Here is a 257,769-nt window from a genome sequence, read left to right as displayed (position 1 = left end):
GCCGCCGCTCTGTCCCGTCCCCGCAACAATCGGCCGGCCTCCGCCGAGGCCAAGGAAGGCCACCTGGGGTGCCACCGCTTCTGCTCTGTCCCGCCCCCGCGACGATCGGCCTGCCTCTCCTGAGGCCGAGGCCACACAGGGTGTTGCTGCTGCCTCTGCCACGGGGTAGTCTTATATGGCGAGTATATGCCGAAATCTATATTTTAACTGGAAAAGTGGGGGGGGGGGCCTCTTATACCCCCAGTCGTCTTATACGCCGGTATATAGGGTAAGTAGGCCTCTTGCTCCCTGCCTTCTTTCTGTTACTAACCAGATCAGCAAAACCTTGATGAACTACCCCTTGTCCCTGCTTTTCCATAAGAATATAAAAGATTAGGAACCAAGTTGTTTTTGAGGTCTTCTCGTCCCTAACCGGCACCATGAGTCTGCCCTTTTCTGATACAAAGCAAGAACATGGCTGAATGTTTAGGCTCTTTGTCTAGAAAAGTAGGACAGTAGAAAACAATAACTGATAAAGGGAAGTTGGGCCTAAGTTCATAAGACGTCAAAGGCAGAGTACGGACACCTTCCAATAAGGGCACTAGTTTGCCCTAAATGTTTTGAGTAAGGGGATGATCTCCACCCTATCAAATGATTGATTGATGATGGTGAACTTTGGGGTGTATTCTTTTTAATGCTATTCTGATGTAACCTGTAAAAATAAGAGGCAGCAGCCATTTGAGGGTGGCTCCTCTGATTCTAGCTTGCCCGTCTGTTGGCCTGAATAAAATATTTCTTTGATTGTATTGTTTGTCAGCTTGAGCTTTTTGGCTTAAATATTTTGAACCTGTTACCCTGCGGTCACAGTTACAGTCAGTCTGAAGCGGCTTGACAACACTTAGCATACACACAATGCACCTGCTGGTGTCCATCCCAACTAGAATGTTCCATAGAGAGTCCTCACCTAAATGAATCCATCTTTTTTTTCTCCCTGGTGGCCAGCACGGAGGCATTTTTGATATTTTTATCTGTTGGTGATGCTGCTCATGGGTCCTGGGCACTGGCAACTTTTATCAGGGCACTCCTGAGTCCTGACTTGGGTCCCCATACACAGCCAGAGACTCAGAAAGTAGTCTGTTAGGAAAAGCCTAGTGAGGGATCTACAGAGGCAGGTGAGAATTGATGGAAATCTGCACATTCTTACACATGACACATTCCCACCCCATCCAGATCTGTATTCTCCAGGAAAGCAACTGGTTTTGGTGTGCACATTCCTTTTTTTTAATATGCTCATAACTTCAGCAGTGTGATGCGGCAGCCAAGAAAACCAATGTGATTCTGGGCTGTATCGATAGGAGTATAGTGTCTAGATTGAGGGATGTAATTGTACCTCTCTGTCCTGCATTGGTTAGACCTCAAGTGGAATATTGTGTGTAGTTCTGGGCACCATAATTCTGGAAGGATATTGAGAAGCTGGAACGGGTCCAGAGGAGGGCAACCAAAATGGTTGAAGGTCTGGAATCCATGCCCTATGAAGAGAGACATAGGGAGCTGGGGATGTTTAGTTTGGGGAAGAAAATGTTAAGAGGTGACATGATAGCCACATTTAGATATTGAAGGGATGTCATGTTGGTGAGGGAGCAAGCTTGTTTTCTGCTGCTCCAGAGACTCGGACCAGGAGTAATGGATTCAAGGTGAAGGAAAAGAGATTCCACCTAAATGTCAGGAAAACTTCCTGACTGTCAGGGCTATTCAACAGTGGAATGCATTGCCTCGGAGACTGGTGGAGTCTCCTTCTTGGGAGGCATTTAAAGAGAGACTGGGTGGCTGGGTGGTCAGGAGTGCTTTGATTGTGTGTTCCTGCATTGCAGGGGGTTGGACTTGATGGCCCTTGGTGTCTCTTCCAACTCTAGGATTCTATGATTCAGGAAAGGCTTGAGGAAGAAAAGCTCTTTGACTAGTAATCAATGTGGGTGTGGGGGGGACATGGGGACCCTCAGAGAAGTGTCCAGGGGTCGGGGGGAGGGGGGGTTAAAACTGGTGCAGGCCAGAGTTGCCAGTTCTGGAGATCTCCCAGAATTACAGCTCATCTCCAGACAACAAGAGATCGGTTTCCCTGGCGAAAAGGGCAGCTTTGGAGGTTGGACTCTATGGCCTTATGTCCTGCCGAGGCCCCCGTCCTCCCCAACCTCCTATGTGTCCTCCCCATTCCAATCTCCAGGAAGTTTTTTAAATGCACTTGGCAAGTTTCTTGCATGCTGATACAAAAAGGCAGGATGAGTCAAAGCTCAAGCAACCTCCACTCCTTAAAGGACGTGTTGGTAAAACAGTTAGCGGACAGGCAGAAAGACAGGGATGGTGGGTGTTACCGCCCAGGAAAATAAACAAAATATTTTCCTGAGTCAGGTTACCTGGCTACACTGGCTCCATGCCTGGTCGCGGAGACTTGTGTGGTCCAAAAGCCTCCAAAAGGTTCACAGAGAACATATACCGTGTTTCCCTGAATATAAGACAGTGTCTTATACTAATTTTTGCTCCCCAAGATGCGCTATGTCTTATTTTCAGGGGATGTCTTATTTTTCCGCTCCACAGCTGCATGCTCTGGTGTTCTGTTCGACGGCCGTGCTTCCAAACAAAAACTTTGATACGTTATACTTTCGGGGGATGCTTTATATTTAGCACTTCAGCAAAACCTCTACTACGTCTTATTTTCAGAGGATGTCTTATTTTCGGGGAAACAGGGTATGTATGATTGTGCCAATGCTATATGGTTCCCCTCTTGCTTATGCCCTTTTAAGATGTATTAAGCCCCTCTTTAGTTGAATTTATGATGTGCCCGCTGTTTAGGATTTTAGTTTGACTAGGTTCTCCAGTTAGTTTAAGGTTTTGTTATTGTTAATTTAGGAGAGTCTTGCCTATAAGTATATGTGTTTATCCCTTAAGGTTTCCCTAATGTTTAAGTTTAGAAATGTTATTTTTGAAATTTGTGTCTGTTAGCAAAAGCAGTAGCCTGTAGAGGCTGATATTAAGGGACAAGGAAGTTGACTCTGGAATGCTGCTTAGACCAACACCCAGCTGACTCCTTAGCAAAGACAAAGACCCCTTTGGACTTGCAAATCAAATCTGTTGGCAGCACCCAGAGGTCCCCAGCCGTTAGAAGTCATGCAGGGACCACCATTGGACAGCTTGAACTTTTCTTTATTGCAAAGATGAAGAGCAGGAGCCTCAGGGCATTACTGAAGGAAACAGCCATCTGATAAAAAAGATAGCTGGGTGCGGTAACGAGCCCACCTGGATTTCCTGAATGGACCTTATCAGCTTTCCTTTCAGCCCCATTGTGAGATCTCGCGGGACTACGTTTGACAGCGGGATTTCATGATCCCATTCAAAGTTGTAATTGTATCTTGCTTTTGTATTATTTTTTTTCTTATTGGTGTTTGGTGAGGGACTTGCCCCCTCACCTCCCCTTTCTGCCTCCCCCTTTGCCCCTTTGAAGTTTGGGAATAAAAGTTCTTGCACTTAGTTGCAAGGGCGCGATTCTCCTGTCCGAGCTGGGACCACCACCTCCGAATAAAATCCTTTTGCTTTGAAGACCGTCGGCTTCCTGCACCTCATTAAGTTGCTGAGCTGAAATCACTTATTGTTACCCGAGCAGCAGCGGTAACAAGGGTGGTGCTGGTGGGTGTCCCAAAGCCACTCAATGTGTTTTGTTGACCCAGCTGTGCCACTGGAGTTTACTCTGGATCCAGACAAACGGTGGGGGTGCAGGAGGGGATGACAGGAACAGGCTACACCTGTTGGCTCCTTCTACATCTTTGCTCACTGGCCTGGAACGTAGAAGAAGAAGAGTTTGATTTTATGCTGCCCTTCCTTTCTCCCCTGTTAAGGAGACTCAAAGAGGCTTAGAAACTCCTTCCCCTTCCTCTCCACACAGCAGACACACCGTGTGAGGCAGGTGAAGCTGAGAGATTTCCAAAAAACTGTGACTAAATAGGGTTGCCAACTCTGGGTTGGGAATTACCTGGAAATTTTGGGGGTGGACCCTGAGGAAGACGGGGTTTGGGGAGTGGAGGGACTGTAATGAGGCACAATGCGATAGGCTCCGCCTTCCTGGGTTAGATGGACCTATGGCCCTGGGTTAGATGGACCTATGGCCCACCTAATAAAACACAGTGCATGCAAGGGAGGGGAGGGGAGGGATAGGGTGGCATGCAAGGGAGGGAAGGGGGAGAGGGCCCGGAATCTGGACATGGCCCACCCACTCGAGTGGAGGGAGGGGAGAGAGGGGGAGGGGTGGCATGCAAGGGAAGGGGAGTGAGGGAGGGGAGGGTGGCATGCAAGGGAGGGGAGGGGGAGAGGGCCCAGAATCTGGACATTGCCCACCCACTCTAGTGGAGGGAGGGGAGAGAGGGGGAGGGGTGGCAAGGGAAGGGAGGGGGAGAGGGCCCGGAATCTGGACATGGCCCACCCACTCGAGTGGAGGGAGGGGAGAGAGGGGGAGGGGTGGCATGCAAGGGAAGGGGAGGGAGGGAGGGGAGGGGAGGGGAGGGTGGCATGCAAGGGAGTGGGGGGGGGGCTCCAGAGTGCTGGATTAGAATATGGGATACCCAGGTTTGAATCCCCACTCATTTCATGGAAACTTGCAGGGTGACTGTGAGTTGGTCACACTCTCTACACCACAGAGTTGTTGTGATTGTAAGCCCTTGAGTTCCCAAAGATCAGGTTCGAAGTCTAGGGTGATTCTAGTAAACTCGACAGATAGATCCAATTTGTTATAATACAACAGGGAAGCTGAAGAAAGCTCAGCCTTTCCAGCTGTGAAAGTTCGCTCCTTTCACCTAGTGCTGTCCAGTTTCCAAAGCTTAGGCATCTACCCCAGAACTGGCTCCTTTAATCCAGTCTAGTCCTGTTTTGGACTACACCCCTCTCATATTATGAAGCGAGCTGCTTCTGAAACACATACCCAATCCGCCACGAACCACCTGTAAAATGAAGAGAGAACTGACCCAGGCTGCCTGAAGATGAGTGGTCATTGGGGGGGGGGTCTCTAGGCCCCACCTGGAGGTTGGCAACTTCAGTCTTTCCTCAGCATGTGCTACAACACCACCCCATGCCCACATCAAAGCTCTCTGCCAGCCTCAGTCTCTGTCCTGATGGTCTATCCAAAGTAATCTGTCGTCTCACTCAAGTTAGACTGAGGCCTAAAACTCTTTTATTTTTTGTAAATACAGACTAGCAACATCAGTAAATGGATAGAGAATTATGTATGCTGCCATGTGGGTCTGCACTGGGGGAGAAAGTAGGGCTATAAATGAATTAAATACATTGATTAAATAAATAAAACAGCTTCAAAGCGTGGTAGCAGTGGTTAACAGCAGGTGCACCTCTAATCTGGAGAGCCGAAGCTTGATTCCCTTCTCTGCCACTTGAGTTGTGGGGTTTTAGAGTCTGGTGAACCAGATTAGTTTGTGCACTCCAGCACATTCCTGCTGGGCGACCTTGGGCTACACAGCAGTTCCCCTTCAGAGCTCTCTCAGTCCCAACTCCAATCTTCACAGGGTGGCTCAGGCTGTGGGAGGGGGAGGAGGAGATTGTGGGCCCCTTTGAGTTATGTGAGAGAAAGGGGGATAGCAACCCAAACTCTTCTCCTCCCCCTTTCCCTCCCTCCCCCTCAAAACAAAAGTGCGTGTTTGCTAAGGCTTTTGGAACAAGCAATATCCAGAGGACAGAGGTTTTATTTTATTGACCAGCAGATGTGGTTTCTGAGGCCTGAAACGCCACAAGTTGATACTTAGACCTGTCATTCCCAAATGATGTGCCTGCCACAAAAAACCTCGACTAGAGATGGAGGAAAGAAATTAATGCTAGTACATTAAAAGCTCCTGCAAAGCTCCAGGCAGTCCTTTCCCTAATCAGAAGGCAAACCCTCTTTCTGTGGGTCCTGTGGGGCATTACTTGGAAATGAGGCAAAATGAGGGGAATCCAAACTGTGGATTTTGTTTGGCAAAATGAGGGATCCAGCTATGGTGGGATTCTCCTGATTTCATATGATTTTTGAATTGAAATGAAATGGAAGGTCTAGCAACCTGTATAGCATACCGTACTGGAGGTTCTGGCTTGTATTAAACCTTCAGTACCCTGGGCGCCCCCCATTTGGTCACGTGGGGGGGCGCCAACATTCTGTGGGTCACAGGTTTGTGTGTTTTTAAAGTTTTTAAGTGTTTTTCTACGTTGCCCTGGCCTGCAGGGCGTGGCTTTGCATAAGGACAAATGGCACCAAACTGTCAGGGTACCATCTGATACTGTCCTGATGATACCACCCAAAGCATGGTTGTGTCGGTCTAGGTGCCAAAGTTATGGATCTCCCAAAGGGGTGCCCCCTATCTCGAAGAATTAGCTACCATGGAAAACAATGGGGATGGGGGCACCATTTTGAGGGGACCATAACTCTCATCCCCCCTGAACCTAACTCTGCAAAGCTTGGGTGACACTATAAGAATAGCACTCAGATGATACCCTGAAAATCTGGTGCCACTAACTCTTTGGGTAATACACTTTCCAGGCACCCCAAGAAATTTGCCTGAGATTCTTGAGTTTTAGTAGTGACTTTGTTCCCATTGTGCAGCCAAATGGGGAATTCTCTCGAGTGTGTAGGCAGGTTGCACATTTTTGAAGATAGAGGCACTAGACTTCTGTGGTGCAGCTCCAGGGAGGCCTCTCAGGCACAGCATCCAGGTTTGGAGACCTTTGCTTCTGGGGGTTCAATTTTGTTTCAAAGGCTGATTTTGTTTCCCCGCTCCTGCACATGAAAGCCCGCTGTGGGCTGAGTTTTCCCTTTCAGAACTCTTCCTCAACTCTCTCCCCCAAGACTCCAGAAGCAAAGCTCACCAAGCTTGGATGTTGATTACTCAAGGCCTCTTTGAGCCACCTCCAAAGTCTGAGTGACTCTTAACTTCAAAAATGTGAAGCCATAGCTTACAGACTTCAGACATTCTTCAGAATGCTGTCAGGCTCCTAAGCAAGTTCTGCAGTGGGAAATATTACTTTTCCCACCCCAGCACTTCCATGGGACTGCTGTTACAGCCTAGATGGCTCTGTGGTAGAGGTTTCAACAGGGAGGCAATTGCCGTGTAGGGATCTTGCTCTGCATGGGGGCATTTCCTGTACCTGCTGGAAAAGTAGAGTCTCCTGGAAAGAACCAGCCAAATTTGCTAAAATGTGTGTGGAAGAGGGAAATGCCAGGGGTAAATTGAGCTGAAGGTGAACCTGATGCCCACAGCATAGCCATCACAGGCAAACTTTAGCAAAGTTGGCATTGCCTTTCAGGAGACTCGGCAGCATAGAGAAGTGCTGCAGGAAATAAGTGCGTTGGGGCACTTATTTCCTTGCAGGGCTGCTTCAGTGAGTCCAGAGAAACATTCACTACCACAGTGCCTCCTGTTGAAACTCCTACCACAGAGCCACATAACAGAAAGCTCCCATTGAAGTCTACAGTGTTATTTTTCCCATCACAGAACTTATGAAGAGCCTCAGTAGATTCTGGGGGAATCCCTGAGTGTGTGTAAAGCAGTGACCACACATTTTTGAAGACAGAGGCGCCAGACTCTCAAGGTGGCTCCTGGCACTGAGTAATAGCATCCTGTGCTTTGGTGAGCTTTGCTTTTGGGGGTAGTTGAGGGCACTGAGAGAACCCAGCCAGCAGGCTTCATGTGGCAGTGGGAGCAGGGAAACACAATAAGCCTTTTGGGGGCCCATAAAATTCAACCCTCTAGAAGCAGTAAATCTCTAAGTTGGATGCTATTACCAGGAGGGTTTCCTGGAGCCACCCTGAAAGTCTGGACCCTCTATCTTCAAAAGTCGTGCAGCCTGCCCTAGAAATTCCCTCATTAGCTACAATGGAGCAAAGCCACTGCAAAACAAAGAATCTTGGGTAATCTTCTTTAGGTGCCTGGATGGGATATTTTTTTTTTTTTTTTTTTAGTTAGTGACACCTAAAATTCTCTAGGCATCATCTGGTCACCTATCATTCTGTTGACACCCAAGTTTTGCCTAGTATAGGGGTCTAGGTATTCAAAGTTATAGTCCCCGGGATGGGTAGCCACCACCTCGAAAGGCTAGCTCCTATTTAAAACAATGGGGATGGCTGTATCTGATTTGGGCGTCCAAATAACCTTTGGTTCCCTGAACCAAACATCGCCAAACTCGGGTGATATCATCAGGGCAGTCTCTTGATGCACCCCTGAAATCATGTTGCCATTAGTTTTAAAAATGCTTCCCTTCAGGCTGCCAAAAACACAAAAATAATTTCAAGCAAAAGCCCGGGGCCACCTTGCATTCGGTGATTTGTTCCTCATATTTAAGGGCAGGAGCTAATAATCAGACAATTTCAACCGAATGTTCCCAACTTGGCCCAGATTCTGAATCTGCTATTTATTTCATCTGAATCCTCTCCAACCCTCAAAAAAAGATGTTTCAGGGTGGGGGAGATCTCATCTCCCAAACAGAATCAATTTCAATTTTATTTTAACCTGGGGACCCCGGATTCTCCCTTTGAAAGGTAGATTTAAAAGAAGAATCTTGAGCTCCTGTAGTTTCAACACCATACTAAAGCGAGATGCTAATTAGTGGTGGATCTCCCACTGGAGTGTGTTCTTTGTGAGAGATGATGCTGACATTTGTCAGGTAAATGTCTTGCTGGGTGATTAAAGAGATTCAGATTCCAGCATGCTGTCACACACCCTTGCAAAAATCCTGGCTTGGAGTCTGTTTCTCAGGCTAACAACAACCTCCAACCCCATAGGGTTGCTGTGATTAGGAAATTAGGTAAAGAGCTGGTGGGGGAGAGAGCCTGGGCTGCTCTGGCTGGGGAGTGGGAGGTGTTTTGTGAGCTGGTACAAAAAATCATTGTTTGGTCATGGTGGGGGAGGGTGGCTGCCCACATCACTGGTTAGGGGGGGGCAAAATTCAAACCAAAGTTTGGTCCCCAAGCACCAGCTTCAGTCTAGGTACGCACTCTGTAGATAGCCATGTATGTTTGGCTGGGAGGGGGGTGATTTGTGAGAGATTATGCTGACATTTGTTTGGTAAATCTTCTGAGGGGGGTCATTTGTGAGATATTTACAAGCTTAAAAGTTAATTTCCACTTACACTGGCTTGGACCTGTTTCTCAGGCCTACCTCAGCTGTTACTCAGGCCAGACTACCTCACAGGGTTGGTGTAAAGTCAAAATTAGGAAAGAGAGTTGGTGGGGAGATAGCCATGTATGTTTGGCTGGGAGGGGGGGTGATTTGTGAGAGATTATGCTGACATTTGTTTGCTAAATCTTCTGGTGGAGGGTCATTTGTGACAGATTTACAGGCTTAAATGTTAATTTCCACTTGCACTGGCTTGGACATGTTTCTCAGGCCAGCCTACCTCACAGGGTTGGTGTAAGGACAAAATTGGGAAAGAGAGTGGGTGGGGAGAGAGCCATGTATGTTTGGCTGGGAGGGGGATTTGTGAGAGATGATACTGCCATTTGTTTGGTAAATCTTCTGAGGGGGGTCATTTGTGAGATATTTACAGGTTTAATAGTTAATTTCCACTTACACTGGCTTGGACCTGTTTCTCAGGCCTACCTCAGCTGTTTCTCAGGCCAGCCTACCTCTCAGGGTTGGTGTGAGGTCAAAATTAGGAAAGAGAGGAAATTAGGAAATAGAGTGGGGAGTGAGCCATGTATGTTTTGGCTGGCCCTGGTGGACGGGGAGGGGCTGGTTAGTGGAAGAGCGCTTGGCTGGGAGGTCCTGCGGGGGGGTCTGTCGCTTGCAGGGGTGCAGGAGGAGGGGGCAGCTGCTGGGTGGGTGGCTGGGGGCAGTACTGGTCCGGGAAAGGGAGGCATGCATGGGCCTGATCTTGTCTGCCCATTTGTTCACTCCACAGGAGGAGGAGGGGGCCCTTTTGTGGGGACTACTGCTGCTGCTGCTGGAGGTTCATTGTCATCACTGGGGGGACTCTGGCCGCCCTCCCTCCCTGTCTGGCCCTGATGGACGGGAAGGGGCTAGCGGTGGAGGAGCACTTGGCTGGGACGTCCTGCGGGGGGCAGGAGGAGGGGGCAGCTGCTGGGTGGGTGCAGGCAGTTCTGGTCCCGGGAAAGGTAGGCATACGTGAGGCTGATCTTGCCCTCCCCTTGGTTCGCTTCACAGGAGGAGGAGGAGGAGGCGGCCCTTTTGCAGGGACTGCTGCTGCTGCTGCTGCTGCTGCTGCTGCTGCTGCTGCTGCTGCTGCTGCTGCTGCTGCTGGAGGTTCGTCGTTGCTGGGAGGACTCTGGCCACCCTCCCTCCCTGGCTGGCCCTGGTGGACGGGGAGGGGCTGGCGGTGGAGGAGCGCTCAGTTGGGAGGTCTTGGGGGCGGTGGGTCCATCGCTTGCAGGGGGCGGTGGCGGAGGGGGGGCAGCTGGGTGGGTGCAGTGCCCCATTCCCGGGAAAGGTAGGCATACGTAGTTGATCTTGCCCTCCCCTTGGTTCGCCGCCACAGCCAGGAGGAGGGAGGGAGGCAGAGGCGTGCCTCCTCTTTGCAGGGACTGCTGCTGCTGCTGCTGCTGCTGCTGCTGCTGCTGCTGCTGCTGCTGCTGCTGCTGCTGCTGCTGCTGCTGCTGCTGGAATGGCCGCTGCTCGGAGGACTCTGGCCACCCTCCCTCCCTGGCTGGCCCTGGTGGACGGGGAGGGGCTGGCAGTGGAGGAGCACTCAGTTGGGAGGTCTTGGGGGCGGTGGGTCCATTGCTTGCAGGGGGCCGGAGGAGGGGGCAGCTGCTGGGGTGCAGGTGGAGGGCGGGGAGTTCTGGTCCCGGGAAAGGGAGGCATGCATGGGGCTGATCTTGTCTGCCCCTTGGTTCACTCCACAGGAGGAGGAGGACCAGAGGAAGGCTCACTGCTGCTGCTGCTGCTGCTGGAGGTTCGTCATCGTTGCTGGGGGGACTCTGGCCGCCCTCCCTCCCTGTCTGGCCCTGGTGGACGTGGAGGGGCTAGCAGTGGAGGAGCGCTCAGTTGGGACATTCTGCAAGGGGGCGGGGGTCTGTCGCTTGCAGGGAGCAGGAGGAGGGGGCAGCTATTTGGGATTAGGCCCTCCTCACGTCCCTAATTTTTACAGACCAACAACACTGGGAACTCCATCCACAGAACTGCTAGTGTCTCGTGTAGTTTAATCATTCTTGGCCCAGGCAGCCTTCCTGAAATCCATTCTGCTTTTCATTGTACCTTTTGTGTGCTTGCACATATTTCAGTGGGGCCTATATAAGTCTACTGGCATCGTTGGCTCTAGTATTCGGTGGGCCTTCGGTCCTCTGCCTTTGTTCCCAATGCGCGCTCCTGTTGTTAGTTTTAGGTCATTCTTATAATAACAGAAAGGGATGGGAGTCTGCAAAGGAAGCCCCTTTCGCTTTGTAAAAGGAAACACAGAGTCCGCAACAAGAAAGAATGGCAAATGCAGAATTTGCAGTAGAAAGGTAAGAATTTTATGTTAGGCACTGTAGGAGTAGGAAAATGTAGAAGGTTTTTTTTAATGCTATGGCCAACTGGAGCTCTCCCACTAAGTTGCTTGACCTCCATTATAGGAATCAGTAAAGAGAAGTGCGGGTGCCTAGAGGAGAATCTGTAAAATTAAAGCCGTGTGTTCAATCTGCTTGAAAAGTAAGGGGTCTTTAGATTACTGTATTCTGTCCACGTTTCGTGCCGTTATCTTCAGCAGCGGCTACCCCGGAACCTTGTAATTATGAAAATAATGAAAATAATGGTCCTAAACTCTGGAACCGCGTGGATTTGAATCCCGAACTGATAATGTCTTACCCAAAAATAAACTGTTGTGATTTTTAAAAATCCTGGATCCAAATCCCGGATCCAAAATTATAACAAACTTTTTTCTGCACGCCTCGCTAATTCGTAGGTCTTAATTTGCAGTGTGTACTGTGAAGTCTCATCCTACCTGGAAATTTTGTTGTCCCCAAACCTATTTGTGTTGTGATTGCCTGTGGGAATGCAGTGGGAAAGGAAATAATGGAGATGCTCAAAAACATTGCCTAATTCAGAGATATGCTGTCCCATTGAAATCAAACACTTGATTGGCTAACTGAGCACACTTTCCTTTTACCATCCCCAGTTTGATATGTACTCTATTTCTGAAGGCTTGGTGGTAATGCTAAGAATGTGCTCTGGATCTTCCACAGCCCTCTATCAGAAATTCCCCATTGACAACAATGCAGCTAAGTCACTGCAGAACAAAGAATCTTGGGCAAATTTCTGGGGGGCGTGTTTTTAGATGTATTGGTACCAAAATTTCAGAGTATCATCAGGAGACTGTCCTGATGATACCCCCCAGGTTTGGTGCAGTTTGGTTCAGGGGGGCCAAAGTTATGGACTCTCAAAAGAGCAGCCCCATCTTAGCTCCCATTGGAAAGAATGGGGGATAGGGACACCCCTTTTGGCATTTGAGAGGGTGCCCCCTTTTGTTTTGAAGCAGCAGATCCTTGGGAGGCAGAGGTCAGGGGAGGGGGCAGCAGGGGTGTCCTGATGGGCGCACCCCCGTTCACATCCCCTCTCACATTTTCTGGTTAAGACGAGGTGTGTTGTGTCTTACTGCCAGCTGAGGCCTGCGTAATTCATAGGTCTTTGTGGGTACAGATAGAGGTACCCCCTGAACCAAACTTCACCAAACCTGGGTGGTATCATCAGAAGTGTCTCCTGAGGATACTCTGAAATTTTGGTGCTGCTATCTTAATAATTGCACCCCTGACAGCAGGCACCCCCCAAATTTCCCCAGATTCTCCTTTTAAATCCACCCCCTTTGACATGGATTTAAAGGGAAAATCTGAGGTCGGTTTAAACATTGAAAGTGATGCTGGCAAACAAGGGCAGGCAGGCCGGGCTATTTTCAGCCACCCCAAATCCAAAATTTAGGCTAGGAAGGAAGATGGGGAAGTTTCAAGGAGGACACGTGGCCACGTGTCCCATGAGAAAAATGGCTGTTTTGGCAAGCGTAGGTTGGTAGCAGTAGCCTTCCTTTTTCAATCGCTTGGGCTAAGAAGCCATCTACGCTCTTCTAAGTGGCCCGTGCAGAAAATCCAGCTGCTGCTTCGACAGCGGCTCTTTCAGCCCTTCTTCCCTGCCTGTTTTAGAGAACATGCTTGTGTTGCATTTTCAGGAAGAAATGTACCCATTGGCACTGGCCCCGACCCTTTCCTTCAACGGGGAGCGATGAGAGCCTGAAGCTCTGGCCAAACAGAGTCCGCCGGCCAAGCCTGACATCCCCTCAGCTCCTATTCATGGAATCTAGAAGTCTCCTTTGCAACCAAGCAGAAGCAATGCACACAGGTGAAAGGACACAAAATGGAGGGAGGGAGCAGCATTTACTTAGGAATGACCCCTTTCCCCCATCCACACCCACGCTTAGCCTGGATGCCACCCAGTCAGGATTCAGAAGCCAAACCTGAAACAAGGGAAGGACAGGGCAGAGGGCTCCATGATCTAGAAGGGTTTAGCCCAGAGGAGTTTCTCTTTTCCTTGTCATTACCTGCTGTTCCTTGTTCCACCCACCCCGCCCACTGGACAAAACTTCCCCTGGAAATCTGACAAATGGCTCACTCCAGTCTAGTTTGTATTCAGCCTCTTGCAGAGGTAAGACTCCCTCTGAACGTGGCATTTCCATTTTGCGTATAGGTGCTTACAGGGGTGCTGAGCTGCTGAGTGATTCAACGGGATAAGATTAGCACGGACCCCACACCATCCCAAAAAACTGCCCCGTAATAAACCACCTCACTCTTTTGCAGTTCTCCCTTTTCATACCCAGTGGGACACAAGTGGGCTTTTGGGGAAATCTCCGGCTGCCACACAGACGCTGCGACCGCTGCTCCAGTTGATCAGACAAACTCTTCGGTCTCACCCTTGATCCCACAAGGCTCTTTCTCAGGGGCCCGACCTCTTGTGACCCCCGAGATTCTTCAACAGAGACATTTCTCCAACGACTGGACTCCCTCATTCCCTGCTGTTTAATGATCGAGAGCTGATTGAGAGGACATCCTTCGGACCATGCCACGCTCTGCCCACAAACATTTGGTGGTGCGTATTCCAGCTTAGTCCAGGGATAACGCCTTCCCCACCTAAGGTCAGCCAGTTGGCAGCTGGGAACATTCAATAGGCAGCTATAGGTGCAAGGAGCTGTGGACTGGGGCAGTAATCCCACACTGACATGAAAATACAAGCCCTTCCTCAAACTGGACCCAGGATATAAGAACAAAACCACAAACATTTCCAAACTGCCCAGACCACGCAGCCCACACGCACAAATCCTAGGTCCACTCGCAAGGGCACCTCCCGCAACCTCGACCTGCAGTCTCGTGCGAAGGCAGCAGTGGTGTGATTGTTACTGCCCAGGAAAATAGCCAAAATATTTTCCTGAGTCAAGTTACCTGACTACACTGGCTCCATGTCAGGACACAGAGACCTGTGTGGCTCAGAAGCCTCCATAAGGCTTGCAAAGCATGTATGTATATGAGTGTGCCAAAACTCTACATGGTTTCCCTCTTGCCTCTGCCCTTTTAAGATGTAATAAAAGCCCCTTTAGTGTTGAATTTATGATTTGCCCGCTGTTTAGGATTATATTTTAGCTAGGTTCTCAAGTCGATTTAAGGTTTTGTTATTGTTAACTTAGGATATTCTTGCCTATAAGTATATGTGTTTGTATTCCTTAAGGCAGACCTGGGCATTATACGGGCTCATGGATACATTCAAATTACCGGATGACCCCTGACTGGCCCGTATGAGTCACAAATAGTAAAAAATGTTAACATTTTGTCTACCATTGTTTTGAGAAATTTGTGTGAATAAATTACATTTTTTGGAAGGCAACCTCACTTTTTCATTGCATAACTTTAACATATGCTAGTCTTGCCCGCTTGTCAAAACAATGCTATTTACTGCTTTTTTATATAAAGAAATACAATAAATATTATGCAGAATTGAGTTCAGCCTTTTTGGCCCGGCCCTCCACAATATTTTCTGTTTCTTATGCAGCCCCGTGGAAAAAATAATTGCCCACCCCTGCCTTAAGGTTTTCCCTAATGTTTAAGTTTAGATATGTTATTTTTGATATTTGTGTTTGTTAGTAAAAGCAGTAGCCTGTAGAAGCTGATATTAAGGGACAAGGAAGTTAGCCCTGGAATTCAGCTTAGACCAACACCCAGCCGACTCCTTAGCAAAGACAAAGACCCCTTTGGTTTTGCAGATTAAATCTGATGGCAGCACCCTGAGGTCCCAGCCGTAGGAGAACGTGTCAGGATCATCATTGGACAGTCTGAACTCTCTTTTGTTACTGGACTGAGGTGCGGGAGCCTCAGGTCATAACTCAAGGAAAACAGCCATCTGATAACGTAGATAACTGGGTGTGGTAGTGAGCCCATCCAGATTCTCTGAATGGACCTTCTCTGCTCTCCTTTCAGCACCATTGCGAAGTCTTGCGGGAAGACGCTTGACAGCGGGATTTCGTGATCCCATTCACAAAAGTTGTAATTGTATCTTTCTTTTGTATTAATGTTTCTTTATTGGTGTACAGTAAGGGACCTGCCCCCTTACCTGCCCGGGGCAGGCTGCCCCTTTGCCCTCTTTGATGTTTGTGCATAAAAGTTCTTGTGCTTGGCTACGAGAGTGCGATTATCCTGCCCGAGCTGTCACCACCGCTTCCAAATAAAATACTTTGCTTTGAAGAAACACTGGCTTCCTGCGCCTCACTACGTTGTTGAGCTGAAATCATTTATTGTTACCCGAGCAGCAACGGTAACATGATGCATATGTGTGGTAGGCATTGCTGAGACACTTCAGAGAGAACTTTGACTAACCCAAGGTAACCCGGGAGGCTTCATGTGGAGGAGTGGATACTCAAACCTGGTTCCTCGGATCAGAGTCCAACTGCTCTTAACCATTGCGCCACACTGGCTCTGAGATATTAAATACAGATTATCTATAGTTTCTCTGGCCTGCCCTGATATCAGCTGAAAACCCTGATGCACCCTGGAAGAATTACCACGTCCTGACTCAAGAACTTCACGGACATCTGGCTTGCAATGGCAGCACTGCCCAGAGACAACAGCGGCACTGCTCTAAGCCACGGTTGGACAAGCACAGTATCAATGCCAAGAAGGCTCTTGCCATCTCATCTAAGGCTGATGTATCTGGAAATTTTATGTTGTTGTTTTCCTGACTTTCATTTTTGTAACTGTCAGAATGAAAGAGGATTTTGCACCTTAGTAGCATATGCTTTCTGAGCCCTGGATACTCCTGTTTGGAAATAGTATTCTGCTACACAAAGAAGAAGGAGATAGTGCTGGCAAAGCGCCTTCAGCTGCTGATTTTCCTACAACCAAAGACTTATAATGTCTTCACTGATGAAAGGAACCCTGTACTAGATTGTTTGCTATTATGGTAAACTTTAAGCAGTCGCTGACATGATTTATGTATACTGGTTCATGTACTTGCTTTGTGATTTTCTGAATAATTTTTGTTCATGTAGATTAATGAAGGTGTTGATTTATATTGATAGCATACCTGATGGAAAAAATTGGAAATGTTTGTTGAAATTGGTACAATATGGCTTATTAATAAGTGATGATATACGGAGTTCTTCATGCACACAATTAATAGTCAGCTCGGTATCAAGTTTCCTCAACATGGTTGTGTTCCCTCGTTTCTTCTTCCTTTTTACATCTAGCCTGGTGAAGACCCTCAGAGCACCCGGCAGGCATGGACACTCTTGGTTGGTGCTGCTAAAGAGGCCTGCTGTGACTTGTGCTTATGGCGTCTCAAGCACCAGGTGGCGCTGAAGCGACAGGCAGCTTCCAGATTCCATCCAGCCACTTCTGGTCTTCTGCCAGAGGTTGGGTTTCCTTTCAAGGCAGCCGTTGAGGTGGCCTGTGACTAGGTTTTTTAAAAAAAAACACCTCCTGACGTGGAGAGACGTGCAAAGAAACAGGGCTCCTTTGGCCAGCCTACCTTCTGAAGAGGAGTAGTCCGGAGAGCCCTGCTTGAAGAGGGCCCACCACAGAGCTCCCATTCTTCCCCCTCGACAGCTGGAGAGAGAGAGAGAGAGAGAGATTGAGAGATCCCTGCCATGAAGCCCTTTGTGCCCACTTGTGCTCTTCTGCTCTGCTTTCCTGCTGGTAGGTTCCAAATACAATTAGAGCAGCATTTTCTCTTTACTCTGGGACAGGAGATACCAGGGGAGATGTGAAACGACCTCTTGTACGTACTGCTTCAGCTGAGGGGAGGGGTGAAATTAGGCCTAGAAGAGTCCATTCTTTTGGATTCCCTCTATGCTACAGAGGAACTCTGAACAGCCTGAGGTGCTGGGCTTGCTGCTCATGCTCAGCCTCAGAGTTCCTGGCCCAAGTGAGGGATGAGGTGGGTCTTGATTGCTCTTAGAGGACACACTGGAAAAGGATCAGTGGTTTGGAAGCATTGGCCGGGAGAGTGTGTTCTGGGGCAACACGGGTACCGAGTAGACCCAAGTGGCTCCTTCTCACCCAGCACAGGCCAGGCAGAGACCTCCCCAGGAGCCTGACAGCTGGACATGCCAGCTGTGCCCAGCCACGACCTGCTCCCCAGGCCTTGCCGTCTGTTTCTCCAGCTGGTGCCTCCTTGACTTGATGCTGCTCCTTCTCTCCCCCCCCCCCCCAGGTCTGGCACTGAGCCTGCTGCGGTGGTGCACCATCTCTCACCAGGAGCTGGCCAAGTGCAGTGAAATGAGCAAGGCCTTTGCCGGGGCCAACATCCGACCCCTGCTGGCCTGTGTCCGCGGGGGCTCAGCCAGCACTTGCACGTCCATGATTAATGTAAGTCCCAGAGTTGCTGGCGGCAGAGGTGGAGCTAATAGGAGTCCGGGGGTGCGCATTGCACCGAGTGCACACCAGGGGGTGGAAAATCACCCTCCACGACCACCACCCTGCGGTGCCCTCCCCCCAACACTTACCTTAGCTCAGCCTGAAAATGCAGGCTGGGAAGTGTCATTCCCACCGGGCTGTTTCCAGCCTCAAGTGAACAGGCTGCTTTTTCCAGCCTGCACTTTCAAGCTGAACTAAGGTAAGAATGTGGGGGAGGGGAGGGCAGAAAACGCAGAGTGTGCACCGGGCACAGTACGGCCCAGCTGCGCCTCTGACTGGGGGGGTGGGGGAGAAGAGCGAATGTTAAACAACGTGTGCTTCAATTAGGGTACTTGACACCTCGCCTTTGGGATGGCTTAATTATTCTGTTTGTTGTAGAAGCAAGATCGAGGTGTTATGTGTGGAGCGGAGAAGGCAGAGCCCTGGGTTTGATTCCAGGCAAGGCCACAAAGCCGCTTCTGTGAGCAGAGGGGGCTTGCTCTGGCTACTGTGCAGACGGATGTTGCCACTCATGCTTCTCTTGGGCTGATTTCTGCTGCTGAAGCAAAGCTGGGGGGAGGGGAGAAAGATAAAAAAGCACTAGAAGTCTCGGAAGCAGAGGTGAGATCTCTTGGTGAGATATTGCGTCCTTTGCGGTATTTTGATAATCCCCAACAAGCAGAAACAAAGGCTGAAACCTGATTTGTTTTAAACAATTATCATCAGTTGACATATGAACAAGTAATGCTAAGAATGCTGACATTGTCAGCATGTGAGTCCACAGTGTCCTAACATTCTTGGGATCTAGGCTCATTTTGAACTACAAACCTTCCCTTCCATTTCCAGGTGTCCTACAGGTAGTGAGGGTATAGGCTTTGGGTTCACGGCTCTGAGGTAAACTTTGTGGTACCCAACAAGATTATTGAGCTCACTGAGGCTGGGTTAACATATTATCAACTAAGAAGATTTATTTATTGAAAGGTTGCTTTTAAAAGAACAAACCAACAGCACAGGTCTCCAAGCAGATAAAAGAGATGGACCTTCACACTTTCCTTTAATGTTTCCAGGCACAAAGAGGCTTTTTATGGCTCTTCTCTCTCTCACACCAGCCTGAGTCAGGCTAAATGGCATGAGGTCTGCTCATCCCCCGCAACAGGCCTAATGCTCGAGCACTCTCTGAGACACAGCTCGACCTCTCTGCCACACTACTAGGCAAAGCTACCTTTCTCTCTGTCTGCTGTTTCTCTGAGCCACACCTGAGCTGTCCCTGTTCTCTCCCTGAGGCAAAACGTGACTCCTCTTCTCCTCTGTTCCCTTTAAGATCTTCTCCCCCTTCTCAGTGGTGACTGGATGTGCTCGTCTGAATTTGCCTTTGGGGCAGAGCAGCAAGGGGGGAGTGGGGGCAAGGGGGAGACAGAAACAGCTTGAGGGTGGAGGGTAAGAATGCCCCCCAAACCTCAGACAAAGGGCCCCCCTCCACTCACCCCCCTGCCACGTTAAGCTTCAGTGATACCTCTTCTCTAAATTTCAGCAGCAGAGCAGAGGCGAGGAGGAGAGCAGGAGCAAATGTGCAGAGTCCAAGGCCGTGCTTCGGCTGCTGGAGAGAAGTCTGGTTTTTAGCAACAGAACACCATATGGAGAGAAGAAGGGCTTGGCCCACATCAGAGCATCTCCTTTGGGCGTGGTCAGCTAGGATGGCTACACCCAAAAATGTTGCAGCTGGGATGACTGGAGAAATACCTCCGCCTGATACTAGGGAGGTCCACTGAGAGTGGACAGGACAGGGCTGAAAAGAGCAGCTCCCGTAATTCTGCCGAAAAAGGAGACGCTGTCTCTAACGCTGCCAGTTCTTCAAAAGAACGTCAAAAGAGTCCTGATGGGTCAAGCCAACCCTACTCCACACCCTGTTCCCCACTGTCACCTAACAGATGCGTCTATAAAGCCCCCCCCCCCCTGCCCCCCCCCCCCCCAGAGGAGCCTTGCCTCTGAACATGGCGTTCACCTGAGCCATCCTGGCCCAGCCATGCGCCTGATCTCCTTCTAACAGATTCTACACAGGAGACTGTGAGTTGCCGAAGGATAGCAGCCCTGAACTTCATGTCCTGCAGCTTAGTTCTTTGTGCCTGAATTCTAGTTCCCAAACATGGTTCATATTGGTTCCCAGTGCCTTAGTCACATTTCCTAGTTCCTTATTTGCAAATCAAACTACAAATATTGATGATTCTTAAAAAAACACCCTCTGAATTCAAAATTCAGCTTGTGATCATCCCAAATCATACATCCTCAGATTCAGGGGAACCTCCCTTGCGAGATAACGTCCTGAGCCCAGCCTTGACTGGAAAAGGCCAGATGTAAATTTAATAAATAAATAAACTAAATAAACATAACTCTGGTGCTCTGCCCAAACAGTGGCTTTAGCTTTAACTGCTCGACAGCAGGGTGCTCCCCCATGAGATAGGAGGATGAAGAAACAGAACAGCTGCCCCACAAAGCAAGCATTTGACTGTTCATGGACTCTGAGTACTGTGCTCTGCGAGAGGACGCCCATCCTGGTACTCTGGTTTTGGCACCAGACTGAGGAGCACGATTCCTAAAATGTTCTGAAGAAGTAACACGGCAGCTGCCTCCGTGCTTTGGAAATCCAAACTTAGTGGTTTGATCCACACTTAGTGGTGTGATCTTTGTCCTGGGCCCAGTCTGGGACCCCTCTTCAACCTCCACCAGTCAGGAGGCACGTGACTTGAGTTGGTGGTCCAAAGCTCTTGGAACGGGCACAACCTTGGTTCCTTCTTCTGTGCATCTTAGAAATCTAATCCAGCCTTACTGAAGGGCTTAGTGCCCAAACCAGGCACCACCTTGGACCAGGTCTTATTTGGGGTTCTGCAGCTGCTTGGGTCCTTCATGAGGGGCAAGGAGAAGACTCTGGGCCTCCTCAACCTTCACCCAGTGGTCCTCCTTCAGTTGCTCAACTGGCTTAGCTCAGCTGTCAGCAGTTCTATAAAATCTCAGGTGGAGGAAGGTTTTTCCTGCCAGCTGAGATCCATTTTACTGGGGTCTTCAGAGGCTGGGATCCAGGGCTCTCTTTGCAAGGCAGCGTTCCAAAGTTGTACTCTAGAATAGTTTCCTTTAGAGCTTTTATTGGAGGACATGATTCTCCAGTGCAATGGGGGGGGGTGTCAAATTCTACTTGGCTTAATCAAAACCAATTGCCTCCAGTGGCCCTTCTCATGGTGATCCTCTCTGCAAGTGCCGTGTGATGTATTTAAAAGGTTTTGTGAAGGCCCTGACTCTTCTTGTTCGAATGTGGACATGAGGCTCCCTGAGGCATGCCTCAGATCCACAACAAAGCCACTGCTGTCTCCACAGACCAAATGATGAGTTCTGGTTGGAGAGGAAAATGTAAGTCAATTCAACATGGCCACAACTGAGCCACAGTTTCTAAGTTTGCTTTAAAAAACCATGCAAAATGTGAGCTGTTTCTATTCTTTTAATCTCCACTGACGAGGGTCTTTCTCTCCATCCCACCCCCTGCCCTGTCCTGCTATACCGGAGCAATTTCATGTCTTTCTTCTGGAATCCGAGCTATGCCCCCGCCCCACACACACACATTCTTGGATTCTGGACTCTGTCCTTGGACCTGTTGTGGAAGGTGGGAGAGCTCCATGACGGTAGAAGGCTGAATGCAGCGAACACTTTGCAGCACTACTGCGCTGCCATTTCATGTGTCAGGTGATTTACCTATCTCTCCCAGATAAAGGGGAGCAAAGTACAGCCTCTCCCCAAGACACCACAGGCCAAGGAATGGTGCCCCGTTGCAAGAACCCACCATTCTCCAAGCCTCCTGGACATTCATGTCCCCTCCTGGTGATGAACAGTCATAGCTAAAAAATGATTAAGTAAACAAAGTTCACTGGCTGCACTTAGTGGTGTCTGTGAGCCTGGCTGGTTTTGAAAGAGCCATCATATAATAAGAAGGAAATAAATATGTTGGCTGATTGCCCACTGCCGGCAGCTGTTTCCCACCCTCGCCCAGCTTTTGGTGCAAAAAGTCGCGCCAGGACTGCTCTTGCTTTCCCCGTGGAAAGTGAAAAGCACACATGGAGCAAGAGGAGCACATCAGGACAAGAACTCTTTCCCCGACGTGCCTCCTCCTCTCTCAGTGCGCCACAAACATTTCTTGCCCTGAGGCGCTTCTGGTCCCACCGCCCGGCCCGGAGCCAGTGGGCAATCGGACCTCCTTCTGCTCATCCTCAGCTAGCTTAATTGATGTACTCTGAGTTCTAGGAAGAAGACGCTTCACCTGTCTGCTCTTTTGTCTGCAATTGAGGTAGCCTCTTTACATGACCTACTGCCAAGTGAGGCATCTGCCATCCCACACTTGCATATGTTTGATCAATTTTATATACCTGCAGAACTTTTTATGTTTGTTGAATTTCACCTGTCTTTCTCACTGAGACTCACGACTGATTAAAAATGAAGTCAGCATGAGAGGTTCCATAAACAGTACAACAAGTCAAGGTTTGCAAAATTAGAAATCAAAACTGTCAGCCCATCTTTCCAATCTGTCAGAGCTTTTGGGATGCCTTTCTGCCCTCTGAGGTGTTAGCTGCATGTCCCAGTTCTGTGTCATCGGCCGATCCGGTGGAGATTCCCTTCACCCCTTCCTTCAGGCATTGATAAAAATACGACACAGTGCTGGACCCAGACCCAATCTTTTCAGCACCTCTCAAGGATTCCTTCCTGGTGTACTGCCACCAACAGGCTGTGTGTTCAAGTTGTAGCAGTACAGTCTACATGCGACCTATTTACTAAATAGAAAACTTGTCGAAATCAAGATGCATCCACAGCATTCCCATGGCAGGGCCAAAACACAAGGCCCAAGTCCAAGCAAGAGCCTCTTCGGCACATACTGTGGGCTGCCAGTGCCGAGTCCTTGTCCTGAAGCCCTCCTCTGTTGCACACAGGCAAGCTTGGCAGATGTGGTAACCCTGGATGGCGGCGCCATTTACCAGGCTGGGAAAGAATACAATCTGAAACCAGTGGTGGGTGAAGCCTATGGCCAAGGTAAGTGGCGAATCCCCACACCTTTCTCCCTGTTGAAACAGGACCCCCAGGGACTCAAGGATGCTGGTGGTCATACCAGCCTGGCCTGGATAAGCATAAGCATAAGCATAAGCATTTTATTGTCATTGTGCACGCACAACGAAATTTACAGCAGCATTCCTCGATGCACACAATTTCAGACTCATACATCATCCTCACTTTCCCCTTCCTCCACCCATCCCTACACAGCCCCAAATACATCAATATGAAGCAGCGGAGTTTAGCATAGCCACAGCTCTAGAGTAGAAGCTGTCTCTAAGCCTCTTTGTCCTAGTTCTGAGGGCCCTGTATCGTCTACCAGATGGTAACAGTTCAAAAAGAGAGTGTGCTGGATGAGACGGGTCCCTAAGAATATTTCATTTCTGATTTAGGGTTTCTGGGAATTATAGATTTCTTCCAAGGAGGGAAGAGGGCAGCCGAGCAACTCTTTGTGCAGTAGTGATCAACACCCTTTGGAGCGCCTTCCTATTCTGCTATACTGTGCAACTGGAGAAACATACACAGGCTATTGTATAGCAGGTTAGGACACTCTCTCGCATAGCATAGCTGTAAAAGGACACTAGAAGTTTTCACACCCAGTTGTTGCTTCCTTAAAAGTCTCAGAAAGTGCCAGTCTTTGTTGGGCTTTCTTAACTTCAATCATGCAGCCCTGGTAATTTGGTGGTCAAGTCCCTTCTTTAATCATAACTCCCAGAAATTTAAAACTAGCCACCCGCTCCACTTGATCTCCATTTATAGTCAAGGGCTGAATTTCTGAGCTATTCCTTCTATAGTACACTATGAGCTCCTTTGTCTCTGTTAGTGTTAAGAACCAGGTTATTTTCCCTGCACCATGAGAGCAGTCGGTCCACTTCCTTCCGCTAGGCAGACTCATCCCCTCCAGAGATGAGCCCCACTTCACCGCTAAAGTGTCATCTGCAAATTTTGATAATGGTGTTACTTTTAAGGATAGACAGGGAGTACAGCTACATGTATAAAGGGTGAACAGTAAAGGACTCAACACAGGCCCTGTATGCCTTCCTGTATATTTAGAGGTAAGAACTGAGGAAACCCGGATTCCCAGTCTAACCCTCTGGGAACGCCCAGACAAGAAGTCCCTAATCCACAAACAGATTGAATGTGAGAGTCCAAGATCCACGAGTTTCATTTCACCAGTCTTTGTGGCGTAGATTGAAGAAATGCGGAACTAAAGTCCGCGAAGAGCATTCGCATTACAATTCCCCTGATGTTCCAGGATGCTGCCAAAGCAGTGTGGAGGCTTAATGGCAATGGCGCCCTCCGTAGATCTATTAGTCCCATATGCTTAACTGATGTTTATCAAATGTATCTGGAAGGCAAGAACTGGCTATGCCTATGGACTCAGTTCTTCAAAACACTTCATGATGATGGGGTGAGCGAATTGGTCTATAATCCCGAAGATTGTCAGTGGGAAAATCTCTTTGGTAGTGGAACAATGGTGGAAGCTTTCAAACAAGATGGGATGGTGGGACTGGGATAGAGATCGAATTAAAGATCCCAGTAAAAACACCCAGCCAGTTGGTTAGCGCATTCCTTTAACACTTGACCGGGAATACCATCCGGTCCAGCAGCCTTCCTTGGATTCCACAGCTCCTCAAAACTTGCACCTCACCTCAGCTGTAGCCTCCACGGGCAGTGGGGTCAGCCAGCTTCCTAATCACCTAGTGGCTGTGTGTCATCTCATTTCTGATAAACCTGTTTCAAAGCGGGCAAAAGTGATTTGCTTGCTCTGCCAGAAGAAGAAGAATCCCCATCTGGGAGGGTAATGTCATTATTGGTTTATGATTGGTAATTTGTTGAATCCCCTGCCACACCTGCCTCTATGTTGTTATTATTAAAATAATCCTCAATTCTTTTTCTCTTATAACTCATCTTGGCTTGTCGAATACCTCTCTTGGAGACTGACTCTAGCCGCAGACTGTATTTTGCCTCATCGCCAGATCTGAAAGCAATATTCCTGTCATGCAAAAAAGTCGCTGAACCTCCTGTTGTCATCCAGGGTTTATGGTTGGAGTAAATCTGGATGCGCTTATCCACAGTAAGAGTGTCACAATGCAGTAGGTGATATAACTCAGAACCAGCAGTGGTATACTCTTCCAGATCTGGGTGGTAGAAAACATGCTGCAATTTGTTGTCTCAAAACAATCTTGAAGTAGTTTAGAGGCATCATCGAAGGCCAGGATTTCACAGTCTTTTATTACAGGCAACACCCGCCTCCCAAGTGGAATATATGTTGGGTGCTAGAAACCAGTGACAAATGGTCTGACTGACCCAAGTGTGGTAATTGTACTTCACCTTGTAGGCATCCTTAATGTTGGTATACACTTTATCCAATGTATTGGATCCCTCTCGTAGGGCAACCTGACATGCTGGTAGAGTTTAGGGGAGCACTGTTTTTTAAATTAGTATGATTAAAGTCTCCTCCTCTATAATGAGCACAGCATCAGGATGCTTTTTCTGCTGGTTGTCAATGCCAATGTTGTACAGAGAAACTAAAACTATGGTAGCATTAGCATCAGGTGGAATGTATACTGTGGAATGATGATAACTACACTGGAACTCCCGCGGCAGATATGCTGGTCTACATCTAACAGTCATACTTTCCAAATCCTTTGAGCAGTGACCCCCCGTGATGCTTGAATTAGTGTCCATCCCTTGTTCACAAGCAGAGACCCCAACCCCCCTCCATTGCTGCTTGCTAGAATCTTTACTGTTTCTGTCCCGGCTGGAAAGAAGTGAAACCAACAGGCTCAACTGCTGCATCGGGAATGTGTGAGTGCAGCTCGCTTTCTGTAATTAATAAAACACAGCTGTTCTTGCTAAACCTGCTCTTCACAGTCTGTAGCCTTAGTTCATCCATTTTGTTGTTAAGAGATCGTGCATTAGTGAGAAAAAATGCTTGGAAGTGCAGACTTGAATTGACAATTCTCTCCCCAGCTGGTAAAAACACCAGCCCGGCACCCTCTCTTTCTCCTTCTGTCCCACCTTCGTCTCTGCCCCAAGCCTCCCACCAGGAATTGGAATCGCGGGTTCCCCCAGGGTCCTAGCTGCCTCTGGCGGTATATTGTGAAGACGTATGAAAGCGTCTGTAATAGCCATTTCACATTTCAGCCCAATTTGCATTAAGACTACGACCATAAAAAACTCCCTTGCTCCACGTAGTACAAGCGAAAGAAGCAGGAAAACACAACACAAAAACATAAAACACAAAACATCCACACTTACATCGAGGGAAAGCAGCCAGTCAGAGGAAGTTTTATTTTGCGCAGCCTTCCTTGCTTGGGGATGGGGAACCGGGAAGCTAAGCCCTAATCACTCTGAGTTGAAGAGTGCCAGTGGCGGTTGGTAAGGGTCGTAGTTACGAGGCCGGGAGGCTTGAGACGCGTCGAAGCTTGCCTCGCCTTTCAAGTTTCAAACTCCCGCGCCTCCTGGCTGGCTGCGATGACTCACGGCTTTGTGCAGCGCGCCCTCCCAAGCTTGGAGAATGGAGAATGGAGAAGGCTCTCTCTCACCGTCTCTCTCTCTCACCGGGGATAAGGGGACTTTCAGTGCTGTGACCAGCCAGCAGTGGCGTGTTTGCCTAGGGACAGGGGATACCCTCTGTACCCAGGCGCCAATGATCTGGTGACAAGGGGGCGCAAAATCGGGGGGCCCCACGTGACCCGGAAGACGGCAAGGCACAGGAAGTCCTGCTGCAGGCAAGGCAGCAGAAAGTCCTTGTCATCTTCTGGCACCCTCAGCTCTGATCATGTCATCATCGAGCCACGCCCCCTCCCGGCTGCTCGTCCGAAGCCCTGCCCCCCTCCCACTTGCTGGCTCCAAGCCAGCAGCCAGCAATCCCTTCTGCCTTCCCCTCTGGGGAGGACAGAAGCAACTAGAACGCTCTGTTCTGGGGGGCTTTGCTTTTATAAGCTCGGAAGGGCGTGGCCTGCCCCTGCCCCTCAGGGGTGTGAACCCGTCTCCAAGCTTAGAAAAGCAAAAGTCCCAGCACACAGCCTTCCAGTTGCTTATGTCCTCCACAGAGGAGAGGGTAGAAGGGACTGCTGGCTGCAGGCTTCGAGCTGGCAGCTGGGAGGGGGCGGGGCAGGACAGGGCTGGAGAGGGGGCCCCGCCGAGGGCCCTGCCCCAGGCATAGCAGGGGGGTGCCCGGAGAACAGATGTCTCCAGGTGCCATTTTCCCCAGTACACCTCGGCCAACTAGGCAGGAGTCACTTATCATGTGGACATTCTCTGCACTTTATTGGGATCAGCCTTGCAATCCCCCTGCTAAAATAGTTCCCGATATCCGAGAGACTGAAGGTACCGGGAAGTGGCATTCCCAAGTTCATGGCTGAGGTGGGATCACTTGGATCGTCACCTGTCATGGGCTGCCCCAGTTCAAGGGTCCCCAGCCCTTTTCAGGCTACAGGGACATTTGGAATTCTGACATGGCAACAAAATGGCTGCCTCGAAATGACTGCCGCAGAAGGCAGAGCCAACCACAAAACAATGGCCTGCGCTGAACTTCAGTAACACAGTGCATATGCTTGTGCTGTAGGGGCAGGTGCTGCCAAACATTTCTTTAAAGTCTGTATAGCCAATAAGAAGCCTTTCCAGGCAAAAGCCCTGCCTGGCCCCACCCACTTCCTAAAAACACTTGGTGGGTGCCATAAAAGGTATTGGTGGGTGCTGCACTAGGCTTTTCCAGCTTAAATAAACCCAGTGGTGGTGGCAATGAGGAACTGTGCTAGCAGCTGGGTGGCACCAAAAGGAACCTTCGTCCCTTGGATCACCAGACTCTGAAAGGAAGTGGACGGGAGACCTGCGCTCTCTGTCATTGTGGCCAAAGGACTAGCCTTGACTGATCTCCTCATGCAGTTTATGAGTTTGTTTGTTCTCATATGAACTCACTCCTCTTAACATTTGAAAAGGTCAGTGAAATAGGTCATGCAAAACAGAGCTTCCCATCGACCCAAAGCTCTGAGCAGGCCTTCTAGGCCATGTAGCCCAGTTGAACATACAACCCAGGCAACTCACATATTCCTGGCAGATGGCTGGCCAACTCTGCTTGACAACCTCCAGCAAAAGAGCTCCTTCCATTCAGCTAGGACAGTGGTGGCGAACCTTTGGCACTCCAGATGTTATGGACTACAATTCCCATCAGCCCCTGCCAGCATGGCTAAGGCCATGCTGGCAGGGGCTGATGGGAATTGTAGTCCATAACATCTGGAGTGCCAAAGGTTCGCCACCACGGAGCTAGGAAGATTCACCAGATGCCTGACCAGTCTCTACTGACCTGCAGCTGAAAGTCTTTGGCTTCTCTCCCCTTCCTTTCCCTGCCTCTCCTACTCCTGCACTCTTCGGTTCCCCACAACAGTACCAAGACTGAGGGGTACAGTGTTGCTTCTGCCCTGGATCCTTGGGGAGAATAGCAGGAGATACCGTGCAGTATATACTCGTGCATACATGGACCCGCGTATAAGTCGAGGCACCTAATTTTACCACAAAAACCTGGGAAACTAATTGACTTGAGTAAAAGTCTAGGGTGGGAAATGCAGCAGCTACTGGTAAATTTCAAAAATAAAAATAGATACCAATAAAATTACAATAATTAAGGCATAAGTAGGTTAAATGTTTTTGAATATTTATTTCAAAGAAAAACAGTAGGGTATCAACAATAACTTTAAAAGTTCTGAAGTGGAATATATCACTCTCACAGACAGTATCTCTTCAGAGTTTCATAGGGAAGGTGCTCAACAAGATCCCCCTTTTAAAAAGTCCCTGCAGGTTCTCCTTCAACATGGACAGCTTATAATTACACTATGAAGATGCTTGCGTGGTGATGGCAGCCGCTGCCCCAAAGCAAGTCTTTTTTGCAGGTCTGCAAGTTCAGCTGGACAGAAGTCCCACCTGCTTTCCAGGTGCCGAGAAAGGTGCTGGCAGTGGCTGCACCCCAGGGCACCCTGTGTGTGTGGGGGGGGGGGGGGGATTCCTGCCACCATGGGCTCCAATGGTGCGGATTTCCCAATGAGCATGGCTCCCTATCATTCATGGAGCTTCCTGGCCTGAACAACAATTCTGTAACATATAAATTTAATATTTAATATACACATCTATTCACTGACTATTCGCTGTGAATGAAGCCACAGGCCCCCTGTAGTGCAGCGAAGCAACAGCCCAAGGCTTACCTGGGAGCTGCCTTTGTGTCCACATAGCAGGGAGCAGGTGCAGAAAAACACCCTCAGCTCCCAGCCTTTTTTCGCTGGCCACCCGTCCCCCCCACCCGCTCGCCACCCGTTCACTTGCGTATAAGTCGAGGGGGGCTTTTTTCAGCACAAAAAATGTCCTGAAAAAGTAGACTTATACGCGAGTATGTAAGATAAATAAATTGCTCCTCAACCTTGCTTCCAGGGATTCTTGGGAGATTTGAAGCGCAGATGTCTTTGTGGCCTGGGACACTTTCTGTATTTCATGGCGTTTCTAAAAGAGCCATTTTGCTGTGTCATGAATGAGCCCAGAGACCTCTGGGAGGGTAGCTGATGCTGTCATTATGCGCCCCCCACCCCCCGCCACTGTGCTGTGGTCTCAATAGGGCTTCCCTCCTGCGCGCCTGCTGGTTAGCTCTGGAAAGCCGTTGTGGAGGGACCAACAATGACCTCAATTTGGCTCCTTTTGTTTGGGAACTCTGAGCCTGTCAAGGGTTGTGGGAAGGAAGTAAAAAAACAAAGATGGAGCTTTTGCGTTGCCATCATCCCAAGGGAAACGCCAACTTATATTACATATGAGTATATGCGGGACTGGCTTGGGAACAGACGGCTAGTTTGTTTGCATGTTCTTTTGCCAACCCTCCCTCCTCACACACTTGTCTCCGCTCCTCCCTTTTATCCTTACAACAACCCTGTGAAGTAAGTTAGGCTGAGAGACAACATCTGGGGATTTGAGCCTGGCTCTCCCAGCTCCTAGTCCAACTTTTTCATCCAGGGATCAGCAGCTTTTTGTAATTAATTATGCTAAAATTCAGAGCAAGAGACCAACAGAGAACCAGTATAAAAAAGCCTATCTGCATAACTGAAAATACACAACAACAATAACAACAACAACTGCAGCAACAACATGGTTGGTAATTGTCACATTCACTAACAATCCATTGTGTTTCTTGGGCCCAAAGGAAAGGGCACCCATGAAGAGGGCTTGAAGGAAGCCAGAAGGATGCAGAGGTGTCCTCTGTGGGAGGGTTTCATTGATCTACACATGAGTCACACTCAGCCACCTGGTGGCTCTTCACCCCTGTCCTTTCTCTTTCTGCTGAACACATCGAAGAAGCCCTTCGGTCACATACAAATCGCTGCTGGGCATTCTGCTCGCATGCTCGTTGCACCAGCTTCCCACCTACCCTTTCAATGCACCTTGACTTTTCTTTTTTTAAGAGCAATGTTTGGCTCTACGCAGACCCACCCTTGGCGATAGCACCGTGGGATGCAAGCACCTGCTGAAAACACTGCACTCAGCTGTTAATATGGAGTAAACGGTGTTATTGGCACTAGGCGAGTTCCTGGCATGCAGACTATAGGGCAGTAGTGGCGAACCTATGGCACTCAGAGCCCTCTCTGTGGGCACGTGTGCATAGAGTTCGTCATGTGACAATAGGGTAATTATTTCAGGGAGATTATTAGCATTAAACCTGAGACCTAGTTTTGGGGAAGCAGTGTAGGTAACCCTGTTAAGCGCTGTTAAACCCTACTGATTTTCATGGGAAGAACTAAAGCATGATCCTTTACCTGGGAGTAAGCTCGGTTGCTGGCAATGGGGCTTGCTTCTGAGTAAACCCTCCTAGGGTTGTGATTCACCCGTTCGAAGCGTTGCACGGTTGCTTCAAAGCAAAGCCACCGACTACCACCAAGCTTACTCCCGAGTAACGCACGCCTCGGAGCCAACTGTTTTTTCTAAACTAAAAGTATTCCGGTTAAATTGCCGTGTTGGCACTTTGCGATAAATAAGTGGGTTTTGGGTTACAGTTTGGGCACTCGGCCTCGAAAAGGTTCGCCATCACTGCTATAGGGAGTGACACTCACTGGGTTCTCCCCGCACCTTTCTCTGTCCAGATCTCGGCACCTCCTACTATGCTGTGGCCGTTGTGAAAACCAATTCCTCCTTGACCATCAACAGCTTAAGGGGCGCCAAGACATGTCACACAGGCATCAACAGGACTGTCGGATGGAATGTCCCCGTGGGCTTTCTCATTGATAGCGGCCGGATAGCAGTGATGGGCTGTCAGGTACCCAAAGGTGAGCATCGGCTGGGCCACACCCTATCTTGTGTTGCACCCTGAACTGTTCAGTAACGAGACTCTGGTTTCAGTTGATTTCTTTATTGTGAAGCACCATCAGGAAATGAGCATTTAGACTTCTTTTGCCAGAACTAAGCCTAGTCAATATTGCAATCACTGTCACCCCAATGTCCTGCCCCGCCGACCAGTTCCCAAGGGGGGATGGCACGTCTCCAGTCCCATGGTTACTATAAGGCAAAACTGCCTTCCCCCCACTAGGGTCTAAGCAACCTACAATCCACACTGCTGTGAGAACTGCAATAGCAGGTGACTAACGAGCTGATAACAGGTCCAAGAAAAGTAAAGCAGTTTAACTGAAGCAGTCGAGGGAGTGGGGTCTGAACAGAACCAGGTCCCCAGGTCCCAGGCAGGAGGTGAAACGTGGCAGAATCAAACAGGGACTGATCATGACACCTTGGCTGTTTCCGCACAGCAGACTTATACCGGTTCTTTATCATCCTGGTCAGTTTAATACTGGTTTGTCCGTTCAAATGGCAGCCCTTTTGTGAAAGAACCCAGTGAAGAGTGGGAGGAAATGCTCCAGCTTGTTCTGCGTGAGGCTGGGACTTTTGTATTTCCCTTTCAAGCTTATTTCAGCATGCCCGGTGTCCTGCATTCTGATTGGCTGTTGTTTTTGAATGGCAGCTTGAATGAATGTCAGGCGGGGAGATCAGGTGTCTGGGCAGGAAAAATGAACTGGTTCTGCTCCCAACGGGCGTCCACACAGTTGCAGTCTGTAGCAAGGTCACCCCGGGATTTTTGAAAAGAATTGCCAATTTGGTGGTTTTTCAAAATCCCAGGATAAAAGAAATATCATGGAGCAACACCGGGGCAGGCCCGCTTTAGCACCAGGAGCCGTGGGGAAATCTTGCACACACCAGAATATTTCACTTGCCCATCCTGGAATACCTGGACTGTGTGAAAACAGCCCTTGTGGAAACCAGCTTTGATTTGAGCCTCACAACCTCAGCTCCAAGTCGCTGTCATCCTTTCATTTCATACACGTAGATGATACTTAGCAGTCAAGGGGGAGGGTATTCTGCCCACATATAAAAGCCTCACTCATTCAAAGGAAAATTATCCTTCACTTTGCGTACTTTCATCTCACAGCATTGCTGAAGGTTGCAGAAGACCTAAGGGCGGGATCTCCGGAAGGCACTGGGGTTTGTGGGTGAGAAAGAGAACCGGCCATGTCCTGACCTTGACAGATCTTGATACTGGCTCCCAGCTCCTCCCTCAGGCATCCAGCGAGAATTCCCCTCAGGACCACTTGCTTGTGCATTGCCACAGGTCTAGAGACATGCATCCCGAGGGCTCTCACTCCCAAGTTTCTAACATGCCACCTCGCTCCTGGCAGTCAGTTCCCATGGGTTTTAGTGTGAGAGAGATGGAGTGATTGCCAGCAGCCCAGGGCCCCTGGTAACAGTGCACTGCTCTGGATGGCCCCTGGAGGCAATGTGGCTTTTGGGCAGGTATGGCTCCCTTCATGACTGTCGGGATCTCCAGGTCAGAGGAACGGAGGAATTCAACACTGCTGCTGCTTAAGCCGTCTTGTCCTGGTGTCATCGGTCACTGCAGCTCTTCTTTCCCTTCCAGCTGTTGGTGAATATTTTGGTGCCAGCTGTGTTCCTGGAGCCCGTGGGGACACATACCCTCCTTCCCTCTGTGAGCTATGCAAAGGGGATGAAGCAAGACAATGGAAATGTGACCCCAGTCCCAGAGAGTCCTACTATGACTATCTCGGAGCCTTCAGGTACTGAGGAGGCTGCTCTTGCTTAGATGTCTATTGCTCTGGACCATCTGAGGAGGTCCTCTATGTGTCCGGCTGCAGGATGTCCTCTGTTACTGGTCACACGGGATTTCTGGGATGCACTGAAAGGAAAGTGGGAAAAGGAGGACTCCTGCAAACCCTTTCTGGAACAAGAATCCAGGGGGGCACACCCAGGGACGTAGGTATAGGTTTTTATGGGGGGGTTGGGGGGCCACACCCCCACCTGCCCCTAGGGCATGGCCATGCCTCCCCAAGCCCCGCCCCTGGCCTAGCGCTTATAAAAGCAGCTCTCCAAGGCCAGGGATGGCAGACTCCCCCGCCCTTCCCTCCCCTGCCCCCCACCAAAGTTATGGACCCTCGAAGATGTAGCCCCTATCTTCTATTAGCTCTCATTGGAAACAATGGAGGATGGGGGCATCCCCTTTGGGAGTCCATAACTTTGGACCCCCTGAACCAAACCTCACCAAACCTGGGTAGTATCATCAGGAGAGTCCCCCTAACAATCCCTGAAAGTTTGGTTCTGCTAGTCTAAACAATGCGCCCCCTGCAGGCCAAAAACCGAAAAACACTAAAATGTTTTAAAAACCCACAAACGGGTGGGCGGAGCTTCGAACATGAATGGGGGGGTTGAACCCGAGACCCCTTACCTACGTCCTAGGCCGCACCCCACTGCTCCCCTCGGCTTTCCTCTCTGGGGTGCGTGCTGCTGCAACTGCAGCATCTGTACCTCAGCCATCAGCGTCTTCCTGTTCCTTCCACCTCTTCCCCTTCTCCGGAACCTGCTCAGCTTTCACTCCTATCAGCAGTCTCATCTGAGAGTCACCAAGGCGTGAATTGCAGCGTCACTGTACGTTTGAATCAGTAAAAGCTGCTGCCCTTCCTATCATAGAGCCTCCTGTTGGGAGTCCCTCAGAGCAGGACCTGCATTTATTTATTCTGCCACCAGCACATCATGCACAGGAATGGCACTGCATCAATACTGTTTATTGGCTTTTTTAAAAACTCACCTGTACCTGTCAGTCGGCCATGGCTTCTCAGGGAATGTGAGCCATAAGACAAAGGAATAGCATTTTTTAAGTGCTAAAAGTAATGCAGCTGCCAGGCCCCTGGACAGAGACTTCATGTTCAAACAATTTGCTGTATTGAAAACTGCTTCGGGATTAAGCATTTACACTCCCGTTGCCAGAACTAAGGATTATGCGCCAAAACTACTTCTGTTATCCTCCCCCTTTCACATCACACGCAGTTCCCAGGGGCACAGCCCCCCCCCCCCAGTCGCACAGGAAGGAGATCCCACAGCCTTTGCCAGCCCAAAACCACCCACCCTCCCCAACGCTTTGAAGTACAAAAGCCAGCAGGTGCCTCATGAGCAGATTAGCTCATGCCAGAGAGAAAACCTAGAAGGAAGCAGGACTAACCAATCCCAGAGAGAAGATCCCACTTCCTGACCAGGAGACGTGACAGAATCAGGCCAGAACAGGCCGCGTCCCGGCAGCTGGAGTCTTTCAGATTAAAATTCTTAGCATTAAAAAGGAATACTATCACCCATTTCTTTTAATAAAATTATGATCTCTAGATTAATGGTTTAGTTGGGGGTGGCCAACCTATGGCGCTCCAGATGTTCATGGACTGCAATTCCCATCAGCCCCTGCCAGCACAGCCAATCTCCATGGACTGCAATTCCCTGCCAGCATGAGCTGAGATGTAGGAGATTCTGTGAGCTACCTCAAAACTTTGTTAAGTGCATTGACAGTGGATTGAAAGTGCATTATTCTGCATGTGCGGAAGGGGCCATAGAGTTGGAAGAGACCACGAGGGCCGTCCAGTGCAACCCTCCTGCCATGTAGGAATACACATTCAAAGCACTCCTGACTGATGGCCGTCCAACCTCTCTTTAAACACCTCCAGTTGCCAGCCTGTGTCCAAAAAGGATTGCTGTGCCTTTGAAAAGAAACTGCTGCCATAGGAGGCGGGGGGGGGGGGGGCAGCACATGACAGAAGTCGCTGACCTGGCTCCCTGGCTCCGAAGCCTCCTGGCAGCAGGATGAGAAGGGGTTTCTGCGTGGTCACTGTCCCATCACTGTCTGCATCATCATCGCAGCTCTGTGTAGCTCCAGGCCTTGCTGATGGCGTGGGCTCGGTTTCCTGCAGGTGTCTCGTGGAAGAGGCGGGAGAAGTGGCCTTTGTGAAGCACAGCACTGTTGTGGATGCCCTAAATGGTGAGTCCGTCTCTGGCTGAGAGTTGCTTTTACTGCAACCATGTAATGAAAATTAGAATGAAGGAAAACGGGGGTAGAAAAGGCTTTTTGCTGGAAACATGGGCATAGCTGCAAGGCTGGGATCGGGAGCAGAGGTAGGGCTGGCAGCGTTCCCTTTGGGGAGTTGGGTTCAGGGCAGCGATGGGCATCCCCGCATGATGATGTGACTCCCAGCTTAATGCAGAAATGCTTGCATCACACTTCGGGGGCGGGGGGAATGCTCTAACACTTGCCCCCGAACTCTATAGTTTCCAAATAGTTTTGAGGGAGAGTGCTAGAGAATCCCCCAGCACAGTGGCGGCACTTTCGCATCAAGCCGGAAGTGATGTGATCGAACAAAAGATGCAAATCCTTCTTCCCCTTCCCTTGGCAGCCACATGAATCAGCGGGCGATTGCCAGGCAGATGGGGACTCTGAGCAGGGAGCATCATGGGAATACTGGTCTGGACTGTGCCCAGCCTTTGTGCTGCAGGTGGGATCAGCTCCTTCTCCGCACGCTCTTCACACATTTAGCTTGTCGGAAACAGAACTTCTTGTTGTGAGAGGAGCTGTCATGAGAGCGGATTCCTTTCTCCTGGTGTTCTCCCATAGCTGAAAATTAAAATTGTAATATTAATATTTTGCAACAAAACCTCTTACAGTTGGTATGCGCTCATCAGTGTGCCTTGTAGAAATCCGCTAGATTCACTGTGCAGTGGGGTTGTAGTGGGGTTTCTGTTAGATTTGGTTTAGAATTATGGATCTGCCCAGTAGTGTGTGTGAGTGCAGTTTATAGAAACTTCTCAAGAGATAAATTGTAAAAGGTAAAACTTACATCTCCAGTTCACAGCTTTGTTCCAGGAAAAAGGTAGATAGAAAGAAACCCTAGTCTAAGAGAATACTTTCCCAGTGAACAAGTGGGCACTCTACCGCGCCATCACGTGTGTGCAGGTGAGAGGATGCTACAGTGGGAAAGCCCCACAGAGCAGGCTGCCATTGACCATGCGCTCAGGTCAAAGGGTAGGACAGAAGTGAAACCAGCATGGGGAAGAAAGGAAGTTAGTGGGCGGTCTGCTGGCCCAGACAAGGAGGGCAAACAAGAGAGGCAACATCGCAGTTAGAGCGAGATACACAGCACCCCCCGGTGTCCAGGCATGCCAACGTCGCTTATTCCAACAGTTTCCTTGTGGTTCTCTGTTGACAGACAAGGAGGCACCCCACAGCCTGCTGAACTCTCCCGGCTCTCTCAGTTCTGCTTTTCCTGGTTCTATTAACTCTGCCCATCAGCTCACCCTTAAAGGCGCAAATCGCATCACACCGCGTAGCTGGCTTCGCTAAAGCCCTTTAAATTGCTGTTATATCGATATTGCTGTTAGGTTGATATTGTAGCCCCTTTCCAAAAATGACACTCCCAAATGAAAGTGGCAAAGCATTTCCCTGGACCATGCTCCCCTGAAAATGGGGACCGTGTCCTCGATGGGAACCATGTCTCCCCTGTTACACGCGCACACACATTTTCTGCCATTGCTGCTGCTGGAGAAAAGAGAGGATTGTTATTTCAATATTCCTGTACTAGATCTATCATTATTTTGGTAGTTCTAATATGGTACAAATGAGTGGGGGAGGTGGGTGGAGCCAAAAAGCCCCAAGCAAAGAATGACACGGGGTCATTCCTTTCATCTCCCCTGCAAAGAAGGGGGAAAGGCTGCTCTTTTCCCCACTCTCACAAGCGGCGGAGATTATTGGGTCTACCACACAGTGAGTGTGAGAGGGGGGAAACGGCATCTGTACAGAAGCTCTGCCCCAAAGTAATCTGCCTTCGCCACGAGGCAAGAGCACCAGTATATAATCAGCCTCAGAGATCTCTGTTCCTACTTGTGTCTGCCCAAGAGAGCTTTGACCCACAAAAGCTTATACCGGGGAAAATCCTAAAGTGCTACCAGACTTGAATCTAGCAGTTCTCGATTGCCTGGTCCTCCCTGGCACTGGTGGGGGGGGGGGGTGGGATACAGTTGCCATATCCAGGTTGAGAAACTCCCCTAGATCAGCTCCCCTGGAAAAATGGCCACTCTGGTGGGTGGAAGCTCTGGCAGGATTCCCCACTGAGATCCCTCCCTTCTTCACTCTCGACCCCCAAATCTCCGGGAGTTTCTCACGCTGGAGCTGGCCGCCCCATGTTGGGACTTGCAGGGCGACGGCTTCTTGGCTTTTGCTGCTGAGCAGCCTGAGTGCCACTCTGATCCTGGTTCTAGGCCCAGATCCTCCTCTGTGGGGTCAGAAGCTTCAGCCGAAGGACTTCCACCTCCTCTGCCGGGACGGCACCAGGGCAGAAGTGACAGAGTGGCACCGGTGTCACTTGGCACGAGTTCCTGCTCACGCTGTGGTGGCCAGGCAAGACACTCCGGGGAGCCTCGTCTTTCAGCTGCTCAACCAGGGACAGGTGGCCTTTGACTTTTACCGCGTCCTTTCAGGCTGGGCTTCTGGGCTCCAGATGCACTCTGCAGCTCCACAGGGACTAAATGAAATGGGAGGAGGACGTCTCAAAGAGGCTCTGCATTCTGCCAGCATTCTTCAGTTTCATTTGGTCCCCTCCATTCACAGCAGGCCGTGGCGTGTGGGGTGGGCAGGTGGGAGTGTCCTGATGGCAGCATTTGCAGAACGTTGGGCAGAGAGTGAAGTGTTTCCTCTGCAGTCATAGCGATCACCTGACGAGCCAGATGAGCCGTGGCAGCACATATCAGAGCCCCAGTGCCTTCTGATGCACCCATTTCCTTCCCCAGATCCGAGAGCCAGTCCTCCATCACAGAAACGGAAGGATCACGGGAGGCACCACTTGGGGTCTGCAGAGAGCAGAAAGGCACTGGGGTGTCTACCTTTCACTAGAGGAAGAGGCTTGGCATAGGACTGCCAGCTTTCTCTAATTGCCCTCATGCCAGCCCTTTTGGGATGTGGCGTCCCACTCTTTCTCAACATCTGAGAAGTGCCCAGAGGTCCATCAAGCTCGGGGATCCCTCGTGTTGACTCAGCACATTTTTGTGTGAAAGAGCTGTGTTCTCTTTAGCTGCTGCAAGTCAGATACATCCAAGCAGTACAGCTTTTCCATGGAGAAAGCTTTACCAATTGAATATCTGCCTGTTAGTCACTTTTTCCCTGGTAGGGCTCTCAGAGAACTAGCGTGATGCAGTGTTTAGAGTGTTGTTGTTGGACTCTTGGATGTTTGCTGGGCACCCTTGGGGCAGTCACACAGTCTCAGCTGGACCTACCTTACCCAATTGTTGTGAAGATGAACGAGAAAGGCACTTTGGGGGATCTGGGGAATTCAGATTAGCCTGTGCACTCCCACACACGCCAGCCGGGTGACCTTGGGCTAGTCACAGCTTCTCGGAGCTCTCTCAGCCCCACCTACCTCACAGGGTGTTTGTTGTGAGGGGGGAAGGGCAAGGAGATTGTCAGCCCCTTTGAGTCTCCTGCAGGAGAGAAAGGGGGAGATATAAATCCAAAACTCTTCTTCTTCTTCTTTGGGTCTCTAAAACTAGAGTAAAAAGGAAGTAAATACATTGGGGGGAAAACCACCTTCAACAACTCCCAAGAGGCAGAAAGCCAGTAGATAATTCTCAGGATTGAGGTCCTCGAAGCCAGATGTTATAAGACATTAAGAGCATAGTTTTATATTAAAATGTCTCCAGCTACTTATTTATACCCCACTTTCCTCCCCTCAGTGGCTTGCCTTTCTGCATTTTATCCTCACAACAACCGCTTTGTAGGCTAAGAGAACGTGACTGGCCCCAGGTAACCAGGAATGAGCCCCTGGTTGGCCAGTGAGTTTCCATGACAGAGCAGGGATCCTAGTCCAGCACTAACCACTACACCATACTTTTGCAATTGCCAGTCTGGCTCTAGGAGTGGTGGGCAGTGCTCAGCTGAGGAAAGGCTCATCCGGAGTGGTGAGGAAGGCCCTGGGCTTGTGGGTCTCCTCTGAAACAGCCCCTGTTCCTGGAGTCACCTGCCAGGGCACAGGGGGGCCTCAGGAGTGCAGGGCTCTAACCGATGCTTCTCTGCCGGTTACAGCAAAAGTTCAACAGTGAAGCCTCCCCTTTCCGAATGTTCGACTCCACGGCTTATGGTGGGAAGAACCTTCTCTTCAAAGACTCCACCACACACCTGGTTCCCAGTCAGGAGCAGACCTACCAGGCCTGGCTGGGGCAGGAGTACCTACATGCTGTCCGGGGCTTGGATTGTGACCCCACAAGTAAGTGCTTCTGGTGAGGGGAAGGGCTGACCCAGGAAATGGATTATCTCCTGTTCTGGATGGGACAGAGCTCTCCTGAGAGGAGTAGGTTTGTCCCTTGCGTCTCCTGTTGCATAGAGAGGAGGCAGCCGTGGCCAGGGGTGCGTTTCCCCAGCCCTGCCTGGACAGAAAAGCTCCTGCCTGCCTCGGTGGTGCACCCCTAGTAATATCTAGATTAGATTACTGCAGCATGCTCTATGTGGGGCTGCCCTTGAGGACTGGAAGGTGCAGTTAATACAAAAAAACAGAGTTGGCCCTAAGGACCTTATGACTCCAGTCTTGTTCTGTCTACGCTTGTTCTCCCAGTTTGTTTCTGGGCCAAATTCAAGGTGCTGGTATTGACCATTAAGGTCCTGAACAGATACAGGGCAGCATGCCTTGTGGACTGCCTTCATCCACACTGATCTGCTCCAGTCGTATTGGAAGGCCCTGCTGTGGGTGTCCTGCCATCCAAGTCTAGGCAGGGGGGTGTGTGTGTGTGTGTGAAGTGGTTTGCCATTCCCTGCTTCTGTGTGGGCTGATGGAGTTCTGAGAGAACACCCAGCAGGCTTCATGTGCAAGAGTGGGGAATTGAACCTGGTCCTCCAGATTACAGTCCCGCTGCTCTTAACCACTGCACCCTGCTGTCATGTCCCTGGATTGTTCAATAACGAGACTCTGTGTTCAGATGATTTCTTCATTATAAAACAGCATTGGGAGTAAGCATTTAGACTTCTATTGCCAGAACTAAAGCATAAGCAACAACATGCCCTCCATTAACCTCCACATCATGCCTTCATGTCACCCAGCACCACCCCTGACTACCAGTCCCCAAGGGTAGGTGGCACCCCACCAGTCCCACAGTCCTGAGCCAATGCAGCCTCATGCCACAATACTGTAAGAACTACAACAGCAGGGGTCTAGTGAGCTGGCAAGGCATTGCCTGGCAAGCAAAAGTACAGAGAGCAGGAAAGAACAACCACAGTAACCAAGAGGGAGGGGAAGAGCAGAGACAGAGAATCCCACATCCCGACTGGGAGACATGACAGGATCAAACCAGAAATGGGCGGATCGTGGCGCATGCTGGCTCTTGCAGAGACTGGGCAGCCTAAGAAAGGGCCTTCTTGGTCATTGCTCCAAAGCTTTGGAACTCCCTCCCCAGGGAGATTCGTCTGTCTTGGTCTATTGCTGTCTTCTTCCAGAGGACAAAGACTTCCTTTTCTGTTTGGCCTGCTTCCAGTAACTGGCGCTGGCCTCCTCCCTGGCTGAAGAAGAAGAAGAAGAAGAAGAAGAAGAAGAAGAAGAAGAAGAAGAAGAAGAAGAAGAAGAAGAAGAAGAAGAAGAAGAAGAAGAAGAAGAAGAAGAAGAAGAAGAAGAAGAAGAAGAAGAAGAAGAAGAAGAAGAAGAAGAAGAAGAAGAAGAAGAAGAAGAAGAAGAAGAAGAAGAAGAAGAAGAAGAAGAAGAAGAGTTGGATTTATATCCTCCCTTTCTCTCCTGTAAGGAGACTCGAAGGGGCTTACAAACTGCTTTCCATTTTTCCGCCCACAACAAACACTCTGTGAGGTTGATGGGGCTGAGAAAGCTCCAAAGAACTGTGACTAGCCCAAGGTCATTCAGCTGGCATGTTTTGAGTGCACAAGCTAATCTAGCTCACCAGATAAGCCTCCACAGCTCAAGCAGCAGAGTGGGGAATCAAACCCAATTCTCCAGATTAGAGTGCACCTGCTCTTAACCACCACACCACGATGGCTCTCTTTTGGTATTAGGTGCACCACCTTGAGGACTCTGTGTGAGTTGAAAGGCAGTATAGAAATGTTTTAAACAAATGCATATAAAGAAGTTTGGCAGACCCTGGAAGTTGCCTCCATAACCAGGAAAGGAGAGACCTTGACCAGTTATTTGGACTGAAAAGTAACAGGGGAGGGAGCTGCCAGATTCTCATCAGACAGTTTTGTGGGAGGTGGAAAAAGTGACTTCAGGCAGGCAGACAAGAAAATAGATGCCAAAGTGACCGGACAAATAAGTTTCAAAACTGTTGACAGCAGCTCCCAGAAGTGGAACTGAAGGGAATGAAAATGTGAGGAGAGAGGGAGGCAGTGGGGAAGCCCCCAAGTGAGAGGGTAGCAGGGGGCAAGCCACGGTCCCACTGTTTAAAAGATGGTTGGAGTGCCAGCGGTGTCCCCCGTTCCTTCCCCTACATCTCCCCTAAAAGATCTCGGGTTGTCGAGATAGGAAAAAAATTTCTAGCCATGAGGTTCCAGAGAGCACCTCCCTCTCAGACTAGGAAGTTCTGATCCAGACAGAGCAGGGCTGTGACTTGGAATGTTGTGTCTTCGTGCACGTTCAAAATGTAGGCTCTGTTTTCAATTGAGGATGTTAATGTCAAAGTGAACCGTGTGGATTCTGCCTCAGCCCTTCCAATGTTGATGCTTCCTCGTAGGGTTGCCCAGATTTCTGCGCTGGTGCGTTTTGTCAACAGAGGAGATCTGGAAATGCAGCGAAATGGCCACGGCCTTTCAGGACAACAACTTGAAGCCAGAAATCCACTGTGTTTCTGCAGCAAGTTCAGAGCAGTGCATGGAATGGATCCAGGTGGGGCCCCAGGTGTGGAAGTCTCCAAAGGCTTCAGCAGAATTTCTGCCAGTCTGTGCCCACGGCAGGCCATGCCTCCTGGGCCACCCAAGCTTGCAGCATATAACTCTAGGGCCTGTTCCATACGGAGCAATAAACATGGGTGTAGGACGGTTAAAAAAAACTGTTTTGGGTGGAACTTTGCCCAGATCCCGCTTTTAAAACGAGTCTGTCCCATGTGATTTCCCCCAAACCGGGTTTTTTTAGAATTGCGCTATTAGCAAGACTTTTAAAAATCCCCTGGTTGCAGCCACTCGCAAGCAAACGGCTGGGCGGGAGGCACTTTATTCACCTCTGTTTTGCTTTTTAAAATGTTTTTGTGGCTTACATCTGCGTAGCTACACAGGTGCAGATGGTCATATAGTGAGACATCAGAATGGTTGTGGGAGTTCATTTGTTCATGCCTGTGTAGCTACGCATCAGTGGGAAGTAATTTTTTGTTAAAAGACGCATCTCTGTGCAAAGGCACGACAGCAACCTGGATTGTTTCCGTGGGCTCCAATCGCTGTCTGCGTGGATGCATGAGAACGCGGAAACAGGAAGATGTGTTACCTCAGCCGGACTGAAACCCGTCATGCATTTGCTGTGCAGAAGGGGTCTGGGGGGATCTGGAAGCAGCAGCAGCAGCTTTGAAAGAGACCTCTGCACTGTCGTGCCTTCTCAACCCCCACTGCCTGACCCTTTGAACTGGGAACTCTGGGAACTGGACCTAGGACCAAGCAGGTCGTTTCAGGTTCTCAGACAAGCAAGATTCAAGTCCAGCAATACTCTGAAAGTCCCGTCCTGGAAATCTCGTTGGTCTTGAAGGTGCTTCTGGGCTTGAACCTGGCTGCTTTGCTGCAAAGCCACGCTTCCCTCCTGGCCTCGTGTATCCAAAACAGTTACAAATATTGTTGGAAAAAATGTTTTTCCCCTCAGACCAAGGAGCTGATCAGCAGCTTGCGAGTGGTGTCTTTATGGCCCACCAACCACTAATTGTCTGCCAAGAGGTCAATGTTGTTGTTAGCAGGGTTTTTAAAAAATCTTTCATTAACCTCCCGGGGTTTCATGGAAAACAGAAAAAGGATGTCCCCGTCCGCTGCCATTGCAGAGATGTTGGGCAGGGCGGGGCGGGGCGGGGAATATCTCCACTACCAAAGAGGCTGGAGCCTTTTTCTTTTTTCCTAATGAAAGCTGGGCCTTCAGAGCCCCTGTGACACACACGGTCGTGACATGAGGTGGATATCGGGACAGTTGTCGCTGGTTTTTTTAAAAGAGTTGCCAAGAGCCTACCTGGCCTGGGGAAAGGGGGACGGCCACTGCTGTGCGGGCAGTCTGGGCAGCCTGCCAAGGGGCAACTTCTTGCCACACTAGCAATGAGGGGGCAACACAAGCCTATCACTGCATGCAAAAGGCTGGCCTTGGAGAAGAAACCAGTCTGATCGAGGCCTCCCTGGAAAAGGACAAACTGTTCTCCTTCTTGGAGGGCAAACAGGATGGGCAAGTCGGCCACTGTGGCGTCCCCCCCCCCTTGCCTGGGCCCTTTGGGCCCTTCCCTCCTCCCTAACCTGGGGGTTGGTCTCCCCAGACGATGACCTCCCCAAATGGCCCAAGGGCCAAGAAACCACCGTGCCCACAAAGCACTGGGTGTACGGGGCAGCCCTTGCCCACGCCACCCTCCTCCTAGCAGGCCTCCTTGCCTCCCTTCCCCGGTCTGGCTTGAGCCTTCACACCCTTCCTCTCTCTCTCCCTTGTTGCTTCATAGGGAGAGGTGTTTACAGCTTGTGTGAACGACTCCCACCCTGTTACTGCACAGGGTGGGGACCAGCTTGAACCGGGGTCTAGGTTCCCAAAGGGGGTCTGGGCTTCAGGGTCCTCTTCCCTCCTTCCTGCTCCCCACCATGGAGCTGTCCCTTTCCCTTGTCTCTTCGCACCCCCACCCACATTCCCTGCTGCTGTGGCGGCAGCCCCAGACTCGCCCTTTCCCACTTCCTTATATCCCTTCTGCCCTCTCGTTCCTCTCCCTCGTCCCAGCTGCCTCTCCAGCCCATCTTCTGCAGCCGCCTCAGCTGTGGGCTTGCTGGGCCTCAGCCTCCTCTCTTCCCCACCTTCCCCTTTGAACAAGGCCTCTGGGGCCTCTACGGCCTTCACCCTCCCTGCAAGAGGCTCCTCTGCCGCCTTCCCATCTCCTGCAGTGCCAGCTGGTGCGGGACTCAGTGGGGTAAGGAGGCACTTCTAACAGTAAGCACAGTTTGACCATGAAAAGCCCATTGCCAGGGACTGGGATGGGGCAGACTGAGGCTGGGGGTCTTCAAGCAGAGACAACTTTCAGAAATAGGCACACCATTTTCCAGGGGTGGGGGGATGTGGGCAAGCGCTCATCCCAGACTCCAAGCTATACCAGCTTGGGAGTTCTAGCCCGGGAGCAAAATATATTCTTGCCTGGGAGTAAAGGGTAGGGAACAGGGAGTGACGTTGTCCTACGACGTGCAACACTGTGACATCACTGCTGGTTTGTACCAGAATTGAGGTCATGGCATTCCAGGAATGTGTGTCTATGCTAGAAATCCATACACAGTGGTTTACTAGAGCAGCATGACATCACTTCAAGGTACAAATCAGAAGTGACATCACAGCATTGTGTGCCATTGCGCCTCACCCTACCCCTCTGTTTTCAATGCTCTGACGGCAACCCAGACACAACTGCTTCAACGTTGTATCTCCTGGGTGCTCCAGGGTCTGGACTAGTCAGCGGAAAAGGCTCTGTCCACCCTGGAACTCCGTGGCTCTCAGGGGGTCCTGTTGGTGGGTTGGTGGGCTTCCTGGTCATTCCCTTTAGGGCTTGGGTTGGTTCTTGTGCCATCCATTACTGCATTCTGCTTCTGTGGTCTCTTGGCATAAGAGGTGAGGTGTGAGATGTGCCATTCTGGGGCAGCTGAGCTGAGCATCCCCCATCCCCACCCCAGTGACTCAGCCAAGGCTTCCAGGGCTCTCCTCCAGCCACACCCTTGTTTTCCTTTTAATTGCAGAAAAGAGACATTGATGCTGTAGTTTTGGCAGGGGAGGATATTTACATGGCTGGGAAGAAATATGGCCTGGTGCCTGCTGCCGGGGAACGTTACGCAGGTAAGGGAGCCAGAGGACACTGGCTGGTGTGTCTGAGCCACCCTGCAGCCGCCTGGAGGCAGGAGGCTCACCAGGAAGTGGGGAAGCTGAGGACAGAGACTCCCCATGAACAAACAGAAGAGCCCCAGTTGCATCAGCAGCTTCTCCGCAGCTCCACTCGGGCTCTCCTCTGATGCCAGCGCCTCATGACTTTCCTGCTCTGGCAGTCTCATTCCAGGCCCAGCCCTGGATTCGCCCTTCAGCACATGCTTGGGGGACCAAGGACAAGGGGGGCACTGCCACCTCCACAAATGTTTTTACTGTGACTAAGAAAAGGGGGTGTGAAAAATTTCCGCTCAACTTCAGGTGAACTAGGATCTCACAATAAAGCCCTCTGCTTGTGTATCTTACAGATGGAAATGCAACCAATGCCCTTAACTCCAATGCATAAAGATCAACATGTGTTTTTCCACTGAAAGAACTACGTGCGGTCAGGCATGCCGTGGCGAAGGTTGCAGCAGCATGATCCACATTTTGAAATAGTGCAGATTCTCTTTCAGCGCCTAACAACCTTATTTAAGCGCCGCCTTTGTCTAGATCATTATTCCTTCACTACTAAACATAATTCTTTGAAAAAGATCATTTATATTTCCTGGGACAAACTATTAGCAAGACTTATCTTTTTCTATAATTGCACCCACCATTTTCTTCCCCATTCAGTTGGGGCTCCCTGCTGCCACGGGAAAGAAAGTGGGGGACACAACTGTGGAAAATGCTAAAAGCTGTCCCGGGCAATATAAATGCTCTTTTTTCCAAAGAACTATGTTTAATAGTTTCAAATTATTATTATTAGTTTCAAATTATTAGTTTCATATTATTATTATTATTATTATTATTATTATTATTATTATTATTATTATTATTATTATTATTATTAATTGGGTTTATAGACCGCCCTCCCCCTACATCAAATAGTTTCGATAGTTTAATAGTTTCAAAGAACTATATTTAAAACTGCAGGGGATGATGATTCTGATGAAGGCAGCACTTAAATTAGATGCCGGAAGGCAGGCACTGGGGCCCCGGCCAAGCATTCCACCACATGGAGGACCCAGGAAGACTTGGCGGGTTAATTCACACATCTCCTGAGTTCTTGGGTGGGAAAGGTGCGTGTCAAGGGAGAGGGGAAGAAGGCGTCTGGGCTTCTCTCTGTTCTTCCAGATGGGGACACGAAGGACACCTACTACGCTACAGCCGTTGTGCGGCGAAACGCCTCCAATGCCTTCACCACCCACGAGCTCAAAGGGAAGAAGTCCTGCCATGCTGGCTACGGGTCGATGACTGGATGGAGCATGCCTCTCGGCATCCTGCTAAGGAGGGGCTTCATTCAGCCTCGGGGCTGCAGCCTCCCACAAGGCAAGTGGGGGGTTGGGGGCCCTCTGGGGGCGGAGCCTGGTCTCTGCCAAGCAGCGGGAAAATGCAGAGGTAGAAAGGAGTGCCTGATTTGCTTGGGAGAAGCGGGGGGGGGGGGAGCACAGCTTCATGCGGAGGGAATCATCCCTGGTTCTCCATTTCCGAGTCCACCCCTCTTAACCGCTACTACACCAGGCTGGATTGGACTCACAGGAATGGGTTTCAGTGATGGGTAGAAACATTCTGCCTGGACATTAAGAACCAATTTCATCGTATCAGAATCAAAAACCTTTAATGGCATTTCTTGACATAAAGAGGGATCGCCTCTGATCACTTTACACTTAAAAGACATGTTCAACATGGAGTTGTAATTTTATAACAGTGTTATAATATTTCATAGTAAGTGCAGTTCTGCAGTGGAATCAGCTGCCGCGGGAGGTCGTGAGCGGCCCCTCAATGGCGGTCTTCCAGCAGCACAGCTGAGGGGTCTCTCGGGCAGCAAACGCTGGGAAAGATTTTTCTCTGTCTGAGACAGTGGAGAGTCCCTGCCAGTTTGAGGAGGCCCTACTAGACACAGCTGGTGGACAGAAAGGTCTGATTCGGTGTCGAGGAGCTTCATGCGGCGCTAGTGGTGGAGTAACAGCCGCAGGACACCTGCTTTGTGTCCACTCCAAGGTGCTCAGGGAGCTGGTGAGGGCAAAGGTTTTTCTCATGCCATAGGAAGCTGCTACCAGACACGACTGAGCTCTGTTGATGTGCTAATATAGTGCAGGGCAATTTCACACCAACTTAGCACGACTGGAAGGATCAGTCAGCCTGTGACCTCAGCCTGTCATCCTGCTGGCTCAAGCCCTTCTGGGCGCTGAGATGTACTTGAGAATGTCACTTGAGAACTGCAGGAATTCTGACCAGGCTCAGTGTCCAGTCCCACAAGTCCCTTCCTTTCCCTTTTCAAGAAGCTCCAGTGAGTGTCATTCTTGTGTCCCCAGCAAAGTAAGTCTCTTCTCATTCCATTCCAGCGGTGAGTGCCTTCTTCTCGGCCAGCTGCATTCCTGGTGCCAGGAGGGATGATTTCCCAGCCAGCCTTTGTGAACTCTGCATTGGTGATGGCAACGGGAGTTATAAATGCAATGCCAATGACAAGGAGCACTATTACAACGATACCGGAGCCTTCAGGTAAGGGGGAAACACGGGCACAAATCCATGACCGCCAGGTGTTGATTCTGGGAAGCCAGAAGGTCAGTTGAAAAGTTCTGGATAAAAATAAAAGGAGTAATAAATAGTAGTGGCGTTGTGGTGGGGGTCTGCCATCGACCACCAAACTAGGCAGAGTTCAGCCCTCTATCTTGGTTTATGTATTTATTTCCAGTTCAAGTGAAACCCTGAATGTCCTACCCAAACAATAGTTAATGTATTACTTAAAACTTTTATTTAGAATAAATCTAATTCTTGATCTGTCCAAATAAAACACTGTTGAATAGATAAACAGCCTACCCTAAAGAATTCAGTCCTGTACAGGCATCCGTGCCATTCCTATTCTGTGTGTGTTGAATGCTGTCAAGTCGTTTCTGACTCTTGGCGACCTTATGAATCAATGTCCTCCCAACCGTCCTATTGTTAACAGCCTTACTCGGGTCTTGCAAACGGAGGGTCCTGGCTTCCTTCATAGAGCCAATCCATCTCGTGTTTGAGCTTCCTCTTTTCATGCTGCCTTCAACCTTCCCTAACATGACTGTCTTTTCCAGCAGCTCTTGTCTTCTCATCATTTGACCAGTGCAGGACAACCTCAGTTGAGTCATTTTAGCTTCTAGGGAGAGTTCCCATTCTACCCAAATTGATTTCAGGGGAAAGGTTAGATTTCAAAGCTTCTTGCTCAGAGTTTTGCCAATTAAAGAAAAGGCAGATTTAATGGAATTCCAAATCTGAGAGATTTAGAGAGTATAAATTGTGGCCAGTTTATGTAGCTGCTGTTAACATAGCCCAACATCTGATTTTACAAAATGGGGTTGCCACATACAGGGAGTTATGGGAGATGGGAGGGACTGAGGCTGCTGTCACGGGTAAAGCATCAACATCACTTCTTCTGTCGAAAGGAGAAATAATTTATGAGAAATTAGAAAAACTCTGTAAGCAATATACTGTTAAACCTTGCATGTCAAATATGCATGCACATCTAACCATGCCTGAATTGCATATTACACGTGATTAACATTACATTCCATCACAGCAAAACTTTCATTGTTTTTTAGTGAAGATGTAGGAAAGAACTCATGCAGGAGAGACATTTCTTCACAACCTCACACTGAAACTCACATAGGCAATTAAGGCGACATTAGAAATGTGTGGATTCACGGGCATGATCAGGATTGCGTATCAAAATACCGCAAGATTATTGAAGCACTTTCCCTGTGGGATTCAGAACTTCACTATTTCAAGATTCCTCTTGAAGGCTAATTTGCTTTCGCTTGCATTTCATGTGTAAGATGTATTTTGCCTATTGGTTGTTTTCTTGATTATACCCTGTTTCCCCTAATATAAGACATCCCCGAAAAATAAGACATAGTAGAGGTTTTGCTGAAATGCGAAATATAAGGCATCCCCCGAAAGTAAGACATAACAAAGTTTTTGTTTGGAAGCATGCCCGACGAACAGAACACAGGAAAAATAAGACATCCCCTAAAAATAAGACATAGCACATCTTTGGGAGCAAAAATTAATATAAGACACTGTCTTATATTCGGGGAAACACGGTACATTAGTTGCCACATGCTTAACTTGTGGTGTTGGCTTCAGTGCCTTCTGTTCTGTTATATTGCTATGACGAGGAATATCCAAAATGAGAAATAACAAAGCAATTAGTGTCAGTAATGGACCTTTGTGTGAACTTTGTCCCGTCTGACTTTGAAACACAGGTCTGATAGTCCCTCTTCTTCGTCTTTGCGTTGTCATCGCCCTCTGCTGGCTGTTGCTCAGATTACTTCCGTCCCTCCTCTTGGGCCTCCACTGCCATTGATATTCGTCCTCAGAACAATTATATTCTAGATGTATTTGTGCAAGGCTGAGATGTTTTATGGATGTTAGCTACAGAAATTGAAATACAACACTGATCACAGCCCTGGGAGGTTCCATTTTTTCCCCTGGAATGGCAAATGCTGCATCCTTGAAGGAGCATTTCCTCTCCAAATCAACAGGGGAGACCAGGGAAGGCGGATAGAGCTGCCAGATCTTGCCTTCCACAGACCAGGCAGATTTCAGAACGCTGTTTTGCAGGGCCAGAGCTTGTGGTGGTGCAAGGGTTGGATTCTTTGTCTGTAATAAACTGCACTGAACAATCCATGATGCCATCTTTTTTGCAGGTGTTTAGCTGAGCACCGTGGTGATGTGGCCTTTGTCAAACACTCTACAGTCTTTGAGAACACAGATGGTAGGGTGCTGTTTTCTGAGTGTTTTGGCCCCTAAATCTCTCCTTTTCCTTTTCAGATCTATTCACTGATCTAGTTTTCCCTACCAGGTAACAACAACAACTCCTGGGCCGCCCTGCTGCACTCGAGGGATTTCCAGCTCTTGTGCCCCAATGGGGCCCGTGCTGAAGTCAGCCAGTTTGCCCGGTGTCACTGGGGCAAGGTGCCCGCTCGTGCCGTCATGGTTCACCCAGAGACCAATGCTTTGGCTGTGTATGGACTTCTCAGCAAAGCTCAGGTACCCGTCGGCGTGTCTGGGTGCACTTAGAAGGCTTCCTTCGAAACAAGCAGTGGTCATGATTAGGAGCCCCTGTTCCCCCCTCACTGCTAGGGTGGCCAACTATTGGTTGTTAACTTCCTGGAGGTTTAGGGTCGGATCCTGGGAAGGGCAGCAGGGTTGCAGAGCGAGGTGACCTCAGCAAGGACACAATGCCAGAGAAGAGTAAACCCTCCAGAGCAGCCATTTCCCCCAAAGGAACTGGCCTTTGGGGTTTGAAGATCTCCAGGTTCCACCTAGAGGATGGCAACCCGCCTCTCTGCCCAAGTGTGTTTAGGTCCCCTTGGTGATGCTTCCATAGCCGTCAGAGGCTGGGCTTGTGGGCACAAAGACATGGCTATGGCACGCATCACCCCTTGGAAGACTCCACTCTGTCTTTCCAACACATTGGTACTCAGAGCTGCTTAGACAGCTAAAAACACAAAAGGCCCACTTTGAAAGCCTGAAAGAAGAAGCGATAACATCAGCTGCACAAGAAATATAACAAACCTGAACAATGGCAGAACAGCGTGCCTGAGAAGGCATTTTAGAAGCCTGTGCCAATAAGAGGAACAACAGCTGTTGAGTCAGAGCATCCAGTCAGTAGCAAACCAGAATCAAGCCACCAGCAAAGAATGACTGATGGGCAAGCCCGCGTGGATACCTGGGTGCTGCCCCTGTGAAAGACCTCCCCGTTGGCCCCCTTCATTCAAGGCAAGCAGGACAAGTGGGGCAGACACAGCTGCTCTTCGACTGAAGGAGTGGGTGGGACTTCCGTGGGTGGGAAGGATCCTTCAGCTATGCCAGCCCAGGACCATTCAGGGCTTTGAAGGGCAGCAGCAGCACTCTGAACTGGGCTGGGAAACAAATCTGGCAGCCTGTTGCAATCTGTTACAACACCAGAAATCAGACCATTGTCGAAGGCACCCTGTGGCTTGCATGTTTACATATTAACTAGAAATACACCCACTTTTCTCCACAGTGGAGACCTGAGGGGCCTGACAACATTTTCCCCTTTATCCTCACAACAACCCCGTCAAGAGACGTCAGGCTGAGAGGGGGTGACGGGACGAAGGTCGCCCAGCAAGCTTCTGTGGCAAACCGGGGTTTTTGAAACCAACTCTCCCAGATGCTAGCCCAGCACTGCATTGCAGTAACTTACAGTTGCTGTTTCTATGGCATGTGTGACTGACCAGATCTGTTCAGCCCTCGCTGGCTAACCATCCTGAGCTGGAAATAGGATATCTGGGTGCTTGGGGGGATCAAAACCCTGCCAGTTCATCTCACTTCCTGTTTGTCAGCGGTGATTAGACAGCCAGGTTAATGAGGGGCGTCTCAGCTGATGGCAGTCTATCTGTGTGTATTCATAGGGGTAGAGTTCCCTACATTTCCCAGGGTCCCTGCAAGTAGGCAGAGAGCCCTGCCTTTTCCAGGACAGCCCCGAGCTGCGGCTCTTCTTATCCACACTGGAGCCCCCAACTTATTCTTACAGTAATAGCACAATAACCATTAATAACATGATTGCAATAAAATTGCTATATGCTGCTTCAGGATAACAAAGGTTTGAAGAGGGTTGAGTCTATACAGTGTTTGTCCTTATAATCTACTTTGGAGCTCTGTGGCTGGAAAAGTATGGGAGGAAACGAACACCTGTTCCGTGCATTGACTTTCACAGTAAAATCTGTCTTCAGTCTCAGTGAGAAAGCTGACTATAAAGTAAATAAATAAGTAAATAAATATTTGTCCCATGTTCTGGCATCTGGAGTACAGAGGAAGGTGAGGTGAGTGGGACAGTGGCTCCCCCCCCAGAAAAGGGGGTGGAATAGAGGCGTCGCTGGGCTAATGGCGGCCGTGGTGGCCAGCGTCAGGGGCCCAAAGACCCAGCTGCCCACCCTGCTAGCCCTGGGACAGGAGCCAGGTGAGGGGCGTCTAGCAGAAGGACCTGCAAAGCATGGAAGAGGTTCCAGAGGAAGTTGCGGACTGCCTGCAGGAGGGCCTCCAAATGGCTGGGGGGGGAAGCACCTCTGCAGGGACTCTCCAGCAGTACCTGTGGGGTAGGAAACACATAGAAGTCATGAGTCCTGCCAGCAGTCTGCCTCTCACTGCACCCCATGCTCAGGATTGTGCTCGTGAATGGGGGGGCAGCATTGGGGGTAGGTCCCAGCATCCCTGGGGCACCCCGATGGCAACCTGAGGCTTTGTGGCTGGTGGCCAGGGGTGGGCATGCTGACCCCTTTGGGACCCACACCTCAGGTCCTGGCCAAGGTGAACAGTGTCTTGTGGGCTGGCTCATGCAAGGGGGGAATCCACGGCCACTCCTTCCTCCGTGGCTCTGCAGAACATGGTTGCCGTCAGTCGGGATGCTGTGATGGCCAACCTGTCTGACGCTGCTCTCAAGGGTGGTCTGCCCACCCCTTCCCGTTCCTCACCCAGGCTTCTCTGACTGGACTGCTGGACCGCACTCTCACACTCCAACTGGCAGCACTCCCTGCCACAACCTCCTGCCTATTGGGGAATGTATCCCCGGCCATTATGAAGTGGGTGCTGCCTTCCCGTTGGCCCCCAAGGGGGCTTGCCTTTGGCCTGAGCCTGCCCATTGGCCAGAGGGGTACTTCCTAAGCCCTTTCTCCCTTGTAAGCATCCCGGCATGTGTGTGCATGGACCAGGTTTCCCCAGCACCATTGGCCCCTATGGGCTGTCCCACAGTTTCCCCAGGTGTAAATTCACACTTGGGAAAGGGAGTGTTCCCATGCTGCGAATCCCTCAAGCCCCAGGCCCACCCCCTTTCCACCCCACTTCACTCTGGTGTGGCTCTCCACACCGATGTTACGTTGGCACCCATTCTGTGCCAGCCCATCTGTGCCCCACTTAGTCGCTGCTCCTTGGAGCTGGTGTATTTGCCCTCCCACCAGCAGATTCACCCCTTGTTCTGGCGTTGGGGGCACTTGTGCCAGGGCACCCTCGTGCTGTTTCCACCACTCCCCCCCCCTCGTGAATTGCACTATTAGTCTTTTCTAGTCCTATTTCTATGTGTGTTTATTGCTAGCATCTGTAATCCACCCAATTTTAATTCTAAGACAAATTGGTAAATTGGTAAAACAGCTGCAGAGAACTTTTTATTGAAGAATGATTTCAAATTGCACAGTAGTTCATATTTAGTTTATTGTGACAGCACCAGATACTTGGTAATGCCAACCCTCTTGTTTGAAACAACCCACATAGCACCCCAAGGGGCAGTATGCAGCAGCACTGGGCATGTTTAGGGAGGTCATACACTTTAGTTCCTGGCTCTGGAGAGAGTAGCTTGTGTGCATGTATTTGCCTATGAGGGCGTCTAAGTGGGTTCTCAGGTGTTCACTGCCTACCCGCCTGAACATCCCAGGGCTCCGTCGCACCCTTTGTGTTCAAAGGCATCCACGTTTGGCAGGTGGGAGCGCTCTCTCAACCGTGCTTTGACTCCCTTAGGAGCTCTTTCTCACCAGAACCCGCCAGGGAACCTCTTCTGCCCCTGGGCCTGTAGCGCCCCCCTCCTGGACAACTGTGAACCCAAGCAGCCTTTGCTGCAAGAAATCTGTCCCAGCACCTCCTAGGCCTGCTAGGAAATGTTTTTAAATGTATTTACTTTGAGACATTTCCTGGTGCAATGGGAAGTCTCTGCCTGGATTTCAGGATTTCTTTGGAGACGACAACAATGGAAATGGATTTAAAATGTTCGATTCCACAAACTTCCAAGGACAAGATTTAATCTTCATGGATTCCACCATTGAAATTGTGCCTGTTGGGAAGAACACCACTTTCACGTCTTGGCTGGAGCAGCAATTCCTGGAGTCTATGGAAGGCTTGGAAACCCTCCAGTGTTCGGGGGCAGGTGAGTGTGACTTACTCTGCATCTTTTCTTTGTTCTAACAGCAAGACTGGCCTTTTGGGGAATGAACAAGAAGAAGGGGAGCTTTCAGAGCTGGTTGTTAACCCAGAGGGGATCTCACCCCTCACCCACCCCTTTTGTATCCTATCCTGCCACCGTGCCTAGTTTCCACCACACTTACCGTCTGGTTCCCCTCTCTGTGCAGGGCTATCAGGGGCAGTGGTGCAATCGGCGGATAGGCCCAGGGCAGGCATGTGTGTGGGGCTGCTGGGGAAATCCTTGTGATGAAAAGGCTTTGTCTCAAGCAGAATTTTCCATGCATGTATTCATAGAGGATCTTATACTCAAGAAATGATTCCTGAAATATTTTGGTTACATTTAAAATATTTATATCTCACTTTTTCATAGCTTAAAGCAGCTACCTGAACATAATTTAACTTAGATTATAAATTCTTGTTCCACCCATACTTGCTCCCAGTTGACTTCCACTTCAAGGGGCTGCGATTGACCTTGGAAGCCCCGTATGGCTTAAAGGCAGCATAAGGATCATTTGGTCCCCTATGACCCCACCTGATCATGATGTTCATCTTCAGAGGCCCTGCTTTGGACATCCTGCCCACCTGAGGCTCAGCCGGCGGGGGCGGTGGGGGGCAGTCTGAGAAAGGCCTGCTTGTTCAGGCCACCCCAGCCATGCTGGTGGGTAAGGAAGGCAAGTTGTACGTCCCCTCCCATCCCACAGAGGAAGATCTGCAGACGATGGACATTTCATCAGATCCGGCAGGGCTTTGCTTACATTCTTAAAGATCTCTGCTTGAAACCCTGGAATGCCACTGCCAATCAGAGGAAATAATTCCAGAGCAGACAAATGGTTTGTTTGGGATATGGCTGTTTCATATGTCAGAAGGAGTAGATAATGCTGCTTATGTGTTCTTGTGGCTTGTATTTCATTGCAGCTGTGGAATCCGTGAACAACTTTTTTCTACTGATGGCAAGTCTTGGTCTCATAACATTCTGCTCCTTGTGATCAATACTTCAATGACAGAGAATACAATTGGTGGTCTTACCCTCAGTAGGCATTTCGGTTGGGGGAATTTGCTGGAGACAGAGAGTGGGAGTGGGCGACTGGGATCAGTCGTCTGTGTATACCAGGATAACCCAATGCAATGCAAGACATTATAGTGCAAAACAAAACGTTTACTGTTATAAGCGACTCTATCTTATACAATGAAACACTCACATAAAAACATCATGAGCGCATCACTAGCTATGAAAGACTGACTCCCTGGATGGCGCACGGAAAACCCACTGCCTGGTGACGTTCTCGAGTGGGTCTTTATTTTTCTACTCAATCTGAAACAGAGAAGATATTAAAGAAGAAGAAGAGTTTGGATTTATATCCCCCTTTCTCTCCTGCAGGAGACTCAAAGGGGCTGACAATCTCCTTGCCCTTCCCCACCCACAACAAACACCCTGTGAGGTAGGTGGGGCTGAGAGAGCTCCAAGAAGCTGTGACTAGCCCAAGGTCACCCAGCTGGCGTGTGTGGGAGTGCACAGGCTAAACTGAATTCCCCAGATAAGCCTCCACAGCTCAGGCGGCAGAGCTGGGAAACAATCCCGGTTCCTCCAGATTAGATACATGAGTTCTTAACCTCCTACGCCACTGCTGCTCCATGAGGAATGGAAGTGCTATATATTGATATACGTTATTCGATACTTTAGCTTTAAAAGTGCAAATAAGAATATTGTATATGATTTAGGTGAGAGTATTTCTTTCTGTAAAATAGCATTGCTTAAAGCAGTAAACTTTTTGTTTTACACTATTTGGTTCATTTTTGTATTTTATTGGGTTAATTGTGTACCACCAATCCCACCACATTTGTATCAGGTATACCAGGATAATTCCTGGTGAGAACTCAAGCAGTTAGTTGTATAGTTGAAAGGTTTTTATTAAAGAATGAAAATAATACAAACATGAAATATATTTCAAGCTATGAACTGCACACACAAGAGAAAACGGAGGTGGTTGGATGGGTGACAGTTACCAGTTTTGAAGAGATGTACAGGGAAAGCAGGGCTGAAGAGGAGAAGGACCAGCGTTTCCAGAAGCAAAGAGCACTGAAACAAGTGGGGCTCCACGCAAGGATCCAGAGCCCACACAACCTATGAAGGGCAAAAGACAAATTTTTCTACCCCAAAATGAATTCTGAGATGGTGTGAAGTAAACTGGCAGGAAAGCCAGAGATAACTTTTCTGGAGTTCCAACAAAAAGGCAAGAGAGACTGATTGAGTCAGGACCCAGGAGAACTCCTGCCCTGTTCTTCTGACTACTGGCTACTGATAACTGGGATGGGTGCAAGTAGTAGGGTAAGTAACGGTCTGCTTGGGGCCTAATCCGTGAGGCTCAGCTAGCCACACGGTCCAGCCAAGCACCTTTAGGGGGAAAGTTCAGCAGCTGACCACCCTCTTGCCCGTCTTGACACACAAGATGACGACTAAACTCTCTCAGAGCCCTCCATTTTGAGACCATCGTTTGGGTTTCTGAGAACAGACATTTTAGCTCTTCTTATGCTCCCTGGCCTTTGAGAAACAGATGTTTGTTTAGTCTCTGAAATAGCCTACCAAAGATTTGGGGGAAGGTTTTGGGAACAAATTAACTATGGCACAAATTAATTGCATGAATGTGACATTGCGCCCCCTTTAAGGGGTGAATTGAAGTTCTTTTCATTTAGAACAACAAATATTCCTGAACAGGACTTGTATTATTGGCTGCAAAAGTATTGCAAGGTGTTGATGCCCCTCCCCTCCACATCAATGGGGAATATGGAAAGGGAAGTACATGGTCGTTACAGCTTTGCATTGGGATCATAGAAGCAATCTACAACATCTCCCAAAATATGTTTTGGGGAAAGCAACAGGAGGCGACTAGATTTAGTGGCCATCCTCCAGCTTGCTTCCAGTGTGGTGGGTTTGATCTCATTAGACAACATTGTACTCTGCTGCTGTGCTTGGCCTGTAATAAATTGGGTCCTACCTCCATCTGCTGAAAGGCTGGAATACTGTGTAACTTGTAAGACAAACTAGGGTATACTTACTAACTATGTCTCCAAGTCTACTACACAAGCCTTATCCCGTTGCTTATCTAGTCAAAATGTACCTACTGGGTCTCACATTCACTTTGAGACAACTTCTGCTTCATTTGGAAAGAGAAGTCGAGAAAGGGACTTTAGCCAAATTAACACTGAAGGAGTGCACATTTTTCATCTGGCTTTTCACACAGGGGAAGTCAAAGGGAAGAAACAATGGCTACTTCAATAAGACCAAAATAAGGCCTTTGACTGGGTAAGATGATTACCTTCGAAAAACTTTGGAGTGTTGGAGTACCCCCAGTCCTTCCTCCACATCCTCTAGCTCAGTGGTTCTCAACCTTCCTAATGCCGCGACCCTTTGATACAGTTCCTCATGTTGTGGTGACCCCCAACCCTAACATTTATCCGTTGTACAGATGGAGAACACTGATGCAGAGAGTCTTAGGCGACCCCTGTGAAAGGGTCGTTTGACCCCCAAAGGAGTCACGACCCAATGGTTGAGAACCGCTGGTGGAGAAGGATGCTTCCATTCCCCCGCGTGCATCAGAGGCCCAGGGATCCCAGTTGCAAGAGATGTCTGTCAGGGCTGCTGCTCAGTTCTTTACTGCATGCAATGGTGTTAGAACCCTTTCTGCTGTCTGTGAGAGATGTGAAAAAATCTCCAGCCCAGCCCTGGATGTTGGAAACCTGGAAAGCGATTCTGCAGTTCTCCCTGAAGGTGGAAAACCAGTCAAAATTTCCTCCTCCTCGTCACTTGGCTGCTTGGGTGGGAAGATTGCTCCTAACCCTCTCACCTTCCAATGCTGGGTTTGGGAAGAAGTTCAGAGGAATGAGCTCCAGCGGTAGCTGGAACTTAGATACTATTTTTGGCAGGAACGACAAGCCTGGCCTCAGCCCCCCTCTTCCGCAGTTAATCTTTAGAGCTCGTGGACCTTCTCCCAGGGCTGATATTTCGCTAATCCTGTGGGCAGATGACACTGCCACCAGGAAACAAACTTTCCATGACAGCGGGCTTAAGGTGGTCACAGATAATGGTTCAAAAGGTTTTATCGATCTAGCTAGCATCAGGCACCACTGAGGGACAATTGTGGTGCTTGGTGGGTTTACATTCAGTAAACCTTTTAAGAAACATTTGTGGGGAAAAACTGCAATTCTTTTGTAACCCTTCAGAAAGGCCAAAATGGCTGCAAGGTGTACCTTGATAGGCAACCACCTCAGACCCGAGCCCTCCAGTTCACGTAGGTTTGAAAGTACATCTTGCAGTGCCGCTGTCCCTGGCAGGGAACACCCCTCTCTTAACTCCAACAAGCCAAGCGGTCCCACTTTAGTCTACATGACGGCCTAGTCAAGGGATCCTTGGCTTGTTGGAGGACCTCTCTAACCTCCCGAGGAAAGTGGGATCCTCCACACTGTGAAACGGAGGTGGTGAATGTCTGGGTTCATCCCACCCTCCCGCTCTAGTACATCTGAATGGACTGGCAGCATGACGAAGCTGTTCTGGGCCAGTCTTTTCAGAGCAGGAAACCAGGCCTGTCTAGGCCAGAAGGTAGTCAGCATTACACAGGGGCCTCCCCTTTCCCAGTCTTCCTCCAAACCCTGGGCATGAGCGGGATTGGAGGGAATGCACAACAGAACATCCTTTTCCAAACATTGTGGAATGCATTGCCCAACACATTCTGTCCCCTCCTTGCTCTTGAGCAGGGCCATTTGGTTTTGGCATTGGTCGGAGTGGCAAATAACTCCATATCCAGGAAGCCTCCTCTCTCAAGCACCGGGCCTATGAGGGTTTTCTTGTGATTTATTTGTGGAATGCAGGGAAGGATCTGCAGAAGGAACCTGTCCTCATATTTGCTTCCCCCACGATGTGTACGGCAGGGGTCAACTAACGGTTGACTGCCCAATGCAAGAGAACGATTGCATCTTGACGCAGTAGTCTTGAGCCTCGTGACCAAACACTCTAGAACTCCTGTCCTAAGAATGCGCTCCCCGTCCCAAGCGGGATGCATCAGTGGTGACCATGATCTTATATTCTGGAACCCCAAAGGGAAGACCCCTCCCCAGGTTCCCCTCGGGGGACCACCATTCTAGAGTTCTCAATACTGGTCTGGGGCAGAGGGCCTTCTGAAGGGGGGATGGGTCATGCGTCTCAGCTGGGACAGAAGCCACCGTTCCAGTGCCCTCATGAACAGTCTGGCATGCTGTCCTATGGCTATAATGGAGGCCATAAGCTCTGTATCGTTATTCTTCTCTGTGGCCAGTTTGTACAACCACAGTCCCAGCACTGAGAGGCCACAAAGATGAAGAAGCCACGGTTGCCAATCTTCAGGCCTGAAAATATCACATGGTTGTCAGTTTCCAGGGTTGGCCTGCGGAGTTTTCCTGGCTTCCTTCCTGAAATGCTGGCCTGAAGAATTTTGTTTGTCATGGTTGTTGTGCCCCAACTGCATTTTTAAAAGCAGCGTCACAACAATCTTTGCAACAACTCTGTTGCAATGGCTTTTGGTAGAGCTTGGCTTGGCCAAGAGCCGGGTGGCATGCAACCCTCGTGAGTGTCAGGGGGTCTGGGGGACAGGATGCCAAGCCTGGGGCACCCACAACACAGACATCTCTGCATGCAGAACACAGCTGTGCGGAGTGGAGGACGGAAACCAGCACAGCTGAAGGATCCCAACATTTTGCCCCTGTGGAGGACTGCTGGAGGCCCTCACGCCCAGTTGTGCAACATGGAAGGCAGCAACCGGCTCAAAAAAGGGCCAGGCAGGCCGGACTCGCCAGCGCAGAGGGAAGGAGGGAGGGAGGAACACTCAGCGGCCACAAAAGCCACAGAGGGCTGGGCTGAGCCATTGTCCAATCTGCGGGGTCTCCTCTGCACTCCTCCCGCCAGGCTGCCCCTAGCTGCTCTCTCAGCCCCACCCACCTCACAAGGCGTCTGTGGCAGGGGGAGGAAGGGGATGGAGTTTGTAGTCTCCTTTGAGTCTCCTTATAGGAGAAAAAGTGGGGTAATAAATCCAAACTCCTCCTCCTCTTTTTTATACCTGGTGCCTTTCATTTGCTTTGAGCCAGTGTGGCGTAGTGGTTAAGAGCGGCAGACTCTAACCTGGAGAACAGGAATGGATTCTCCACTTCTCCACATAAAGTCTGCTGAGTGGCCTACCTCGCAAGGTGCCTGATGTGGGGAGAAGAAGGGAAAGTGATTGTAAGCTGCTTTAAGACTCCTTAAAGTAGAGAAAAGTGGGGTACAGACACCAATTCTTCTTCTACCTCAGTGTATCCCTGACAGCCCAATGTTCCAGGCTCGACAGATCTTTGAATCCGATTCCATCTTTTCAGTGTTAGCGATGTCATTCAATCTGCCATTCAATCAGGTTGCAAAAGCTACAGGTAGCACAGGAAACAGCCTGATGAGAAACCATAGATCACGCCCCCTGCAAAGTGACTCATGTAACCACCTTGTTTGCCGGATATCCTAGGGGAGATTTTCCAACCCTTGGCTAAAAGCAAGGCACAGCACACAGACAGACATAATTCTCATTCCTACAGCCCCATCTACCTCTCAGGACAGCAAAATGAGGAGGGATACGTTCTGTGGCTTACTCACACCAGAGAGGCAAGACCAGTTTCACCACTCTTATTAGAATCTGTTTCTCATGGCTTCTGTTGATTCTCTTAAGACTGAAGTCCAGAAGTGGGGCCGGGGCGCCTTCTTCCACACTGGACCAGACTGCTGCCCCCCCCCCCCCCCCCAAGTACTCGTGCAAAAAATATTTACTGAACACTAGAGAGAGACTCTTGTAATGATTTAATGTGCATGGCAGCCAGGAAACTATATATTCAAGAGTTGGCATAGCAGTATTTCAGGTAGGCCCTCGACAGCCAACTCCAGGCACTTGGCAGCGAAGTCTGGATGCGGGACGGGGTTCAGTTCCACTGGACAAAAAACCCACGCAGAAGCAAACACAAACTGCTCTTTGCGCAGTTGACTGAGGAGCAGGAGTTACTTCCCATAAAACTTCTTGTTCAGGAGAAAGATGAGGAGGTTAACATTGACTTTTGCTCTGTCAAACAGCTTCATGACAGCCACACCTTCATACTGCAGCTGCAGCAGATCCTGCAACGGAGCAGAGACATCCTCAATTCTCCAATAAGACTCTACCGAAGAGACTCCCCACCCGGCTAGTGTTAGCCAAGGTATGGGAAGAAGAAAAGGCAGTTGGTCTTTGCCAGTATTCTTTTCATACCAAGACTACCTGGGGGGGGGGGGGGGGGCCGCGGGGCGCACACAGAGTTGCAGCTGGGAACAAAGCGTGGATGTGATCTTGCCCAGCGGCTGGTCAGTAGTTGTTTATTCAGGGTTTTTTTAAAGCACAGCACAAGGTCAGTCACGGCGCATGTCAAAAACAGGAGCGGAAGATGGCTGCGCATAAGAGGTAAAAGCTACTTTTCACACAACTTACATCAGTCACAAATTTATTCTCTAGTTTCCTAAGAACAGAAGCACAGAAGTGAATGACTTCACTTGACAATGTGATGCCATCTTAAAGGTTTTATATATTTAATAAAAATCACCTTTTCATTTAGAAGTCTTCTAGTTAGGATATGCAATTTGACAACTTTCGAATCTGACTTGCCAATTTCTTGCAACATCGACATGCTCCCCCGCTCAATTCTGCTTGCTGGCTCTTACTTCCGAAGCCCTTCCTAATCTGGGTGATTGCTGGTCCCTCATCATTTTGACTACTTTTGGTGCATCCTCCTAAATCTACGTTGCTTTGCTTGGCTGGGGGTGTCCGTACCAGAGCTTCCTAATTAACACGTGACAATCAGCTGAGTCAGGATTTACTGGGTTTTTCAAAAACTGCTTCTGTGTTCCCTTATGTGTTTCCTTTTCCCCATGAAGTTTTGTCTTTCTGAGACCAAACTTCCTGTTTGCTCAGTGGAATCCCAGTTGGGCATCTGAACGTGAATATATCACAAATGGATCACGCATCAGCTCATGCTCCACTAGCTTAGTTCCCATCTGGTACACTGGTGGCAATGCACGCATGAATGCCTAGTTGTGTCTCAGAGGCCCGCCGAGCCTTTCCTCTGGTCCCACTGGGTTGTGGTCCCTGCCAAGACTCTCGCCACCACAGAGCTGCTGGGTCGCACTCTCTCTTCCCCAGCAAGCTATATCCTCCTTGGCCATCCAGGCTCCCACCAATATCCCTCCCCTCCCCTCCCCTTGTGTCTCACTCACAGTCCCTGCCCCCACCTGCAGGCCCCCTATTCCCCCCGTGGGGTCCCCATGAGAACAGCCGCTCATCAGACTTCCCTGCCCCCTCTTCCCCTGCTGGTGCTGCGGGCAAGGCCTCGACCCACTCTCTCTCCTCTGCCTCCGCTTTCAGGTCCTTTCCTGCCTTCAGGTCCAGTGGCAGGTGCTGCCCTGCCTCCTACTCCCCGGCTGGCAGGGCTGGATGGGCCGCTGCCTGCGCCTTCCCTGCCACTCCCGCCTCCTGCCTTGGAGTTTCTTTCTCCCCCCACCACCTTCATGACAAACCTGCAGAGTTAAAGGACTTTCTCTCACATTCCAGTTGATCTGACTGGCCACATTGTGGTCGTGAGACTTTGCAGCCGTGACACGGTCCTGGTGGAACAGCTTCCCAGAGCAAGTCAGGAGGGCGCCCCAGCTCTGGTTCTCACACAGCAGTTCTGTACGATGGAGGTTCATCATCTCTTTTTTGAAAAGTTGGCAGTTTGGGGGCTGCTCACCTGGGGTTTTGTCTCTTTAACTGGCTTTAATGGTCTTCCGCTGTGTGCAAATATTTTGCACATGCTTTTTGTAAGCCACATTACACTTATTTGAATGGAGAAAAAGATGAGATATAAATATATTTATCAAATAAATACCTGATAATGTAGCATAAACGTCTCCATCTGCACACCCATGAACTTTGCTTTTACTTCAAAATCTCCAACTTCTTCGGTGGGACCAATTTCGAATATCACATTTTTGAATCTACGTGATTTGGAGAGAAGGGCAGACGTTAGATAGCTAATACGACAGCTCAAGAGCAAAGGGAGAGTCCAGGTGAAGAGCTCTTGGCTTAGCAGGGACACGCAGTCACAGTCTGGCTTTCCATTCAGAGTCAACATCAAGGGATTCAATACTCCTTGTGGGTTCATCGTTGGACAGGCCACTTTTCCAGCCACCAAATGCTGGAAAAACACTAAGAAACTTTTTGATTTAAGTCTGTTAGTCCCTTTTTTTTACCCATCAAATCCCAGTTGACTTATGGTGAATCTGTGGGGTTTCCAAAGGCAAGAAACACTGTGACTGGCCCAAGGTCACCCGGCCAGTTTCCGTGGTAGACTGGGGACTTAAACCTGGGTGTCCGAGATCCTTAACCACTACACCATGCTGGCTCTTAACAGCCATTGAGGTCAGGGCAACGACACCTTAGAGATCAACAGAACTGTTGAGAACTCCTCTGCTTTGCTTCCCCTTCTTCACCAGACCAGATTTTATTCTAGGATCTTGCTTTTATTAGCTTTGGTCACATGATCAATGAGCACAAGGAGAAAATGGCCAAATGATGTCCAGGACTGAAACTCACCCAGTCACAATACAGGAGTACACCAACACACTTTCATTACTCTGGACCCCAAATCCAATAGCTTTGACCAACAAAAATGGCCAGTCTCTCTGCAGTTGACCTGCCAAGCATTTGACCGAGATGGACACCCATGACATGGGACAGGAAGAAGAAAGCTGGAGCTATGACATCACAGATGTTGAGGCCAGGACATTTTAGCAAAATGTGAGGGCAAGAAACATAAAACAAACACGGATGCTCTGCCGTGCTTTCAACCCTGGCAGGGGGAACTCTGAAACCTACCTAAAGGTTCTCAACCTATAGATGAAAGATACTGGACTCAGCCACACCTACCTCACAAGGAGTCTGTTGTAGGAAGTGAAAGGAGTTTGTAAGCCACTGAGTCTCCTCACAGGAGAGAAAGGGGGAGTATAAATCCAAACTCTTCTTCTTTATCAAAAAGTCCAGAAAAGGACATCGTGTGACAGGCTTGAAGCCTTTAGCATCCAGGCGAGTCAAAGGTAGAAGAGGAAGAAGAAGGCTGCCCAACCTGCATGACTACGAGTTGGTAGACGAAGGTTGTGATAACCTTTACTGAGAGCCTCTGGAAGTGTTCACCCTGGAACAGCCTTGCTGAGTTGTCCAGGGATTGCTCTTCCCCTGAGCATCCCACCCCCCTCTGTGTCTGGGTCACAGTTGCCCGGCATGAGAGGGCTCTCTAGTTGCTTTGCAGCTATGTTAAGGGGAATGTGAGGAATACAGCAACTATATCTCCTCTCCAATTGGCCATGCCAGCAGGGGCTGATGGGAATTGTAGTCCATGAACATCTGAAGTGCCAGAGTTGGACACCCCTGACCCAGAGGATCGGGGCCACTTACTGGTCACAGCCCTGTTAGGAACGTTTTCAGAGCCTGGATCACTTTGGGCCCAAGGGGTGTTGCTTTTGAAAGTCATTTAACCGTTTCTCGCTTGGATTGGACCTCCCTGTGGCTGAGGCGTCTGACCTGGGAAAGGCCGCTCGGAAATTTGGGCAGGAAAAATAGCCTAGCAAAAATGGCGCTGCTGCCATGTTTTTTGTACATACTGCACGTTAGAAAAAAATGTCCCAAAATTGTGCCTGGGAAAACGGAGCCTGCCCACAGAAGAGAGAGACCGGTCACAAAGTTCCTCTCTTGAAGTGAGCAAGGGACACTCACTGGTTGACTTGCAGATCCTCAATCTCCAGCAGAACTCCCTTCTCGTGCAGTCGGGCTGCTGTATACTTCAGGGAAATCTTCTTACTCTTCTTTCCTTTCATTTCCCGTGGCTTTTTTGAGACCCTGAAGCAGAAAAGGAAGAGCATGGGCAACGTCAGCTGTGGAGGAGCAGCTACAGAATCGCAACTGACAAATGCCTATGCAGTGAATGGCAGGCACAAGAGTAGACCGAGGCCTGCTAGGGAGGGGTACTGGCACACTGTGGGTGGGGAAGGATGTCGCTAGCATCTGCCCGTGCCTCTTTAGGAACTGGACAGCCCGCTCTTCTCCTGCAAAAGAACTTGCAGAGGAGCTCTTTGTCCGCGCCCCCCACGCCAGGGCTCCCGAGAGACAACGGCATGATTGACACAGGCACTTACTTCCCCTTGCTGGCCAGGTTGTCCAGGCAGGTTTTGATGTAGCTCTTGTAATAATCCACCTGCTCCTCATAGAAATTTGCCTTGGAATTAAGTGCATTGTGTGTCTGCTGCAGCTTCACCAATTCAGCTTTTCTTCGTTGGCGATAACGTCGCTGATTCCGAATGTCCTATCAGACGAGAAATTCTGTAACTCATGATCAAGCCGAGAGAGAGATTCCCACGGGTCCCATGTGCAGAACTGGGGGAATCAAAAGCCCGACTGCCACATGACAGTAGTGCAACCCCCTCTGAGGCCAGGAGCCAGGGAGTCCTTTTAATCACTCAGAGGGGCTGGGGGCACACCTGGCACAGGGAGCGCCCGTCCGCCCGCCCCTCCCCCACATGCCCTCTGCGCCTGCCTTTGCGACATCATTGATCAAGTCCTGGTATCTGTTCTTTGGGTTCACCGCGCCCAGCTCTGCCAGCTTCTTCAGGCCCAGTCTGATCTTCTCCTTCTTCTCTTGAAGACTCAAGTGACTGTCCTCCATGACAGCTTTCGACTTCTTCATCTTGTCAGGAGTTCTGGCATCCCGAATAGCTCGTCTCTGCATCACCCTCTGATGCTCCGACTCCTGGGCAAGATGATCAGAGGAATGGTTGTGAGACACTTTTTCCTCTAAGCCCTGTTCCCGGTCCCTCCACCCACTGTGGTTTCCTTGAGCCCTGCCCTCCTGGCCTGAGGACACCATGACAAGAAGAATAAGCAGGAGTGTGGCAGCATCTTAAAAGACTAGCAATATATTTATGCCCATTTATGCCCAACTTTTCTGACTTTCCAGAGCTCACGTCATCTGATCTACAAAATCCTTCGGTCTCTACACCAGGGGTCTCCCAACCCGTGAACCTGTGGGCACCTTTGACATTCTGACACAGCCTGGTACAGAAGCCACAAAATGGGTGCCAAATGAAGACAGCATAATCAAGTAGTGAGGGCATCTGCGTCATTTTCATGGCTTCTTCCTTTCTGCTGAAACTGTCCACAAGCACATGGACAAAATTTGGCTACCAGTACTGAAAAACACTAGAATCAAGACAGTGACTAATGAACACCACCCAGACAAAGGATGTGTCCAGGCAGCAAGCAGCCAAAGGGCTAGTGAACACCACCCAGAACACCCCCCACCACTCTGGGCAGTAAACAACCAAAGGGATCAAAAGGCCAGGCTACTACAATGCAGATGCCGTCACTAATTGATTACGCTCTCTTCATGGTTACTCACATGCTGAATGGGTGGATCCCACCCAACACACACAAATCAAGCTTGCTAACTGCATCCTTTACACTTGTTAACAGGCAAATGGCTCTTTCTCCCACTCTGGACATTCCACAGGTATATAGACTCCACTTGCTTTACTACCATCAGATCCTCTGAAGATGCCAGCCACAGATGCAGGCAAAACATCAGGAGAAAATGCTATCAGAACACAGCCATACAGCCCAGAAACCACACAAGACACCAGTGATTCCGGCCGTGAAAGCCTTCGACAATACAAAACACAAGCCCTTGTGGGTGGGCACCTGAAAACCTAGGAGGGCAGCGTGAACTATTTTCCTGTACCTGCTCTGCAGTGGCTGCAGTTTCCAGGATCTCAGTCAGTGTTTCTCCGGGCTGGAAGCGGATGACATCCACAATTAAACGCTTTGTACTAGGGATAAAAGGAAAAAAAACGTTTAACTTTTCCCCTGTGCAACTGAGAGCATTGCTATGTTCAGCTGAGCACGGGTAAGAAATGGCAAATTCTGGCTATTCTGTCCCACTGCACTGCCTTGCTGAAAGCCTCAAAAGGAGAGAGCCAGAAGTTACCAACAGACTACTGTCAGAAGACTGCATGAAGACACCTGCCAGGTGACAGCTGGGCCCTTGAAAACCACCTCCAGTAGGACCATGGAAATGTAAAAGTGATTCAAAAATGGTTATATGTCAAGCAGAACCAAGGGAAGATCTCAGAAAACACAGAACACACTTTTAAATTGTAAGAGTTCATGAAATCTGGTGGGTCAGATTAACGGTTCATCAAGTTTTACATCCCCTCCTATTAAAGTTCACACCCAGAACATAAGAGCCACCTGCCAGTCCCACGTTTCAAGTCTCCACAGAGCCCCTGGGAGTCAAAAATATTCTATCTGTTAGGGCTGATCGGGCAGCAAAGTAGGAACACTGAATTGGGCAGACCTAGGCCCAGTCTCGAAGCAAAGTGGATGGCCTGGGGCAAGTCACTAGCCATTGGCCTAGCCTACCTTCCAATGACACAACCTCACTCGCTCTGCCCTGACCTTCTTGGGAGAAATGGCTAACGGCAAGCACAATCAGCATCACAGAACTATGAAGCACACACAGAACGAGCCCCTTCGCTTTCACTGACTTCAGCAGAATTGTCTTTGCATCCATCTCTGCATTCTCATCTCCAGGAACATCAAATTTATTGGTCAGGGTGAGAGAAACTTCCGTCTTGGCCAGCATCTCCTTGCCAGAGTCACTCGCATTGCCAGGTCCTTCCCCTGCGGGGGAAAGAACAGAAAGCAGACAGCTGCAGGGGCCTTCTGCCAGGTAGCCTTTTCACAACCGCTTTCCAACGCTGATTTTTTAGAAAGTCTTGAACAAAATATTAAGCCATGAGGGAGATACAGAAAGTGGCAGAGAAAAGTAGATAAGAAGCAGGGGAGGGGGGAGAGAGAGAGAGAAGCCTGACTCTACACCCTTCTTGAGATACAATATGGCCCCTTCCCTGTCCTGCTTACAACACTTATACTCATTCCTTTTCCCCATTCCATCACCAGCTACATCTCATTATTTCAGCCACCATGAAAGGCTTCCTACCCACGGCAAAATCACAGACTCACCTAGCAGAGATTCAATGGTGGGGACTTCACCAAGGTCATCCAGAAGTTCATGAATAGGGTCGTTGTGCTCAGGAGCAATTGCATCTTGATGGTCCAAAAGCAGCTGGTTTGAAAACAACAAAAATGAGAATGAGGTTATATTTTATCTGGTCTGTAAAGCCCAGAAGGGAAGGTATAAAATGTGGCCAATGATACGTGCAGAATTTCTTACCGTGTGTGTATTGATGATTTCTCCAATAGAAATATAAATCACTGGCTTTGTGAGAGTCACCAAGTCAGAATACTCATCAACATTGAACTTGTCTTGCAGCTCTGGGACCTCACAAGCAGCCTGGAAAAACCGCCTGCAGAAAGATTAAACACAAACACAACAGGCCTGAGAGTCCCGCAAGGGGCACAGCCAAGCCCCCTTCTCTGTCCTCCAAAGGCTTGAACAGAGGCTCAGGGGTTTCCCCAGGTGTCGTGTTCTGGAAAAAGACACAATCCCCAACCATTCTGTGTCATCAGAAGGACCTATGTTTATCTTCATTTGTTTGTTTACCAAATCTAGTCATATCTGGCTCTTCAACAAGCTTGACTTTAATTTTTTTTAATATGATGTGTTTTTTCCCCACTACACAGTTTTAGACATGTCATTAAATACTGCAGATCTGTTGGGCCTGATGGTGCATTAAGAATCTGGGGTGCCGGATGTGAGAGATGACTGGGAGATGGAGGAACACCCCAGATGTTAGTCCTTCACTCTCACTCCGCCTACCAGCTGCTGATGGCTTCGGGGTCTATGGCAGTGGTGGCGAACCTTTGGCACTCCAGATGTTATAGACTACATTTCCCATCAGCTCCTGCCATGGCCATGCTGGCAGGGGCTGATGGGAATTGTAGTCCATAACATCTGGTGTGCCAAAGGTTCGCCACCACGGGTCTATGGCATCCCTGCCCAATGAAGGCTTTCCCCCAGAAAATACACCCGAATGAAAATGAATGGCACAACATGAATGACCCAAACGCTATCAAGGCTGGACAGAACACTGAGTGCTTCTTGGATCGTCTCCCGTGTGTTCTGAAGTAGACTGCTCTTCAACTGGGCCCTGAGGAGAAGATAGTCTAGATATGGGCAGATGTGTTCACCTTTGAGGCGGAGAAAGGCAATCAGGCCAATCGTCACCTTTTGTAAAAAATCTGGGCGCAGAGGAAAGACCAAAAGGCAAAGCTCTGTATTGACAGTGCTGCTGCCCCAATGCAAAGGGTAAATAACACTGAGATAGAGGGTGGACTGGAACGTGCAGAGAGGCTTCTTTTGGGTCCGCAGAGGTCAAGAAATCTCGAGCTTTGATGGTCTACAAGATGGTCCACAGAGACTCCATCTGGAACTTCTTTTTGGCCACCCACAAATTTAGTCTCTTGAAATTCAGGATTGCCCTCCACTTGCCTGATTTTTTGGGCACTGTGATGAATGGAGAGTAAACCCCTTGGCCTCCCTTTTCTACAGGGACTGGTTCAATTGCACCTGTATCTTAGAGGTGTTGGATTGCCCCCTGTAGAATTTCTGACTTTTCTCTTTCCTTTGGGATTGAAATGCGCTGAAATAGGTGTGGGGGAGGTGAAGAGAATTCTACGCGATATCCCTCTGCTATGAGGTTTAGTAGAATCATAGAGTTGGAAGAGACCCCAAGGGCCATCCAGTCCAACTCCCTGCAATGCAGGAACACACCATCAAAGCATGGTCACCCAGCCTCTCTTTAAAAACCTCCAATGATCCTTAACAGTCTCTGCCCATTTGTCTCGGAAGTGACTCAAGTGACCTCCGATGTTGCAGTCATGTGGAAGAGGACTTGGCACCTGGATTCCTGTCCTTCCCATAGCTTGTCTGGAACTGGTGTCTTGGTGTTCTGCTCTTGAAGGAAGAGGTGGTTCCTCTAGGTTTGAAGGGTCGGTAGTCCTTTTTTTTGTATGCTGAGCGAAAGGAATGAGAAACTTTGCCTTTGTGATCTTATGTGAAGAGCTAGAAGAGGGCAACGCTGGCATAACTTTTTTCTTATCTCTTGTTTCTTCCAGCACCTTGTCCAGGGCTGTGGAGTTGAATAACAGCTTCCCTGCAAACTTCTCTGCTGACAGGTTGGCCTTGATAGTGTTACCCACTTTCCAGGCCTGCAGCCAGAGTTTCCTCTGAAACAGAACTGTTGCAGCCGGAGACCTTGCGCAGAACTGCGTCGTGTCCTGAGTGGCACCTGCAATAAACTGTGATGTGTGCTTTATCTTTAGTAAGAAGCATTTTAGAGCCGCTGGGTCTTCCTCTGGTTCCTTTGCAAAATTATCCGTACAGACAATAGAAGCTCTGGCGATGCTGGTTAGAACACCTGGAGCTCTAATAGCCAGGGACGGTGCCTCAAATGCCTTTTTGAGGGCAATTTCACTTTTCCTGTCCACAAGATCTTCGAAGGCATTCTCACCATTCCTGGGCAGAACAGCTCCTGAACGGAGTGCAGTAACTGATGCGTCAATGAGTGGAACCTTCAATTCTGACATTCAATCATAGAATTGGAAGAGACCCCAAGGAAGGGCCATCAAGTCCAACCCCCTGCCATGAAGGAGACACAATCAAAGCACTCCCGACATATGTTCATCCAGCTTCTGTTTAAAAATCTCCAAAGAAAGAGACTCCACCACTCTCCGAAGTAGTGAATTCCACTGTCGAACAGCCCTGACAGCCAGGAAGTTCTTCTTAATGCTTAGGTGGAATCTCCTTTCCTGCACCTTGAATTCCTAACTCCGTGTCCTAGTCTCTGAGTCAGCAGAAAACAAGCTTGCTCCCTCTTCGACATGACAGATCTTCAGATATTTAAACATGGCTATCATGTCCCCCCTTAAGCTTTGCTTCTCCAGACTAAAGATCCCCAGCTCCCTACGCCTCTCTTCACAGGGCATGGACTCCAGACCTTTTACCATTTTGGTTGCCCTCCTCTGGATCCATTCCAGCTTGTCAAGGAGCAGCAGTGGCATAGTGGTTAAGAGTAGAGAAAGGGGGAATATAAATAATCATCCTCCTCTTCCTCCTCCCCCTCCCCTTCTCCTTCTTCTCCTTTTTCTCCTCCTTGTGCCCAGAACTGAATGCAATATTCCAGGTCTCACCAAAGCAGAGTAGAGTGGTACAATTACTTCCCTCGATCTAGACACTATACTCTTATTGATGCATCCCAGAATTGCATTGGCTTTCTTGGCTGCCATATCACACTGCTTGCCTCATCTGTGAGAGAGTAACAATGCCTGGCAATAGCGTTCAGGGCGTTACTAGCTCCTGGTGTAGCCCATTCTCCCTTTATAACTTTTCAGAAACGGTTTGGAAAGGGGCATCTTTTAAAAAGGACTGGCTGGGTTTCTGAAGGCCCTGGAGTCATAACGCTCCACGTCAGCAGGGGGCGCTGAAAAATCAGAATTGCTGGGCTGCCAGTTGAAAGTGGCAATGACTTTACTTAGCAGTCGCTGGAAATGTTTGGAAAGAGCCAGGGAGATCTATCTTGGGGATCTTTCCCTTCCCCAGACCACTCGCCCTCCTCTTCCTTATCAGACATGTCTGGTCGGATCTGGTTGGAGGGGACTGTTCTGCGTCCATATTGCTCTCCGTGACCTGAGAGCTCAGATCCATGAGGGGCCTCCTTTTATGCCTCTGTGCGAAGGGGAAAAGGAACGCGTGGGGTTCTCCCCCTCATGATTCTCTTCAGGAGAGGGTGGGCTGAGCCGCTCCCTGGCTGCATGTCTGCTCTCCTCCCGAGGGGAGGCGACTCAGCAGACCCCCGGGCTCCCCCTCGTGTTAGCTGTGCTTGTTGCGCCAGCAAAAAAGGCAGCAGAGACCAGGAGGGAGCTCTGGCCCAATCAGCTGGCAGCACAGGAACAGGAGCAGCTGAAGAAGGCAGCGTTTGCACAGAGGGAAGTGGAGGTGCCGCCATATTAAGCCCCCAGGAGACTCACGTTTCCCAGCGACGAAGAGCCTGACCCACTCCTCTAGGTAGAGGGCCCCTGATTCCCACTTGGTGCACTCATGGCACTCTCTGAGTCATCTCATCTCCACTCTACACGCAGGCCTCAGGCTCCGAGGAAGGCTGCAGAGCTGACCCCAAGGACGGTGGGCCTGGGAGGTTCTCAGAATCTCCCTCTGGTTCCAGCAATGAGGCTAAGTGGGTTGGGGCACTGCAGGTGGGACTGAGTGCCCTTTGACCCCAGGCGCCTCGTCAGCACCTGACTGGGTCGCAGGAAGCTCCTCTGTGGACTCAGGACTAGATGCCTGGCCTCCCCCTTCCTCCCTGCCTTCTCTGTTGACGAGTGAGGGGTTTGTCTTCCTCCTTCCTGGATTCTGTGGAGCTGCTCCAAGAACACTGACCTGTTTGGATGCAGGGCTATGAAAACTGGAGGGAAAGGGGAAGGACCGCCCCTGCAGCTCTGGGAGGAGCGAGTTTGCTATAGCCCTGCTCGGACAGTAGGGGGCATGACCAAACCATGAGTGAATGACGCAGCCCCACTGAAGGAGTAAGCATCTTTATGCTACAGTGATCACCTTGCGCTGGAATTCCCTACCTGAACTTCTGATAGGACTGGGAGAGGTACTCATTGATGACACTGAGGTGTGCGTTGTCCCCCAGGAACATCTTATTGGACGCCGCATGCTGCAACATCTTGGCAATGGAGCCGAGGTTGCGCCGCTGGTCTGTCGTCAGCTGCCCTCCAGCTGACAAATCAATGATGTCAAACGCATCAGGGGCCACAATGGCTGGGTTCATATAGCGATAATACAGGAGATTGCCGACAATCTAGAGAAAATGAAGGACATCAAAAGGACTGCCCCAGGCTCCTTGGGACCGAATACAATTTACTCTCCACGTTCCCCAATCCCACCCCTCCAACCTGTTCATACAGTTAGAAAGACAGGCATGGAACACAATCTTCAAAATCAAGACAAAGTTACGAATACAGCAGGAAATTAGATGTTCCTCCTCTCCTTTAATGCAAGTAAAAAAACCTGGGAAACCTTCTACCCTGCCCGACCCCCACTGCAGAAAAAGCAAGAGAAGCAGAAGCTAGTAGGCTCTCTGGCACAGCACGAGGACTCCAGGTGAAGAGGCAAGCCCCAGGGGCCCCTTCTCTGTTTAGCAGCTACGTCACCCTTGCCCCTGGCCGTTGCATGTTCATCAATCCATAAGATGCAGGGGAGAGCATTCAGCACATCTCTTTGGGCTCTCTCCTTCTCTTTCTCGCCCAGAAGCATGAAAAGCTGGGGGCTGTTGAATAAAGCTAAGAGTGTGGAATAACAACTCCTGGGCTGGGGGGCAGGGCAAGTTGTTATGCTGGGGGAGTCTCCAGGTCCTCTGAAACTCCTGCATGGCTGGGAAGAGAGGCCAGGGCATCCGGAGGAATGTCCTCACTGCAGGGGCTGCCTGACTTCACCAGCTGCTCTTGTGAAGAGGCACAGCCCAAACTGGCCAGGGCCCCTACACAGCTAATTCTGTCACTCTGAGCATTGGAAGCAACTCCACGGGGAGACCACTGGAATGCTATTGCTTCCCACCTAACGTATGATCGAAAAAACTGAATTCACCTGCAGAGAAAGCATAGATGCGATGCCTCAGTGTGGGAAAGCACAGAACTAGAAGAGAGAAGAAAAGAGTATTTTTAGGAGGAGGAACAGGTTTCTGTCTTTAAAGAGAAGCCGTCAGGTATTACACCACGCATGCTGTTCTCTTACCGTAATCCTTGGTAAACACAAGGCAGATCCACTGAACACGCTCCATGCTATTCCAACTTAGTTTTAAACACGGTTGCATCTAAGGACGGTGTGCCAGTGGCCCAATGCAGGACAGCTGTTCTACAGACAGCCCCCTGCTGCTTGAAAAGGGGCCAATGCCGTCACGTTTCACCTGACACTCTCTCTTTAAGAAAAGAAGAGCCGGCACTGTCTGCGGCCACCAAAACAAAGTGTGGCCATTACCTGCAGTCTTCTAGAGGATGAAGGAAGTCCAGCAGAGAGAGACAGATGCGACAGACTCAGCAAGCCCCCATTCTCAGAGCAGCCCCCCCCCCAGCACTCCCCCCTTCAAAGAACCTCACAACTTGCCAGACCAGAGGAAAGTCAACACCACCCCCACCCCCACGTTCCTCACCTTCAGCAACTCATCTTCACTGGCATCAGGGAATTTCTCATGCAGGGAATCTTTCAAGACCTTGGCGATGAAGCGCATGCCGTAACTGCAGAAGGAACAAGAGAGGAAGCAAACATGAAGGAAGGGATGTGGCCTCCGATCTCAACAGCCTCGGGTCTGACAGCAGCTGAAGGGACTTACGGGATTTTTTCCAAGGAGCTGATGATGGCCAGCAGGAACTTGTCTGTGACAGTTCGCATGTTCTTGATGGAGGCATCCAGACGTGTCTTCACCTCCTCGTGGGCCAACGCTTGTTCTGGTGTAACATCATAAGGCAGCTTGCTGTTGGAAAACCACAGGCAAATGAGTCCTAGAGGATCCAGAAGGGCCCGAGTGCCTCACAGGAATTAGTGACAGGCCCTTCTATTGCCTGCCCTCCGAAAGGTTTTCCACGGCCAAAGCAAAGGAGGCTGCCGGACAGAGGTGCAGCTGGCAAAACGAGAAAGGCCATTTCCTTCAGAAGCTCTTTGCTGTTCCTGGTTTCCAGAAGCAGTGATGAAGGTCACAGTCCACTAAGAGTGGCCAGAACAGGCAGGGGAAGAAGCAGTGGGCTGCCGTGCCAAATGCCAATGCTCAGAGCGAAAGCAGTGCCACACTGCTTTCCCCTGAAATAGCCACACTGAACCCTGGGCAAAACGAGCAGGAAAATCCCCTGAGCAGCATCTACCAAAGTAACTGGGAACAGAAACCCAATTTTGTTCAGTGTTATCTGAGGGTTGCCCCTCTTTGGGGGTCTCCCACAGCCTTACAGCCACAGCAGATGGTCTGATTTATTCTGAACTCATCCATATTACCCCTTGAAGAAACAGCTAAAATCCTCTATAGGAAGTCAGCAAATGTATATAAAGACTACAAGTCTGTATAGAATGGCAATGCCTGCTCATCAGTTGGCAAAAGGCTAAGAAAATGTCCTCAAAACACAGCCATCCGCTTCCTCTAAGCGAAAAGTACCTGGGGTATTAGCTTAGTCTTATTAGTTTTATATGCTGCTCTTCCCCTCACAGGTAAAAAATGATGTTTCATTTGGGTGGACTTTAGAGCCAGTCAATGAAACGTATTAGGGATACTGGAGTTTAAAAATACCCTGTGAGCTCAGAAAACACTGCCCCAGGGAAGAGCTGGCGTGGCACAGAGGTGACAGGACTGGACTAGTGGGACAAGCAGTGTTGAATTCCGGCTCCACCCTGGAAGACGGCTGGGTGACCCTGAGCTCACCACCCCCTCTCCACCCGTAACTGTCTGAAATGAATACTATTAGGAGGATCAAGTGGAGGGGGAGAACAACGGGGAAACTGCTTTGGGTTTCCATTAAGAGAAAAGCAAAGTATCATCAATAATGATGAGAAATCAATCCATTAGTAGGAAGTATCGAAGCTCCAGCTGTTTGAAACAGGCTCTAGGAGTTGTGAAACACAGACGTCTGGTGCCAGAACTCACTCTGTGGGGCATTCGAACACCCTCAGGCCCAAAGGAATTTGGCTTGCTTGGGGTAGCAAATACATTTTGGAATCATGAATATTTTTTTCAGTCAATTCATGAACTAAGAAACTGTCAAGTGAGGACATGAACTCTTATCAGGGCAGTAATACTACAAAGCATGCTGGACTCTGGGCAGCCTGCCTCAAAGTGGAGCTGGCAAAGGGGTGGTTTTCAACCTGAGGTTCTCACAGAGCCTCTTTCGCATTTAGTTAGTCACAAAAGGTGTGTGAGGATTCAGCAGCAGCTGGTGGAGGCAACACTAAAGCCCCAAGAAGCCACTACATGGCAGGGGAGCTGAGAGGAAGAGAATGGACAAGATGTGCTGGAGAAGAAGTGAAGTCTGACAGGTGTAGCACCTTCAGGTCCTGGCTCCAGCACCTCAGACAGAAGTGGTCTTATACTGACAGGCCGCAAGTTCATGACAGCCAATGTTATCTTTTCAGACTGGCAGCAGCTTCCCAGCGTTCCAGGCACTTCCGCATCACAGACTGCGGGTTGAGCCTGGGGCCTTCTGCGTGACCACCGAGCCACAGCCCTCCCCCAACACCTTCAGCCAGCTCCTGGGGAAAGCACCGCGTCTGAATGGGGGCCAGAAGCTCCCAACCCAGAAACAGCCGGATGAGATGCAAACATTCAGAGGGAGGAAAAAAGGGGCCCTGAGACACCTGACTTGGGTTTGAGGGAAGAGAAAGAGCAAAGGGCCGCTTGAGCTCTTTCAGGGCACGGAACGAACGCGGGGATTGCCGCTAAAGCAAGTAGTACGAAAACACAGTAAAAATAGTTTTAAAAATCCTTTTATATATTGAATATTTTACACATTAATTTTTATATTTTATATATTTATATATTGAATATTATATATATTGAATATGATATATTTTCATGAATATTTTCATTTTGGTACTTGCAATCCCTTTGTGTCAATGTCAATCTATCCTACATCTAGTATTTATCCCAACTATTTTTATTTATTTATTTATTTATTTTATTTTTTCAATTTATATACCGCCCGATCCCCGGGGGGCTCCGGGCGGTGAACAACAGGAGCAATCATACAATTATAAATACATAGGCCCCATCATAAAATGACTTAAAACTCATAAAAACAGCGAATACTATAATATGTAATAAATAAATAAATAGAAGGCGTCTGGCCCAATTTAAAACCTACCTCCCTGAGGGGGGGGCCGTAGGTGGGGCTCCTCATGTGAGGAGACCCTGATGTAACCGCCCCAGGCATAGAGCGGTGAGGGGGCACCATATTAGCAGCTGGACACTCCAAAGGCCCGGTGGAACAACACGGTCTTACAGGCCCTGCGGAACTCACCCAGGTCCCGCAGGGCCCGGACAGCTGGAGGAAGGGTGTTCCACCAGGCCGGGGCCAGTGCCGTAAAGGCCCTGGCCCGCGTGGAGGCCAGCCGCATCACAGAGGGGATGCGGCTACCAGGAGATAAGAATAAAAAACAAAACAATGGCCGTGGAAACCAAGAAATACAGAGCAAGGCTGTGCTTAAGGGTTGAACAGGTAAAATTAAAGTTTTCAAAATAAACATCACCCCCCCCCCCTGCCCATTTCTTAATTAACTTTTCTGAAAATGAAGGAGGGTGCATTTCAAACAAATGGCCCTCCTCTCGCTTTTTGGCACCCTCAACCCCAGACCTCCAAGTCACCTGAAACTACCAGGACCTTTCGGTAGGAAGAGCCTCCGTACCTGGCCTCTCCAGTCTGTGTCTCCATCTGGTTGACCCACGACTTGTATATATCCACTGGGTCAGTTTTGATATTGAGCGCCTTGTCCTCCATTATCTCCTTCACAACAGGTGCCAAGATCTGTCTCAAGGCGTTCTGTCCACGAGCACCACGGTTGAAACTCACCACCATCTTTATCACTGTGGGGTTGCCAGTCACAATCTCATGAAGCTGATCCACCTTTGACCTGGAAGAGATGAAGAGCAGCAGCCGTGTGAATCAGGCCAAGGTCCTTTAGCTCACCTTCTCCCAACACTGCCTGGTCAGACCGACACAGAATTCACAAAAAAGCCCTGCCAGCGACCCGTTCCTTGTTACTCCCCAGAACTTTACTCAGTCACATAGCTTCTGAAAACAGAGGTTCCTTGAAAACCTAAGATGATTTCCCCCTTGAATCCACCTAATTTCTTCACGTTATCAGTGATTACCACCATGTTGTGAATAATGAATTCCTCAAGTTTGCACAGCAGAAAGGATTTTTGTCTGCTTATCAGTTTCATTGAATGATCCAGAGCTCAAGTTCCCCGTATTTATATTTATCCATCTATTTGTAAATAATGTTGAAGTCTGTAATCCCTCCTCAAATTGTTCCCAACATCCATCATCACAATCACCTCAAGGCATCTGCTCCATCTCCAGTGCATTTTAGCTGCTGGTACCAATATCATTTTTTCAGTGAGATGACCAGAACGATGCACAGAACTGTGCTCTGTGCCCACGCCAAAGAATCATGCTGTGGAGAAATGTCCTCCACCCAAGACTTCACTCCAATGTTTCAATTGCTACAAGTGCACTGAGCATGAGCTGAAATCCAGCAGCAAACACAGTTGGCAGAAAGCCTGGGGCAGCAGATGGGAGCCATTCAGTCCCAAGCACAGGGCACTAGATTGTGCTATCGGCTCTAGTTGAGGCAGCAAATTGCAAATCAAGGGGTCGTGTGTAACGAAAACCAAGCAACAAGGACCGCGTTACACACGAGGCTGTGGCAATTATTTTTATAACTCAATTTATACTATGTTCCTAAACCAGCTATTGTCAAAACAATCCTATGTCACTGGTAAATCATGCCTTTTACATTTATACAAAATTCATTCATAAGTCCATAAATCCAAAAATTATGTATAATTCATTCATAAATCCAAAAATTCATTCATAAAGTAACAGCGTCAACTGTCTTCATTCTCAGTTCATTCATAAACCATCTGCATGAAGTCTTTTCATATTCATTCATAAATATATAAATTCATTCAAGAATCAACTGTTCCAGGTGAGCAAATCAAATAATCACGTGTCTACGTGGTGTGAGAATGGAAGCAGCCCGTGTCCTTGGCTTCAGCGCAACTGCAGAGAGCATTTCTATTTGACTTTGGCACATCATGTCACAAGATACATCGAAGCAGATGATCTAGCTTTGTTTGAGGGTCCTGCTGCCCCCTCTGAGATCTCATTTTATTTTGCGATTTGTTACATAAGTAAAGTCCATAATTAGACAGTAAATTTTAGGATGAATATGTAAGTTGCTTGAAATTAGGATTATAGGGCCAAACCCTAGTGAAGATGTGGATGGGTGTTAGTTATCCCTACAGATTTCAGTGTAAAGGGGAATGTACTTTTCTCTAGTGTTACATCTAACAGCAGAACTTAAAGGTTAGAGCAGGGGAGCCGCAAGCGGCCCTTCTGTTGTTGTTCTGCAGCTCCTTGGGCTCCTCGGAGGCCGCTTTGTGGGGCGCCTCAAAGCAACGCCTAGCCGGGGCAGGGAGAGAGGCATGGCCGCAGACGTCCTCTAAGCCTGGCTAACGGCCAAGCTCCCAAGCTAACTGGCTCCTGGGGCGGCGTGGAGAGCAGCGCCCGGCTGTGCGGAAGGAAGCGAGGGAAGGGGAAGAAGACACCACTTTCCTTCATGTGGAAAAGTGTTGCTGCTGCTGCCGCCGCCGCTTCTGAGGCGCCTCCCTCTCCTCCACTGCCAGCCCACCCCTCAGCTACCCGGCGGCGCTCCAGATCGAGGAGGGGAGGGGGCCGGTGCAGGGAGGAGAAGCCAGTCGAGCAGGCAACCCCCAGTACCTGTGCGTGTGCTCATGGAGGGAAGGGAAAGAGCCCAGCCAGTACCCGCTGTCCCCTCCGCAGGTCCCCCTTCCTCCCCGTGGAAGCCCCACCGGCCGCAGCAGGTTTACCATAGCAACATTTCTGGAATTGCAATTAGCAATATATTTGACTGCCTGCATTGGTTTTTGGATGGCTTCCAATCGGAGAACCACTGCCAGCTAGTTTCCTTCCCCCCTTCCCCTGTCCAGAACTGAACAGAACCGAACCCAGGGAAAAGTCTTCCCTAATAAAGAAGAGGCTGCTTACCTGGAACTGTTTTGCGCTTCTAACATGTCTAGAGCTAGCTTTCAGGCACAAAAGCTTCAGGCTGCGCATACCTAAAAGGGGAGGAGTCACACCTTCCCACTCAGTTTGCCCTTTCCAGTGAAGAGGCTTAGGGGGAGATGACTGATTCAGATATTCTTATCATTCACTCCAGCACACAATGTGTCAAGAAAACAGGTGAAAAATCATTATACATCGGGTGCAAAATCCAAGTTCTCCAAATCACATACTTTATTTCCTCCTGCAGAGCCGTCTTGAAGAGGCGCAGTAGCAGGTATTCTTCTCTTTGATTGGATGCGTAGTTGTACAGAGTGAAGATCACCGAGTCCATAAACTTTGTGGACTTATTCTGGGGCATTTGGAAAATCAACTTAGCCAGATAGGTTGGGTTAGTCTGCCAGAAAACAGGAGGGAAGGCAAGAACGAACGGGCACAATAAACAATAACAGTAAAAGCAGCTAGAAAATCATCTGCCACAGTCGCTACAGACGACTCCCCCCGTGTCAAGAAATGAAGGCGGGAAAGTTTAACTGTCTGACTGACCAGAATGGCACCTAATATGCCTCACCAGGACTTTATACAAGGGCATCACAATATTAACTATGCTCAAATATTAATGTTCTTGTTCATAATTTTAACATTATGATGATTGTTATGATGACTACATTTCACTGATGGTATTTTTCTTATAATATTGCTGATCCCCTGATTAATCAACATGTGAAACGTGTAGGCATTTCCATTTTACCCGTGCGTTTCTTACTTTTCCACAAAACCCTTGAGCTTTTGCTCTTCTTTTTCTTGGCTGAGCTTCATGGATCCCTGGAAGAGGAGGGGATAGAAAAAAGCACCGTTTCCCTTACCTGCAGCAGGTAGAAAAGATGCTGATAGGCCTCCAGCCGCTCCCTCTTCTCTTTGCTCAGAGCCTTCAAGCCCCCTCTTTGCTTGTTCAGCATCATCATATCCGAGAGCTGCTCCTTATTCTTTTTAGTAAGCTTCTTACTGTGAGACACGACATCCTGCAAAAGAGAAATGGGAGGGGGGGGGAGGAGAGGAAGCCAAGGCCTAGTCAGGTCATCCCTTCCATTCACACCTACATGATCTTGTTATCCTGTCCTCTGCTAGAAGCAACTTTTGGGCGGTCCCTGGTCCCCAAACCATCTGCCAGCCTTCAACCAGGACAACAGCCTTTTTCAGTTCTGGCCCCACCTTGGTAGAATGCTCTCTTCAGTAAGACCCTTACCCTGCAGGCAGTAAGACCCTTACCCAGATCTGTAAGGCTTGTATGATGGAGATGTTCCACCAGGCATTTAGTTCAGGGCAGCGATAGCAAAACAGATCAGTTGGCCTCCCTTCCCCTCTGCCTGTCTTTCCCTCTTTGTTCCTTTCCCCTTGTCTCTCTTTTTGTCCTGTCAACCCCCTGTGGGACCCAGGAGTTTCTGGGTCATGACTGGTTTTCAGAGCCACCTTAGACCACCCTCACCATTGAGGAGGTTTTCCCTTTATTGATTACTTGGATGCAGTTTTAAATTTTGTTTCAATCTGATATTTATATTGTAATGCCTAACGTATTACTGTTGAAAGCCGCCTTAAGCCCAGCTTGGCCAGGAAAGGGCGGGATATAAAAGGAACAAAATAAAATAAATTAGTGATTTGGAAACACTACTAAAACAGAATTCAAAATGTATGAAGATCTGGAAATTCATCATAAGAACATAAGAAAGAGCCTGCTGGATCAGACCAGAGTCCATCTAGTCCAGCACTCTGCTACTCGCAGTGCCTTTGGGAGCTCACATGCAGGAGGTGAAAGCAATGGCCTTCTGCTGCTGCTGCTCCCGAGCACCTGGTCTGCTAAGGCATTTGCAACCTCAGATCAAGAAGGATCAAGATTGGTAGCCAGAGATCGACTTCTCCTCCATAAATCTGTCCAAGCCCCTTTTAAAGCTATCCAGGTTAGTGGCCATCACCACCTCCTGTGGCAGCATATTCCAAACACCAATCACACATTGAGTGAAGAAATGTTTCCTTTTATTAGTCCTAATTCTTCCCCCCAGCATTTTCAATGTATGCCCCCTGGTTCTAGTATTGAGAGAAAGAGAGAAAAATTTCTGTCAACATTTTCTACCCCCTGCATAATTTTATAGACTTCAATCATATCCCCCCTCAGACATCTCCTCTCCAAACTAAAGAGTCCCAAACGCTGCAGCCTCTCCTCGTAAGGAAGGGGCTTCAATCCCTCAATCATCCTTGTTGCCCTTCTCTGCACTTTTTCTAACTTTTCAATATCATTTTTGAGATGTAGCGACCAGAACTGAACACAGTACTCCAAGTGCGGTTGCACCACGGCTTTATATAAGGGCATGACAATCTTTGCAGTTTTATTATCAATTCCTTTTCTAATGATCCCCAGCATAGAGTTTGCCTTTTTTACAGCTGCCATGCATTGAGTTGACATTCCCATGGAACTATCAACTAAGACGCCCAAATCCCTTTCCTGGTCTGTGACTGATAGCACTGACCCCTGTAGCTTGTATGTGAAGTTTGGATTTTTTGCCCCTATGTGCATCACTTTGCATTTTGCTACATTGAACTGCATTTGCCATTTCTTAGCCCACTCACCTAATTTATAAAGGTCTGCTTGGAGCTCTTCGCAATCCTTTGTGGTTCTCACCACCCTACATAATTTGGTATCATCCACAAACTTGGCCACCACGCTACCCACCCCTACTTCCAGGTCATTTATGAATAGGTTGAAGAGCACTGGTCCCAAAACGGATCCTTGGGGGACACCACTCCCGACATCTCTCCATTGGGAGAACTTCCCATCAAACGATTCACTGCCTGGATTTTCAGTGACAATTTTGTACTGTGACTGAGCAACGTCAGCAAAATGGAAATGAACAAGCATAAAAAATTAAAATGTATTTTCAAAGCTACACAAGCCAAGTGCAGAACTATGATCTTTAGAACTTTACTCATCTTACGAATGGCTCAGTTAGATCACCTGCTGGTTACTAAGCATGTAACACAACCCCTACGTGCTGAGACAGTTCACTTTTGCTCGCCTAATGCTATAGGGCAGTGGTGGCAAACCTATGGCACTCCAGATGTTCATGGACTACAATTCCCAATTGGCCATGCTGGCATGATGGGAGTTGTAGTCCATGAACATCTGGAGTGCCATAGGTTCGCCACCACAGCTCTAGGGTCATATTGCCTCACATATTGCCATCATGTAACAGAGGATCACTGGTGGGATCCAGCAGGGCGATTCCTGTCTCATTCTGCCAGTGGATTCTGCTGTATCTACAAGAACCGAGGCTCGTTCTCCTCCTCCTCCTGGTCACCCTCCAAGGCCAAGGAGGTGGTACCTGCAGTGTGATTTTGTTTTTCACCAGCAGCCCAATTTTGATGTCCATGAGGTTGAGGTCATTCTCCAATTGCTGATTGGACCTGATCAAGGTCACGACCTCCTCACGCAGCTTCATCAAATCTAGCTCTTCTTGGAAATCTTGATCACTCTGATCCAACAAGTGGACAAACTTCCGGACAACAGCCATAGGTGGGTCTTCAGCACTAACTGTGGGGGAAAAGGGGCCCGCTTTAGCAGCAATCACTTTGCACGGCAATATTCCTTCAAAAGTCAGGAAAGCATAATGGATACACCCAGCAAATTTATTCTGTTCAGCACCCTCGTGTATGCTGTTCCTTGCACTTGATCTAGCAACTTTATTAATTTTGCTTGCTTGTCATGGGGGAGGAAGTCTGTCCAAATAGCAGAGGAAAACCCAGAACATGTCGGGCAACAACTTGAACAGTAACTGGAACAGCAACTAACAAAAACAGCCCTATAAAAATTGCAAAGGAAGAAAAGATGAAATGCAAGCCTTGGATCTGACAGAACACCAACCAAAATAAACCCCTGAAAAGCAAGATGCCTTGATCTTCAACGGGCAGGATACCCTCCATCTGCTGAAGAGAACAACCTCACCACGGCAAGTCCAACGTTCTCTGCCCTTACAGAGAAGGAGGGTGTCCTTGAATGGAAAGTCCATGACAGCAGTTACCACTTGATGAATAACCTCACTGAGTTCTGAATCTGGTACATCTACACCCATCTTCTGAAGGCTTCTTTTCAGAGGCAAAGATAACTGATTTGCAGTGGAAAATAAATACCTGGAGTATGCTCTATATAAGCCGTGCAAATTCCATAAAAGAGCCCCACAGTGGCGACCACGTTCTCCCTCTCGCAACCTCTGTCCCCCAACCTGCTTGAGCATTTTGGTCGGGGTGATGCTCTGCTCAGAATATGCCAACGCTTTCCCTTGGGCCTGCATTCCACCAGGTGCCACGCACAGCAAGACACAGAACTCCTGAGTCACCTACAGAACATCCCCGCAGTACTCACTCAAGGTTTTGTAGTCATCACGAGCTTTATTGGCACGGATGAAGGCCTGGATTTTCACAATATCATTGATCTAGGCAGAAGAGAAAAGAAAAGTCCTTAGCATCAAATCCCAATGCAAACGCAAAACAGTGCTTCAGTATAAAAACGAAGAGGATCTTACGTGGTCTCGGAAATACTGCAGTCGATTTCTGTACTGCTTTCGGGCTTGATGCATCCTAGCCACTGCTTGGATCTGAAGGGAAACACAAGAACCTTCAGTGCAGCTAAATACAGAATGAGTCTCAAGCCAAGCAGTGATGGGAAAATCTGGCCCACAGACATACGTATTAAAAACTCAAGAGCGAAGGGTGCCAGGCAATGGGACAGAGAAACTGCCGCCACCAACTTGAAGCACCAAGAAGCCTCAATTAGACAAGGAGGTGAGAGGCCACCAATACCAGGTGGGATCCCCCCTCCCCTCTGAGAAGGTGACTGATGTCAAAGAGCACACCCTGGCATTCCTACAAGGGAAAACAGGGCTGTAGAATGCAGATGGATGCTGCAGTGGAATCTAAGATGACAGTACATGATCCATGATGGTGGTTTTCAGCCGGAGAAATGATGCCGAAATTAACATCTGATGCCAGAACGTGGGAAGGCGTCCCATTCCCACTCACTGCATGGACACAGTTACCTTCACTACTTCATCCTTGTGTGCTTGGAGGTACTTTAAGCGATCCTGGTATGTCTTCTGCTGCTTGTGGCCACGCCAGTGAGCCTGAAGCCAAACAGAAACCAGTGTGGATTGTGACTGCACAGTACACAGCCCTGTTCAACACCATGCTGGCCTCCCAGGCTGCACTCTAGGCCCCCATTCCCCAAATTGTTGGGGGTTTTGTCGGTGGGTGCCTTGCAGAAGGAGGAGAGGAACGCAGGACCCATACTGAGCTGTACGAACTAGCAAATCGCAAGAATCCAGGCCATTTCAGCCTCAGACCTAGAACCAAAGTAGAGTGACCAGCCCACAGCCAATCAGATGTTCCTTAGCCAGCTGCCACTGACTCATGAACAGGGGCAAATGTGACCTTTGAGCAAGTGCCCAAACCTATACACCAATGGGAGCTTTGCCAGTCATGTTCGGCTACACGTACACTCAGGGCCCCGCCCTTCCTTTTGCAACCTCCTCTCCTCCTCTGATTGGCTTCAAAGTCAACTGAGAAACTCGGATGCCAACTCAACTTTTTAGAAGGATTGTGGGTGACCAGTGCAATCTGCGAACAACAGAGTTCCTTCATACCTGGATACATGTTATGGCAGGAACCTGCTTCTTCAAGAAATGCATCCTGCCGTTGTACTCCTGGCGAACGAGGTAGCCGCGGCAGCAGGCCTGCAGCTTGGTAATCAGGTTTTCATTGGCCAGCCAGAGTTGTTCCCGGTTGTATGCAGCTGTGACCGCTGAGATAGAGCTCTGGATTTTGGTTGTCAGAAGAACACCAGAAGAAAAACACAAGTTCCATGACAGGCTGAAATACAAATTCTCTTTCACAAAGCTTGACTGATCTGTCCTTGAGGTCTAAGGCTGGCAGCATCTGCTTGTCAGAAGTTTTAAGTTTCATTTCATTGCTAAGATTTGTTTCATTCTGTACAACACGAAGCACCGAAAGAAACATACTTAGCTCTGAAGATATGCCAAGTAACTACAACACATAACTCTGGGCTCTCTCAGGCAACAGTAGTCATGATCACGATGAAAAGCTGGGAAGATGAAGATGCCCACAAAGGCTGAACTGAAACAATGCCAGGAACCACAACCAACTCCTTGTTCCTGAGTCACTGTCAAAGGTGAGAGTGGTCCTCATGGGCCGAGGGCAAAATGGGGCACCTACCTGGATGTCCTCCCGGGACAGCTGAGTGTTATTCTGCACAAATCCCTCGGGCTCCTCCCAACTGCCTTCTTTGGTCTGCAGGTTGTGGTAATAATGGTAGCCTCCCTTCACCCAGTGCTTCACCCACTCACTGTTGCTGTTCCCTGGAAGAAGCAGGATATGACCGTAATGCTGGAGAGAGCCCATCTGGAACAGCTGGTTTCCGACATATGCACACAGCCTGGGCCAGCCCATCCCCAGAAGCAGCAAGACTCCCCCGGCCCCCCCAGCATCAGCAACAACACCTCTGGCTCACCAAACCAGCGCAGACTTTCTGTTTGGTCTCAGTCCTTCCTCACCTGCTACCAATTTTGCCCGTTTGAGTTCTGCCAGTTCCTGCTGGTACGTTTCTGCACATTCCGGAGTCACTCCGTACAGCCCAACATCAGTCGACCGCAAGGAGCTGAGCGTCTTTCCCGTGTCACCCTCGTCCACTGCCTCATTAATGGCCAGAATTCCTAAGGAAACTTGGATGAAAGGCAAGAGAAGCCCTTGTTACGCCAGCACTGAGAAGCTGACTGGAAGAGGAGAAAAAGAAACCTCCGGGTTTTCAGGAGACAGCGCCGTCAACAACCATTTAAAAAACCCCAATTAAAAGCACTGCGAATCTGGAAAAACTTATAACTAAATCACATCCCTGACCTTCCCCACATCACTAATCAGCTCTCGTTAAAGGGACAGCATTTGGGGACATTTCAGAATGCCATCTGAGGGTACTGACTTGTGATAAACACAAAGTCCCAAAAGAAAGGAACGGTAATTTCATCACAGCGAACAAGATAAATGCAGTCCTTGATACTGCCCACTTATTCAGGCAAGAATTACAGAGAAGGCGTATTTGCATCTCAGCAGCAGCCCAGCCTTGTGATACTTGCAGCCAAAAAAATGGCCACAGCAGCGTCAAGCAACTTCAATCTGCAAAAGAGACTTACACCGCTGTGCTTCTTCTGTATCTCTGTTTGACTGATGAATCCCACCCTGAATTTCATCCAACCAGAGGACAGCAGTTTCATCCTGAGTTTCCTGAAGGCAAAACAAAAAAAATACTAACTTTCACCAAAGTTATTCACACAGAGGGAGAGCAAGAGAGCCATCTGGTTTCTAGGAAGTTGTTACTTTCCAGTATACAGAAGTGATGGAAATACCTTTACAGTCAGTAGGTAATGTAGAATTAATGTCTTTCCCAAATCAACTCACCTACAGAGCTTCAGAGAAGAGAACAAAAAATGTGCTCAGCTAGATCAGGCCAAAGTTCACACAATGGCCAATCAGCTGCCAGGAAGGAGCAACAGACAGGCCCCAGAGGCCGAGACTTCCAAACTACACCAGTTTCACTGGGTGTCCCTAGTTCTAGTACTGTGGGGAAGGGAGAAAAAGCTCTCTCTATCCTTTTTCTCCACCCCCATACATAATTTTATGAACCCCTAACATACTCGCCGAGCTATCTTTTCTCCAAACTGTCAAGCCTCCTTAGTTGTTCCTGAGAGGAAAGGTGTTCAACCCCTTAATCACTGTCGTTAGCCTCCACGATGCCTCTTCCAGCTCTGCAATCTCCTCTTTGTGATACGGCAGCCCCCCCATGAGGCCGCACTGTTGAGCAGGGGCATATCTACAGGAAATGGCACCCCAGGCAAGCACTGAAACAGACAGCATGCAACCGCACCCCCCGCCCCCCCATCCTTGGTCCGTGCTTCCGAGGGCCTGGGTTCCTCCTGCAGTTGCCTTTACAAACATTCAGTTAATGAAATTAATAAGAATATCTCATGTGCCTGCTCTGTGTAAAGGTCTTTCTTGGATCCCGCCCTCTCCAGTATAAAGGGATACGCTGGAGGCTTCACTCTTTTGGTGCTTGGTCTTTGAACTGGGGTGAGCTCTTTCCTCGGCTTCTGCCACACAGTTCCAAGAGTCCGTGACTCCTGCAGCTCAGCGTGGCTCTCATCTGGCTGACTGCTCCTGCTTCTCCCACTAACGGTCCTCCTCTTTCTTTGTGCACCCAGAGAGAGTCTCTGCTAAGCCAGGACAGAGGAGCCAAGTCCCTTCACAGCAGTGCATGCGCAACACCAGCATCAGGGGAGCATAGCACGGATGAAAAGGTTGAGTGACAGGCAGCTAGCCAACCAACCAGCCCTCTTGTGTGGTTTCCTCTCTCGCAAAGCAAAAGAGCAGCAGTGGTTAAGAGCTCGTGTATCTAATCTGGAGGAACCGGGTTTGATTCCCCGCTCTGCCGCCTGAGCTGTGGAGGCTTATCTGGGGAATTCAGATTAGCCTGTGCACTCCCACACATGCCAGCTGGGTGACCTTGGGCTAGTCACAGCTTCTCGGAGCTCTCTCAGCCCCACCCACCTCACAGGGTGTTTGTTGTGAGGAGGGAATGGAACGGAGTTTGTAAGCGCTTTTGAGTCTCCTTACAGGAAGAGGACCTCCTCCTCCTCCGCCGCCTCCTAAGGGTGGTCCAGGCACCCAGTACCCATAATTAAACCAGCTGATGGTCAGATAACAACCATGATGTTAATACTGGGGAAATCAAGCAGTGGTGGGGCTGGCCATTCAAAGAACTGCCCTCCACCCTAGAATTTAGCTCCTGGTTTCCACTGCGTCCTCGTCACAGCAGCCCCTCTGTGGTTGGCTGAGAGGATAAGTGCCAGCAATGATGTATCCAGCCCCAAGCACAAAGCCCTCCAGGAGGAAGGGGGTGCTGGGCCACAAAAGGGGCTTGCCACCTCACATCCTGCTAGAAGATCACATCCTAAAGGACAGAGTCATGACAGGCAGGAGGCTCCATCACCACCTCCTCAGGTGATGGTCTCAATGGCCTCTTGGAGTCTGGTTCCTGGACCGTGGACTCTGCAGACTGAGGATTCCATCTGCCCATCTCTGCAGGCTGTGAAGATGAGGCTGGAAGCTGAGACCACGGCAAGAAGAGGCTACTGTCAAGTTCGATTTTCTGGATCTAACTGAGTCAGAACCAGGTAGGGGAAATAATAACGAGAGTGGTATTCAGCATGGCGAGAGTCCCAAGGTTCATAACATGGGCTGAGGTCCCTGGGAATGGGATCCACAAAGCCGTGTGGACAGACAAGCTGGGTAGGCTTGTCTCGGAACAGACATTCCGGTTCCTCATAAACAGGGCTGAGGTGAGCCACAGACTCTCGGTGCCAAGGACAGCTGTAAACGTGTGTCACCTGGATCTGTTCACTAGGGAGGAGAAGCCACGAGCAGCACTGCAGGAGCATCCTTCTCATCAATTTCCCCCTTTAATAATGAAGATACTAAACGTCAGATCCAACCAATCTCAGAGATGAAGGGTCTTGGGAGCCTGCATGGCCTTCAACAGGCATCCTGGAATGAAAGGCAGCAGGCCCTGAGCCCAATACCGGCTGGGACTGGGAGGAGTATAAATTTAATAAAACCAATAAAATAAACAGTCTGCCTTTGGAACTGATGACTCAGTTCTGACTTGTCTGCAGACTGCTTCTCTCACTGCTTGGAGCAGCAGTGGCGTAGGAGGTTAAGAGCTCGTGTATCTACTCTGGAGGAACCGGGTTTGATTCCCAGCTCTGCCGCCTGAGCTGTGGAGGCTTATCTGGGGAATTCAGATGAGCCTGTGCACTCCCACACACGCCAGCCGGGTGACCTTGGGCTAGTCACAGCTTCTTGGAGCTCTCTCAGGCCCACCCGCCTCACAGGGTGTTTGTTGTGAGGGGGGAAGGGCAAGGAGATTGTCAGCCCCTTTGAGTCTCCTGCAGATCCAAACTCCTCCTCCTCCTCTAAGTGAAGACCTGTACTTGACTCTTCTGACAGGCAGTTTCACTCACTCCACGGGAAGTGCCTTTTAGGGACTGTAGATGCCGATGAAGGGTCAACTCCAAGCTCAGAACTGCTAGGAACAGTCTCTCAGCTCTGGTCAAGGGTGTGGCAACAAGTGTTCAGGTGGGTCGATCAGACCCCACCAGCAGTTTTCCCCTCAGGGTGCCGTCTGATGGGAGACCCTCTCATGAAGTAAGGCAGCATCCATGCTTAGCAGACGCACAGAGAGAACCATCACCTATCTGAGCCAAACTCTCCCCCCACCCCATCCTGGCACCCAGTTTCATTCATCCATTGAAGAGTGCTTTTTGGGCCAAGACTGACAGCAGCAAACTGGGAGTTAAAAAACCCTCTGGAGGTTCAAAATCAGAGGACAGCATGAGTTGTTCATGTTCAAACAATTGTGTTTTTCATAAAGCAAGAAAGTCATACAACCTGTCCCCCTTGGTGGCAAAGAGGAAACTGAGCACGATACCTCCCCCCTTTATACCTACTGATGGAAGGTCAAGGTGAAAATAGCTAAGGCCTCCTAGACAAAGTGCACATCATGAAGACACCCCAGGCTTCCTCGCAGGCCCTCCTGCTCTTCCTGCCACTGGTTTCTCAAATCAGACAGGCCGTTCACCCTGCCAGACTCGGTTTCCAGGCACTGCAGCCTCTCCCAGGCCAATCAGGATAGCTGCAGCCATCCAACTCACCTGTGCCTTCTCCCTCTTGGTGCGAAGCAGCACATCTTGGTAATGTTGTGCAACTGTGGGGGTCACCCCCTCCAGTTTTGCTGCAGAGAACTGCAGCGCTTGAAGAGTTTTTTTAGCATCTCCTTCATCCAAAGCCTCATTGATAAGTCCAATTGCTAAAATCCCTGGAACCAACAAGACAAAGAACCACAAATAGTTAGCAAACAAAGAGGAGTTCCAGCTCTCCAAAAGGCAGGACTGCAGTCGCTGAAGGCTCCTGGGCTGTGGCTGGTCCCACTGAAGAAGGCCACCGCACCTGCCACAGCATCTCCTTTTTGGCTAGCATGGTGGCAGCGATAAGACATGAGGCGGCCGGCCACATGGGCATGACATTCAGTCAGAAAAAGGAGATCGCTTGGAAGCTTTTCCTGTCGCAGGGCTGGCACAGAGTCTGCATATGCCCCAGAGACAGCTGGAAAGCTCTGAAAAATTAATCTTGCCCATGGAGCAAATGGTGGCGGGGGGGGGGGGGGGGATAACCCCTCGTAAGGCAACCTTCCTTTGTAGAGAATTTAGTTCCCATTTGTTTTTGCTCCTACGACTATAACAGGTGCTACCCTGTGGAATGTACAAAAAAATGAGCACTTCTGGAAAATGCTGGAGGAAAGAAATTCTCACCAGTAACCTCTGAAGTTAGTGAGACATAAAAGTTCCTGAACTGAACCAAAGAACCACAAAGGCAGGATCCAGCAGGACCTCCCACTTTCTCACTGCTGAGTGCCCAGTTGCTTCCCCAATGCCTACAATTCACTGTGGGAAGAACAAAGAGCACGGCCAACCCACTGCCTTCAGCGCCACACAAACACCCCTGTCGCTCTGCAGGGCACCTGGGAACCACCCGGAGACTGGCCAGCCCAGAGTTGGGGCAATAAATAAAATCCAGGAGCTCTCAAGAATGGTTATTCTTGTCTTACTAGTCTTTCATGGTTCATGGTTGCTCTGTTATTCTGTACTGTCCCTTTAAACCTGGCATTGTCTCTTGAACGGCAAGCGGTTAAAGAATCTTTACAGAATATGCATCAAATTAGAAAATTCTTGTGGAGCAGACAGCTGCAATCCATTAGGTTTACATCATTTATCATGCCGCCTCCGACAGGACGGAGGACCGGCCAAGACATTAGCATGGAAGCCTTTAGCACAGAATGACTTAGCCCAATGAAGGACGCCTTATCCTAGAGTCTGCATACTGAACACTATATATGGCATTTGAGCAAAAATTCTTTGTATTTTATGCGACATTTATGCAAAGCTGTATTTATAATAACTATATGTATATAAACAATATATAACTATATAACTATATATATAAAACTATAACTATAAATAGATAAGAGAGAGATGTGTGTGTTATTTATTATAATATTTAATAGTTGAATCTGTACAGTTGTGGTTTTAGATCATTGCTTTGAGGACAGCTGGTGAGACAGTGACTCCCAGACTGACGGGCAAGATCAGCTAAACTGCTGATGAAGTGGGGAAAAAGCCAGCCACAAAATGAGCAATACCGGTGAGCTGGTCCCATTTTTGGACTTTTGGATTATCCCCGATTGCACACTCTCGGTGTGTTGAATTCATGGTGACATTTTGGCTTTCTTTGTAGTCTAGTTTATGTTTATATGCTATAGTTTGTGCATTCTTTGTATTAAATTTGCACGATCAGCAGTTTGTGTAGTTTTGGTATAGCATCGTTCCTATTTTTGTTGTGCTGGCTAGAACTGCCATGGGCTGGCAAGATAATCTGGCCTCAGCATTCAGGCAACTATCACAGTTCTCTTAGTGCTTTACGATCTGGGTGTTCATTCTATAAATGATCCTGAGATGAAGGTAGCCTCTGGGATGCAGGGTGACTTCCTACAAGCCTTCCAAGATCCGAATTTATCCCCAATCCACATGGGATGCATTTAAACTTAAGATCATCCCATCACTGGGCTCCAAGAAGAAGAACAGGAGAGTGTGAGTTTATTCTCCCGCCCTTTCTCTCTTATAAGGAGTCTCAAAGAGGCTCACAAACTCCTTTTCCCTTCCCGTCAACGGACACCCTGTGAGGGTAGGCAGTGTTGAGAGAGTTCTGAACAAACTGTGACTAGCCCCAGGTCACCCAGCAGGAATGCGGGAATGGGGAAGTAACCCCGGTTCACCAGTTAAGAGTCTGCCATTCATGTGGAAGAGTGGGGAATCAAACCCGGTTCTCCAGACCTGCTCTTAACCACAACACCATGCTGGGAAAGAGAGTCCCAGCTCTCCACCCTCCTTTGCCAACTATGACGGCCACTTACTCTCATGCTCTTCATGCACCACAATGTTCACACGATCAATACATGACTGGATGTCATTCCACGTGACGAACTGGGTCCCGTCGTCCTGCACCTGAGCTTTCAGCTTCAGGAGGTCATCAATGTACCTGCACATCCAAAAGACCAGGAAGTAGGTCACAGAGCTCCCAGAAACAGCACAAGGCAAACATCCCGCCCCCCTTGTCAGGATCAAACAGCAGCATTCCTGAGAGCAGAAATGGTTTGGAAGCCCAGCTGGGCTTGAGCGTCTCTCCAGTGGCCTCCTGCAGAGCGCTTGGGACTGAGGGCCCAGGGGAACCCCACCCACCCACCCCCCCTCCCCGCACCCACACCTGGCAAGCCTGACCCGCGTTCCCTTCCCCAGCCCTCTTCCCTATTCAAACTGGCCCCTGCTGTTCCTGAAAGTATTAAAGCCCTAACAAGGAACTGACCTCTGTGAATTTTCATCCTCCACATTGGTCAGGCCTGTCACAGGGCTGCTCAGCTGCTTCCATACCAGGCTCACATCTCCTGAGTCCAGTGCTCGGTTGATTAGGGCCACCGAAGACAACATCTCCACAGCAACAGTCAGCTCCGGGTGAGTGAGATTGCCCTGCGCAAGGAGAAGGCGATCAGGACCACCCCTGCCCCACAGGGTGAGTGTTGTGGAACCAGGAATGGGAGGAAAAGGCCAGACACGTTGCGGAAGCAGATCAAGAAGAAAGGGTGTCCAGGGGACCGGCTGCTGGCTCAGACCCCACTCAGGAGCACCAAAAGGAACTCAAGAAGGCAGCTTGTAATTGAAACCACCCCACAATGTTAAAAACAAGCCATTGATTGCAAGCTGTTGGATATTTGCAGCATAAAATAAAAACTACCCATAAAACAGGTACAAACCATTTAAAAAGCTGATAAGATAAACTTCCTAATTAAAAATTTGAGGAAAAAGACATGGCAGTTCTATTCACCAGCCACTTGTGGTATTAAAGAAAGAGAAGAAGACAGACGCCAGTCACGCCTCAAGGGGAACGAGGTTCACAACAACAACAAACAGCCCAGTCTCCAGTTGCTGCTGCCTGCCTCGCCTCTGAAGGGGACGACTCGGAGAGGCAGATCTTGACTAATGGGATTTCTGAAATCCCAATCCTACGACTGTGCTTATTAGATGTTATCCTATTAAATGAATTGACTTGCCCTGTATAACCGTCCTTAAGCCTCAATGAGAAAGGTGGACAAAAATAATAAAAATGAAATACAACTATGGGGAGTCTGGACAGATATGGACTCTCCGTCCTCAAGGCCCCACGCCATCAATGCCCCCAGTCATGTGCACAACACCATGGACTTTCTGAGGAAAATACAATCCTCTGACCACCTTCCAGAAAACACTATGCGCGCTCAGTCTCTAGGTACTAACATCCTCCACAAAGACAGACTTTAGGAACACTGCCTCTGACAATACTACAGCTGTCTTCAGATTTACACCTGATCTTAACGGAAAGGCAGTGTTTCTGCTCCTACCCATTAATACCGCTCTGCTCCTTGTGATTTCTTGATGACATTTCTGTTATCTGGATACAGAGGAAAGGTGCCCTTGAAAAATTTCACCAGGACTTCAGCAACATTTCACCCCAACATTAACCTGACCATGAATCAATATAACAAAGTAGTACATTTTCTAGATACCGCTGTAGAATTCATGATGGATGTATAACCTCCACCTTATACACAAAACCTATTGGGCACTACAAGCTTCCAGTTACTAGTCTAAACACGCCGAACAATCCACTGCCTGTAGTCCAGCTGAGCTCTGCAGCCACGTATGTCCCAATCCCTCTGACCGAGGTTCTCATCTGAGGGATCTACAACCAACATATCCGGAATTACAATGCCCACCTAAGATTTGCAAAGTCAGAATGGTACACACAGGGATAACATGCTGCAAGACAGACCTACACAAAACAACCAGCAAACACTACTGGTGGTCACATACAGCTCACATCTCAAACCAATTCAATGCATCATTAATTAACCACAACTCATACTCCTCTCATAGGCAATAACTCCTGACTTATAATAATGTTCTAGTGAAAATGGACACAGACTCTTGGGCCAGGGCCTGAAAAAAATCAAGATGTCAGCACCACCAGCACCAGATTTAACAGCACCAGCCACGCCATCTCTCGTTCATTCCTTTGCTCATTTCCCAACATTATGAATTCCATCGAGTGTCAACAACGCCCTTCAACAATTAGACCAGTCCCTACACAAAAGAATAAATGGACATAAATCTGTCATTAAAAAACACAGTGCTCAGAAACCAGTGGGACAACATCTCAGTTTTCCAGAAAATTCTACTGTTCGCAAAAGGGTGGCAGCACTATAAACATGGATACAGAATTCTCTATTTACAGATTGTTTTGTATTTCCCACCTCTCTGCTTTGCACTGGATCTCTGAATTCTGACGCCCACCCACCACCACCTGTATCTGACAAAGCGAGCTCTGGCTCACAAAAGCACGTTACCTTCACTGGAAAGACAACTTCTAAAATATTTTCACAGAAGAAGGAAAAGGAAAGACCTTCGACTCCTGAGCTGCTTCACTACAAAGGAACAATCGGTCACATCTCTGCCATTCCCTAGAACTGGCCTAAGAAAATTTTGATACCAAGGCAGGACATCTAAATGGTGTGTGACCTCCACACACAGAGAGAGAGAGAGAGAGAGAGAGAAATGACAGCTATTTCATTTATTTGCCATCCTTTAACGGCACATAAAATCTCCCATCAGACACGCTGCCCTTCTACATATACGGATAGTACAGTCTGTTCTCTTCTATGACCGAGGCTACAGTTGGTTCTCTGAATACCATGAAGCACGGAGGCAGGCTGTGTCCTGCAGGCCCCATCTGTGAGCCTCCCAGAGCTGGACTAGTCTGACCGGGGAGAGACAGGCCCAAACACCGAAAGCACTGCTTGCCTTAGACATCAGCGCATTTCCCAGAGATCCCAAAACACACCTCAAACCAGTGCCGCTTACTCTGCCTTTGCCAAGCCCCAGTTGTCGCAGAGGGGCAGAAGCATGGAAAAGCTGACAGAGGAAGTGGGGGTTGTGCGCGCACACGAGAAGGGCCTCCCTCCCTAGCTCCCTCGCTCCCCTGGCTCCAAAGCCACAGCCAATCCCAGCCCATGCCACCATGTCTTTCTCACACCTGCTGTCCAGACAGCACACTCTGGGTGTGCCTGGAGGCTCCCGGAACTCACAGTGGGGCTCTGCTGCTGCAGGGTGGCCAGCTCTTTCTGGTACAGCTCAGCGGCAAAAGGGTAGACAGGGGGCAGCTGCGCCTCCGGATTCATCAGCTCCACGGCAGTCTTCTCAGCAATGCCGCTGCGGATTGCCACGTTGATTCGCCCAACCGCTGCTAACCCTGGGGACACAGAAAAAGGCCTAGTGGTAAAAGACTGTTTGTCCCCAGGCTGCCGAAGGATTTTCTTCCTTCTATCACATTTTTATCCTACCCTTAAGGTGGCATCTCCCTTCCCCAATGAGTCTTCACAACAACCCTGTATGGCAGGTTGAGTGTAGATGTTGATTGTCAGTGAGTTTCACAGCTGAGTGAGGATTTGAACTGAGTCTCCTCAGACCCATCTTCCAGCCCTTCCAGGCCACTGACTCCAGGAGAGAGGCGGCTCCCCTGCAGATCAGGTTGCGGCTGGTGAGGCAGCAGGAGCAGAGACCGGGGCTCTTTGTTTCCTCTGCTTTGAAGTGGGTGCCGACAGAACAAAGGCTGTCCGTTCATCATTCTGAGGAAGGCAAGCCCAGCAGGCAGCCACTCCGCCCAGAGGGGTCTTTCTCAGGCCCTCAGCCAGGACGAGGAGTGGAGCTAGGCCTGAGGGGCAGACGTGACGCCAGCGCACTGGGCATGAAGAGCACCCAGAGACTCCCGCTCTCGGGCCCGGGGGAAGACTTACTGTGCTGGTACTGCTGGGCCACGTGATTCGCCACGTCCACACCGGCCTGCAACTCCTCCTTCTGCAGAGGACCACCTCCCCCAACCTGCAGCCAGAGAGAAAGACAGACATCTTTGGCCAACCTCCTTTGTTTGCACCCTGCCCTTCTCCCCAGCGAGCACCAAAAACAGCCCCCTTCACTCTGCCCTTCTCCACGCGTGTGAGGCAGGTGTAGATGACTGGCTGAAGGTCGCCCCTCAAGCCTCCGTGGCAGAGGGGGAATTCGAACCTGGGTCTGCCAGACCCTGGCCTGACACTCTGACCACCACACCACACCGGTCCTCTCATCATGGCCAGAACCAGCAGCTCTTCTTGGTCATTACGCTCTACATGCTGCTGACAAACACAGCACAGGCTCAGTCTGGCTGCACCGTGTTTGCTGAACATGCTGAACCAAAAGGCCACAGATCTGGGCAGAAAGTCCAACTTCAGCACCTGGAGGCAGGGGCCGAGGGACAATTGCACTGACTGCTATGCTCACCAGTGAAGCTGAGAGCACAGATGTGGACCACACCTGCTTCTTAATTCCCTGTCAGGCACTCTGTAGCGCAGGCCACACTGACCCCCAGACACTCCGGCTGCCCTGGAGAGCAAAGGAGCGAGAGTCGCTCGTGCACAGCGGGGCCTGCACAGGCTCTCTCATACCTCCTGCTTCTGCTGCTTGTCACTCAGCAGCTGCTTCAAGTACCAGTCGCCGTTTTCAGGCCGCAGCCCCCGGAGCCCAAGAGCTGCTGCAGAGAGCGCCTTGTACAAAGCTGCTGCATCTTCCTGCTCCAGAGCCAAATAAATCTTGGATAAGGCTGAGGATGCTACAGAGAGAGAGAGAGAAGGGAAGAACAAGGTCACCTTTGTCCTACAGGCGCCCAGTCCCTTCTTGCCTCCCCATGACTGAGACGGAGAGTTTCAAAGGAAGGGATGGATTCATGGAGCGCATCAGAAGGTGCCAGCAGTCATGGGCCCTTAAGGGTGCAGTTTTCATGCAGCCTCCTATGGCTCATTACTAGCCAAACCTCTCTCTGATTCAGTCTAACGCGGAAGAAGTGAACAGAGTTCAAGATGGGGAAATAAATGGAAAAGTGAGGGAGAAAATATCCCACTTGCTGGATAAAAAGGCAGCCGGGAGAGGAGGCAGCACACTCACTGTTGACTTTGTTGACGTTGCCCTGGATCTCTGCTTGAGTCAGCAGCTCTTCGTACACATCCCGTTCTCTTTCCACATCCTCAGAGGCAATCTGGAGGGAAAACAGATTGCTTAAAAGCACACCCCATAGAGGCAAAGCCTTTTACCCCTAAGGGTGTCGAGAGCTCAAGCTGTATGATAAACAGCCAGTGACCCCCATGGCTACTTCTGCCTCATCTACGTGAGCAAGGTGCCACCCAGAGACCCAGCAACAGAATCATCCCAATGAAAGAGACACCCCTGTGGGGATCAGCAGTCCGAGCTGATCTGCACGACCTCAGAGAAACGTGCCCCCCCCCCCACTTGTGCACCAGGAAGGGAGCACCTCAACCCTGCAAAGGATCCACTACTCAGAGAATTAAAAACTGGGCGTCAACGTGATACAGTCTATAAAACGGAGGAATGGGTCGTCCCCCACACTTATCACCTCTCAGTATGTTTATGCAATTTAAACCTTTAACTCATCACGCTGACACTACAGATACAGCCGGGTCGGTAAGGCAGAGCTGCGGGTCAGACATAAAAGCAGCACAGACAGCAGCTGCACTCCACGGCTGCTGAACTGGCACGGCAACCAACACAGAGCGTGCCCTCCGGGTCCTCCCTCCCAATTCAGCAGGAAGATCACCAAAGATGGGATTGAGGGCTCCAACCACCATAGTCCTGACTCAGACAGGCAGAGATGCAGAGCTTGTACCCGGTTCCGAGCGCTGTCTGTCTTGGCCTGCTTGGCCTGGTACAGGGTGCCCTGATACACCGGGGCCAGGAGCTCTTCCAGGTTCACCAGCATGGCATTGGGGTTCTTCATGGCTGCAAAGGTTTCAGCGGGGATCTGGCGGTCGACAGCATCATTGATGGCAATCACTGCTGCGTGCACTGGAAGAGAAGGAGGCCACGGCTTCCATCAGCCACACACCAGGGAGCCCTGAGAAAGGGGCCAACTGCCGGATCTCACACCCGGTCACGGCAAGCCCCAGCCAACCAGGCACAGATTTCACTCGCGTGGGCCCTGAGAGAGGGTGACTTCAGCACTCCCACAACTGGGGGGACGGGGAGCCTTAGTGAAAGCCCTGCTGTGCAAGATTGTCAGGGGCAGCTGGCTTAGGAAGGGCCACGTGACAGGGGGGTGGGCACCATTTCTGCACACAGGAACACCATTCTTGACATTTCACTAGGAACAGGCTGTCTGCTTCTGACTTGGCAGCTCCACCCAATCAACCCAGCAGAAAGAATGAACTTCGTTTCCTCTTACACGCTGCTTCATCCACAGAGAGTTCGTTGGCCAGGATCCCCCCGATTTTGCCGAAGGCGGGCATCTGGATCCCATACTTGTCCAGCTCACTCCTCATATTACTGATCTCCTCCTCTGAAACACAATGAGAAGATCCAGAAACCCATTACGTGACACAGGCGCCCAAGCAGGAGGATAAGGCACAGGGCTGGAATAGTTTCTGTTCTTAAGATGCCCAGTGGTGATCCCTACTCCTGACGCCCCGTCCCATAAAAGCACTTGTTCTTTGGCAGGCAGCCAAGACAGCAGCTGACCTACCCAGCCTTCTCCCCTGGGTCTCCCACCTCCGAAGGAGACAAAGAGAACAGAAGGAACATGTTTGCCCTCACCTGTGAAGTCCACTTTGCCATATAGGTCTTGAATCTGTGGGGCCAGTCCCAACTTGAACAGGTACAGACTGAGAAAGGACAGGGGAACCAATCAGAGTCTTCCAAACAAGGCAAAAACCATCTCCTTATGTAACTCATCCAAGTTGAAAATTGTCATCTTTCCCCATCTTCTGCAGTGGCTGCAGTCCAATTTCCTTGAGCTAGGGCCAAACAGATAGCCCTTCATGGACTACAGCCCACTTCATCAGATGCTTTAAATTTATCCTTCCATCAGCAACATGAGAGGGATACACTATGTGGTTCAAAGGTCATGAAATGCAAGAGGCCATCAATGGCATCTGTATTCAAAAGTTAAAAGTGTACAAGATAACTAGAGTGAGCCCTCACAAAAGTTGTCTTCCTAATTATACTCTAATTTAACATCACTAGTGGGTCACTTCAATTTTAACTCCTGCTTAAATAAACCAAATAATGAATTCTATTTAAATAATGTATTGGAGACATGGTAACTCTCAAGTCACTAGCAGTCTGTTCGACAGTGAAAGATTTCTGCAAGTTGTCGGTTCCAATGGCACACCTCTGCTGTAGACAGAAGGTCACTGCATGAATGGTGCTGAGTGGAGCATCAGCATCATGCAGATACATCTGGGTATGCATTTTCGCTTTGCTGACAGGGGTTTCATTTCAATCATGTTATCAAAGTTCACTCTGGCTAACAAAAACTTATGCTGTAATAAATCAGCCAGTCATGAAGGTGGAATGACTTCTTTTTGAAATGAAAAGGGTGAGAAATCCTGTTGTTGTTGTTGTTTTTCAAAAAAGAAACCAGAAACAAAACTGAACCTGTCAGAAAGTCAGAAGAGTAGATAACAGATAGCGAAAGGAGAGTCGGGCGCCACTGTTTGCCCAGACTAGTAGTGCAGATGCTTGTGCATCACTGTGCAAAATTAACAGGATGCTGGTTGGCCTGGAGAAATAAGTAAGTTGTGACTTGTGAGTTCTGCATCATGAGAAATACACAAGCCCCATAAAGAGACTCTTGTGTGTCAAAGCTTCTCTGGGGCTGAAAATGGCCCTCGCTTGTTTTGCTGACTCATGCTTTGTCCTCATCAGAGACTGTTGAGAAAACTCAGCAATAAAGGAATAAGAGGGGAAGTCCTCCTATGGATTAAAAACTGGTTGAGAAACAGGAAACAAAGAGTGGGTGTAAATGGGAAGTTCTCACAATGGAGAGATGTCGGGAGTGGTGTCCCCCAAGGATCCGTTCTGGGACCAGTGCTCTTCAACCTATTCATAAATGACCTGGAAGTAGGGGTGGGTAGCGTGGTGGCCAAGTTTGCAGATGATACCAAATTATGTAGGGTGGTGAGAACCACAAAGGATTGCGAAGAGCTCCAAGCCGGACCTTGGATAAATTAGGTGAGTGGGCTAAGAAATGGCAAAATGCAGTTCAATCGTAGCAAAATGTAAAGTGATGCACATAGGGGCAAAAAATCCAAACTTCACATACATGACGCTTACAGTAGGGGTCAGGTGCTATCAGTCAAGCAGACCAGGAAAGGATTTAGGCTGTGTCTTGAAGTTGATAGGGGTTCCATGGGAATGTCAACTCAATGCATGGCAGCAGCTGTGAAAGTAAGGCAAACTCTATGCTGGGGATCAATATTAGGGAAAGGGAATTCGATCATAAACTGCAAAGTAGTGATTGTCATTTGTTTATATAAAGTCAGTGGTGCGACCGCGACTTTGGAGTACTGTGGTTCAGTTCTGACTCGCCACATCTCCCAAAAAAAAAAGGATATTGAAAGGAGTTAGAAAAAGTGCAGAGAAGGGCAATGGGAGGATGATTGAGGGACTGGAGCACCTTTCCTTAGGAGAGGCTGCAAGGCATTTGGGACTCTTTTAGTTTGGAGAGGGAGACGCCTGAGGGGGGATATGATTGAAGTCTATAAATTATGCATGGGGTAGAAAATGTTGACAGAGAGAAATTTTTCTCTCTTTCTCACAATACTAGAACCAGGGGGCATTCATTGAAAATGCTGGGGGGAAGAATTAGGACTAATAAAAGGAAACACTTCTTCACACAACGTGTGATTGGTGTTTGGAATCTGCTGCCACAGGAGGTGGTGATGGCCACTAACCTGGATAGCTTTAAAAGGGGCTTGGACAGATTTATGGAGGAGAAGTCAATCTATGGCTACCAATCTTGATCCTCCTTGATCTGAGGTTGCAAATGCCTTAGCAGACCAGGTGCTCAGGAGCAGCAGCAGCAGCAGAAGGCCATTGCTTTCACCTCCTGCATGTGACCTCCCAAAGGCACCTGGTGGGCCACTGCGAGTAGCAGAGTGCTGGACTAGATGGACTCTGGTCTGATCCAGCAGGCTCGTTCTTATGTTCTTATGTCTGCGGGAGGTCTTAAGTTCAGCCCCCGGTATCTCCACTTAAAGAATCTCAGGAGGGTCTTGACAGACAAGTCTCTGCCCCAAGTTCCTTGAGAGGTGGTATCAGTCAAAGAAGACCAGTCTAGGCCCAATGGACCAAGGCAGCTTCAAACATACCTGAGTGCATGAATGCAGTAGATGCAGCGTGGCATGTTCTTCCTGTCATAGATGTCTGTCGTTTCTGGGTAAAAGATCTGAATCAGAAAAGGCACACTCATTATTCACTGTACTTTGGCAGGGCAAATTAATTGCTTTAAGAGTGGGAATTCAGGCACCTGCAATACACCAAGGGAGTCATAAGGAGAAAGAAAAGAAAAGCCTATGTCCAGAAGCTGGAGAAAAACACCAGGCAAGGGAATGGACAGCCCTGGGACCTGCAGGAGCTATGACAGTTCTCCAGGGCCTTGTAAGACAGAGCTATTTCACCAAGCCTGTGGTTGAGGAGAGCAACAGGTCTGAAGGCATCTGGCCTCCCCCTTCCCTCTTTCCAACCACCTGCCCTGCTGTTCTCCCTTCTTTCCTTTCCCTTCTGAATGTATGAGAGATAGACTGAGGGATGGGAATGGGTCTCTATTAGACATGCTTTATCCCCCAGAGGGAATTTGTGGCACTAGAGACTAGATGCACTGTGTTTTTATTGGTCATTGTTTTATTGTAAGCCGCCCTGAGAGCCCACTGGGGAAGGGCAGCCTGAAAGTCAAATAAATCAAATCAAATGTTCAAGATGCTGTGACAAATGCTCTGAAGAAAAACAACTCTCTCGTAGGGACAAGCTAGTCTTAGCTCCACCCCCCACCCCCCAGCACATGAAACCCACAAGCAAAAGTTACCTTGGGAAGGCCAATTTCAGCCATTGCATTCAGCCACTGAATCACATTATCTGTATGGCGGAAATGGAGACCTGTGGCCTGAAACGGAGAAGAGGGAGACATAAGAACACACAAAGAGGCAGACAGCAGGCTGGGCTAGGAAGGCGGCAGCAGCAGCAGCAGCCAGGGTGTAACAGCTGGAAATTGTCTTCATTCAGAAACCAAAGGTATCTATGTGATTGAGATGAATTCCTACCTCATGGTAACTTCTTAATGCTACAAACCAAATGTTGCTAAAAGATACATGTAACTAGCCTCCTATATGTTACCCCTGCCATCTGGGGCATGCTTCCCTTGATCTTTACTTTATGGCTTCACATGCTTTGTAGATAACTAGGCTTTCACCTGACACCCTGATCCCATGAGAAAGGGAATTGTATCCGTTATCTCATGGGGGCAGGAAGGCAGGTGGCTTTCTCTAACTGTCTGCCACTGACCTGGGGGCACCTCAGCACCGGAGACTGTTTTTCACAATTTCTTGGGAATTCAGGAGGGGGGACTTGTCAGGGATAAAGGGGGTGGTAAAAGCCAGGTTTGTCAGAACTGGCATTGCCAAGTTTTGGTGCTCTGATGCTTCTCAATAAACGCTACTGATCAACTACACAGAGTCCATTTATTGGCTTAAGGTTCAAGACCTAACACACTTCATCAGAAGATTTATACCAAAGTCAGACACAAGGTGTCTCTATGCAATAAAACAGTCCAACAGCGCTCTGCAGCATCCTATTTTGAAAAGGTTTTCTCTGATCCACTAGAATATATGCCTTTATCAAATATAATTATATTATGGCATTTAAACAAGGACACTACCAATAGGTTATTCTAGAAGGCTGGGTATAAGCATTCAGTAAATAAACTGAACAGAGCTGGAAACAAGCTCCTTGTCTACCTGGCTCACCTGCCCTGCTCTGCTACCACACCTCCTTTTTGTTTTTTTGCACTACAAGAATCTTCACTATTAGTGCGAGAAATGCTCACCTTGTATCGGGTCTGTTCCCGGTCATAGATCTTCTTGAGAGACACCACTTTGGGGGAGAAAAAGTTTCCAAGCTTGGCCAGATAGACCCCATTCCTCAGTCCCTCTTCCAGCTCGGTTGTGGGTGGCAGTTCTTCACTAAGGCATGCCTCCATCCACCTGAAAACAGAGGGGGCGATGATTGGACAACCTCCTATTCAGCATCTCCTCGTGAGTCAAGCTCACCATCATTTGTGCATCTGGCCCACCTCTCCTCAGGCAACCGTAGAAAGAGAAATGTTTTTCCCCCATCATCAGCCCTGTCTGGAAGTTCATATTGCTGCAAGTTCTTTGCACAGATTTATATACTGTAGACTCTCAACCTGGTGGCTTTCAAATCATATGCAAAGAGTTACTAAAACATAACATCATTTTACAAACATTTAAGAGCAGCCAATGGCAAAGGCCGGAGCCCTGAGCACCCCAGCAGGCAATCCACCAAAAAGTGAAAGGGAGAACAACACTGCACTGACCTGTAACTGTTGTTCCTTGAGTGGTCTTCTGCGTAGGCACACATTGGGTCTGCGATTGCACAGGCCAGCAGCCACAGCAACTGAACAGCAAGGTTCTGTGAAGATTTGAATACCAGAACCTTCCAGAGTGCTCCTACCCCTCACCTCAGCCCTCCTATCGCCACTGAAGAATCTGTCCAAAACAAGGTAAGCCTTTCACAATCAGAAGGCAATCAGGAACAGAGGGATGTGTGCCTGCAGAGAAGACCACTCAAGGAACTACAGTTACAGGTCAGCGCAACACTGTTTTACCTCTTTGTGGCCTTCTGTGCAGTCCCACACTGGGAGAGCAGCAAGCTCATTCCATGCCAGGAAGTGGGTGTGAGGCCGTGTCTGGAGCACCGACCACCACGACAAAGCAAAGTAAAACATGCTTTTTTAAACTGAACCAGTCATTAAAACAAAGAATGCAAAACTGCCTTTCCCACATCAGTAGGCCATGAAGAGGTAACAGACCAGTCTTCACCTGGTGACTAAAACTACTCAAGCAAATGGAGTCAGGGAGCCAAGATGCCTCCAAGGCCCTGCCTCTTCGGTGACCACCTGCCTCACCTGGAAAGGTACAGATGGACCAAGCCGGATTTCTGCAAATGATGTGGATTAATGAGAAGGTTCATGTGAGAGAAACAGTTGATCCCAGAGCATCCCGGCCCATAAAGCACTGTGAACTGTGCCCAGAACCTGACAGCCAGACTCCATTTCAAATTCATTCAACATCTTCTTCCTCGAATCATAAAATCATAGAGTGGGAGGAGGCCACAAGGGCCATCAAATAATGAGAAGCTGCAGCGGATGAATCAACAGACATGAGACAGAAATACAACATGGGAATCACTCCAGGCATCCAGGCATTTCCTTCTTCCCCAAAGCCCCTGAGCGGGACCTATGGGTACAGTTAAAATTCTTTCCAAGATAATAAGTAGAAAAGTAAAAAAAAAAAAACCTTGATAAATATAGAACAAAACCCAGGAGCTGGATAAAGAACACTGTTCTAGTAAAGAAAGTATCTGGTAAAAAGAACTGAGAAACTGACACTGTTGAGTGGAATGAACCAAATCCTGCTCCCTTATGTGTGGGAATTTCAAACTTATCAGCTGAAGAATACAACTTGACCTCCTTGTTTCCCTGGTTTCTGCACCCATTCAAAACTTGTCACGTTCTTGACTTCGTTTCGATTCTTTAAGTGGGCAAGTTGCCATCCTTACCTCAGAGTAGAGTAGAAGGAACCCCCCCTTGTACGTTTCCGAGGTTCCACTCATGCTCTGAGGAGGACCCCATTTCAGATCTAGGGAGATCTCAGCGTCCAAAGGTCATGTCAGCTAAAGAGAAGGAATTTCTTTTGTGCTGCCAGATGGAAGGTGAGATGGAAGATCACGTGGCTGACTTGCATGGTTCTAAGTGCCCTCCTTAGATCTAGAATAGCCCCAGCTTTCTTCTTCACATGCTGAAGTTGTGGGCAGGAGGATGGCAGATGACTCGCTGTAGAAGTAGAAGGATTCAACCAGGTCACAGCCTTGAAGATGCCTAGCAGATCGACTCTGGCCAAAAAGGTGAGGCTGACTGTACCCTGGTGGAATGGGTGTCGACCATGGGCTGGCATTCCACTTCCATCCAAGGTACAGGCTAAGGGAATAGCTGTTGACACCCACCTGGATAGTGAGTAGAGGCATGCATCCCTTTACGTTGTCCTTGAAAACAAATGAAGTGGTTACCGTCTAATCTGAATTCTGAGGTTCTGTTAAAAGTAAAACAGCAGAGCCTGGCGAACATCATGAGCGCGCAGGGCCTTCTCACATCGTACTTTGGGGAGGGGAAGGGCATCTAATGGCCATCCATTAGATGCCTCCTTCAGTGGTCTAAGGAGACCCCCATCGATAAGGAAGGAACTGGTCGTTACAACACCTTTTCCTGGCAGGTTTTTAAAAGCCAGGATGGGCCCAGACCAGCCACGCAACAAACTTATATTCTTATAGCAGTAAAGTCAGTCATGATCTGGCTGTTCTGGGCCAATCCTGCCACGTCTCCCCCCTGGGACGCCGGACCCTCTGCCTGCTCTTCAGTGCAGCTTGCAGGCATGGGCCAATCTGCTCATCAGACATCTGCAGGCCTCTATGGTCATGGCTGCCCCTTCGCCTGCCTCCCCATGAGGACGGAGGGCGTGCTCCCCCCCCCCTTGGGAGCTGGCACCAGAAGGGGGTGTCAAGCTGCACAGAAGGGGTGGGGGGGTGAGGTGAGGATATATTGGCAGCTGTTTAGTTCTGTCAGTAGAAGTCTGAATGCTTAATCCTAATGCTGAGGCACGACAACGTTTGTTAAGCATAAGTTTGTTCAGTACATATTGCAAATACTTGGTTTTTTTCCTGGAAAAAAAAATCTACCCACGAAGTTCCAGAGGCCAAACTGCCTCACTCTTAAGTCTCTGGAAGAGGGGTGGCCACTTCTGTCAAGTCTCTCCCCCACATCAGGCCCTAAAATTGCCTCCCACCCTGGTCTGGAGAGTCCACTGACTGCCCCACCCCCACCCACCAACACTGGGGTGGTTCAGTGAGCAAGAGGAGGACGCAGGGAAGGTCTTGCTCCACGAGGTCTCCAGGTGGGTCGATACAAACGAAACAGGTAAGAGGGACCGGTAAGGAAAGCCTCCCATCCATGATCCCGTCAGCTGGGCACCCTGGCGCAGGTGTGCTACCACTGGACAAAGGCTTCCTCCTCTCCAGGTCGCAACGAATTGTTTGATTTTAAATGCCATGAGAGCTCCTTTTCCCGCTGGCCCACCTGCACTGTACATGCATACGAACATCTCTGAAGAAATAACACCATGAACAATATATTTTCCCCTCCACATAGCTGCCAGCAGGAGCCACGTTCAACCCATACTTGCCAGGCAGCCTGAAGGGTGAAGGGGGAGAGGGGCGTGTGTGTGTGTGCAACTAGTTGCCCTGCCCAGATTCTCACGCAGACAAGTCTGACGGCGAAGACAAGGAATCTGGGCACCAGCAGCCAATCCAGAAATGCAAGCTGTTTTCCCAGAGCTGAGCTCCCGCTCTCAGGGGCTGGGGCCAAATCACAACTTCTAAACGTTCCAGCCTCTTCCTGCTACACCCACTAATGCAAGAAACTTTCCAGTTGAGTGGCTCAGGGTGGCAACTTGACCAAACTGAAGGAATGATCTCATCTCAGACCACACCCAAAGCCTCTGCTCAGCCTCGGCCCAGCCAGACACAAGGAATGCACAGGCGGGACGCTGAAGCCTGCTGTTCTAGAGCCCCCACAGCCCTGCTCCCATGAGACCCCAAGAAAGGGGGCGTGGATCTGGCTCTCTAAGCAAGCATCCGGGGCTCCTGACTGCAGAAATGCTAACGTTCTTTGGTTTTAATATGATGCTAGATACCACAGATACGAAGAAGTAATGGTTCATATGTGGCTGTGTGTGCTATCAAGTCACAGCTGCTATATGGTGACCCCACAGATATATTCAGAGGCCTGCCTCCAGGTGGGCTGAGAGAGTTCTGAGAGAACTGTGACAGACCCAAGGTCACCCAGCAGGCTTCATGTGGAAGAGTGGGGAATCAAGCCCAGTTCTCCAGATTAGAGTTCACAGCTCCTAACTGCTACATGCTGGCTCTCTTAATGATTTATGCACTCATTTACTTAGTGCCACAGAAAGCTTGCTGAGAAAGCCGGGGGGGGGGGGGGGGGATTACAGACACTCTCAGCCTAACCTACATTGCAGGGTTGTTCTGAGGATATACATGAAGCTACATATGGGTTTCATGGATTACAGCAAAACTTCTGGCTGTGTGGATCATGAGAAGCTGTGGCTGGTATTAAAGGAAAAGGGCGTGCCACACTATCTGATTGTTTTGATGTGCAACCTATACGCTGGACAAGAGGCTACCGTTAGGACAGAATATGAAGAAATAGAATGCTTTCCAATTAGCAAAGATGTTAGAACAAGGATGTACTTTACCTCCCTAATATGCATGCAGAACGCATCACAAGAAAAACTGGAAAATACTAGATCAGTGGTGGCGGCTGAGACCTGATGGCCTTGCGGGTGCCAGGGTGGCACTCAGAGCCCCCCTCTCTCAGGGCACCCATCGCAAACAGAATCACTTCACACACACACACACATCTAGGCTGGCCTGGGCTCGATTATTAGCATTAAACCTAAGACCTACTTTTGGGACAGCAGTGTAGGTAACCCTGTTAAGCGCTGTTAAACCCTACTGATTTTCATGCAAAGAACTAAAGCATGATCCTTTACCTGGGAGTAAGCTTTCCGAGAGTTTGCTGGAAAATGGGGCTTGCTGCACGTTGAGTAAGCACGCTCCTAGGAGTGCAGTGGATCCACCTGTTGGAAGAGTTGCACGGTTGCTTCAAAGCAAAGCCACCGACTACCACCAAGCTTACTCCCGAGTAACGCACGCCTTGCAGCCAAGTGCTTTTTCTAAACTAAAACCTCAGTATTCAGGTTAAATGGCCGTGTTGGCACTTTGCGATAAATAAGTGGGTTTGGGGTTGCAATTTGGGCACTCGGTCTCGAAAAGGTTCGCTATCACTATACTAGGTGAAGGTGGAGTGAAAACTGGGAGGGAGAAACACCAACAATTTGAGATATGAAGATGATACTACACCAGGGGTGGCCAACTCTGGTGACCCTGCTGTTCATGGACTATGATTCCCATCAGTCCCTGCCAGCATGGCCAATTGAGGCTGATGGGAATCGTAGTCCATGAACAGCAGGGGCACCAGCGTGGGACACCCCTGTACTACACTAATGGTAGAAAACAGGTTGACTTAAAACAATTACTGCTGAAAAAGCAGCAGAGCAGGACCTCAGCTGAACGTCAAGATGACGAAAGTAATGGCTGTTGGAGAATTACTCCACTTTAGGGTGACCAAATGCGGACACTGAAAATGCTGAAGACTTCATCATCAACCAAACGGGAGAAAGCGGCCAAGAAATCAGAAGAGAGATTCAGACGAGGAAGGGAATTCAGACATGAAGCGGTTAAAAAAGACTCTGAGGGGTAAAGATGTGTCACCAGCAACCAAGATCAGGTCACTTCATGCCACGGTGTTCGCTATGATCATGAGCAAGCTGGACAATGAAGAAAGCAGATTCCTGTGAAATGTGGTGTTGGAAGAAAGCGCTGCAGACGCTAGGGACTGCCAAGAACACAAACAAGGGGATTCTAGCTCAAATCAAGCCTGAATTCTCCCTAGAAGCTAAAATGACTAAACTAAGGCTGTCGTGCTTCAGTCACATAGTGAACAGACAGGTGTCCCTGGAAAAGACAACAATGCTAGGAATGAAGGGAGCAGGGAAATAGCATGAGATGGACAGGCTCTATAAAGCAAGCCACGGTGCTCAGTTTGCAAGACCTGAGCAAGGCTGTTGAAGACAAAATAATGTTGGTAGGACGTTTTGGAGCACGGTCTGTCCCTCCAGTTCTTGACTATGCCGCCAAATGCCCTGAGAACCTGTCCGTCAAAAGAGCAGGAAGAGGGCATCAGGTGGGATGGGGCATGTGTCTGCCCTGAAGACCCAGAGGAACACCAGTGACGCCAAGGGCAAGAAGGGTTCCATCCGCAGTCTCAGGACAGCCCCACACGACTGGGGGTTTCCGTCAGCCACTGACTGCAGGAGGCAGGAGCATCAGCATCTTTCCTCGCCAGCAGTTCAGTGGCACGGTGCTTGACTGAGGCCTCCCTGGTGGGCTGTGGAGCTGACCTGCAGGTGACCACAAGTGGAACTCCCTCGTGGAGAGCGGTTGAAGCTCCTACAACCCTCGTTCCCTGAACTCTAATCTGCCAACGGCACTGTTTCCCTGATGCCCCACAGAATTCCTGGATCACCTCCACCACCCACATACAGATGGTTTGCAACACGGCTGCCTTACCCCCCCCCCCCGCCCTTTTAGGGCATAAAAACAAACGAAGGGGGACCTCCTGAAAGGACCGGATAATGCAAGAAAGCTCCAATGAGCTGAGCTTTTTATTATTTCAGAAGAGGGTTGTGGGGGGGGGGGGGGGAGAAGGTAGTACCTTCCAGGTGGAAGGCCAATAGTATCTTGGGAAGCAAATTTAACACCTGGGAGGTAGCACCACTCAGCTCTCAAAGAATTACAAAATGGTGGGTCAGTCCTGAGAGGAGCCAGCTCTCCCAGTCTCGTCTCATCAAGGGAAGAGTTGCTTTCTTGGAAAAGCACCCTAAGGAGCAAGCTGACAACGGCTCTGTGGACTAGCTCTGAGAACCACAACATCTGCCTCAGCCAGCACGGGGCACGGACCGTTGACCAGGGTGCTGCTGTCTGGCCTGCAAGTCCTCATTGACTATGGATGATGGAGGTGAATGATAGGCAGCATTCACTCTCCGTACAAACCTAAGTCCTCACTTGGAGAAACTGATTCGGGTTCAATGACTCTCATCTGGAGATGTTTCTGACTGTGACTCAGAGGCACAAAACAATGAGACATTCTGTTCCTCTTGGCCAGACTCAAAAGTTGCGGAGGGTGGGGGGTGAGGAGCGTCAAACCCGGGGATCAGGTTGCTGCGTTAGATCTGAAGCAGCACCCAAAGGGTGGCACAAGGTCCCAGGAGCTGCGGGAGCTGAGCTGGAGAAAAGGGTGGCAGTGGCGTAGGCCCTGCTGGCAGGGGCTGATGGGAATTGTAGTCCATGAACATCTGGAGTGCCACAGGTTTGCCACCACTGGTGTAGGCTGAGGCCAGACAGCCGGCTTTGGAACAGAAGACGTTGCACAGAGGAGTCGGAGTAAATTCGTTTTGGCATCACTGGATCCAGAGACTCAGGCAGGTGTCATCGGCAGAGCCGCCACCGCCACCTCAGGATCAATAGCACAGTGGATGTTTAGTCTGATGCTCCTTTGCACACAGATCTGATAAAGTTTGTTCTGGCCGGGACAAGTGCAGGTCACACATACTTGACACAGTAAGGTCTGAAGTCACAGAACAAACAAATCCAGATCAGGACTGGAGGAACCGAGGAAGATCTAGGACAGTGCATCAACTGAGACGACCACTCAGATGGAGGCCACACCAGAGTTTGGGAACCGAGTTGCTGCAAGGTGGTCAATAAGATTCTTTGCTGTAAAGTGACTTTCGGTGGGGGGAAGGCCCTCTCAGAGCGTGCTTTAGGGATAAATCCCACACGTGGAGACAATGTGGATCTCGCCCAGGGAGATTAGACAGAAGTCATACTCATGAGAAACAAGTCATTTCAGTGCTGCAGGTGGCACACTTCTTAAGCGGGGCCTTGAAAGCCATTTGTGAGACTCTAAACTAACATCGGTCTGAGGGACTCGACAAACGACTGGTCAGCAAAAGCTGTCTCAGTTAACTCACACTCGGGCGTAGTCGAAGAGAGAAGAAGCTAGCCAGCGAAAGACAGAAAACACAATGGAGAACCCTCATGGACAAAGAGAAGGGCTGAGCGGATCTGCACGCGTTGGTGTCAAGAAGCGAACGGAAGGGAAAGGGGGCCGGCCGCATGGTTTGGGTGTGAAGGAACTGTCGCAGATGATGCAGGGAGGAGAGTGCCCCCCGCTGTTGCTAAAACAATTCTGCTGGACTGGCTGGCCTGTGCAGGAGCAGATCCCAGCGTGGGACTGCGCTGAGACTGCAGATGAAAACCGGAGTCGCCAACACAGTCGTACGCCAACACAGTCGTACAACACAGTCGTACGAACCGGGACCCTCCAACCAACAGCAGGAAATGAGCGGTTCTGGAGATCACCATCTGTGCTCCTTGCTGTACATTCCCAGCTCTTGTGATGGGGGTGCGATGAACTGTGCTGCCATCGCCCCCCCCCCCCCCCCCCCCCCCCCCCGGCCAACACGCGAGAAGGAAGGAAGTCTGAAAGACGCTGCAGAAGAAGAACCATAATCCGTAAGCAGCCTGGGGCAGCCGTGTTTCTGTTTCTGCCAGCTGGCCAGCCCTATCCCAGGATGGGCTCCCGGGATGGGCTCCCGGACAACGTCTCAAAAAGACTGCACAGGAGTGGAGGGTCAGCAGAATCCACGCCGCAAGCTCTAGCAAAACAAGGACAAAGGACCCTTTGGCAAGGTTCCTGTGAGCGTTCCCACCAAACCAAGCCCACCCCCGGCTTCCCCCCACCCCCGGCTTCTCCCCCTCCCCCCCGCTCCTATCAATTCATGGCAACATGTAAGTAACAGTCATGCCAGTAGATCACACGCAGCCAGAACAGGGGTGAACAAGGCTTTGCCTGAAGGGCAAGGAGGAGTGAGGAAACCCGTCTGACTCGTTTTGTGGGATCTCAGTTACTTTCTCATTTCCTGCAACAGTAACAGAATTAAAACAAAGGACAACCCATTCCCGCCACAGCACGGAGCAATCCCTGGCAAATCAGTCCCAAACCCTCCTCCTCCTCCCACCTCGCACTGCCAACCACCCCAAGGCAGCGAGAGGGAGGACTCTGGGAGCCCAGCTGGGAGGCTCCCTCTCAACTGCTCTCTCTCGACAGGTCTCTGGGGTGCCCCGATCCACACACTGGCTGTGCCCAGAGAGTCAGGGATGGAAAGCGATTCTCTGCCTTTTAGAACCAGGGAGAGGGAGTGGCAGGCTGAGGAACGGGTGGAATGAAGGACAACCAGGCAGACATGGAAAGTGCCCTCCAGGAAGCCCCTCCCCAATCAGGCCAACAGCTGTCCTGGGACACACCCCTTGGGGAGCAAGGAGTCCTCAAGGTGCTCAGGTGAAGAGGTAGGCCAGGAGAACTCGGGCCAGTCAGAACCCCAACAGGGCAGCCATGGGCCCAGCAATGTGAACAGCAGGCTAGCCAGGGCTCAGGGCCCAAAGTGCTGGCAGGAACACCTTGCTTCACGGACCCTGCACCAGCTGAGAGTTCTCAGGCTATTAGCTCACCTGAGCCATCAATGGATGCAGCCAGCACAGCAGGAGGGAACCAGACACGCTAAAAGGCGTAGTGCTCGGATGCTGGGCAGGGCCGGGGGGTGGGGGGGGCTGCTTTTAGCAGGAAAAGGAATGAGTCCTCACAGGATCAGGATTTGTCTCCTGTGAAGACCCATAAGGGGGTCGTTTGGAAGGCAGGCAGGCAGATGCGGATGCCACCGGCGGCTGCCTCGCTGCCACTCACCGTGCTGAATTCTGCAGGCTCTGACCTGGACCCTTTGAACTACAGCCTCACCTAACAGATCCTTGGCCTTCCATTTTGGTAGCCCAGTGGATTCGGGGGAGACAAAATCTCCAGAAATTTTGAAATCACTGGGGGGAGGGGGAAAATGTTATTTTTCCCCCAGCAAAATTTTGACATAATGGGGAAAATTAAAATATATACAATATTTATTCTTCTACTAAATCTAATTCTGTTACTGACTGAACAACAGAAAATGCATCTAAAATTGTCCTATTTGGAATAGGTATGGATATAAATATCTAATTACATAAGAAAAATTGCAAGCATACTCAATAAGTGTGGAAGCGCTGCAAACTGCTATGTTCCTATGTTTGCACAGAACATGTACCACCAACATGTACCAAAATTCCCCAATTTTTCGACCTTTTCATGCTATATGTTTGGATTAGTTAAAAGCTTTGTAATATAAGGTTTTTCTCACTCAAAAAGATAAAATATTTCATATTCATATTTCAGTGCATCTTAAGACTTCCCAATTTTTTCAATACTAGACATTTTGAGTATGAAAGACATTTTACTTGTTGAAAAAGGGAAAATATTGCATAAGATTTTTTTAGTGTTCCACCAATTTTCCTCACTGCAAAACCTGAAAAACAGATCTCAGAGAAAAAAATGGGGCGGGGCAGGGGGGGAGGGAGAATCCATTCACAATCTGCCATGACGGCTGTCCTTCAGGAAAGAGAGGGTGCAGTTGCATTCTTAAAGTAGAAAAATTTATGAATGGCCCCGCTGAGCTGCAGTTCTGACCGCGTGGGCTCAGGATCTAGGCGCATGTCTTCAACTTTCCATGGAAGCTTGCTGGGTGACCCAGGGGCCACTCCCGCAATCTAACTCATGGGGTTGTTGTGAGGGTAAATGGGGAAACCACACATATCAGAGCTTAGCAAATCATTGGTGCCAGAAATCTTACTCTGAAGACTAAAATAATTTCCAGAACAAAAAGAAAATTTGCCAAGGCTGGATGTGCACTTCCCTGAGCTCCTTAAAAGGATGGCTGGATAAAAACACACTACATGGTCTGGCCCCAAGAGTACCTGCATCAAGAGTAACATGGAGGATCAACCTTCAACCATTTCTATCTATGTACTTTTCCATCGCAGCAAAAAAAAAAAAAACAGCCACCCATGGTCAGGGCAAGAACATTTTGCACCCTGCATTTCTTGCAAAGCGGCATTCCAGTCCATCCCCCTCTTTCATACATCTTGGCCCAGTATTCATTAATAACTTTCTGCTACATTTTTCCCTACGTGGAGATCCAAAGTGAACTGGGAACATGGAAACAATATCCACAACCAGCAAATTCTGACGCTTCTGATAACAGAGAAATGTTACCTCTAGGACAACAGATAATTACAAACCAGCTCTAAGTCTGGTTCTTCAACCTCTGCCTGGCTGCCGTCTTTCCAATTGATATTACCACACAGTGAAAGTGCCACACAGCCATGCAAGTTTCTGGCTATGGGGGCCACGGCTGACCTCACAGTGACAATTCAAATTTTGCACAAAACCATCTTACTTAAGGACACATGTAGCATAGAGCAGTTTATCATTAACAAGTAGGAAGAAACATGCTTTCGTAGACCACATCTCATCACATTAGGATTCCAACTACGGTACAGTCTTGACACAAGGACATGTTCAAACACATGAACTCATGAGAAACAGGGCTACCTGGCAGGACAGTTCCCACAGCAACCCAACATTTTCCCATTGACCTAAAACAAGCCCTCATAATGGACAAAGTGCAAGACTGAGGTCCCTTCCTCACATGCAGAATAAGGCACTTTCAATCCACTTTCAGAACTGTTTGCAAGTGGATCTTGCTATTCCACACAGTAAAATACAACTGCAAAGTGCAGTGAAAGTGGATTGAAAGTGAATTATTCTGCATGTGAGGAAGGGACCTATAAGAGGCAATTAATTAACAGTGCAAGTCTTGCAGCACAATTCGGGGGGGGGGGGAGCCAGAGGGAGTGATGTGATACCTGTGCTAGAAGAAGTAGGCCTATAGTTGGCATATGGGCGGAGACACAGCACAGTAGCGCTGCGTCTCTGCACAGATGCATGGTGGCGCTGTGCTGGCATCTCTCACGCGAAGTACCCTGAGCCAGCATCAAAGGGTGCACTGGTGGGAATGGAACTAGGAGCAGGTTGGCACAGGAGCGCCATCTCTCCTGAGCATGAAGTTGTGCCAGCAAAATCAGTGGCATGGCCCATAGGGAGCCATTCCATGAGGTTCCCCCAAACACTTGAAATGCCCTCAGGGTGTCGACTAAGTGACAGGCCAATAGAAAGACTCCCCTCTGCCAGGCAAGTCTCCTCAGCAACCAATTAAAAATCCCCAGAGGGATGGCCCTGCGTGGCCCAGGACAGGGTCTGACAGGTACCTGCAATCAAGACTTAGAGCAAGCAGCACAGTGCAAAAAGGTGTCAGGAACAGCACAGATAGAGCACATGGCACTTTGGGGCTTGGGCACAGCACAAAATCCCACTTGGGAGAGCAAAGTCTATGCACTCTGTGGCTGTGCTCTTGCACTTAAGAATTCTTTCAGATAGAGCAACAGAACAGCCAGGAGACGACAGGGCAGCACGACAAATCCAGGTGATCACTTTCAAGCACACCACCAGCATGGAGGGATGTGTGTATCCTGTGGCTCCCACAAGTCATCCTGGAAGGACTCCACATGCTGCAGAACCTTGCGACCAAAAGCAGCTCCAGTTGAGCTGTAAATGTTAATTTTATAATGTCTGATAAAGGTGGAGATGGATGACCACATGGCAGCCTTACAGATCTCCTCCACCGATGCATTCTTGGAAAAGACGGCATTTGTTGCCCCCCCCCTCCCCCCCGCCCCTGCCTGCGTGTGCCACGATGGCAGGAGGTGGTTCTGCCTTCTGACCTGGTAAGGCACAAGTATGCATGACTTCAGGCAGCTGCTGATCGCTGGGCTTTCCCCTTATTGGGAAGAGTGAGTGCGACCCTCTGGGTGTACTCTCTGCTGACAACAGTCTTCACTAGCCCATGCTTGATATTATCCAGCTGCAATTACCCCAAGGTATTTGCAAATTGTAGCCTCTTGGATTTTGCACTTGATGAGTTAGCCATCAGGCATTTCAATCCCCATCACTCTCATTGACCTTGCCCCTCTTTGTGTACCACAGTGGCGCACTTTTCCAGATGAAACTCTGCATCAGAAATGTCTGTACTGGAATATATTTTACTCGTGACTGGATTTCCGTGTCTGATTTCCCATACAGCTTCAAGTCATCCATGTACAGCAAATGTGAGATTTTTTCTGAGTCTTTGTGCCATTTGATAGCCCAACTTTGTTTTCTTTAAAATTACTGTTAGTGGGATCATGGCAATGATAAACAGTAAAGGTGATAGTGAATCACCTTGGAAAATTCCTCGCTTAATGTTGACTGTTCCAAAGTTTTCATTTCCGACTGTCAGCTCAGTTTTCCACTGTCTCATCGCTTTTTCAGTGAATACTCGAATGTTTTTGCTGATGCCAACTGTTTTCAAGCATTTCATAATCCAACGCCAGAAGGAATCCACAAGAATTACTTCTGCCTGCAGAACCCAGATCCTCTGCAGAAGTTTGGACAAAACTGGAAGTCTTGTCGATGGCTTTGGCTGCAGGATGGAAGTACCTGGAGAAAAACTGTTCCATCTAGGCACTGTGAGGGGTTGTGAAGAGGTCCCCAAGAGCTGAACTATCCAGTCAAAGAGTTCTGGTTTAAGCTCCACTCCCCTTTCATGATCTCTTGTTGACTGAGTCAGTCTGCCTGGCAGTTTGCTGTTCCATTGATGTGTTCTGCTTGTAAAGATAGGAGAGTCTTTTCCTGTAGGGCAGGGATCTGCAACCTGTGGCTCTCCGGATGTTCATAGACTACAATTCCCATCAGCCCCTGCCAGCATGGCCAATTGTAGTCTATGAACATCTGAAGATGTGCAATAGCTGGCTAAGTTGTTTGTGAATCACAGCTAAAGGTTTCATTCAATTCCAAGCAAAATACTTTCTGACAGAGGAGCCCAATTTGTGTCCAAGTTTTGGCAATGTTTTTTTCAAACTGTTAGGAGTTGAGAAGGGGTAAGCTCCACCCACCATCCCCAGACCAATGGCCATTCAGAGAGGGCAAACCAGATGCCGGAATGGTACCTAAGGTGATATATCAACTATCATCAAGACAACTAGACTGACTTTCTGCCTCCTGCAGGATATGCCTGCAATAATAATGTGCATCAGAGTAGTGGACAGTCCTTTTTCAAAGGAAGGGAAACGGTTACTATTGCTTGAGGGGGAGAGGCCAAAGGACTTACAGGACTGGTTGGAGAACATTCAGAAGTCTTGGCTCCATATTTACACAGCTCTGGTTCAGGCCAAAGAGACTTATAAGTCCCAAGAAAGCACAGATATCTGCTATGAGGAGGGGGACTTGGTTTACATTTCCATTAAGAACCTTCGCTGTGAGCATGCAAGCTAGGCCACCATTATTCAGGGCCCTTTGGTGAATGTTATAAACAATGTGACTGGAGACTGAGTTGCCTAAAACTTACAGCTCTACACACCCCGTTTTTCATTCCCGCCTCCGGCCGACCTGTGGGACCCCCGAGTGGATGTGCCTCCCTCCCTTCTTATTGATCAACAGGAGCACCACGACATGATACACATCCTGGATTCCAGAGCGCACGGTGGCAGCTTGCAGTATTTAGTTGCTTGGAAGCATTTCCCTGAGGGGGAGAATGAGAGGGCTATCACCTCGGGTGCTTGGGCCTCTCGTTTGGTGCACGAGTTTCACCACAAATATCCTCAGCACCTGGGGGCCCCAGAAGTTACTTTCAGAGGGGCAGAATGTCATGATCTGGCCTTGTTCTGGTCCAATCCTGTCATTTCTCCCGGCCGGGATGTGGGATCCTCTGTCTGGGACTGGTATCTGTTGCCTGCTTCTTAGTTTTGCTTTCAGGCATGGGCTGGTTAGGCAGCTGCTGGCTTCCGCACTGCAAAGCAGTGGGGAGTGTGGGATGTTTTGATTTGGCGAAGGCCATGGCTCTGCCTTCCCCTGGGAATGGAGGGGTGCTGCTCCCCCTTGGGAACTGGTGCCGGCCAAGTGGCGGTGTCAAGCCACGTGGAAATGGGGGAATGGAGTAAGGGTGTAACAGATGCTGTTTTGGCGCTCAGTTCTTAGTTCTGTGAATAGAAGTCTAAAGGTTTAATCCTGATGCTGTTTTCCATAAAGGTAATCGTTTGAACACTAAGTCTCATCATTGAACAGTCCAGAGGCATGACAGCAAACAGCACAGGCAACCTAGCCAGCTGCTTCTCCCTTGTTAGCAGGAAAAGAATTGAGGAGCAGGAGGCAATTCCACACCAAACAGGAAGAGAAGAGGAAAGAAAGTATTTCATGCCTCTCCAGTTGGACAGTGGGATTCACCCACAAGGAGTCCTTGAGCTCAGATGGGAAACTGTACTGGAAAATCTGGCCAGATGTCTGGAGACCATGGTGAGATGGTCAGGGCAGAGCCGCTGAAGGTTGAACCCAGCGAAGACGGAGGCCCTGGGGCTGGGTCAAAGGGCCTGGGTTCCGCTTCCCACTCTTGATGGAGTTCAGCTGGAGCTTGGAAGAGTTTGGAAGTGATTCTGTTTGCCTCCCTTTCTTTAGAGGCCCAAGTCAAGAAGGCAGTCAGGGCAGCATCCTTCCATTTCTAACAGCCCCATATCTGACTCTTTGCCTGGCTCACATTGACCTAGCCACAGTGATCCATGCAATGGTCACCCCTAGGCTGAACTACTGCTACTCACTCTATACAGGGCTACCCTTGACAGTGCTCCTGAAACTACAACTAGTCCAAAATGCAGCTGCACAGGTCTTGATGAGAACACCGTATTCAGCCCACATTACACCAGTGCTCTGCCAGACCCACCAAGAAGGAATCCATCCTTCTTCTCCTTGATGGAAGCTGTTTCCAGATTTCCCTGATGCAGAAGCATCTTGCACTTCGATGCCCCACAAAGACCAGGCTAGCAGGGAGAGGGAAGAAGAAAGAGGAAAGGGCTCCCTGGATCAATGTCATCATGATCCTTCTTGAAGAACTGCAGCCGCCCTTCAAGGGCACAGCAAGAGGCAATGCCCTTTTGCCACAGTTACATAAAAGTGACATAAAAGCTTCCTCTTCCTTTACTGCTCACTGGAAAAAAGGGTGCGTTGACCGTCTCTCTTAAGCAAGCGGCTTGTCAGGAAGACGCCTCAGTTCTCCTTCCCACAGACGGCTGCGTGTTCCCTCCAGATCACAAATGGGCACGGATGCGCTGCCGTCGGAAGGGTGGGGGACAAGGGGGTCATGGCGGACCTCCATGGAGTCCCAGATTCAGTCTTGGACATTCCCAGTTAAAAGAACTCAAACAGAAGGGAGAAGACTTTTTGTGTCTTAGATCTTGGAAAGCCCAGTAGCCACCCCAGACTCCTTCAGCCAACTCTTGGGCTTCTTTCCAAGGCACAAAAACTACACAAAAAATGAACACAGGCAAATTTCTACAAATACACGACCCACTTTGAAGTTAGCCAGGAGTGACCGGAGCCCAGCTGCCGACCCCTCAGGCAGTTGGCTGATTCGACGTTCCTGAAGAAAAAAGTGTTGAGTCCAGCGGCACCTGCAAGAACAGCTAAGTTTGTTGGTCTTAAAAATGCTACTGAGACTTTTTCCTGCTGCTCCAGACCAACATGGCTACCTTGTCACCAAAGAGGCCAAGCCCACAAATATGCTTTGGTCCCTGGACATGCTCAGCAGCCCTGGGAAGGCCGTCGGGAGTGCCTGGGACAGCGGGGACGGGCCCACAAACGCAACAGGAGGTCCCACCGCTGTGGGCTGATCCGAAGCCCAGGAAAGAACCAGCGGAAAGAGGCAATATTAAGAAATACCAAGCAGAGCACTTAGGCCCCCCCCCCCCACTCATAAGACGACGAGGACCGAGAGGCTTTCATCCTGCAGCACTCCTCGGTGCCAGAAGCCTGTGAGGCAAGCGACTACCTGAAGCCCTCTGCGAGATCTCGCAGGGCCATTCACTTCCATGGCCTGAGCAATCCAAGGAGCCTTTCCCATCCCACCTACCCAAGCCCTCGCTTCCAAGGCGAATTGCGGTAGGGCTATTTGGTTCTACAGGGAGAGCTGCAGGTCTTCTCACCTGCCAGTTCTCCCCACCCACAGTGAGACCAGGCAGCACTCCAGCTCCCAACCTGGGAGGGGTGAACAGAAAAAGCTACAAACTGGAGCCTTCTCACGCTGGACTCTCTTTTATGGATTGAACACATCTGATCTCGAGAGAAATCACTTCCTTCCACTCTGAACATTTCAGATGCAGATCACCAGCATCAGCCCTCACCCCCACCCCCACCCCAGGAGATTGTGCTGCTGCACTGCTGTGGACATGCACTGGCGGAAGAGGAGGCTGTGCCTGGACATGCAGGTTCTACCACGGTGCGTCTGGTAAGATCCGCTCCAGATGTACAGCCCGGCCCCAGCCAGCTGCCAAAGCACAGGATCCTCTCCTGGGAAGAACGTGCCCAGGCATCTGCTGGAATTCCCCAGTTGGCAAGTTACTCGGGAAACGTAAAACAGGGTGCGGAACGAAAGGCACCCCTCCCCTCCCAGTATGTCTGATATGTAATGCAGAACTGTGTGTGTGTGTGTGTGTGTGTGTTGGGGGGGGGGGGGTTAAAAGCCAGCATCACATCTTAAATGACCCTCCTAGAAGTAAAGTCAGCAGCCTCAGTTCCAGGACTGTTTCTCTCAGCTGCTGCAGGGATTTGCCTAGCCCTTCCAGCGTCAAGGCCAAAACCTCAGGACAAAATACTTCAGAACAAGAGAACACCACAGTCACTGCCAGAGGTTCCTGGAGAACAGCTGGAGAGGAAGAATGCCCAGAAGACACTGGCATCCAAGGGAAAAGGTGCGCGAGCGGCTTCCACTAAAACCAAGGCAGGTAAGAAGACAAGAGACAAAAGGGGGCGGGGGGCAGAGAAGATGAACTCCTGCCTGGAAGAGAGACCATTACGGACATTCATGCGGAGTCTACAAAAGACGATGGGAGAAAAGGTGAAGAAACAGATGGACAAGAAGTTGCCATGAAATGCCCCCAAAACACCACGCAGCCCAGAGTACTTGGCCACCCCCCCCCCACTCTTCCCCACCTAAAGCAAGCAGAAGCTACCTGGCTAGAACTCCCCAGAGTAGATGGAAAAAAACCCAGCCCAACCGAGACATTTAACGCCCCCCACCCCACTCCCCGGGCAGCATCCAGAGACACAGGAATGCTCTTCATGACTGAGCAGTGGAGAGTGACTCCCTTCAAGCACCCAGTCCATTCCCTTCACATGTCACAGCAACACTACTGAGCAGACTTTGTGGTGTGCTGCCCTCACAAAAAACAACCAAAGAGGCGGCTGCCAAAATGGGGGGGAGAATTCTGAGTAACTGGCAGCAGCGGTCCTTGGCCACGAGGCTCACAGCTGGAAATACCACCGGCCGACTGCCCTGTTCGCACACGGGTACTTCAAAGCCACCGCAGTGCATCTTTGCCACAGTAGCCTTTAAGTGGAAAAAATCAAGGAGGCCGGGCGCAATCCCCTGCTCTGCCTCAGCCGGCTGCATGACCCGCCTTGCAGCCCAGTCGACCTCACAGGATCGTTGTGCAGCAGCTCCACACTGAGCTCCTTGGAGGAAGGGCAGGAGAAACATGCAATCCACACTGGTCACCACCTAGAAAACTGAGGCACCAGAACTAATAAGCAGGCCCAGTGGAATGCTTGGTGATTCTCAGCCCGTCCTACCAACAGTGCCGAGGCAGACACTCAAGGCTGTGGCAAACCCACGCCAGGACCTCACGCAGCAGTGGCTCTGGGGCTTCTGCAGCAAGACGGGCTCCAGCACTGCCACAAGCTCTGGGTCAGCACAGCCACAAAACGTGGGGAAAGCTTCTGCTCAAAAGCGACTCTGCTCCCCAGGGCAGGATGAGCGTATTTTAATCCTAGAGTGCTCAGGGTGGCGTAAATGGTCCCCTGCCCTCCCCCGGTGGAGCGCCAGACCCGAGTCCTGCCCTAACGACCTTGGCAGCGCCTCTCACAAGATCCTGGGCTGCGCTGTCAGTGTCAATGAGTGAAACAAGCGTCTGCCAGAAAATGTGAGTCATTTCCCCCTCTCACTTTTGGGTCAAGGCTTCCTGTAGCATCAGAAACCAGCCCACAGCAAGCGACCAGCCAAGCTACATACAGGAAGAAAAGTGCACATACAAAAGCCCTGGCTTGCCTAGGAAGTGCCGGGGCAGGAATCAGCTGACAGACTTGCGAGCGGAGATACCCCTTTGCCCCCCCCCACCACCACCAGCAGCAGCCTCCTTCTCGCCCCCAGCTCAGGCGCCACTGACGGCAGCGCCTCAGACCTCCACAGCCAACCTCCCAGGACTTGCCCATCACAGCAAGGGGGATGTACTTTTGGGGGGAGAATACATAAATAGCCTCTACACCCCCCCCCCCCCCCCGGGTACAAAACAACCTCAAGGTAGAGCAACTGTTACACATTTCTTTCTAGAAACGAAAAATGCAGCTGAGATACAAAACAATAACAGAAATCTACTGATTCTGACACTGGGGGGGCCCTGGCAGCATAATGGATTGGAGTGCACTTGTCCAAACACTTTACCCCATCCGTCTGCCGGGTTCCATGCTGGTTGCTGGTGATGCCCTGGGAGTTGGAAATCAATCAACAAATTAACTGTACATTGGAGTGCTCACTGGATCTCACCTTCTACCCGGAGCCTCTCTGAAGGATAAAAGCTCTGACTCTTATGAGCCTTGGAAATAGTTGAACAGGTAATTCTTCAGAAGCAGAAAGCAAGAGCTACGCCACATACTGGCATATAAGACTGAATCAGTCAAAGAAAATTGCCCTCAGTAAACAAAGGTGAAATGGGATGCTTTGTCTGAATTTGTGATCTGGCCGTTAGCATGTGTCTATATTAGGTTGCCAACAGGATGGAATTAGCTGGATGGTTCAAGGCTCAGCAAGAATTTTGAGGACGAGTGTTAAATAGCTGTGAGAGGGGAGGGGGGTTCTTCGTCTAGTATACAGTTACATACTTAAACAGACCCAGTTAGTGTAGCCTGATGAGGTCTTAAGTAAAAAGCAGCTAGAGTCTTGAAATAGGTGGCAACTCAGAGAAAATATGACGCCTAGAGCAGGGGTCACCAACCTGTGTTCTGTCCCGTACCCCCCATCCCCCGTAAACCGCTTGTTTGCAGCTATCACTCTCAAGGCATTTTCCCTCCAACCCACACTTTTCTTCCTGCCACAAGGCATCACCTACTGCTGTTTTTCCTGCCCCTTTCCTGCAAAAAACAGCAGCATCGTTTCTTCTGGTCTCCATAGTTTTTTTTCTGTCAGCCCCCTCTTACCTTCCACACTAACATTTTGACCATTTTGGGTGCCTGGCTTGCCAGCAACGTTCACATACCTGTACCACTCGGCTTTTTCACACACCCACGTACACATCATGCATTGCCACCTTGAAGGCTATATGTATGCAAGCAAGCAGTTGTGTGAACGGGTGCAGAAGATGCAGTGGTGGGATTCAGCAGGTTCGCACCACTGTGGCAGAACCGGTTGTTAAAATGGTGCTTGTAAACAACCAGTTGCTAAATTGTTTGAATCTCACCACCGGAACCGGTTGTTAAATTATTTGAATCCCACCACTGAGAAGACGCCTGGTCTGCTTTTGTAAAAAAAAGTGGTGGAAAGACAGTCAGAGGGCTGAGTCTCTTGTGCAAGAAAGGATCCAAAGTGTTTTGCATACTGAACACTTCTAAAGGCTCCGCCCACCAAGGCTCCTCCTTCCTGTGGCTTCCAAGGTTGCTGGTGAGGTTTCTGTTGCAAGCAAAAGCATCCTTCCTTCCTCAACAAAAGCTGGTTGCCCTGACTTCCTGCTTTGCTTGCTTCTGCCTCTTCCACCCCACCCACTCCAGCTAGGGGTCTCCTCCTGCATCTGCAGGGATGGGTAAGCAGTCCTTTGGGTTGAGAGGGGTGGAGTACTATTCCCACATCTTCCTCCAGCTATGTTTCCCTTCCCCCACCCCACACCCCAACCGCCCCTTCTGCCATTTTGCTTTCTATGACCGAGGCTTGCCTGGCAGGCAGTGATGTGTACGCACACCCTGCACATCATTTGAAGCCACCTTAATGGAGCATCTTCTGCTCCACGGGGATGGCTGCCCTTTCATAAGGAGGAGGAGGTTTTGTGCCACCTTAAAGTTTAACAGGCCGATCCACAATCTTGTTCAGAAATATTCAGTGGGGTTATGCCCAGGAAAGCATTCTTTGGATTGCAGTGCAGTAGTTTTAAGAATTTATAGTTAAAGCCCGTACCACCAGATGCGTCTGCCAAATTCTCAGCAAGCAACCACAGCTCTGCACGTGAAAAACAGTTGCAAACTTGGGTGTTAAACTTGGGGAGAGGGGTTTTATCGCCATCTGAGTCTTATTCTAGTTTTATTTTTAATACATTGCATTGTTATAGGTTTTAATACTATTATTATATTATTCCATTTAGGTTGTATGCCGCCCTGAGCCCTTTGAGGGAGGGCAGCCAATAAATCGAATGAATGCATGAATGCATGAATGCATGAATGAATGAATGAATGAATGAATGAATGAATGAATGAATGAATGAATGAATGAGAAGGATTTACACCCTGCCTTTGTCTCCTGTAAGGAGTCTCAAAGCAGTTTACAAACTCATTCTCTTCCTCTCCCCACAACACACACCTTGTGAAGGAGGTAGGGCTGAGAGAGTTCTGAAACAACTGTGATTGGCCCAAAGTTACCCAGTAGACTTCATGTGTAGGAGTGAGAAACAAACCCAGTTCTCCAGATACGAGTCCACCATTCATGTGAAGGAGTGGGGAATGAAACCTGGTTCTCTAAATTAAGAGTCCACCGCTCTTAACCACTGCACCACGCTGTCTGCAAAAGAAAGTCCTGCTTCAAAGAAATGAAAAATTGCAGAGGAGCATTATGTCTCTAATGACAAATGGATCACTGAGTAGTTCTTTGGCCCACTCTGCACAGGCCAAAAACAGCAAACAAGGCAAAACACAGTTCCTGGAGTGCAGCTCGCACAGCTGCCCCCTCCAAAACAAAGCAGCTCCGTGCTTTTCCCCCGCAATTGGCATGGAAATGCTGTTTTTGAAACTTGCTCAATGAGAGAGGTTTTTCGACAATAGCGTTTTGCACCTGGTGCCCTGCGAATGGCACTGGGTTGGAGGCGCCACTTTTAGGCGCCTCCTGTTTTTAAAGAACTTACCCTTCTCTCCCTGCGCAGCTCCGCAGGGACGAGGAGGCACACCCACGCTGCCCTCCAATCCCTGAGGCGTCACCGTGGCCACGGGAGGGGGGGTGTCCGCAGGGAGGGAAGATAAGTTTTTTAAAAACAGGGGGCGCGGCTTTGGAGCCGCCCGCACAGGAGCAAACAGTCCCAGGGCTCTACCGGCATCAAGTAGCCAGTGTGGAGCCGCTTCCCTGGCCTGTGCAGAACAGGCCTTTGTTTTAAACAAGGATAACGCGGCTCGCCTGATAGGTCTTGAAATTGTTGCACTATTAATATAGTACGATGTTAGAAGGCACTTTGAGTCCTGACACAACAGGTACTCACCGTATCTAGGAGAGGAGCCAGTGAAAAAGATACAATCTCTTTTTGCAACCAAATAGTTTTAGAAAACACTTTGAGGAAACTCTGTCTACCGTGCATGTCAGCTGAACACACTGAATCAAAGGTTGCCATGAAAAAGAGTCGGGTCTGACATATATTCCAAACCCACACATCCAGAGGATTTCAATGGTTGAGGCAAAAAACCTGAGACAGTCCATGACATTAATAACACAAGGACCAAACACTCTGATCCAGCAGCCGCTTCACACTAGTGTTGGGGGTCAACCGGGCGTCAGATGGCCGCTGCCTCAATGAGACCTCCCCTGCCCTCAGTGACACCCCCAAGAATGGGTGGACAGAGTCGACTTCATCAGTAATCACAATACGCAAGTGCAGAATGGCTTTACTGATTACATGTATTTGTTAAAAAGAATAAAGTGGTACAGAAGTTAAGATAGAGGAATACAGTGCAAACCAGTTAGAGTTATACCCTTCTAAGCCCACTGGCTCCAGTCGTTTCCACACGGGCCAAAGAAGTTGGTAAAACGACAGTAAAAACAGTGTCATGGGCGCGGAGTTCACACAGCTGCCGCTGCAGAAACAACGCTGCAGAAACAGCGCTGCAGCAATGCAGCAATGCTCCATCGGCCCCACAACGGTGTATTCGAAAATTGCTCAACAAGCAAGTCTTTCCAACAACAGCGCTCCGCAGTCGGCGTTGTGCAAAGCACCCACCAAGAATCGGTGCGCCAGAGTCCTCCCCCACAAAGGCGGCCCACTCTGGCACCGAATGCCCATGACATCCACCCTGGGGAAAAAGAACAGAGCCCATGACATCCACCCATGTGAACGCTCTGTTGCTGCAGCATTGCCTATAACACCAATGGAACAACACTGTAATTGGCTGTGCAGAAACAGCCTCTGTTTAGGACAGCATCATTAATTTACAATTTTCATGCTTTTGGGTGCATGAGTGAATTTGCAACAGCCAAACAAAACAGGCTTAGGGTTAACTCATTGAAGAATTGCCATGGGTTATTAAATCCCTCCTCCTCCAGCAGAGCATAGCTTCGTGTAGTTCCTAAACATTAAATAGGAACAAACAACAATATGATCTGCGCCATTCAATTTCTACCTGCTTCTCATCACAATAGTGCTGCATTGAATGCTGGGTGGAGCCCACTTCTATTCCTCTGCCGTTTACTTGCAAAAGAGGCACAAAAACAACCCCATGAAAATAACTTAAGTCCCTGCATCGATACATCACTGGGGGTGGGGGAGGCTGCCCATTACCAGACATTTGAATGCATAAAAACCATCAGATTAAAAATCCAGTTAACTCTAGACAGACACACACACACACGTGGACTTCTTTTTCATTTTTGAAATGAAAAAACTGGAATATCTGAGCAGCACTGAACAAAAACTCTTTTGGAATAAGAGGCTGTACTAAAATGCCCCACACCACATAATATGCACAATCCAATATGCACATTAGGGTTTCCCATAACTGGGCTTTCAACCCATACAGGTTCAAAGGCTTAAAGGGGGGGAAAACACAGGGTGAGCATGACTACCTTCCAGGCGCAAAGCTACGCAGTGCCGTAGACATGCGAGGGGCTCTAACCAGGAGAAGGACATCAGGCAGGTCACACCTTAGCTACAATTTAATAAATCTCCTTTTAAGCTGGCCATGAACACCTTTTGTGATTATCCGACCACAAAGATTTCTCTCTGGTGTTTTGCCTGCTGCTTTTATGTGGTGTTTTACTATTCCTCTGGATGCTTCAGTTTATGCCTTCAATTCACTGATGAAAGCTACCCCTCAGAATTTGAAAAAGAGATGGTGACTTACAAACAATCAACCATCTTCCTGCCCCCCAGAAGCATCCCACTGCTATGACCCAGCTTCCACTTTGGGACAGAAAAATCTCCAACCACCAGATTTTTTCCCTCTGCACACAACACTGTGTTCCTCCATGGAATCAACTGTTCTCCCCAAACCTATTGCACATCTATGCTTCACCCACTGGGTATTACAAAATGAAAACAGAATTCTAAGAGAAAAGGTACAATCGCTGCATTTCAGGCAAAGCAGAGGAAAGGCCTCTGAAACACACTCATGGAGAACCACATAACTTGGTATAACCTCAGATTTGACATCTGACAGTCAACAGCTTAACCAGCCTGTCGATGCTGAAGGAAGCACCAGTCAATACAGACGCACATCAGAGTCCGTCACGTTCCCACACCTCCTCTCCCCACAAACGCCAGCCGTGCATCTGCCCTCTCCCACCTGCGACAAAAGCAACGCAAAGCTCATTCTGTTGCATAGATGCTGCCAGTTTCATGCAGCCTCACCTCTTGGCTTCCTCCAAGTGGCAAAGATATTCATAGGCCACGTTCTGACGCCTCCGCTCATCCATTTCTTCAGCCGTCATCCTCTCATTATCCAGGACAGCTGCAAGAAAGACAAAGCTTCAATGGACACAGTCCCCAAAACAGGCAAGTTGACTGTGTGCTTCCTCTAGGACAGGGGTGCCAAATACGGTGCTTATCGGGGCCAGGATGCCCACCAACACCTGTCTTGATGCCCACCAAGTGTTGTCAGGAAGTGGGCAGGTCCAGCAGGGCTCCTGAGGGTCTACTGGAGATGCTGCTGGCTGCCCAGATTAAAAGAACATTGTTTTAGTGGCCACAAAGGGGAAGACCCGGAGAATGCACCGGTTGTCCCCCTCCCCCACGCTCCAGCTCCCATTTGTCCAACAGACAAACAGGCACATTGGAAAAAATCTTCCTGTGGAGTTACTAGGATTTTTTAAAGTCTCACAGTCCACACCATTACAGAACAAGAATTCCTGTGTATAATTCACACATGATTTTTTGAAAGATCAATTATTTGAGATCCATTATGCCAGGTATATATAACAGGAAAGACCTTCCCTTGCCTGAAACCCTGGAAAGTCAAAGTTATTACAAATGTTCAGATGGACTCAGTCCAGGGCAGCTCTCTCAGGTTCAGACAGCTCACCTAAGCCCAAACCTGCCAGTCACAGACTGGGACGAAGGCATGGTCTCCCAGCTGCCCATACTCACTGACGTGCCTGTGGCATCTAACAGGGAACCGAACTATGTGTTTGCTGCCATTCCTTGCCACTCCCTCAAAGCATTCCAAGCAAAGAGGCAAGATGCATGCATACTGACTGGATCTGTGAAAACAGGGCTCAATTCTCCAGGAATTAATCCTTTCTTTTGGCCAGATGGTGGGGACCAAGCCTACCTGACAGGGTTGTTGTGAGGGTAAAATGGAAAAGGAAGAACCATAGTTGCCACCCAGAGTTCCTTGGAGAAAGAGGATGGTACAAAGGGTAGATAAATATTAGCTTGCTACTAAGGAAAATCTTTATACTATCCAAAAGGGTAAATCTAACTTTTCAGACACAACCATATATAAGCCTTTTACACTACAGATAACTTGGTAGTGACTGAGAGAGCAATTGTGTCTCCACTGGAACCAGCGGTGATACTGACTGGGCAGATCGGCAAATGTCAACCTTGTGCAGATTTATACCGGTGCGCTAAAACCATCCAATGGGATGCTCCTTTGACTTTAACTCACCAAGAGACCCGGCATGTGCCACTTCCTAGTGAAGAATTCAGAACCACCAGCATTTGCCAACAGAATCTGTATGGACTATTAATCAACTTGTCAAAGATTGCAAGCCTCTCTGCCATAGAATCTTCCAGCCTACTCTGCCTGTAGGCAACCCTTCCTTCTCACGGGAAGAATGTACAGTTTCCATGAACATTACTATGACCTCATGAAACATGTGTTTAGTAGAAGAATCATGGACTCCATTTGGCTGTGTGGACTTCAACATACCGGGTTGTATTAAAACCAGACTTCAATTTCGAACCAGGTTGTTTTCAAGAGAGACACCGTGTTACTGACTGTTAGTATCCATCTTGTCAGAGCGGATTGCAGAACTCACAGAGAATTTTCACCCATCTCGCCAATGAGTGAAAGCCCTCAGCCGCTGTTACTTTACCCATGCCTGCAGTTCACACTGTAAAATGAAGCAAGCCGAGGCAGACAGGAGGGTCTGCAGGAAGCAGCGTGACACACACCCCCCCTTCATAAGCACTGCGCAGAAGGAAAGAGGCAATCCAGCAGGCAGCCGTGGACCTGCCTGAGTAGCCTCCTGTCATTTCACGTGTGCCACAATGGAGTCCAGGCATCAGAAACAGGTTTCAGGCACAAGTCCTGGCTCATACATATGAGAACAGTATGACATCAGCTCATTCTTTATGACTATTTAAGTGAGGGATCGTGATTTAGGGCTACAGCCTCTGCTTAGCATGGTTCGATTCCTGCCATCTCCAGTGAAAATGGTCAGGGAATAGGAAAAACCTTTCCGTGAAAACCTGGACAGCCCAGGAGGTCTATGATTCAGAGCAGCTCCCAAGTCAGGATTTCACCCTGAAGACTGCGGAGTTTGAATTATCCACCCCTGCACCTGTCAACAGCCCTTTCACAGGTTCCCGTTCCTCACTAATCGCCTCGAACAATCTCAAAAAGCCCCTCCACAGAGAAGGGGAAGGGCGCGTTTCAGCTTCATAGAACAGATGGCCCGAAATGACCAGTAGGGTCAGCCGTGGAAATCTTTTGGGAGACCTTGTTTACATCAGCTGCTTTTCAAGTTCCCACCCTTGAGGTACCTTCGATCAGCTGAAAACTTCCTAGAAAGAAATAGAGCATCATAGTATAGATTGCATTGGAGTAGGAACATCTGCGGCTCTCCTAGATAAATTCACAGGAACTACAATTCCCATCAGCCCCTAGCAGCATGGCCAATTGACAGAGGCTGATGGGAACTGCTGGTTCCACAGACATCTGGAGAGCACCGAGGTCTCTGACTCCAATTGACAGAGCACGATGGGAACTGTAGTTCCTGGTATCTGGAGCGATTCTATTCTCTTCCACAGGTCCCACCTGAGGGCCCAAGCTGGGGAGTTTTTCCGGAATGATCAGTTTCTGCTATCAAGGGCAACGACAGAGCGAGAGCCACCCCAGGTTCGCGGGTGGACTCCATTCCTGGGAGGCAGGCGAGCGGAGGGTCACGGCCTCGGTGGAAGCAGAAGAGCTGCCCCGGGGGCGGGGCCGGGGGCGGGGCCGGGAGCCCTGGGCAGGGGCAGCAGGGAGGGGCCTCAGGCACGGCTCGCCAGCGCAGGTGGTAAAGCACGTGGCCCGGATGACCCCACCTCCAAATGCCCCTTCGCGCACAGCAAGAGGTCTGCGCGCTGAGACCGTCGTTGCCGGGAGGGCGGCCCCAGCCCCGCCCCGCCCCGCCCCGGGCGCCAGTGGGGGAGGGGATCCTCTCCGGGGGATCGGAGCGCCAGAGCGCGCAGCCCCCGCCCGCCCGCGGCAGGGAAAGAGGCTCTGCCGCCTCCGCTCACGGAGGGGGTCTGCAGGAGGCCCTGCCAGGTAGTCCGCTGCCGGGGCGGGGCGGCCCTCCTCCTCCTCCTCCTCCTCCTCCTCCGCCCGTCGTCTCTGCGCGGGACCCGGGCCGGCGGGGCTCGTTGGGGAGGCGGCGGCCTGACGCCCCTCCCGGCCTTGTACCGAGGGCTCCGGCGGGCCCCCCGCCCCGCCCCACCGAGAGAGAGAGGGAGAGAGAGAGAAGGGCGGGGGTGGCCGGGCTCCCCCTCGCCGCCTGCTTCTTCGGCCTGACCCCAGGCACGCTGTCTTCCGCGGGAGGGGGCGGCGGCGGCCCAGAGAGGACCCACCCGGGCCCCCCCCACCCCCACCCCACCCCCCCCGATGCGCCCGGCCGAAGTGGCGCCGCCCGCCCGCTCCCGCCCCGCCCCTCCCCTCCCGCGGGACTCACAGCCGTAGTGGGGCCGGGCGGGGCCGTCGGTTTCCTCGAGGGCCGACATGGCGGGCGCGGCGGCGGCGGCGGCGGCGGCGTCTGCGAGGCGAGGCCGGGGACCCACCAGCCACACCGAGGCAGGGCGCGGAGCGGAGAGGAAGGGCGCGGCCGGGCAGGGAGTGGCGGCGAGGGGGCGGGGCCCCGGCCGAGGACGCCCCGCCCCGCGTCTCCGCCTCCTCCTCCCCCTCCCGCCCTCCCTCCGAAGGCGCGCCCGTGAGGCGTCGGCCGCTGTGCGCATGCTCGGGCGCGGGGGGGGGGGCAGGGCCTCCCGGCGTGCCCCGCGCCACGACGCGCCGCCGGTCCTTCCCGTGGTACCGCGCGCGGGGCCGGGCCGGGCCGGGATGATCCACGAGCTGCTGCTGGCGCTGCGCGGCTTCCCCGGAGGCCTCTTCGGCGGCGGCGGCGGCGGCGGCGGCAACCTGCAGGTGGCGCCCTGGAGGCGGGAGGGCGGCGGAGGAGGAGGAGGCCCCGCCCACCCCCGGCCCCGCCCTCCTGACGCCCTCTCGCCCCCCTCCCGCTCAGGTGTGCCCCCCGGAGCATCTGCCCTTCCTGCACCCCAGCGAGAGCGGCCTCCTGTCCCGCGTCTGCCGCCTGGGCGCCCTCTACGTCCGCTTCGGAGACTTCATCGAGCACTTCGCCGCCGAGCACGTCCCGCCGCAGCCCCCGCCGCCCGCCCAGCAGCAGCAGCCGCAGCAGCAGCCGCAGGTGGCGCCCACCCACCCCCCACCTGGACGGAGCGCGCGTCACGCGGGGAGACCCCCCCCACGGGCCCTCTTCTCAGGGGGGGCGTCCTCTGCCCACCGGCGCCCCCGGCAGGCTGCGGAAGGGAGGCAGCTGGTTCCCGGGCCCCCTCCCCTTCACGCGCGGGCACGCAGGAGACCTGGTGCTGGCTACTACAGGCGGAGCCCAGGGCAAGGGCTCACCTGCGGGAGTCTTAAACTCTGCCCACCCAGACCTGGGCCCAGCCTTGAACTGCGGCCCCCGCCAGTGGAGTTCAGGGGCTGGGCACAGTCCGTGGGGTGGGGTGGGCTCTGGGCTGCCTCGCACCCCTCACTCAAGCTTCCCCACTTGGGTCACGCTCGTACCTCCCTAGATATGCGTTTGCTTGAAGAAGCCACCTGCTGTTCTGCTTTCAGGATTCCCACTTGACCCAGCAAGGAATCTACCTGCGCGCCTTCTGCACCGGTCTCGATGCCGTCCTGCAGCCCTACCGGCAAGCTCTCCTGGACTTGGAGCAAGAGGTGAGGAGGAGCGTCAGCCCACCTGTTCGACAGACTCGGGGGCCATGAGCACTTGTGGGGCAGGGTGGGGTGGGGCCGCTCTTGGCTTGGCCTCACCCCCACCTGGCTTCCAGCCTACCATTCATGTGGACACCAAGTCACAGTGTTCAGCATGAGGGTGCCTGGCTGGCCTCCTGGCTGCCATAAAGAGCAGCTGATGACGGACTCCTTGGTGGCTCAAGTGTCTGGCTGGCTGGCCAGTTTGGGGAAGGGATGCCTTCGGGGCTGAGCTTTGCCCGTCAAACCCTTTGTTGTCAGAGCTGCAGGGAGAGGAGACTCAGCACTGATGAGGGGATCAGCGGGCCAGGGGGGAACAGAGCAGGCTGCCAGATTAGACAGTGATAAGATCGGCATGATGTGACTTATTCCTAAGAAAGCTGAGAAAGGGTTTAGCTGTCATGCCCTGTCTCTCCGAGTGTTTACAGATAGGTTCCTCAATAAACCATTTTAAAATATCTACTGGAATTGACTGTTGAGGTTGACCATCTGATAATTTTTGAATCATCATTTTTCCCTCACCTAAACTAGGTTCGCCTTTTTTCAGTCCACCACATCTCCCTTGTTCTTTTAGTGGTGGTCATGAAATGACTCATGAAAGCTTATGAACTGCAAAATTTCACTGATCAGATTCCATTCTGCTGCTGCAAGTTGGCCAGAGTTACCCACTTGAAAATATGCTGCCTAAGTTACAAATGATGCGTTTTGTTTTTAAGATTACCAAAGTCTAGACTTGATAGGAAAATGCAGCATATGTTTTAATTGTGCCAATTTTTCCACTGTATTCCCCAACCACAATGGCTTTAGAATTTCTGGAAATTTTATATTTGTCACAGGAAGTCTTATTCTTGTCTCCCTTTCCTCTTTGTTGTTGGCAGTTTTTGGCCGATCCTCACCTGACCATTTCACATGTGAACTATTCCTTGGACCAGGTATGTTCTGCCTGCTTGTGGGGTACAGGCTTCCACTGGGGGACAGATAACCTCTTTCCACACCTACATGGACAGAGTGCATTGAAGAGCTGGTGATAATTGAGAGCCTTGAATGGAGCCTGCTTTTCTTGGGGCAAACGCCAAAACCTCCCATTTCTTGGGCTGACATCCTACAGGTTGTAGGGATGGCCCGGGGAGGGGGGGGGTAGCGAAACTCCACCAGTTGCTTCATTCCCTGACCAGTGGTGCCCATTCTCCACATCCATTGTAATTAGCCATTTTTCTTCTGATTTTGCAGTTCCAGCTCCTTTTTCCTTCGTTGATGGTTGTGGTGGATCAGGTCAGGACCCAGAAGGTACCACTTGATGGAGACACAATCATTTAGCATCCTCACTAGTTCAGACTTCCCGTTTTCGCAGATTCTTGCCTTGCTTCCTCAGGTAGCAGAATCCTTCAAATAACTGAGACGACGCTTGTCCTTTTCAGCTCATCAGAATAAAAAAACAGGAAGTGGGAAAAATAAAAGAACTGCTTAGATGTTTGTTAGGTGTTTAAGACAAATTCAGCTGCTTCCAAGTTGGCCCAAGGGGAGGTCTGAGGACTGCCTGAAGCCCACCTGATAGAATTGGACCATGCAGAACTTCCGAGTTGTGCCTGGACAAGAAACGTTTCTAGAGACCTAGTGTGGTATAGCGGTTAAGAGCAGTGGACTCTGATCTGGTGAACCAGGCTCGATTCCCCACTCCTGCACATGAAGCCAGTTCTCCCAGAATTCTCTCAGCCCCGCCCACCTGGCAAGGTGCTTGCTGTGGGGTGAGGAAGGGATTGTGATTGTGAGCCACTCGGAGACCCCTGAAGGCAGAGAAAAGCAGGGGAATCAAAACCAGTTCTTGTGTGTCTTTTTTCAGATTCATGGCTGTCAAATCCTGGAGGTCGTCCACCAGCATAGCCGTGGTGGTTTGCCACCTGTGCAGAGCGCCTTAGAACAGTAAGAGGCTTCTGCTGGGGTCGGCCTGAGCAGGGGCAGGCCTAGATTTGAGAAGAATACTAAATATCTTGTGCCAGGAATCTCTCTCTCAGCAAATGACGCTGCTCCTTGGCTCTCTGGGGAGTTCCCTCACCCTGCTCCTCTTAGTACACTGTTGCTGCAGCACTTGGGTGATGTGGGACTGCCCAGCGAGTGTGGAGATGTAGCCAGGGTAGTTCCTGTATCTCCTGCAGCCTCTTCCTCCCTGCCGTCTCTGTTCCAGGGTGCTAGCAATGTGTCATGCTGTCCTGTACAAACAGCTCTCGGCCTGGATGCTGCATGGGCTACTCCTGGACCAGCATGAGGAGTTCTTCATCAAGCAAGGTCCTTCTTCAGGGATTGTCCCTTCTCAGCCTGAAGAGGAAGAGGAAGATCTGGGCATTGGAGGGCTGACGGGGAAACAACTACGAGAGCTGCAGGATATGGTGAGATGTGGCATACGTTCTCTCAGATCTCTCCATGACATCAGCTTGGAAATCTTACCGCTTGGCCCTCTTGTGCGGGAGTCCTGAGAGGCCCAGTTCAAGACCCGTGTTGAGCTCCAAAGATATAGGGTGAGAACAGCTGCCATGCAGCGTAACTGAACCAAAAGGTGGTCCAGAAAACACTGGGCACTGACTGCAAGGTGGCATGTTAATTTATAGGGCAATTTGGCTCTCTGGTAATGTTACCGGGGATCGGGCGGTATATAAATTGAAAAAATAAATAAATAAATAAATAAATAAATAAGAGAGCTACTCTTCCCAGGAGAAAGGCAGCTCAAGAAGTGGACACTTTGGCTTAATGACTGAAGCCTGGGGAGTGTCCAGAAATGATTAGATTTTAGGGCAAGCTGATTGAATCACAACTCTGCGGCTGTTCTGGTTCAAATGGTGGTGGTCTTTCCCAGTTAGGAAAAAGGAGGATAGGACTAGTGTGTTGAAGAAAAACTGAAAGGAAACCTTGATGATATCAGTTAACATCTCCTCGGTTGGACTGGAGACAGCCGCAGTGCAGTCCTGAGGCAAGAGCTGGTTTCTCTGGCAGAAGCTCTGGCCTTCCTGATTACTTAAATGTCAGGTTGACCGTTAATGCATTTCAATGACCGACGGGGAGATTTGCTCAGGCAGATTCTTCCCTACTGGTGCCTTTGAGCCATCACAGGAGATGGCATCCACCTTTGGCCTGTGCTGCTAGGACATCCTACGGGGCCCTCATCCTAAAAACGGGTGGTGGGGGCCCTCCCCATTCCACATCCGGTCTGGCTGGAAACGAGAGTGCCATTCGGGACTTTTGAAAAAGCTGCTTGACTTTGTGTTTGTTGTGTGGCTGCTCTTCCATCCTTGTGTCTCTTTCTGCACCCTGCATTTCGACCAATTCTTGTGTTGGCAGCGCTTGATTGAAGAAGAAAACATGCTGGCCCCTTCGCCAAAGCAGTTCTCCCTGCGGATAGAAATGCTGCCCTCCTACATCCCTGTGCGCGTTGCTGAGAAAATCCTATTTGTGGGAGAGTCTATCCAGATGTTTGAGAGCCAGAATATGAGCCTGACCAAAAAAGGTAAGGAACGTCAGCTCGTTTAGCTCAGGCCCCTTCCGCACGTGCAGAATAATTCACTTTCAGTCCACTTGCACAATCGTTTGCAAGTGGATGTTGCTATTTTGAACAGTAAAATCCCGCAGCAAAGTGCATTATTGAAAGTGCATTATTCTGCATGTGCAGAAGGGGCCTCAGCGGGTCAGGCAACGGGCGGGTGCCAGAATGCTGGGCTCCCTTGCGGAGCAGCATTTATAATCAGGCCCAGTTGTGAGTGACAGTCCTGCATTTGGATGGCCTAGTGGAGTTGGAGACTACTGTCCTGTTGGCTGTGGACCCCTCAGTGCCAGCAGGAAGTAGCGGAGTAGAGATCAGGCACGTGGGCCGAGGTGGGTGCTCACCAGGCTCCAGCACATCGCAAGAGGCCCATTTTCATCTCTGGCTCCTCAGAGTGTGTCCATCCATCCCAAGGAGGTGTCCTCAGCATGTCAGCGCTTTCCTGCAGCTAAAGGGCTAGGGTTAGCTCAAGGCCTGGCCATGCTGTCAAGAGCTGAACCGCTCCTCACCTGGGTGGTAGTTGCCACGCGCGAATTTAACAGTGCCCACCCTGCTCCCTGCCCAGGAGGGGAGGAGTCTCTCCCGCTATTCCTCAGGAACTCGTGGTTGCTCAGTCATCAGTGTTCAGGAGAGGCAGTATTTTAAAACAAGTCACAGTAGGATTGTGTGGTAAGACTAGAGGGGGGGCCGGTGGACTGTGGTAGACAGCAAAAGGCCCAGGTAATAGATCAGCAAAACACCAAAGCCAGCAAGCTTCGCTCCTTAACCCCAGTTCTCATTTGGAGGTATTTCCACAAGACACTGCTTTTTGCCCTGTCCTTGTTGGGCAAGGGTAGGTCCACTGTTCCCATTTTAACTTCTTTGGATACTTAAAACCTCTCAGGTGTCCCATTGTGCAACCACAAGTGCCTGAGACTTCTGGCAGAACTTTTTTCCCCTTTGATCCACCTCACAAGTCCCAGCTCCATCTGTGATCTCCCCCCCCCCCCCACTATTATGGTATTCAGAAACAAATGCAGCTCCATCTGTGATGCCCCCCCCCCCCCACTAATTGTATTAAGGTATTCAGAAACAAATGCAGGAATTCAGCGAAGGTTCACCAGGGTGGGACAGAACCCCTTGATTATTTCTGACATTTTGCGTGAGCTGCTGTTCTTAGTGGAACCATCAGTGGGACTCGTCTGGTGTCCTCCAAAAGACCCTGCTGAGTAAGCTAGAACGGTGTGTTCTTTGCCTAGAATAGTGTGGGTCTCCCTTCTTTTCCATGGACATGAAGGACATGAGGCCCAGGATGGTGGGTAAAGTGTTGGCCGAGCATCTGGGAAATCCAGGCTCGAACCCTCCCTCTGCTGCGGAGGCTTGCTGGGCAACCGTGGGCCTTTCGCGGCCACTCTGCCTCAACCACGGCAAGTATTGGAATGAGAGACCTCCCAAGAATGCCAGGAGCAGGAGATGGGGGCAGGCTGTGGCAAACCACCCCTGAAAGCCTCTTGCCTTGAAAACCCTGCAGGGTCTTGGCCGTAAGTCAGCTTATGACTGGATGGCAAAAGAGGGCCTCCTGCCCCATGAAGCACACGAAGGAGAGCTCCTGAGCAGACTGCCCTTTCCTTGTGCCTCAGGGTCCATCTTGAAGAACCAGGAGGACACCTTCGCTGCAGAGTTGCATCGCCTCAAGCAGCAGTCTGTCTTCAACCTGGTGGACTTTGAATCTGTGGTGGACTGGATCCGGAGCACTGTGGCCGAGGTCAGCACAACAGAAGAGGAGCCCTGCGGAGCAGTCTGCTCGGCCATCTCGTCCAGCATCTGTTTTCCCGCGGTAGACATGGCAGGCCAGCAAACAAGCCTAGAGGCTAAAACATGACCTCTGGTGCTGCCTCCCAGCGTGCGGCCTCTAAACACTGCGGTTCCCTTCACGCACAGGGGCCAGTAGCCACTGACAGACAGGCCTTTCATGAACTTGACTCCGGCCATCTTAAAGCCACTGCTCAGTTCACAGGCAGTGGATCCCACTCAGTAGTTACTCACTAGGTAAAGAAGGATCTCCTCTTCTCCATTCTATGTGTCCATCAGTTTCATTGGGTGCCCCATTCTGTAATGGCAGGTCTCTCTTTTTTTTTTTTGGGGGGGGGGGGGGGGCTCACAACAACACAACTGAGGGAAGGTGGCCACTGAGGGTGTAGTAGGCTCATGCAGCGAAGGCAGTCGGATGAAAACTGTGTACACAGAGAGTGTGCGGAGGGGGGGGGGTGCCAGGTTGCCTGTTTTCAGGCTGGGTAATGGCTGGAGTTTGGGGGGGGGTGCCTGGGGAGGGAGGGTCCCTCGGGGGGGGGTGTAATGCCAGAGTCGCCGTGCTAAGCAACACCAGGGAAACTGGTTCTGGGGGGTCTCCAGGCCCCACCTGGGGTTGGCAACCAGAGGGTTGTGCCACAGTTCCCTGGTGGAGCATCTGCGTTGGGTGTCGAAGGTCCCAAGTTCAAATCAGGGCAGGTGGGAGATTGAGGCAAGAGACCCTGGAGATTTGCTCCCAGTCGGAAGAGACACGACTGACATCAAAGTGGGGTCGTATTTGAAGCCTGCTGCCACCCCTGAAAGTTTCCACTGTGCCAGGAGTGTTGTTGGTCTCTCAGGCACTGCCGGACTCTTGTTCTTTCCTACGAATACTGACCTTGACAGGCCAGTGGGCCGACTCGGGGTATGTGTGTCGCCTCTTGTGGAGAAGAGGTGGCTGCACCTCTCAGCTGTTAGGGGGGTTCTTGGCTTGGGATATTGACGGGCTGCCCTCTCTTCCTTCCTAGCACTTGTGGAAGCTGATGGTAGAAGAATCAGATCTCATAGGACAGCTGAAGGTAAATGCCGAGTTCCTCCTTGAGCTGCCAAATCGCCTTCTCCTGGGTTCCGGAGAGCTGGCTCCTGCTGGCAGAGTGAGTCTCAGTTGGAAACCGTGATGCCTTCGCTGTTGCTTGCTTTCTTTTCAGGTTATTAAAGATTTTTATCTCTTGGGCAGAGGGGAGCTGTTTCAGGCTTTCATTGATGCGGCGCAGCACATGCTGAAGACACCTCCCAGTGCTGTGACTGAGCATGGCAAGTATCAGGGGATTCTTCCCAGGGAGGGGGCTTCGGGGGGTCTGTTTTTGCTGTGGGGTGTCTCCATTCAGCCAGGGATGGCCGGGGACTTCCCTTCTCTGGGTTTCTCTTGGTGTGTGGAGGCCAATCCTCTGCTTTCCATGGAGAGCCTGCCTCACGCAGGTGGAGAGGGGATATCCGTCTCACCTCAGTGAGGCGTCGCTGATGTGATGCTGCCTCAAAAGGGGGCGGGGACAGGAGCCGTTGGCATCTGTGCCAGCTGACGGGGCCCGTTCTTGCCTTTGTCTCAGATGTCAACGTGGCGTTCCAGCAGTCGGCCCACAAAGTGTTATTGGACGATGACAACCTCCTTCCTCTCCTTCACCTGACCATCCATTACCATGCGAAGGAGCACAGAGGTGGGTGTGGCCGGCACGGTCGTGTGCAATTGTGCAAATCCCCCTGGCCCTTCTGGCGAAGGATCAGTCCTCCTCCACTTGCAGGACTGGCGTTCAGACCCTAGACCCCCGTCTTGCTCGATGGAGAGGGGCAAGCAGACCTTTCCCCAGCTATAAAACAGGGAGGTGGTGAACTGCCCACCAGGTGGTTGTGCTACAGAATGAGGGGGATTCTGTGAGTTCTTCTTCAGCTGAGGCAGGAGAAAATTCCGTATCCGTTGGGCCCAGCATCCTGTGTGTAGACAGATGCCAACCATTGCCCCAGGTTCAGCATTCCCTGCTGTTGCTTCCCAGCCCTGGCGTGCAGAGGTTTGCTGCCTCTGGATTTGGAGGTTCCCCTGACTCCCCACAGCTGGCAGCGATGCGTGGGCCCTTCCTTCTCTGTGAATCTGTCTGACTCTCTTCTAAAACCACCTATACTCATGGCCACCCTAGCAGTGAAAGGAACTCCACCCTTTAATTAGAGAGCCAGTGTGGTGTGATGGTGAGAGCAGGAGGACTCTAATCTGGATTGGGTTCCCCACTCCTTCATGTGAGCAGCAGTCTTATCTGGTGAACCAGATTGGTTTCCCCACTCCTACATTCCTGCTGGGTGACCTTGGGCTAGTCAGAACTCTCTCAGCCCTACCTGTTGGGGGAGAGGAAGGGAAATGAATTTGTAAGGAGAAAAAAGCAAGGTATAAATCCAAACTCTTATTCTACCACTATTACTTCTTCTACTTTCTGGGTTTTAAAAAAAACTTACTTCCTGCTGTATGTCCTGAACCTGTTGCTCATCAACTTCTAGTGTTATGGGAGGGAGAAAACGTTTTCTCATTTGTTTTTCCAGCCCAGATGCAGTTTTATAAAGTTCTATCATGCACCCCACCCCACCCCCGCTTGTGACTCATCTTTTTCTAAAACAAAAAAAATCTCTTGTCATATGAAGGTGCTCAAACTTCGCTCCCATCTTGAATTCTCTTTTCGGCACTTTTCCCAACTCTGTCATAGCCCTTTTGAGATACAGAAAGTGGAACTCTGCCCAGCAGGCCACACGAGGCCCTGCCACGGGACCGTCCAGTGGCATTGTATGTTCAGTCTCTTTCCCACTAATCATGAACCTGCTGCCACACACTAAGTTCATGGAGCTCCCCACCACAACGGCCAGCTGGTTCTCTCTAGCTGAGAACCCATCAGCATCTATTTAAAGTTGTCCAGCGTGCACCATTGTACACTTAGCACCATTGTGCCTCATTTGCCCCATTGCTGCGCAGAGTCCATGTTTGCTGCAGTTTGTTCCTGCTTTAGAAAGGAAGCGACTCCTCCATGCAGGAGTCATCTTTCTTAAGCTGTCTCTCCCTTCTGAAGAAGGGAACAGTCCCAAAGAACATAGAATACCCTTCTGTCTCTCCTTCATCAATTCTGACAGTTGCCCCGGGGGGGGGGGGGGGGTCTCTGTTAACGGAACTTGTCTCCAGTGTTCACCTGGGCTTCCGTTTCAGATGTTGCTCAAGGTCGTGAAACCCCTTCTCGAGAATTGTCTCCCCACGAATCCCCCACCTCTGGCTGGGCTGCACTAGGGCTCCACTACAAAGTACAGTGGCCTCTGCACATCCTCTTCACACCGGCTGTCCTGGAAAAGTGAGTGCCAGGCTTCTCCTGGGCATCTGTTAGGCGGCCGTGGCGCTTAGTGGTTGGTTGGGAAGAACTGCTTTGTGTGATGTATCTTTCCCAAGTCCAGGTGCTCTGGGAAGAGGGGAGGCTCCCCCTGCTTGCTGCAGGGCCTGTGGCTTCGGCCGAGGCTCCTTGCCCAGGGCTTGGTCCAGCTGTGACCCGCACTTTTCTTCAGATACAACGTTGTGTTCAAGTACCTTCTAAGTGTGCGGCGAGTCCAGGCTGAGCTGCAGCACTGTTGGGCTCTTCAGATGCAGTGCAAGAGCCTGGAATCCAGCCGATCTGGCGCCATCAAGTGGCGGATGCGGCATCACATGACGTTCCTTGTGGACAATCTGCAGTATTACTTGCAGGTGAGGGTTCCGGGCATCTCCTCCTTCCTTTGGGAGGGTTGGCAGGGGTGGTTTTGGCGAGGCCCTGATCCAGAACTGCTGCTGCTCCTGTTCCTGCGGGCAGACGTCTCTTTTCCCCCCTCCTGAGATGCCCTGGCAGAGATGGCCTTATTTTTCCTTTTCTTTCTCTGGCCTTCCTGCTCCCAGGTGGATGTCCTGGAGTCTCAGTTTGCACAGCTCCTGCAGCAGATCAATTCCACCCGTGACTTTGAGAGCATTCGGCTGGCGCACGACCACTTCCTGAGCAACCTCCTGGCCCAGTCCTTCATCCTGCTGAAACCAGTGAGCGCCTCTTAGCCCCACGAGGCTCATGCAGCTCCAGTGCTGGAGCCAATAGATGTGCAAGAGTTGGTGGAACCAGCGTTACGTGAACACACGCTGCGTGTGAAGGGGCCACTGTCGCCCCGAGGGCACGGGACGGTTATGCATCTTAAGCGATTTCTCCAGTGCCTCCCTAGTCATTAGCATAAATGGGGGAATCACTAAAATCCATTGCTAATTCACTTAGCACCAGGAGTAGCCCCGCGAGGGAGGTTTCCCCCCAGTGCCGTGTGTGTATGCTCTTGTTGGCTATTCAGTGGGAGCAGCAGCAGCTGAGCCGAAATGCCGCCGTGGTCGTTTCCCAAAGCATTACCCCAGAGGCATGTGGGGCCATTTTGGAATTTACTCCAGACTGGCTTGCTGCTTGGCTAGCTCTTCATGAGCATCAAAATGGTTCCCTTGGCCAAGACTGAGGGAGATGAATTAAACTGAATTAGCAGTTGACGTCCCAGGATGTTCATAGGGCGAGATGTGGAGCCCCAGACGGACAGAGCTGAGGCTGCTGCGTGGCCAGGGGGCCCACAGGTGTGCCCCTCACACACTTGTGCTTCTTTGCAGGCTTTCCACTGCCTGAATGAGATCCTGGATCTCTGCCACAGCTTCTGCTCCTTGGTGAGCCAGAACCTCGGGCCGCTGGATGAGCGAGGGGCCGCTCAGCTGAGCATCCTGGCCAAGGTACACCCACTCCTCCTCTTCTTGTTGTGCCTGGGATTTGCAGGGGGTGGGAGACCGGGCATCCCTACGGTACCCTCTGGAGGCTGAGCAGGGGCCTCTTTGCCTGTGATTGTAATGGAGCCTTCCCTTGGGCAGGATGTTCAGAAGAGCATCACTGTCACTCCTCTGCATGTGAGGAGAGGGGACACTTACAAGCCACTCCTGCTCCAGACTAAATGACGGGGGCAGTCAAAGGGAAGCCTGAGCATGGCCCTGTGTCGTCCTCTCCCCCTGGGGTAGGGCAGTTCAGTAGCATGAGAGAAGCTGCGTGTCTCCCTCCAGTGTGGCCAGTGAAGCCACGGAGGCTGTTTGTTCCTGACTGTTCCAAGCTGATGAACTCTCTCGATTCTGAAGAATGACTGACGGAGGGGAAGCCTCTCTCCTTCGGGGTGACCCCCCTCCCCAGGACCTTCGGCATGGCTTGTGTCGGTCTGCCGTGGGGCAGTGCAGAGTGGTTTTCTGCTCGTTCTGAGGGGTTTCAACAGCTATGCCCCCGTAGCCTCTTTTTCACAGGCTTCAGAGCTCACGCCTTCCACGGCAGCACTGTGACTCTCCAGGCCCCACACATCAAGCCGAGCGCACGCTGGGTCTGATCTTTAGTGTGGAGGACGGTGTTCATCTGATCTCGATGGACACAGTGCCGTGATCAGACCACTTCACCCTGAAGGCCTGTCTGGCATTCCCAGTCTACGGAGCCTACATGGCTGAGATATTCACCCCGGCCTGCGTTTGAGGCATCAGTGGCTGCTTCGTAGCTGGCCTCCGTACCCCCGTCTTCTTTTTCTTTCCTCTGCTGCTTTTAATTGCAGCAGGTATTTTACCTGACTGTTTTTTAATTGTTGGCTGCCCTGAGCCTGACAATAGTCAAAAAGGGGCGGGTGCTTGTACAACAGAGGCAATCGCTTCAAACTGGGCTTCATCTAAGGAAACCTTTCAGGATTGTTGGACCTTGTCCAGAGGTGGTATCCCACCCCCCACCCGCCGATGGAGAGAGGGAGAATAATCTCCACCACTTCGGTTTACTACCCAGTCCATTTCTGAGCTAGAAAAGTATTTTATCCCACAAGCAAGGACCCCCCATTTTCAAATAATCCTCACCCTAGACCTACACAGGGACATTGTTGGCTGGGGAAAGTGCAGGCGAGGGCAACCAAGTGGAGAATTCACTGCCCGTGGGAACAGCCATGTCTGCTTGCATTGGGGACTTTTCCTGGAGAACCAGTGCATTAGTTGTTACTACTAGCCAGGCTGACTGAAGGCCAGGGCCAGGGCTTCAGTGCCCTGTGCCTGACTAGGTGAACTGGTGGTGTGATACAGGAGGGCTGTTCTTGTGGTGGAGACGAGAGAAAGGGCCGGTGTGTGTTTGTCTTGCAGGGTTTCAGCAGCCAGTCTTCACTTCTGTTCAAGATCCTCTCCAGTGTTCACAACCACCAGATCAACTCTGACTTGGCTCAGCTGCTGCTGCGCTTGGATTACAACAAGTATTACACTCAAGCTGGAGGCACCTTGGGCAGGTACAGTTGGGCCAAGGGGCTGTTTGGGGACTGCCAGGCATACCTCTCGCGTGCAGCAGGCGGGGGGGGGGGGGGGCACAAGGGTGCAGGGCAAGAGGTAGAGGCCTCATTTCAGTCCCTTGCCCTCCTCTAGGACCTCTCTGCGCAGTCTGGCTGCTCTCTGTCCCCCAAAAAACTCCTTGGAAGGTTCATCCGGGGTCCCGGGCTGCCGTGATCCATTGCACAGCATTGGACCAAGGCACAGAAGGCAGCGAGATGCCTAAATAGCGCATCAAAACCAGGCCCGTTCCCTCTGGGCACCTACCATGCCGGCCTTCAAGATTAGGGTAGCCTGGCTGTGCCAGGAAGACCCCAGGCCTTGTCTTGAGATGGAAGTGCTTGTGCGGGAACAGGCAGCTCACTTCCCCACCTCTGAATGGGGGGATTTGCTTGAAGTATGTGATACAGCTGGCTGTTCCCGAGAGCGGTCCTCCTGTGTGCCTGCCGTGGGAAGATGGGCGTATGGGCTAAGGTGTGCTTTCCCCCTGTACCCAACCCTGCCTCTTCCTCCGCAGCGTCGGGCTGGACTGAACCCACCTCAGCTGGAGCCAGGATTAGTCTCTGCCCGAGCAAAGTGTAAGGATGCAAGAGCGCCAGCAGGACCCGTGGGGGCAGCCACCCAGCACCAAGGCCCCACCCCCCTTCTTTAACCACCAGGAAAGTTAACAAGCTTCAATAAAGAGTGCTGGCTCCGCTTTCCTTGTCTGGGAGTTTCTTCAGGAGGAGGAGGGCGGGGCTCTTCTGCACTCCAGCAACTGGCAAAGCTGCCTGGCTGCAGAACTGGTCAAAGGCGGTTTTCTCTGCCCACCACCACCAAGCGTCCGTCTGCAATGAACCAGGGCCGCTTCTCTACTCCTCTTATAGGCTGCACAAAGCAGGATTGTCTGGTAGGAGCACCTGAGAAGGGCAAGAGAACAGGTTTCCAGCCAGCCTCTGTGACGGCCTGCCCACAGCCCTGGCAGATTCAGACAGCATCCCTCAGCCTGGGTTCTGCACCCTGCGGCAGAAAGTCCCTCTCTGAGCCTAGAAAAAGCTTGCTTCGTTCATTCTTCCTCTGCCTTGAAAGAGGAGTGTTGCTGAGCTGTGGCCCTATTAGTGCCCCACCCCCGACTGGTAGCAAGTGCAGAGGCACAAGGGGCATGTCCGGTGGGTTCATGAAAAGGGCACGGAGGAGGCGACAGACTCGGTCAGAGCAGTGAGAAGGCATGGGCGTGACAGAAGTACACACACACACACCGGCCACTTTTAACTCATCCACAGCCAACCTAAGAAAACAAATGAGCTCGAGTTGATTTGGAAGGCGCTCTTCTTGGGTGCCAAGGACAGCAGAATAACAGCATTCCATTAACACAACAAAAAAATTGAGCATTTATTTTCATAAAAAGTTAACTATAGCACATCAGGCGCAAGTCAACTGACAGATACAAGAAGGCTGCATCAGGTGCCGCCTACGCCCAGCGGCAAGGCTGCTTCAGGAGGGCCCAGCAAATACTGCGGGTGCTTGAAGCCCACGGTCTCCCCCACGACAAGGCATTGGATGACCCACTCCTGGCTGACCACGGGCAGCTGCAAGGCTTCAGAACATTTCAAGATGGCTGCTGGGCAGGAACTGTCCGTCACGACCACATCAAAGACACCCAAACCCACATCTGCCGGGGGGAAAAGAACAACTGCCTGGAGGCGGTGAAACCACTGGGCTCTCCCTGCCTGGCGTCTGCCTGCAGCAGCCGGCCCCATAACCCCCAGAGGCAGATCCCAGAGAGGACAAGCTGCTTTCGCTGCCCCCCCACCCCATGCCTGGCTCCAGGTTGCCTCTGAAGAGGATTCCTGGAGGAGGGGGTGGGGGGGTCTCCTTTCCCTGCTCAGCAGCCTTCGGGCACTTTAAACCCCCCACCACCACCACCCCATGCTTCCACTGCCACCCTCAGCCACCCTCCCTGAAGGGGGAACTAGGCCCAGAGCCGGATTAGGGCCACCCATCCCCCAACCAGTCTGTCCTTCCTCTGCACGAAGGGCCACATTCCTTTTTTGCCGTTATTTGTGAACCGTTTCTGCTCCACCTGTGCTGCTGCAGACAGACTGTTTGCATGAGTGAGGTTATAGAAAAAGTCTTGAGCTCTGAAACGTTTTTGTTCGTTTCTGTGTTCCCACACGCCCTGCAGTGACTGTGCAGAAAGACATTCTGGTAACACGCTCCCCCGTCCCACTTGAATTCGCTGTTCCCTCTGGCCGTCGGATGCCAACTCACCTGTCCTGGAGGAGGTTCTTCCCCTCTTTTAGGCACACAGAGGAGGATCTGGGCACCTTGGGATGTTAGACAATAGGAGGGGGGGGGTTGTGATATTGTATAGCAAGGGAATTACTTTTATCAGTATTTTGTTCTGGGAGGGTAAACAAAAGTCAGTCCTTGGTTGTGTTGCTGGCTCCTTTTAATATTTTGAAGAGTAGCCCCTTTCTCCAAGTCAGTTCATCAGTATCACTGCCTGCCTATGAAAGTCAGCGTCTGCACCGCAATTCCTTTTCACTCTTAATAATCGAGATCTCTGTCCCAAGGAACAGAGTGAAGCAAATTTTGAAGGGATCAATCTGCAAGCATCTGAAGAACAACTTCGTGATCCGAGGAAGTCAGCACATGTATGACTATCTGCCACTAGGCCAGAAGTCGTGGGTGTGCCCTCGCTGCAATGAGCTCCTGGCATACAAGGAACGTGTCCGTTCTCTTGAAGCCAAGGTGGCAGACCTGGAGAAGCTGAGAGAGGCAGAGAGGGCAACAAACAAGGCTTTCAGGGACCCAGCAGCCGGGTCCCACTCCCAAGGTGACATCTCTTCAGATGGCATGGAGAATGAGAGTCTGGGTGACCAGAGGTTGCCAGTCTGTGGTGGGGAAGGATGTCTCCCCTTAGATGGGACCCCTTCACTTAGTTGGTGGTCAGATATCCCTCTCGCACTCGAGGATACCCCTGGCGAAGGGGAGGTGGGGGGCTCCTTGTAGGCTGGGTTTGATTCGATCATCCCAGGAATATAGAAGTTGGGTTTGTGACAGGCGTTGATGACCCGCGATGGTGACTTGCCTGCACCTGGTGCGAAGGTTCGCTGCGATGTGCCACGCTACGTCTAGAATAGGCTGTTAGGCGACAGTGCTGGGGTGGAGTCAGCAGTTGTGGTCCCACATTAGGTACCAATGACATTAGGAGAAATGCAGCCGAGGAGGTTCTGGAAGCTAGCTAAATTTAGGCTGCTAGGAAAAAAAGGTTAAAATCCAGGACCCCCAAGCAAGGTGGCATTCTCCTCTGAAAATGCTACCTGTTCCGACGCCAAGAGGGCGAAGCTAGGCAAAGCCGGAGATACAGGGTCTCAATGCGTGGATGAGAGAAGGTGGTGGCAAAGGCAAGAGGGTTTCAGATTTGTCCAGGAACTGGGGAGCAGCACCTTTTGGGAGTAAGGCGAGGGCCTGTACCACCAAAGGAATGGGGCTTCATCTTAACCAAAGAGGGAACCAGGCTGCTGGCTCTGACACATTAAAAGGTGGCAGAACAGCTTTTAGAAAACTGATCCTTGGGAAAGCCGACAGGAGCTGGGAGGTGACTTCGGGTTCGGAGGCTACAGAGTCCATAGGGGATGCAGACAGAGAAGGAGGTTTTTTTAAATCCAACCACATACAAGTGAAGAGCTTACAGCAATGTGATAACTGATAAGTATTCTGTCTACAAAAGGCTAGGAAGGGCAAAAACACACATAGAAAATCCCAGGTTAGGGACAGAGACAGAGTATACAAGTGTCTCTGTATGCTAATGAAAGTAAGAAACATTCGACCTAAAATGGGGAGCTGGAGGAGATTACAGAGTTTTGAAGTGAGGACATTGATATAGTGGGCACTCACAGAGACATGAGGTGGAATGAGGAGAACCAGTGGGATGCTGGTTATCCCAGGTTACAGAGCTCTCTACAGGAAAGGATAGGACAGGGCGTGATAGGGGGTGGAGGTGGCCCTCTACATCAAAGAGAGCATGAGTGTCACATAAGAAAAATAGACAATGCAGCTGGGGGGAGCTGATTCCCCTACAGAAGCTACTGTGGATATCAATACCAGGGGGGTGAAGCATGGTTTAACATTAGGAATATATTATCGTCCCCTGACCAAAGCGCACAAGAGGATTCTGAGATGGAAAAGAAATTAGAGAGGCCAACTAAAAAGCAAAATATGCATCGTGGTAATGTGAAGGCTGATTTTAACTATCCCCATATAAACTGGAGAAAAATGCAATGTTCAGGTCATAGTAAGGAGAGAACATTCCTGGATATATGCTAAATGACTGTGGCTTAGAGCAGATGGTGGTTTGTAGAACCAACCAGGGGGGGAGATGTGATCCTAGATCTAATTCTATGTGGGACCCATTGGGACCTGAATGCTTGGGAAGTCAGTGCTTGTTGTTGAGCCGATAGGGAACAGCGACCACAAATAACTGTCAGATTCAAGTATCTCTGCATGCTTTGAACAAGTGACAACTACTAATGTAGTTACATTTGCCTTCAGAAAGGGAAATTTCTCAAAGATGAGGGATAGTGCTTGGGAAGCTGAAAGGAGGAAAATCAAGAGAGTCAAAAAATGTCCAAGATGCTTGGAGGCAAGCTATTATTTAAAAGAAAACTACAGTCACACAAAGCTCAGCTGGAATGTGTTCACTTAGAGGTTAGGAAAGGCAGCTTCCAGTCCAAAAGAAAGCCACCATGGTTAACAAAGGGGCGCTTGAGGGAAATTATTAGGAAAAAAAAAGATGTCTTTTTAGAAAAATGGAAGTCCAACTTAACTGATAAAAGGAATACCAGAGAGAACACAAATGGTGGCAAAAGAGAAGCCAGAGTTAGCTGTAAGGGAGGCAAAAAAAAGGATTATGATGGGGAACACATGGCTGTGAACATCAAAACCAGCAGTAACAAACAAGTTCTTCAAGTACATCAAAAGCTTAGGGAAGAGCCAAAGCAAAGGGGAAAGCTGGTAGGCCCGTTAGATGACAAAAGGAACAAAGGGTTGTGCTAAAAAGATGACAGGAGATTGCAGAAAAGCTGAATGAATTCTTTGCATCTGGTTCTTCACCCAAAGAGGAGGTGAGGAAAATTCCTGCACCTGAACCAAGCTTCTTAGGAGGCGAATCCGAGGAACTAACAAAGATAGTGGTAGACAAGGAAAGGAGAGAGAGTTCCTGGCAGCCATTGATAAACTAAATGTTACCCAAATCCCTGGCCCCAGATTGCATTCACCAATTCAAGAGTTCTTAAAGAGCTCAAGCATGAAATTGCTGATCTTCTCTCACCCTTTAATATGCAACTTATCCTTGGAAATCAGGCTCCATCCCTGAAGACTGGAAAGATGTGCTAATGTCACACCAATCTTTAAGAAAGCGATCTAGGGGGGACTCCGGGAAATTACAGCAGGCCAGTCAGTTTGACATCTGTTCCTGGTAAATTAGTAAGAATCTGTCATTAAAGATAAAAGAATTATAAAACATGTGAAGAAGAAGCAAGACCTGCTGAGAAAGGAGTCAGCATGGCTTTGCAGAGAGCAAATCCTGTCTTACAAAACTTACTAGAGTTCTTTGAGGGATGTAAACAGGCATGATGGAGAGAGGGGGAACCAGTGGACATTGTCTACTTGGATTTCCAAAAGGCTTTTGACAAAGTTCCTCACCAGAGACTATTGAGAAAACTCAGCAATGAGAAGGAATAAGAGGGAAGTCCTCCTATGGATTAAAAAACTGGTTGAGAAACAGGAAGCAAAGAGTGGGTGTAAATGGGAAATTCTCACAAATGGAGAGATGTAGGGAGTGGTGTCCCCAAAGGATCCGTATTAGGACCAGTGCTCTTTAACCTATTCATAAAATGACCTGGAAGTAGGGGTGTCAGGTAAGCGTGGTGGCCAAGTTTGCAGATGATACCAAATTATGTGGTAGGGTGGTGAGAACCACAAAAGGAGTTGGGCGAGGAGCTCCAAGCGGACCTTGATAGAATTAGGTGAGTGGGCTAAGAAATGGCAAATGCAGTTCAATGTAGCAAAATGCAAAGTGATGCACATAGGGGCAAAAAATCCAAACTTCACATACACGCTACAGGGGTCAGTGCTATCAGTCACAGACCAGGAAAGGGATTTGGGCGTCTTAGTTGATAGTTCCATAGGAATGTCAACTCAATGTATGGCAGCTGTGAAAAAGGCAAACTCTATGCTGGGGATAATTAGGAAAGGAATTGATAATAAAACTGCAAAGATTGTCATGCCCTTATATAAAGCCGTGGTGCGACCGCACTTGGAGTACTGTGTTCAGTTCTGGTCGCCACATCTCAAAAAGGATATTGAAGAGATAGAAAAAGTGCAGAGAAGGGCGACGAGGATGATTGAGGGACTGCAGCACCTTCCTTATGAGGAAAGGCTGCAGCGTTTGGGACTCTTTAGTTTGGAGAGGAGACGTCTGAGGGGGGATATGATTGAAGTCTATAAAATTATGCATGGGGTAGAAAATGTTGACAGAGAGAAATTTTTCTCTCTTTCTCACAATACTAGAACCAGGGGGCAGTCATTGAAAATGCTGGGGGGAAGAATTAGAACTAATAAAAGGAAACACTTCTTCACGCAACGTGTGATTGGTGTTTGGAATATGCTGCCACAGGAGGTGGTGATGGCCACTAACCTGGATAGCTTTAAAAGGGGCTTGGACAGATTTATGGAGGAGAAGTCGATTTATGGCTACCAATCTTGATCCTCTTTGATCTGAGATTGCAAATGCCTTAACAGTCCAGGTGCTCGGGAGCAACAGCCACAGAAGGCCATTGCTTTCACATCCTACATGTGAACTCCCAAAGGCACCTGGTGGGCCACTGCGAGTAGCAGAGAGCTGGACTAGATGGACTCTGGTCTGATCCAGCTGGCTTGTTCTTATGTTCTTATGTTCTCACAGATGTGTCCCCAACAGGTCCTCCCTTGTTTCCTTTTATAATCGTGTGATGAGCTCACTGGATCCAGGGAACGCTGCTGCTGCTGCTGCTGATGTTGTTCACCTGGATCTCAGTGAAGCCTTTGACAGGGTTCCCCGTGATGTCCTGATGAGCAAACCAGAGAATGGTGGCCTGGCCTCTAGGACAGGGAACTGGTTGGAGAATCGCACTCAAAGAGCAGGCTGTCGACGGCTTTCGTGGGAATGGAAGGGGGAGCCATGCAGAGCACCGGCACTTTCCAGTATTTTTTATAAATGCTCTGAATGAGGGTGTAGAGGGACTATTTATTAAATTTGAAGATGATACCAAATTGAGAGGAGCAGCAAACACTCCAGAAGATGTAGAATTCAGCGAGATCTGAACCCACTGGAAAAGTGTCAGATGTGATCATGATGCAATTTAACAAGGATAAGGGTCACATTCTACAGCTGGGTAACAAAAATTAGGAACACGAATACCGGATAGGGGGATGAAGTACTGCATAGCAGTGTGTGTGAACAAGATCCTGGGGTACAGGTGGACAGTAAGTTAAATATGAACAGCTGGTGAGATGAAGTGACACAAAAGGCCAAAGCGGCCTTCGGGTGCATCAACAGAGGCGTAACATCCAAACCACAAGACGTCATAGTTCCGCTGGGCGCTGCATTGGTCAGGAGTCACCTGGAGTCCTGTGTGCGCTTCTGGAGGCCTCACTTCAAAAAGGACAGACAGAACAGAGCAGGTGCAGAGGGGAGCAATGAGGGGTCAGGGACCTGGAGGCCCAGCCCAGCCCTACAGTTTGAAACTGCGTTTTGTTGTGCTGTTTGGATGAAAGAATGGATTCCTATTGAGAAACAGAAGACCGACATAAAAGGATATGCCTTGAAATTTGGACGGCGTGCCTGTTTGATATAATAAAGTTAATAAAGATTTTAACAACCATTATATCAGGAGCCCCATTCTAAGGGTGTGGAATAAATTCAAACTTGAACTTTGTAAAAAAAAAAAAAACCAAGGCAGCTATCACCACAAGAAGCATTTTTGAAAAGAGATGGATTGTTTATCGCAATATCTTAGATTGCTCACAAAGGGAATGTAAAATGAAAACTAGAGAACAATTACAAGCAAAGGGTATTTGTGATGGGTTTTGTTATGCACAACTACATGAAAGATTCAAACAGTGAGATTTAAGAACTATATGGTTTTGATGACACCAAGACAGAATCTGTAATGGAATTATCTACAAATGTACAAACTTTTGCTGAGATTGGAAACAGAAGAAGAGCAGGTGACAGAATGCAGAATAAAATGGGCTGCCAACTTTGGGTGTAATATCCAATTTGAGCCATGGGAAAATATGTGGTCCAAGGGGTTTGAATACACACGAATCTCTACTTTGACAGAGACCTTTTCTAACAAGATGTACCATTGGTATATAACACCAAAAAAATGGCAAAGATGTATAAAAATGTGCCAAATAAGTGCTGGAACTGTCATCATCAAAAAGGGACTTTATCATTTATGGTGGACTTTATGTTTTTAAAGAGCAAGTGGTAATATTTTCTTTTTAGTGTCAGTACAGTGCAGATGAAACTGGGACGTGTGCAGGCGGCGTTTACTTGTTTAAGGTTGTTTAAGTAATAACATTTTAAGGCAGAAAAAGGATGCAGAACTGGGAGACCAGTAGGGGGAAGTGGAGAATTGGCTTCTCTGGTAAATCCTCCATCCACTTGTCCTTCCCAGTAGTCTGAAGCACAGGCTGGTTTTCTTTCGTTGTGTTTTGGGTTTTCTGTTTCTTTGTTTTGTTTTAGCCTAGTCAATTTTGAGCTTGTGGCTGAAGCAGTGACTGGCTCAGGGGTGGAGGTGGCCAATGCCCCCGTCTGACACCGCTCCTTGGAGAAAGTCATGGCAGTGTCCGTGGGCCTCCCCTCCGCATTTTGTCCCAGCAAGGTTGAGGATGACTGGGAGTTTGGGCTTCTGACCCTGGGTCTGCCCCGTACTGGCTCTCTCGTTTGCCTGCCAGTGGATGGAGAGGTGTTCCCAGCAGCAGCACAGACAGCAGTAGCAGAATTCACCCAGACAGGTGAATTCTGCAAGGAAGGAAACGGCTGATGGGTCAAAAGGGCAGCACAGGACAATGCCCTCCGTGCCCAGGCGAACAGCAAAGCCCACCCCGTCGCGGCCTGAGAGACGTCCCACAGCCGCCTGCCTGTTTCGCCTACCTTCGCTCCATGTGTCAGACTGATGCTTCTTAACAGAACCTGCTCCCCCAATCATAAGAACTTCAGCCCAGAGTTCCAGGAAGTCCTGCAGATCGTTCGATACAAGAAGTACCTTCAGTTTATGGAACAGGTTCTCTCGGGGGTGCCTAGGAAAAATGGGGACTCTGCTGCTGTTAAGTAGTTTGAGTCACTACCCTATGCTACCGTGTTTCCTCAGCACACCTTCCCTCCTCCTCTTCCACAGGAGAAATGCCTTTGCTCACGGCAGTCCAAATCTACTAGCTGCTTTGTGGCAAGAAGGCCAGTTGCTTGCCCTGTAGTCTCAACCAAGGCACTTACCACTCCAGCAGTCTCTGCTCCAGCAGACTATAGCCAGCTGGCAACAGGTAATTGCGGTAGTTCTGGAGCTGGTTGGCATGGCAACTGTCATGGACCCAGAGGTGAGAAACACAGGGGATCCCTTGTGCAAGGCACAAGAAGTACTTCCGGGTGCGGCAGTGCTGATCCGCGATCAGGAAACACTGGTGGGCTGCACGGCACTGCAAAAGCAGAGAGAGAGAGAGAAGGGAGTGCCAGGTGGCTTTCGAGCAAAGGCTCTTAAACCTCAAAAAGGGCTCTTGTATGTCAACAACCAGAGCAGCACACATTAACCCTTTCACAAAGTGCTTTTCCCCAGACAGATACAACAATGCTACCCAAAGTCCTTTATCCAGCCACAAAGCTACTAGCGAAAGACCCGTGTGTCAGTTAGAAGTGGAGGATTGAGCAGGGGACTTACTGAGGATCTGGCAGTTCTGAAGAGAGATGGTCTAAAAAAACGCTTCCACGATTCAGGCGCCCACCCCCACCCCCCACCCCAGGAGCTTCTACATAAACTGGCTCATCCACTTTTGACTAGAACCCCTCCCCACACACAAAGAACACAACCACACACTTTTTCACAAGGAATTCTGGGCTCGTGGAATTTGTTATTATGCAAGAAACCAGCATCACCGACAACCAGCAACTCCTCAGAAAGAACTCAAGCGCCCCATTTTCTACACTGGAGCTCCCACTTCACTTGAGATGTGAAGGCCTGAAAAAACTCAGGGATGAATGCCCCCCCCCCCCCCCCCCCCGCAACTTTCCAAACATGCTGAAAGCGCCTCCAGTTATAATTCTATACTGACATAATTTTGTCTGTTTACTATATAATGTGCTTTTTATCTTGTCCCACTTCTCAGGGGGCAAAAATTATGGTCCATGTGTCATGCTAGCACAGGGTACAACAGTTGGCAACCACTCCTCGAATGCTGAGGAGTACACTTGCAGTTTTTGCTGTAGGAAATAGATTTAATATTAGTTTTAATTTCCATGAATTTGCCAGCTAGTACAATTTTATATACTAATTAAACTATGAAAGATGCCTTTACATTCTTAAACCAGCAAGTAGTTTAGGTTTAACAGGAAAGAAAATATTGCCTATATTCCTATCCCTCCCACAACATTTCACATTCTAGCACAGCAACAAAACAGCTGGGGTAAAAGGTTGCCAGCCACAAAATGACGGCTACGGCTGAAAGTCAGCAGGTGTTATGAAGCCCAGGGGCACCCCATTGGGAACCCTTGTTTATGCTTTGCATCAGGTGAGGCAAGCAGTAAGGGACAGTTTACGCAGCATGTGCAGGCCCAGGTGAGAAGGGTCCACGTCACGCTCTCAGGCCTCCTGATCCTTGAAAGGGAACGTGTACACAGGAAGATCAGAGTTCTGACCTGGCTGTCATTGAAGTCCTCAAGAATGAAACCGCCTCCAGTTTGCAGCTGTAGCTCAATGTAGTGTTTGTTGAAAGGAGCTGTCTCTGAGAATTCTGGAAGAGAGCAGAAAGCCCCGGCACTTGGTTGACACGCTGAACTTTTCTAGACAGGGCTGCTGCTCCTGCCCTCCGTGCAGCGCTTCACCTCCCCACCCACCCACCCCCCTCAAAGTAATTTTTATGTAACTTATGTATTTATTGATTGATTGATTTTAAATGTAACTGATATTGCTGTATTGTTTATGACGCTTGTTGTCCACCGCCCAGAGCCCTTAGGGGATGGGGCGGTCTACAAATATAATAAATAAATAAATATAAATAAATAAATAAAGAGGGATTCAAAAACAACCGCACCCAGGCCAGAAAAGCGCCTGCTGTCTGGAATAAGCTGAGCTCAAGCCCAGAGCCGGCTTTGCACAACCCTTGCTCTGGCGCACAGGACGAAAGCAGACCTTCTCCCCCAGTGGCTCCTGAAGCGGAAGCCAACACTAGCTGCCTCCCCCCTCCACTGACCCCCGAGAATCAGACCAACAGGAGGCACAGGACTCCCTGACGGATTCTGCGTGAACAGTTTCCGCTTAGAGCCTACAGCGGCTTCCCTTCTTGGGTCATGCAGGACCAGCAAGCCGTTCATTTCGTGTCCAGTTGTTTTACTTATCCCTCACCTTCTTCCCCATTAGAAGCCCAAAGTAACTTGCATCATTCTCCCAGGTTGTATCTTGACAAGAACCCTGCAGCCCCCACCTGAGAGCGTGAAACTAACTCAAGGGGATCTAGTGAGCGTCCCAGCCAGAGTGCAGATCTGAGCTCGGGACTCCCAGGCCTCCAGCCAGCACTCCAGCCACTGCGGCACGCGGGGCCCCTGCTAGTCAAACACGCAGCCTATTTCCGTATCGGTATGTGATCGATGCAACATCACCACTGAAGCAGCAGTGAGGAAAAGGCACCGCACCTCCACAGCCAGCACGCTTGAAATCCAGCCCCGCCGTCTGCCGACTGCTCACCCCCACTGGCCTCGGAGTTGCCAGGTCAAAACATCACAGTGTCAGAAGAACCGCAGCTGGCAGACACTCTAGGCGGAGCCACCTCTTCTGCTCTGGGTGGGCTCTGCACCTGGGCCCCCTCCACGACCCCGTGTCACCCCCCAGCTTCCTCATGGCGTACGGGAGAACCAGGCTCAATTTGCCTCCATGTGAGTGGAAGAAGCTACTCTGGTGAACCAGGTTTGACTCCCCACTCCTCCACACGAAGCCTGCTGAGTGACGCTGGGACAGTCCCAGTTCACTGAACACTCTCTCAGCCCCACCTGCCTGTCAAGGTGCCTGTTCTGGGGAGAGAAAGGGAAGGAGCTTGTAAGCTACTCTGAGACTCCTTATGGGAGAGAAAGGTGGGGCATAAACCCAAACTCCTCGTCTTCGTTTTCTCCGGCCCCTAAATTGTAGCCCCCCCCTCCACCTGTTGAGTTCTTTTAGCTCCCCTGCTCCTCCCCAGCTTTCCCAGCCCTCTCTGCCACCAACACAACAGGAGGAGCCCCTTCTAGCACCTGGGCCTGCCAGCTCCCTCCTGCACGGCAGCCTTCTGCTCAGCTCCTCACCCCGTTCAAACCCCGCCCAAATCCTCCTTCCCCTGTCAAGTACTCTGAGCATCCCCAGTGACTTAAGCCTGCATTCCCTGCACGCCTCGCACACAAGCGGGGTCAGGTGCAGCTGCAGGCCTCACCCACACTCGATGCCCGGGGGCGCTGGGCTCTCACCTGCCTCCTCTTCACTGCTGACTGCTGACTTCTGGGGGCTGGAGAGTTTGTCGCTGGGATTTGCCATCGTGAGGAGAAACGCGTAGCCCAGGAAGAGGGTCTTGCTGTGGGGCAACGGCCCCCATCGCTGATCAAAGGCCAGGAGGTCTCCAGAGTCTTTACTGCTAGGCAGGTCCGTCCCCTCCCCTGTGAAGAAAGGGCCCCATAACTGCAGCCGTGCCGTGCTGGGGAGGAAGGGGGCACGCCTCCTCACCCCCTCGGGAAGGCAGCCCAGAACTCGCAGGGACACAGCACTGCCTCGGGCAGCAGAGGGCGGCGCGCCCAGAAACTCACCTGATCTGGTGGCAGCTGATCGCCGCCCTCGCTTAGCTGGGGACCCCTCCTCTTCAGAGGCCATCAGCTTCCTCTTGCTCGACAGCACCCTGGGAGCGGCAGCCTGCGGACTCTCGGGGGCCTTGCGCGCAGCGGTCGGGCTGCCTGAGGCGCTGCCGGGCCCCGGGTTGTTGCGTCGCCTCCGTTTCCCCTCCACCAGATTATCTAGGTCACAAGGTCAGAAGGGTCAACAGCCTCTGCCCAGAGTCACAGGAGCAACCTGCCCTGCAAGGGGGGGGGTGCAGAATCCCAGGCCCACCCCCAATAAACCTGTGCATCTCTTCCTAGCTGCTCTTGTCTGGCCAGGGACTCGCAAAAGCAGGGCTGGCAGCGAAGGCCCTCCTCCAGAGACTCCCTGCTGGGCAAGGCAATCACCCGAGACGGACACTCCTCCGGACCAGCCAGAGCAGCCCACATCTGGGGCCAGAAGGGCCCGTGCACCTTACCTAGGCTGATGTCAGCTGCCTTGTTCAGGGGGGTGCTGGGCTCATAGGGGCCAAGTCCAAACTGCTCCCGAAGCCTGTTCCCTTGCTCCAAGGACAGAATGACGGCTGTCCGCTTATACCACTTCCTCTGGCCATCTTTCTCCACACAGTAGAGGAGCTGTCCGGCTTCCTTGCGGTGTCCCTTCACGACTCCTGCAGCAAAGGCAACAGAACCACCTCTGACTGGAGCCCCTCCCACCTCTCTCTCTCCAGCGCCCCCTTTCAACCCCCCCCCCAAACCACCACCCCCACCACCGACACCCAGGGCACCACTGTCCTCCCCTCAAGCTCAGTTACCTGCACTGAAGTACTCGTCCTCCGAGAGGGCGGTCACCTCCGTCTCCAGCGGCAGCGGGTCACACAACAGGATGTCTCTGCCCGGAACGTCACACTCATAGCCGTCGTCAAAGAGCAGCTTGTATTTGGCTCCTCCCACGTCCTGTGTGATGGTCCCGGAGTAGAAGTAGCCATTTGAAGACCACTTGGCCACCACCCGGAGGCCCACGAAGCTGTTCCCAGGGGAGAGCCCAGCAGCATCGGAGGCGGCCAGCTCCTCCTGCAAGGGGATCTCAGGGGAATTGCTGCGGCGCAGAGGGGCATCAGCCAGCTCCTCCCCCTGCATGGGGCAGCCCGGGATGGGAGAGCCGGGCTTCTCTTTCAGCGAGGCTGCTAGTGCAAGATCCGGCAGACCACCCCTGTGGAACCAAGGAGAACAGCGTTGCTCAACGGCCCCCGCAAGAGAAGGCTGGCCCCCAGCACCTCCACCCGTCCGCTTCCACGGTCACCACCTGATAACAGACCTCGCTCGAGCTGATCGCGAGGTGAGCCGGCCACGTCTTCCTCGCCCGCGGGGTGTGACAGGCGCCACTCTCCCAACCTGCTGATAGCCGAGGCCCTGCGCCGCCTCCCCTGCTGTCCCGTCGTCAGGCTGGCCGCCCCGTTTCTTAGGGCTAGGAAAAGAAAACCAGCTGACAGGAGCTTGCCAGAACTATTGCTCTTCTTCCCTCAGACTCACGCAGGCTCTCAAGTCCACGTCACTCTAGACCTGAGCCCAAGGACTGCGAAGAGTGAGCAATAAAGACAGAGGGCTTTTGGGAAATCATCCCTGCAGACGCCATATGGGCCACCAGGTGATGGCTGGACTACATGGCCAGAAACTGACTTGGATTAATGTTGTCTTTGAGATCAGAAAGCCTGCCCTTGAGGAGCCACACTTCGGCTTTGCCTCTGGTGGGTCTTGTGGGTCACAGCAGAGGCTCTGGTTAGGCTGATTAATTTTACAGAGTGGTTCGCAGCCATTCATTTGATTCTGTGCCCTTCAAAGTGTGCACAGTCTGTGCACAGTCTGTGCACAATGTTCTCACTGGGTTTTTTAAGTCTGCCATTTAGCTGACCCCTGTAGAACATGTTCAGCTTATGAAAAGCAAGACACATTTTTAAACGCAATGGGTGGAGTGGAGGTTTTTAAAGAGAGGCTGGATGGCCATCAGTCAGGAGTGCTTTGATTGTGTGTTCCTGCATTGCAGGGGGTTGGACTTGCAACTCTATGATTCTAAACAAAACAAAAATATTAAAAAGTCCAAGTAACCATTTCTGAAATTAATATGGTTGAATTGCATACACTTCTTGTGTTAGTTAAATAATTCAGTTTCACCTGACTTTCATACCAAGAGATAATCAACACGTGCCAAATCATTTTTCCCGCAAGTTAAGTAGGAATGACAAAACCCAGCCAAACCCAGGGCCTTGCCACGCAGAAGCCCCACACGCACCTCAGCTTCTTGGCCCCCGGCCGGATCAAGCCTCCGGATCCCGCCCCTCCGCATGCTCCCACGTGGAGAAGCCCTGCTCCGTGCCCAGAGTTTGCAGCACTCGGTATGACTGGAAAGCCACTGCTTCCTCCACTGGACGAGCGTTGCAGGCCTGAGGCCTTGGATGAGAAGGAGCTGATGTCTCCAAGGTCTCCAGAAGTAAGTGAAGAGCCCCCTGTTCGCGAGGGAGAGGCATCCACTTCGCACTCCTGGCACTCCACCGTGGGCTCTTCACTCTCCTGGAAGGAAAGAAGGGTTGGATCCCAGGAAGAGGTGGGCCCGGACACCAGGCAGACAAGCCCGCGGGGCAAGAAGCACGCCTCCACCCAGGGGGAACTACTTGGGGGGCTCAATGGAAATGTGGGACAGAAAGCACCCACTGCACTGTTGGCCGGTCAAGTGACTGGGCAGTATCGTTTGAAAGGGCATTTTTCCTACATGTGCTACTAGAGTGGGAGTTGCCATTCACGCCCCTTTTCTCAAGCTGTTCTTTTAAAAAAAATTAACACATACACAAAGCTTTGGCAAATCACCTCAATTTCATTTGAAAAGGTTGGTCCCCGAATAGGGGCCACAATATGTACACTTTCTCTCTTTGTTTGATTTATGTAAAATTTTTAACTGATACATAGTACATATTTTCTTTTTTGTATTGTGTAACTCAATACACTATTTTTAAAAAATGAAAAGGTTGGTCCTGCAGTGGCTTATAACATTCTTTCTTCATTTTGTCCTCACAAAAACAGCCCTGTGAGGTAGGGAGAGCAGCTGACCCAAGGTCACCCAGGAAACTTCCGTGGCCAAGTGGGAATTTGAACTGGAGCCTCCCAGGCCCTAATCCAGTGCTCTCACCTGTCTACATAACATGCAGGGTGTTTTGTATGTTATATTTATATTCCCCGTTTAACTGTGAAGCCCTTGAAATGGCTCACTACATTGTTGAAACAAAAATGGGAGAGAGATAATTTTTTAGAAGATAAAATAGAAAGATAAAATTATGGACAGTATAAAGAAGATAAAGATAGAAAAATATGTGGAATTAGAAAGAAAGGTTTTACTTAAATGGTATAGAACCCCAATACAAGTAGCCTATATGATTAAAGGATTAAGCCCAAAATGTTGGCATTGTGGAGAAAAAGGAGCATATTATACACATATGTGGATAGAATGCAAAGTGGTGAAAAAGTTTTGGGAGAATATTTTGAAATACGTAGAACAGTTAGTAAAAGTAAAAATTGATGTAAATAATGATTTACTAATTGTGGGGATAATAGATGATATAAGAATGAACAGAAGTTTGGAACCAATGTATAAAATAATGAGCAGAGCAGCACACATGGCGAGTGTTTCAAGATTGGGCTGGAAAAGACATGTTAAAAAAATGGACAGTTTCAAAATCCTGCCGTTTGGAAATTATATCTGGGAACAAATACAGTTAGAGATCTTTGAGAGACATGACAAAAAACGACATTATGGCGTACAAGAAAAAATAGAAGATATTATGAAACTATGGACATTGTATGAGAAATGGATGGAAGAAGCCGGATTTAACGAAGAACCATGGAATAAGAGAATAAGAAGACTGAACCTCCTACTGCTTGCATGAAACAACCAATTGAAGAGGGGGGGAGGGGGGAGAAAAAGGAAAAAATGTATAGATAGAACAAAGTTATTAAATGTAACAAATGTACAAATATTCTATACAATAAAAATTATATATATAAAAAAAGAAATCCCTCCCTCCCTGTGGGCAGGCCTTCTAGAAAGCACATGAAGGAAAACAATATAACTTATTCATAAATGACCTGGAAGTAGGGGTGGGTAGCGTGGTGGCCAAGTTTGCAGATGATACTAAATTATGTAGGATGGTAAGAACCACAAAGGATTGCGAAGAGCTCCAAGCGGACCTTGATAAATTAGGTGAGTGGGCTAAGAAATGGCAAATGCAGTTCAATGTAGCTAAATGTAAAGTGATGCACATAGGGGCAAAAAATCCAAACTTCACATACACGCTACAGGGGTCAGTGCTATCAGTCACAGACCAGGAAGAGAGAGAGAAGGGATTTAGGCGTCTTTAGTTAATAGATTCCATGGGAAGGTCAACTCTCAATGCATGGCAGCTGTGAAAAAAGGCAAACTCTATGCTGGGGATAATTAGGAAAGGAGTTGATAATAAAACTGCAAGGATTGTCATGCCCTTATATAAAGCCGTGGTGCGACTGCACTTGGAGTACTGTGTTCAGTTCTGGTCGCCACATCTCAAAAAGGATATCGAAGAGATAGAAAAAGTGCAGAGAAGAGCAAACTAGCGAGGATGATTGAAGGATTGGAGCACCTTCCTTATGAAGAGAGGAAGCTGCAGCATCTAGGACTCCTTTTTAGTTTGGAGAGGAGGCGTCTGAAAGAGGGGATATGATTGGAAGTCTATGGAAGATTATGCATGGGGTAGAAAATGTTGTTGACAGAGAGAATTTTTTCTCTCTTTCTCACAATACTTCAGAAACAGAGGGGCATTCATTGAAAATGCTGGGGAAGAATTAGGACTAATAAAGGAAACACTTCTTCCGCGCAACATGTGATTGGTGTTTGGAATATGCTGCCACAGGAGGTGGTGATGGCCACTAACCTGGATAGCTTTAAAAGGGGCTTGGACAGATTTATGGATGCGAGGAAGAGAGTCTATCTATGGCAGGGGTAGGGAACCTGCGGCTCTCTAGCAGATAGTTCAGGAACTACAATTCCCATCAGCCCCTACCAGCGTGGGCCAATTGGCCATGCTGACAGAGGCTGATGGGAATTGTAGACCCTGAGCTCTGAGAGCCACTGAGGTTCCTACCCTGATCTATCTCACTCAATCTTGATCCTCCTTGATCTCAGATTGCAAATACCTTAACAGACCAGGTGCTCAGGAGCAGCAGCAGCAGCAGAAGGCCATTGCTTTCACATCCTGCATGTGAGCTCCCAAAGGCACCTGGTGGGCCACTGCGAGTAGCAGAATGCTGGACTGGATGGACTCTGGTCTGATCCAGCAGGCTAGTTCTTATGTTCTTAATGGGAAATTCTGCCGCTGCTCCAGTTACCAGTGGGGGTGGGGAGAGACCTGCCTCGGGCATCGTACCTCAGTCACTCTGCGTTCCACTTCCACTCCGTCCTTGTAGTAAACGTCCGTGATCACGCGTGTGATGACCGTGTGCACCTCCCGGATTGTTCGGATGTGGCGCCGCAAGACTTTTCCGGAAGGCAAGGGGGGCAAACCCAACTCTTCACTCTGATAAGAAAAAAAGAAGCCAGGCCGCTCAGAAACTCCTCCTCCTTCCAGCAGGAACACCCTCCCCGCCCCTCCGGGATCCATGACTTCTGGGTGGAGGAGGAGAAGGTGCAACCAGGGGCGGCAGCGGCAGCCGCTGCTGCTGCCGATGGGGACTTTGGTCATTTTGCCCAGCCAGACCAGCCAATGTTTGTGGGGGGAGCAGGGGCTGGTTAATTGACAGGAACAAGTTGGAGAACTGCCAATGGAACGAAAGCCGGACCAATGGTGGTGCTGGTACTTGTAGCAGATGGTGTTGACTTGCGCTCTCCGTCCTGGAAGAGCAGGAGAAGCCACTGCAGGGCCCTGTACGTCTAGCCCAGGTGACAACTTCTGTGGTTGTGATCGTGAAGTCGTATTTATGCTCCAGGGCTGTAAGACCCACCAAGATTTCAGAGAAGGGCGTCTTCATAGCTGCTCACAGTTCAGCAGTCCTGTCAGGCTAGGAGAAATATCCTGGCCAGATCTGCAACCTAAAGAACTGAACTGGAGAAGCACATGGCCTGCAAGGCCACCAGGGTGACTTCCGCTTAAGTGGATGCGATCCGCCGGGCACAAGAATCCAAACTTCATGCCTGCGCCGCAGGGAGACCCAGTGCTCTCAGTCACAGGCCCAGGAAAGGATTTGAAGTGCCTTAGTTGATAGTTCCATGGGAATGTCAACTCAATGCATGGCAGCTGTGAAAAGGCAAACTCTATGCTGGGGATCATTAGGAAAGGAGTTGATCATAAAACTGCAAGGATTGTCATGCCCTTATATACAAAAGCGGTGGTCGCCATTAGACACCGCGTCCTAACTTTTTTTTTTAGAGTCATGTGTTCGAAAGTTCTGAGGTACAGCCACATCTCCAAAAAAGGGATATGGAAGAGAGATAGAAAAAAGAAAGTGCAGAAGAAGGCTAGCAGGGATGATTGAGGGACTGGAGCACCTTCCTTATGAGGGAGAGGCTGCATGCGTTTGGAGACTCTTTAGTTTGGAGGAGTGAGGCGTCTGAGGGGCGATAGGATTGCACTCTATTAAAATTACGCATGGGGTAGAAAATGTGGACAGAGAGAAAATTTTTCTCTCTTTTCTCCCTGGCATCTACTAGAAGCAGGGGGGCAATCCATTGCAACATTTTAGAAATGCTGGGGGGGGGGGGGGCAGAATTAGGACTAATAAAAGAGAAAGCGTTTCTTCCATAACACGTGGATTGGTGTTTGGATATTATGCTGCCACAGGAGGGTGGTGTGATGGCCCACTAACCTGGATAGTCTTTTAAAAGGGGGCTTGGACAGATTTATGGAGGAGAAGTCGATTTATGGCTACCAATCTTGATCCTCTTTGATCTGAGATTGCAAATGCTTTAACAGTCCAGGTGCTCGGGAGCACCAGCAGCAGCAGAAGGCCATTGCTTTCACCTCTTGCATGTATGTGAGCTCCCAAAAGGCACCTGGTGGAGCCACCGCGAAAGTAACACAGAGAGCTGGACTAGATGGACACTGGTCTGATCCAGCAAGGCTCTTTCTTATGTTCTTATCCTTGCTTGAATCTCATTTTCCCCTGGAGAAGCAAGGCACCGGGGGGGGGGGGGAGCAGACTCAGAGGCAGTTCAGGATTTGGGTATCTACCCCTTCCAGGGGAAACAGGCACAGGCAACCAGATCTAGAGCAGGGGAGAGGCAGAGACAGCCCACCTTGGAACAGTGGATCTCACCAACACGTACAGATGTGAGAAGAGGGCAGACAGGAGTCCACCCAGCACAGGTCTGCAATTGCTTCCTACCCCTGGCAGCTGGTCTCTGCTGTGATGGACCTGTTACCTCTCCTGACTAGCACATGCCCATTCAACAGGACAGAGGCCAAGGGGCGGCAGCACCCTCAGTGACAGACAGCTGATGCTGGATGACAACTGAGTGCTGAGTGCCCACTGCCCCTATGCCACTCCACTCTCCCCACCAAGCCAGGTTGGTATCCATGGTCAGGAGGTGGCAGGATAGCAGACCAAGGGTAAGCATGCTTGGACAGTGCAGTCACCACTCTCTAGAAGCAGAGTCCACCCGGTCATGCAGTTACGGCCTCTGTGTCCACATCACTGTGGGCACAGGATGAGGCCAGCCAATACCAGACGGCCCCCATGGCATGCAGCTGCCTGGTTGAAAATATAACTACCAATCACTGATCAAATATTCTCAGATGCCAAACAGAACGCACAAGTCCCTGAACAGGCTGTGAACAACGAGAAACCTCGAGATACGGCCTGTAGGACCCAGCTGGTCCAACATGGATGGAACCCACTCGTGGCTGAAGAGTTCCACCATCTGGAAGGGAGTTTCCAAACTCGGGCCTGCTCCCCTGCATGTTTATTTGGAAGGCTGGCCTCTGGTCACTTGGAGAACAGACACGACGGCTGGAACCAGAGTCACCAGGTCGTTCTAAATCTTGTGTTTATGCTGAGCTACTGGCAGACCTTGCTCTGCAGGTACCCAAAAGGCTTGCCAACATTTTTGGCCCCAGTGGGCACCAGAAGGGGCTGAGGAAGGCAACCCAGTCCTCCTTTGAGGGAGAACCAGGTGGGGCTTTTAGATTTATGAGAAACGTAAGCGCCACAATTACGAATGACACAGTGACTTCATGTGGTAATCTCCTGAAAGATTAGATCTCAGAAAGACCCGACTGAAGTCCCTGACAGCAGGCTCCGAAAAGGAGGAATCTGCACTTCTCATTCACATCTAAAACTCATCCTCAGGCTTTCCTCACACTTTCAAGAGAGGGCGAGAGGCACCTGCAAACCAAATACGCCATGGAGGCAGAACCTCTCCGACCAGCAAATCCACACCTGGCTCCCAATTGTCCCATCTAACTGCTTCCAGCAGAGGTCAGAGGGGTTAGCTGCACCCTGGATCCTCTGCAGGTCTTGTGGTGACCGACCCCTTCAAGGCACAACTGTGAGAGATTTTTCTCACCTTGTCCTCTCCCAGGAGTTGCCCCAGCCAGGCAGAGCCCACAGACAACAAGGACGGGCAGCCCCGCATCTCACTCCCTCTCACCTGGTGGTCCAGGGGCGGCTCCTTTGCAGGACTGCTGGTGGGCTTCAACCCAGCCATGCTGGTTCCCGCTTCAGCTTGACTGCAAGGGGCGGTCTGTGTAGCTGCGGACACAAAGGCTGCTGGACGACAGAGGAATGTGGGGGCTGCAGCAGTCTGGACCCCCCTGCTGCTTTTGCCAACCAGAAGTGCTTCGTCTTCATCCCTCCCCCCTGCAGGGAGCGCAGAACTGGGGGTCTCCCAGGCTCTGCCTCCTTCCTTCTCTGGAGCTCCTGCAGCTGCCGCCTCCACGCCTTCCTCCGGCACGCAGCTCACTGGCCGCTTCACGCCTGGCTTCAAGTCCAGGGCCCGTCCACAACTCGAGGGCCTCAAAGTCTGTTGGCTTTGACATTTTCGGGGTTGCGTCTCCTCTTCCTGAGAACTTGGAAGATTGAACAGCTCACCCCTGGAAGCCAATCACAAGAACACAGGAGAACACCAGCGGATCAGACCAAGGCACCAGCATCGGATTTCCAGCACGAGAACGCCACAAGCTGGCTGGCTGGCTGGCTGGTTTCCAAGGCTTGACATTATCTTCAGATTTGGCCTCTATGTGCCAATCCCCTGGAAGCAATCACACACACACACACACACACACACACACACACACACACACACAAACCTCCTCTCCTGTCAGACCCAAACACTTCATGCCAGCGGCTGCTCCCGCTGCTCCTGCCCCTGGGACAGAGGAAGCAAGAAAATCTTTGGTCCCTTTGTGGGCAGCAACAGCAACAGCAGCAGCTCAGAGTTTCCCACTACACTGAACTGCCCCCGATAACTCCACATTTCTCACAAGACCCACCCCCAGGCCAGTCTGTCCAATGGGCAACACTGATAATCCGTTTTCCTGTTTTAGAAGCTTTTCTAATGTCTGAAATCAACTTTCCTTGTAAGCTGCGCAGCTGCACAGACACTATGCTGGTGCAACGGAGCTGGGATGGCCGCCAGCAGGGGGAGCTCCCAAAGGCAGCTCACTTCTGTGCACAGATAGGAACTACCATACAGTTCCCTTCCGTGTTTAGAACGACAGCTGTCTGAAATTCAAAAGGGTATCCCTCACGTTTCAGCAAACTCACACTTGCATTCAACAGAATAACAGAAACCCTCCCAGTGGATTACCCCCCCCCCATTTTTCCCTGAAACCAAATATCCCAACACAAAGTTCATTTCACCTTGCAAAAGGATGCTGTTAATAAACTCTTTTGACCTTTTTACTAATTTCCTTTCAATCTTGTTTGACTTGATGATGATTTCTTATTATATTACCAGCTCGGGATTACAGATGTTGGGGTTCTCTAGTCTTCCCGTCACACACAAGTGATTAGAGCAGGGGTCTGCAACCTGCAGCTCTCCAGATGTTGGCCATGGTGGCAGGGGCTGATGGGAATTGTAGTCCATGAACATCTGGAGACCCACAGGTTGCAAACCCCTGGATTAGAGTATTCCAAGTGCCCTCTACCTACTTTACGCAAAAGCACTCCATCACAGCTGCCAAAATAAGAGTCTTAAAGACCGATAGAGCCAGCCCTCAAACTGACCTCAACCGTTGGGGACGGTACCACACACTCCCACACATGTGCTCAAGTTTTCTGAAAGTCACCAAACGTTGCACAAGAAACTCCCAGCATGCCATTCAGCCACTCTAAACCGCCCCTCACAGAAAGGGGCCTTGCCGGAACAGCCTTGTGTGGAAGTGATCGTGGGACAACTTGCCCACGAAGCCAGCTGTCTGGAGGGGCAGGCTCCAAGGCAAGGCAGGCACCAGCTCAAAACAAACACACTCCATCTCCTCCAAGCCACACACAGCCCAACCCACAGCTGGAACAAGGGCCAGGAAAAGCCGGCCAAGTGGACGGTGCGCCCAGAAGGCAGGTTTCAGGGGACCAGCAAAGAACACTGGAAGGAACTTTAGAAGGATCCTCTGAAGCTGCCAGCCACAGATGCAGGTGAAACATCTGGAGAAAAGGCTACTAGAACACGGCCAGACAGCCCAGAAACCCCACAACACCCCGTTAGGAAGATTGTTCGACTTTACGGCACCACAAGACTCTTTCTTATGAAGACAAAACTAGATGCAAGGCGAAGGAGGTCTTCAGCGCACTTGCCTGATCCGTGAACAAGGTAATTCTGGCCCTTGAGCCTTGTCCTCTTGCTGAGCTTCACAGATCCGAGTAAACACAGAGGGTGTCTTCTGGAAACTATCAACAGACACAACAGAGCAACTTAGAAAGAAGAATTCCCACCAAGAAGACCTAATGCACACAAAGCTGTTTACAGGTCAATTATAGGAGCTACCCCAGAACCTTGCATTTCTTCTGAGGATCCAAATGACCCCAGGAGGCTACCTGTGGAGCTGAACAAGGAGGCAAGAGTCCTCCAGGCAGGCACCACAACTCTACCACACATCTGAGCTCGGAGGCGAAGGCCAATCACAGGGCGGAGGGCAGGGGAGGAGGAGCCAGGGAAGAATTTTCCTCCAGGCCAGATTGGCCAGAGATCCTGAGGGGTTTTTGCCTTCCTCTGGGCACAGAGCACAGGTCGCTGGGGGCGGAGTGGGGAGGGGAGTTGTGAATTCCCTGCATTGTGCAGGGGATTGGGCTAGATCAGGGGTGTCCAACTCGGGCGCTTCAGAAGTTCATGGACTACAATTCCCACCAGCCCCTGATGGGAATTGTAGTCCACTCTTAATTTATCTAACCTGAGATGAACCCCGGGCTAGATGACCGTTCAATCTGGCCACGCTGACCCTTTCTTCTGTAACCTCGCAGCTGGACGACTGGAACAGGCTCTGCATGGAGTCGTTCTTGAGAGAAGCTGATGATCAGCTCACACCCCCTCCCCCTCTGAAACAGCCCCCTGAGCAACAGTTCGCTCCCAAGTTCAGTTCATAGTGCTGGTGATGACCTATCAAGAAAGCCCCCTCCTCTGAAGGAATGTTTCCTCCCTCATATTCCCTGCCATGGGCCACCCGAAGTCTGCAGCTGCCCTTCTTGCCGGCTGCTCCCCCTGCAGCCTGGTCTTTTTGCACAGTGGCCCCTGATTTGTGCCAAGGGGAGATCTTGGGGAAGTCTATTTGGTTTCAAAGTTTTTTTCTAAGCCATCTTCTTGAACCAAAAGAAAAGTTGTGTGTAAACATTTTAACCAATAAAAAATAAAACACTAACTATCTATCCCTGCTCTTCTAAGGAGCTCAGGTGGCTCACATGCATTTTAGCTTCACAGTGACCTTGTGAGAAAGGTGAGACTTTGAGACGACGACTGAAGTCAGGTGTCGCAGATCTTAGCCAGACACCACTGGGTTGATATTGTACGGCAGGGAAGAAGGAATCATCAAGCCCTCTCTCACGCACCAAAGCACGCTCTCTACCATGTTGCTTTCCAATGTCTTCATAGCAACAAATTACCAATTACCTGGCTACAGCACCAGCCACTGATCCATTCTTCTTTTCACAGGCCACAGGCTCTGCAGGACAGATCCGGGGGGGGGGGGGGAAGACTGATTTAAGGGTGGGGGGGATGAGACCTGCAAATCAGCAAAGCAGCTTTGCCAGCCGCCACCATTCGTCCAGTCACTGACCTGGCACAATGAGCTGCCCCCCCCACACACACACACTGTTCCAAAAGCTCTTTTTGAGGTTGTATTTCTGCCACATATTGCCTTGCCCCCCCGCCCCCGCCCCCGCCCCCGCCCCCGCCCTTGCCCGGTGTTGTGGACTGGCACTGGAAGCGTCCCTGAAGACCAGGGGGGCGGGGGGGCTAGTAGGCAGGTGCCAGAAGCCTGTAGAAGGCAAGCAGGAAGAGGCCCCCTTGCCTGACGGCGCCTACTTTGTCTCTTACTCTCCAGGCTGAAGGGGAGAGACTCGCTCTCCTCGGTGACGGGGGGTGTCGTGAGGTTCATGTGCAGGGAAAGCTTTCCGCCATCTTTACAGACTGCCGCAGAAGGGCTTCCCTCCATCGCAGAAGAAGAATCGGTGCTCTCCATTGTGACATCGCCGGCACCCTCGGCTGCCATGTCCCTGGTTGCCACGGTGCTGCCTGCGCAGTTTCCAGTCACTGAAACAAGAGGAAGAGGCAACCTCACCACGGGTGTCCCATTTCCTCCCACAAAGGCAAGATGCAAGGGCGGCCATGCTCCCCCTCACCCTGCTCTGTGGTGCGCCAGCCCAAGCATTTGGCCAGTCCTCCAACACCCAAAGGACTCCCAATGCTGCATACCGTCACTGTGCAAGTGGGGTTAAGGAGAACTGGCACACTGATCAAAACACTGGGCACACGGTGAGGATCTCTTGCCACTGACAGATTTGAGGGCCTCTCTTTAAGGGTCACAGGTAGGGCTGTGCACATTCCTGCAACTGGAGGCAGTTCCCAGAAGCAGGGAATTCAAACTGAATTAGGCTTAGACCCCGACCATATGCAGAAAGAGGCAGGGACTACAAACCAAAGGAGAGGCGGCTGCTTGCTCTGGTCCATGCTGAATTCTCAGCCGTCTCTGGCAAACAACTTCTGAATGGATCTTGTGGGTTTTCCAAAATGTGTGGCCATGGTCTGGTAGTTTCTGCTCCTAGTGTTTCATCAGTTTCTATGGCTGATATCTTCAGAGGCATGACACAGTAAGATGTGGCTCAGAGAGAAACACATCTTACCAAAAACTTGTCTCTGGAGATACCAGCCATAGATACTGTAGAAATGCCAGGAGCAAAAACTACCAGACCACAGCCACACAAATCCTGCTGCAGACATGTTTGACCACAACTGCAGAAAATGCTATAACTGGGAAGCTAAGGGAGTACAAGATGGATGGGAATGGGAGTTTCTTGAAAGTGAGATCTTAAAGGCACAATTTCAAACAGTTCCAGTGAGGAAAAAATGGGAGGTGCCTAAAGAAACCAGGATGGATGTCTAAAGAACTCTCAAGTGAGTGCCAGACTTCGGGCCCAAAAATAGTAGAAACTATAGGTTTGCTCTAAAGTCTTTATTTCAATTTGAAAGGTAAACAGAAGCAAAGATGAATCGGAAGATTCCCGCTCAAAACTATTGCCTATATTCCCCAAGCGCCCAGGACTTAGAAGGGAATACTGTGATCACTAAAAGTCAACATGGCTTTCTCAAAAACAAGACATGGCAGACTACTCTTATCTCTTTTTCTGATAGAGCAGTGGTGGCGAACCTTTGGCACTCCAGATGTTATAGACTACAATTCCCATCAGCCCCTGCCAGCATGGCCAATTGGCCATGCTGGCAGGGGCTGATGGGAATTGTAGTCCATAACATCTGGAGTGCCAAAGGTTCGCCACCACGGTGATAGAGTGACAAGCTTGGCAGACAAAAGGAATGCTATGGATGCAGCATACCTTGATTTTAGAAAGGCCTTTGATAAGATGCCCCATTATATTCTTCAAGCAAGCTAGTACAATGTGGGCTAGACAATGTTACTGTTAGATGGGTTTGTAATGGGTTGACTGACTGAACCCAAAGGGTGCCGCAGGGTTCTGTCCTGGGTCCAATGTTATTCAATATTTTATCAATTATTTGGATGATGGAACAGAGGGCACATTAATCAAATGCAGGATGGAGTGGGGCTGGACCTGCCTCAGAAGAGCTGGCATCTCTGGTTTCTCTGAGTTTAAACTGCCAACGGTCATCCTTTTTGGTTCTGATGGGGCCCCCAGTCTGTCCATATAGGGCGGGCAGATGGAAAAAGAAGAAGAAGAGTTTGGATTTATATCCCCCCTTTCTCTCCTGTAGGAGACTCAAAGGGGCTGACAATCTCCTGTAGGAGACTCAAAGGGGCTGACAACAAACACCCTGTGAGGTGGGTGGGGCTGAGAGAGCTCCGAGAAGCTGTGACTAGCCCAAGGTCACCCAGCTGGCATGTGTGGGAGTGCACAGGCTAATCTGAATTCCCCAGAGAAGCCTCCACAGCTCAGGCGGCAGAGCAGGAAATCAAACCCGGTTCCTCCAGATTAGAATGCACCTGCTCTTAACCTCCTACGCCACTGCTGCTCCTTAAAGCAGACCTTAAAGACAACCAAGAGGAGGAGAATAGAAATCTGAAGAGATTCTTACTGCAAAGCAGGCTAGGGGTGGGACAGACACACACACACACACACCGTTGCTACTTGCATAACCTTTGACTGCAGAGCAGTGGGAGATCTGCTGCTCACAAAAATATCCTTCTCCACCAATGAAGCATGAGCAGGTATGACCCAAACTGCCCTGTTCTGCAAGTGCAGCAAGGTCAGGCAAAAACACTCCTACGGCAGCAGAGGATCATCTGTAGGTGACCTGGCTCTGCCTACCCACAAAGAAGCACAATGCCTGAGTTAGACCTTAAAGAGGCCATTCCTGCCTGGGCCCTTTGATCTTTCTGCATGTGGAGAGTCTCTTCTCCCGCCCCCCAGCCCCTTTGCTGGCAAGGACCTGGACAGGAGCAAAGTCACGTGGGAAAAGAGAACGGCTTGCAACCAGACACGGAGGACACACACGGAGCCCCCTATCTCCAGACAGCTCTCCTGAAATCTTATTTTCCAGCAGTGGCGCATGGCAAGCTCACTGCCGCGTCTGCCACTCACCAATTGGAGTGCTGTGTCGTCTGGGGCCCTTTTTAAGCTGGTCAATAAGCGGTGGGGTGACGCTCGTCAAGGACGCTCCCTCCTTCGGCAAAGTGAAGCGGAACAGAGTTTCTGAGAGAGAAACAGAGAGAGAGAGAGAGATTAGCTGAGGTGGCTTCCTGCTACTTTTTGCTCCCCTGGACAAAGCCAGGCATCTTCCTTGCCAAAAACAGCCGCCGCCTGCAGGGGTCAATGGGGCAGGTGATGCCTTCTGCACATCTCAGAACAGCAGCTACAGAGCAGTCGTTCAGAGGCCGGCCTTGAGAAAGGCTGCATGGCAGACAAGGCTCAGCACCTGAAGCAGGTCTAATCCTGTGCCTGCAGCCCATGCTCTCTACAGCGTGCCACACAGAGAGGACATACTGCGAACAGGCCTTCTCATTCATTTATTCATTCATTCATTATACCTCTATTGGCATATTAGAGGATTATCACAAAAGCACAAATGTATGAAAGTCATTTAAAAGAAAGGTTTCTTAAAAGTCCAAATACTGAACTTAAAAGTTTAAAATATTTTCTAAATATATGGCTACTGCTAAAGTAATTTGTGAATTACAGTCACTTAGCAAAAAGCAAGTAGCCTGAAAATTGGCCTGAGAGGTCCTTCTGGTTTGCAGAGGATGAATCAGGGATGCACATAGATTGTTGTGAAGGTTGCATTCCAAGAGTATGTGGGATATGGTATCTGGGGATTTGCATCCACAACATAGTCTTTGTGGTTTAGGTAGACAGAGATATCTTCCAGAGGTGACAGCTGATGGAAAGCTATTAAAATGTGCTAGCATAAAAGCTTGTCATTGTTTGATAGATGACAGAGTGGAAAAATATTCAACTCTGAATCTGTAGTTTGGTTGTATTCCAAGGAAGCGAGGAGAGCATATAGCTGCCTTTGTTGGACAGAAGAGGTGATGCTCATGGTCTCTCAGTCTGTCACAAATTAGTTGGAAGATACAGTTCATTGTTACTACCCATACTATCCAGATCAATCCCTATGGATCTGATTTTATCCACAATAACTTTGGTCCAGCAAAACTGGAACTTATCTTTAAGAAGAGTTCTAAAGTGTAGCTTGAATCCCACACTGGCAAGAGTCCTAAAGTGTAGCTTGAGCCAGTATTTTATAGAAGCAATCCAAGCTTCAGTCTCAACTAGTGAGAGTCCAGCTTTGAGGAACAATGTTGAATAAGTAACACTGTTTGGGGTTCCCAGTATCCTCCTCAGGAAGTGTGACTGAATTTGCTCAACATCTGAGTGGAAATCTCCAACCCAGACTGGAATCCCATAAAGAATTTTAGGCAATAATTTTGCCTGAAAGATTTTTAGAGCAGCTGTGACAGACTGCAGGTTTCCTTTTCCATAGTAAAACTGAATTATATTGGACATTGTGCGTTTGGCTGATGAGATCAGATAGGATCTGTGTAGTGACCATTTGGGGTTGTATTGGAAGTTGACCCCTAGATATTTAAAGCATTTGACCCAATCAATAGCAATGTTGTTAATTTTCCAAGTAAGTTGGCACCAATGTTTTCAAAAGACGATTATTTTTGATTTTCCATTATTAAGTTTTAGTTTGTTTAGTTCGCAATAATAAAAAAAACCTTTCAGGTATCTTTTAAGACCAATGGGCGATTGAAATAAAATGGCAGCGTCATCAACATATAGTGAGAGTGGAACAGGGCGCTCCCGTAGTTTGGGTGGGTGTCCATCAACTGTACAAAGATGGTCTTAAAGATCATTTATACAAAGTTTAAACAGATGGGGGGGCAGCACGCAGCCCTGCTTAACCCCTCTGGTTGTTAATATTTTGTTGGATAGGGAGCCCGTTTGGCCCAATTTCACCTGACAGGTGGTGGCAGCACTGCATAATTTGTGTATAAAGCATAAGTAAGTGTGTTAACTTTGGAAGTGGATTAACTTTGACCAAAGAATGTTTCTGGAAATTGTGTCAAATGCATTGCTTAGGTCCAAAAATGCAACATACAGTTTCCTTTGACCCTTGATGTGGCATTTATTTGCCAAAAAGGAAAGAGTTAGGCAGAGGTCAATGGTGGATTTTCCAGTTTTAAGACCACCTTGATCAGGATCGATGAGATTGTTTTCAGACATCCATGATTTTAGCTTTCTTTCAAGATATTTGGTGTAGATCTTCCCAATTATAGATAAGAGGCTGATGGGTCTGAAATACCCGGGTTGTTTGTAGGAGCTTTTTTTATGAATTGGGATTACTACTAATAACCAGTTTTCTGGGATTATACCATATTGAAACAGGGCTTCTCTTAATATGGATGGCCACGCCCATTATTTACTCCAGCCAGAAGGAGGACCCCACAAATCAGAAGGGTACCTACAAGACCGTCTCTCCCACTACATCTCTCAAAGATCGCTGCACACAGTCAATGAAAATCTACTAGTGATCTGAGGCCCAGAAGACGTCCTGAGCTTCGGCTCCACCAAAGGGCCCACTGGTCTTTTTTTTTCGGCCCTGGCCACAAGCACCAGGCAGAACAGCTCCGGGCCAGTGGGGGGAGGGCCTGGGGCCCCAGCGATCTGGTGCAGTCTCAAGAGGGCCTGTAAGACAGAGATGTTCCACCAGGCGTCTGGTTCAGGCACCTCCAGTTCTCCATTCGCCTGGCCTCCCTCTTACCATCCTGTTTTCACCCTCCTGTTTTAAGTACTTACTCTGAATATTGTCACCATTGCGTTTTTTAGAATGGGTTTTAAATGTTTTAAACTGTGATTTTATGTATTTATTAAAATTTGTTGAAACCACCCTGAGCCCAACAGGAGAAGGGTAGCATAGAAACTAATAAAATAAAATGGGGGGGGGGTTGTCCCAAAGGTAGGAAGAACACCCCCACGCCACTTCCAGGACACTGCACTTCCAAGGCAATCTTGCTGGATCAGACCAATTGTCCACAGGGTGGGTTTTATTATTTTTATTTTTTATTAAAAAAAATATTTTTGAATGGATTTTTAAAATTTAAATCAGAATTTTTTAATGAAACGCTTTTTGAGGAAAAGTCTATCTAAAGATAATTTTCTGTTTAAGCTACATTAAAGTCCAAAAACTATCATGAAATAAGGACTGGTTTTTAATTTCATAGCATACGGCTGTACGGTAATCCAGTGTTTAAATTTGTTGGTAAATCAGTTCCATTGATCAGAGGGTCACACTCTTCCAGAGGTTTCTGTAAGATCATTTTTCTTAACTAGAGGATATTATCACAGATGGTTGGTTTTGCAGTTCCCAAACCTGTGAAATTTGTATCTGCAGAGATAAGATCCTCTTCTTCACATCAAAAATGTGATCAAATGAATATACAGTGTTGTTTCTTTGCAAATCTATGTACACAGAATCAACCCCTTACCTTTTCAGCGCTAAGTTTCAAGAAGATCAGTGTATTGTTCAAGGCCTTCATGGCCAGAATCAGCTAGCAGTTGTGAGTTTTCCGGGCAATATGGTCTGGTAGTTCTTGCTAAGACCATGCCTCTGAACATGTATTACGTTTTGAACCTTGAAGCAATTAGCAGACTCTGTACTGTTGATCGGCAGCGTTTATTGATAGGCATCGAAGCACCCAGCTTGGCAAAGCCAGCTCTGGAGAACCTGGCTTTTGCTGTCCCCTTTCTTCCGATGTTAGTCCCCCCTTCCCATTTTCCCAAGAAATGTGAGAAAGAGTTAGTTTGGAGCTGAGGCACCCCAAGGTCAGCGACAGATAAAGATAGAGAGCTACCTGGCATCCTGCCCCCACGAGATAACAGAAACAATCCCGGTTCTCATGAAACCAAAGTGTCAGGGGAAAGCCGAGTTATCCACTCAGTGTGCGAAGCCATGAAGTAAAGATCAAGGAAAGAATGCCCCAGAATAGCCGTGGTAACATATAGCAGGCTGGTTACATAGATCTTGTAGCAATTACATTGAGCTAGAAATGCATCTCAATCACCTATATTCAATCCCTCTGACAAGATGCCAGCCATAGATATGGGCAAAATGTTAGGCAAAACTACCAGACCACATCCTACCAGGAAAACCCACAACATTCCATTTCTGCATACAGACATACCTGAAACATCTGCATTGCTTCCAAGATCCACACACTGTAACAGATGACAACAAGCTACCAAAACAAAGTAGCAGAAAAAACACTCGCCATGCCCCAGTGGCTGGAGAGAGAGTCAAGCAGCCAGTACACAGGTTTGTTTGTTTGTTTAATATAATTTAATTAGCCCCATTCCCCACCCAGCCTCCCATGTTTCTGAAGGCTCTGCTCAAGTCCCCAAGGGTTTAATTACAGCTTCAGGCACAGAAAAGCTCATGCTATTTCTTTCCCTGAATCCCAAAAAGGAAGCTGGCTGACAGGAAGGAACCAGCTACCTGTTTCCTTCTGTTTTCACACTCACACTCACACTCACACTCACACACACACACACACGCTGGCAACATGCACAAGAAAACCTTGCTGGCATCATCTCCTGGCCCTCGACACAGCCTTGGTTATGCACATCCCACATCCCACTTACCAGCAGGTCGGCCAGCCAGATGTTCAGGTGCCTTTTCTTGCAGCTGCTTCTCTTCCTCCGGTGCAGGCAATCCCTCCTTCTGGCTCTCTGCCCATCTTTCCGAATTCACTGGACGAGCTCTCTGTTGCGCAGCTGCTGTCAAGACCTCCTCCGCTCTCCCGGGCAGGGGCAGGCTTCTTTCAGGAGTCACACAGCCCTCCGGAACGGCCACCAGCTCCCCATCCGCTTGACTATCCCGCACGCTGCCTTGCCTGGCTCCCATCTCACCCAGTGGAAGGCCCTCGCCCCCCTCAGCTCCGCCCCCCACCACACAGCAACCCTCGCTGCTCCTGCCTGCAGAGCGGTCAGCAGGAAGAGGCAAGGCCGAGGGAGCACCAACCCTCTCCTGGCCGCTCTGGGGGTCCATGTCAGGACGGGGCTGGGAGTTGCAGCACTTCGGCATCCCAGGGCCCGACCGCAGGAACACGTTCTGTCCTTCTCGGGCAGCCTCAGCTTCCTCCAAGGAGTCTTGTTCTAAGCCTTCCATGTTTTGAGTCCCCTGGGACAGATTTTGAGAGGACTCCCCAGCTGAAGCCGCGGCAGATTCATTTTGTCTCATTGCCTTGTCTTCCTGGCAGAGGGACAGTTCTTGAGAAAGCATCAAGTGGAAGGAAGATCCCTCCTCACTTGACAATTTGGCTTCTCTCTGCTCCTCTCTGGGTACCTCAGGAATTGCTCCATATTCCAAAGACCCTTTTTCCAAGGAGTTCCCTTGAGAAGGCTGATTTCCAAGACCCAGGCAAGCCCCGTCTCCAGCGCCCACTGGGGCGGCCACGGCACTGCCCTCCGTCTGCGCAGGCAAGGCTTGGTCCTCCTTGTGAAGCCCCTGCTGCACACGAGTACTCGGTTCTGCTGGGATATCACCTGCGACTGCACCCTCCTCCTCCTCCTCCTCCGCCTGCTGAGCTCCGCCCTTGGGCGCTTGGCTGTGCTCACTAGCAGACAGCACCAGCGCACACGTGTCCAAGCGGTCCTCTGTGGAAGAGGCTGCGGCCGCTTTCTCCAGGGCTTCAGAGCCTCCTCCAGTCTCCGCCTGCGTCTCCGGCCCTCTCTCCAAGCTTGGAGTTGGGAGGAAGGTGTCCTAAAACAAGAAGCACGTGAAGGGTACAATGGCCGGCTGCCCTCCAGCCACACCGGCTCCCTTCTAAGAGAACCAGCAGCCACGGACTGACTTCCCAAGACACCACACTCAGCCAGGCAGGGTGCCACGGAAGGGCGTCAGGCAGGGCCCTTGGCTGGCCAGCAAGGGGAGAGCAAAACTCCCAACCACCATGCAAATGATGAGGCCACCCTTCAGAGCAAACACCCCCCTCCCCACCCCCAGTGTATGACAGGGTAAGCAAGATCCTCCGGAAATCACATCCTCCTGGTCCTTGGGTGCGAGGCCCACCGTTGAGAATCAAAGGACAGGGAACGGGCCAGGTGAGCCCTGAGTGTGCCGCTTCCCTCCATTCCCCCGCACCCATTGAAGTCCTTCTGTGGCATGCAAAAAAGAGAACTGTCACATGCCAGAGCCACCGAGTGGTGACGCCGACTCTGCTGCTTCCTGCAGGCCCCCCCAACATAAGTCCCAGGCCAGAGAAGTCCTGCTGCTCAAGAACACGATCTACTCACATGGGAAAACTCGGGCTGTGACGGCACAGGAAAGAATTCTGCAGGAACAGAAGGGGCGCCGTGGGAGACGGGTGTGGACACCCAAGGAAGGCCTGCGGTCCTCGCATCCGACGACTCCTTTTGTGCCTTTCCTGTTTTAAGAGAAGAAGATGGATGAAGACTGGGAGGGTACCAAGCAAAAGGAGAAGGACCTTCTTGCTGCCGGAGCAGAGGTCCACTGGAGAGGGGGGGAATAAGTGACTAGCCCCCATGTCCTCTGCGCTTCCTACTTCAGTGATCTAGAAGATGACTGGGGACATCCCCGCCCCCGCCCCCACCCCAGAACTCAAGAGGGTGCCCACACTGCTGAGCCACAGGCTGCAAAGGTCCCTCAAAGAAAAAGATGACGCACCCTCAGTTGACGGCTCCGTTGGGCTTCCCGGGACAATGAGCGGGACGAATGGCAGGCTGTCTTGAGATGGCCCAGCAACACCGGAAGCTCCCCTGGGGGAGAAAAAGGACACAGCTGGGCCAATGTTTCCCAGCCCCCATGAGGGCCAGTTCAAGCTAACACAACGACGTCCTCCCCAGAGCTGAAGGCAAGGCCCAGCTCACAGCCACACGCAGCACCACTAACACCAAAGAGCTCGTGGGCCGCTAATGCCAGTCCATTTTCTCTCTCAGCCTTGGCTTTCTGCACTGACAAGCAAAAAGGCGAGGAAGAGGAGGACAGAGAAGGACCAAGTGCGCAGGAGGAGTGAGGGGGAATCTGTGAAGAAAGCAGTTGTTCTGAGAAAGCACTTAAAAAGGCAGGCACAATTCAAGAGCAGATCAGTGCCCCATCTGCCAGCTGCATGATCGCTGAACGGAAGAGGCAGCCCCCTGGGATAACCAGGCAGCTGAAAAGCAAACACTCTCAAGGGAGCAGGGAGCAAAAGTAACCAAAATGACCTTGTAGCTTACGTGGAAAGAGGGCCCTGCCCAGAGAGGTGAAGGACCTGCAGGGAGTCAGCAGGAGTCAGTGTTACGGAACTTGCATCTTCTGCCTTGGACAGGTTACGACCACCAGTTAAAACTATTTAAAAGAGAAGAAAATAAAAAAATCAAGAGAATCATTATGCAAAGAGCAGCACATGAACAAAATAGCTGCAGAAGGGCTGCACGAAAACAAAACCATGAAGCTTTTGTGAGAACTTGTGAATTAGAGATCTCCTTCCTCTTAACTGATATACTTCAGGCACGTGATGAAGGGGTCTCCAATTCACAAACGCTAATGCAGGAATCAATTCTGTCAGCCTCCAAGACTCCACCAGGCTCCTGTTACAGGAACACATGAAGAGGTCTCAGCCCAAGTTAGACCACTGGTTCTTCTAGCTCAGGGGTCGGGAACCCGCGGCTCTTCACTGCTTCTCCTGCGGCTCCCGGCGTGGCTGCCCCTTCCCGGGCAAGCCCAGGCAGAAATTAAAGCCAGCGAGGCAAGCAGGTGAGCGAGCGGAGCGGGGGAAGCGAGTGAGCGGGGGGGGCGGGTAAGTTGCAGCGAACCTTGGCGGGCAAGTGAGCCGGGGGCCGCGAACAACTTTCATGGCGAAGCGGGTGGAGTGGGCGGGCGAGCAAGCGAGGGTGAGCAAGTGGGCGAGGGAGCGGGCAGGTGGGCAAGCGAGTAACCGGGCAAGCGAGTGGGCGGGCGAGCGAGCAGGCAAGCGAGTGGGGGGGTGGGCAAGCGAGCAGGGGCGAGCAAGCAAGCAAGGGCGAGGGAGCGGGCGAGCAAGCGGGCGGCGGGCAAGCGGCAGCTGGAAACTGCAAGCTAAGCAGGCGGGCGAAGTGGGCTGGGCGGGCAAAGTGAAAGCGGGGGGCAGAAAAGCAAGCCAGCAGGGGCAGCGGCGAAGGCGAACAAGCGAAACCGGGGAGCGGGCGGGAGGGCAAGCAAGCCGCCAGTGGGAGCGGGCATGGGGAGTGGGGGCGGAAAGTGGGCAAAGTTGTTAAAGGTTCAAATGGCTCTTTGAATGAAAAAGGTTCCCGACCCCTGTTCTAGCTACTCTGCCAGGCAGTAGCTGTCCAACACGCAACCTGTGCTACTCAACATCTTCACAAACGATCTGGATGAAGACAAAGAGGAGATGCGTTTTGTGTTTGCAAATGATGGGAAATCAGTAGGAGGAGCAAACATGGCAAAAACTACAGGAGTCCCGTGACATCGTAAAGATAAACAAGAGTTTACCTCAGCACCAGCTTTCGTAGCCTGGAAGTGGCTTTAAAAGATGTCACAAGCATCCTATTTCTATTTGCTGCAACAAGTCAGCACAAGTCTGGAATCGGAAAACCAGAAAATCCCAAAAGTGCAGGCCCGTCACCCCAGCAGGATCGGTGCTTACTGAGTGTAATTCAGGAAATTAGAAAGATCCGCAGGCCTCACTACAAGTCTTGCTATCCAAGTCCAACCGCCATGACCACAACTGCCGGCTACAGATTTACAAACACATTGTTTCCAGCATGTGAACGCACACTTCCAGAGAACCCGGAGGAGGTAGCTTCTACGAGCAACTCAGAGCAGAGGGGAGAGGAACTGCAGAAACATATAGTCCATTTTCACCTGTCATGCTAGTCTGATCAAACAAGATCTCAACATGCGATGAACCCCAACACGAGGGATCCTTTGCTTGTGGCCTTCCTTCATATTGACGGCATGCAAATATTAGGCAACTGGTGGTCTCTTTACAGAACTGCAGAAGTCTGGGGGTGCTACTGGACATGACCTGTGACCTGAGAACATCAGCATAACCAATATTCACCCTGGGGCAGCATAACTATAAACAGCCTTTATGACACTTGGCCAGCAAGCAAGGGAGATTCATTTCAGAAGAACTCGCACGCCTCTCTTGCAGAGACTGCTCCACAGGGCCAAGCCAAGCAGCTGCGTGTGTCCCCCTCTGTCCAAAATGCAGAGACAGACACACGGCCTGGCTCTCTGCAGGCAAATCAATCAAGCACCATCGAGGAGGGGTGAAAGATTTACCTTTCAATGCAATCACTCCCAAACCCTGTTATTTCACCTGGTGATGCTGCATTATGATCTGCAAATGAGGCAGAAAAAGCAGCCACAGTTGGGCCCTGCCTGGGTCACCGTCTTACCAAAGATACCACAGAATGCAGAATCCTGGCACAAATCTCTTGCACTGTTTCCTGAGAACGACAAAGTCCAACTTCTGGGACAAAACACTCAAACCCAGAGTTCTACACACTCTCCCTTGGGCTGCAGCCCATGGACTCTCTTCAGTGTCTGGGGTGCTGTGTGGTTTCCGGGCTGTATCTGAAGATCCTCTGAAGATGCCAGCCACAGATGCAGGCGAAACGTCAGGAGAGAATGCTGCTAGAACACGGCCATGCAGCCCGGAAACCACACAGCACCCCAGTGATTCCGGCCGTGAAAGCCTTCGACAATACATTGAACATCTCTTCAGTGTCGTTTCTCCGGCCTTTCTGTCAAGAGCAATCCCCACTACAACGTGACAGCAGAAACTCTGCAGCAAAAATGGGCAAAACCATAGAACTATGTTCCAATTAGCAATTCAAATCAACGCTGGCATCGCTAGCAGCATATGCCATGTCGCCAGTCAACCGGTGTTCCCGTGATTACGGGCCAAATGGTACTGCTTAACTATGGCGTTTCCTGTAAGAGCAGGATTTCCCCCAAAATTAAATCCAGCTGTCCAATCTCCGCCACCCCCTGCAACAGAGGTTCCCACTGAAGAAACAGCCTTGAGATCCTGCTAGTCATTTGGATGGGGTGTTTGTGTGTGTTTGCACATGCTGTATATGTGGATCCCAAGAACTAGCCACAAAAGGCCAGCAAGCATCTTCTAACACCACAGGCCGTCCGTCAGAGGACAAACCGGGTCTGAAATCTCATCAGGTTTCTCTGTTCAAGGGCTGAGCAAGACCCAGGTGACATTTTCCCACCCAGAGGAGAAATTAAGCTGCACGTCCTGCCATCTCCTCCAAACGCAAGCCGCATCCACACCTAGGGCTCCACCCACACCTGCTTTTCAGAAAGGGCGCCTGGGCCACCAGCGGAAGGGTTTTTCACAGCTACAAAAGCAACCACAGACCCGGGAGGGCAGCACCAGGTCTCCTGCCTCCCCTTCTGGCCAGACTGCCTGTCCTCCCTCAGGAGCGCCCGCCCCCTGCCCTCCGGTCACCCCAGGGCCTGGTCCATATGCTGCCAGCCAAAGCACAGATCGTGCCAGTGGCCCGAGGCAGCCTCATGGGCATCCAGAAGCTCCAAAAGCGTGGGGCCTCCTGCCCTGAGCACACACACACACACCCCCCAGCCACGCGTGCCGTGCTCACGACCCACCTTTAGAGCCCTCCTCCTCTTCTTCCAAAGCCGTGTCTCTGGGGGGCACCTGCCCCTCGCTGTCCGCGCTGCCTGCTGCTGGGGGGCGCTCCAGCTCCTGGCTCTGGGAGAGCTCCAGGGCACCGAAGCTCAGCTGGGATGTGCCGCCGGAATCTGACAACCACAAAGGGGGGGTCCACACAGGCAGGCTTCAGACGCAGGCGATGCCGCCAACTGCCCCAAACAGCCGCCTGCCCACAACCTCCCCGCGGGGCGGGCCAAGGAGGCAGGAAGAAGAACAGGGCCTGGCTCGGGGTCATTTGTGGAGGCGACTGATGCCCTTCTGCCCACCTCCATGTCGCGCTCACAACAGCCTTGCGAGGCAGCTCAGTCTGAGGGGCAGCCCCTGCCAGGGAGCCCCCGCGGTGGCACGAGCGGCAGCAGAAATCCCGCGCCGGACAAAGCACGGCGGGCGCCGGGGCCGTCGAGGCAGCCACGGTTCCACCCGGCCCCCGCGGAAGGCTGACCGGCAAAAGACCCCGCCCCCTCCCCCGGGGGTCCAGGAGCGCGGCGGGGAGCCCCCCAAGGGCACGCAGGCCGCTCACCTGCCACGCCCGGACGGCCGGGGGCGCCCTCGAGGTCATCATCTGCCGCCGCCGCCGCCGCCGCCTCCCTAGAAGGGCAAAGACGTGCCGAGAAGAGGCCTGAGGCCGAGGAGCCCGCCGCCCCCCGCCCCCGACGCCGGAGCTACCCCGCCCCCCGCCCCCACCTCTGCTCGGCCCGCCCAACCGCCCGCCCGCCCGCCCGCCCGCCTACCTGGGCCTCGGTGGCGGCGGCGGCGGCAGGACTTGGCTGAGGGCTGCGGGGCGCGGAGGGTCCCCCGCGCAGGAGCAGGAGCAGGAGGAGGGCGGCGGCGGGAGGGCGAGGCCCGGCGGGGGCGGGCTGGGGGCGGCGGGCTGGGAGTCGCCCACCAGCAGGCAGGGCGAGGCGGGCGCGGAGGGCGGCTCGTCGTGGCGCGAGAGGGCCGGGCCGGGCGAGGGGGCGCCGCCGAGCGCCATCGTGGGGCCAGCAGCGCGCCTGGCGACCGGGGAGGCCGGCCGGGGACGGGGACCGCGCACGCGCGCCTCGGCAAAGGGGCGGGGCAGGCCCTATCGCGCGCTCCTCCGGGCCCGCCCCCATTGGGCGCCGAGGCAGGCTCCGCCCCCAGAGCCGAGGCCCCCGGGCGGGAGGGGGCGCCGCAGCCTCTCGGCGCGCCCCTTCAGAGGCGGCAGCCCCCGCCCCCCCGCCGCGCGCCGATTGGCTCCCGAGAGAACGCCGCGCGCGAGGTCGCCATGGAGACGCCAGACGGCCCGTCGCCCTGGAGACGCCTCCTCCGCCTCACCCCTCGGAGCCGGCGGGTGGGACTCGGAGGAGGAGCCTGGAGCGCGGGGCGGAGCCGGAGGGGGGAGAGGGCGGGCCTCTCTGCAGGGGCCCCGGGGCCCCGCCTCCTCCTCCTCCTGCTGCGACTGTTGGCCGGCCGGCCGGGGGGCGGGGCTTCCTGGCGGACCTCCCTTGCAGAGTAGGGCGCCCTCGTGGCCCCTTGCAGAGATGCCCGCCCGCCGGGGCCCTCCTGGCGGCAGGCTCTTCTCCAGGCTGGCTTCGCCCCGGCCGGGGGCCGCTGTGGGCTCCTCCCCTCCCCCTCCTCGGGCTCGCGCCTGCTGCTGCTGCTGCTGCTGCCGCTCCAGAGTGCATGGGAACGGGCTTGCCAGAGCAGCCCCGGCGGGAGGCGGCCTGGGGGTCGGGGGGGGGGGGGCGGCCTTCCTGCGGGGACGTTGTGCAGGGGGTGTGACCCGCGCCAGGCACCGAGGAGGGGAAGCGGGGGCGGGGGGCTTTCTGGGCTGCGGGAGACCCACCGGCCGTGCCCCTGCTGCTGAGAAGCTGCCTCTGCGCTGCGGGGCGCGGGGGGGTGACGCCTGTCCAGCCGGTCCCCAGCAACCGCTTCCCTCTGTCTGTACCGCCAACAGGCCCGGAGTGGCCGGCTGGCTGGCTGCTGAGGCCCACACCAGCATCGCCTGCCGCCGGACAGCAGCGGTGCTTCGCGGGCCCTTCCGTTGCACCGGAGCCGGGCTGAGGGTGGGGCGCCCTTCTAGCGGGGGGCCTGCTTGCTTTTGGAGGGAGGCGTCGCCTGGCCCTTTTGGGGAGAAACTTGGTAAGATTTTGCTTGGTAACAAAGCAAAAGCCATGCTGAACAGTCTGAAGAGGGAAGACCAGAAGGTTCTTTCTCCCACCCTGGACATTCCACAGGTATATATACTCCACTTGCTTTACTACCATCAGATCCTCTGAAGATGCCAGCCACAGATGCAGGTGAAACGTCAGGAGAGAATGCTGCTAGAACATGGCCATACAGCCCGGAAACCACACAGCACCCCAGTGATTCCAGCTGAAAAAGCCTTCGACAAGACTATGAACTTGTTTACAAATTTTAGGTCCAGAATGGCCCTCCAGTTCCCGTTCCATTTGGGTAGCATGAAAAATACTGAGTATCCCGTCCCCCCCCCCAAATCTGTTCCTGTAAGGAGGGGAAAGGCTCAATGGCGTTGCTGGACAGGAGGCGCTGGATTGGTCCTTGCATTCTGGAGTGCTTCTCCTGTTTCCTGGATATGGGGAAAATATGAACGCGTTCTGGTGGGGCAGCAGGGGCTGTGAAATTCTGTTGTGCAGTCCTGCTTTATGATTTGTAAGACCCAGTTGTCTGGTTGAGAGGTTAACCACAGGGGGTGAGAAGACAACCCCCAACTGCTCCCGTCATGGCGTCATTGTTCAGGTTTCAGACCCAAATGTCTGGAACTGGTGAGGTCTGCTGAAGCATGAGCCCCAATGAAAGGAGGGCCTGGAGTGTTCCCAGGGGCTGTGCTGCTCAGACGGTGGTCTAGGTAGGGCGTGGTGGTGTCAGGGGGTTTGTATCTGTGTGGTTGAGATGCATTCCTATCTCAGTGTAACTGCTTCCTGCTACATGCTACGAATCAAAGCGGCTAAAATGTATATGTAACCACTAGCATCTGGGACATTCTTTCCTTGATCTTTACTTTATGGCTTCACATGCTTTGTAGACAACGTGGCTTTCCCTGACACCCTGGTCCCATGAGAAACGGAATTGTATCCATTGTTTCGTGGGGGCAAGAAGCCTGGTGGCTCTCTCTACTATCTGCCGCTGTCCTTGGGGCGCTTCAGCTCCGGGGACTGTTTTTTCACAATTTCTTGGGAATTCGGGAGGGGGGACTTGCCTGGGGATGAGGGGATGGCAAAGGCCAAGTTTGTCAGAACTGGCTTTGCCAGGCTTTGGTGCTTTGATGCCTCATCAATAAACACTACTGATCAATACTACAGAGTCCGTTTATTAGCTTAAGGTTTACTAGACAAGCCCGCAAAGGGAACCTGGTCCCTGAGGGCGATGGGTGGTTCTTCAGCCCTCTCCTCTTTCAACGGGTTGCAGAGAAATTTGGCCAGCCCTCCGTGAGCCTATTTGCATCAGCTCAGAATTGACAACTTCCCCGATTCTTCTCCCCCTCCCAACACCCCCAGGCGGAGCAGGTAGCGCCTCTGGCTGCTGCATGCTTGCCTTCCCATCCCTCCCCCTCCTGCCCAGAGTCCTGGAGAAGCAGGGGTAATACCAATCATTCCCAAATGGCCACACTGACCTTGGTTCGCAACCCTAGTAGAATTGTCCATCCACCCCTTCCCGATCTCCTTCAGCAGGGACCAATATGCCATCCAGCCAGATCCATCCTGGTTGCACTTGACTGCCTAGCTCTTGAAAGGCACAGGCTACGTGCCTCGGGCTACAAATCAGCAGCTGGGGGACAACATCTTCGCCTGCAGGAGACCCTTCCACACAGCACATCTACAACACTTCCTGGAACTCCTTTGTCTGTTGGTGCCGCCGCAAGAAGGGGGACCCCTTACATCCGGGGTTGAGCCTGCTCCAGCAAGTCCTCCTGACCCTCCCCCCTCCCCCCCTTGGCCATCATGGGCTATGCTACAGTTTTTGAATGCATAAGTTTGCACTGATAGTGCTCTGGCCAAAAATTTCTTTAGCCTTCCCCACCTCTGGCTCCTCTCCCTTTCACGGCAGCACAGCAGTAGCGACGCTGCTACTGCCTCTCCCCCTGTGCTTCTCTATTCCACTTGGTCACCACTCCAGCCCACCAGTGTGTCTGCCCTCCCTCCCTCCCACCAGCATATTTGCCTTTTGTGTTGGTGTGAGGGGCGACACTTCTGCTGCTTCCAGTGCTCTTTCCCTCCCACACACACTTTGGATTGCACAACAAGTCTGCTCCCTTCTGAAACGCTGCTCTGATATTCCTGACCATCTGCCTTTGCCAACATGCAAAGGTATCTTTTGTCTTTTCACTTTGGATTGATTGATTGATTGATTGATTGATTGATTGATTGATTGATTGATCTTCAATATGTAATCCCGTCAATAAGGAGGTAATTTTTAAGGGGCTCATTGGGCAGGAGGCGGGTAGCCCTGCCCTGTCCATCAGAGCCGTCTCGTCAGCCATCCTCCCCAGGGCCTCCATAGTGTGGCCAGGAAACTTGCCCAACTTCTCCCCCAGAAAATAAGCAGCTTCCAGAAGGAGTAAACCGGTTCCACAAAGCCTTGTCTTTTCGAGCTGATGCTCCTGTGGATATTCTGTCCATTTCAGTCTGGTCCATGACAGCAACCGTTGCCTCCGGGAGAGCCCTGTGGCTTAGGGCCTGGGAGGTAGACATGCCTTCCAAAACTATCCTGCTGGCATAGCCCTTTCAAGTAAGAGGCTTTTTGGGGAGAAACTTGGTAAGATTTTGGTTGAGACCAAAAACAAAGCAAAAGCCATGCTGAACAGTCTGAAGAGGGAAGACCAGAAGGTTCTTTCTCCCACCCTGGACATTCCACAGGTATATAGACTCCACTTGCTTTACTACCATCAGATCCTCTGAAGATGCAAACAGGAGGAAATGCTGCTAGAACACGGCCTTACAGCCCGGAAACCACACAACACCCCAGTGATTCCAGCTGAAAAAGCCTTCGACAAGACTATGAACTTGTTTACAAATTTTAGGTCCAGAATGGCCCTCCAGTTCCCGTTCCATTTGGGTAGCATGAAAAATACTGAGTGTCCCGTCCCCCCCCCCCAAATCTGTTCCTGTAAGGAGGGGAAAGGCTCAATGGCGTTGCTGGACAGGAGGCGCTGGATTGGTCCTTGCATTCTGGAGTGCTTCTCCTGTTTCCTGGATATGGGGAAAATATGAACGCGTTCTGGTGGGGCAGCAGGGGCTGTGAAATTCTGTTGTGCAGTCCTGCTTTATGATTTGTAAGACCCAGTTGTCTGGTTGAGAGGTTAACCACAGGGGGTGAGAAGACAACCCCCAACTGCTCCCGTCATGGCGTCATTGTTCAGGTTTCAGACCCAAATGTCTGGAACTGGTGAGGTCTGCTGAAGCATGAGCCCCAATGAAAGGAGGGCCTGGAGTGTTCCCAGGGGCTGTGCTGCTCAGACGGTGGTCTAGGTAGGGCGTGGTGGTGTCAGGGGGTTTGTATCTGTGTGGTTGAGATGCATTCCTATCTCAGTGTAACTGCTTCCTGCTACATGCTACGAATCAAAGCGGCTAAAATGTATATGTAACCACCTGCTATATGTCACCACTAGCATCTGGGACATTCTTTCCTTGATCTTTACTTTATGGCTTCACATGCTTTGTAGACAACGTGGCTTTCCCTGACACCCTGGTCCCATGAAGCAGATTGTATCCATTGTTTCGTGGGGGCAAGAAGCCTGGTGGCTCTCTCTACCATCTGCAGCTGTCCTTAGAGCTTCAGCTCGAGGGACTGTTTTCTAATTCTTGGGAATTACCGGAGAGGGACTTGCCTGGGGATGAGGGGATGGCAAAGGCCAAGTTTGTCAGAACTGGCTTTGCCAGGCTTTGGTGCTTTGATGCCTCATCAATAAACACTACTGATCAATACTACAGAGTCCGTTTATTAGCTTAAGGTTTACTAGACAAGCCCGCAAAGGGAACCTGGTCCCTGAGGGCGATGGGTGGTTCTTCAGCCCTCTCCTCTTTCAACGGGTTGCAGAGAAATTTGGCCAGCCCTCCGTGAGCCTATTTGCATCAGCTCAGAATTGACAACTTCCCCGATTCTTCTCCCCCTCCCAACACCCCCAGGCGGAGCAGGTAGTTGCCCTGGCTGGTGTATGCCTTCCCATCCCTCCCCCTCCTGCCCAGAGTCCTGGAGAAGCAGGGGTAATACCAATCATTCCCAAATGGCCACACTGACCTTGGTTCGCAACCCTAGTAGAATTGTCCATCCACCTTGATCTCGCTGGCAGGTTAATGTGCCATCCAGCCAGATCCATCCTGGTTGCGCGGCTCACTAGCTCTTGAAGGCTGGAGGCCTCACGTGCCTCGGGCTGCAAATTCAGCAGCTGAGGACAAGCATCCTTCACTTCCTGCAGTGGGAGACCCTTTCCACACAGCACATCTACAACACTTCCTGGAACTCCTTTGTCTGTTGGTGCCTTTGCAAGAAGCGGGGACCCCACCACATCCGGGTTAGGCCTGCTCCAGCAAGTCCTCCTCACCCTCCCCTTGGCCCATCATGGGCTATGCTACAGTTTTGAGATGCATAAGTTTGCACTAGATAGTGCTCTGGCCAAGAAATTTCTTTAAGCCTTCCCACCTCTGTCTCCTCTCCCTTTCATTTGGCAGCACAGCAGTAAGACAGCTGCTACTGCTCTCCCCTGTACTTTCTCTTATTCCACTTTGGTCACCACTCCCAGCCCACTCAGTGTGTCTGCGCCTCCCCTCCTCCCACCAGCATATTTTGCCTTTGTGTTGGTGTGAGGGGGCGGCTCCTCCTACTTTCTGCTGGCTCAAGTGGCTCTCCCTCCCACACACACTTTGGATTGCACAACAAGTCTGCTCCCTTCTGAAACGCTGCTCTGATATTCCTGACCATCTGCCTTTGCCAACATGCAAAGGTATCTTTTGTCTTTTCACTTTGGATTGATTGATTGATTGATTGATTGATTGATTGATTGATTGATTGATTGATTGATTGATTGATTGATTGATTGATTGATTGATTGGGCTTGTATACTGCCCTCCCCCGAAGGCCTCAGGGCGGTTCACAACATAATTATATAAATACAATCAAATATATAGACTCCAAACGTCTTAATACCCCTCCCTATTAAAATACAGCGCTCAATTACAACATTATATTAAAAACAACAACGGATGGCATCCAACAGTTTAAAACTCCCCTAAGGGGGGACAACAGGGCTTGCTCTGTCAAGGTGGTGGTGGGGGTGCTCATCAGCGGCTGGCCTCCCCAAAAGCCCAGTGGAACAGCTCAGTCTTAGTCTTTGGTGCTGTGGATTCATTATTGGATGTTTTCCCTCAACAGGCACACACTCACACTTTGCCGCGTGCCATCTTGCCCACTTGTCAGTGTCCACTGAAGCTTTTTATACCAATGTTGTGCTTCTCATTTGAAGTTTGCGAAAGTTGAATGCATGCCCTGATCTTCTCCAGAGACCCCTGGAAAGAAAGAAGACGAATATCTCAGAGCCATCTTTATGTGTTGTTATTATACTCATTTAGGATATTAATTCTCTGGTTTGCCATATAGGTTTCTAAGGCAGTTGCAATTCCCCTTGACCACAGTGGCTTGAGATTTCATGGCCAGCCTGACAACAGCGGGTGCCCAGAATATGTTCTGCCTCTCAGAGCACGAGACGGGTCATCAGCTGGGCCCAGACTTCTGTGCACGTGCAAAAAGGTTTACTAACATGGGAAGTTTTTATCCATCCCTTTTTATGGGACAACCAAGACCTCTAGTGGTGCTGGGTACTTGTTAAGATGGTCTTCCCTAAAGGCCAGAAGGATCCAGAGGGATTCCTGGTGGCCATCTGTGCAACATGGGTGGAGCAACACCTCCTCCTTCGCCGTTTGGCTGCCTGAGCAACCACTTCATGCTGCAACATGTCACCACTCTCAAAAAGTCTCCCTACAGATTCTCCATCATCGTCATCTCCGTCCAGAAGTGCTCTTGCCACAGGCAGATGGCTGCGCGATGGCAAAACAGTCCTGTCGAAGCCATCACAGCCCTTACTGTTGGACTCTACATCTGTGGACCTCATGGTTAGGGAAACTAAGAAGACGAAACTCACCCAATGAGTGGTCCTCTGCAGAAAACGAAGTACCAGCTTCCTTCTGGGCTGCCCTCTTCACATTCTGAAAAAGAAGAAACCAAAATCGGTATGAAACTCCACAATTCTCTGTCTCACTCAGCTGCTAGTCATTCGTCTCAAAAACGCCAAGGCTAGTGGGGGTACTATGGAATCTTCCGTGGAGGCACACACGACCCTCCCCTCTTCCCCACGGTGGGCTGGCCGACCACTGACCTGCGAATCAAATGGACATGGGGAGGGCCCCCCCCCCCCGCTGCGAGCCATTCGGGGCCCTTGATCCGGGTTGACAGGCCAGCCCCTGGGTGGGTGTGGAGGGACTGTCTCTCTGCCTGGCTGGGGGCTGCAGTTCATCCTTGGGGCCAAACCAAGTCCCGTGTAGGGTTGCCAGCTCCAGGCTGGTGAATTCCTGGGGGTTGGGGGTGGAGCCTGGGGAAGGCCAGGTTTTGGAGGGGAGGGGCCTCTGTCGAAAGTTGGAAGGGGAGGGTTTGCGCTTGCAGACCACTGGAGACTCAGAGCTGCTCTCCTGCCCAACACCTGGTGAGGGAAATGGAGGTCAGAGAGTTCGGAGAGAACTGAGCCTGGCCCACGGCCCCCCAGCAGGCTCCAGGTGCAGCAGGTGTGGGGAACTGAACCTGGTTCTGCAGATTAGAATCATAGAGTAGGAAGAGACCACCAAGGCCATCCAGTCCAACCCTCCGCCCTGCAGAACTGTGCACTGTTGAAGCCCCTGTTGGAAAACCTCCCAAGAAGGGGGCTGCCCCACACTCCGAGGCAGGCAGTGTCATTATTCACTGCCAAGCAGCCCTTCGGTTCTTCTTGGGGGGAATCTCTGTTTCTGGGCCTTGAATCCGATCCTCCCTCCCCGTCCTCGTCTCTGGAGCAGCAGAAAACAAGCTGGCTTCCTCTTCAACCTGGCATCCCTTCAAATACTTAGACACGGCTCTCATGTCACTCCTCCACCCGCTCTTCTTCTTCTCCAGGCTAAACAGACCCCGTTCCCTAAACTGCTCCTCACAGGACGCGGAATCCAGATCCTTTACCCTTTTGGTCGCCCTCCTCTGGACCCGTTCCAGCTTGTCCATATCCTTCTTGAATTGGGGTGCCCAGAACAGGACACAGGATTCCAGGGGTGAGGCCTGACCAAGGCAGAATAGAGTGGTACTATTACGCCCCTCGATAGAAGAAGCCAGTTCTGGTGACCTGTCTTTGGGGATAACCTTCTACCCACCCACCCCCCTGCCGCCTGCCCTCCTCCCCCTCCCTTTTTCTCACCCCCACATCAAAGACAGAGTGAAATAGCAGCAGGGATGTTGCAACGTCAAGGCAGGTGTGAAAGGTCAGCCCGTGTCCTGTTCTGCTTCACTGCCTTGCAAAGGCCAAGGGAAGGGAGAGGAGTGAGAGTGCAGATCCATCAGCGTGCCCGAGAGAGCTCCCTTCGGTGCCAGGAGCGTCCTGCTGACATTCTGCCCATGTTGAAAGCCACAGGAATCCTGCCAGAAAACAACATGGCCCACTCCAGTGGAATTATAACACTGGCCTACCATACAGGGCTGTTGGACAGATTTCTGAGACAGTGTTTTGAATGCTTTCCGATGTGCTGTGTAGGTTCGGCCCCTCTCTCAACAAGGGAGGATTTGTCAGGTGCATGGGGTTTTTCAAGCGTGACGCCCTTTCCTATTTCTCATGCTCGGGATGAGAATTCCACAGCCGGTTCCGAAATCAGGACTGAGTGACATGTTTCCTTGGTGCTTTCCCAGCGAGGGCACATCCGGGAAGGGCCACCTTCGCCCATTTTCACCCACTTAGGCAGAGCACTTGTGAGAGCCGGTTTAGGAGGGTTTGGGGTTTGGGGAGGGCGGGGCTTGAAGAGAGACCTCAGCCGTGTCCACCAGCATCGAGTCCACGTCAGCCCCTCGCAAACTCTCCAGTGTTGTTGTGAGAAGCAGGCAGAGGGGCGCAAGCAGGGCTCTCAAGGTGAAAATAAACGGATGCAAAAGTGTGCATTCCCACTGTGCCTATTGGGGTGCCCAACTGTTTCCAGTCTGTGGGCACCTGTGGGATTCGGATGTGGTGCGGTGGGTGCAGCAACGAAAGGGAAGCCGTTGGAGGCAGAGCCAGCCCCAAAGGGATTCCCAGTAGCGTAATGAGGGGGCTGCGCAGGTCATGTGGGGCGGTGCATTGCCAAGGTGCCCCCTTGCAACTGTGCCCCCACCTGAACTCCAGGTGCTCGCGGGGGTGGAGGAGCCAAACCCCACCCCCAGGACCACGCCCCCTGAGCCCGTCCTCATTAGAACGTCCATTGCCATCGTTATAACAATCGATATAACGGCCATTGCTGGCCATTACAGTTATAACGATCGTTATAACAGCCATTGACGACCATGCCCTTATATCGATCGTTATAACGGCATGGTCGTCAATGGTCGTTATAGCGATCGTTATAACGGTAGTGGCTGTTATATCAATCGTTATAACGATCGTTATAACACCCATGACGACCATGCCGTTATAACGATAGCTATAACTGCAATGGTCGTCAATGGCTGTTATAACGATCGATACAGCGATCGATACAACGATGGCAATTGTTAGACATAACCGCCTCTGAAATGCCCCGAAAGCTTTAGATAGAGTCCCTGGCGGAAGGCGGCTTCGGAATCAGCTTAGCCAACGTGGCTTAAGAGGATGATCCCTCTTCCTCCAGCCCCCCCCCCCACCCCCACCCCGTGGATTCAAAAATAGCACAATGGCAAGAAGCCAAGCAGTGCGACATGGGCAGTGCTTGCCGTGGAGGAGGTGGATGGGGGGGGCCCTCCCACAAGGACCCTTGAAGGTGCTGTCTGAGGGAGGGGAGGGTCTGGGGAGGGGAGGGATGAATGTGGCAGGAAGGCAAACAGAGAAATGGACCCAGAAGCAGATCTCGGGACTCAGGTGGTGGCCGGCGGGATCCTCCGGGAAACTGGAGGGGCAGAAACGCACGTGCTGTGCTGGGAACTGGGGGGCCAGGGGGGAGCCCGGGCGCCTCCAGGCCGTGGTTGTGCGACAGACAGGCCTTGTTCCACTCGTCCTCCCTAGAGCTGGAGGCCTTGAGTTGCAGCATGAAGGAGAGAGGTGCAAATAAAACAGCCCTGTTGGGTAGGTCAGTCTGCTCTTCCCTTTGCTGAGAGAGCGGCCGGGTGGGCTGTCAGTCGACTATGGCAGGACCGCCCCCCCTCCCCCGGCTCTCGGCGGCGGCGGCCTCCCGGGACGACCTTGGGAAGCGCGCCCGCCTGGGCCTGTGGCGCGGGTTGAGGCAGCTCCGGCGGGCGCGGCGGCGGAGGGGTTAAGGCTGCCGGGGCGGGGAGATCCGGGCCGGGCGGCTCCTCCCCGCTTGCCTCTGACAGCAGCAGCAGCAGCAGCAGCAGCATCACCCGCCGCCGCCGCCGCCGCCAGCTGCCCCGCGCAGCGCAGGCCCGGCCGGCATCCTCCTCCTCGTCCTCCTCCTCCTCCGTGCGGGCGCGCCGGGACCCTCGACGCCCGGCCCATTGACCGACCCCCCCGTCACGGTAGGTGCTGCAGCCGCGGGGGGAGGGGCAGGGAGGAGGCCCCGGGGGCCGCCGGCCGCCCTCCTGGCCTCGCCCCGGGGAGAAGGGCGCCGGACTCCCCGCCGCAGACCGCGGGCTCTGCTCGCTCGGCGCCACGCCCTCGGACGGGGCTGCGGCGGGTGCCGGGCTCCGGCCCGTGCGGGCGGGCGGGCGGGGGTCAGGCGGGCGGGCGGGGGCGGCGAAGGCGTGACGCCGCCGGGGGGCGCGCCGGTCCCTGGCCGACTCGGGGGGAGGCAGTCGGGCGGACGCGCGCTCCGCCTCGCGCAGTTGGCTGCGCGCGCGCCCCCGCGCCAGACACTGCGGCAAATTCTGCGGCTGGTGCAGAAGCGCCGGGGGGGGGGGCGGGGGGGCTGTGCGACGCCGCGCCGGAGGGCCGGGCCGGGGCGGAGGAGGCGCGAGCCGGGCTGCTGCGGGGCGAGGAGGAAAGGCAGCCCGCCGCGGGGGACCCCCCTCCTGGCCAGGCCGGCGAGGGCGCGCCAGGCGCCAGGCTGCTCGAGGCGAGGCCTCCCCAGGGGCGGGGGGCGGCCGGGGCCCGGCGGAGGGGGCTGCCCAAGAGGAGCCGCAAGAGGCGGCGGCGGACCGGGGGCCTGAAGGCCGCGTGTGTGGCTCGGACCGGCCAGCGCCGCTTTCCCGTGGCCTCCCGGGGCAGTCCTAGGCCAGGCCCGACTTGCAGGGCTGTTGTGAGGCTGGAATGGGACGGGGAGGACGGCCGGGATGCCAGCTGAGCGGGGCTCCCTTGACTCGTCCCGGTGCAGCGAGGGGAACTTCCTCGAGTGAGCCCGAGGCGCGCGGGGGGGGGGGGGGCTGCGCTGTCCCCTCCCCGCAGCGGCCCCGAGGCCGGTGCGAAGCTCTGGAGAAGGAGAGAGTCCGGCGGCAGGTGGGGTCGCCCTCCGGCCCCCGCTGCGCGGCTGTTGGTGCTGCGATGGTGGCCGCGGCGGGTGTGGCAGCTGCTGCCGGCGTCGCCTGTTCCTGGCCCTGAAGCAGCAGCGCCCCCCCGCCCCACCCCCCCCCTCGGTCCTCCGGCGGGGCTCCCCCCGTCCCAGCAGCACAGACGCCGCCTTTGTGCTTTGTGCGAGGCGCTCGGTGCCTGCCGCCGCCGCTCGCAGTGCCTGGTCGCCTGACCCGGGCCGGGCCTGCTCTGCCAGCTGCCGCGAGGCCACCAGCACCAGCAGCAGCTGCGCCCCTGGGAGGCCGGACGCTCCGTCGCCCGCAGAGTCCCTCCGGCTGGGCGCGCCCCGGCCCTGCTGTCCCCCTTTGGCGGCGGACCCCGGAGCCCGAGCGAGGCCTGGCTGGCTGGCTGCTGCACCCCGCCGGCGAGCCCGGCCTCGGCCTCCCCGCCAGACTCCCTGGAAGCTGCTGAGAGGGGAGGGGCTGGTTTTGCTAGAGCCAGAAGACGGCGTTGTGGTCAGAAGGGATAAAGGACTGGAGACCCCCCCCCGCCCCGGCCCCTCCTGCTGACCAGGGGAGAGAGGGAGGCCCTCCCAAGCAGCTGCTGGTGCCAGCACCAGGACCACACGTGGCCCAGGAGGACACCATCTCCTGCCTCCCCCACCCCCCCGTGTATTGACTCAAAAGAACGGGAGGGGGGCATTCTGCCTCAAAGGCAGCAAGAGTAAGTGAGGTGTCTTCCAATTGGTACCCACAAAGAGGAAGCCCTTCGTTGCTTTCCTGGGCAAGGACAAACCTGCCCCCTGCTTGCCCAAGCACAGGCGACGCCCCCTGACAGCACCTGTGCTCTATTTCCAAGTGCAAACAAGTGAGGGCCAAAAGATTCAGGCGCTCCCGAGGGCCTTGGCCAGGTCTGCTGCTGCTGGTGGGGAGGCCGTTTCCACCATGGCCCCTTGGAGCCCCCTGGCACAACGCGCCTGTGGGGCAGACAGGCTGTGGTCCTCACGGTGCTGCTGTGGGAAGCAGCTGCAGAGGGGCTGGGAGCAGTCAGGGCAGACAGACTCTGCTCTTCTCCTGCACAGGCATTGCGGACAAGAAGCAAAACCGAGACAGGGGCCAGAATGACCTTCCAAGGAGAGGCAGGTGGTCCCAAGCACTGGCCAGTGGCAGGCAGGGCACCTGGAGCTGAACCAAGGTGTACAGGAGGAGGACGAGGAGGAGGAGTGCACCAGACCCTGGAGGTTCCAGGAGAGGGAGGGGGGCCAAGAGCTCCTCGGAGTGGCCAACCTGCCCAGGCCCACCTCCCCTGGGTTTTTTTTAACTTCCTGCTCTCAGCCAGAGGCAGCAGCTCCTACTTGAAAGCGCGGCAGCACATGCCAGTTGGAAGCTACAGAAACCGTAACTGAAAGCACTATAAAAGTACAATAAAATGAACATTAAAAACAGCATAAAACAGCACATTAAATATTCCACCACAAATTATCAAGTCAGTAGTGGAACAAAGTCTATAACATTTATTTACTTCCTTTATATTCCACGTTTCTTCCCACTGAAGACCAAAACAGGCTCTGAAACTGCCAACACAGCGGTGGACGGAGGGCAGGACAGGCAGCTGCTCAGCAGGATGGACAGGAGGCTTTGGGGAAAGAGAAGGGCTGTTGCTTGAGCCACCAAAAGTAGGCAAAGACCGGGGATCAGGCGAGCTCTCCCTGTGCACCAGCAACAGAAGGGGCTCCCGCGGCTCAAGGGATTCCGTGTCAGATTGCCAGCCCTGTGGTGCTACAGCTGCAGGGTGGCCTCCCTGGGAATACTGTCTGCAGCTCAGAGAAGAGAGATTGCAGAACCGGAAAAGGAACCAAGATGTTGAAGGGGTTCCTGTGAGGGGGAGACACAAAGAGTCCGGGATCTTACGGACTAGAAAAGAGACGGCTTAAGGGAGGGCTTAAGGGAGAGATACTGCACACGTGGAAGAGAAAGCAGAGAGAGAGGATTCTTTTTCTCCCATAATGCTAGAACTTGGTGCGTCCAGTAAAGTTGATGAGTAATAGATTCAGGACAGACAAAAGGAAATACTTCTTTACAGGTAAATAAACTATAGAATTCACTGCCAGTGAATGTAGTGATAGCCACAAATATAGATGACTTTAAAAGGGGAGGGGAGGCCCATCAGTGGCTTCTGTACTCTGTCTCAGTTAAAGATGTTAGTATAGTCAGTTGAGGCGCAGCGGTGGGGAAAATTGTATGCTTCTGCATTAGAATATAGTCCCAAATGAATATAGGAACTATTCATTTTTATGTACTGCCTTTGCCAAAACCATTATTTTGTGCATTATTGAACATGACTCTTTGATGCAAGAGCATTTATAGTTCATTGAACAACTGTCATCAAACTTTCAAACCGATGCGGGGAGCAGAGCTAGGTAGGCACTGGGACCCAAGGGGAGCCTTCTGCAACAAGGAAGGCCGGGCATGTTGAGTCCTGTGGCGGAAGAATATACAATCTACTAACATCTTTTTGTGAGGCAAAGGGACTCTCCCCATCAGAGGCAGCAGATGTCTGAATACGGCACCATAAGGCAGCATCATGGGAAGAAGGCCTTGTCGTGACCCTTGGTGGGCCGTCTCCACTTTAATTGGGGGGATTGGCTGTGGAGACAGAGCAAGAGGCAGTAACTGGGATCAATATCCTGGGTATGATCTTGGAGGGGAAACTCTCAAACGAACAGGCAGTTGTACGATCAGCAAAGTGTACTTTATGAATAATTGTTGAAAACAAGGAATATATTTTACGAAATGAGCACACGCGCACACACACACACACCAAGCATGCAAGAACTGACTAAGAGGAAAAGGGCGGGATTTGGATAAGGTTTCAGGGATGAGTTCCGCTGCTTAAAGTGATGGCCAATGAACGCAGGAAATGAAGAGGAAAACGATCAGCTTTTTCAGGAGCTAAGGAAAGAGCCCACACGCATGTGTGGTGTGTGTGTGTGTGTGCGCGCGCGCACATGCAAACGACTCCTGGACGTACACTCAATGAATGGACGAAGGACAAATATTTATACCCTGGAATGGGTCCTGAGGCAGCACAAGTCAAGGGGGCAGGATTGCCAGAGACAAAGACTCGATGGCTCTTCTGGAGTTCTACCAATCAGGAGAGGTTAGAGATTAGAGCCCACCGCTCTTCACCACCACACCATGTTGGCTCTCCACAAAAAATCACAAACACTGAAACTACCACCTGCCCCCTTGATGAGAGCCAGCTGGGTGTTGTGGCTAAGAGCGGTGGTGGATCCTAATCTGGAGAACCAAGTTCCGTTCCCCGCTCCTCCACATGAGGCCTGCTGGGTGATCTTGGGCCAGTCACGGCTCTCTCTGATCTCTCTCTGCCCACACAGAGGCAGGCAATGGCAAACCACCTTCCAATGTCTCTTGCCTTGAAAACCCTACGCCGGGGGTTGCCATAAGTCAGCTGGGACTTGATGGCATGCACACACACACACACACATCTCCTGTATTACAAAATGTCTTCCTAAACAATTGCATTGGACACATTCTGCAGGATGCTGGGGACGGGGTTTGTGATGCTGGGTCGTTTGAGGGTGGAGCTGCCGTGTGTCCCTCAGTCATGGCATTGAAGACACTTTCACCGCTGAGCAGAGAAACCTCAGCCCGGCCTCAGCCCTCACTCCTGCCCTCCCCAGCCTCACAGGATCAGCCTGCCCGTTTATTCTTGAAAGTGCTGTATAGACAAAATACCTCTTCTGGGGAGAAGGGTTTTTGTCGCCGTCAGGGGCCCGCCCACCGGCCCTCTTCAGACTTTTGGAATTAGTTTTCCCTGGACGTGATCTTAGGAAGGAACAAATGCAATGGGGAACCTCCCCGAACTGCCTCACTGTCTCCCCCCAAGAGAGATGGACGGGCAGAGAGGGCAGCCCTGTTGGAGCAGCTCCTGTGTTGCTGCTGAGGGCAAGCAGAAGAGTTGCCACCAAATGCAATGGTGATCTCCCGGGGGGGGGTGGGGCAGAGCAGTGGCTGTCCTCAGAGCACGCATTCTTCCACTGGGCACTGAGAGACTGGGGCTGGCTTTGCACCCTAGCAGAGAATGTTCTGCTGCATAAACAGCGTAAGTCCACATGTTATGTCCTAGTCTGAGTCTGCATTTGCTTTTTGAGGTCCCGCACAGGAGACATCAGGTAGCATCACTGAACTGGGCCAGGGGCTGAGGAGGAGGAGGAGCTGGAAACCAAAGCAGAACATCCAAGGCAGGTGGTGTGGACCTTGGTCATTCTTGCTGGACTTCTCTGCTCTGGGGACCTTTCTTCCAGAGGCCCTCACGGTAGCCACATTGGTCGATTTATGTTTGGGATTGGAAAGTAGGAGGTTGTGCAACCAGCAGCATTCTTTGACCTTTTCCTGCTGTCTCCCCAGGTCAGAGGAGCCGCCGCCACTAGAGCGAGGACCTGGAAACTGTCATCCTAGTCTGCCCAGATGAGCAGTGTTGTGTTAAAGGTAAGGCCCAGGGACGCCTGCAGCCAGCACGGTTGGGTTTGCTGACCAAGGCCCGCGATCCAGCTAAAACAGACCTGCTCTGGTCAGCGCTGGCCCAGTGGGGCTCCTCCTGCGGATCCTCATGTGCACCTGTGAACTTCATGGTGGAAAACGGGAAAGAATCAGGCTTGGCTCAGAGCGAACGGCTTCAGCAGCTGCTTGCTCCCTGACCTTTGGAGCACCTCAGCTGCCCAGGTGGCAGCTCTCCCTTCTTTGCAAGGCTCACCTCCCTGCCTGCAGGCTCCCTCCACTGCTAGCCCCTATCAAGCTCCCCGATCGAGCACAGTGCTCAGGGAGGTGCAGGAGGCCTAGCTGTGCCTGGCGCCGTCTCTGCCACGGTTGTGCCACCCCACACAGGAGACTGGGGAGGGATGGGATGTGATAAAGCTGGAAACAGAGCTTCCATTCTTCATGGGCAAATGCCCAGCTAGACTCAAAGCAGGACACCTTGTTACCTCTTGCGCAAGCCCCCCCCCCCCCCCCCCGACCACACAGAGCTGAACAGTTTGTCTCCTGCAAACAGGTGCACTCCTGGATATGTGACATGCAAGCTGTCCACAAGCAGCAGCTGATCCTGTGTGGGCAGAGCGCAGGCCAGGGAGCAGCCTTGATCCTGGAGACCGGTGCATTTACTGACTAGAGTTCTGCTGACATCGTGGCCAATCCTGAGGTAAGTCTGCGGGCAACCTGGACCTGAACGGCTCAACTGAGCCACGCTGACAGGGCTGGGGGAAATGGCGGCAGGGCCTGCCTTCTTGTATGACTTGCCTTGGGGAATTCTTGCTCTAGACTGTCTCAAGTATCCAGTGGCTTCCAGAGCTGAGTTTGGGCCCACTTTACAGGAGGACTGACATTCCAGATGGAGTCCGGCCCATGGTCAGAACTGGTCTTCATCAGTCAGACGGTTAGGGGACATGGGTGACTTCCCTTTCCAATGGCCATGATTCACCATAGAAGAAGTCACATGATAGTAGAGCATTATTCTTTTCCATCTAATAAATACCTTGGTCAACTAGTTACAAAACCAGCTTGACTCTTTTTGTAGTCAAGACATGAATCTATCGGTTCCATGGGGAAAAAAACCCACAGGGAAAAACCCACTGTCATGAATGCCCACAGGAAGAGCATAAGAATTTATTGTCATTGTGCATGCACAACGAAAATTTACGAAAGATGCCCCCACGGAAAGACGCCCACGTGGAAAGACATCTACACAGAAAAAGTACAATTAAAAAAGCAGAAATTATAAAAATATATGATATAATCAAAAGAACAATACAAACAACATAATATAAATTAAAGACCTACTGACCATGACAAAGGACCACCTAACCCTAAAACAACAAATACATAATCCTAATAATTAAAACAGCATTTACTGCTGAAATTATTTACAAATAATGGAGAGTATCGAACAGAGACAAATGAGCCACGCTATGAAAAACTGACAACAAATTGCAACAATCACCAATGCACACATGAAGAAATACCATTCTTTGCTGTAAAATCAGCCAATCTGCTTCAGTAATTAAGTTTATCTTATTAAGTGGCCACCGTGCCTCATGTTTGCTCTCCATCTCCTTGAGGCAATCTGCCCGGGCATCCGGCAGTGGCAAGCCAGGTCCCTCTGCGGTCCTTCAGATAGAAACAACGTGCTAAGAAGACTGCAGTGGAATAGGAAATGGGCAACCCCATCAAAAAGATCCCTGCCTGGACGCTGCGCCACTGCGGCACCTGCCCACCCTCTCCAAGGAGGCTTCCCGGCAGCGTGGGGAGGATAAAAACGCGAAAAAGCCTCCCCATCATTGGAAAGCCCTCACTGAAAAGGTGACGTCAGCCAGTCCAAAGCCTTTGCTGCTGGCGCAATGGGGGGACCGCCGGGTGGAAGGTGGAGTTTGCAGTTTTCACCGGGATTTCATTCCCAGGTTCACTGAAGTTGCCCGCCCTCTAATGGACCTGTTGGAAACTAAGAGAAAGGGCAGACGGCAGAGGCACCCGGGGCTCAGTTGGTTGGACAGAGGAGTGGCCGTGGGCTTTGATACCCTAAACATTGTTTCCCACTGAACCTCTCCTTTCCCACGCTGACCCCAGGAAACTTTTTGTGGTGCAAGTAGACACAAGTGATGCTGCCACGGGCAGGGCTTTAATGCAGAGAAGAGTTTGGATTTGCATCCCCCCCCACTTTCTCTCCTGTAAGGAGACTCAAAGGGGCTGACAATCTCCTTTCCCTTCCTCTCCCCACAACAAACACCCTGTGAGATAGGTGGGGCTGAGAGAGGTTCGATGAACTGTGACTAGCTCAGGGTCACCCAGCTGGCATGTGTGGGAGTGCACAGGCTAATCTAGTTCCCCAGATAAGAGCCTCCACAGCTCAAGTGGCAGAGTGGGGAATCAAACCCGGTTCTCCAGATTAGAATGCACCTGCTCTTTACCACTACACCATGCGGGGAATGACGGATGGCTACACTCATGCGCAGATCTCTCTCTCAAGTTCACTGAAGCTGAATGCCATTGGACTGTGTGGGAGAAAGAAGCCGGTGCCATAAGAGTGGCCCTGCAAGTCTGGAGGCATCGGGTGGGAGGGGGGGCAGCGTGCCCATTTGAGCTCTGAACTGACCACAAAACTTTAGAAGCATTGCAGAGTCCCCGTCGGCTGAGTGCTCAGCAATTCCTGTGGGCTGACTTTTTCCTAGATTTAACTTCACTTTGAAATACTTGCCAGGCAGATGTAACTTGGTGGCTGGGGCATTATCTCATCTTCCTCAGCATGAAAGCAAAAGAGAGGAGGTCGTGGCCACCCTATTTACACAAAGGCAACTGGGCCTGGGAGCTGTTATTCAGAGCCAAGCCAAGGGGGGGGGTGTCAGTCCTCCCTCCCAAGGCCCCCTCTCTGCATGAAATTGGGTGAAACTTTACTAGAGTTGGTGAAGAAAGAAATAGAAGGGGACGGTGACTTTGAGGTTCATAAGCCTCTTCTTACGCTGAGGAATGGTCGATGGTGGTTGGGTGACTGGGTGTCTGTACCAGAGAAAGCCTCGCCCTGAGCTCCTTCTGTCTGCCACAGTGCCGAGTCAGCATGCCATTTTGGTTTTGTCAAAACACTGCATTTGTTGAGAAGGCAATTCTGGCAGAAGTCTACAAGGAAAGATGTAAACGTGTATGTGAAAGGGTGCCCCTTTTGTGCTGCGGCCAAAAGCGCTCCAGGTAAACCCTCAGGGTTTTTGAAGCCGTTAGAGGCACCCTCTGCTTGGTTTTGGAAACTTAACCCAAAGAAGTACGAACTCCGAAAGGACATCCAGCAGCGTTTATTGATGGAGTCAATCTATGATGCTCAGATTTGTCAATGGCGGGAGAAGACCTGGACGCCAAGGAATACGATGGCTGGATGCCATAACATCTGATACAGGCGTGAGCATCAACCAGCTGAAGGAAGCAGCACTTAATAGAAAAAGGTGGAAAGAGCTTGCCTATGGGGTCGCCAGGGGTCGAGAAGGACTGAATGGACAACATCATCATCAGTCAAGCTCAACACTTGGCAAAGTCTGTTCTAATGAAACTGGCATCTTAGGTCCAGAGGCGAATCGGGGGAAATGACACCTGGGGACAACATCTGCTCTGGGCACACACACACACCGCCCCTGTGCCCCCCCACACTTGGGGGCGGGGCTCGGGGGAGGCTCAGATGGGCACTGCAGCAGCAGACGGGCTCCTGGGTCAGCTTGCTGCTGCAGCTCCTGTCCAAGCCCCCCCCCTCCCCGCAGGCTGCCTCCTGCCCTCCCCCCCAGGCCCCGTCTTCCTCTTCCTCTGGAAATGTGGCCGTCAGCTTATCAAAAACGCTTCTCATATCTTTGAGTGGGACAAAAGCTGATGGGGTGTAATCAAAAGTGCAATTTTTATGTTGATGTTAGTTTTGCATTCAGACTTCAAGCCAACACTTTTTGATCTTCCTGATGAGACTCGGACAAAGATGAAAATGATGCCCTCTGACCTCGGCGTGGAAGCCCTCCCTGCCGTCATGCAAGCCTTCTCAGACCCCTGTGGGTGTTTTTCCGTGTGGGCATTCAGGACAGTTTGCTTTCTTTCTGCGGGCATTTGGGTTTGTTGGGGCAGGGCGGGGGGGGGGGGGGGCTGGTCACTGAATCTGTCTGCATGTCTATCTGTCTGTCAATTTTGATTTGCTTTGTAGTCTCACCTGTATTTTGCCCTGCCCTTGATTTTGATAGGTTGCCCAGCTACTCAGCAACGCTGATCCAGCACCCCAGCATCCGTCTTTCACAGCCTCCTACGGTGGAGAGGGAGGCTGGTGCGGCCACCAGCGCCCCCAGTTGCAAGACCTTCTTCCCCTGAGAGTGAACCCTGACCCGGTCCTGCTGGAGATGGACGGGGCCTCTGAGTTTGCGGAATATGCATCAGACGCGGTGGACGTCCCATCACCCTTTGATCTCCTGGAACCCCCAACCTCTGGGGGCTTCCTCAAGCTCTCCAAGCCCTGCTGCTACATCTTCCCAGGAGGGCGGGGCGATTCCGCCCTCTTTGCTGTCAATGGGTTTAATATCCTGGTGGATGGCGGCTCAGAGAGGAAATCCTGTTTCTGGAAGTTGGTGCGGCACCTGGATAGGATTGACTCAGTACTCCTGACCCACATTGGGGCTGACAACCTCCCAGGTATCAACGGGCTCTTGCAAAGGAAGATCGCGGAGCAAGATGAAGAGCAGTCTCAAGGCTCCACCAACTACAGCGACTGGATGAAGAACCTCATCTCTCCTGAACTTGGGGTCATTTTCTTCAATGTTCCTGAAAAGCTCAAAATGCCCGAGTCCTCCATGAAAGTGAAGCGGAGCATTGAAGAGGCCAGCCTGACGCTGCAGTATCTGAACAGGCTGGGCATGAAACCAGAGCCTCTCTACAGAGTGGTCAGTAACACCATTGAGCCCATCACGCTGTTCCACAAAATGGGGGTGGGAAAACTGGACATGTACATCTTGAACCCTGTCAAAGAGAGCAAAGAGATGCAATTCCTCATGCAGAAGTGGGCTGGAAACAGCAAAGCCAAGACCGGCATCATTCTGGCCAACGGGAAAGAAGGGGAGATCTCTGTCCCCTACCTGACGTCCATCACAGCTCTGGTGGTTTGGCTCCCAGCAAGTCCAACTGAAAAAATAGTAAGAGTTTTGTTTCCTGGAAACGCTCCACAAAATAAGATCCTGGAAGGCCTTGAGAAGCTACGACACCTGGATTTCCTGAAGCATCCAGTCGCCACACAGAAGGACGTGTCTTCCGCAGTGCCGTCGTCTGCCATGAAGCAGACCAAGATGAAGCAGAGGACTGACAGCAGAGAGAGCCTGAGGTCTTCCTCCAAGCAATTTGCAGCCAAGGGAGCAGCTGAGGAGGGGCTGAAGGAAGTCAAGGCCGAAACAGCAAAGGAGACCAAAAAGGCAAAAGAACCCTCTGAAAAAAACCCAGAGAAACCTGCGAAGCCTGAAAAGATGAAAACAGACGCAAACGATGCCCTGAAAGCTGAGAAGAGGAAATTAGCTAAAGACAAAGTTGGCAAAAAGCACCTGAAGGAAAAAGCTTCTAAACTGGAGGAGAAAAGGGACAAGGAGAAGAAGGAGACTAAGAGGAAGGAACTGAAGAAGGACGACGGGAGGAGGGAAGAAAGGAAGGACTCAAAAAAAGAAGACAGGAAGAAAGAAGTCAAGCCTGAACTGAAGAAAATGTCCAAGCCGGACTTCAAGCCCTTCACTCCTGAAGTCAGGAAGACCTTATTCAAAGCCAAGGCCCCAAGCAGGGCAAAGCCAGAGAAGGTCCGCAGCAGAGCTGAAAAGGAGCCTCCAGCAGAGCAGAGGAGGAAGCGTGGCCAGCCGCCCGAGCCGGACCTCGCCGAGCCCAGGCTGCTCCTGTCTTCCCCAGAAGACCTGACCAAGGACTTTGAGGAGCTGAAGCGCGAAGAGCAGATGAAGCGGCAGGAAGGGCTTCCTTCTGCAAAGGTCAAGGAGCTCCTGAAGCAGGAAGACGGTCCCAGCAGTTGGGCCACCGCAGTTCAGGAAGACGGCCTCCTAGCAGAAGAGCCCTCTGCTCCAGCAGTTATTTCCCCAGCTGCCCCAGAGAAGGACATTATTTCCCCCACAGCTTCAGGGGAGTCACCACCGCCCCATCCACTGGAGGACAGAGGAGAAACAGCTGGAAGTGAGGAAGCAGCCCGGGTGGGACACCTGAAGAAAGGAGAATTTGAGAAGAATGTTCTAGAGATTCCTGGAGAAAAAACAGGAGATCGGGGAGATCAGGTTTCAGCAACCGGTGGTTCCCTGAGCAGGATGCAAATGGAGGGAGAAGAAGGGAAATGGGTGGGCACCCGAGAAGAAAGCCAGCCAGGAAAGAGAGGAGATATCATTGAGAAGGCAGAACAGGAAGAGATGGAGGAACGAGTCATAAAGGCTGAAGGGGACGAGCTGAAGAGGGGCCGTTTATCTCTCTTCCACCAACTAGAGGACGCCGCTTGGCCCTCTGAAGGAAGAGAGCTCAAGGAAGACACGGGGAGTAGAATCAAAGGACACGGGAAGGCAGCAGGGAAAGAGGAGCCGCCCTCGTTCGCTCCAGTCCCCTCCGGAGAACACGTCTCCTACATCCAGGACGAAACCATCCCTGGCTACTCAGAAACTGAACAGACCATTTCTGATGAGGAGATTCATGATGAGCCGGAGGAAAGAGCTCCGCACGTCAGCTCCTATCACGTGTCTGGGCCGGGCCAGGCCAGCCTATTTGAAGCAATCCAGGGGATCTCAGCCGTGACAGCTGCCGAAGGGGCCAAAGGCTATGCTGGTCAGGAAGCCGACATCCTCAACTACCCCACAAACATTGTGGCCGCCCCCTTGGCTGAAGAGGAGCACGTCTCCTCAGCAACCTCGATCACGGAGTGTGACAAGCTGTCCTCCTTTGCCACCTCGGTGGCAGAGGACCAGTCTGTCGCGTCCATCACAGCTCCGCAGACGGAAGAGACGGGCAAGAGCTCCTTGCTGGTGGACACCATCAACAGCATCCCTTCATCTCGAACAGAGGCTACCCAGGGCCTGGACTACGTCCCCTCTGCGGGCACCATCTCCCCCACCTCTTCCTTGGAGGAGGATAAAGGTTTCAAGTCTCCACCGCCTGAAGACTTCCATGCATTAACAGAAGGGGAGAGAAAACATCAGTCCTCCAAAAAGGCCTTGCAAGAGAAGGAGGAGGAGGAGGAAGAGGAAGCTCCACACACTGAGCGGTTTCAGAGAGCCCATTACGACGCTCCAGTGTTTTCTCACAAGGCGGAGGCAGCCCCAGAAGCAGCCCAGGCCGCCCTACTGCTGTTGACTGAAGAAGGATCCCAGTTCCTTCCAGCTGATTCTGGCGATGCTGAAGAGCGCTGCGTGAGCCCCGACGACAGCACCGTCAAGATGGCTTCCCCCACCCAGTCAGGCCCAACCAGTGCTGGGCACACGCCGTTCCACCAGTCTCCTGTGGAGGAAAAGTCTGACACGGTGGAGGCAGAGCTGTTTGACAAGGGCCCTGTCAAGTGGGACGGAGGAGGGGGCCTCAGGACAGGGGAGACAACTGCTATGGACGACGGAGAAGAAGCAGCTTCTGGCCTCCTGCAGGACCAACAGGGCCCAGGAAGCAGGAGCCCCGTGCAGGCAGAACGTGTGTCTTCCCAGAGCGAAAGCCAGAGTGTGCCCCCGGAAAGAGAAGAGCTGTCAATACACTTCTACCACAAACAGGAAACCCTGGACATTTCTGATCTGTTCCCTCCCACCAAAGACACCCTTCCAGGGCCCCAGGAGGATGCCAGTCTGGAACGTGGAAAGGGCCCCGGGGACAAGGAGTTCTCTGCGGCAGAAATACCTCCTCCAAAAGGGTGGGGGGAATTTGCCGACAGACCTGAAGAGGACCCATCCAGGCTCACACCTCTACAAGATGCTTCTGCAGGTGGAGTGACACTTCCCAAAGGAAGTTCAGGTGAAGCCAAATCTGCAGAACAGAGCAACACGCTGCATTTTGTAGAACAGAGTTCAGACCAAGAGAAGCTGCTGCCTGATGCTGTCAAATGCATTTCTCCACCACGTCACGAGGAAGAAAGCCTTTCACATTTGTTCACCAAAGAGATTTCTCAAATAGATACGAAAGAGCCCCCAGTCGAGAGAAAATCACCCAGCGCATTCACTGAGGAATTCTCTTCTGCAGCAGCCAGGCACCAAGTTCATGCTCAGAGTCCGGATACAGGTGAGCCGCCCTCAGAAGGGCCTTTTGTCGAAGACGACATTCTCCACTCCCTCTGTTTTTCTGAACAGACTCAAAGCGCCCACAGCACACTAATGCTCTCCGCAGACACCGGATTTGCTTCCTTACCAGAAAAGGGTCCCCACAAAGGACCACCTCCCACCCCTCCCTCCAACGAGACATCTTCACTCATCACAGAACCTGGCCACGTTCCGAGTAGGGAGTCCTTGGAAGAGGCAGAAGAGAAACAAGTAATGGAGGAGCCATCTCCAGAAATGGAAGACATTTATCTGAAAGATGCAATCTACGAGAAGAAAGTGTGGTTTCCGGAAGAGGTGAAGGAAATCCCATGCAAGAAGCAGCAGACGTATGATACGGACAGAGGAGAATGCACACTCCTAGATGATGAAAGAGGAGAGTGCACGTTCTTGGATGATGAGATGGGAGGCTTTGTAAAGAGAACGCTGCTCTCGGTAGCTGAAGAGAGAACCATACCTGACTCCGTGGAGTCTAAAGGTTACACTTCGGGGTTGGCAGAAAAGGAGAGTTGGGATGCTGAATACAGGTATCTCCAGGAAGCAGCTGCCCCTCAGAAACCTGGGACATTTGCTCCAAGTGACCAGCAGGTGAAAGAGAGCTTCTCTGTCCAAGCAGGTGCTCAGAAAAGAGAGCTGGATGCAGAAGAATGTAAAATGTCTGTCCCCATCAGCCCCCAGGCTCCTGAACTTGGGAGCGGCCCAAAATCCACCTTGGACTGGGCAGCACATGAGGTGCAGATGGCCACTGCAGCGGAAGAGGAAGAAGAGCCCTCAGGCGCACAAAAGCAAGGTGAGGACAAAGGAGTCACAGAGCTATATACCGATTCTGTGGGTGAGGCCAGGTCTACCTGCTCGCTTCTGGCTGTATCTGCAACACCAGGAGATGTATCTTCCTCAGCACTGGAGAAATCACCTGTGTCAGGTAGCAGTGCAGTCAAACTCCCATTGGGAGAGGAGGAGGAGGAGGAGGGATCAGAGACTGATGCACTACCCAAAGGAACGTGGGCTCTAGAACACGCACAGGACAGAGAGGGAGGGGCCTCTCGGGATCACCCGCAGGAGGCGATGGTGGGGGCAGCTCCCTGGAGCCTTGGAGGGCTGGAGGATTCTGTGTTCATGGCCGGAGAGTCGCAGGAAACCCGACCCTCCCTTCCAGGGGGCAATCATGGAAGAAGCAGAGACCTCACCGTCCCTTTACAGGACATCACCTCCTTTGACCCCGTGGAGCGTCCTCCGTGGGCGTGTGCGCTGGACTCCTCTGGCCAGTTTGAATTCTACGAACCAAAAGAGGATGCAAATGGGAAAGGGCAAAGGAGGGAGGAGCGGGAACCCACTCCTTATCCCCACGAGAAAACTTTCCAGTACGCAGACATCTTTGACAAAGCAGCCGTGCCCGGTGCTGGGAAGGACGCCTTGTTCCAGGGAAGGAGAGCCCAACACGCCCCGAAAGGGTCGCTTTACCCCATCTCCTCCAAGGAGGAGGAGTCCTGCTTCTACACCCCCATTGAGAAGGAGCTGTCCTCTCCAGCTTCCCCCAAGGACAAGACAGAACCGTCCTTTGAGTACGCAGGTGTGGGTGAGGGACACTCCCTGGAGCCAAAGCACAGCCCGCCACACAGCCTGACAGACACAGAGACGCCCCACGGAAGGCCCCCCTCCTCTCTCCTGCCAGGGAGCCCCACCCACCCCTCCTCTTTGGGAGACAAAAGCTCGGTCTGTGCCTCTGGGATCGCAGAAAGAGGCCATCGGGGAGAAGCAGCCGGCTACCTGAGTGCTGTGCAGCCGCCAGACGCAAACATCGCTCTGGAGCAGAAATCGCTCCCTCCAGAGCCCAAGGATGTCTATTACGAGAAGGCCGGCAGAGGAGGAGGAGGAGGAGAAGAGAGCCTCAGTGACTCAGAGGTGGAGAAAGGGGCCAAGGAGGAGTCAGAGAAGGAGTCCAGACTCCCAGAGCCATCTTCAGCTGCGGAGGCTGCCAGTGACAAGGAGCCCTACGCGGACATCTCATGGGGGGAGAGGGGTTGGGCCTCACAGCCGTGGGAAGAAGCAGCAGCTGATCCTGCGCTGCTGACCTGTGCTGGGTCGTTGGGAGAGGGGAGCCAGGGGGAGCCAACAGTCTGGGGAGCAGACCCACTTCCCTACGACACCCTCATGCACTCAAGCAGGCAGGCATGGGGGCCGAACGTGACTTCAATGAATGTGTCCGTGGAAGCCAACCAAAAATCCTCCAAGGATGCAGCCTCCGCAACGAAACAAACAAGCGCTGCCGATCTGTGTTTGGAGAGCCACACCAAAGGGTTCTCCTTGCTGGGTTCTGCCAAGGAGGAGAGGGAATGTCCAAAGGCCCTTCTGAACAAAGGACTGGACTGCTCTTCCTCAGGCTTTGAGCTCTCATCCCTAGAACAGCACCAGCCGTCCATCCTGTTCAGACATGACGCACACGTCTCATCCCACCTGAGGGACACATCTCAGACTGTGGACGTGGCTGATCTTGTTTCCTCAGAAAAGGGAATGGAAGACGAATACCTGGAGGTGTCCAAAAAGGCTGCCAGGGAGGGTTCGTCTTTCACCAAATTCTCAGGGCACAGAGAAGAGGAGGCATTTTCTCCGGAGCAGCCACAAGTGGGGCCCCCCTGTCCTTCCAAAGGAGCTTCCTCAAAGACCTACGGCCCGGCGGTGCAGGCAGCTGCTGAGTCTTCAGGCCCCCGTTTGTTTGCCACCAGTCCAGGAGCAGCGGCGGCAGAGCCAGATACCCAGGGCAGCATGTGGGGCCCGTCCTTGTCGCCCCCAGCAGGCTCGGCAAAGGCACATCCGTGTGAACTGGGTGGGGCTGCCGCTGCCACCGTGGATGATGGCCACCTGCCACACTCGCCTGGGTGGCGGCAGCAGCAGCCCAGCTGCACTCAGCATCTGCAGAGCCCCAAGGAAGGGCTGCCAGCCTCTCCTCCGCCCGACGGACTGGAAGCTGCTCCCTCTCTTCAGCAGGAGGGGGCTGCCACAGCCAACGGCCCCACGGAGGTGAGCTCCAGCCCCCTGGCTTTCCATGATGTGTCCTGCATTCCGGAGGAGGGGCTGGAGGAGGAGGAGGAGGAGGAGGAGGCGGTGAGCGGTGACAGGCGGGGCCGGCCCTTCTCCCTTCTGACCTCAGAGCCTCCTTTCCCGCCCTTCTGGTCAGGGACTCCGCAAGGCGGCAAAGCAGAGGGCCACGGCGACGCCTCCCACGAGCTGGAAACGTGTGTTGGAGCCACCTCAGACTATGAGCAGAAGTTCGCAAGTGAGTACAAGCCAAGGAAGGACGAACTGTCCCCGTCCTTCATCAACCCGAGTCCTCACGACTCCTCGGAAGACAGTGAGCTCTCCCAGGTGGAAGGGCGTCCTTCGGTGAAGGGGAGGCAACGCCCCAGTCCCGGTGGAGCTAGGCAGAGCACGGCAACAGGGGAAGAAACTCCCCCCACCTCCGCAAGTGACTCTGGGACATCCCAGTCCGACTCAGACGTTCCTCCGGAAACAGAGGAGTGTCCCTCCATCACCGCAGACGCTGCCATGGACTCCGATGAAGATGCCGACTTCCTCCCAGTAGACAAAGCCGTGGGCAGCTCCCACCACAGCAGCGCAAGGAGCAGTCATGACCCTCAGCCGGCTTCCGTGGTGGACCCCCATCCTCACCCTCCCCACCCGGATGTCTGCATGATGGACCCGGAGATGCTGCTCAGCGAACAAAACGTGAGCAGGCCTGATAAGGTATCCAAGAAGGACATGAAGGAGAAAACCAGAGGTGTGAGGAAGCCACTGAGTAAGCCCAAGGCCTCTTCCCCTTCGAGAAAGCCAGAGAAATGGTCAGCTGCGCCCACGAAGCTGCCTTCCGACAGGTCTCCAAAGCCAGCCCTGGCAAAGAGAGAGAAACCACTCAAGTCCCACGCGGAAGAGAAAGAGGAGGTCTCCCGGAGCAGCCATGGCAAGAATCTCACCAACGGGGTCAAAACAAGCCCAGGTAAGACATTCCTTTCTTTATTGGCTGAATTGACGGGCGTGCTAGTGGGCTTGCAAGAGTTGGAAGGCCCTGGGAAGCCAGCCTGCCGGAGCTGTGACCACTGAACGGAAGTCTGAGTCACTCACATGCACAGAAATTCTGTTCCCGCCCCAAAGGCAGACACAAGGAAGAACAGGGAGAGAACAGGGGTTTTGGGGGGCTGCTCTCTATTCTGGGGTCACTGTGCCCCCAGAGGTGAGCATTTTCCCTTCTAGGGCAGGACCTCCTGCTACTGGGAGACAGTGGCCACTGAGGGAGAGGGTCGGCCTCCAGCATCCCAGATTGAGCTTGGCAGGGCAGGAGCCCCTGGTCCAAGTGTGACCCACTCTGCAAGAACATGCAAACTGCTGGAGCCGGAGAATACATCTGATTAGACTAAATCTGTCAGCCAGGTAGGTCACGGTGTGTGGCGAAGTGGGCCCTGCAGGCCCTTCGTCTGTCACGTGGGTTGTGGGATTTAATCAGCTGAACAAGAGCCCAAGCCACGAGACCTTGATGAGGAATCCCCCTCTCCAGCCTTACTCCCCCACGCAAGCAGGATCCCTTTCCCCTGCCGCCGCCACCACCACCGGGTGAATTAGAACCAGAGTAACAGTTCAGTTATATGGATCTGGGAGCCTGCCCCCCCCCCCCAGCTCCTGTGAGTTCTTTTGTGATATTAGTACATTTCTATCCTGTCCCTCAGCCCGAAGGCGACCGACCCCTGGCCTCGGGCCCCCTTCACACCAAGTCAGGGGTCCTGAAACACGTTCAGAGGTGGCAGCTGCGGAAAAACCAGCACGTTGTCTAGAGAAGGGTGAGCTGCTGCTTTGTGCAGCCAGATCGCATCGGCCAGGCGAAGGGCAGGCACTGCGTGGGCCAGGGGCTCAGCCAGGCCAGTCTCAAAGGCACGGCGGGATTCTTGCTTGAGGCAACCAGATCATTTCCCGAGCCTCTGTGGTTGATCTGCCACGCCTGGAGGAAGCGATGAAGAGGTCTTCTGGTGCTGAGGTGGTCGTGCTGTTCTGCCAGTTGTGACGGGCAACACAGGAAACGTGGGATAGTTCCACCTGCAGCCCTCTCTGGCGATGAAGACAGGCTGGGGGGTGGAGGCTGGGGGCCGGCTGTTTGCACTAAGCAGAGGTCTTCTGTTGGTGTACTGCCTGCCCCTGGTGGGGCTGAGATCCAGCAGACAAAGTTGGGCCTGTCAGCCAGGTGTGCTGACTTCAGTAGCACATGTCAAAACTGGAATTCTTCAGAGCACAGAAGGAGCTAGTGAGAGAATCCACCCCCCCAAGTTCCTGCTTGTTATCATAAAAATAGCCGTAGTGCACATATCGAACTGCGGTTCAGTCCTTGGCTGAGTGAGAAGGACTGTGGTGCCAGATGTCTTCTGGAGTCTGACATTCTTAGAAGTGTTGGAATCCACGGCAGCCAGATGGAAAACGACGTTCGCATCCAAGAACTTGGAGAGCTATTTTTGACACTTTTGCTAACCATGATGTTTGCCATAGACAACTTTCAGCACACTATTGCATTCTGGGAGCATGAGTTTCAGAAGCCAGGGCTACCACTGGCATATCCACACCTGGGTCTTTCAAATACTCTTGTTTTTAGGTAGAATTTGGCAGGCTAAACTGTCCAGTCCAGTCTGTACGACTGTGCTTTTCAAAAAAATCTGGGCACAGTTCTTATGTGGAAACAACTCATTTTTCCAGTGGTGGCGAACCTATGGCACTCCAGATGTTCATGGACTACAATTCCCATCAGCCCCTGCCAGCATGGCCCATTGGCTTTGCCACCACGGTTCTAGGCTAAAGCACGCGAGCAGCCTTTTGTTTGTACATCCACCCTCCGCATCTTAGGAATGCTAGCATATGGACTGCCTTGGCCAAGGAGCTGTTCGAGGGAAATGTGCTCCTCATTTGCAGCACCAACTGAAGGGGAATGCCAGTGCCGAATTGGTGGCCTCCACTCTCCCTTGGTGCCTTTGGGAAAGGGTGCTGGTTTGAGTGGGAACCCCCCTGGACTTGTCTCAATCTGCCCTAAAACTAGCAGTGACTCTGGCTGAGGTGTTAGAACATAAGAACATAAGAACAAGCCAGGACCAAGACACTGAGCTGACATTTTCACCACGATATCCACAATAGCCCCAATATCTCTTTTCGCTTGATCCCCAAGATCTCAGCCAGTTCAGGCCCCATCAGCATATCTAGTCAGGATTTTTTTTTGTTTCGTTACAGTGTGCATCCCCTTATATTTCTCTTTTGTGAGAGTTCAGGATACCAAATGCCGCCATGGCCTGAGTTTTAAATTTCACTAAGAACATAAGAACAAGCCAGCTGGATCAGACCAGAGTCCATCTAGTCCAGCTCTCTGATACTCGCAGTGGCCCACCAGGTGCCTTTGGGAGCTCACCTGCAGGAGGCGAAAGCAATGGCCTTCTGCGGCTGTTGCTCCCGAGCACCTGGACCGTTAAGGCATTTGCAATCTCAGATCAAGGAGGATCAAGATTGGTAGCCACAGATCGACTTCTCCTCCATAAATCTGTCCAAGCCCTTTTTAAAGCTATCCAGGTAAGTGGCCATCACCACCTCCTGTGGCAGCATATTCCAAACACCAATCACACGTGGCGTGAAAAAATGTTTCCTTTTATTAGTCCTAATTCTCCCCCCCCCCCCATTTTCAATGTATGCCCCCTGGTTCTAGTATTGTGAGAAAGAGAGAAAAATTTCTCTCTGTCCACATTTTCTACCCCATGCATAATTTTATAGACTTCAATCCTATCCCCCCTCAGCTGCCTCCTCTCCAAACTAAAGAGTCCCAAACGCTGTTGCAGGTGGAAGGGAATGATCTTCCTCACTGCTTGGAGCATCTACTGAGGCAGGACTTATATTTAACAGGAAACAGATTCTTGGGGCTATGGGCAGCTGGGCATGTCCCAGGGCTGCTGAGGCTGGGCCTCTGATGTCTCTGGTCACCAGGAGTCTAGTCCACCCCACCCACCCACCCACCCCCTGCAAAAAATACGTGGGCTTGGCTTCCTCATGGGAGAAATCCGGATGAGGTGGTAGGCCCTGGGTCTCGTATAAGTTGCTGCTGCACTCCTGGTGGGTCTCTGCCATATCCCAGCGGGCCTCACCAGGATGCTGCCGAGCCATGATCTGCTTCTGGCATGCACCGGTGGGCCTCTCTCGCATCAAGAAAAAACTCTCCATGAGCACCCAGCTGCTTTTCTTCTAGGAGAGGAAAGCAACGTCTGATGCAAAGCACCTCCCTGGGTGTGGTGGCTTGGTCCCAGCCCGGGAGGACTCCCAGCCCCACTGTCTTTTCCCTCCTTAAAGCAAAAGGGCTGTATGTTCGACAGGGGAAGTGACGGAAGAAAAACAAAATGCTATAATTAAAAAATTCAATGGGTGCTGTAGAGTGCTCCAGAGAAAGTCTGCTGCCCACAAGGAAGTCCAGAGTCTACAAAGCAAAGAGCGCTAAAACTCTGCAGGGGCCACGAGCTATCCTTGGTCCACTAGCAGTTACAAAACAAGAGTAGTGGGGCCTACAAAGGGATAACTTCCAAATAGTCCACATTTCAGTTGAAGCCTCCCTTTTTCTGTCTACATTTCCAGTCCATAGACATCCTCTCCCCCGCCTGCTGCCCCCCCCCCATACCCTTCAATTTCACTGGTCCAGAGATAAGTTGAACCTGAGGCAGCTAGAGATGCTTAGAGGCATGTGAAACGCCCCAGGGAGCTTTGGGCTAGAAGATGGCAGAGTCGGCTTCAGTTGGCACCAGCAAGATTGGCAGCGTTGTGCGTTGTGAAATGAGTCAGCATAAACCAACGACATTCCATTTGCTCTCTTCCCAAGTTTCCAGCAATCCTAAAACCAGCTCTTCTGGGCCCTCCGGACCACCCGTGTACGTGGACTTGGCTTACATCCCCAACCACTGTAGTGGGAAGAACACGGACCACGAGTTCTTCAAGAAAGTTCGAGCTTCCTACTACGTTGTGAGTGGGAACGACCCCAGCAACGGGGAGCCCAGCCGAGCGGTGCTCGATGCACTGCTGGACGGAAAGTCCCAGTGGGGGGAGAACTTGCAGGTAAGTTGCTGGGTGAGTTGCCGTTTGCAGTTGGAGCAGGCCACCCAAGAGGACTTGCACAGCTTCAGAACAACAATATAAGTCTGATTTCAGTAGAGGCAGAGTTCTCTCCATCCTGAAAACGGGCAGAGTGGCTACGAAGTGGCTCCTCAGCTCCATCAGCCTCTGAGAAATGGGGCTGCTGTGGCTTAGACCACGTGGGGAGAAGCCTAATTACACCAGGAAGGCCCTGCCCCACCCAAATACTGCTATGTGAGCATCTCCCAGCCCAACTGTGTCTCCCCACAGTCATTTTGCACATAATCAGAAAGGCCGCCAGGCCCACGAAGGGATGTCACGTTCCCTCCAAAAGGAAAGATGCAGCAGTGCAAGAGTTAAAGGATTGCCAGGGTGAGTTTGCAGCTGCCACAGGAATTAAGATTCCCACTGGCTTCTTCGAACCGCCTCCAGCTTTCCCTTGGGGGCATCAGCCTTCCTTCCTCTACACCTGTTCCCTCCTATGCCCCTTTCTCAGAGGCTCCTGTGGTGGACCTGGCCTCCCTGCGAACTGGGCAAGCCAAAGCCAAACTTCAGGTTTTTTCCCTAACTGAGCCCGTTGTGTTGCCGCAGGTGACCCTCATCCCAACGCACGACACGGCAGTGACCCGTGAGTGGTACCAGCAGACGCACGAGAAGCAGCAGGAGCTGAGCATCATGGTCCTGGCCAGCAGCAGCACAGTGGTGATGCAGGACGAGTCCTTCCCTGCCTGCAAGATTGAGTTCTGAGCCCCGAGCCCAGCCGAGCGCCGGCCTGCCAGTCTTCTTCACTTGCCCTGCCGCCCACGGGGGCCCATCCGGGACAGCTCCGTCGTTTCTTCCCAGGCCAGTTTTGTTTCTCTGTGGTCCTCGCTTGCCAAGATGCCCAGGACTGGTCCAGCCTGCCTGCCTGCAGGCGTGCCGCGTCAAGGGGTCCTCCGAGGGCCATTCTACTGTCTAGGACTGATTTTGTTTCATCACGCTATAGAGTATCTCAGCCGCCTTGATTCTGCTCATGCGCTCTGCCTGCCCTGCACTCCCTTCCCCGGCTGGCTCTGGTGGTTCAGGGTCAGCTCTGCGGAACTGCCTGCGTGTCTTGGCCGGAGGAACGGCTGGAAGCAAAGACGGAAAGGATTGAAAGCGGGAGGTGGCCTGGGAACTCGGTGTGCCCACAGGAACAGCCTTCTCCCGAAGCTGCGCTGAGAGGAGATTTGGCCGGGGGCCTTGGCGACCTGGAGGACATCCCAGCTCTCCAGGTCACCTGAACTCTGAAGTGGTGGAGCGGCACTGGAGGTTGCAGGCAGCAGCGGGTGAGGACTCTGGACACGTGGGGAGCACACGCCCCGCCCCTTGCCGAGAGAACTGACCCACGAGAGGAGCCAGGCCGGGGGGGGTGTGTGTGGAGACTACGGGGGTTCTGCCGAGCTCCTTAGAGGGACAAAACATGCAGTGACTCGCCCAATCCTTTGGGCTTCCTGCCTCTCCACAGCCCCTGCAGGAGGCACCAGAGAGGTGAGCTGACCAAGCCCCCGCTTAAGGCACCGGCAGTGCACCCCCCCCACCCCCACCCCACAGGAGGGGAACAAGGCCCCGGCACAAGAGGTGGGGGGAGGCTAGGGTTGGGGCAAGTTTTCAGTCTGCGCCTCTGTGCAGAAGCCGGCCACCATCTCCCTGCTGCTGGAAGCCTCAGATCTCAGAAGGGACTCTGCTGTGACAGGACTTCCTTTTGCAGTTGTTGTCTAATTTATCTATTTATTTTGTTTTTCAGTGGCACCAAGTTTTTGTGATTTTCTTTGACTGTTCTCTTTGCTGCCACCGCACTGCAGGGTGCCCCCGGCCACCCACGCACAGGGTACTCCAGTCTCTCAATGCTGCCACTTGAGAAATCACAGACCACCTCACCCCAAGCGGAGGAGTGGTGGGCTGCGGGGGCTCAGCCCCAAGCACTCTGGCCCTGAGCCTTCCTCAGCAAGGGCCCCCCAGTGCCGCCTTCGCGGGGCTCGTGTGGGCATCAGGCACAGGCCACGGGTCAGAGTGACTCGGCAGCCAGGAATGTCTCCACTGGGCACACGGGGGGCTCTGGTGACCTGGGGCTCCCCTGTGGGTTGGGGTGCCCAGGTGACGCACCAACCCACATCTGAATGTCTCTGTGGAAAAACTTGACGCAAACAACGGAGGGGCCGTCTGACCCACTGTGCTTTTCGCAGTGAAGCCCCTCCCCCATGACGCTGCCTTGACCCTTGGATGCTCTGACCAGTTCTTTCCCCAGACCAAGACCTGAGGTCCCTTGCACCTGGATTGTCCTTCCCAAGCAGGCCGTGCCACCTGCAGCGTATGCTAACCGTGCAGCAACCCCTCTCGAAATGCTAGATGATGATGACGACGACGACGGGCCATGCCCAGCCCAGCCCAAGGGATGGAGTTTGCGGCCCATGAGCCCAGAACCCCACAGTGGGAGAAATGTTTACATTCTGCTTTTGCTTGTTCTTGCATGTGGCCAAAGTGTGTGTGTTTGTTTCTCTATGTAAGGTCAACAAACCCTTTGAAAGCTCTGACCCGCAGGACAGTATCCTCATCACTCCCAACACGACACCTCCTGCTCCAGCTTCCTCTGCTGCTGCATACTGTACAGACAGAATCAAGGTCTTCCCTGGGCCCCTTTTTAACCATATCATGTATAAATCTAGCTGAGTCCCTCCAACGCCCCCCCCCCGCCCCCATTTCTGTGCACAACGCTCTGTAACTCTAATGATTGTGAAGGGAGGGGTCTGCACTAGCCAATAAAGCCACATTTACTGCGATCTTCAGGGTCCTGTCCTCTTTCCACAGGAGGATGCCGGTGGGTGGAGCCTCTGGGGAAATCCCACGGGGGCAAAGCGCCCCCTCTGCTGCGGTGAGCGCTCACGAGAAATGGGTGCGGGCTCAGACCCCCAGAGCCCTCCCAGCGCTGCTGGCTGCCCAGTGCCTGGCAGGAGCAAATAGCCGAGGCCCAAAGATCCCCACGCAGGACCCTTCTCCCAGAAGCGGGGGCAGAGGGGGCGCAGAGCTCACCCACCACGCCTCCTCCAGAGGCCCTTGCCAGCCAGACCACAGCAGGTGCCTTCTTAGCACCAAACAAGAGTTCACGGCCACCATGCGCCCTGCCGCCACTCTCGAGACCAAGCTGGCCATTTAAAAATGGAGCCACGTGACCTTGCTCTGCCCCTGAGGCAGCCCTGCCACGGCAGTCGTAGAACCTGAACAGGCGCATGAGGTGTGTGCGTGGGGAGCAAGAGCGTGTGGCCCTGCTGTGCCTCAGCCCCAATCAGGATCACTTTCAAATGGCCAAGCACTTCTCAAAAATGTCTCAAGAACACTGTCCGTGGGTCAGGCCTGGTTTGGCCTTCCTACAGGAAGAACCCCTGCTCCCTGCAGGAAGTCCTCCACTCCCCCTAGCTGGCATTTCCCTGGGGGTGAGCTGTGTCCAGCACTCCCTGACAAAGGCTGGATGCTCAACGCACAGCGGGGCGAACTGTGGCAGAGACCCCCCCACCCCAGCCTGGTGCTGCCCCCTGCCTGGCGGAACTCAGGCTACAGAAAGGTGCCTCTGCCTCACCTTCGGGACCGTTCCTGAGGGCAGGTGCAGGACAGAGAGATGTTCTCACTTTCTCTGGTGACAGCAAAAATGGTTCCATGCTGAGATCTGGGCTGTATCCTTCCTCCTATCTCCTCCCCTCTCTACCCAGCCCCTCTGGAACAAGATACCGCTGGTGCCCCCACGAAGCTCCGACAAGAGAAAGCAGAGAGGCAAAAACTCGGCGGCGGCGGCAGCAGCAGCAGCAGCAGCAGCAGGGAAAAGACACAGAGAGAAAGATGCACCCAGAGGGAGGGGCCTCAGCATTTTACTGCGTTTCACACATCGAGTACAAGGAGGGCTCTTTGGAAACACTTTCGCAGTTCCTAAGTGAAAGAATAACACAGACAAATCCAAACCACAGACAAGCCTTTCGCAGGCCGGGGGGTGGGGTGGGGGGAGGGAGATAAACAAGAACACAGAGGCCCCCACCCCCACCTTGTAGACACTAAGAATATATTAAATATTTACTCTGCACTATACATTTATTTGGCATTTCCCCCGCGGGTTCCTTTGCATCCTCACAGCCGCTGGGGCCGGGCCTCCTCCTGCCCACTGCCTGCCTGCCTGCCGCTCAGCTGCAGCAGAATCTCCGCTCCGCTTCAGGGGCTGACCCCGTGGCCCCGAGAGCCACCCAAGAGAGGCACAGCTCCTGAGTCCTGAATGGCAGCCCGGGGTGGCCTTGCTACTAGGACAGTCGGTTGCCTCACCCAGCTGCAGCAGAGCCAGAGAGAAGCCACCACAAGTCCCTACAGGACCCCCCACCCCAGTCTCCAATGGGCTGCTGGGAAATTTGCCGTATGGAAAGCACCAGATCCACGCTAGCTGCTTTCCCCAGGGGAGAGAAGGGGGCTCGGCAGAGTTTCTTCACAAGTCTGCCCACCTGGGTCCTGCTCTGGGGCCCTGCCTGCGAGCCTCTCCCGCCCCTCTTTGGGCAGCTCACCTGATTCGTCTTTCCCACTTGCCCCTGCGTGATGCCCCTCCGAGCCCGCCTCTTGGCTCACCATCGACGGGCAGGGACCCTCCCCCTCCTCCCCTGCCAGCCTCAGCAAAGCCCCCCGGACCTCTGCCTCCTGCCCTGGGACCCCCATCTGCTCCAAGGCTTGCTCCAGGGTCTGCTCCCAAGGCCCTGGCAGACGCTGCCCCACCCCTTCCTGGTCCACGGCTGGGACCTCTCGCCAGGCTCTGCCGCCACACAAACTCTCCACCTCTGCACTCGGTGGTCCCTCTGTGGGCAGGTGGCCGCTGGGCTGCTCCTTGCTGACTTGGCAGCCAAAGGGGGGCTTTTCCGTGAAGCTGAAATGGGGACAGCTTTCCAAGGGGGTGGGGGATGAAGGTCCGGCGCTGGAGACGGTGCTTGAGGGCCCACTGCTGTCTGCAAGGAAACCACAAACACAGACACTGGTCACTTGCACAGGCTGCCTGCGAAGGCTCAAGCGGCTCATGAAACCCTCCACCGGGCAGCTGCTGGCCAAACGCCCCCCCTCGGGAGGCAGGATGCCCCCCCCTCCTCTGGTCACCAGAATTATGCTGCACTAACCCCCCCATTCCTCTTCCTTCAGCACAAGAGAAATCTCACCTAAGCTGCACCTGAGCCCGTGCCCCAGACCTCCCCTCCCCGCCCCCCCTCACTCACACCAGGGGGGTCTGTCAGAGCGGGAATGCAGCGGCAACGACGAGGATGACAGGATTTGCTGCCGCATGAAGGTGTCGCCTGGCGCCTGGCTCTCCAGGGAGTCAAACAGGGCTGCCGGAGAGAGGAAACCACCAGGTCAGCCTTTCCCCCCACCACAAACCGTGGCTGCCTCTGCAGGCTGTTTTTTGCCAGCCACACCAGAGCCACGAGGACGGCTTCCACTGGGGTGACTGCAGGAGTTCCCGGGCAGGCTAGTGTGTGGGCAAGCCCCCTCCAGACCTCCAGCGCCCCTTCCCTCCCGCCAACAACATGCCACCCCGATGCTGCCGAAAGGGCAGGAGCTGATGTCTACCCCAAGGCATCCCTTGGGCCCCTGCAGATCCTGACCCCCTTCTCCCTCGGACAGGTACCTGTGGGAGCACCGGAGTGGTTACTGTTGCACCTCCTGCAGACACCTGTCAAGAAATCGTTGACCTGGCGCAAGGAGAGCGAGTTGTGCAGCGTCTCCAGGGGGTAGATGCTGGGCACCATGGAGCAGCCCTCAAAGCCTGCAGCCGGAGCACAAAGAAGGGCCCTCGCACGTCAGCGCCCGAGGGGAGGCCAGTCCTCGCAGCACCCCCGAAACCTCCCCCCTCCCACAACACCCCTCAAATCGCACACATGGATTGGAAAGCACCAGCTGGTCCAAAGGGAACCTCCCACTGCCTATTGGCCATTTCGTGTCATGAACTTCTCTGGGCCGGGCTGGGCCCTGTTGCTCCTGGTTGGCACCAGGATAGTGATCAGCACATCCTTTTCAAATATGCATTTCTGGCAAACACATCAGAAGAGCCCTGCTAGGTCAGACCAGTGAGGGTCCAGCCAATCCAGCAGCCAACCAGTTGTGTCTCAAGATCCAACCACCGGGTGTGGAGGCTGGGGCTTGCCTCCTGGCACTGGGATTCAGAGGTAGACAGCCTCTGATTGAGGAGGCTCCATGGCTAGCAGTCACAGATGGACCTGTCCTCCATTAATCTGTCTAACACTCTTTGAAGGCTGTCCATGGCTCTGGTCAAAAATTCCTCCAAATGGTTCATAAGAAAGTAAGTGCAGTGTATTGTCGGAGACTTTCACGGCCAGAATCACTACGGTGTTGTGGGTTTTCCGGGTTGTATGGCCGTGTTCCAAAAGTATTTTCTCCTGACTTTTCACTTGCATCTGTGGCTGGCATCTTCCTGAAGATAAAAAGGATCTAGTGTGCAACGGAATATATATGAACAGGAAAAGGACATAACAGAGAAACATTGCACACTTGTACTGCTATTGGCAATTTTATATATACCACTATAAAGTGTATAATATACTCATTACATAAATAATAATACAAATGATACAAATATGTACAACTACTATGAACTTTTGGTACCGTCACGCAGTGACATTGAATGACGGAACCAATTGGGTTTATTTAGCTGATTACATTGGAAAATTGTATTGTATACGTTTTTGAACACTTTATTTGTATTATTTATTTAATGAGTATATTATACTCTGATGTCTACCTAATAACCTATTTTATATTTTTTTAGAAACTATCATGCTGGAATGTAAAACCCATAGACGGCATATATGATCTCTTTTAACTTTAACAACTGAGTATAACCACGTTTTTATACTCTAAGCCAATAAAGATGATTGTGATTGAGTATATTATACACTTTACAGTGGTATATAGGTGGAGGGATTATAGAGTTTTTCCGTGTTTACATTTATATATATAAAATACTTCTGCAGCATGGCGATACAACCCAGAAAACCCACAACACCCTAAAGTTAGTGCAGTTGGCTGTTAAACCAGTGAGGGTCCACCTAGTTCAGGACACTGTTCTGCACAGCAGCTGAGTGGCTGCCTGGAGGACCAAACACACAGGGCTGCCTCTGTACGATGAGGTTCCCTCTGGCCGCCGTGGACCTCTCCTCCACAAATCCGGCTAGTTCCCTGCTAAAGGTGGCTGCCATAACATCCACAGGTAGTTTAACTCAGTGAAATCTGTTCTGAACACATTTCCCAGCAACTTCAACCGGGGCTCTCAAGTTTTACCACACAAGGGATACATTTTCTATGTGTGCTTTTCCTCTGCATAGCTTTATAAACCTCCATCATGTCCCTTCCAAGCTACCTTTTGTCTAAACTTCAGTTCAGCCGGTCCTCGTGGGACCGGTGCTCCAGCCTCCTCGCCGTCTCAGTTGCCCTCTTCTATTTTCTTCCAGCTCAACAGTGTCCCTTTTGGGATCCAGTCTCCAGAACTGCACACAGTATTCCCAATGCAGGTGCATCATAAGCCAATGCAAGGACACCCCAATGCTGTTTTTTCCCCAGCCCCTCTCCTAATACATCCCCGGCAGGGAGTCTGCCCTTCCCACCACTGCTGTCATGACCTGGCCTTGTTCCAGCACGATCCTGATAGGTCTCCCGACCGACCGGGAGGCGGGACCCTCTGCCTGGACCTGCCCTCCCTTGCTTGCTCAATCGTTTCACTTGCTCTTTAGCCACCAGCTGATTCTGCGCTCCAAAGCGCTGGGAGGATGGATGGCCTGGTGAAGGCGGGGCCTTCGCTTTCCCATGAGAACAGAGAGATGCTGTTTTCTCCCCTGGTGGAAGACGGTATTAAGCTACGTGGAAGGGGGGGGGGGATGGAGTGAGGGCATAACAGAAGCTGTTTGGGCACCTAATTCCCAGTTCTGTCAATGGAGGTCTAAATGCTTTATCCTGATGCTTTTTCAATAAAGGAAACTGTCCGAAAAGGAAATTTCAATAAAGGAATTGTCTCGTTATTGAACAGTCCAGGACCAAGACACTGAGCTGACATTTTCACCACGATATCCACAATAGCCCCAATATCTCTTTTCGCTTGATCCCCAAGATCTCAGCCAGTTCAGGCCCCATCAGCATATCTATATATGAAGGCAGGATTTTTGTTTTGTTTCGTTACAGTGTGCATCCCCTTATATTTCTCTTTTGTGAGAGTTCAGGATACCAAATGCCGCCATGGCCTGAGTTTTAAATTTCACTAAGAACATAAGAACAAGCCAGCTGGATCAGACCAGAGTCCATCTAGTCCAGCTCTCTGCTACTCCAGAGAAGGTGGGCTCCACCAGGTGCCTTTTGGGAGCCTCACAGGCAGGGAGGGGTGAAAGCAATGGCCTCAAGTGCTCGCTGCTGCTCCCTGGATCACCTGACTGTTACATAGCATTTGCAATCTCAGATCAAGGAGGATCAAGATTGCATAGCCACAGATCGACTTCTCCCTCCATAAATCTGTCCAAGCCCCTTTTTTAAAGCTATCCAGGTTAGTGGCCATCACCACCTCCTGTGGCAGCATATTCCAAACACCAATCACATCGCTAAGTGGAAAAAAAAAAAAAATGTTTCCTTTTATTAGTCCTAATTCTTCCCCCCAGCACTTTCAATGGATGCCCCCTGGTTCTAGTATTGTGAGAAAGAGAAAAAAATTTCTTTCTGTCCACATTTTCTACCCCATGCATAATTTTATAGACTTCAATCATATCCGCCCTCAGACGTCTCCTCTCCAAACTAAAGAGTCCTAGATGCTGCAGCCTCTCTTTATAAGGAAGGTGCTCCAGTCCCTCAATCATCCTCGTTGCCCTTCTCTGCACTTTTTCTATCTCTTCAATATCCTTTTTGAGATGTGGCAACCAGAACTGAACACAGTACTCCAACTGCGGTCGCACCACTGATCCTTGGGGGACACCACTCCCTACATCTCTCCATTGTGAGAATTTCCCATTTATACCCACCCTTTGCTTCCTGTTCCTCAACCAGTTTTTAATCCATAGGAGGACTTCCCCTCTTATTCCCTCATTGTTGAGTTTTCTCAATAGTCTTTGGTGGAGATCTTTGTCAAAAGCCTTTTGGTAATCCAAGTAGACAATGTCCACTGGTTCCCCCTTATCCACATGTCTGTTTACACCCTCAAAGAACTGTAGTAAATTTGTAAGGCGGGACTTGCCTCTGCAAAAGCCATGCTGACTCTCCCTCGGCGGGTCTTGCTTTTCTACATGTTTTATAATTTTATCTTTAATGATAGATTCAACTAATTTACCAGGAACAGACGTCAAACTGACTGGCCTGCAATTTCCCGGGTCCCCCCTAGACCCTTTCTTAAAGATTGGTGTGACATTGGCCATCTTCCAGTCTTCAGGGATGGAGGCAGATTTCAGGGACAAGTTGCACTGAATCCATCCCATAAATGCTGGTGCTCCAGGCAGTCTGGGGACACCAGGATCTTGACAGCAGTGTCTGTACATTTGAGGTTGCTCTGATTCACTGAAACAGAAAAGATCCCTCATTCCTACTGGCCCCCCTGATCTAGGCAGCAACCAGGCTCTGTGGCCAGGCCACGGGTTTCCTGCAGACACTGCCACACAGAGGCCTCTCAGGGGCTTTGGGTCAGAAGGATAAGTCCTGTCCAGGGAAGCAAAACCCACCTCCTGCCCACTTCCCAGTGCTCAGGGAGCAGCGTGGGGATGGAGGCAACCCGTTCCCCAGGGTCTGCTTCGCCCACACGTGTGCTCTCTCTCTCTCTCTCTCTCTCTCTCTCTGCAATTTGCACCGCTGCCTCCTCTTCTCCCCTGGCAGGGAAACGTTTTGCCAGCCCGTGCAACACAACACGCACTGCAAGGTAAAGGCGAAGCTGGGCTGGCTCCTGCTCCCCCCCCCCACCAGGGGGAGCAGATTGAGGACAGGTTAATCCCGCCAGAAGCCCAAGCACACAAGCCACGCCCCCCGTGCACAGCCAGCTGAAGCAGCTCAGGACAGAGCAAGCCTCTCCCCTGCCCGGCTCCCACCCAGAAGCGAGGAGCGGCCCCCACCGCTGTGGGCAGCCAGCCAGCGGGCAGCCCAGGCAATAAACCTGAGCTCAAACAGACAAGGCCAGGCGAAGTGCAGGGTGGCAAAGGAGCTCTCCTGGGCATCCCCAGCGGCACCTGCAAGAAAGCCAGCCCGGGGAAGGCCCTCCGTCAGCACCCACTGGGCACACGCCAAGGCTGCAAGCCTGTCATGCCATGCCGTGCTGTACCGTGAAGGCTCTCCAGATCACCCTGGCCAGAGACCAGCCAATTCCGGAAGAGGCGCAGGTGGTAGAAGCACTGGTGGAGGTGGCGGGCCAGGGGGGCGTCCAGAGAGATGGCAAAATCAGAGCAAAACCGACGGAGCAGCTGGGCAAGGCACCCGCCCTCCAGCTCATCTGAGGGGAGGGGCCAAAAAGGGCACAGGTGAGGAGGGGGTGGGAGCAAGCTGGGCACACAGTCAGGGTCACAGGAGGAGGAACCTCGGCCAGCAGCCCACTCAGGATCCTCCACAGCGGTCAAGTGGCAACGCCCCCCTCCCCCCCACAAGGGCTTGAAGTGACCCAGCAGAAGCCTCACCTCTGGCCTGGCCTCGGCCACCAGCGGCACACATCCCCTCCCAGCCTTCCCGCTTCCTTCCCAAGCTAAGATCAGAGGCCGCTTTATGCATTTGGCCCTTTTGCTGGATGGCACCAAGTCAGGCAGTAGATGAGGGTCTCTCCCCCCACCCCCGTAAAAAAACCCTTCCCCAGCAAAAGAAGAAGGCAACTCTGCCAGCTGTGCCCTTCTTGCTGGCAGAGCTCCCATCTACCCTCTTGGACAGCTGCCCTCCATTAGAAACCTCCCTCACTCTGTTCAGAATCCCACATATGCAGAGAGGTCCACAAAGGACTGCGTAAGATGAAGAGTGCTGTTTGCAGAACACCTGAGAGTCCCTGCTGCAAAGCCTGACTTGGAGGTCACAGGTGACCTCCCTCATACGCTGCCAAGACGCATCGCAGCATCGCGCCAAGACGCGACACAGCCGCGATGGCAGTGTGGTGCGGCGCATACCAAAGAACAGGAATGTTGGGCTTCTTCTGCAACATTCGCTGCTCTGAGTACAATGAGCCACGTTTTCCTTTTGAGTCACTTCACCTACAACATTCTGCTCTCTCCAAGCCTGCATCTTTTTACAGCTAGCTAAGAAGGCGGTCCGTTTGGCCCAACATGATATGAGAACGATACCCTGAAACCTCCCAGTTAAATGACGCTGCCACCGACCCGCAGGAGTGGGCTCATGCCAGAGGCTCAGCATGGAGGCTGGGGGCATGAATCGTATGAGGATGAAACACACCTTAGACTAACATAGCATTGTATGGAAAACCCACCACAACCAACGAACATAGCATTGTTTGAGAGGTGGAGGCCGGCAGGCCCACCCACGCTGGGAACAGAACAGCCTCCAGGGCTCACACCTCACCGCTTAGCTCAGGCATCCAAGGTGGATATGCTTTAACTTTCCGTCCTGACACCCTAACATCTTTAGCCAAATGTTGGAGGTGATTGGTCAAGCGTAAGCTTGAAGGGACACCTTGAGCTGGCCCACTGCAGATCTGACTGGGCTAACAAAGCTCCTCCCATGCAGTGGAAGGATCTATAAAATATCATCCTGGAGTTGGAACCCGTGTTCGAGACCAGCCCCAACCCCCCAGTCTGCATCAAGGCCGGGCGGCCAGGGGTGGGAGTACAAGGCACAAGACTCTGTCTAGGCTTGAAAGGGACCGTGTCAGGCTTCTAACTGTTGAATTAGTTCTAGGGAGAAGACTCTACACGTTTTCTAGCAAAGGAACAGAATTAGCTAATGTTAGATATTTTCATTCTATTTGCCTCAAAACTGAAAAGAAAGAGCCTCAACCCTGTGGGAAGGGCAAAAGGGCTGGGAATGGTACATTGGTATGAAATAACAGAAACACGTTTCTAGATACAAGCCTCATAAAACCACTTTTTCCATGACTCAATTCAGGCATTAAAAGGCATTAAATGCTGAAAGAAACAGGACCCCCCACCCCCCACCCCTTTCACCCAAATTGACTGTGTCTTGGGCGGGGAGGAATTCAGGAAGGAAGGCTTCCTCCCACAGCTATCCCAACTCTCCATGCAGCACCAGATCAGCCAGGGCAGGCAGGCAGGCAGGTGCTCTCCAGGAAGCCAGCAGAGATCTTGCGGAGATGCCTGGCACTTGCAGAAGGGGCCTCTGGGCTGGGGAGCTGAGGGCAGCCACCACCACCACCCCCCCCCCCCGGCCTTGTCATGAGCCACCCACGCTGCCCTGCCTATACACATCTGCACGCGTGTGGAAGATTTCACCACACGGGACCACATCAGCCCTGCGAGGTCACCAGTGGGGGAAGCAGCCGTGCTGGTTAGTTGCAGAGACCCCACTCACCTGACCACTCACCCGGCATGCACAGGAACCGTTAGGATGGGAGGGGGAGGGGAAAAGTCACATTAAGAAGCAAACATACCATTAGTTGGATGCTTTGCAAATGACACAGAAAACCGCTTTACAGCTGGCATAGACAAGAGCTCTGAGAAAACAAGAAGACAGCATCACTTCAGTTAGTCACTGCTGGCAGCTGCCACCCCGACCCCCTGCAACCTTGTGCTTGCTAGCTGCCCATGGCTCCAGCAGCCAACCGGTGGTGGTGGAGACCCCTAAACTCAATATCTGGCCCCCCATCACATTGGGCCCGTTGATGCGTTATCAAGAGAAGCAGAGGGCACAGAGAGCCAACAAAGCAGCGGGCGGGGGGGGGGGAGCAGATGGAGAGTCCCACAAGGCAGGTCAGCCCCGAGGGTGCGTCTTCTGCAAAGCAGACCCGTTTTCTTCCAGCCCCACCCCAACACCAGCTGAGGCCCAATCTCAAGGTCAGGTCAGTAGACAGCAGTTCCCAGAGCCTAGTGCCACATGCAAGGGTACGCAGTACAGTCCCACAAGGGAACTCTCAGCCTTCCTGGCTGGCTGACCCCTTTACCCAGCCCCGTCACCAATTTCAGCTTGGAAAATTCCTAGAGTGTTGTGGGTCTGTGCTCAGTGGAGATCCAATTCCATGGTAATCCGCCTCCTGAAGCTTCCATGTGAACTGCCGCAATCTAGAGTGATTCTCTGGTGGGGTCGGGAGGACAACTTGATTGGGTGGTCCCCACCCCTTTTCTAAGGGAGGCGGATCAAATTTCTTCACTTCCTGTCTCCTTTCTGTGGAGATTGCCCAATTTCCAGTTTTGAGACTTCACTCAGAAGTATCATGATCCTGCATACAACTGTAACTTAGTCAACTAACTTAGAACATTTCAAACAATAACTGCAACAAGTTAAAGACAGGAAGGAAGAAAACTGGATCTCAACTGAGACTAACTGAAAATTAATCTTAGATTACCTGACAATGACACTGACGATGAAAACCAGGAGGGCCAAGATGTCCTCCTGACCCCACCAGAGAAGGACCATTCAAGGTGAGCATCCAATAATCCATTCTTGGATGGGGCAGGAGGACATCTTGATTGGGATCTCCAAAAGCAGTGTCCATTGGCCATCGTCTAACCCTCTACTATGTGTTGTAATATGCATCTTTCAAAGATGGTGTCTGCTGCGCTAAGTGAGTTACTTTTGTAATGTCTGATAAATATGAACATAGAGGACCAAGTAGCAGCCCTGTAGATGTCCTCTACTGAAGCATTCCTAGCTAAGGTTGCATTGGTAGTGGAGCTGTGGATTGAGTGAGAGGTGATTCCAGAGGGAACCTCCATGTTTTGTGGTCTGTATGCCTCGGCTGTGCATCTCCTATGTGTGGAACGAATGGTAACCTTGGACATGGGATTGTCCATGTTAGGGGGACATATGTTGATGAATACAAATTCTGATTTCCTAATTGGTTGAGATCTGAGGATGAAAGCCTTGAGGGAGCTCTTAACCTCCGGGGGTGACAGAGCCTTTCTCTTGGATGAGATTAGTGAGAAGGTAGGAAGAAAAATCTCTTGTTGGGTGTGAAACTTGGTGGCAACCTTCAGCTTGAATGCCGGGTCAGTTCATAGGACAACCTTATCAAGATGGAAAATACCCTGTTTCCCCGAAAATAAGACCTACCCTGAAAATAACCCCTAGCATGATTTTTCAGGATTTTTTGAGGATGTTTGAAATATAAGCCCTACTCCAAAAATAAGCCCTAGTTACAGATTCCATGGTGCAGCTGATCTGGTCACGGGGGGTGGGGGGTGGGGCGCAAAATCATGGAAAAAAATAAGACACCCCCTGAAAATAAGCCCTAGGTACAAAGTCCCAGCTTAACAGATAGGGCTCCAAGCTCTGAAACAACAGCTATAAGAAAGAGTGTCTTCATGCAAAGCTATTTCAGTGGAACAGACTGTACTGGTTCAAACAGCGGTTTGGTTAACGCAGATAGAACAGTATGGAGCCTCCAAGCAGGGAACCTATGTGATTGTGGAGGTTCCATCTGCGGGACTCCCATGAGGAATCTCTGCACGTGAGGGTGTCTGGATATAGAGGCATGTTCCTGTACTGAGGAAGGATGGTAGCTAATACTGTGACTTGACGTCTAAGTGTGGAACTTCTCAGCCCGGAGACAACCACACTGTTCAGGAATTCTAAGATGTAAGAAAGGTGTGGTTTGTTAGGATCAGTGCTCTTTTCCCTCCACCATCTGACAAAGGCCTTCCAGGTGGAGTTGTAGATTCTCACTGCAGAACAGCACCTGGAGGCCGTAAGGACATCGATGACCAGCTCTTATGTATTTTCTCCATTCGATAGCCACATGGTCAACTTGTACCATCCAGGCTGTGGATGAAATACAGGACCTTGATTCAGCATGTCCTCCTAGGTCACTGGTAAGGGTAGAAGTGGAACTACCACCAGGTCCCTGATTACAAAAAACCAAGGACATCTCGGCCAGCAGGGAGCCACGACATTCTCTCTCTCTCTCTCTCTGAAAGGCAGCCAATTGGATGTGAATGAGTCTGTGGCCTCTGCCAATGGGGGTGGGGGGTGGGCAGGACTTTACCATGAACCTCCTCATCCGATGATTGTTGACACTGGCAAAGAGATCTATGGCCAGTTGCCCCAGGTGTAAGGTGATCATTTGGAAGAGCAAAGGGTCCGGTTCCCACTCTGCTTCTTGAGGTGTCTTGTCTTGTCCGTGAAGTGCAGGGGAAGGTGCAGCACATGTCTTGCCTGCTCATCAGGTCCACTTGTAGACGGTGCTTGCCCTGGACGTGTCCCACCTGGATGGACAGCAGGTGTTTCTCGGCCCCTTGTAGAATCCTGGAAATTCCTCTCCGTGTGGATCAGCCTGTGTCTGCTCTGAATGCACCGTTGGAATTTCAGGAAGGCACGGGAAGACGGTCCTTGTCTCCAAGATGCTGATGGGAAGTTTGGCGCCTACCTCCAAGCAGCAGCCTTGAATTGGTTGGTTGTTCAGAACAGCTCCCCAGCCCTTCAGGCTCACACCTGGGCAGATCTGCACCTGGCTGTCTTTTGATGTAGGTCCTCCCCTGACAGAGGTTCCAGTAGACTGGCCATCAATGTAGGTTAGGTTTGACTTCTCTCTGAAAAGTCACTGATCCTTTTTGTACATGACATCCATCTGATACGATCTCAGAAATCCCTGAAAGGGCCTGGCGTGGAAGCAAGCCCATGGGACCGTGTCTAGGGTGGAAATAAGTAGACCTCTCGAACAGCTGCTCTCCTTTCTTTTCAGAATCCCACATATGCAGAGAGGTCCACAAAGGACTGCGTAAGATGAAGAGTGCTGTTTGCAGAACACCTGAGAGTCCTTTCTGCAAAGCCTGACTTGGAGGTCACAGGTGACCCCCACACACACACATACACACACGCAGCCGCATGGCAGTGGCCCCCTGCTGCTCAAGTTACTTAAGTTTATGAGCTGCACAGGTTACTCAAATAACCCACGCAATTCACTCTTGTCAATTTCACCGGGAGCATCATCAGAAGTAGAATAGATTAGGATGTCATCTATTTGAAATAAATCTTCAAGCCTGAGTCGAAAGATTGGTAGAGCACCCAAGTTGCCTCATCTTTGATATTTCACTGTGTTTTAAGTGCTCATTCAAGATCGATCTTGCCTGCCCTCCGCTGCGGAGTCTATTGCCTCACCCTCCTCTGCCAATCTGACCGGCTGGGGAGAGGCCTCGGGGCAGCAATCGCCTGTCCGCAGCAAAGTGTCATCAGTGCCTCCCACCTGCTGGGAAAAGAGGCCGTGTTTTCTGCTGCGTCTGCCCTGTGGTCCGCTCCCAGCCTCATGGGTGTCCAGAAAACTGGGTCCCGGGAGAGTGTGGACGTCGTCACCACTGGCTTCACCGCCAGCAGAAGGGGCTTGGGGCTCTCCGTCACAGAGAAGCCCCCCCTCCTTTGACCTGCATGCCATTTTGAAGATGCAGATTTTGGCCCCCAAATTTTAAAAAGTGCTTTTTGCCTTCCTCTAACACTAAGGAATGAAAAGGAAGAAAATGGTATCATGGGATGAAGCAAGAGGCAAGAAAGAGATTTGAGGCGAGAAGAAAGCCAAAAAAAGCCTATGGCTGACGTGCTCTCCCTATCCGAGGCAGGAAAGAAACTGGAAGTTGGGTGATCCGAGCAGAAAGGAGAAAGGAAGTGAAGAAATTTTGTTCCGCCCCGCTGAGAAAAAGGGTCCTCCTCCCCCCTCAGGAAAAGTCTTGCTCTGCTCCTGTGACATCTTCCCACGCACTGGAGGAGCAGGTGGGAGTGGCCGCCCTCCTGGGGCCTGAAAGGAGCGGCCAGACACTCCTTGCCTTCCCTCCGGGCAGCAGCCCCTCCTTGCTGCCCACCCGCCCAGCCAGGGAGGGGGCCAAACAGTGCAACCTCCCCCTCCTCCGTTTTGACAGAATAGTGGGGCTTCTTGAAAGAAAAAAACAGGCTCTGCTGCAACCAAATCAGTGTGCAATTATTCTTCATGAAACACATGAAGGCAGGTACATAGTTGACTGAGCCACCTTTTAAAGTTTGTGTCTGAACCCAAACAGAAGCAGACGGTTGGAAAGCGAGAACACCAGTAAACCCACCATGTCTAATGGCTGAGTACTCTGCTCCTGCTTGAGGCACGCAGAAGCCCCTAAATACCCTCCAGACCGTCGGAGGGGCTGCAGCTACAGAGAAGCCAGCTTTCGGAAGCCCCGGGGGCCTGACTCACCCCCTCGGGCCTCTGCAGCTTCTCCCAGGTCCCAGAGCTGAAAATGCCCAAACCAAAAAGACTGAAAATATCCCCACACAGGAAGAGGAGCTTCAAGAGTTGGCAGGCCTCCACAGGCGAAGGCACATTTCCAATTTGAAGGGCAAGAAAAGGGCTTCCGCCATTTCGGCACTCTCTCACATGGGCAAAAGAATGCCATTTTAAAAAAAAACTACAAAGACTTTCTAAAAAACGTGACTCCATGCCACCTGGTTTTCCGTGGCCAAACTGCCGCAGCTCTCCTTTCCCCGGCCCTCTGACTCCCCCCCCCCCCCCTCAACAAGAAGCCCAAGCGAGAAATCTCCTCTCCCCTTTCCCTCAGGAGGTCTCTGCTTTGAAAGGTTTTTGGCAGTGAGATCTAACTGCTGGGCAAGGCTGTCTTCCCACAGCCCTCCCCTGCCCCCTGCCCACAGAGCAGCAGCAGCAGAGCCAGGCCCACGCTCCGCAAGTCCTGTGGGGCTGAGCACCCTCCTGCCCTGGTCAGCAGATGCCCCTCACCTGCCCTCCACCGCACAGCTCAGGGGCCTGCGGAAGAGAATGCACCTACCATCTTTGTACAAAAAGCCGGAGGCAAACTTTTTCCCGTGGCTCCGAGCGTAATCCTGGAGGTTTGGAGCGCTGGAGGAGCCTCCCAGGACTGTGGTGCTGAAGAGCCCCGTGCACTGCGACCCTGGAAAGGTGCAGCAGTCCGTTAGCCTCACACTCACAGGACTCGGTTAGGGGGGTGGGAAGCAGCGCGTGGCCCAGCTGTCCCCAGGAGGCCGCCCAGCACCCCCGGCCTCCACCGGCAGGGAAGCCCGCTCAGGGCGCCCTCAGCACAAGTTAGCTCACAGGCAGCAGAGTGGGAAGGGGCTAGAGGCGAGCCCATGCGGAGGAAATAGTCCCACTCCCAAGCCAGCCGGCCAAGAGATTCCTCAAGCTGCCGGGCCAGGGGAGGCGGCCACAGCCAGGAGGTCTCCAGGCCCACCACACACACTGCTGCCTGAAGATAGGACCCCACACACATCTCCCCCCCCTCCCCTCCCCAAGCCAGGCACCGAGCAGAGGAGCAGCGAGACAGGAGAGAAGGTGGCAAGATGCAGAAGCAGGGCAGAGACTGCCGAGGAGTCCCAGCCGCCCAGCCAGCCTCCGGGGGAAGCGGGACCTTTTGGGAAACTAAGGTTCTCAGCTAGGAAGAAATCCCGGCCAACCTAGGGCCAAAAGAGAGCCCGGGGCTTCGTCGCACAAACAGCGGCATGGCGAGGAAGAAGAGGTGGCGACATTATCTTCTCTCCCAGAATACTCAGACTCTGAGAAGGGGACTGCACAGTTACAGATACTGGCAGCAGGTTCCAATTAAGACTAGAATGAACAGAAGGCGGAATTGACTGTTGGGACTCACTGCTCCAAGATCAGCTTCAACGACTTTGGAAAAGTCTCTTAGATACGGCCATGAACCAGGAAAGCTGGGTGTGACGGGACACACTTGCCCCCGACACAGCCCTCGGAGGGGCCTCCTACCTGCAAGAATCTGGCTCGGTCTCTGGGCAAGGAGAGCCCAAACAGGGGACAGACACACACACCCCGAGACCCGCCCAGTTCTCCAGAAGTAAAGGACAGGACCCACCCCCACAGTCTTCCTTGAAACTCACACCCTACCCCACTCCACCACCGTCCTGCCAAAGTCGAGTGACTGTGCTGCCCCTTCCCCTGCACTTCACAGGCCTGGGCTGAAGAACCCAGACAGAAATGGCAGCACATGAACAGCTAACTGTGGTCCTTTCCTGTTTGGGCCCAGGGGAGATAAGACCCCTCCTGCCCTGGGACCCTTCTGTGTGGCCTGGTTCTTCATATCTCTGCCTCGGGCTCCCTTGACCAGGAAAAGGGGCTGCTGGGCTGTAAGAAAAGGCCCCATAAACGTGCTGATCCTCAGCCTTGACCCTGCAAAGCCACATTCCCCAGCCCACGTCTTCTGAGAGGGTGTACGCTGATGCACATGACTGCAACAGGCACGCAGCACAGGAAAAGAGGCAGAGGGGCTGCCCTGGAGTGGGAGGCCTGCTGGGGCCTGCAGAGGTGTGCTGCTGCAGCGTGCCAGGTGAACCCCGGGGGAGAGAAGATGTCCTGGAGGAGTCCAAATCCGATGGCCCCAGGTGTGGTGCTATGGAGGGCTTGCAAATGTTCCCGTTTGGGGAACCCTCCAATTCTGTTCCCAAGAAGAGAAATCAGCACACAGAGATGGACGGGCGGCAACCCCTGCTGGCACAGCCCCCCCCCCCTGCGGTGGCATGAGCTTTCCTCCCCCACAGTCCTGCTACAGCTCCCCCATGAATCGGAGCCAAACTGGCGTAGGAGAGGAGGCTACCTAAGCCGCTCTGCTTCACTTCCGAGGAGTGTCTGGAGTAGGAGAAGAGACGATACCCTCCAACTTTGGAAGAGGACTCTGACAGCACCTGCAGAAAACAGGCCTCAGTCGACAGCCATCCTTGAAACCCACCGAAAACTCCTACTGGGAAAGGGAAGGTCTCCAATGAAACCCAGCCCCAGCGTGTGTGTGTGTCTGTGTGTGTATGAAACTAACAGTTGCTTGTGAAAGAAAGACAACTCCCCACTCCCAGACCAGCAGTGGGGAAGAAGAAGTCCACCTGGACACCTTCCCACTAAAACAGTCAGACCAAAAGTGGTTGAGGGGGAAAAGCTGGAAGCTGCAGGAGGTCCCTTGCAAACCTGCCCAGGTGCGCCCCACTGGAAGAGGCCCAGTTACCTCCATGGAGCCGGTCTTGCGGTTGCGGATCAGAGGCGACCGTCGCTGCAGGTGGACTGGCTCTGTGGGCTGCGGGGCCGGCTGCTGCTGCCCTGGGTCTGCTTCACCCCTTCCCTTGGGCCCGGTCAAGTCCTCCAGGCTGCCCTGCTCGGGTTTGTTGGCTTCCTTCTGCCGGGGTAACACGGAGTGTCCAGCCTTGCCTTACCGGTGCTGATCAGCCCAGCCTGGATCTGCTGGGTCAAGCAGGCGGCCAGTCCCACCAGCTCAGAAGCAGAGCAGACGGCCAGGGCAGAGGCCGCGACCAGCCAGCCACAAACTCACCTCTGCTGACGCGGGCCGGAAGCCGAAGCCTGCCGGGGCATTGCCGTCCTTCTCACAGCCCTTCACGCCCGGGCTGAAATGCAGCTCCACGTGGAACCTCTCCTCAGAAGATGGGTCCTGCCAAAACAGCCAGGCCTGTAGACACACGGAGGCCCTGGGCTCCCCCCCCCCCCCACGCACACACTCCTGGCTGTGCCCCTCACCTTGTTGTTATCTTCATACAGCATGATAACAATCTGCGTCATGTAGTTGAGCTCCGAAATGGCCCCCAGGTGGTCCATGGCTCGCTTCCACTGGGGGTCTCTGGATTCCTGCCACGGAAACACAAAGCCACAGGGGCAAGGAGCGGACATCAGCGGATGCCCACTGGGCCAGCACACCTGGGCTCTGTTGTTGTCCACGAGGAAGTCAAATGGACTCCACACAAGGAAAAAAAGCTTGTTCTCTTGAAACGTATATAGCAGTGGTGGCGAACCTTTGGCACTCCAGATGTTATGGACTACAATTCCCATCAGCCCCTTCCAGCATGGCCAACTGGCCATGCTGGAAGGGGATGATGGGAATTGTAGTCCATAACATCTGGAGTGCCAAAGGTTCGCCACCACGGGTATATAGTAAAGAGTGACTTCCTCAAAAGGAAAAAAACACACACCTATTTGTGCGGCCCTTCCACAGAAGCACAAGAGAAGGATGCTGCTATGCAGCATAAATACACCCACCTTCAAAAATAACCCTGATCAAAAAGAAATCAACACACACAGACTTAGATTAGAAGGGCCTAATTTCATGTTTCTTTGTACTGCTTTATCTGTGAATTCCACAAATACAGCGCCAGAAGAATCCCAGCTTCCAGCATTTCGAGCTCTGCTCCAGTAAATATGTCGGGTGATATGGAATCCGCTATCCAGGAATAAATTTGGTATAGGAGAATTTCACAAGCATCCCTGCCAAGAAAGCCAGGTCTGGGTGCAGCTCAGCCGCATGACCCCCCTTCAAAAGCCTGCGCATAAACTCCTGTTCCTCACAAAAAGGTCTGAGTAGTGTCCCCCACCAAGTGTCCTGGAAGCCAACTGCAGGGCTCAGCAGCCAGAGGGCAAGCCAGATTTGCACAGCTTCTCTGACCAGAACTGGCTGAAGAGCACAAGTGTACTTAACACTTCTTTCTACCCCAAGCTGACAAGATCAGTGCAGAGCAGGTCACTTTCAGGTCTTCAGAGACAGTTCCCCATCCACAGAGGGAGGAGGAGGAGGAGGAGGAGGAGCCAGCAAAACCCCACGAGGATCCCTTCCTCCACTGATGGAGAAGGATGCAACCAATTATCACCTGGTCTTGGACTTGCCTTTCCTAGGCATATAGAGAGAAGTATGAGGATAACTCTAGGTCAACTCAATGCGTGGCAGCTGTGAAAAAGGCAAACTCTATGCTGGGGATAATTAGGAAAGGAATTGATCATAAAACTGCAAGGATTGTCATGCCCTTATATAAAAAGAAGCCCGTGGATGCTGACCAAGCACTTAGGGAGTCCTGTGTTCAGTTCCTGGTCGCCACATCTCCAAAAAGGATATGCTCGAAGAGATAAAAAAAAGAGATGCAGAAGAAGGGCAATGAGGGATGATTGAGGGGACTGGAGCACTCCTTCCCTTATGAGGAGAGGCTAAGCAGCGTTTGGGACTCCTTTAGTTTGGAGAGGAGACGTCTGAGGGGGATAGGATTGAAGTCCTATATAAAATTATGCAGGGCCAGAATTTAGAAAATGTTGACAGAGAGAGAATTTCTCTCTCGCTTTCTCACAATACTAGAACCAGGGGGCATCCATTGAAAATGCTGGGGGGAAGAATTAGAACTAATAAAAGGAAACACTTCTTCACGCAACGTGTGGTTGGTGTTTGGAATATGCTTCCACAGGAGGTGGTGATGGCCACTAACCTGGATAGCTTTAAAAGGGGCTTGGACAGATTTATGGAGGAGAAGTCGATTTATGGCTACCAATCTTGATCCTCCTTGATCTGAGGTTGCAAATGCATTAAGCAGACCAGGTGCTAGGGAGATCAACAGCACGCCCATGAAGGCCATTGCGTTCACATCCTGCAGGTGAGCTCCCAATGGCACCTGGTGGGCCACTGCGAGTAGCAGAGAGCTGGACCTAAGATGGACTCTGGTCTGATCCAGCAGGCTCTTTCTCATGTAGTGACAGCCAGGAGCACAGGTGGCCGGAAAAGTGGATTGGACAGATTCACGGAGGAGAGATCCTCCCTCTTCAGAGGCACTCAACCTCGAAAGGCCACTACTAAGAGGGGCAATAGGGTGAGGGGCTTAGCTTCCATGCTCTGCTAGTTGTGCCTCCTTGCCAGTCCCTGTGTGCAACCAAATGCTGGACTATACAGGCCACTGGTCAAGGGATCAGGGCTCTGGGAGGCCATCTTGCCTCCAATTTCTTAGAGCATCTGCTCTTCCCCGGCACTGCCCTCTTCTCTACCATTTCCACCTTCTTTACTGCACTGACGCCCTCCCCAAAATCAGTGAAGATGACTTCGCTACCAAATGGAACCGTGTCCTTCTCCTGGACCGCTCTGCTGCCTTTTATATCATGTGTCACTCTCCTGTGCCACCGCTCCCATCCTCAGACCCAAGGCCACCCACAAACTCCTTTTCTCCATTTCTCCTTCTGCCGACTTCAGTGCCCCCAAATGGGTGCTCCTCGGCTGTCCCTCCCTCTGCCAGGATCCCATGAGGATCCTGCCATCTCCTCCAATTCAGACAGATGTTAGATCATTTACAATACTGAAAGACAACAGTCTTCACCGCATTGGCTCAGGAAATCTGGTATTCTCTGGCCCTGACTGCTGGGCCCTCCCCTTTCCCCATCTTCCACTGTCCAGCTACGGTCCACTTTCTCCTTGTGCTGGCCACGGTTTCGCAAACTGGCCCACTGCTGAGTCCTTTTACCAGGTCCCAAAACACCTACTATAAGAAGTAGTGGATTCCAAAGGACTGCAGTTGCCCTCCCGCCCTTAAGAAGGGAACTAGAGAGAGGCAGCATCCCCAGGAAAACTGCCACAAAACTGAAAGGGGGCGGGGGGAAGGAGACTGGCCCGCAGTCACATACCCTTTGCAGACAGCACACTTACATCCAGGAGGCCACCGTAGCGGAATATGCTGAGCAGGGAGTGCACGTGACTCTCACTGGTGAAATATAAGCGAGTTCGGACGTGACGCCCTGGAGACAAGACCCCTCTTGAATACCTGGAAAGTACCATGAATCACAGTTCAGGCAACGTATGATGCTGGCCGCAGATGGGTGGAGGTGATAAATTAACAGTGCAGCTGGTCTATCCATGTGGTCTGGCCCCAAGAGGGACTGGAAGGCAGCTCTGATTCTGAAACCCAGAGCCTGCACCAGTGTGACAGCCCAGGGCCAGGAGAGGACACGAGTCACCCTTGGGCAGACATGGCCAGTGGCCACCCCCCACCCGTCCACACATGCCAGGAGCCAACGCCAGCGACCAGCAGGAAGCTTGGCAGCATCTGGCACAGATCGGGAGAGGCAGGTACGGCCCGACATTCCCAGGTCACCTGACACCCCTCCCACCCACGGTCCTTACAGGGGGTGCAGTTTGTTCACTGATTCATCCTCATGAGTCCTCTGGAGGTCCAGCTGGATCTTCCTGATGAGAGGCAGACAGAAGCCAACCGCAATCTCCAGCTTCTCTTGTTTGCTAATCCCATATTCCTGCACGGCGACGAGAGGGAGGGAGAACAGAAGCGACAAACCACACAAGGCAGGCAAGGAGGGGCCTCTTTCCCAAAGCCCACAGGTGACCCATCACTCCAGGAAGCCCAGAGAGCCCTCCCGATCAGTACGTGTTGACCTGGTCCCCAGAATGAGAGGAGAGTTCTCAGGATTGGGCTGCACCGTCTGTCACTGGGGGGCCAGGATGGACCGGTCTTCATATAGCAGCCTGGTGCCCTCGAAACATGTATTGCAAGATGTGAAAGGACCAGATAACACACATTTGGCAGGAAGAGGGGGGGGAACAGCCCCCAAGACTCAATGGACATATCCAGAGTCCTTCCCAGCTGGGAGGCAAGGGGCGGGGAGATACACTCATCAACTGGTTTGGGAGAAAAACACCACAAGACAAGGAGGAACCTGGGGAAGAAAACCCGAAGCTGAACCAAAGTCGGGAAGCAGCGTCAGTGAAGTGGCCTCTGAACCCGTTCTCCCGAAAAAGGGCATCAAGGCAAAGGAACTAAGCCTGTCTCACAGCTCAGAGGAAGAAGCTGAGAGGACGAAACCTGGAGTGGTAGACCTCCCAGGGAGAGGGGTCACCTCCAAGTAACGAGAAAGTGCAGGCCACCCCCAGGCCCCCTCCAAGCCACGCTCTTCCACTCCCCCCGTCCTTGCTCCTTCCCTTTCCTGCTCACGCTGGCAGTGCAGGGCCACAAGGCAAGGCCGTTATTATGTGCAGCCACGTTTTTCATTTTCTCCTTAGTTTTCCTTGGGGGGATATTCCCGGAGGCCCCCTTCAGAAGGATTCCCTTTCAGACCTCCAGAGGAACGCAAGAAGGTAGCTGAGCAAACTGCTTTAGAATAATGCAGGAAACGTAAAGGGAGGTGGGCAGGAGGTGAGCACAAGGGGAAGTCGTCTAACAGGCTGCTATTTGTCTGTATGATTTGTTTTTATGAAGCACGTGTGTTTTATACGTATTATGTCTTGGTTTGAGGAGTCTTTTATTGACTTCATTCAGATATGATTTCTACTGGCTTTGTTCACTCTTTGGCCCCTTCCGCACACATAGATATTAAATGGGCACTTTCGAGAAACCGCACTTTCACAACTGTTTGCAAGGTGGATTTTTGCTATTCACGCCTTCAATGAAGAGCACTGAAGAAAAGCAGTTTAGAAGGCCGTGCATTATTCTGCATGTGCGGAACGAGCCTTTGTGTTGGGCACCTTCCATAACATGCGTTTCCTCTGCCGGAAGTGTTTCTTGCTCTTGTATGAGCTGCTGGTTTCTGCACCAGGTCAAGTGAAGCAGTTCCTGTCTCTGGCAACCCAGCTACTGCGTCCCCACGTGTTCCGCCCCAGCCAGCATCTGCTGCCCACCTGGGCCCAGCTCTCCCACAGCCCCAGGCAGAGTGTTCCATACCTGGGGGATGACGACGTCCGCCAGAGCCTTGGACAGCTTAAAAAGCTCAGCCGTGCCTTCTAGCTGGAGGGAGGTGTTGTGCTGCACGTCGTACTTGATACAGTCGTAGATGTCCGGGATCTTGCTGATGTCGTAGCGCCTGTTCTTCAGGCGGAAGTCCTGCTCCAGCTTCCTCCAGCGCTGCAGCATCAGCTCCAGAGTCTCACTGTGGTAAAGCTGGAGGTCTGTGGGAGCAGCAGCAGCAGCAGGGCAGACTCAGCCATGACCCTCAGGAGGGGAGGGGCCCGCTGCACACATCGCCCGCCACTCTTCTCCCCACCTGCAAACTTAGGGTCCTCCAGGTGCTTCTGGATCTGGCAGGTAAGATTCTCAATCAGGGCAAAAACCTGGTCGCAGACCTCCACGGGGTTCTTGATGATTCCCATGGACTTGATGAGCGAGGTGCTGCCGGTTGGTGCCAACTGAAAGCAGAGGACACAGCAAACGGTTAAGCCCTGCTTCTGCTCCTCACGGGGCTCCTCACCAGCCCCCATCCTGAGTCCCGCCGGCCAGAAGGGCCAGGTCTTCCTCCCCTGCGCCATCCTGCTGAGGAAAACTCAGTTGCAGATTTCCTTTCATGCCTGATGCACTGAGGAGCAAACCGAGATTTTTTTTCCTAGTCATTTACAATTGCCTGGTTTATAGTTACCTTCCTGGGTATTGCTCCATTTACATGGCTTACTGTTTCTCTTGCTGATTAATAATAATAATAATAAGAGTTTGGATTTATATCCCCCCTTTCTCTCCTGCAGGAGACTCAAAGGGGCTTACAATCTCCTTGCCCTTCCCCCCTCACAACAAACACCCTGTGTGAAGTGTAGGAATTGGGGGCTGAGAGAGCTCCGAGAAGCTGTGACTAGCCCAAGGTCACCCAGCCGGCGTGTGTGGGAATGTACAGGCTAATCTGAATTCCCCAGGTAAGCCTCCACAGCTCAGGCAGCAGAGCTGGGAATCAAACCCGGTTCCTCCAGATTAGATACACGAGCTCTTAACCTCCTACCAGTCAGTAAACAGGACCACATCTCCTGCTTCTTGTAGAAGCCATGTGGCTAAGGCAATCTGGGAAATTATCCACAAAAAAGCAAGCTAGGGATCTTTTACATCTTGCATCACTTTGGTTACCCTTCTGCATTTGTTTGAGTTTTCAGCTTTCAGCCTTTAAAAAATGCCTGTAGATTTCCTTTCACAAAACATCTATTTTATTTACCAACATAAAACTGGCTGTGAACTAACACTATGACTTCCCAGTTGGACTACTGTTGCACTCTCTCTGTGGGGCTGGCCTTGAAGACAACGCAGAATACGTTACAGGTCCAGAAAGAAGCGGACAATTACTGCCCCACTCAGATCATGCACCCCTGGTGCCACTCAGCTCTATGCTGGTGCATACTGGCACAGCAAAGGGTATCCCCAGCTTACACTGGTGTAAGGATTAGCTGCCACTTTAGCCCCTCTGGGGATAGAGGCTGAGGAAGAGCTGTGTAACTCTGAACGGCATCATCCTCATGTGCGTCATCGCAGTCTTCCTCCATTGCATACAGCATGCACGCGCGTGCACAGAGCATCTACCGTTCATCCTCCTACCCCAGGTTACACTTCATAAATGATGTACAACCCTAACCTGTTAATCTCCGCTCAGAGTCTCCCCTGCAGGACTGGGGATACCACCACCCATCTGTCACCTTCCCACAGTACCACTTCTGCCACGCCCTGGCACGTCTCCTGTCGCAGCCCCTGGGCACTGCACCTGGGTGAGACCACAGTTGCCTTCAGTCAGGACAACTGAGCAGCAACGAGTAGCAGCAAAGACTGCGGCAGCAGAAACAGGAGCATGGAAATGGATCAGGCAGGGTAGCCTGAGCTCCACACAGGTAGCATTTCCTTACAGCGAGGCTAATTAAAACGCAAGCTTTCCACATTAACTGCAATGCTAGATTGCTTTGTCCTAGCAAAAAAGTCACATTAGTTCAGCTGGTAAGAAAAAGTTTGCCTTCTAGAAATTAGTGCTTGTTTTTAGTGTTAAGTTTGGAGCTATGCCACCTGAGCAGGAAAACCTTTCTGGATTTCGTTTTCATGATATTAAACGTTCTGGCAACACTCGGTACTACCCTGTTTCCCCGGAAAATAAGAAAGGGTCTTATAGTAATTTTTGCTCCAAAAGATGCGTTAGGGCTTATTTTGGGGGGATGTCTTATTTTTTTCCATTATTTTGTGCCCCCCACATGACCAGATCAGCTGCGCCGGGGAATCTGTAACTAGGGTTTATTTCTGGAGTAGGGCTTATATATATTTCAAGCATCCTCCCAAAATCCTGAAAAATCATGCTAGGGCTTATTTTCGGGGAAACAGGGTAAGTATCAGAGCCGCTTTTATATATAAGCGTAGAAGTCTAATTTATATCCTGGTGCTTTTTTGCTAAGCTGAATGTCTCTGTTTGGGCGCCCAAAGAAAGCTGTTTCCGTAAGAATAGTTTTTTAAACTGGGGGTACAGACAGGTCTCACACCTGCTGCCTTCCTGGCCACCCCAGGATTGCGCCCAGTGCGCATTCTGTGTTCCCCTCCGCCCCCGCCCCCACTTACCTTCGTGAAACAGTGCAGGCTGGAGAATCGGCCTGTTCCCTTCAGGCTGAAAATGGCCTGGTGGGAACTACACTTCCCAGGAGACCTTGGGGCCCGCAAGGTCTCCTGGGAAGTGTAGTTTCCAGCAGGCCGTTTTCCGCCTGAAGGCTGGCGGAGCCAACCTGCACTATTTCAATGGTAAGAGAGAGAGAGAGAGAGAGAGAGAGTGTATGTGTGTGTGTGTGTGTGTGTGTGTGTGTGTGTGTGTGTGTGTGTGTGTGAGAGAGAGAGAGAGAGAGAGAGAGAGAGAGAGAGAGAGAGCGCCGCGGGGAGGATTTTCCGCCCCTCCAGGCGTAGGCCCGGTGCAACACACATACCCCCGTCCCCTGGCAGCTCCACCTCTGCTGAGGCCTCAGGTAGGGAGTCTGTTAAGCAGCAGGCTGGGGACATATCAGGAGAATGTCCAGCCTGACCTACGTCCCCACGTGGACTTCTATCCTCAAAATGGAGGCTCCGATAAAAGCATCTGGAGGCGTCCGTCCAGCAGACCAGGCTGGTTTGTGGTGGCGCACGGAGGCAGCACGCTCTCTCGGCCTTCTGCAGCAAGACACACTCTGTGCCTCAGAGGAACAGCAGCCACCTGGACCACAGTTCTTGCCTTGGGCACGAAAGACCACCAACCGCATCAGAACAGAAGTGGCAGCGAGGGGACCCTCTCCCGAGCCCCCGTTACCTTCTCCTGGTCCTCCTGGCAGAACTCTGCGTCCTTCTGCATGATCTCTCGGAGTCGGGCTTTCACCCGGTGCTGGCAGCTGCTGAGGGAGTCGCTGTCGCTGTCAAGGAGGCCGTTCATGTTGGCACTCTTCACCATCTGCACCAAGATGGGTGTCAGCTCCCCCTCCAGAGCAAGGAGGCCCTAAAGAAGAGCAGAAAGCGAGGTGCATGAGCATCGACCTCTCCAGGGTCTCTAGAGAGCATAATTCTGATAGGGATAAAGTTCTCCCAACATGAAAAGGTGACAGCCCTCCCCCATCTCAAACTAAGCCTGCTTTCACCCAGCCAGCAGGCGCCTTGGGTGCCCTTCCTCTTGGCGCACCCACTGTCGGGCACCAGCTGCTCCGCGGTTCCACGGCTACAAACTCAGCACGTGATCCTTGGCCCCCAGCCACCCCGGCATCCCTGGAGAGAAGAAGGGGAGCACCTTGGCAAATGCTGCTGCCGTCATCTGGACTCTGCCCTCATCGGAGGCGTAGATCTTGAGGTCATGGCGGTAGGTGCTGTGCAGCCGAAGGAGGCCACACCCTGGAAAGCCAGCGTAGTCCCCTGGGTGGGGGAGGAGAAGAAGAAGAAGAAGAAGAGCTCTGGTCAAGCCAGCTGCTGCCCGGAAGCCTGTGGGAGGGGGAGGAACGCCCACCAGCTTTCTGTGCTGCTGACCCTCCAACCAAGATTATGCTTTGCTTTGCCACATGGGCCGGGGCTCACGGCCACATTGCTCAGCCAAACTGGATGAAATTCTGGGTACAAAGTACTATTAAGCCTCACAAACCTCAAAGCTTTTACAAGCTTAAGTTGAAAAATCATAAAAAGGGTCCTAGCTAACAACATGCAGGCTTTTGTGGTGTTGAATTTTGAGACTGTCAAGGCTGCTGCGTGGGTCTGCCGAGGCTGCCTAAATTCCCCTTGTTTTGATACCGAGAGTGTGGGGGTTGTGATGCTAACAGCAAGCAGCCAGGTCGGACACAATACAGGAATGCAAACACCTTGTCAGCATCAAATATCCAAAGGAAGGCAGTAGTAGGAATGTGGCAGGAATGTTAATTTGCACAGGCTGGGTGTGACACAGAGGAGACCTGGACAGAAGTTCTTCTCTGCAGACAACCAGTTTATTCCCACCCAGCGACAGAGGCCTCCAGTCCCAGTCAGCCACCTCACAGCGGCAGTCCAAGGTCTCACCTTGACCTCCAGGGTACATGCAGCGAAAAGCCCGGCCCAGCTCTTCCGCTTGGACTCTCCCTGCGGGGGTAAGCTCGCCCCCCCACTTCAGCACCAGGAGAAGAGATGGAGAGGCCACCTTGCGGGCATCTGGACGCAAAAAGGAAGAATAGCCCCCCATTAAATAACAAGTGCAGCATCCCTCCCTCCCTAGACCAAGCCAGAGCGAGGTCCAGGCACTACTGCACCTGCCGGCCATCTACCCATTTTAGGAGCCATGAAACGGGCTGGGAAACACCCTGCAGTTACTCTTACATTCCACACAAAGTGTCTCACTAGCAGGAATTTTGCATTTAGACAGCACTTCCACTAAGTATTGGTGTACACTGGGACAGGAGCCAGTTGGGTGGGACTGTTGTGGTTCTCCCCTGAAATCCTGTTCCTGGGGGTCCCCTTTTGCCTAAGAGCAGAACTGGAGGGGGCACTTTGGGCTGCTGTAGGAGGAGGGAGTCAAGAAAGTCACACCCCACAGGCAGAAAGAAGGCCATTAGATCGACCAACTTCACTCAGTTATCCTCAGTTGGTCAATTCCGAGGACAGCTGAGAGAAGAGAGCAGAAGCTCTTTGCTGGCTTGTGGTTTAATCGGGCCCCTACGGCAGGCCCTCGCAACCCACCGGCGAGCTCAGAAAGCAGCACAAGTGGGCCCCAGAGCCTCCCCCTCCCAGCTAAGCTGCCACTGGCCTGGGAAGGAATGCCGGACTCTCCACTGCGACCGCGGCCTGTGAAGGAGGAGCCAGCGTTCCTCTTCCTCTCTGGCCCGAGGGCTGCCCCCACTCCACCCCAGCCCCCCATACGAGACTTCCAGATTAGTCCCCAGCAGCCAGACAGCCACTTGCCTTCATCTTCACTGGAAGCTTTGGGGCGCCCGTAAGGAAGGTAGGTCAGCTGCACTTTGCGGTTAATGCCAGAGAAGTGTCCGTACCTGCCAGGGGGAAAGAGAAGCTGAGGCTACCTGAAGGCAACTCCCCTCCACTTCCCAAAGCCAGGACCACACCTGGGGCCAGCCGGCCGGCCAGCACCGCTGAGCCACGTGCTGCAGAACCAAGAGAGCGAAATCTGCATGGCCCGGAACCGAGCAGGAGCCCCAAGCACCTGGGGCAAGCCCATGCCGCTCCCAGGTCTGCAGAGGCGGGAAGGCAACCGCAGGAAGGCAACCGCAGGAAGGCAACCCACCCAACACCCTCCCAACACCCAGAGGCGGGAAGGCAACCCACCCAACACCCTCCCTTACATCTCCAGAACAGTTTTGAGCTGCTCCAGTTTGGACTTCTGCTCCTCAGCCTCCGAGTCCTCCGGCGCTCCCTGCTCCAGCACCAACACGCGGGTAATGTCCAGCACCTCCTGCCACGGACAAAGACCAGCAGGCAGCGAATGGCCACGGGCCGGAAAGCTGCGGCCAGCCTCGGCAGAAGCCCCACCCAGGCCTCAGCCCCCTCTTCTCCTCTGGCCCTCGGAGCCACTCAGTGAAGTCCCGCGGCCCACGGCTGCACCACCATCCAGAGAAAACACATGCGGCTCACCTCCCGGAGCCCCCTGCAGTCCCAGGCCACAAACGCTGAGCTTCCTTATCCTCCCACCAGCCAGCCAGGCAGGAGGGGCCACCGCGCTCCTCACCTGCAGTTGCTCCGGCTTCTTCAGCTTCAGCTTCCCCGTCTTGTAACCCTCGTATTTCTCAAATAACGCAAAGAACCTGAGGGACAATCGGCAGCAGCAGCAGCAGCGTCAGTGGTGGGTTCCCACGGACCTCCTTCCCACACTGGCCAAAAGCCATTCAGCCTCTAAGCCAGTCTCTCTTCTGCTGAGGCCACCGGGGCTACCGGCCAGGCAGCCAGCGGGTGAGGGGGGGGGGGCACTGCACATATTGCACAGGTCTGAAGCATTGCACATTAAGAGACAGCTTTTCTAGCACCCACAAGTTCAGCCCCCCCCCAAGCTCCCCAAGGATGCTCTAATCCTGACCCCCCCGAGCTTAGTACCTGGTGTGCTTCACCTCCATCTTCATCTTCTGCTTGGGTGTGCGATCCCCATGCCGTATAACTGCAATCACACAGCGCAACTCCATCCTATGGGAAGACAGGAGGAATCTGGCCTCAGAAGAGGACTCCCTTGGCCTATCCCCCCCCCCCCATCTTCAAATCCCAGCCCCCTGGGGCATGCCCATTTCCCTCCAAGGTGCTGATGGAGAATGAAGGCCAAGGGGAGGGGCTGCTACAGCCCAGTGGCCAAGCCGACTACTTGGACAGAGAGGAACATGGAGGAACCAGGGTTACTCTGCAGGATCTCCAAATACACATACCAAACAAAAGTCACACAAAACGGTACCACAAAGGCACACAATGATACAAAACAACTCTGGCAGACCAAGCCACACTTCAGGGGGGAACTAGCACAAGACCCTTTCTGTCTGCAAAAGAACTGATGTGCAAGTCCTGCTTCTCTTGAGCCTCAGGTGAGACAACGCCTGCATCCACCCCAAGCCGCTGCCAGCAAGGCTGCCCCTATTAATCTGGCACGGTTTGGGCCTCCGATTATCTCGTAAGTAGAGCCTCCATATTAGACCAAGATGGATTTTCACGTGCTTGGGTCTGTTCCTGGGCGGAGGTTCCCAGGGTCAATAACTACTGATGTCAATGCTGGTCAACCAACAGGGACTGGTGAGGCTCTCTTGGGGGGGGGGGGTGGGGGGGGGGGGGGGTGGGGGGGGGGGGGGGTGGGGGGGGGGGGGGGTGGGGGGGGGGGGGGGTGGGGGGGGGGGGGGGTGGGGGGGGGGGGGGGTGGGGGGGGGGGGGGGTGGGGGGGGGGGGGGGTGGGGGGGGGGGGGGGTGGGGGGGGGGGGGGGTGGGGGGGGGGGGGGGTGGGGGGGGGGGGGGGTGGGGGGGGGGGGGGGTGGGGGGGGGGGGGGGTGGGGGGGGGGGGGGGTGGGGGGGGGGGGGGGTGGGGGGGGGGGGGGGTGGGGGGGGGGGGGGGTGGGGGGGGGGGGGGGTGGGGGGGGGGGGGGGTGGGGGGGGGGGGGGGTGGGGGGGGGGGGGGGTGGGGGGGGGGGGGGGTGGGGGGGGGGGGGGGTGGGGGGGGGGGGGGGTGGGGGGGGGGGGGGGTGGGGGGGGGGGGGGGTGGGGGGGGGGGGGGGTGGGGGGGGGGGGGGGTGGGGGGGGGGGGGGGTGGGGGGGGGGGGGGGTGGGGGGGGGGGGGGGTGGGGGGGGGGGGGGGTGGGGGGGGGGGGGGGTGGGGGGGGGGGGGGGTGGGGGGGGGGGGGGGTGGGGGGGGGGGGGGGTGGGGGGGGGGGGGGGTGGGGGGGGGGGGGGGTGGGGGGGGGGGGGGGTGGGGGGGGGGGGGGGTGGGGGGGGGGGGGGGTGGGGGGGGGGGGGGGTGGGGGGGGGGGGGGGTGGGGGGGGGGGGGGGTGGGGGGGGGGGGGGGTGGGGGGGGGGGGGGGTGGGGGGGGGGGGGGGTGGGGGGGGGGGGGGGTGGGGGGGGGGGGGGGTGGGGGGGGGGGGGGGTGGGGGGGGGGGGGGGTGGGGGGGGGGGGGGGTGGGGGGGGGGGGGGGTGGGGGGGGGGGGGGGTGGGGGGGGGGGGGGGTGGGGGGGGGGGGGGGTGGGGGGGGGGGGGGGTGGGGGGGGGGGGGGGTGGGGGGGGGGGGGGGTGGGGGGGGGGGGGGGTGGGGGGGGGGGGGGGTGGGGGGGGGGGGGGGTGGGGGGGGGGGGGGGTGGGGGGGGGGGGGGGTGGGGGGGGGGGGGGGTGGGGGGGGGGGGGGGTGGGGGGGGGGGGGGGTGGGGGGGGGGGGGGGTGGGGGGGGGGGGGGGTGGGGGGGGGGGGGGGTGGGGGGGGGGGGGGGTGGGGGGGGGGGGGGGTGGGGGGGGGGGGGGGTGGGGGGGGGGGGGGGTGGGGGGGGGGGGGGGTGGGGGGGGGGGGGGGTGGGGGGGGGGGGGGGTGGGGGGGGGGGGGGGTGGGGGGGGGGGGGGGTGGGGGGGGGGGGGGGTGGGGGGGGGGGGGGGTGGGGGGGGGGGGGGGTGGGGGGGGGGGGGGGTGGGGGGGGGGGGGGGTGGGGGGGGGGGGGGGTGGGGGGGGGGGGGGGTGGGGGGGGGGGGGGGTGGGGGGGGGGGGGGGTGGGGGGGGGGGGGGGTGGGGGGGGGGGGGGGTGGGGGGGGGGGGGGGTGGGGGGGGGGGGGGGTGGGGGGGGGGGGGGGTGGGGGGGGGGGGGGGTGGGGGGGGGGGGGGGTGGGGGGGGGGGGGGGTGGGGGGGGGGGGGGGTGGGGGGGGGGGGGGGTGGGGGGGGGGGGGGGTGGGGGGGGGGGGGGGTGGGGGGGGGGGGGGGTGGGGGGGGGGGGGGGTGGGGGGGGGGGGGGGTGGGGGGGGGGGGGGGTGGGGGGGGGGGGGGGTGGGGGGGGGGGGGGGTGGGGGGGGGGGGGGGTGGGGGGGGGGGGGGGTGGGGGGGGGGGGGGGTGGGGGGGGGGGGGGGTGGGGGGGGGGGGGGGTGGGGGGGGGGGGGGGTGGGGGGGGGGGGGGGTGGGGGGGGGGGGGGGTGGGGGGGGGGGGGGGTGGGGGGGGGGGGGGGTGGGGGGGGGGGGGGGTGGGGGGGGGGGGGGGTGGGGGGGGGGGGGGGTGGGGGGGGGGGGGGGTGGGGGGGGGGGGGGGTGGGGGGGGGGGGGGGTGGGGGGGGGGGGGGGTGGGGGGGGGGGGGGGTGGGGGGGGGGGGGGGTGGGGGGGGGGGGGGGTGGGGGGGGGGGGGGGTGGGGGGGGGGGGGGGTGGGGGGGGGGGGGGGTGGGGGGGGGGGGGGGTGGGGGGGGGGGGGGGTGGGGGGGGGGGGGGGTGGGGGGGGGGGGGGGTGGGGGGGGGGGGGGGTGGGGGGGGGGGGGGGTGGGGGGGGGGGGGGGTGGGGGGGGGGGGGGGTGGGGGGGGGGGGGGGTGGGGGGGGGGGGGGGTGGGGGGGGGGGGGGGTGGGGGGGGGGGGGGGTGGGGGGGGGGGGGGGTGGGGGGGGGGGGGGGTGGGGGGGGGGGGGGGTGGGGGGGGGGGGGGGTGGGGGGGGGGGGGGGTGGGGGGGGGGGGGGGTGGGGGGGGGGGGGGGTGGGGGGGGGGGGGGGTGGGGGGGGGGGGGGGTGGGGGGGGGGGGGGGTGGGGGGGGGGGGGGGTGGGGGGGGGGGGGGGTGGGGGGGGGGGGGGGTGGGGGGGGGGGGGGGTGGGGGGGGGGGGGGGTGGGGGGGGGGGGGGGTGGGGGGGGGGGGGGGTGGGGGGGGGGGGGGGTGGGGGGGGGGGGGGGTGGGGGGGGGGGGGGGTGGGGGGGGGGGGGGGTGGGGGGGGGGGGGGGTGGGGGGGGGGGGGGGTGGGGGGGGGGGGGGGTGGGGGGGGGGGGGGGTGGGGGGGGGGGGGGGTGGGGGGGGGGGGGGGTGGGGGGGGGGGGGGGTGGGGGGGGGGGGGGGTGGGGGGGGGGGGGGGTGGGGGGGGGGGGGGGTGGGGGGGGGGGGGGGTGGGGGGGGGGGGGGGTGGGGGGGGGGGGGGGTGGGGGGGGGGGGGGGTGGGGGGGGGGGGGGGTGGGGGGGGGGGGGGGTGGGGGGGGGGGGGGGTGGGGGGGGGGGGGGGTGGGGGGGGGGGGGGGTGGGGGGGGGGGGGGGTGGGGGGGGGGGGGGGTGGGGGGGGGGGGGGGTGGGGGGGGGGGGGGGTGGGGGGGGGGGGGGGTGGGGGGGGGGGGGGGTGGGGGGGGGGGGGGGTGGGGGGGGGGGGGGGTGGGGGGGGGGGGGGGTGGGGGGGGGGGGGGGTGGGGGGGGGGGGGGGTGGGGGGGGGGGGGGGTGGGGGGGGGGGGGGGTGGGGGGGGGGGGGGGTGGGGGGGGGGGGGGGTGGGGGGGGGGGGGGGTGGGGGGGGGGGGGGGTGGGGGGGGGGGGGGGTGGGGGGGGGGGGGGGTGGGGGGGGGGGGGGGTGGGGGGGGGGGGGGGTGGGGGGGGGGGGGGGTGGGGGGGGGGGGGGGTGGGGGGGGGGGGGGGTGGGGGGGGGGGGGGGTGGGGGGGGGGGGGGGTGGGGGGGGGGGGGGGTGGGGGGGGGGGGGGGTGGGGGGGGGGGGGGGTGGGGGGGGGGGGGGGTGGGGGGGGGGGGGGGTGGGGGGGGGGGGGGGTGGGGGGGGGGGGGGGTGGGGGGGGGGGGGGGTGGGGGGGGGGGGGGGTGGGGGGGGGGGGGGGTGGGGGGGGGGGGGGGTGGGGGGGGGGGGGGGTGGGGGGGGGGGGGGGTGGGGGGGGGGGGGGGTGGGGGGGGGGGGGGGTGGGGGGGGGGGGGGGTGGGGGGGGGGGGGGGTGGGGGGGGGGGGGGGTGGGGGGGGGGGGGGGTGGGGGGGGGGGGGGGTGGGGGGGGGGGGGGGTGGGGGGGGGGGGGGGTGGGGGGGGGGGGGGGTGGGGGGGGGGGGGGGTGGGGGGGGGGGGGGGTGGGGGGGGGGGGGGGTGGGGGGGGGGGGGGGTGGGGGGGGGGGGGGGTGGGGGGGGGGGGGGGTGGGGGGGGGGGGGGGTGGGGGGGGGGGGGGGTGGGGGGGGGGGGGGGTGGGGGGGGGGGGGGGTGGGGGGGGGGGGGGGTGGGGGGGGGGGGGGGTGGGGGGGGGGGGGGGTGGGGGGGGGGGGGGGTGGGGGGGGGGGGGGGTGGGGGGGGGGGGGGGTGGGGGGGGGGGGGGGTGGGGGGGGGGGGGGGTGGGGGGGGGGGGGGGTGGGGGGGGGGGGGGGTGGGGGGGGGGGGGGGTGGGGGGGGGGGGGGGTGGGGGGGGGGGGGGGTGGGGGGGGGGGGGGGTGGGGGGGGGGGGGGGTGGGGGGGGGGGGGGGTGGGGGGGGGGGGGGGTGGGGGGGGGGGGGGGTGGGGGGGGGGGGGGGTGGGGGGGGGGGGGGGTGGGGGGGGGGGGGGGTGGGGGGGGGGGGGGGTGGGGGGGGGGGGGGGTGGGGGGGGGGGGGGGTGGGGGGGGGGGGGGGTGGGGGGGGGGGGGGGTGGGGGGGGGGGGGGGTGGGGGGGGGGGGGGGTGGGGGGGGGGGGGGGTGGGGGGGGGGGGGGGTGGGGGGGGGGGGGGGTGGGGGGGGGGGGGGGTGGGGGGGGGGGGGGGTGGGGGGGGGGGGGGGTGGGGGGGGGGGGGGGTGGGGGGGGGGGGGGGTGGGGGGGGGGGGGGGTGGGGGGGGGGGGGGGTGGGGGGGGGGGGGGGTGGGGGGGGGGGGGGGTGGGGGGGGGGGGGGGTGGGGGGGGGGGGGGGTGGGGGGGGGGGGGGGTGGGGGGGGGGGGGGGTGGGGGGGGGGGGGGGTGGGGGGGGGGGGGGGTGGGGGGGGGGGGGGGTGGGGGGGGGGGGGGGTGGGGGGGGGGGGGGGTGGGGGGGGGGGGGGGTGGGGGGGGGGGGGGGTGGGGGGGGGGGGGGGTGGGGGGGGGGGGGGGTGGGGGGGGGGGGGGGTGGGGGGGGGGGGGGGTGGGGGGGGGGGGGGGTGGGGGGGGGGGGGGGTGGGGGGGGGGGGGGGTGGGGGGGGGGGGGGGTGGGGGGGGGGGGGGGTGGGGGGGGGGGGGGGTGGGGGGGGGGGGGGGTGGGGGGGGGGGGGGGTGGGGGGGGGGGGGGGTGGGGGGGGGGGGGGGTGGGGGGGGGGGGGGGTGGGGGGGGGGGGGGGTGGGGGGGGGGGGGGGTGGGGGGGGGGGGGGGTGGGGGGGGGGGGGGGTGGGGGGGGGGGGGGGTGGGGGGGGGGGGGGGTGGGGGGGGGGGGGGGTGGGGGGGGGGGGGGGTGGGGGGGGGGGGGGGTGGGGGGGGGGGGGGGTGGGGGGGGGGGGGGGTGGGGGGGGGGGGGGGTGGGGGGGGGGGGGGGTGGGGGGGGGGGGGGGTGGGGGGGGGGGGGGGTGGGGGGGGGGGGGGGTGGGGGGGGGGGGGGGTGGGGGGGGGGGGGGGTGGGGGGGGGGGGGGGTGGGGGGGGGGGGGGGTGGGGGGGGGGGGGGGTGGGGGGGGGGGGGGGTGGGGGGGGGGGGGGGTGGGGGGGGGGGGGGGTGGGGGGGGGGGGGGGTGGGGGGGGGGGGGGGTGGGGGGGGGGGGGGGTGGGGGGGGGGGGGGGTGGGGGGGGGGGGGGGTGGGGGGGGGGGGGGGTGGGGGGGGGGGGGGGTGGGGGGGGGGGGGGGTGGGGGGGGGGGGGGGTGGGGGGGGGGGGGGGTGGGGGGGGGGGGGGGTGGGGGGGGGGGGGGGTGGGGGGGGGGGGGGGTGGGGGGGGGGGGGGGTGGGGGGGGGGGGGGGTGGGGGGGGGGGGGGGTGGGGGGGGGGGGGGGTGGGGGGGGGGGGGGGTGGGGGGGGGGGGGGGTGGGGGGGGGGGGGGGTGGGGGGGGGGGGGGGTGGGGGGGGGGGGGGGTGGGGGGGGGGGGGGGTGGGGGGGGGGGGGGGTGGGGGGGGGGGGGGGTGGGGGGGGGGGGGGGTGGGGGGGGGGGGGGGTGGGGGGGGGGGGGGGTGGGGGGGGGGGGGGGTGGGGGGGGGGGGGGGTGGGGGGGGGGGGGGGTGGGGGGGGGGGGGGGTGGGGGGGGGGGGGGGTGGGGGGGGGGGGGGGTGGGGGGGGGGGGGGGTGGGGGGGGGGGGGGGTGGGGGGGGGGGGGGGTGGGGGGGGGGGGGGGTGGGGGGGGGGGGGGGTGGGGGGGGGGGGGGGTGGGGGGGGGGGGGGGTGGGGGGGGGGGGGGGTGGGGGGGGGGGGGGGTGGGGGGGGGGGGGGGTGGGGGGGGGGGGGGGTGGGGGGGGGGGGGGGTGGGGGGGGGGGGGGGTGGGGGGGGGGGGGGGTGGGGGGGGGGGGGGGTGGGGGGGGGGGGGGGTGGGGGGGGGGGGGGGTGGGGGGGGGGGGGGGTGGGGGGGGGGGGGGGTGGGGGGGGGGGGGGGTGGGGGGGGGGGGGGGTGGGGGGGGGGGGGGGTGGGGGGGGGGGGGGGTGGGGGGGGGGGGGGGTGGGGGGGGGGGGGGGTGGGGGGGGGGGGGGGTGGGGGGGGGGGGGGGTGGGGGGGGGGGGGGGTGGGGGGGGGGGGGGGTGGGGGGGGGGGGGGGTGGGGGGGGGGGGGGGTGGGGGGGGGGGGGGGTGGGGGGGGGGGGGGGTGGGGGGGGGGGGGGGTGGGGGGGGGGGGGGGTGGGGGGGGGGGGGGGTGGGGGGGGGGGGGGGTGGGGGGGGGGGGGGGTGGGGGGGGGGGGGGGTGGGGGGGGGGGGGGGTGGGGGGGGGGGGGGGTGGGGGGGGGGGGGGGTGGGGGGGGGGGGGGGTGGGGGGGGGGGGGGGTGGGGGGGGGGGGGGGTGGGGGGGGGGGGGGGTGGGGGGGGGGGGGGGTGGGGGGGGGGGGGGGTGGGGGGGGGGGGGGGTGGGGGGG

The 257,769-nt window shown here is 52.6% G+C and overlaps 7 protein-coding genes across 18 annotated transcripts; 3 read left to right on the top strand and 4 right to left on the bottom strand.

Moving 5' to 3' along the window:
• Positions 1 to 16,867: 16,867 nt before the first annotated feature.
• On the top strand, positions 16,868 to 55,643 carry LOC125424566 (melanotransferrin-like). The gene is made up of 16 exons (XM_048481911.1): positions 16,868 to 17,155; positions 17,673 to 17,827; positions 22,819 to 22,918; positions 31,057 to 31,239; positions 32,877 to 33,033; positions 35,203 to 35,270; positions 37,541 to 37,728; positions 39,357 to 39,537; positions 41,996 to 42,147; positions 45,195 to 45,291; positions 46,492 to 46,686; positions 47,703 to 47,859; positions 50,040 to 50,107; positions 50,195 to 50,382; positions 54,070 to 54,268; positions 55,219 to 55,643. Exons 1-16 carry the CDS (start codon positions 17,107 to 17,109, stop codon positions 55,287 to 55,289), a joined length of 2,208 nt encoding a protein of 735 aa, XP_048337868.1. The 5' UTR covers positions 16,868 to 17,106; the 3' UTR covers positions 55,290 to 55,643.
• Positions 55,644 to 61,135: 5,492 nt separating this feature from the next.
• Positions 61,136 to 132,947, bottom strand: IQGAP1 (IQ motif containing GTPase activating protein 1). Its single transcript, XM_048481726.1, has 38 exons — positions 132,766 to 132,947; positions 129,242 to 129,341; positions 104,433 to 104,589; positions 103,416 to 103,493; positions 102,703 to 102,779; positions 100,145 to 100,212; positions 99,777 to 99,890; positions 99,222 to 99,400; positions 98,486 to 98,576; positions 97,990 to 98,153; positions 97,306 to 97,390; positions 96,598 to 96,761; positions 93,786 to 93,946; positions 93,337 to 93,461; positions 91,022 to 91,185; positions 87,449 to 87,539; positions 86,816 to 86,983; positions 86,478 to 86,620; positions 85,889 to 86,059; positions 85,286 to 85,369; positions 84,773 to 84,844; positions 84,613 to 84,682; positions 83,576 to 83,784; positions 81,068 to 81,223; positions 80,435 to 80,598; positions 77,800 to 78,024; positions 74,750 to 74,890; positions 74,570 to 74,654; positions 72,990 to 73,222; positions 68,632 to 68,764; positions 68,421 to 68,523; positions 67,943 to 68,078; positions 67,138 to 67,225; positions 65,938 to 66,150; positions 65,540 to 65,706; positions 65,121 to 65,243; positions 63,238 to 63,346; positions 61,136 to 61,459 (listed from the first exon to the last, which is right to left on the bottom strand). Exons 1-38 carry the CDS (start codon positions 132,812 to 132,814, stop codon positions 61,346 to 61,348), a joined length of 4,974 nt encoding a protein of 1,657 aa, XP_048337683.1. The 5' UTR covers positions 132,815 to 132,947; the 3' UTR covers positions 61,136 to 61,345.
• Positions 132,118 to 146,462, top strand: TUBGCP4 (tubulin gamma complex associated protein 4). Of its 7 annotated transcripts, none has more exons than XM_048481731.1 (18): positions 132,118 to 132,172; positions 133,330 to 133,505; positions 133,944 to 134,048; positions 134,963 to 135,016; positions 135,315 to 135,371; positions 135,925 to 136,004; positions 136,267 to 136,468; positions 137,415 to 137,580; positions 139,233 to 139,357; positions 140,409 to 140,459; positions 140,589 to 140,694; positions 140,988 to 141,095; positions 142,616 to 142,754; positions 142,963 to 143,140; positions 143,327 to 143,461; positions 144,059 to 144,175; positions 145,589 to 145,728; positions 146,283 to 146,462. In XM_048481731.1, the coding sequence occupies exons 1-18, from the start codon at positions 132,133 to 132,135 to the stop codon at positions 146,296 to 146,298; spliced, it is 1,995 nt and encodes a 664-aa protein (XP_048337688.1). In that variant the 5' UTR covers positions 132,118 to 132,132; the 3' UTR covers positions 146,299 to 146,462. The 7 variants fall into 7 exon arrangements, with proteins under 7 accessions (XP_048337688.1, XP_048337689.1, XP_048337692.1 ...); XM_048481732.1 differs by having other exon boundaries at positions 132,134 to 132,172; positions 133,330 to 133,512; XM_048481735.1 differs by lacking the exon at positions 132,118 to 132,172 and adding an exon at positions 132,225 to 132,365.
• A 649-nt stretch (positions 146,463 to 147,111) lies between these two features.
• Positions 147,112 to 185,767, bottom strand: TP53BP1 (tumor protein p53 binding protein 1). Of its 3 annotated transcripts, none has more exons than XM_048481728.1 (23): positions 185,455 to 185,767; positions 185,244 to 185,311; positions 184,660 to 184,812; positions 181,269 to 181,380; positions 180,718 to 180,809; positions 180,327 to 180,457; positions 178,674 to 179,793; positions 174,114 to 174,224; positions 171,367 to 171,594; positions 170,953 to 171,004; positions 169,647 to 169,739; positions 167,503 to 167,944; positions 164,285 to 164,434; positions 161,128 to 161,405; positions 160,144 to 160,305; positions 159,653 to 160,050; positions 159,317 to 159,508; positions 158,832 to 159,035; positions 158,499 to 158,684; positions 156,705 to 156,799; positions 155,292 to 155,491; positions 154,953 to 155,098; positions 147,112 to 147,416 (listed from the first exon to the last, which is right to left on the bottom strand). In XM_048481728.1, the coding sequence occupies exons 1-23, from the start codon at positions 185,694 to 185,696 to the stop codon at positions 147,205 to 147,207; spliced, it is 5,067 nt and encodes a 1,688-aa protein (XP_048337685.1). In that variant the 5' UTR covers positions 185,697 to 185,767; the 3' UTR covers positions 147,112 to 147,204. The 3 variants fall into 3 exon arrangements, with proteins under 3 accessions (XP_048337685.1, XP_048337687.1, XP_048337686.1); XM_048481730.1 differs by having other exon boundaries at positions 160,156 to 160,305; XM_048481729.1 differs by having other exon boundaries at positions 171,379 to 171,594; positions 185,455 to 185,766.
• A 10,285-nt stretch (positions 185,768 to 196,052) lies between these two features.
• LOC125424691 (collagen alpha-1(III) chain-like) lies at positions 196,053 to 201,681 on the bottom strand. The gene is made up of 7 exons (XM_048482107.1): positions 201,671 to 201,681; positions 201,043 to 201,181; positions 200,398 to 200,410; positions 198,908 to 199,207; positions 198,129 to 198,309; positions 196,271 to 197,824; positions 196,053 to 196,188 (listed from the first exon to the last, which is right to left on the bottom strand). Exons 1-7 carry the CDS (start codon positions 201,679 to 201,681, stop codon positions 196,053 to 196,055), a joined length of 2,334 nt encoding a protein of 777 aa, XP_048338064.1.
• MAP1A (microtubule associated protein 1A) lies at positions 196,265 to 221,093 on the top strand. 2 transcript variants are annotated; one of them, XM_048482051.1, is made up of 5 exons: positions 196,265 to 196,405; positions 201,764 to 201,844; positions 206,107 to 214,162; positions 218,045 to 218,277; positions 218,887 to 221,093. In XM_048482051.1, exons 2-5 carry the CDS (start codon positions 201,824 to 201,826, stop codon positions 219,040 to 219,042), a joined length of 8,466 nt encoding a protein of 2,821 aa, XP_048338008.1. In that variant the 5' UTR covers positions 196,265 to 196,405; positions 201,764 to 201,823; the 3' UTR covers positions 219,043 to 221,093. The 2 variants fall into 2 exon arrangements, with proteins under 2 accessions (XP_048338008.1, XP_048338009.1); XM_048482052.1 differs by lacking the exon at positions 196,265 to 196,405 and adding an exon at positions 202,407 to 202,553.
• Positions 221,094 to 222,157: 1,064 nt separating this feature from the next.
• Positions 222,158 to 250,520, bottom strand: PPIP5K1 (diphosphoinositol pentakisphosphate kinase 1). Of its 3 annotated transcripts, XM_048482053.1 has the most exons (21): positions 250,435 to 250,520; positions 250,073 to 250,148; positions 249,690 to 249,799; positions 249,295 to 249,380; positions 248,419 to 248,547; positions 247,667 to 247,788; positions 247,199 to 247,381; positions 244,187 to 244,328; positions 243,868 to 244,091; positions 242,319 to 242,446; positions 241,845 to 241,959; positions 238,919 to 239,026; positions 238,716 to 238,832; positions 238,395 to 238,562; positions 237,996 to 238,083; positions 236,199 to 236,321; positions 230,897 to 230,959; positions 228,620 to 228,787; positions 223,952 to 224,089; positions 223,542 to 223,652; positions 222,158 to 223,280 (listed from the first exon to the last, which is right to left on the bottom strand). In XM_048482053.1, the coding sequence occupies exons 1-21, from the start codon at positions 250,518 to 250,520 to the stop codon at positions 222,727 to 222,729; spliced, it is 3,039 nt and encodes a 1,012-aa protein (XP_048338010.1). In that variant the 3' UTR covers positions 222,158 to 222,726. The 3 variants fall into 3 exon arrangements, with proteins under 3 accessions (XP_048338010.1, XP_048338011.1, XP_048338012.1); XM_048482054.1 differs by lacking the exon at positions 223,542 to 223,652; XM_048482055.1 differs by lacking the exon at positions 228,620 to 228,787.
• Positions 250,521 to 257,769: the final 7,249 nt, after the last annotated feature.

The sequence above is a fragment of the Sphaerodactylus townsendi genome, linkage group LG17 (assembly GCF_021028975.2).
Source record: "Sphaerodactylus townsendi isolate TG3544 linkage group LG17, MPM_Stown_v2.3, whole genome shotgun sequence".
NCBI lineage: Eukaryota > Metazoa > Chordata > Lepidosauria > Squamata > Sphaerodactylidae > Sphaerodactylus > Sphaerodactylus townsendi.
This window is presented reverse-complemented; position numbering and strand designations above follow the sequence as displayed.

Excerpts from the sequence above, each read along its gene's own strand:
- MAP1A (XM_048482051.1), top strand. The coding sequence starts at position 201,824 with ATGAGCAGTGTTGTGTTAAAG. Across the intron at positions 214,163-218,044 it reads CGGGGTCAAAACAAGCCCAG|TTTCCAGCAATCCTAAAACC; the intron begins GTAAGACATTCC and ends TCTCTTCCCAAG. Across the intron at positions 218,278-218,886 it reads AGTGGGGGGAGAACTTGCAG|GTGACCCTCATCCCAACGCA; the intron begins GTAAGTTGCTGG and ends GTGTTGCCGCAG.
- PPIP5K1 (XM_048482053.1), bottom strand. The coding sequence starts at position 250,520 with ATGGAGTTGCGCTGTGTGATTGCAGTTATACGGCATGGGGATCGCACA. Across the intron at positions 247,789-248,418 it reads CATGTACCCTGGAGGTCAAG|GGGACTACGCTGGCTTTCCA; the intron begins GTGAGACCTTGG and ends TCCCCCACCCAG. Across the intron at positions 236,322-237,995 it reads AGTGAAGCAGAGCGGCTTAG|GGTCGCAGTGCACGGGGCTC; the intron begins GTAGCCTCCTCT and ends GCACCTTTCCAG.
- TP53BP1 (XM_048481728.1), bottom strand. The coding sequence starts at position 185,696 with ATGGCGCTCGGCGGCGCCCCCTCGCCCGGCCCGGCCCTCTCGCGCCAC. Across the intron at positions 171,005-171,366 it reads CCTGGAGAGTAAGAGACAAA|AGCCTGTGGCCTGTGAAAAG; the intron begins GTAGGCGCCGTC and ends TCTGTCCTGCAG. Across the intron at positions 160,306-161,127 it reads CCGGGGGCCAAGAAGCTGAG|CCCTAAGAAACGGGGCGGCC; the intron begins GTGCGTGTGGGG and ends TTCTTTTCCTAG.
- TUBGCP4 (XM_048481737.1), top strand. The coding sequence starts at position 133,149 with ATGATCCACGAGCTGCTGCTGGCGCTGCGCGGCTTCCCCGGAGGCCTC. Across the intron at positions 143,141-143,326 it reads ATCTGCAGTATTACTTGCAG|GTGGATGTCCTGGAGTCTCA; the intron begins GTGAGGGTTCCG and ends TCCTGCTCCCAG. Across the intron at positions 144,176-145,588 it reads AGCTGAGCATCCTGGCCAAG|GGTTTCAGCAGCCAGTCTTC; the intron begins GTACACCCACTC and ends TTTGTCTTGCAG.
- LOC125424691 (XM_048482107.1), bottom strand. Across the intron at positions 198,310-198,907 it reads CGTCCACCGCTGTGTTGGCA|GCGCGTTGTGCCAGGGGGCT; the intron begins GTTTCAGAGCCT and ends TCTGCCCCACAG. Across the intron at positions 196,189-196,270 it reads GGCGGCGGCGGCGGCGGCGG|CCTTAACCCCTCCGCCGCCG; the intron begins GTGATGCTGCTG and ends CCGCCCCGGCAG.
- LOC125424566 (XM_048481911.1), top strand. The coding sequence starts at position 17,107 with ATGAAGCCCTTTGTGCCCACTTGTGCTCTTCTGCTCTGCTTTCCTGCT. Across the intron at positions 37,729-39,356 it reads AGCTGCTCAACCAGGGACAG|CAAAAGTTCAACAGTGAAGC; the intron begins GTGGCCTTTGAC and ends TGCCGGTTACAG. Across the intron at positions 46,687-47,702 it reads GGGCTGCAGCCTCCCACAAG|CGGTGAGTGCCTTCTTCTCG; the intron begins GCAAGTGGGGGG and ends ATTCCATTCCAG.
- IQGAP1 (XM_048481726.1), bottom strand. The coding sequence starts at position 132,814 with ATGTCGGCCCTCGAGGAAACCGACGGCCCCGCCCGGCCCCACTACGGC. Across the intron at positions 85,370-85,888 it reads CTGCCATAACATGTATCCAG|GCTCACTGGCGTGGCCACAA; the intron begins GTATGAAGGAAC and ends GTTTGGCTTCAG. Across the intron at positions 80,599-81,067 it reads ATCTTTTCTACCTGCTGCAG|ACTAACCCAACCTATCTGGC; the intron begins GTAAGGGAAACG and ends GTTTTCTGGCAG.